This window comes from Rissa tridactyla, chromosome 6 (assembly GCF_028500815.1).
Source record: "Rissa tridactyla isolate bRisTri1 chromosome 6, bRisTri1.patW.cur.20221130, whole genome shotgun sequence".
NCBI classification, from domain to species: domain Eukaryota; kingdom Metazoa; phylum Chordata; class Aves; order Charadriiformes; family Laridae; genus Rissa; species Rissa tridactyla.
Genome location: NC_071471.1, coordinates 29,660,740 through 29,886,611, shown reverse-complemented (window position 1 = coordinate 29,886,611; position 225,872 = coordinate 29,660,740). Strand labels below are relative to the sequence as shown.

At 53.6% G+C, this 225,872-nt stretch overlaps 8 protein-coding genes and 1 long non-coding RNA gene across 27 annotated transcripts; 3 read left to right on the top strand and 6 right to left on the bottom strand.

The window, feature by feature from the left end:
- Positions 1-621: 621 nt before the first annotated feature.
- On the bottom strand, positions 622-22,283 carry TNK2 (tyrosine kinase non receptor 2). 7 transcript variants are annotated; one of them, XM_054205164.1, is made up of 18 exons: positions 21,496-22,283; positions 19,035-19,171; positions 15,735-16,032; positions 11,849-12,026; positions 11,622-11,692; positions 10,198-10,410; positions 9,955-10,107; positions 9,486-9,763; positions 9,284-9,410; positions 9,045-9,191; positions 8,613-8,707; positions 5,466-5,660; positions 3,915-4,006; positions 3,342-3,386; positions 1,789-3,104; positions 1,221-1,316; positions 1,004-1,131; positions 622-896 (listed from the first exon to the last, which is right to left on the bottom strand). In XM_054205164.1, the coding sequence occupies exons 3-18, from the start codon at positions 15,909-15,911 to the stop codon at positions 890-892; spliced, it is 3,318 nt and encodes a 1,105-aa protein (XP_054061139.1). In that variant the 5' UTR covers positions 15,912-16,032; positions 19,035-19,171; positions 21,496-22,283; the 3' UTR covers positions 622-889. The 7 variants fall into 7 exon arrangements, with proteins under 7 accessions (XP_054061139.1, XP_054061141.1, XP_054061142.1 ...); XM_054205166.1 differs by lacking the exon at positions 21,496-22,283 and adding an exon at positions 21,011-21,439; XM_054205167.1 differs by lacking the exon at positions 3,342-3,386.
- Positions 22,284-24,216: 1,933 nt separating this feature from the next.
- Positions 24,217-39,886, bottom strand: TFRC (transferrin receptor). Its single transcript, XM_054205174.1, has 19 exons — positions 39,801-39,886; positions 38,035-38,105; positions 35,972-36,185; positions 35,143-35,365; positions 34,787-34,930; positions 34,036-34,129; positions 33,550-33,672; positions 32,232-32,327; positions 31,926-32,065; positions 31,375-31,544; positions 30,948-31,067; positions 30,257-30,342; positions 30,065-30,128; positions 29,651-29,718; positions 29,196-29,263; positions 28,726-28,807; positions 27,559-27,780; positions 26,947-27,087; positions 24,217-26,663 (listed from the first exon to the last, which is right to left on the bottom strand). The coding sequence occupies exons 2-19, from the start codon at positions 38,065-38,067 to the stop codon at positions 26,421-26,423; spliced, it is 2,331 nt and encodes a 776-aa protein (XP_054061149.1). The 5' UTR covers positions 38,068-38,105; positions 39,801-39,886; the 3' UTR covers positions 24,217-26,420.
- Positions 39,887-46,490: 6,604 nt separating this feature from the next.
- LOC128911008 (uncharacterized) lies at positions 46,491-50,265 on the bottom strand. Of its 4 annotated transcripts, none has more exons than XR_008466964.1 (3): positions 50,104-50,265; positions 47,003-49,569; positions 46,491-46,921 (listed from the first exon to the last, which is right to left on the bottom strand). It is a non-coding gene; the product is annotated as an uncharacterized LOC128911008 (long non-coding RNA). The 4 variants fall into 4 exon arrangements; XR_008466965.1 differs by having other exon boundaries at positions 46,491-47,724; positions 47,867-49,569; XR_008466966.1 differs by having other exon boundaries at positions 46,491-48,164; positions 49,170-49,569.
- A 5,617-nt stretch (positions 50,266-55,882) lies between these two features.
- On the top strand, positions 55,883-58,660 carry SLC51A (solute carrier family 51 subunit alpha). Its single transcript, XM_054205187.1, has 9 exons — positions 55,883-56,037; positions 56,228-56,322; positions 56,717-56,871; positions 56,990-57,063; positions 57,164-57,322; positions 57,456-57,567; positions 57,689-57,835; positions 58,023-58,128; positions 58,253-58,660. Exons 1-9 carry the CDS (start codon positions 56,003-56,005, stop codon positions 58,387-58,389), a joined length of 1,020 nt encoding a protein of 339 aa, XP_054061162.1. The 5' UTR covers positions 55,883-56,002; the 3' UTR covers positions 58,390-58,660.
- Positions 58,661-59,229: 569 nt separating this feature from the next.
- PCYT1A (phosphate cytidylyltransferase 1A, choline) lies at positions 59,230-85,312 on the bottom strand. Of its 6 annotated transcripts, none has more exons than XR_008466962.1 (10): positions 79,508-79,651; positions 72,464-72,604; positions 69,564-69,663; positions 68,171-68,287; positions 66,573-66,724; positions 65,681-65,759; positions 65,085-65,227; positions 63,829-64,017; positions 62,937-63,247; positions 59,230-62,702 (listed from the first exon to the last, which is right to left on the bottom strand). XR_008466962.1 is itself a non-coding variant. In XM_054205183.1 (10 exons), exons 3-10 carry the CDS (start codon positions 72,578-72,580, stop codon positions 63,041-63,043), a joined length of 1,104 nt encoding a protein of 367 aa, XP_054061158.1. In that variant the 5' UTR covers positions 72,581-72,604; positions 82,183-82,246; positions 85,262-85,312; the 3' UTR covers positions 59,230-63,040. The 6 variants fall into 6 exon arrangements, 5 of the variants coding, with proteins under 5 accessions (XP_054061158.1, XP_054061157.1, XP_054061159.1 ...); XM_054205183.1 differs by lacking the exon at positions 79,508-79,651 and adding exons at positions 82,183-82,246; positions 85,262-85,312 and having other exon boundaries at positions 59,230-63,247; XM_054205182.1 differs by having other exon boundaries at positions 59,230-63,247.
- Positions 81,127-87,742, bottom strand: DYNLT2B (dynein light chain Tctex-type 2B). The gene is made up of 5 exons (XM_054205190.1): positions 87,590-87,742; positions 86,940-87,073; positions 85,262-85,331; positions 82,183-82,246; positions 81,127-81,568 (listed from the first exon to the last, which is right to left on the bottom strand). Exons 1-5 carry the CDS (start codon positions 87,655-87,657, stop codon positions 81,521-81,523), a joined length of 384 nt encoding a protein of 127 aa, XP_054061165.1. The 5' UTR covers positions 87,658-87,742; the 3' UTR covers positions 81,127-81,520.
- A 4,445-nt stretch (positions 87,743-92,187) lies between these two features.
- On the top strand, positions 92,188-99,365 carry PDCD1 (programmed cell death 1). Of its 4 annotated transcripts, XM_054205181.1 has the most exons (6): positions 92,188-92,389; positions 93,025-93,267; positions 95,495-95,827; positions 96,815-96,970; positions 97,621-97,655; positions 98,496-99,365. In XM_054205181.1, the coding sequence occupies exons 2-6, from the start codon at positions 93,159-93,161 to the stop codon at positions 98,712-98,714; spliced, it is 852 nt and encodes a 283-aa protein (XP_054061156.1). In that variant the 5' UTR covers positions 92,188-92,389; positions 93,025-93,158; the 3' UTR covers positions 98,715-99,365. The 4 variants fall into 4 exon arrangements, with proteins under 4 accessions (XP_054061156.1, XP_054061152.1, XP_054061155.1 ...); XM_054205177.1 differs by lacking the exon at positions 92,188-92,389 and having other exon boundaries at positions 92,651-93,267; XM_054205180.1 differs by lacking the exon at positions 92,188-92,389 and having other exon boundaries at positions 93,031-93,267; positions 96,818-96,970.
- Positions 99,366-108,051: 8,686 nt separating this feature from the next.
- Positions 108,052-109,842, top strand: LOC128911005 (receptor-transporting protein 3-like). The gene is made up of 2 exons (XM_054205189.1): positions 108,052-108,197; positions 109,293-109,842. Exons 1-2 carry the CDS (start codon positions 108,052-108,054, stop codon positions 109,840-109,842), a joined length of 696 nt encoding a protein of 231 aa, XP_054061164.1.
- A 4,881-nt stretch (positions 109,843-114,723) lies between these two features.
- MASP1 (MBL associated serine protease 1) lies at positions 114,724-140,309 on the bottom strand. 2 transcript variants are annotated; one of them, XM_054205172.1, is made up of 11 exons: positions 140,068-140,309; positions 137,650-137,875; positions 129,168-129,345; positions 128,789-128,920; positions 128,145-128,341; positions 127,662-127,809; positions 127,043-127,161; positions 126,102-126,180; positions 121,439-121,576; positions 120,822-120,896; positions 114,724-117,271 (listed from the first exon to the last, which is right to left on the bottom strand). In XM_054205172.1, the coding sequence occupies exons 1-11, from the start codon at positions 140,307-140,309 to the stop codon at positions 116,376-116,378; spliced, it is 2,430 nt and encodes an 809-aa protein (XP_054061147.1). In that variant the 3' UTR covers positions 114,724-116,375. The 2 variants fall into 2 exon arrangements, with proteins under 2 accessions (XP_054061147.1, XP_054061148.1); XM_054205173.1 differs by lacking the exons at positions 114,724-117,271; positions 120,822-120,896; positions 121,439-121,576 and adding an exon at positions 123,321-124,448 and having other exon boundaries at positions 140,068-140,200.
- Between the last annotated feature and the right edge of the window lie 85,563 nt (positions 140,310-225,872).

Here is a 225,872-nt window from a genome sequence, read left to right as displayed (position 1 = left end):
GGGGGCAGTTAGCACCAATACCTGGCCCGGGACCCCCTACCAGTGCTGTCCCCCCTGCCCCCAGTCCCCTTACCCCCCCCACCAGCACCTGGCTCCGTCTGTGCAGTGCAGCCGGTTGCACAACGCCCCTCGCGTGGGTGGGGGTGCGACGCAGGTCCCGCCACTCCCTGCCCGGGCATGAGTCAGTCGGCGGCCGGGAGCCGAGTGGGGCTCCTCTGCACGGGGGCATCGCTGTGGGCAAGCTCTGCCTGCTCAGAGGGGTCAAATCCACGGCCAGCCTTCAAGCCTTGGGGGTGGGACAGCATATAACTAACTGCAGCAGCCCCAGATGGGGAGACCTTTGCACCCCAAAACAGCCTGGGAGCCATCACCGGGGGGGTTTTATGGGTGCCCATGGCATACAGCTCCCCAGGGATCCACAGCACGCGTGCATTCCCACCCAAGCTCTATCCCTGCGACACGTCCCACGGGTCAACAGTCCCGGCTGCCTGCAGGGAGGAGCCAGCACCCATGGCAAGAGAGACATGGCCTGTCCCTGTGCGTTGGCAGGGCTGAACCTGTGAGATGGCCACAGGCACCCTCCTCCACTCCATAGAATATTTTTTATATATATATATATATAATATATATATTAAAATTACATTTCTCTTTACAAAAACAATTCAACAAGGGGCCAGGGGACGGAGCCCATCGCCGAAGCCAGGGCACAGGCACCCTGGCAGGTCTGGGGCACTGGGCAGGCTCCCTTTCGGGGTGTCCCCTTCCCCCCACGCGGGGGCTCAGGCCAGAGTCCAGCAGCAGGTTGCGTGGGCCAGGGTGAGACGCGGTGGTGAGGCCCCGTGGCGAGATGCCTGCTCTGGATCCGACGCAGCTCGCCCCGTCCCCGCTGTCACCGCCTGTAAGGAGAGGAGAGGACATGAGCTCAGGAGGGGTGATGGTGCCAGCTGGCCAAGAGCAGCGTGGCATGGAGAACCCCCCCTCAAAAAATTGTCTGTGCCCCTACTTCTGGCGGGTGGTGCTGTAGGGATCGAGGAGGTGGGAGCTGGCCTGGGCCAGGTTCCAGTCGAACATCTCCAGCACCCGATGGCACTCGCCACGGGACTTCAGCCCCAGGCAGAAGAGCTGCTCCACCTGCAAGGGGACAGGGCACAGTCAGGGGGGTGACAGGGGTGCCACCACTCTCGTGGGAGTTGGGGCTGGGGGATGGGGGTGTGCGGTACCTTCAGGTACTGGATAGCCCGTTGGATGTTCCAGCCGTGGTTCTGCAGGGCTGCCTGGCACTCCTCGGTGGTCACACCGTGCACTGTGTCCTGCACCTGGGGGGAGCTTCTGGTCAGTGCCCGCCACCACCCACGGGCAAGGAACCGGTGGCTGGAGCAGGGGGTCACCGGGGCTGCCCCCCACCTCGGCTCCATCCCTGGGGAGCACTGTCAGCCCAGAGCTGGGACCATCCTCATCCCTGGGATCTTCAGCCTCTCCTGGGCTCGGGTGCAGACTCCCAGCCACCACGGGCTCAGCTCAGAGAGCCTAAGGGGACTGCAGTGACAGCCACCTTCCTCCCCCCTCCCTCGGGTCGTGGGTAGGGCTAATTTGGGTTAAAAGGGCCTGCGATCCCCATTTTGGAGTTGCAGTGACACTTTTTTCCCACTGCACGTCTGGGGACCTCTTGTAGCCAACCTCCTGAGGCTGAACTTGGGGAAACTGAGGCACAGGGTGGGGATCTTGCCCAAGCGAGCCCATGGCCACCATGTCCCCTTCTTGCTTGTGGACACCAAGGATGCCACTTACCAGCCGGATCTTGTCGGCGGGGCGGCAGCCGTCCGGCCCATCATAGACGATCTTCTGGAGGCTGCAGGAGGCTTTTACCAGGCACTTGGGCCCCGGGTTGCTGTTGTTGGAGGAAAAGTTGGCCTTGCAGTCTGGCAGTGGCTGCTGCACCATGGGACGGACGGTGGCTGTGGTGACCAGGCGGGATGCCGACACCTCCTCAGGGCTTTTGGCCTCCTTGAAAAACTTCTCATATTTGTCCAGGTAAGCAGGGCGCTCGGGCAGCAGGTAGTAGTGGGTGCTGCTGACCTTCTGCCCATCCTTCACGATGGGCAGGATGCAGGGTCCCTTGGAGCAGTCCTTGCCCTGTGCCTGGATGACCTTGGGGGTGGCGTACTTGGGGTCAAGGGCGAAGCTCTGCGTGGTGGGCATGGGCTTCCCTGGCGAGGTGGAGAGGCAGGAGCAGAGGGCTGCACGTTGCTGGGGGGAGCCCACCTGCAGGGCCATGGGGCTGGGTGTCCGGGAGGTGGGCTGCGACAGCGGGTCCCGGGGGGGAATCTGGGGCGGCCGGTCTTCCTCGCCCCCCGAAGCTGGAGAAAGCTCCCCTGACCAGCGCCCGGGCTCATTGCGGCGTAAGGGCCGGGGTGGGATGGGGACACGGGGCGGGATTTGGGGTTTGTCGTCAGCGGGGGCAGCTGGTCCCAGGGGAACGTTGAGCCTCTTCATGCACTCCTGCTGCAGCTCCTCAAAGAGCTCGGTGGTCTGTGTCAGGCTGGGCTGCTTGGGCTCCTTGGGGGGCAGGAAGAGGTTGTCCTCCAGTGCCGGTCCCCGCTCACCCTCATCCACAAAGCCGTAATTGGTCTTGCCCCGCCGGCTCGGGGGGCTGGTGATGGAGCAGACCTCGAAGTCATCCTCGTCCTGTGCCACATCATCATAGGCAGGCGGTGGGGGCAAGGGGCGGGCGTCCCAGTCCACCACTGGTGTGGGGTGGAGGGGCCGGGGTAGAGCCCGTGTGGGGCTCTGTGGTGGGGTCTTGTCCAGCAAGGAGAAGGCCTCCATAGCCAGCTTGACCAACGATGGGGCTGTCAGCTCCCCCACAGGTGAGGGACTACCTTGGGGCACCTCCTCCCCAAAATCGATGAGGGTCACTTCGCCACCTGCTGGCCCCTCACTTGCCAGTCGGCCGGGTTGCCGCTCGCCCACCTTGGTTCCCGGCACCCGTGCCGACGGCTTCACCGGTCGCAGACCCTTCCCTGCACCTGGCTTCTTCAGGCAGAGCTTCCGGAGACCCCCTGGCAGACCTTCCTCCTCCTCACTGACTGGATCGTAGCAGGGCTCTAGGAGGTGACAGAGAGGGATTGTGAGGACCCTGGGGTGCCCCTCCCCACCCTGCAGCCCCCCGATCCCCTTCCCCCTGCCAGTCACCCCGCTCTGCATCTGTGTCCCCACCACAGATGTCATCACGCATAGGTGCACAGCAGTACCCAAGGGGTAGAGGGGGTGAAAGGAGCTAAGAGAGCAAAGAAGGGGGGGCACAAAGGAGAGAGAGCAGCACCCGAAAAAGCCCAACTTACTGGTGAGCAGGACGGTAGGCTGAGGTGGGCGCGGAGGCGGCTGCCCTGCAGGAGAAGAGAGAGCCCGAGAGGAGGGGAGGCACGGGGTGAGTGCGTGGGGCAAGCAGCAGCCGGGGCGCTCGTTAGCAGGGTGCATGCTTTGTTGTGTCTCCCGTCACCGGTGGAGTGCAGGGAGAATGCCAGCGGGAAGCCCCCCCAAGGGAAAATTGCAGGTTTAGGTGGGTTGTGGCACACGCGTGGCATCTGAGCTCCCTCCCCGTGGCAGCTCTAACGAGATCCCCCTGTACCGGGGAGCCCAGCCACGGGAGGCTGGAACGGGACAAGGGACCCGGACGAAGGGCAGCAGGGCAGAGTCCAGCCAGGCAGAGCCACCGGCCACCCACGCTGCTGCTAGTGGCACATGGCCAAGTGACAATGCACCCTGTCACCCCAGCTCCCCCCCAAGATTTGCAAAAAGCAAGTGGCAGCAAAGAGACAGAAAGGAGAGGGTCCAGCCCATCACCCTGGCAGCAGGGCACCAGGACGACAGCTTTGCGCAGTCGACAGGCAGGAGGAAGGGAAAAAAACACTCACTTTTAACCCTTCCTGGAAGCTGGGTGGGTCTGGCAGTGCTCGGGTCCACACCTAAAATGTCAGGAGGGTCCATGGGATTTCCCAGGTACAGCCTGTGGGGAGAGAGGAGGAGAGCACCCTGGGGTCAGCGGGGGCTGCGGGGGGACCCCTCGCTCCCACACCACGTCCCTCAGGACAGACACCCCACAGCCCCTCCACCACGCACAATGCCCCGGCGAGTACCATCCCTGAAAGCGTTGGGGCACCACACGCCAGTGCTACAGCCCAGAGCCTGGTGCCATCCCAGTGTCACCCATGCCTCTGCAGCGCCATGTACATGACGCGCCGTACCCAGGGGACTGCAAACAGGGCGCCATGCCCAGGGTACTTTTGCAGGGTGCAGTGCCCGGGACACTCTTCCAGCACCAGGGTGCCACGGCCCGGTACGGCACGCCAGTGTGGTGCTGGGAGGCCTGGGCGAGCCGTCGCAAGCCAGGCGTGGTAAGGCAGGGAGCCGGCAGGAGCCGGCGCAGCCCGAAGGCCTGGGTGTGTGCCGAGCTCGGTGCGTTCTCAGCGGCCCGGGCAGCACGTACCCAGTGCCTGTGCCCACGCAGCGGGGCGCGGGGAGGCCTGCCGGGGCACGAGCCAGGTCCGCGTGCGTGGCGCCTCGGTTCAGCCCTCCCAGGGCCACCAGCACAGCCTGCGGCACAGGGCACCGTGGAGGTGGGGTCAGGCTGGGACTCAGGGCACCGGCAGAGCTTCCCTGGGGCTGGGATGCCCAACGGCAGTGGGGATCCCTATCCCAGAGGATGCACGGAGCCCAGCGCAGGAGGTGGTTCTACCCAGAGGGAGCTTTCCAGGCTTTGAAATCCTATCCTGCCCCCTACACACAGTCCTCCCACGTCCCCCCAGCCCAGCGCTGGCAGAGACCGCCCATGCTCCCTGCCCCAAGCCAAGGCGCCCCTGCCCACCGCCCCCCGGTGGGCAGTCCCACCTGGCAGGGGGGCATGGGGCGCCCTGGGGTGCAGGTATCTGACCCCCCCCCTCCCCATCACAGACCAACTGGGGTCTCTTTTGATGGAGCATGGAAGAAAAAAAGAGGATTTTGGTGGATTTTTTAAAGACGATTCATGCTGTTAAAAGTGTGAACACCCCTATCATGGTTCCCCTCCAACGCAGATGCTGAAAGGTGGGGGTTTAGCAGCCCTGGGACATCCTAAAAGCATTCGGTTAATGTGACCACCTTTGGGGTGGTGCTTACTGATGTCCTCCCATCCCGGAACAGCCATGAGGGGCTGCTGGGCTGGGAGAAGGTGCTCCCCCCCAAGACAGCGCCCCACAAGCACAGCAGCCCCCCACATCCCCGACCCCATTAGTAAGAAGAGGCAAGGGAGTTAGTCCAGCCACGGGAACCCTACCCGGAGCCACCATCCCCAGTACAGCAGGGGGCAGAGGGGAAGAGATGCTTCAAGGGAGGGGGCAGCCAAAGCCACGGCTCGCTCCTGTGCCCGGCAGGCAGCGGGGAAGGCAGGGAGCAGGCAGGGGATGCAGAGAAGTCAAAAAGTTTCTTACTCATCAATTTTATCGGGAAACCCCCAGCAGTGCTGCGGGTTGGTGTCTCCATGGCCTGTGTGGATGAAGCTGTTTTTAAGCGGCTGGCTGATGTCATGGGCCGACAGCCCTGCCACCGAGGTCACCGTGTTTCGGGGGAACTGGCCCACTTTTAGGGTCCGTTTATTCTGACCCCGCCACCAGTAATTCTCGGCCCTAAGGAATAAAAAGGACCTTGTTACCGACCAGGGGATGGGAGGGGGACACGCGCCTGCCCCGGTGACGGGGAAGAGGCGAGGTGACTCGCCCAAGGCCATGCAGGCAGGCGGTGGCACAAGCGGGAGGGGAACCCAGGTGCCCAGGATCCCAACCTTACGCTGGCAGCGCGCTCTGCCTCCCACCCTGCATGGCCCCTGCACTGGGAGGTGCCGGGGATGTGGGCGGCAGGGAACAAAGCTCCCTATTTGCACCCAAAAAGATATGCCCCTTCCTCCTCCTCCTCCTCCCAGCTGCCTCAAACTATGCAGAAGCCTTGGGGTGCTGCCGGCATGGAGCTGCTCACTGCTTGTCCCCCTGTACCCCACGCAGTGGGGGATGGCACAAAGGACGTCCACGGTGTCTGCTGGGAGATATCCCAGTTTTCAGGGGAAACTGAGGGGGGCACAACGGAGGGCAGGGGACTGGGGGGGTCTCCCTCGCTCCCTTCCTGTGTTATTGGTGAGCCCTGTGAAGGCTGGCGTGGGCAGGGGGAGATGGGCAGGCAGGCTGGGGGACTCAAGCTGCAAAACTTCTCGTAGCCACATGAGCAGGGTGGGCAGGGTGCCGGTCCCCCAGAGAGCCCAGCGTGCCCCAGGAGCCAGCCAGGAGCTGCCTGCCTGCCCCAAGCTGCTGCCACCTCCAGGGTGGGGGGACAGGTAGGATGCAGGAAAGGGCACCCCTAGCGGTGCCCCTCACCCAGCCTATGACAAATCAATGGCGGGGGGAGTCCTATCCTAAACACATCCTCTGCCCTCCTGCTCCCACCAGGTCCCCCCTCATCCCTGCCCGCTGGGGTCCCCCTGCTCCCCACGGGCAGGGCACGCACCGGGCGGGGGGCGGCGTGCGGTGCCAGCCCGGCGAGGCTGGCACGGGCCCCATGGTTTCCTGGAGTCACCTGTGAGTCACCCCCGGCCACCAGCTCAGCCCTTTTCCTGTTTACCTTCCCCGCTCGCCGCCAACCAGTCGCCTTACTCAGCCCCGGGACCCCCAGGCGAGCCCGCGGCAGAGTCCAGCCGGTACCGAGCGCCCTCCCCTCGCCCGCGGCGGGCCGGGAGGGGGGCAGCCGGTTCCTCCCCTCCCCGACAGGTCCCCTCCGCTCGCCCTTCCCTGCGCCCCGACACCGCCGCATCCCGCCGGAGGGATGCTGCAGCCGGCCCGGTCCCTCCGCTTCCCCCCTTCTTCCCAGCCTCGTCCCACCGGATCCAGGCTCGGACCCCCAGCAAGAACCCGCTCCGGTTCTGCCCTCGCTTCCCCCCGAAAGCCCCCTCCCGCGGCCGGCTGGGTCCCCGGGGGGACTTTCAGGTAGGTCCCTGCCCCTGCCCACACACACGTACGCACGCCCGGCGCCCGCCGAACGACAGGCAGGGGCTTGAAAAGGGGTGGGGGGTGTTTACGGTGCCCCGGGCGGCCTCGGCGGGGCCGGATGAGGGCCCCCCCGGAGGAGCCCCCCCCTCCCCGCCAGCCCTCCCCTCCCTGCCCGGGCATCCCCGCCGGCAGCGCAGTGGGGGGCAGCCGCCCGGGGGGAAACTGAGGCACGGGGGAAGGGGCTCCCCTCCGGGCCCTTCAAGAGCACCGGCAGCCTCTGGGGTTCCTGCCACCCACCCCCGGCTGCAGAGCCCACCCCGCCCCCCCAAAACGTGCCCACCAGGGACCACCGAGGACCGGCGTCCCCTGGGGAAACTGAGGCAGGGGAGGCTGCGCCCCGGCTCCACCGCGCTCCCGGCCCTCCCCGACCCATCGGCAACCCCCGTCACAGCCACGTCCCCCCCGTCCCGCTCCCGCCAACCTCCCACTCCATCCCCCCCTCCGCCCCGTGGTTCACCTGGGGCCGTCGGGGGCGCGGCAGCGGGACCCCCAGTCCAGCCCGGCCGTGATGCGGCAGCGGGGACGATGTAGGCGCACTGGCGCGGCCGCGCCGCCCTCCGCCGCTCCTTCCCTCCCTCCCTCCTTCCCTCCCTCCGCCGACGCCGCTTCCCTTCCCCTCCCCTCCCCTCCCTGCAATTAAACCGCCAGACCCTGGGCAAGAGTCATCCCTGGCGGCGGCGGCCGGGGAGAAAGCCGGTCCCTGCAGACACACAAATCCGGCCTGAATCACCTCCGGGCCGTGACTAACGGCGGGGAGCCGGCCCCGGGAGGGGGCCGAGGGAAGGGGGGGAAGGACGGAGCCTTTCTCCTCATCCCCACGGGGCTGCGGTGGGGAGCGGCCTCCCGTGTGCCAGCGGGGCAAAGGGACACTGAGCGCCTTTGGGGAGCCTCTGCCGTCCCCGAGCTGGAGGAGGACGGGTACATGCTGGGATGGGGATGCAGGGACCAAAGGTCCTCTCAGTCCGCAGGTCCCCAGGGTGGCGGCAGGGGGTCGCCGTGCCCCAGGGTGGCTGACAGGGACTGAGAATCGAAGCCCACAGCGCAGGGGGTGACAGGTCATACCACAGTGGTAAAGAATCTCCCCCAGTGCCTCTCCCAGCCCAGTGACAACAGCACGTCCCCGGGTGCTGCTGGTGGCACGTCCCCACCGCTATCAGCAGGGAGAGGCCTTGTGGCGTGGGGTTTCCCAGGGCAAGGCTGGGGCAAACCCACGGTCACCGTGGGGTGAGTCAGCGGAGGCAGACCATTCGGGCAGGGCTGTGGTTGTGACCCCCCCACACCAGGGTGGCCCCACAACCCTGGGCTGCCTGGGGGATCATGCGCCTCCCAGGGGAGCCGGGGCAGCTGTGCCTGCCTGTGGGGTACATGGCCCAGGGTGCTGGGGGGGCAGAGCCCCCTCTCCTCATCCCTGTTCCCCACGGCTCTGCCAGTGCCTGCAGTCTCCCTGTTCCTGGGGTCCCCTGTCCCCACGCAGGCTGGCAGCCCTGAAGCTGGCAGCTGGTCCGCGCCCCCCCCGCAACACCTGTCACCCCTCCCGTGCAATACCTGCCCTCGATGACAGTGATGATGTCGTTCATCTGGATGTGCAGCTTGTCAGGCTCCTCGAAGTCCTGCAGTGCTCTCATGTCGGTGGGCTGCGCCTGGGGGGAGAGGGGTGTGAGGACAGGGGACAAAGCCACCCACGTCCATCCCTGCCCCGTCTTGAGGCCAGCCCCAGCCCCACGCAGTGGAGCTGCAAAAATGAGCAAGAGACAGCATCACCACTCGTAGCCCCTCCTCAGCTGTGACATCCCTGGGGTGAGTGAGGACAAGGTGGCATCTGGGGTCCTGCTGTGACCATGTCACCACTTGCCACCTCCCAGCCTGCACGGCTGCCTGGCCTGAGCCCCTCTACATCACCTCCCATCTACTCTTAGTGCTCGAGCAGAGACAGTGGGAGGGGGTGCTGGGGCCCCGTCCCCCTCCTTGCTCACCCACCTCCACCAAGAAGTCCCGCAAGGCCACGAAGGTGGGTCGGTCCTCAGGCTTGTGCGCCCAGCACTGCAGCATGACATTGTAGATGTCCTGGGGACAGTCCTCAGGCCGCGGCAGCCGCTCACCCTCCTTGTCTATCTTGTGCAGGATCTGTGGGGCAGGGAGTGCCGTCAGGGGGTCCCAGGTCCCCCCCAGCACTGCTGGGGACAGGCAGGGGGAGCAAGTCCCTGCTGTGCACCCACCTGGCTGCCATTGAGGCCAATCCAAGGTTCCTGCCCATAGGTGAACATCTCCCAGAGGGTCACCCCGAACATCCAGGTGTCACTGGCGTGGGAGAAGGTGCGCGTCTTCAGGCTCTCAGGAGCACACCTGTGCAGGGAAGGACATCAGCATCAGGAGGCCATGGGTGCTGCACCCCCAGGATTCCCCCTTCCCAGTGCTCACCAGGCAAAGGGGACCTTGCGATGCTCCTGCATTACGTAGTGGTCGTCATTTTTGGGTAGGGCCCGCATCAGCCCAAAGTCCCCGATCTTGACCAGCTCGTTGGAGGCCAGCAGGATGTTACGGGCAGCCAGGTCGCGGTGGATGAAGCGCTTGGACTCCAGGTAGGCCATGCCCTTGGCCACCTGTATGGCATACTGGCAGAGGGTGGAGATGAGAAAATGGCCTTGGTTCTTCCGCAGGCGGTCCAGGAGGGAGCCCAGCGGGGCCAGCTCTGTCACCTGGGCATGGAGAGGGGACAGCAGGTCAGTCAGGCCAGGGACAGCCTGGTTGGGCTGGTTTCCAGCCTTCTTGTGTCCCACTGAGGATGCCAGCAGAGGACTCAGGGTACAGAAACAGCCTGGCTTTGATCACCTCATCACATGGGACCCCCCTCACGAGGTGGCATCGGGGCCATCCCCCCCAAACTCACCATCTTCATAGGGTGGGAGAGCACCACGCCATAGAGGCGGATGAGGTTCCTGTGGTCCAGGGAGTGCATGGCGTTCACCTCCCGGATGAAGTCGTCCAGTGCCTCTGGCTGGCTCAGCACATCCGTCTTGAGGCATTTCACCGCCACATTCAGCTACAGTTAAAGCAGGAATGAGCCCCGAAGCATCTTATTCCCCGGGTGGTCCCCACTGCCCAGCTCCCCCCACCATGAACAGCCCCTCACCGTCTTGCCGGCAGGTGTGCACCACTCGCCGCGACGCACAACGCCAAAGGAGCCGTCGCCCAGCTTCTCAAAGAGCGAGAGGTCCCGCTCCCGCACAAGGCAGGTGAGGGAGTGCTGGCCCCCGGCTTCGGGGGGCGGTGGCGTGGGGGGCTTGCGGAAGGTGCTCTGGGGCTGGGGTGGCAGCTCCGACTCAGGGCGCTTCCCACTGAACACCTGTGGGACATGGAAGCAGGTGAGACGTGGGCACAGAGATGCCCCAAGCCCTTGGGTCTGCGAGTGAGCAGTGCTGGGACAAGCCCCTGCCAGGGCTGTACACTCTGGAACCTAATGATGACTCCTAACTGGTGATTACCCAGGGCAGGCTGGCTGTGGGAGCAGGCCCTCCTCCTCCAGCTGCCTGCATGCTGAGCTGCCATTCCTGTGGAGGGAAGGGGTTGCGTTTCTCACAGCAGCCCCGGCAAACCAGGCCGGTAGCTGGAGGGCCCTGGGCTCTCCTTGGCCAGGCTGCAGCCACACAATGTGCCTGGGCACGAAGCCAAGAGAAACCTCCAGCTTGGGCTGAGTGCGGTGACACATCCCTGCAGCGATGTGGGCTTTGCAATATGTGCTGCTGCCACCGCCAGCTCAGAGGGGACAAGGACAGGCTCTCTCCCCCTCCCTCCCTCTCCCCCAGTAAGGATGGATGATGTGCCCCACAGGAGATAGGGTCCATCCCAGCCTCGGCAGCCAGGACCCATGTGGGGTACGCAGGGGCTGGGCCCGGCATGTGGCCGGGGTGGGAGGTGGCATTTCTGTGCCCGGTGCGAGGCTGAGTAGCCTTCTATTAAAAGCCCGTCCCAGCCCAGATGAGTCACACAGGGGAGAGGCCACGACCCAGCACCCAGCTGGCAAGCACCCTGCTTTTTTGGGGGGTGCAAGGTGCCAGGGGGTGCCAGGGTGGCAGCAGCACTAGCTTTGGACAGGATGGCATCAGGAGCACACATGAGCATCCCAAGGTCCCCTACCCTGCAGGCATAAGGCTGTGTCCCCTCACTGCGAGGCAGAAGGGTGGGCAGGGGGACGGGCAGTGATGCTGCCCACACAGCTGGCTGGGCTGAGCACAGGCTCTGTGTCTCGTTCATTAGCTGAAAACGAGTTTCATGGCAAAGAGGCAAATAACACGAGGGAAATTAATTTCCTGGAGTGGCAGGGCCATCCTTCACTGGGAAGTGACCCAGGAGCCTGCATGGGACCAGGGCGCACGCTGTCAGGGTCACACTGCAGGCAGGGCATGCATGGCAGGGGCTTATGCCCATCTCCCTACCAGCCCCCAGGGACTGGTGGCATGGGGTGAGCCAGGCACCAGGGAAGAGCATGGGGAGAGGTCCAGCTCCTCCTGCCTGCCTCAGTTGCCCTGTCACACCTGCCCCTCTCCCATCCTCTACCTTGCTCATCCAGGATTTCCGCTTGCACATGGCTTTCCTCCGCTTCACCGCCTCCCACAGCCGCCGCTGGCCTGCGGGACACAGGGACACGATGACTACCACTGACCCAGCTTGGAGAGGGGCTCCTCTCCAGCCCCATGGACCACATGATCCTCTGGGCTCCCCAAAAGATGCTGTGCAGCCAGCCAGGAGTACGGGGGGAGGTCTAGGGGGGGAGATGTACGCACCGGGGCGTCCCATGCCGATCTTCTCGAGATCCTCATTTTTGACGTACTCGAAGTGGGAGAGGCGGGTGACATTGAGCTCGTCCCGGATGCGCAGAAAGTACTGCTGCAGCTGCAGCTCGGTGAGCAGCTCCAGCAGCCAGTCCGTGCCCTCCTCCGCCTGCATGCTACAGCTCAGCCTCTGCTGGGACACCACGCCAGGTTAGGGGGGACTCTGCCCCACTCCCCTCTGCCCAGTCCCCCCTGGGGGAGTCACCTGGAGGGGCTGAGAGCCAAGGCTGGGGTGCTGCCTGGGTTGGGCGTGAGGGATGCCAGCAGGACTCATCTCCTGAGCCTGTACCCAGCTCCCCAGGGGGGCCAGGAGAGGTTCCCCATCAACAGGAACCCGGGCACAGGCAGGGACCCCTGCTCTGCCTTGTCGTGCCCATAGAAACACCAGTGCTCTGCTCCAGTGCCTGTCCCCAGGCAGCAGTGCCAGGGACACAGGATGGGGCAGAGCCTCAGGATGGATGTGTCCAGCAGCGGTCCCCAGCCAAAGGGTACCCCATGCCTGGCCCTGTGCCTGCCAGGCTCCCTTTGCCCAGCTGGAGGGGCTGACTGGGAAGGGGACAGCTGTCCCCAGCAGGGACAGGCACCTCGTCACTGCCACTTGGCCACCTGGCATCCCCACACACCTGGCCAGGCTGCATCACAGAACCATGGCAGGCCTCCTCCGCCACGGGTGGTGGCACCTCACCGGGCAGTCACAGGGAGGGGGCAGACAGGGTCATCAGAGCCTCTGGGGGATCCTGGTGTCCCCGGGACTGACGCATAAGGCACCCCAGTGCTGCCGGCATCACCCCCCTGAGCTGTGCCAGGGCACAGGGAGGGAGGGAATGGGGCCAGGTCTCACCCACAGTTCCCCAATGTCCCCCCCTAAACATGTCTGCTGCAGCCCCCCATCCCAGATCTCCCCGCTTTTATCGCCACCTTTCTGGGAAGGGACACGGCTCTGCCTCCCACTGCCGAGAGCTGGCACCCCCCAGCCCCACAGCAGGGCAGCCCCCTTCATCCTCTCCTCGTTCCACAGGAGACAACGTGGCCCCCGGCGTCTTCGCCCCCCGCGCTCGGGTCCCTTGGCTGTGTCACCGCAATTACAACCCTCGGCACTGGGCTAAAAATACGGCGGGTGCGGCAAGCAGCTGGGCACGGGGGCGCACGGGGGCATGCGGGGCGAAAGCAGCCGCCAGCTTTCGGCACGGCGATGGCCGGTCCCCTGCCCACCAGGCGACGGGGACAGGGCCGGGTGACGGCCAGCATAGGGTCTGCCCGGGGCGGGGGTCGGCACTTACTCGGTAGAAGCGGAAGCGGGTGAGGAAGGGGAAGGATCGGCGCAAAGCCTGGAAGCGTCGCATCCTGCCTGGCTGCCCGCCGCCGGCCCCTGGCACCGTCGATGTCCCTTCCCCGGCGTCCCACGGCAGAGCCCGCTCAGCGCCGCCGGGGCAGCCGCAGCCCCGTCATCTGGGCTACGGAGGTGCCCCCCAGACTTGCTCGCCCCATATATTCCCCCCCAGGAGCGGGCAGGGGGGCTCGGGGCGTCCGCCGGCCGGACGCAGGCTGTGGCTCTCTCCCCCTCCTTCCGTCCCGCTCTCGATCCTCCCGGCCGTCCCTCCTCTTCCCCAACGCAACGGGGCCGGGGAGGCGGGGGGGGTGGGGGGGCGCGGGGGGCGACGGCAGGCAGGGCCGGGGGTCACCCCCGTGGCTGGAGCCGCTTCCCGGGGACCCCGGCCGGCAGCGGGGTTCGGTCCCAGCCGGCTGCTCGCCCAGCGCTCCCCGGGAGGGGTTATTTTCGGCCGGGGCTGGGACGCGCGCCCAGGGGGCCGGGCTCCCATCAATGTGCCGCTTTCTCCCTTGTTCGGCGGGCTCCGGCAGCTGGGAGCCTGGACCCCCGCTCCCATTTCCATGGAAACTCGCCCCGGCCTTGGGAAATGCTCCCGGGCCTCAGTTTCCCCCCCAGGAAGCGGGGAGGGAGGGAGAGGAGACATCCGGCTCTCCGCTCCCCAACCGAGGCCACAGGCACGATGCCAGGGCGATGGGCACCGCGGAGGGGGGGGAGCTTCTGGCTTGGGAAACGAACCCGCTGCCCAGCTGCCAGCCCCCGCAGGGCTCTGCCGTGGGGTGCCACCAGCACCCTGGAGCTCGCTCCCCTTCCCTAGAGCTGTTGTCCACCCATGGGCTCCCTGGGGGGAACAGCTGGCCATGCCGGCAGCCGCGGTGTGAGAGAGGAAAGACCTGTGGCAACCTCTTGCTGCATCCCCCGCCTGCCTGGCCCCCCCAAACTGTGGCACCGCTGTGCTGGGGGGCAGCTGGGAGGGGGTTAAGTGCATCCCCAGGCTCAAAGGAGCCTCCGTTGTGGCTCCCACCACCCCACCGGGATCCCAGCTGGCACCCGGCGGCACAGGCACCCGGCACAACAAGCCCATTGACTGGGGACACCCGGGCACGGTGCCCTCGGCACCAACCTCTGCCACGCGCCAGCTCCCCCCTCCCTGGCCCAGGGGACACCGGGGATGCGGGGGGTTCCCTGCCCTGAAACGGTGCATCACCCTCATCAGCCGGTACTGGCACCCACGGGGGCTGGCGCCGTGCCTCCTGCACCCCAGCCCACCTCCTGCGCCCCCAAACCCTGGGTACGACTGCTCAGTTCAGCCCCTGCACTGGGAATACTGGTCTTCAAAAGGGAGCGGGGAGACTCAGGCTCTCCAGCTATGCTAGGGGAGGCTCCGTACCTCAGTTTCCCTCTCTGTGACAGACCCACGGGTGCAGGGATTAACACCGAAACGTCCTGCCAGCAAACCCCCATCCTGGGGAGAGTCACAGATGCCCGTCCAGGCCCCACGAGCCAGCAGGCGGCAAAGACTCCCGGCGCAGGTGCCACTCAGCCCCCCGTGCCCTGCACACACGCCATGCCATGTACACCCACCCCTGCATCCCCAGGGATGCACCCTACGTGCACCCAGGCTCATGCACGGGTGGTGACGACTCTCACGTGCACCCTGGGACCACACAGGCGCATCCCCCTGCACACCCCGTGCGCCTCCCGCCACCTGCACAACCGCAGCCGCCCCCCCATGCACGCGTCACCTCCGCGCACCCCCCCCCTCCTCAGGCCGCACGTGCGCAAACACACCGGTGCCGCACAGCCGCCGGCACCCCATCGTCCCGCTCCCCCGCCTCCGCCTGACACACACTTGGAGCCGCCTGCACCCCTGCGTGCCCACGGGTGCCTGCCCCCGGCATGGCATGCTCCTGGTCTCCATGCTTGCCCAGCATCACGCACGGCCATGCCCCCTGCCTGAGCTGGCACACGGGTGGCCAAGCCCCCCCGAAATCACTCCTACCCACAACAACACCCCAACACCTGCCCTACACCCCGAGGCAGCTGCACCCTCCACATGTACCTACATGTTCCCTACCCCCTCTCCCAACACCCCCACGCACAGCCTGACCAACCTCCCCCCCCACTGACACCCCGACATGCAGATGGCAGCCTGCAGGGCCACCATCCTTTGCTGGGCACTGTGGTCCCCCCCTCCGAGCTGTGCCAGGCCTGGCCGAGCTGCGTTGCCGCACATCGTTCCACCGTACCTCAGTTTCCCCAGCAAGAAGGAACAGGCAGCCCCACTGCCGTGGGTCAGGACAGGAGTGCAGCCATGCAGGGCGATGCTGTCCCCATGCCACAGGGTACCACGAGTGCCAGAGAGGGGAGGTGACATGCAGGGACCCCCCCCCCCAGCCCCATGCCAGCTGCCGACCCGCGCCCCACAGCGGGAGCCTGCCCCCCCTGGGGACACCCAGTCCATCCGGGTGCCCCCTGCTGCTCCCCCTTGTCACGTCCCCCCGCACTGACCCGCCGGCATGGCATGCCCGGGACGATGTCCTGCCGGGGGGATGGCATGGGGTGCCCGCTGCCTGGCCGCAGGACCCGCTGCCCGGTGCTGTCCGAGAAGCTGTGGGGCAGGGGGCCGAGCATCTCCTCCTCCTCCTCGGTGCTGCTCAGGCGCTGGTAGTCGCATCTCTCGCCCATGGCCGGGGTGGCAGCGGCAGCTGCGGCGCGGTGGCGAGCGGGGGGCTCTGCGGAGACGCCCGTGCCTGCCTGGGGGTGGTGAGGGCTGGAGCCAGGCTCGGGATCACATGGCAGAAAGTTGCTGCAGTTCCGGAAAACAGCAAGAGGGTGAAGGTGACCGCAACCGTGATGGAGGGGAGGGGGGGATGGAGGGATGCAGAGGAGATGGGGAAAAGAGAAGGGGGAGGCAGCCCCTCGAGCGTCCATCCTCACCCCAATCCCAGCCTGGCACCGCTGTCTTCCTCCCGGCTCAGCAGCCCAACTGGCTGCCTGCTGTCCCCACTCCGGCACCCGAGCAGAGAGGCGGTGGCACCACTGCCAGCCCCAGCGCCGTGCTCGCAGCCCCCTTCTTCCCCCACCCCGGCACGGTGCAGCCCACCAGCGGGGATGCGGCACAGGCAGCCAGGCGGAGGAGGAGGATGAGGGGGGAGCATCGTCCAGCAGCCGGGGCTCTGTGGCAAGCGGGGTGGGTGAGGAAGCACCATAACCCCCTCCTGAGCACCTGCAGAGGGGTGGGGGAGCTCTGGGGCTGGCAGCATCCCCAGCATCCCTCCTGCTTCCCTGCGCTGGTGGAGGGGGATGGGATGCACTGGGAAGATGGCTGCTCTGCAGCAACCCGGCAGCGTTGGCGCAAGCACAGCAGGGCCTAGAGAGCAGCCAGGCCCTGGAGGGTGCTGCCGGGATGGCAGCCCGGGTGGGGGCACGCCAGGAGGACTCCTCCTGGGATCAATCCTCCCCCCCAACCCCCTCGGAGGGAGCTGCGGGTCTCCTAGACCTCTGCCAGGCGCTGCACCAAGCACAGCCCCCAGCAGGGGCAGGTGGCACAGGGAAGTCACCCCCCTGGATGGGGAACCCCTCACCTGCACATCGGGACTGCCCCGCACCCCAACACTGCCTGGCCGCAGCCCCTCTCTGAGCCCCCCACGCCAGAGCTGCAAGGGGGCTGAAACCGGGGGGGGAGCCTGCAGCCCCTCAGGAGCTGTCTGTCCTTTGGGGCATGGCACAGCCCCAGGGACCAATTTGCTCTTCATGAAAATGCCATGGGGCACAGTGCCCCATCCCGACCCCCGGAAGTGCCCCCAGGACCCCCCCCCACCTCCGCTGCACCCCCACACCTGCCTCCCCCGCCATCCTGCCCAAGACCCTGGTGCAGCCGGAGGAGTGACACCAGTCTGTCACCGTGCCAGGGCAGGGGGCACGATCCCATCCTGGCCCCCCGCCCCCCCGGAGAAACACCCCCAATCCCGGGGGGCACCCGCCCTGGCTCGGGGGGCTCAGGGGGGCCGGGCGGGGGCAGCCCCTCGGCGGCTCCTCCTGCCATACCACGGAGGTGAGCTCAGCCGCGCAGCCGGGGCAGGCCGAGCCCGCGGCGTGGGAGCAGTGAGCCGCCCCCGCGTGCGGCCCGCCGGCGTCACCGCGCTGGCACGCCACGGGCCGGTGACTGATGCACATGCTATGCCACCTTCCCTCCGGCCCCAGCTGCCCCGCGCTGCCCCAAAACCCTCGCCAGCCTACCCCACCAGAGCGATGCTGCGGGGTCCCCAAGCCGAGAGGGGACAAACCCTGCCCCCACAGCCCCGGGCACGGATTTGTGTGACCCCCACCATGTGTCGGGTCCTCCTGGCATGCCCAGGCTCAGCTGAAACCCAAACGATGAGGTCCCCTGCGAGGGGACAGATGGCATCGCAGTATGCCACCCCTGACCCACCTGCCTGCGCTTCCCTCCCCAGAGGTCTCCCACCACAATGACAGCTGCTGGACAGGGCACACTGTCCCCTGGCTGCCCAGGTGGTGACAGTCACACCGACCATAGGGTGTGCCTCCCCTCCGTGGGGCCACCAGACCTGTGGGACACCACACTTGGTCCTGCATCCCTTCCAGAATCCCTGGGGACCGGGGACACAGCATCCCCCATGTCCTGCGGCCACCACCCCGCACAGAGGACCCTGGGAAGCGGCGGGTCCCCAAAACCATCTCCCAGCGGAGGATGAGGTCCCCCACTCACCTCCGGCACATCACCCCGCTCGCTGTCACGGCCCGCCTGCCACCTTCCTGGTGGCCGTGTCACCTGGAAGTGATCTCACCGGCTGTGGCGGCAGCAGGGCCAGCTGCGCGGCACCCCAGGCTGGCTCGCTCAGCCCTGGCGGGGCCCCGGGGGCGGCCCCAAATTGCGGTGACACACTCCCGGTCCCGGCGGCCGTGGCGCAGGCGTGCGGGCACGCACATACCCAGGCGTACAAACGCACCCCGCTCCCACCGGAGACAGGGCTGCCGGCTGCAGCATGCCTGCTTCCGCCACGCTACTGCCACCCACCCACCCGGGGACTGTCCCCAGCCCCTTGCTGGATAGCACCACCCCACATCCCCCCCATGGGACCCCGTACCGCTGGGTGTTTCGCCTCCCTCGGCGCTGGCACATGATGCTGCTCTCTCGGCCAGCTCGGGCAAGCAGGAGGTCGCGGGGGGCCGGCACGGAGGGCTGGTGACCCCCGTGGTGGGGGTGGCCGAGGAGGCCGGAGTGCCAGCTTCCCCCCTGCTGCTGCCTCCGTGGTCCCAGAGCCTGGCCCCATAGCCAAATCCCGATGGTCAGCACAGAGTGTCCCCCACTCTGAGCCCCTGCCCGCAGCAGCGGCTGTTCGGGAAGGAGAGACGCAGCCAGGCGGGGGGAGGCCCCCCCACCCTGACAGAGCCCGGTGCAACCCCAATCCCCTCCCTAAGCCTCTTTCCTCCACTAAATCCCCTCCGCAGGTCGAGCCGGGGTGAGCTGAGCCTACCCTGTGCCTCCCCGGCGCAGGCTGGGGACAGGCAGGAATTTCTGACCCCCACCTCAGCCCCAAGTTCTGTCACCAAGGCAAGGGACCCAGTGTGGTGTTTTGGGGGACAAGCAGGCAAAGCAACACCCCCTGGCACCCACAGCACCCTGCCAACCCTCAGCTCCGTGCCCGCAAAGGGGAGAGGGCAGCAGGCTTGGTGTCACCGAGCCTTGGCATCACCGCCCCCAAGGACAACGCCACTGTGGGGATGCTGCCACCCTGCCCCCGCGCAAGGCCAGTTCGCACGCCCTGGGCCCCGCGCTCCTCTCACCTGGGCCGCGGTGGTGGCGCTGCAGGGGTCCCTCGGCAGTGCCAGCCCCGGTGTCACCGCGATGTGTGAGGGGACACGGCGTCAGGGCTCAGCCATGGGGCTGGCAGGGCTGCGGTGACACCAGCCGCGGGGTCCCCCTGGGGCGAAGCGGGAGGGAGAGGTCAGGATGGGCCCCTCAGCTTGGCATCCCCCCCTCTGCCCACCCCAGACCCTCCAGACTCCCTGGGGACCAAGGGGTGGGAACGTCTCCCTGCACCCACAGCCACCCCCTGCCCTGCCCAGGTGGCTGAAAGAGCCTTTGTGGGGTCCTGCCAGGGAAGGGGGGGGGGACCAAAAAACACCCTAAGCTCTGGGTCCAACCATCCCCTCTGCCCTAGGGGTGACGGCAGCGATACCCCCAACCTCACACCGCTGCAAAACATGCCCTCGGTGCGGGTGGCAGCTGGCATGAAACAAGTTTGCCAGGTCTCAGGCCAAATGGGCACAAAGCCACGTCCCTGCCGCAGCATCTCCCCTCTGTGCTGGGAGCAGGGGAGGTGGGACCCCCGGAGCTGGTGGAGGTGAAGACTCACCTCCCCCCCCCACCGCCACTCCCCCAGCACCAGCATGGAGCAGCACCCTAGCCAGACCATCCAGCATCTGCTGGTCATTAGCACTAATTGACAGCAGCCTAATTAGCCAGGCTGCATCAAGCGGGCAGTGTCCCCCTGGGGCTGCTCAGCAGAGGACTTTCTCCTTAAAGCCTTCCTGTCCCAGCAGGGGCTGCGTGTGGGGCAGAGTCTCCTCCTGCCCCCCAAAACCCACACGAGCGGGTAATGCCCCCCGGGATGCCGTGCCCCAGCCAGCTACTATCCCTTGTGGGCACGACCAGAGTGAAAACCCCTGTGCTCCAGGGGCAGGATGGAGCCTCTCAGGGGGAAACTGAGGCACAGAGTGATGTCTGGTCTGCAGGGTGGCTGTGACAGTGCTCGGCTACAAGCCCCCAGTGGTTCCTGGTCCTGTGGGGGATGCTCTTCTGCCCACAGAGGCCCTCCGTGCCCCAGGGCAGGCTGAGTCACGGTGGGACAGCAGCTTGGCAGCTGCCTGAGGAGGAAGAGGGAGGCATCGCCAGCACCCCCCAGCCATACCCACAATACCCCGCCGGCAGGGCTGGCCCACGCCCTGCGCTAACGAATACCGGGCTAACGAGGCCTGAGTAGCTCCAGGAGTTGGTAACAGGTTGCACAGCCCGAACAGCCCCCACCCCACACCCCCAGGGCTGGGGGGTGCAGAGGCTGCTTCGGCCCCTCTCCCTGCAGGGAGAAGTGGGCTCAGGGCCAGCAGCAGGACCAGGGCTGCAGCCCAGGGTGGGCCTGTAGCACCGGGGACCCATCCAGGACCGTCTCCCTAAAGAGGGGAGATCAGACCTGCTCAGAGACACCCCTCCAGGCAGGTCATGTTCTAAAGAGAGTTTTGCAAACTCTGGTGCTGAAAACCTTTGTTCAAGGGCTTTGCCCTGAGCCAGCTGAGAAACGGGAGGATGCACAACCCCCAGATCGCGCGGCACCTGATGAAGGGGGACCCACCTTGTGGGGCGGCGAGCTGACGCCGGAGCCCCACAGCACCAGGGCACCCTGCGCCAGGGAGGCGAGTGCGTGGGGAAGCGGCAGTGCCGGGCTCTGCCCCGGCCTGTCCTGCCCAGACGGCCCAGCCCCAGCACGGCCTCCAGCCCACGGCTGGCGGCAGCTCCATGGGCAGAGACGCTGCCCCTGCCCAGGCTCCTCCGGCCGCCTCCAAACCCCCTCCCCAGCTTGCAGAGCAGTTGAGGGGTGCGACCACGCCAGGAGAAGCTGAGCAGAGTCCTCCCGGTGTGGTGGGATCCTCACCTAGGCTGTCGGTGCCACCTTACCAAGTTTAACTTTAAGGTTTTATTAAAAAAAAAAACCCCAAAACAAACAACCCCAAAACGACAAAGCCAGAGGCTCCCCATGCCTCACCGCTGCTCCGGGTTTGGGCAGCAGCAGGACACCCCGAGGCGCAGGGCCGGCCCCGGAGGACAAGGATCTTCTGTTCAACGCCAGAGCTCCCACGAGCCCGGGGAAGAGGAAGAGCAGAGCAAAGCCGCCTTTTCTCCAGGAAAAAAACAACCTTCCCCCGGCTTCCGCTACGGTTTGAGGCGGTTCAATAGCACCGGGCACCCACTCGCACCAGGCCCGGCTGCCTGCTGTGCCCTGGGCAGGCAGGAGCAGGGTGTGGGGGGGTCGGGCATGCTGCCGGCAGGGGCTCAGCAGCCCCGCAGCGCCCGGGCACGACGGCAGTCCCGGCAGCCCGCAGTGCTGCAGGGCATGGTGCCAGCAGCGCCCGGTGAGGCGCAGCGGGCACACACCGACCCAGGCAGTGCCGCAGTGCCAAAATCCTGAAAACACACGCACCCACCCACCCCTTTGCCCCCCAAAACAAGGGATCACGCCTCGCTCCTCACCTCTGTGCTCACCGCCGCTGCCACCGCATCCTCGCACCGCTTCCGCAGCGTCACCGATGGGAGAGGATGGGCACGGCGGTGCTCCGGACAGATGTCATGCCAGGCGGGATGCGCTCGCCCACCTGCCGGGGCGGGGTGCGCTGGTCGACGCCGACGGGGTGGGATCCCCCGCGGGGTGGCGGCGGGGGGCACCGGCTCCTCACACCCGGGCAGCCCTCCTGCGGCTCTGCCGGTGGGCCGGGGTGCGGGTGCCGGGGGTGCCGGCGAGATGCTCCTGCTCCCCCGGGTAGAGCTCGCCCTCCTCCTGCACCCCTCTCTGGGCCTCCCCCTCCTCCTGCCGGCCCCGCCGCACCCACCAGCGGGCTCGGGCCGGGGGGGTCACCTCCCGCCGCCCCCCGCCCCGCTCCTGCTGCGCCCGCCGGCTCAGGCCCTGCTCCTGCCCGACTTTGGAGCCGTGCTCCTGCACACCCCGCACCGCTCCCCGCGCCCGCCTCGGCGGCTGGGCCCCGGGGCTGCCCCCCGCTTCTCCCGCCGCCGCTTCCTCCGCGCTCCGCGCCCGCCGCCGCGCCCGGGCCGACCCCCGTTCCCGGGGCCGCCGCCGCGGTTCTGCTGCCGGCTTAGGGCTATCGAAGGCGGTGACCGGCCCGGGCCGCTCGCCCCACTCCTGCAGGCCCGTCCGCTCCCCCAACGGCACCCAGTGCCACCGGCCCGGCCCCCTGCCGCCGCCCCCCGGTTCCCCGCCGCCTCCGGTTACCAGCTCCTGTCCGCGGGGCAGCGCCCCCAGCCCGGCCTCCTGCACCCCCCGGGAGAACCCTCCCTCTTCCTGCACCCCCGGGGCCACCCCGCCGCCCTCCGGCACCCCCGGGCTCAGCCCCCCGCCCTCCGGCACCCCCGGGGCCCCGCTCGCCCCCTGCCCCTGGATGGTGCAGGCGGTCCCGGCCTCCGCACCGGTCCTGGTCCTGGTCCCGGTCCCGGTCCCGGTCGCTGGGGGAGCACCCCCCGCGGGGCCGCCCCCCCCCGAGCCGCGCCGCTGGAGCCGCGGCTCCGCCGCCGCCCCCCCCGCCCCGCCGCCGGCGCGAGCTCCCGGGGCGGCGCGCGCCCGCCCGGCCCCGCTCTTAAAGGCGCCGCGGCGTCGCTTTACGTAACGGCGGGGGGGACGGGACGGACGGAGGGACGAACCGAGCCGGGGGGGGTGGGTGGACAAACCGACAGACTCACCGCGGGGAAGCGCCAGGCCCCGGCAGTGGCGGCGGCGGGGGGGGCACACACAGGACACAGGGCGCGGGCTGCAACGCACTACCCAAATTCTTGCTCGGGGGTGCGGGGGGAGAGGGGCTGCACCCCCTCGACCTCCCTGCAGCCCCGGCGGGGCCGGCTCCGCCTGGCTCCAGGCAGCCCCGGCCCTGCCTCTCCCGGGGAGCCCTGCCAGGTTCCGGCCAGGGAGATGCGGAAAACAACGTGTTTCCAACAAGTAAATCATTCCTGTTGGAAGAGGAGGGAGCAGAGCTACTCCGGGATGCCCCCAGGGCTCCTGGAGAAACTGCCCCCCACCCCCCCAAACGGTGCATCTTCAGGGGATACAGTAAAGCAGGAGGCAAGGCTGGCACCCGGGATGGGGGAAGACGGAGAAGAAGAGCTGAGTGTGCTTAAAATGCAGAGTCCCAAATCAGTGCAGTCTCACCCGAACTGGCCTCTGCGGCTGGCGATGCAGCTCCCGCTCTGCCAGAGCTCCGCAGGGCTTTAAGCAGCAGCCAAATACCAACCTGCACCTCGACCCAAGGGGATGCAGGACAGGGATGAGGCAGGGGACTGCTCTGGCTTCCTGGGGCACAGACACAACCCCCCCAGCCCTGCCCAGCCCCCTTCTTACCAGCAGGGACCTGCAAAGCTGGGGCCCAGAAGTCTGATGCTTCATCCTCCTCCCACCATCTACCCCACCACCACAGGCCCTCTAGGGTCAGTGGGGTGACAGAGCCAGCAGGCAGGACATGGCCATGAAATGGTCGGGAGTCCTCGCCTCACCTAGGGTGAAGCAGGACTCAGCCAAGCAGCACGGTGAAGTTTAGACTTGCTATTGCAAGTCAACAACGTGGAAGCGGAGCTGCCAGCCCTCATGGGGCAGGAGAGCAGCCTCCCTCCAGCTGCCCGAGTTCACCCATGCCCATAACAACATCGCGGCTTTACAAGAACCCATGAGACGAGGTGAGTGTTCAGGCTTTAAAACTTTATTCAAGCAGACAGCAGGTAACCCAGAAACACAGTTTAGCCCTCCCTCCCACCCCCCCACAGTCAGATGCCAGCACCAAGCAAGGCATCCCAACATCCCAGTAATCACGGTTGTGCTGCCGAGCCAGGAGACAGGCTTTGTCTTTCTCTGCTGGCTGTAAAGCGCATGATTTACATCTGACATCAAGATGCATGCAGACACTACCATGAGGACTCCCAGACAGCAGCTCTTAAATGCCATCCAGAGAAGCGTCACTAGGAAGCAGTAACACAGACAGGGTTGTACACATGCCTCAGAGACAGCAGGGTAGTTAAGGAAGAGCAAGGAGTTGCACGAGCCTGGGCATCAGACTTCCCGATGAAAGTCCAGCCCTCCAAGCTAGTGAGCAATGAGCTCAGTAACTGGGCTGGGGGCTTGTCCTTGCCCATTCCTAGTGGTGGCCCAGGTCTCTACACCAGCAGAACAGATTTCTTTTCCCTCAAGGGCTACTGTCAGGGCTCAGGTCACTCGCTCGCTTTAGGTTTAAAAGCCAGATCAAACTGTTTGCAGAGCATGGGGCTGGGGACAGCCAGCCAGCTGCTTTTTGGGAACAGGCTGTGCAGTTTAGCAGGTGTCCAACAGCAGGAACGTTCAGCTTCAGGTCAGGGAGAGGAGGGGCACCACGAGAAAGGTGCCACTGATCTCCCTCCCGTCCACACAACACCCAAGGCATGAGTTTCCAGCAAGGCTCGAGTAAGCAAGCTGCTTCCCACACACGGACACCAGCATCCCCCCAGTGCCACAGCCTCTTAAGCAGCACACACACCCACCCAGAGCGGTGACCTGAGTGCTCCAGGCAGCGGTCAGCCCCAAGGCCTAACATTCACCTATAACTACCCCAGTCTTTGCAACTGATTTGAAGGAAGTTTACTAAATCACAGAGCACACAGTCTAACTAGCCTAGTTGCCGCTAAATATTCAAGCGCCAGCAAGCCACTTCAAGACAGCACAGCTATTTGAAACAGTTCAGCCTACGGAGAAGGTAGAGTTTAGGGAAGGACATAACAGACCAAAGTTTGTATCTGCATCACCACAGGAGAGTGGAAAGAAATAGGACTGCGGGATCCGTGTTAGATACTAACCATCAAGCTTCGCAGATGACATTGCATGGTAAGCATAGAACAATTATGGGAAACACTGTCCCCGATAATTACGTACACCCATAGTGCAACATATGGAGGTCACTGCCTCCGATATAACACCGTGGTAGGCAAAAACTACCTTGTTCTTTACACATTATGGAAGACACTGCCCCCGATAATGTCAATTAGGTTTCACGATACATAAGGTACTGGAAGTTTGCAGGAAGCTGCCATTTAAAAATTGGGCCGATGCCTAATCTGAAGTACAAGAAGTTTGTGTGTGCTGCTGTGAGTGGAGCTCGAGCTCCACAGCGAGCCCCTCCAGCAGGGCTGGGAAGGGAACTGTGCTCCCCAAGTGAGCACACAGCATCCAGAAAGGGAGTCTGAAGCCCACAGAGGCACAGACACCGCAGGGAAGCCGAATTTCTACTATCTGAGTTTCCACCCAGGTTTTTAGCATGTCAAGGATCATTTTGGAGCACAACCCAGAGACTTGCTACCCGGTTTACACCTCCAAGTTTCTTCCAGAGGGGTGTTTTTGCCACAGAAAGCTTAATTGCTAGTTTTCAAAGACTTTTTTTTTTTTTCTTTCTTCTTTTGGAGGGGCCTGTTTAGATTATTTTAAATGCAAAGTTCCAGTATCATGTTTGATTGTAATAGCAGATGCTGCTTTATTCAAAAACGACAGTATAACTGTCATAATTATGGAAGGCACTGCTTCCGATAATTATCTTCTATAAAAAAACACACCATTTATAGTGAACGCTGTCACTGATAAATAAATAAACAAATAAATATCTCAGTGCCAAACAAGAGCCACCAAAATGGCATCAGTCAAACAAGGTTTGGCCAGCAAGAGACTCGATTTCACTAAAGGCCCTAGAGCAGCAAGGTCTGAAGTGTCAGTCTAGAGCCATTCCTCAATGCTGCAGGACTCACTGAGGTGCCAGCTAAGGATATAAAGGGAGCATCAGATAATCTTTGGGTCATTTTCCCTGGGTATTGAGACCTGCCTCGGCAGAAGCAAGCCTCCAAGATGTCATTGGGACCCTGCTGTTGAGCAAAGGCAGGCCGGACACTTCAGAGCTTGCTGATAATCCAGCACTTGCGGGCTGTTGCTATGTTGTTTTATTTTTGAACTACAGGTTGGTCTCTGCAGCTCCCTGCCAGAGAAGGGATCCTCATTACAAGTGTTTAGAGGAATCCATTTTGTCACTAGGTTTAGGGGGCCAACAATTAAAACCCTAAATAGATGAGGTACCTCCCCACTCAAGGCACCGGTTCAGGAGTCACCTGAGCTGTTAGTTCTCAGGTACACTGGAGAGCAAGCCCTACAAGCAGCTGTACGCGACCGGTTTAGACTGTGGTCAGATGGGAGCCTGGTCAGAGGAGATTTCATGGTAATCTTAGTACCTGCTTTAAAACTGCCTCCTGTGAATTTGTCAAGGTGAGATTTAAATTTTATGCTCAGCTTTGGTCAAAAAAAAAATTGTTGCCAGAAAATCTACAGAAAAAATAATGCCATGTTACAGAGTGGGTTTCCCTAATCCTGTACCTTAACCAGATGTTTGCCGTGTCTAGAATTCGTTGTCTGTATCCCAGATATCACCCACTAAGGCATTGGCAGCTCCTTTAATGGTCCAGGTCGTCAGGGCCAGCTGTTCTTTCAGCATGTTCACATCCATGCTGTCCCTGCTGGTTCTCAGCAGACGCAGGTTCTCCAGCAGACTCTGCAGGGTGTGGGAGCCTTTGCCAAAGAAGATGTGGCGAAAGGGAGCATCTTTTGGCGAGAGGTATGGGGAGAGGAAGTCATACTCCACCTGTAGTAGAGATGCAAATTTAGGGTTGTACTCTCACCTCTCAAGTTTTTCTTTCCTGATCTGCCCCATCGCAAGCTCCCAGCCTCTGATCCCCACCCAGCCCTTTCGTGCAGCAGCTCTGCAAGGGCCAGACCCTCTCCTGACAGCAAGCACAGGAGTCAACCACATTGACACAGAAGAGATTCCAGTCTGCATGGTGCCCATGGCTCCCAAGGGAGAGGCCTGTCCCAGCTAGCACTCTCCTCCTTCGTGAGGAAAGGAAAAACCAGTTGCAAATACCCACCTTCATGATCCTGTCATTCAGGGCTCTGCGGACAATCTTGTTTTCCCTGTCACTGTTTGCGATGTCTCTTCTTAGTGCATCTGTAGCTCGCTGGAAGTCACCACGGGCAAAAAACAGCCAGTTCAAGGTCAGCCCCAGCGCCTGTGAGGGAGGAGCTGTTAGCAAACCTGATTTTCTTCTTTTGCTGCTCTCTTACCATGGAAAAGTGTTGGGTTTTTTTTTTTTTTTGACAATTTAACCGAGTAGTAGAGCGAGTTCCTGGCAGGCTCGTCTGAGGTCGCTGAGCTCAGTGACGTCTCTCCCCACCCACAGTTTCTTGTAAGCTTTCAGCAGAGGTGCAAATGAGATGTAAAGTGCTATGAATGATAACCAGCGGAAAGACCATCCACATCCAGTTCCTCAAGAGCTTACCAGAGCCAGATTAGCTAAATCTGTCTGCCACAGCTACTCTGCCTGCACTGCTTTATAAGGAACATCAATTCAGGTCACAGCTTGCTACACTCCCAAAAGAGGAAGATGTCCACCCTGCTGTATCCAATGACAGCGGAGCCTTAATAATACATGGCCCCATAACAGTCTACAGGGATTTGGTGCACTCAGAGCCTTTCTTACCTCCACATCCCGACTGTAGGGCAAAAACTTCTCCTGGAACGCTAGCAGTTCATCACTGTATCTCTCAAAGTCCAGGAAGAGCTCATGATCATGGGTCAACCTAAGTGCTATATGTCCAGCAACTTCTGCAGCTGCACGCATAAGACCATAAAAGTTGTCAGTCATCTTCAGGTTCTCCACAGTGTCCTGAGTCGTGCCCAAGAAGGGATATTCCTTATCTTTCTGCAAGAAAGAAGGCACTGAAGTTAGGCAAAAGTGCTTCTCCAGCTAGGATTTTTCACCTCCCACTACAGTTTGCTTGCTACTTCCACCAAATTCCATCTCTTTGTGCTGCTAAGTAGCAAGGCTTGAGTGGCAAAACTTCAAAGCACAGGGGAAGGGAATGGAGCTCCTGCATTTTGTCCCTCACAGTTTCCAACGATCAGCAAGATGCTCTGCTCGTTTGTTAGACCCAAAGACACATAAAGGTTCCTCCCCCCTCAGAGTTCACTGAAGAATTACAGACAGGCAAACTCCAGCACCCGGTCTGGTATGTGTTGGCAGCACCCTCCAACCCTTCTTGGCAGGATAACTCAAGGTTTTTTCTGGAACAAGCCTGATGCTAACAAAATCCAAGATTCATAAGCAGAGGAAGCTGTTACCAGAAAGGGTCCCAGCTGCACACCTGCAGTAACAGAGAATGCTGCCTGGCTGATGCCATTTTTGCCAGGCCCAAGCTGCAGCACCAGACCCCAACAGTCTGGGTTAGTACTTGCTCTGGCCAACAGTACTGCTTCCCCAGTGCACTTTGCTTGCTGACCAGCAGGCTGTACTACACTCTTTCACTGAAGCAGTGACAGCTCTTTAAACAACTAAACTCTTTTGTTTAAGTGCTTTTAGCTTCTCAATCACTAAAGTCTGAGCCTCCAGAAGAGCAAGCGTCCCCTCTCCCAACAAAACACAACTGCTCAGGACTCCAGAGCAGAGACTGCAGGCCAACCATGGCCCAGGAGCCTTCGCAGCAAGTACTGCCACAGCCACCAGGTCCAGAGGCTGCATCTCCTGCCCCAGAGAGGCTCTTACATGGACAACGAGTTTGGGACAGCAGCTTGTGCTTTGCCATACAGGAGAGCAGATATCCTTACAGCATTTTCCATGGAATGAGTACAACAGACAGACAGTACTTACGTTGTAGAAACCAAAGGAAACCACTGGGATTCCTGAGTAAGCCAGGAAAGGGAACGCTGCATTATCCAGACCAAGAGGAACACTACAAAAGACAAGTACTGAGTAGTTACTAACTGGTTTGGACATCCCAGGAGACAAGCTACAAGCCCTAGAGTTGAAGTTCTGAGACAATTGGACTACCCTGTCTAGACAAGACTGGTTTTGGCAAGGAGTCCCAGCCAAGTGCCGAGTGCTGCTCGTCCATTTCTGGCCACCGGTCTTTGTGCAAGGCTGTTCTTGCCCTACAAAAAGGTGTCTGGGCTGCCTACAGGCAGCTTGGGGCAGCACTAAGCACAACTAGTGTTGTACTGTTCACACTTGCCCAATACCATCGCAGCGGGTAAAGCCCACGTATGACAAACAGCAAAAGCCATTTAGTTTGTTCCTTTATGGAGACTTGCTTTCCCAAAGAGCCCGATGACAATACTTACACTGTTTTTACCCAGTCAGAGCCAACTCTGTCATACAGGGTTTCCGAATTCTTTGCTGGGTCCTTCACCTGCACAGAGACGACAGTCACTGCACTTGTTCTGACCTCTGCTTGGGCTTCCAGGTCCATCCTGGAGCTTGCATTGCTGTGCAGATGCCAGAGTCAGGTGTGCTGCCCTGACCTTTCTCCGCACAGGCAGAGTTCATGCCGGACAGACATTCAGCTCTCACTGAACTGTGGCATTTGCTGATTTTAGATTCTGCATGCATGAACTGCAGTTCCCAGAGCCCAGCTGACTCTAGACAAGGCCCTCCGGAGTATCTCAGCCCTTTCTCCTAAAGAGGGCTTTCTCCTCAGAAGATGCCAGCTGGAGAAAGTGACCCAGCACAGCTCTGGCTGCTTTCAGTTCCTCCTTAAAACCAGTCACCTTGATTAGGTCAAGACCCTTCAACTCACCCCCTTCATAGTTCTCTCCAGCAACGTGTACAACAATGGGCTAGCAGAAATCTTCACGTGGTTGAAGCCTGCAAAAAAAAGAACAGGTGTTTGACATGCTGGCACAATTACTCACTCCTGCTAGAGCAGCTCAGGCCTGTGACTGAGCAACAACTGATCTACAACTTGTTGCCAAAGGATCTTCAACTGACACAAGACACTCTTCTGGGACCTAGCAGAGCTGCCTCCCGCCTCAGGCTGCAGCAGCCTCCCAGCTTCAATGACAACAGAATAAATGGAGTCGTGTCAGTCTTCAGCCAAACACCCAGCATCAACTTTTGTCACAGTCCCCATTCCTGGAGTTTCAGGTACATCTGTCAAGCTATTCAGGTCTCACTCAGTTTCAAGAAAGTTAAGAGTAGCATGGCAGGTTACCTAGGACTGCAGCATCCAAGTTAATGTAAGTGAAGACTTTGGCATGCAGAGTGGCAGAATACCCCTAGAAAAAAAAAAAAAGGCAAACCAGTATTTTAAGATGAGCAGTACAACACCAGAATGTTTCACCCATAGCAACAGGAAATCACTGCCACACAGTCATCATGTAGAAGTCTATCAAAGAAACAGTACCTCCAGCCATTCAGTAGCACCCACAGCTCCATACTCTCCTGCACTCCAGCTAGCAAAGATGATGCTGCGCCTTGGTTTGTAGCCCTCTGCAAAGAGAGAGAGACTGAGATGTCTGCCCTTCCCCCACGGACACTGAGGACCTGGGTTGATGAATTGCCTCAGAGCTGAAGCATTCTGGCTGCTGCAGACACATGTGCACACTACTGGCTGCACACACACAGCACCCTGCCTCCCCCACGCTGCAGAGCTGTGTAGGAAAGTCATGCTGTTTGCGTTTCCCCCCTTTTCTGTTTAGCTGCCTGAGCCTAAAGTTAACCCTGGAGACAAAAGCACTCACACTGAGTGCCACCATGCAGCCCTCGCCACTCTAGTGGTCAGCTGCTTCAGTATTTTCCCACCTTCAGGCCTGGCTGTCCAATAGACAGCTCAAGTCTGATGTCTCCATCACATGAATGCAAGGACATTCTTGCATTCAAGCCATAACAGATACAAGCAGGCAGTCCCTTGGAAGCGAGCGCTCACTGCAGACAAGTTGTCTGTGTTGGACAAGTAACAGTGTCACAGGAAGCTTTGTCAGATTCCCTACGCCTTCCTAAAGGATTATTTTGCAACTGGGCTCTCCAGTGCTAACACACACAGAGCTAAATGTGCATTACCTCCCACTCCCATGCTTTTGTACGCAAATATTTACCATTTTTCACCATGTCTGAGATCACACGGGCAAGTTCCAACAACATGGCAGTTCCAACACCAGCCTTGGCCGCTCCTGGGCCCCAGGAGTCTCTCTGGGCTCCAATGACAACATACCGATCTACAAAGGAGACATCAAGATCTGAGCTGCAAGCTTCAGGTCGCAAACACCATTTATCAGAAAATCAGCTTTGAGCTTCTGTACTAGGAACAGAGTAAGGAGTCTGACCCCTGAACCTGGCACCCTACTTGTTCTCATTTAGCCCTTCCCTGGCAGCACAGTTCAGCTTTTTCCTTGATCCTCAGTGAAGGGTCTTAATTCTGCTGAAGAAGTGGTTGTGCCTGTCTGTGAGCAGCTGTCATGTTCTGATGACCACAGAAGAGGAAGGGTTCCCCTCAAGACTGAGCCACAAGGCAGTTGCTGTTACCTGGTTCTTCAGATCCCTTGATAGCACCAAAGATGTTCAGAATCTTCCTGTCCACCATAACGTTGTTCACGCTCAGTTTCACAGTCATCTTGCTTGTGCTGTTCAGCATCACCTTACATCCCACGACCCCACCTTTCCACTCCAGAATGCATTCCTCTCCATGCATTTTACTGAGGGAAAAGAGAGATCCTTTGAACTCATTATCCAGCTCTGACTTCATTTAGCTATTCTAAGAAAAAAGCAAGCCTGCAACTGCAGGTGCAGCCTTGTTCAGGGCCTGCTCAGAAAATAGCTTGCAGACCTGTCCCGCTGATTATGCGGGGAGAGGTAAGATACAAAGGCCAAGAGGAATCCAACACTAGATTAAGATCAGTCTAAGATAAGAGATATGGACACAAGCTTCATTTCACCAGGCAGTTCCAGCAAGTGCTCCCTGTGATACACAGCAGAGACCAGTAGAGAGCTCCCTGGACCCACAGCACCTCAACACCATCCTCACCCCTGCAAGAGGGTCACTACAGCCTAGCCTGCAAGCCAGGAGAAGCAGTTACCTGAACAGCTTGCCTACTGCTTTGCTAGAGATAGTCTGAACAGCAATGCGAGGTAGTCCGGAAGATTCCACTGGTGGGAACTGGGTGTGGTTGAAAGATGGGAAGCCTGGGGTGAAAGGGTCTCCAGTTCCAAGGTGGGCCTGTGAAAAGCAAGAGGAGTCCTCTAGTCTCAGAGGAGCCCAACAGTTTCCATCTACACAAAGGCATGAAGCACTTCTGACGCGGAGGCCTGCAGAAGGACTGCTGCAGCCCACAGTAAGAAAGGTTCAAGAGAACAATGAAGAGGGGAGCCAGCTGCATACTCACATGTCCAAAGGGGACAAGCGTTTCTGTGTTCTCGTAATCAGAGGGGTCCAGGTACATCAGGGCACCAACAGCTCCTGCCTCTTGGGCATTTGCAACCTGAAGCAAAGTACATTAACTACACATTTGCACTGCAAGAATGGGGAGCTAAAGCAAGTATACGGAGTAAGGGTGTCAAAGGTTGTGCTCCTCCACAACAGATTTTAACAGCTACCTGACAGTGCTAGATACACAAGGAAGGTAAATACTAGCAGATTAGTCCTACTCCAGGCAAAGTGTGTCTAACACCCTTTTGAACAGTTACGACATTCCACAGTTAGTGTCTCACCCTATGATTCCTTCAGCTCATACTTGCTCCTCAGAGCAGCTTAGAAGAAAGATGTTATTTAATTTTGATTATGCTCCATCTGTTTTCCCAAGATTAGGTTAGTCTCGAGACAAGATAAGCAGCCACTGGAGGCTCATCCTCACATGGAAAATGAAGGCAGAGTGGTCTGGTCACGTCTCTGTTTAATACACCTACAACCCAGCTGTCTCCAGTACACCACCAGTACAAACACCAGTTTGGAAAGTGGGAAGGGGACTGGAGAACCAGCGAGCACCCCTTGCAGAAGCACTTTTCAGCTCTGCCTGTGTCTGTGATGCACGCAGATAGGCGCAGTCTGACTGGAAGAAGTCCTATGCCCCAGCCTCCCCCGAAACACCCATCTGAAAGGCAGCTCTGGGTCAGACCCAGAACAGGCTTGCATACGGAAGGATTTGGATCCTTTAAACTGTTTGGCTATTTGGTTCTGCTCGCTACAGAGGGAACACTACAACAACATGCAAGGCAGCTGGCTGACTGGGCATGCAGTGCCAGCACCTTCACTTGGTCCAAGTGAACAGTCAGTAAGGGCCCAAGTGAGACACTGCAGCCAAGCTTTGAAAGTACTTGGCTGCAGCAGCAAGAGGTGCTCTGGAGGCAAGGCTGTTCTGCTTCTAGCAGCCCTATTGCTGCATCTAGCAATACCGGCCAGCTCTGCACCCTGTAGCCTCCAGGCTGCCTCCCAGCTCCCTCACTGCAGATACTTGTCTGTCACAGCAAGGCTGCCAGAGGCCAAGAAGAATGCTACCATGAATGGTAACCTGATCTGTTCAGTCTTGGTGTCCAGACCTGCACGTGGAGGCTTAGTGCAAACAAGCAAGACCAGACCTGCAGGGACAAGCCTATGTACACGAATTTCAGAGACCTGAATTGAGGCACAGAGGTGTGTCTTCAAGAGGAGGAAGCATAGCTTCCTGCTGCCAAGTCTGGCCAGGCTTTGGGGCACAGACTGCTTACCTTCTCAGCCAGGGTTATTTTTCCAGCTCTGAAGATGATTACAGTGTTATTCAGTGAAACACCTGGCTTCTCTATCTTCTGAAAATCAGCTTTTCGTCCGTAGTTCACATAGACTGGTTTGCCCTGGAACAGAAAAAGCGGTTATAAACACAGCAGTCCTATGCCAGTAAGTTACCTGAAACAGCCTACAGTGACTCCCGTTAACAGCTCAATGTAAACTCTGATTACATGCCACATGGCTGTTGGAGCAGCACTTCTGTCAAGGTTCTGGATCCCAGCAAAGAAGTTTAAGCAGTTACTTCTGCATCTTGCGGAAGTAATAAAACCATGTTGGACCCACACCTCACCCCACTCTCCCCACCACCATCCCCAGCTCTCTAACTGGGGGGGGCTTTATACACTCCATATCTTGAAGGGACATATTTTGGACATTGCCACCTGGTAAGCATGCAAGCACATTTCCAGGATCTTCTTGGAGTCACTTACAACAACTGAGCCACTCTTGCTGTATGCCACATATGCATCGGGACTCTCCAGTATCTCTTCTTTACCGTCTTGCAGAATAGACACGGTGTTGTTGCTACCGTTAAATGTAAAGAGACAGTGTTATGTTCTTTCATAAATAAACTCCGTATTTAACTAGCTCCCATATTTCGGTCTGTGCCCTAGCAATTCTGATCAAGTCAGTGCAGAGCCTGAAACAGGTAGACTCATCCCAGTACATCTATGCAAGAATCTCTGGGGTTGTTTAGAGGCATTAATGAACTAAGCAAATTAACTTCCCGCAACGTGAGGGGACAAGTAAGACACGAGGGTATGAGCTGTCAGCCAACACAGTGCCTACTAATACCCTCCTGAGCTACTATAGGAGCCACTGCCAGGTCTGCAACACCCACCTGGGTGACAAGAGATAGTTGCCCATGCTAGCAGTCATGGACACAGGGAATCTGCCCTTCAGCTGAGTATTTACTCATGTTTGTTTTCTCTCCACTTCCTAAGCACACTTTGAGGAAACAGCTGTCCCAGAAAAAAATCCAGAGGGCTGCTACTGTGCCCTCTGGATTTAGAAAGCCTGAGAAGAGACAGCAGCAGCTATTGCTGGCCTAGATTAAGGCCTTCTTTGGAGACAGGGAACTGGCTCACAATTTTAGCACTGCTTTAAGCAGAAATCACGTTTGCTCAAGACTACAGATATCTATGCTGTAAAGAAGATATCTACATCTCTCCATTAACGTACCTGCCTTTCGCCTGCAGTTTAATGTAGTGCTCATCGTTCCACACTTCGTCCAAGAGGAAGCTGGTGAACTGGTCATGAATGTAGCTGGCAATGCTCTCATCTTCACTCTGGCCAGCTTCAAAAGAGTCCTTAGTTGCTCTTTGCCTGTAGGTAACAGACGTACAGCTTAAGCTACAGCACCAGGTTGCCCTGCAGTGCTCCAGCATGCAAACCCAAGCTGGATGGGCCATTTAAGCCCATGTTTAACCACATGTCACCCCACAACATCTTTAATGCCCTTGTTCTCCAAAGGAGTCCAAGTCCTGCTCACAGGCTGCGCCTCTTATAGCTGTAGCTAAGCTTTCTGGAACTGTTACCTCAAGTTGTCCTGAAGATGCCCAGCTGACAGTTTTTTTGAAAACAGATCTCTTACAGCAGGCCAGTAGAAGACAGGTGGTCCAGGAACCTCCTCTTCCTCAGTTTCATCATCATCCATTAAGTAGGATGTGGTAGGAGTCATCTCACACTTGCCACTTCCATCCAGACACCTGCCAGCCTTCTGCATTCGTCCACGGTAACTCAAGTAGCCAATCAGAAACCCTACAGACAGAACAGGTATTTCTTTGTGCTGCAGAAAGATGACTAAGCCAGCCCCACAACATACAAATGCATTCAAAGCAGCTTCAGGGTTAAGATGCACCTCTGGTCTCATCATTTTTTACAAGCTGGCGTACCTAAGGACAGACAGGAATACGCAGCCTGACATTTTGCCTGAGCTGGTATGTTTTAAGGTACACTGTAAATCCGATCTCGTGCTTGGCAGAGTCCCTCCGGCACCACTTGGGAAGGAGAGTGCTTACTTTAAGTCAGCGGCAGTGTTAAAATCCTTGGGAGATGAGCACCAGAGGCTTTACTGATACATTGACCCACAGTTCTAGAGAAGTGTTAAGAGTTAATTGAGGGAAAATGAGTACACTTGCCACAGGGACCGGTTAGCCCTTTATTTGACAGTTCCACTGTCAAACTTCACACTTCTTTGTGCCAATTCTGTACCATTAGTCAGAGATAGACATACTTAGAGTTAGTGACAAGAGGCTCCGGCCTCTTTAATTATCTCATGAAACAATACAAATCCAAATGGTAACAGCCACAGATATGCTCAATACCAGAGTCCACTCCATGTGGTTGTCTCCCACCCTTCCTTACCAATCAAAAGGAGGAGGACAGCTGCGATGAGTAGGAAGCAGAGGTTCTTGCCAATCCTCCGTGGAGGAGGCATGCTGGCATGCAGGTGCTCTGGCCTCCCAACTTCCCCTCCTTCCTCATCATCAGCAGACAGCTTCATCTCCACATGGCTGTTGTCGCCATCCATTTGTCGGGCAATGCTGAAGCGTGTGTATGACGTCGGCTCGACACCAAACTGTATTGAAAGACAGTCATCTGATGGAAGAGTTTGCTACACCAGCCTACAGTCCTTGCAGCCAACTGCACCTATGCTCCAAACCACATACGGCTTGTTCATCTGAAACTGCTCCAGCACAGCCTGTCAAAAAGTCAGGCTGGCTGCTTTGAATGCACCGAGTTAAACTCGGACCCACTCAGGGTCTCCAGAGTCTATTTAGCATCTGTTTGCCCCGCACAAGTTCAGAGCCACACTGGGCAGAGTATAACTTGGAGTCTGCTACAGATATGACACAGCCAATGGCAATTGCATTTCCCATGTGACCCCAGAGCAAAGGCTGATTGAAGCTGAAACTCCTGATCTTAATCAGAAGTGCTGATTAGCACTGATCTGACCTGAACATGTGCAACTCACACAGAGGGAACTTTGATCAGGACAGAGGAAAGGCAAGGCAACGCCTCCATGTTGTGCCTTTGAACCACATCCCCTTTGAGGTAAATACCAGTATCTAGATAATCCAGTATCTAGATAATCATATATATATATATATATATCAGATATATATAATATCAGAAAATCCAGTATTAAACTGCACCAGGCTACTGTTAAATTACACTATTGATGAGTATTATAAAGCAGCTAGGCTGAAGAGAGAGAAAGCTGAGGATACACCTCCCGCAGCCACCAGCGACTGGAACCTTTCAACAGGGCTTTATCAGTGCCTAGGCAGAGCTGCTTCCCATCTGGAGCTCACTTTTCTGAACAGCTACAACATACAGTCCAACTGCCCACAGAACAACAGCGCGTGTGCAAGGCAGTTGCTCAAATTAGCAGTTAAAACTCAATTCCAGGCATAGCCAGGCACTGAGCAGAACCACTCAGCTTCCATTAGGGTCACTGAACTTGCCTGCGGCCACAGTTGTGCTGGGAACAGGCAGGAGACTGGCTAAAAGGCCAGAGGAAAAGTTTTGAGAGCAACAGTCCTGTAGCCTCTCTCCACTGTACTGGAGAAGCAGCTGATGGCAAGCGCCTAAGCCCTGTTACATCCTCAGCAGCTCATCCACAGTTATCATCTCACTCTCTAACTACAAGTCAGCAGCTGGAGGTGCAGAGACCAGATACTGGCTTGGTTGGTCAAAACTAAACCAGTGTCATTTCAGACCTGCAGTTCCATTCTGGCCCACACCACCCCCAATAAAGTGGCTGTCTGCTCACATTTTGGAAAGGGCAACACCACAGTCTATCCTAGTGGTCTCCCTGCTCAACTGCTTGATATCTTGGTTTCCCTCACGCTTGGCAGAGGACATGCCACAACCCCACATATCCTCCATGCTTGCTGAGAGATCAAGCCATCACATTTGCAGCTCTAACCTAGGGTCATTTCACAGTCCAAGCTCTCTAGTACCAGCAGGCTTGTCTGAGCAAGCTCTGAGCTACTTCCTCCTGCACATTTGTTTTGAAGCACAGGTCGAATTCAAAGGCTGGACTTGTGGTTGAACTCCCAAGAATTCTATTAACATAAAAGAACACATGTTGATTGTCCTGATAGCCATTTAATCAGCTTCCTCAGCAGCACTTCCTCCTGGAACATTGTTCAAGGCTCACCCCAGCTCCTTATCAGCTTCCTGAGAGACCCAAGACATCGAAGCAGTTAACGATAACTTCACCAGCACTGAACTACTTAAGCCACCTCCTTATCATGGCCCACTAGCTACTGTGACTTTTGGCTCACAACCCACACAGTAGCATCTAACACTGCTTTGGACTCATCATCTTCTCTGATACCGACACAGGCGTTGTTGAACCTTTCTTCTGCTGTATTATCAGCCCACCAAGAGACAAATGGCACAGGGGGATTCTATCTTACCAAGTTAGAGATTGCTGCTCTGGCATGGTCCATTGCCTTCTGGAGGAGTGCTCACCAACTTCACCAAAGCCCTAGAAGTTCAGAATACAAGAAGTCAAGTCAGGCTGTTCCCTTGCACTACATAAGATGTCCAAGGTCAGTCACTACCATTAGTCCAATGCTTGCCCATGGATTTTATGTGCATGCTTCAAAGTCACAACATTCATGAACCCACATCAACCTTGGACACAAGTGAGAAGTTCACACACTCCCACTTCAAATATAAGTTCTGATGAACAAACCGACTCTTTCTGTTGAACTCCAGGGATGGATGTGTGCATACAAGTGAGGAACACAGTCTCAAAAAGGCTCATTTCACCCAAGGGTGTCTTATCAATGGTAGGGCCACCTCCACCCAGGGAGTGCTGGCAAGAGACACTTGCTCAACTGTGAAAACAGACACCATGTATCTAAGGTTCCCGGGATCCCCCTCAATGGCAGGATGAAGACAAGAGCCCGACTGGTAGCCATAAGAGGCACGATGCCATAAGTCAAAAGCACCACAAACTCCCACCGTGCCAAAACACTTCTAACTGCAAGGTCTCTTCTAGATACCTATATTCTTTATCACTTTATGAGGGCAATTTCAGTTTTGAACAGCCTCCCAGAATAGCCCAGAGCAGCTCTCCAAAAGCATTTCAGTAATTTTTATAGCTTGGATTTCTCTAGACAACAAACTTATCCGAAAGGTAAACTGTAACTGATTTCCTTCAGCATTTTTTCTTGAAAAAGCTTCATAAGTTAGTGACTAAACAGCTTGGGACAGGCAGTTAGGTTGGGAGCATGCAACTGGAGTATGCCCTCAAGCAATGCTGCTAGAAAACGGCTTTGAACAGGTCTTCAGGTGCTTGCAGATTAGACCTGGGAGCCCTACAATATAAGCAGGTTTTAATTGGAGATCAAAAGTTAACAGTGGCTACCCGCTCATTTCACCTTGTATTTTGAGCCAGAGCACACGGAAATGAATCCCTGGCGGCTTTGAGGAGCCTTTGCCAAGTGACAACCTGAGGCCCAGGTCCCCGCCTGGCAGGCAGGGCACAACAGGGTGTGCATACGGAGAGGCTCCTGAAAGCCAGGCCATGGGAAGAGCCAGGGAAGGGCGAGCCAGGGAAGGGCGAAGGGCCTGGCACTCCTGGCAGGGATGGATGCTCCCCGGGAGCGCAGGGTCCCCCCAGACCCCTCACGGCCCAAACCCCCCTCCGCCAGCCCGGGGACAGAGCCCGCGCTGCGGGCGCCTCACGGGGAAAATACCTTCCCTCCTCCTCCTGCCAAGCGGCCCGAGGCAACCCACAATCCCTCAAAAATAAAGTAAAAAAGGCGGGAGGAGAAACATAGGAGTAGCCTCCGGCGAGGGGCTGGGCGGCCCCGGTATCGCGGGCAGGGCCCGGCTGCGGGCCGCCAGATAAGCGGTGCGAGCGATAGCCCGCCGGCCGAGGACACGTCCCCCCCCCCGACCTCCACCCGGGCCTTGCAGCCACCTCCTCGCCCAGGGAGCGCGGGCAGCCGCCGCAGCGGAGCCCTACCCGCCTTCAAGGTCAGGCGGCCATGGCAGCCGCCGCCGCCGCCACGTGCGCCCCAGCCCACCCCGCGCCGCCAACTGGGGCGGCTGTTGGTGCAGCGCCGTTGCGGACCCCGCCTCCCCCTCCACCCCGCCGCCGCCGCCCGCCCGCCCGCCCGCCCGCCCGCCGCAGGGCGGCCTTGCCTCCCGCTCCCATCCGCTCGCTCACCCGCCGCCCCTCCGCTCACCACACCGGGGCCCAACTGCCGCACCGGCTGCGGCAGCGCGCGGCTACCTCCCCGCGCCGACTCCCGCCCCCGGCTGCCCGCAGCCAATCAGCGCGCCCGGCGGGGCTGTACCTTCTCCCTCAGTCGGCCCCGGGGTCCTACCGCCCGCCCGCCCGCGGCTGGGCTCGGCTGGGCTCGGCTGGGCTCGGCTCGGTTCGGCTCCTGCTAGCCCCGGGGCGACCGGATTTGTGTGAAAAATGTTTTTCCTCCCCGGTGAGTCCAAAGCAGACGCGGGACTCGCTCCGGCTTGGGAAGCCCTCAGCGCATCTTCAGGTCCCCGCAAGTCACGCGTGCTCGGGGCTGCCTTTGTAGATCTGAAGGAGCGGTGGCACCGAGGGTGCCTTTCCTTCGTGATGTGCTACACGAAATTGTAATTAATTGCACGGTGAGGAGCGTGGCAGCCCTTTATGAGAACCAGCCCCAGTAGTGCATAAACACAGGAAGCACAGACAGGCCGTGTCAGGCCACAGGCTGCTTGTGGCCGGCAGAGCAGTTTCTGTGGCCACCCAGGCTGTGCTGAACACAGTATGGTAGATACCATGGGATTGCTCTAGCTCTGAATTTACTGTTCCTCACCCCAGCCCTCTCCCTGGGGTGGGCAGAGGGACCCCATGCCACGGTGGGAGCTCCCCGGTGTGCAGAGTTCTGTATCGAAAAGCCAGCAGGTGCACAGCGGGGAGGTTTCCTCTTCTGTTTCTGAGGAACTTGAAGGAGAAGTGGAACATACCGGTCGTTCGACAAAGCGGAGCTCTAGCACGCGTCTTCTGTCAGTAGGCTTCGTAAGAGGAAGCAACTGGTAAAGAGGCAGCTCAGCGGGTTTAGGCTGAGAGTGGTAAATAATATACTGGGGGGTAACTAGGAAAGCCACCCATGCCCTTGGCAAGTGTGCCTCTAGTTGTCAGCATGATGCCGGGTTGTGGCTCGCAGCATGGGCAGGCACCAGCCTTGCTGCGAAACTCACTCTGCCGCAGCTTCTTGAGGACTAGCAGGACTGTGATGTTCGCTCCGCTTCCTTTCAGCTGATGGCTCATCTCATAAAGACCCCAACTGCATGGACCCTGCAGAACATCTCACCCTCCTCGAGCACCCGCTGACGTTTGCTGTCTCCAGAATTGCCCTGAGTGGGCAATGAGTGGGTTCCTCCTTCACCCTGGCTGCCTGGCCTCCAGCAGGAGTGGAGATCACCTCTTCCAGCTTCGGTCCTTCAGCTCAGGGCACCCCACAAAGGAGCGCCGGAACTGGGGGACCCGTCAAGGTTTGGTGCACGCGTGTTCTGCAATGCCGTGCTCATTTGTCCCATGCTCATTAAAGAAATAAATCGGTAGGCCTGGATTATTGCCTCAAATCCCCTCCCGGGAAAGAAGGATGGGAGCAGAAAGTTTGTAGTTTGGCAGAACACATGATTGCAAAGAGGATTATGTTTTGTGAAAAGCAATACATTCCTGCGCTGATAAAGGGGGGGATTAACGAGATCTGAAACTCGATGCAGCTGTCTGGAGACAAGCCTCCTGGACAGCAGCTCCCAGGCAAGACGTGCTGATGGACCCACCAGGCTCCAGTGCCGAGGCTCTCCCTTCTCCAGCTCCATCCATCACCAGGTGTGGTGATGCCAGTCATGGGGGGGACACTGCTGTCACTCGCTGCTGCTGCCAGGTTGCCTTGGTGGGAGCCAAAGGCGTGAGAGAGTTCAGAAAGGGATTAGATCAGTCCTGCAGGCTGGGTCCTCCGATCGTTTCTCAACGCAACAGTCTGGATGCAGCCTGCTGCTCAGGAAAGTATAAACGTGGGGGACAGCCCCAGCCCTGTCCTCTTTGTTATGTTCCTCCTGGGCTCCCTCCTCTAAGCCTTCACCTTCCGGCAGCGCCGGTACTGGTGTGTGATGGCTGGGCACACCGTGCCAGGCACAGGTCTGTGGTCATAGAATCATGGAATCATAAATGGTTTGGGTGGGAAGGGACCTTAGAGATCATCTAGTTCCGACCCCCTGCCGTGGGCAGGGACACCTCCCACTAGACCAGGCTGCTCAAAGCCCCATCCAGCCTGGCCTTGAACACTTCCAGGGAAAGGGAATCCACAACTTCTCTGGGCAACCTGTGCCAGTGGCTCACCACCCTCACAGTAAAGAATTTCTTCCTAATATCTAACCTAAATCCACCCTCTTTCAGTTTAAAACCATTGCTCCTCATCCTATCGCTCCACTCCCTGATCAAGAGTCCCTCCCCATCTCTCCTGTAGCCCTTTTAGGGACTGGAAGGGGCTCTAAGGTCTCCCCGGAGCCTTCTCTTCTCCAGGCTGAACAACCCCAACTCTCTCAGCCTGTCCTCACAGCAGAGGGGCTCCAGCCTCTGATCATCTTCATGGCCTCCTCTGGACCTGTTCCAGCATGAAAGTGTCCTGCTGGAGGAAGGATAACTGCAGAAGAGCTCAGACTCGGGAAGTTCCCAAGGGTGATGCCAAAATGCAAGCCAGGGAAGGGTCATTCTGATTTATTTCTCCCCATGGCCTCTGTTGGCGGTGCCTCCTTGCCAGCTAGCAGAGGAGGTGCTGCATGCCCCGCTGTGCCAGCCACAACCTGCTCTGACAGATATAGGCTGCAGGTGTTTTCTGTTCCCTCTCGCGGTGTGCCTGACCATGTGCTGAGCAGTTCCCCATTTCTACACCTGCCAGGAAAAAGAGAAGAAAGCTGACATTCTACAAACTCAGATATTTTTGCACCGCAGGCAGCGTTGGCAGTGAAATACCTTAAAATGAGAGTTCTTCAAATGCAACGTGGTTCCTGAGAGCAGTTGAGCCCCTTTTACCTTACGTTGGCTGCAAGGTAGTAGGAGTTGGCTGACTACTGGCCACCACTGGCTGGTGCCACCTCCTTTGGGCTCGATGCCTGCCTTGTTCACGAAGCGGGTGATGCTGAGCCCAGGTGCTCAGGTTCCTTACCTCGGCCAAAAATTTCTGTGAGGAGAGGAGATAGCCAAAGCTGGGAAATGTCCAAGGAGGGAAGGGGAGGTAGGATTGGTGACTGCTGACTCCTGATCCCTCATCCCAGCAAGACGCGTGGTCTCCGTGTGCGTGGTTTTAACACAGTTCAAACCCATAAAAATCAAGAGCCACCACCACCCACCTGGAGATCTCGGGTTCCTGAAGACCGGGAGTATTAAACTCTGAAGCTGGCTGCAGCAGACAGTTGTTGGGGCCCTGCTGCACTGTGCTGTAGGTGTCTGCAGCATGCACTAAGCTCCTGCTGGCTTCCACCTGCTCTGCTCCTTGCCTGGCCCAGCTCCTGCCTGCAGTTCAGTGCAGGAGCCTCCATGCTTGTCCTGACACCTCGCTTTAGCCTGGCTTCCATCGGGGCGTTCCTCCTCATCGCGGCTTGGCCCTGGTAGTTTAGGAAATGTTTATCCCCGTTTCCTCTGAACTCTTGAGGGGCTCGTGAGTCCCCTGACTTGGACCCAAATGACTCCGCATTCCTTTGTGCAATACCCCATGATGTGACAGTGTCCCTCCTCCGGAATTAGTGTAGGAAGGAAAATAGAGTTTCACTTCTGTTTTGCAGCACGGCTGACCCTCCTGTGACCAGCTGTCCTACCCAAAATTTTGGGAAGGCAGTTAAGCAGAGCGAAAACAGGAGCCACAGAGATAAACAGGCTGGAAAGGATGTCCCGTGCTTTGTGAGCCCCTTATCGAAAACAACGTTGGGAGGTGACTTGAGCACTTTTATGGCAAGAAGTACTGGGACTAACATGACTCTTCAATCTGGAAGGGATGGAAAAGCCAAGAACCAAGTGCTGGACCGTGGTGCCAAGTCAGAGTTGCTGGGATGAGGCTGAGTGTTGGGGGAGATGCGATGGCCCATGGGGTGGGAGGTCGTCAAAGGGCTCCTATGGGCTGTGAGGCACCCCAGGCACCCCAGGGTGCAGGGCCAGGCAGACAACGGGCACCTGGGGACAAAAGAAAGGCTTGGATCTTCTGCCCTCTGTGTCAGCCGCTTCCTGTGCATCACAGACACAGTGAGAAGTGTCAGTGCCAGCTCCTGCCTTCCTGGGAGCAGATCTGAACGATGCATTGGCTGTGCTCCCTGCTCAACTCGTGGGCTGCACCAGGGTGCGATCAGGCATTGTAGGTCCCAGAAGGGAGCTGGGAAATCCAGGTTTTTGCAGCCTCGGAATCATGCTGCAACCCCGCTCCACGTCGGGGCTGTCCAGCGTGGCTTCCGGGAGAGCCTGCCGTCTCTGCTCCTGTCTCCCCCAGGCAGCAATGCGATATCCAAGAATTTCACAACACCACGAGGATCCCCATCCTCTGGAAGACCTCGTGCGTTTGGGCTGTGCTGCTGCATTTCTCAATTGCCCTGGCTGCAAGAGGGGCGAGGCAGTTGGATCTGCCCCTCGCAGGAGAAGCCATCGTGATGCCTTGGAAGAGGTCACCCCATCCTGCTCGCTCCTGGCAATCCAGGAGCACACGGCCGTGCTCGGGAGCTCTGGTTATTCTGTCACACTCCCAGCATTGTGCTGTGGTGCAGCCTGAGGAAGGAGGGGGATCCCAGCAATCCCAGCAAGCAGGGGCATCTGGGAGAGGATCTGCTGCCTCTTCTCCTGCAGCCAGGGGGCTGTGTAGGAGGCAAGGGGTGGGCGACACACAGCCAGGAAAAGGCGTTTGAGAGAGTGGAAACGTGGCAGGTAATGCTGAGAGCTGGCTGCAGCTCCGTCTTCCCTTCAAAATAACACCCATCTTTGCATCCTTCCTGGGGAAGCACCTGGGTCCAGCTTGGATCTCCGCATTGTCCGCAGCTGCCCTGGTGCTCCAGCCTGTCAGCTGGAGAGGAGACAGGAACGCCGAGCACCTGGGGCAGAGAGTGGTGCGGTCCCTTGTCCCTATGACCATGCAGACCAGGGGAACCCCATGGACCCCCTCCTCAGAGATGTGTGAGAGGGTTTTTTGGCCTCCCTGCAGTGAGGAGGCTCATCTCCCCCTGCCTCTCCCACCACAGAGTCCACAGGAGGAGGGAGAGGACATGGTGGTGCTTGTTACCCCTGCTCTGCTTGCCCGGGGATGGCACGGAGGCCCAGCAGAGAGGCTCACGCTTGGACAGTCTGCCCTGGTGGGGTTAAAACAGGCTGTCTCTTCCAACGGGGGGCTTCTTTGCTTGCAAAGACTGGGTTTTGCTGGGAAACCCATTTTCGCTGGGAAACCCATTTTCCCCCAAAGCCCTGGGGACTCCTCTGTGCTCCTTGCACAACCCGAGCCTTCCTATAGAGAGGAAGGGGGGACAGTTATCCCTGCTCCATCGCTGCTCAGAGAATGCAGGGAAATGAGGCAATTAGCAAAGAGCCAGGCCTTAAGCGTTGTTTCCTGCCCATCGGTTATGTCTTTTGGCAAGGTGCTGGCCCTCCCCAGGTGCAGATGAGGGGGGAGAGCAGCAGCACGAGGACAAATCCTTGGCATATGGGGGGCTGATACCGCTCCTGCCAACAGCCGGAGCCGGCAGAGATCTCGCAGGAGCTGTTGTTGACCCGGAGCCTTTGGCGGCGCGGGGTCAGGCCGGCAAAGCTCCTGCTATCTCCGTGGCTGCACGGCGGGGACTGCGCCGCTTGGCATTGCTCTGATAGCAACTCTGCCCAGTGAGCCCGGCTGCTTTTATCTGGGGGGTCAGGGCGGCTGTGGCTGCGGCAGGGGGGCTGCGGGGCTGGGGATGTCGGAGGAGTGTACAAACAACCTCAGGATGCGAGGACAATGGCCAAGGACGGGCCTTTGAAAAGCAGGGGGAGGCAGCGTGGCCGCCCTGGGGCACATCAAAGGTCCCGTCTCGCCCCTGTGTTTGATGGCTGCCCGTGGACCTGGCCCCGGCATTGCGTCGGCACAAGGGACAGAGGGTTGGAGCGGTGGGAAGCGGAAAGGGAAAAGACGGCAGCGGGGAGAGGGCCCATGCGGGAGCTGGGACGCAGCCCTGGGGTCTCTGCCTCCAGATCATGGGTTTCTCACGGGTTCCTCAGTCCCACTTTCTTTTGGCCCTCGCTGATCTGTGTCTGGAGCGCAGCACAGAGCCACTCTCTTTCCGCCTCCAGCGTACCTCCGGGCAGGCATTTCAGATCGTTTTTTTGCAAAGCGTGCAATTTCACAAGCACTTTTCTTGAATCAGCGATTGCCACAGCCAGGAGCTGTCGGGGTTTTTCCCTTCCAGACTCGGTGGTTTGAATCTTAGAAAGCCAGGGATGCCATCCACAAATTGTGGTGTTTCGCTGGAGAAGCCCATGTAGCCAGAAGGAAAATGACTGTTACCCCCCCACCAGCAGCCTTGGAAAGCAGAGCCCTGAGCCATGTCTGGATGGAGCCAGGAAAGGATGTGAAGATAAGGTGAGAGGGGTCTGCTTTGTGCCCTGGGCATCCGCCTGCCCGACAGGGCTCTGCAGTATCCATTATACCTCAGTCCTGCAAGAGTCCCTCTCTGCTCACTCCTATGCTCCCAAAAGGTCCCGGGAAGGGGCTGGAAAACCTGGGAAAGTTTTACCCCTGATTTTCTCTGCAATGCGTGCACATGCTACCACTTTTGGATAAAGGAGAGCCCCAGCCTGCTCGGCTGGAACCACTCTCTGTGATAAAGGGCACATGTCACTTTGGAGATTAGACCTGTCCACTGCTTTGTGTTTTTAGAAAGTGCATTTATTGACAAAAGAGCAGCCCGAAGGACAAAGGAAAAAGAAAAAACAAACACCACCGACCAACATAAAGAAGCAGCCAGCACCCTGTGCAGCGTTGCAAGCTCTGCAGGGAAAAAGTGTCCCCAAGAGGGGACTCGGATGGTGGTTCTGCTCTTGGGAAAGGGTTGAATCCTGCAGGCTCCAGCCTCAGGCACCCGGGAGCAGCAGGCTAAGCCAGTGCCTCCTCTGTGCGTTTTTGATTGCAGGGCTCTCCTGGCCTCGGTGGCTTTTCTGCTTTTCAAGCCATTGTCAGGGTAATTAAACGCTCCCAGGCAGGTGCCGGAGCCTTTTGCAACCCGAGATTTGGCTTTGTCTTGTCTGCCTGCTGGAAGCGCCTTGTTTTATGGCGGATTAATCCTTCCCAGCAATATCTGAAAGCAAAGAGGGGGCTTTAATTGGGGTGGGATTAGAATGGCTGGGCTGAGCAGGGGGAGCGGGAGCTTTCTCCCTACCTGCTAATTGCCCCTTATCTGTGCTGGTGGCAGCTGCGACACCTGCCCGCGGCTGCCTTCGTGCCAGCTTTGTGCCATGGGGGCCCAGGCGATGACGCCATGCACCTTGTAGGTTTATTTACAGAGCAGGGGGTGAGACGTGGTGTTAAAACCAGGGGAGCTTGGTCCGTCTCCAGGATCTACAGGGCTCGGGATGTTTTCGGGATGCTTTGGGCACTCAGGTGCTGGGGGGGGGTGTCGTGCTTTTCCCTTGGGCTGTTGCAGGGTACCAGGGGCTGAGCTGAAATCCGTGGGCTGCAGTTTGTAGCCAGACCCTGCTCCCGGGCACAGGCAGGGAACGGGCACGGATGATTTAAACTTGAGCCTGGGGTGTCATTTTCCGTGGAGCACGTGAAGCAGGTCAGTGTCTCAAGGGCAAATTTCCAAGGGAGAAGGGCTGTGACTCTCCCAGCTCTTGGAAACAAGAGATAAGCAGCCCCATGCCTCTGACAAATTGCTGACCTTCCCATCCCAGCTGCTCTGCCCTGCGACAGCCTGCAGCCCTGGGCAGGCACTGTCCCCCCATGTCCCCTTGCAAGGGACAGGGTGGCAAAGGCAAATGTCCGTGGTGGGCTACACAGAGGCACAATCTTGCCTGTCCCCCCTTGTTTTGGCAGGCGTCCTTTGGGATGCACACACAGCAGGGCCGGGCCCCTACTCGGTGGGAAAAGCTGACTTTTACCCTAAGGGGAAATAAAATGTCAGTTTGTATTTTTGTCTCGATGTGGCCTGAAAGTGGAAGAAAAAACCTCTTTGGTCAAGCCAATAGAAACAAGCTCTCCTGCTCCCTTCCCCAGGGAAGAGCGGGCTGCTATTTGTGCTTACCTCCTGTCTTTTAGTCACCCTTGGCTCAAAAAGGAGTGGTCAGCAGGGACCGTTTCCAGCCTCAGCCTCCCCTTTAGCTCTGCTTGGCTCCGTCTGTCCACAAGACGTGCCCTGGGGGCTGCTGAGCCCACTGTGCCCCTGCAAGCACCCTCCCTGGCTCCCTCCTCAGCCGGGTGCCGCCGTGGGTTTTGTTGGGTGCGATTACTCCTCCCTGGAGAAAGCGCCTTTCTTTTGCCTGTGCACGTCCCAGCGGCTTTTATGGCTTCCTCCAGATGTGAATTCGGTTTTATTTATTACCCTGTGATGCAAAAGGGGCAAAGGTGCCTGTGACCGTGCACATCTCTCCGGAGCAACTGGTGCTGCCCCAGCCCTCCCTCCTCTCCTCCTCCTCCTCCTCGCCCTTGGAGCCTGGGGGTGAAATGCCTTGTCCCTTTGCTTTATCCCTGGGCATGGGCCTGGGGGAAGAAGTGAGAAGCAGGAGAGAGCCTTGGCTGGGGCTGAGCGTTGCTTTGCTGTCAGGCGAGCTATAGCCGGCGATGCTGGACGCCTCCATCCTTTTCCTCGACTCCCCGCACCCAGTAGGGTGCCGTGCTCATGGACGCCGGCCAGGTGGACCAAACCACACGCACCCACACATCCGTGTCTCAACTATGGGCACACACACGTAAGTCCACATGTATGCCCCACACCCGACACGGGCCCCCAGGTGTGTGCCCACACCTCTCCAGGCATGTCCACCCCCTCCCGCCCCTCCGCCCTGCTTGCCTGCCGAAGCAAGAGGGAGCGTGCAGCGGGGCAGGAGCGCTGGCCCGGCACCCTGGTGTGGATCCGGCACTGGCGGAGGCAACAGGAGCGGAAGGGAGGTGTTTTTCTTGGTTCCCACTGAACCGCGCTTGGGATGCTTTCCACCTCCCACCTGCGACGGGAGGCAGCATCACCCGGGGACAGCCTTGCCCTGCTGAAGAAGAGCCACCGAGGGGAAGAAGGGTTTCCCCCGGCAAGCGGGACTGCTCCCCATGCCCGACCCACGGCCACTGCAGGTGTCCCCGTGGGGTGGCCGACGCTGGCGGGTGGGTGTCATGGAACCAGGAGGGCTCGGGGCCACCGGGGAGCAGCACCCCCGCTTCCACAAACATACCGCGTCTCTGCTGCCTCTCTGGGAAAATATTTGTCGGTTTGAGGCAGGGCTTTTTAAAAGCCTCAGCATTTTCACCTGTGAACTTCTTGCAGGAGACAGACGGGTATGAAAACAAAACTCCCAACCAAAGCAAATACCTGCGGCCCACGCCGAGTGTGTTTTTACCTCGTCATCCTCAAAAAGCACACATGTGCAGCGGAGCGCGGTATTTTAGGTGGCTGTGGCAGAAAGAAAGCCCCTCTGTTTTTCAAACAAGGTGCCTTTTCACTTGGAGGTTGGCGGCGGCTCTAGGAAACCGGCGTCGTTGCACCGGGCCGCCTGCTGGAAAGGCAGACGTTGCCTTATGGCCGCAGAACGCTTCTTTGCATCCGAAGCCTCTCGGAGCCGGGAGGAAGCGTCGCCCGAGGGTGTCGACTGCGGTATTTCCGCAGGATCCCCCCAGCCGCGTTGAGGACCGCCGGCCGTTTGTTCGTCCCCTTTGAAGGAGACAAAGCCCCCCACCATGCTGAGCCCCGCGGCTCGGTCGCTTCCGCTCTGGCTGAGCGCGACACCGACGGACGTGGGGCTGCCGGGAGGAAAAGCACACAGAAAAGGAGACTGAGGAGCTCTTCCTCTCTTGAGGGCACACCCAGCCCACCTCACTGCGATATATATGCTACATAAGATCCTATACTGTATATACGTCATATACATATGTCATATACGTATATATATGTGTGTGTTTGTATAGGTGTGTATGGCTTTTCCGTTAAAAACAACAACAACAACAGCAAAATATATGTATATATGGTCAAGAAGACTCAGCAGTTTCAGGAAAAGGCATTTTGCTGACATGAATTGCAGCGTCAGGCTGCTGAGCGCCCACTGAGCGAGTTCCCCGGGGGGTCACCCCTCCATGACGCCTCCACTTGTGCCAACGTCCCACCTCCCTCCTCAGCTGGCCCTGGGGCACAGGAGCCTGTTCAGGGTGGCAGCATCCATGGTGGCACCCAGAGCTGCCCAGGAGGGTGTCACCAGGGCTGTCACAGGAGCCGGCCCCACAGCTGTGAGCTGGGGCTGGCGGGGAGCGGGGTACAGGGGGGGAATTTTGCTCACGCACCCTCTGCACTGCTTCTGCCTCTCGAGAAGGCGAGGGAGGGGAGGACGAGAAGTGCCGGGGGTGGCTTTTCCGTGAAGCAGCGTGCTCCTCTGGTTAGCGAAAATCCCCAGCCTCCCTTGCACTCGCGCCCGGGAGGGGGAACTGGTGACACAGCCCTGTCTGGGGGTGACACCCTCAGCGTGCTGCACGCCTACAGTCCCGCCATCGCTGCCCCACGGCCACTCCACTGGTGTGTCCCACCCGCCGTGGAGGGCCTGCGGAGGGCGTCGCCTGGTGTGTCTGGTGGGAATGATTCTTACCCCCTCATGCTGGGAGAAGGGGGATTTTTCCCTGCCCCGGGACCCCGCTGAGCCCCTCTGAGGCCGGCGTTTCTCCCCGTGACCTTGAGGCAGCTGACAGCGTGTCCCCATCTGAAATGTCAGCTCGGTCTATAAATAATATCTGGCATGAGTCTCCCTGGACATTGGAGCAATGAGAGACTGAGCCCTCTCTGCCCTCATGCTGCCGGGGCTTTTACCCCATTTTACAGATGGGGAAACTGAGGCACAGTGGTATTCTTGCCCCTGCCTCGCCACGAGCCTGTGATGCAGCCCTGTGAGTTTGCAGGGCACTGGGAGGTATTTTGCATTGGCAGAGGGCCTGCTCCCCACCGGGAAGGGGAGGATTTGAGGGGGAGTATTGCTCTGCCAAGGGGTCCGCACCTTGTGCCACCCTCGCTGTGCTTTCGGGGGAGCCAGGGAGCCTTCCCCTGCCCAGAGAAGGGGACCCGTGGGGGCCCAGTGTCTCACACCCCTGCAGTAGCCCCCCTGCCCTCCTCGCTCGCTGCACCCTCCCGGCCGTATCTCCCGGGGACGGTGGCTCCCACCCCGCTGGCTGCCTCCTGGCACAATCGTTGGGGACCACACGGGCCTTATCTGTGGGCCAGCCGTGGGCAGGGCTCCCCAACATCCCTATCAGCAGGGTGGCTACAGACCTGGGGCCGAGGGGAGCCAGCCCCATCCCTGCTGCGCTGGGGCCAGGTCTGGGGACGTTCCCGTGTCCCCATGCAGCCATCCCAGGGGGACGCTGGAGGGTCCCGGGACCCCTCTCCCATCCCGGTGACGAGCGTGATGCTGCTGGGTTTGCAGGGGTCCAGGCAAGGCCATCACACTGGGCTTGCTGAGGGGCGTGTGAAGGCGGATGGTGGCAGCAGCCTCTCGTGACCGTCACCAGGATCTGTTCCCCCTATCCACTTCCATCAAACTCTCAGCAGTGGTTTCCTTGCTGGGGCAAAGCTTGCGGGGGCCGGGGCATGGGACAGACGGGGCCAGCGCCCTGGGAAAGGCTTTCCTATCCCTTTCACAAGTTCCACATTTTATTTGTTTCTCTTGAGTCGCCCCCACCCTCCTGCTTCCCACGGCTCGGCAGGGTGCTGCCGGGACGTTGGTGGGTTGGGGACACCAGCTGTCCCGTAAAGCCTGGGGTGGGGGGGTACCAGGGTCATCTGTGGTCATGCAGAGAGTGGGTATCCCTATGGTGAGGTGCTCCTGGAGTGTGGTTTCCCCCAGAGGTGGGTGCCAGGCATCCCCCCGCACCATGGGGTGCCATTGCTCTCGGGGAGCTGGTCCTGCCTGGCATGGGGACTGGGCGGAGCTAGGGATGTCCCTTGGGAGAGGGAGCGTCCTGGCCACTCCGTCCCGCTGAGCAGAGTCTGTCCCTCTCTGCCCTGGGATGGCAGTGACCACGGATCACCAGAAGCTTGGAGTGAAGGTCTTTATTATCCGCTTGTCCAGTTGGACCACAGCCTGAGCTGGGCGAGAGGGTTTCACTCCTCAGCGTCCTCGCTGTCGACCATGGCTCCAGGCTCTGGGTGGGAGAGAAGAGTGTGAGGAGGAACACATTTTGGCCTCCTACTGGCTCCTACCAGGGCTTTGAATCAGGATTTTCCTTCCGCGCCATGTCCTGGCCATGGGGAAGCTGGTGATGGTCGGTTGGGAGCCCACCATGCCTGCCGGGATCGGCCCCTCCGGCCATAACCACAGAGAATTAGAGACGGGTGGAAAACTGTCTAAAAACCTGTGCAAATATTTGCATTTCGAGCGCTTTTCCAAGTATCGGGGAACGCTGACAAAGCAGCAGCGTGGGCAATGCAGGCATGCTGAGAGGGTCCGCTTGGCTTTTTTTGAGGGGCAGGATTTCAATGGTCAAACGGTTTTGTTTAAAATAAAAAAGCTAACCAAGCAAACGGGGAGATTTGCCCTTAATACTGCTGGCCCCTCTGCCAGGTCCTCGGGGCAAAATGACCACCCTGATGCTGAGGGGGCCATGAGCCTTCAAACCACCCCCATGCCCTAGGTGCCATGGCTCCTGTCTCGGTGCTCCACTCTCCTCTCCTGAAGGGGTTTTGGTCAGGAAAGGGGCTCCCCGTGCCCGGTGCTGCTCTGCCTTGCAGCATCCCAGGGGTCTGGGACTGAGGTCAAGCTGGTGGGGCTTGGCAGGAGCCTTGCGTGGCCCCCCTGTCCTGCCCATGCCAGGGGATGCTCACCTGCCCTTGGGTCCTGCCTGTCCTGCCAGCTTTTGGCCATGGTAGCAGCCTGTGTGGAGAAGGGTGACCCGCGGAGAAGGGTGGCCACGGACCCCAGTGGGGTCCATGCTCACCCCAAGCGTGGACAGGGGCTGGAACAAGGGGAGAAGTTGGGGGTACCCCGGGCTGCCCCATCCCGATGCATTTCCCTTCTCCACACTCATCTCCGCCAGGTCCCAGGGCAGGTCGGAGCAAGCAAGTCGCAGGCACGTCCTGTCCTGCTGGCGCAGGGAGGGCTCAGGGCCGTGGGCTGCAGCGGGGAGAGCCTTACGTGCCACTGTGGGGCAGCTCTGGGGTGGTGACAGCCAGCCCCACAGCAGGATGGTGCGACGGAATTGTCCTGGCCCCACATGAGGTGGGCTTGGGCACGGTGATGGGGCTGGGGGCTTGGTGCAGGTGGAGGTAGGTCAGTGCTGCTGGGTGTCACCAGTGCTTCTGGCACCGGGAGGGGAGTGTGTGCAGCGATGGAGCCTCCCCATGCACGTGTGTGCCATGCATGGTGGGACCAACTCATGCAGAGCATCGATACGTGGGGTTGCCCCCCTGATCTGGGTTTGGGGTCCAGCCATGTCCTACATCCCCCTCCCAGGCTGGTGAGATGCTCCATGCCCTGCAGCTGTACCTGGCACCATGGGGCGTGCTGTGCTTGGGGGGCGTAGGGGATCCAGGGCTCAATCAGGCTCAGGCAGATGATGGCGAAGAGGGTCATCATGATGCTGGAGCAGTGAGTCAAGGACAAACAGACACAGGTGGGCAGCAGTGGGCACCTATGGGTGGTGCTGGCCCCGGGGCTACGTGCGGGCAGGGGAATAGGCTTGTGCCTGTGACAGCCTGGGTGGTGCAGCACGTGTGCGTGCCAGGGCAGGGCTCTGCCTCCCCGGGCTAAGGATACGTGCACATCAACACTATGGCGACGGACCACAGGGGGATGATCACCAGGTAGGTTAAGCAGGACAGCAGGACTGCCGTGACACAGCCCACAGCGACCATCACGAAGAGGCAGACGCAGCAGATGTTGTAGGAGCTGACACTTTTCTTCGTCCGTAGGCGATGCTGGTGAAACTGGTGTGGCACAGGGGTGCTGAGCAGGGAGCCCCCCGTGGGTCCCATGCACCCCATGGGGCTGCCCTCTGCCCAGTGCCACACGCAGGGGCTGTGTGTGCGGGGGGGGGGTGTGTTCTCGTGCAAGGCGGGGGTGAGCGTGTCGGTGGGTGCATGGGGTGTCTGAGCGCGCAGGGGTGGGTGTGCAGCATGCGGGACGTATGGACAGGGGTAGATGGTGCAACGGGGAGGGCCGTGTGGGCACAACGTATAGGGCTGGGTGTAGGGTATGGGGTGTCGGGGCTGCAGGGAGCAAGGCTGGGTGTGCAAGGTGTGATGTATAGGGATGGGGGCATATGGGGCACAGCATGTAGGCCTGAGCATGCAAGCTACAGGTGGGGTTTACAGGGTGCAGTGTGCCAGGTTAGGTGCGAGGGTGCAGTATATAGGGCAGGACAGGGTGGGCTATAGAGTGTGTAGGGACAGAGGTTCAGGGCTTGGTTAATGGGGCTGATGGGGTGGGCAGCACCTCGGACACATGAAGAACCCCCCTGGCTCCCAGGGTGCCCCATGTCCCTCACCTCCACGGGGCAGACGCAGTGGGGGCAGTGGAGGACGTGTGGCCAGCTGTGACGGTGGCACCCTCTCCGGCAGCACCGTCTCGCTGTACTGCAGAGCCCCTGCTTCAGCCTGTCCTCCCAGGCCACCGCTGCAGGAGACACATGGGGAGACTGTGTCCCCACCAAGGCCCCTGGGGCCACCCCACCCCAGAGCAGCCCCTGATCCCCTGTGACCCCAGCTAGCTGGAGGAGCCCCAGGCTGACTAAGCTGAGCGGGACCAAGCTGGTCCAGGAGGAAGAGGATGGTGGTGGAGCTGGGGACCAGCAGGGCAACATGCAGAGCAAGGGCATGGGGAGGACAGGGCTGGGGCTGCAGTGGGAGAGGCGGAGAGCGATCAGAGAGCCTTGGGGTGCTCAGCCCCAGGGGCCGCTGGAGCCGGGAGGTGTTGATGGGGAGAGGACGCAGATCCAGACCATCTGAGCTGATGCCTGGCTCTAGTCTCGAGGACACTGGTGTGAAAGAGCAGCTCTGCCACCCCACGGCCCCGGGATGGGGCTTGGGCTGTGGCTATGGGGTGACTTACAGGAAGGAGACCAGGGAGCAGGTAGATGAGGCTGCTGAAATGCAGGGGGATGAGCAGCTCCGTGGTGGACTGGGCAGCCGCAGGGCCCCCGCCCCAGGATAGGCAGCATCCTGCTCCCATGGCAGCCACAGCGCAACAAATCCCCCCATGGCAACCACAGCATCCCCATCCTCCTCGCACCCCCCATCCCATTCCCATGGCAACTGCAGCATCCCCCCGCCCTGTATCCCATTCCCATGACAACTGCAGCATCCTGCTCCCACGGCAGGATGCTGGCGACCCTTTTGGGGTGCTGGTGCCACTCTGGCTTCACCGGGAGCCCGCTGCCAGGGGGCTTGAAGGTCCCTGGGGACCCAGTACAAACCAGCGCTCATTTTCCTTGGGGTGCTGGGAGGACACCAGGAGACATGGGCACCCCTGGGACCCATGAGGATGCTGAGATCCATCTAGGGCAAGGATACACTGCTTGCCACGACTAATGCCCCAACTCCCCGCTTGGTGTGCCCCCCCCCGAAAGCCTGCCGTCCCCCTCTCCATGCCCAGGCTCTGCTTCTGTCCCAAGATGCCGTGGCGCTGAGCGCTGGGCCCTCTAGTGTTGTGGGAGCCACTCTCAGCAGAGCTCAGCCTCGGGCTCCTGGGAGCTGAGCCCTTGCAAACTCCTCACACAGCCCACAGAGCCCCACAGGGTCTGGCAGGCTTCCCACGGCATCACCTCCCACCTGGCCACCGCTGCTGTGGGGGACACGAGGACGAGTCCTGGACCCTGCATGGCACCACGGGGATGCCCTGGCACCGCAAGCCCATCTCTGTGCTGCCCGAGGGGGTGCGTAGGCAGCGTCACCCCAGCACAGGTGCCCTGCTCCCCACGCTTTGGGGACGCACAGGCGCAGCGGCACGGGTGACAACCACCTTCCCCGGCACCCCGGGGTCGATAACCGGGCGGCCGAGGGGGCACGCCAATGGGCGCCGGCAGCGGCGGGAATGGGAGGGGAGTGCTGGAGGCTGCTGGTTAAACTGGAACAAGGCGTGGCGGCCTGCTGCGGTCCCTGCCCTGGGGACTCTGACCCCGCGGGCCGGCAAGGGGACACGAGGCAGGCTGTGCCGAGCAGCCCCACAGCCGCTGGGACGGAGCCGGGGAGGAGCAGAGCAGGATGGACCCCACCATGGAGCTGGCAGAAGACCCCAGGTAGGTGTCAGGGAGCCCCGTGCCAGGCAAATCCAATTTTTTGGAGCAGGATTTTGGGTTATTCCCTCTGTAAAGGAAGGGAGGTGCCTGGGGGTGAGGTGAGCCGGCCAGGGGACATCAGGGACCCTGCAGGGCTGGGTGTCCCCGTGTCCCTGCTGGGCCTGTGCAGCGCTCCCCTTCTTCTCCGCAGGTTCCCCCGCCCGTTGGTGGAGATGCTGATCAGGAACTTCAGCGTGCCAGCAGCCTGCTTCTCCCTGCCACCCACCTCCCAGCAGCTGCTGCAGCGTAAGCGGGGGGACCGGGTGGGGGGACCCTCCTCTTGCCGCTGTTGGGAGCAAGACAGGGATGAAGGAGGGAGGGTGGCGGCAGTGGGGGCAGGCAGGGAGCAGCCCCAAGGAAGGGGGAGGCAGTGCGGCGCTGCCGGGGTCTCAGCCTCCTACCCCATAGTCCTGCCTGCAGGGATAGGGGTGGCCCATGTAGGGCCAGCACCGGCACAGGTGACATGGGACATGGGAGCAGCAGGGCAGCAGCACCAGCTCTGGCATGGCCAGAAGTGCTGAGGATGTGGCAAGGGGCTTCCCAAACCTGTGGAGTGGTGGGTCGGGTGGCAGCTCCATGCCGTGGTGGCCCCAGGGGGAACAAGACAGGATGAAGCCAGCTTCTCATCCCTCCACGGCAGACCTGGACGTGGCCCAACTCACCATTATGGGTCTCGCCACCATCATGACGCTGCTGTCGGTCGCGATCTTCGTGGAAGAGGCTTTGTACCTCACCCGCAAGATCCGCTGCCCCATCAAGATGAAGACCCTCTGTTGGAGCAGCTCAGCCCCAACGGTGAGTTGGGGCCTGGGGGTGGTGGGGGGCATCACCCAAGGGGGCCAGGGCCACCCAAGGGGTGCCAAGCCATGGCGGGGGCCGGAGCAGCAGTGTGCCAAGCTTGCATCTCCCCCAGGTTGTGTGTGTGGTCAGCTGCTTCGGGCTGTGGTTCCCGCGCGCCATGATGGTGGTGGAGATGGCTACCACGGCGTGAGTATTGACTACACCAGGGCAGGAGCAACAGGGAGCCCATGGGGCCTGACCTGCCTTGACTTACCTTCCTCCTCCTCCTCTTCCTCCTCCTGCCCAGGTACTTCTCCATCTGCTTCTACCTCATGATGCTGGTCATGGTGGAGGGCTTCGGGGGGAAAGAGGCGGTGCTCAGCGCCCTGAAGGATGTGCCCATGGTGGTCAGCACTGGGCCCTGCTGCTGCTGCTGCCCCTGCCTGCCTCGAATCACCATGAGCAGGTGAGGGAGAGCTGGGGGAACCCCCTGCCCCTGGGGAGGGCTTTCACCCCCTGCTTCTGCTGAGGTGGAAGAAAAGTCCCTGGGCAGGGAGTCGGGGACCTTAAGGTGCTACCAGTCTCTCTTGCTGTGCCAGGAGAAAGCTTCAACTGATGCTACTGGGGACTTTCCAGTATGCCTTCTGCAGGGTGTTCGCCGTCTTCCTGGGGCTGGTCCTGTTCACCGATGGGAACTACAACCCTGCTGACGTGAGTGCCAGGGCACAGGGATGGGCAGGGTGATGTCCCGGATGGGGAAGCTCCACCAGCCTTCACCTTGCCCAGCAGCTTTATCAGCCCAGGCATGTTTTCTGCATGTGTCCCCCCCCAGATCTCGGCTCAGAGTGTGGCCCTCTGGATCAACACCGTGGTCGGTGCCTCCACCCTCTTCGGGCTGTGGGCCCTGGGCATCCTTTTCCGGCAGGCCCGTCTGCACTTGACGGAGCAGAACATCAAGGTCAAGTTCTCCTGCTTCCAGGTGAGCCCCTGTCCTGCCTGCCTCCCCCCTGGGTGAGGGACTCCTCACACATGAATGAGGAGGAGACAGTGGGGCAGGAGCCGTTGGTGGGTGAGAGCCAGGTCCGGCTGCAGAAGAGCAGGGAAGGCGAAGGGCAGGAGCCTGGTAGTGGCATGGCGCCCACCACCTCGGGTGTTGGTGGTTGCAGATCCTCCTTCTCCTGACGGCACTGCAGCCCGCCATCTTCAGCATCCTGGCCAACAATGGCAGCATCGCCTGCTCACCGCCCTTCTCCTCCAAGGCCAGGTCGCAACGTAAGTCGGGAGATAGGGAAGCGGCATTGCCTGCTCCCGGCTGATGCCCTCCGGCGTGCAGCGGGGCACAGGGAACGGCCACGGCTGATGAAGGCAGCTCCCAATGACCCTTTACCTCTTCCAGAGATGAACATGCAGCTGTTGATCCCACAAACCTTCATTTTGGTGGTGGTGACCCGCATGTACTACCGCAAGCAGGATGACAAGCCAGGCTACCAGCCCGTCAGCTTCGCACCCACAGGCACTGAGGTCAAGGCGTGAGCAGGGGGGAACAAAGTGGGCGCCGAGGGGCAGAGCGATGCCAGGGGGCCGGTCTGCCCTGCACAACCATCTCCTCCTCCTCTGGCCCTGGGGAGCTGCCGGCAGCAGAGGAGGCAGCGGGGGAATGGGCATCTTGGCATGGGGTGAAAGGGTCTGAAACCTGAAGGCCACAAGCCAAAGGGATCTGTGAAGCCAACTCCAGCACGGAGGGGCTCTTGTCTGGCACTGAATAAAGATAAATTTGTACCCGACTCTCGTGTTGATGACCAAACCTGGATCACCTCCTGTCCAGGCTGGGTGGGAGATCACTCCACACAGGGGGAGGAAGACAGAGCTCAGACCAGCACAGCCACGGCATGGGGCTGTCACAGGGTGCCCAACACCCAGCCGTGACACTGACCTCTGGGTGCTGCCGGCTGGGGTCCGACGGCCAAGGCAATGCCAGGGCAGCAGCGTTTTCTCCTGAGACCTCTGGGTGGGCCTGGGGGGCACTTCCTCCACAGCAGTGGATGCTCCTAAGAGAACAGCGGGAGCATCCACACCCGCCAGCCTGGGACCAGGCAAAGGAAGGAGCCTTGAAGCACCTTCATAACCCAGGCAATCAGTTAATGCTGCCTTAACCAGCCTTGCCCAAGATCTGCTCCGGTAGCAGTATCTGCTCTACAACTCAACAGAGGTTGGGACAGACATCAGAAGCGATGATGACTTGCAGAAACCTCTGGTTTATCTTTCCCCCCTCCACTGAAGCATCTTCTCACTCAAACCACTGCTAAGATGGCAGGTGAGGAGCCTACAACAGGAGCTGGCTGTGCTAGGATGGCAGAAGGGATCTGGCACACACCAAGTAAAATGACTTTATTTGGCTAAACGTTAAAAGCCAAAAACCCAACTCCAGAACAAGCCAGTAAGACACACGGGTGTGCACAAAGGCCCATACAGAGAAACCAGCAGAGCAAACGCTGACCGGGAAGAACCAGCTCGAGGCAGCCGCTGCTGCGGAGCTGGAGGTGACAGCAGGACCAGGCGATGCAGCGTGGCTGGAGAGGGGCAGCAGGCGCCAGATCACCAGCGCTAAGACAAGAGCCTGCTGCTGGGCACCACTGAAGCTTCCTCCGACCTGCACCCTGGTGCTCGCCCACTGTAATAACAGTACAACACGTCGGGGAAGCGAAGAGTCAGAAAGCCAAAGCTCCCAACCTGTATTTATTTGATTCATTTTAGGGGAAACCCCAAGTTTTCTGTCCCATGAAGAGGGGGGAAAAAGTGACTCAGCTTTTTGTAGGTGGCTGTGTTCAAAGTGAAACTGCTCAGCTGGAAGACGCACTGGTGATTAGTTATGAGATTGCCAAATTTGACAGACTCCAGGCAACAGCGCACGGCCATTACCGACATGGCTTTCTAGGCCCCGGCAGAAGCGCTGGGGACCAGCAATCTCCTGTTTTTGCCAAGCAGCAACACACAGGCAAGCAGCAAATGATGGGACTCGTCCCCTGCCGTACGACAGCCCGACCCAGCTCCTTATTTGAGGGCAGGTAGGAAACTCACTCCTTTACACCAGCAAGAAGCCCTCTCTGAAGGTAGGGGGCACAACACAGGCTCTGTCCTACCAAAGTCACCGCTACTGCCAAGTGTATTCACTGCTCCAGCACCTCCCTCCAGTTACAAGAACCGGAGCCCACAATTAAGTCCCAACCCTCTATAAAATGCACAAAATCATGTCAGTGCAGGGGTGTGCCATAATTTCCTCAAGAGATTAAAAACCTTTGCCTGCAACCCTAAGCAGTGTGCTGTTAAAGTGCCACACTTTTCATGCCTTGCTTCTACCAGCATTCTTGGCACTTTTCAGCTTTGCCCTGCTGCTGCTGTTCTCTGCCATGAGAAAATCCTCTGCCAGCAGGCTCACACCCCACATCTAGAGAGGAACCGAGGTAGGGCTGTCTTGCAGGAGTTGACACCTCTGGATTTAGCAGCATCATACTCCACACGTTCTTCAGTGCATGATAGTAAAGTTTATTTTTCTACTCTACTTCTTACTTCATGCTTAATTCCAGCATGTATCTTCTGGACGCTTGTTTTGAAGAGTGTGGGATGGGTGAGGGATGTGCCAGACAGCCCCAAAGCAGCAGCACTTCAGAACACAAGAAGTTCCCGGAGAACTTGGCTCACACGTCTTGCCCAGAGATCAAGCTCTGCCCCGTTCCTGATAGGACAGGGCAGCACTGGAGATAAGGCTGGTGAAGGATTCCAGGAGGAAACAAAAAAACCAAAGGTGGGGGGGGGGAAAAAAAGACTAGTCTGGGATTTGAGTGTCCATTTTAATTTAAATGCAAGAAGGAAGCAGGGATTATTGGTTACAATAGTAATAACAGCTCTGTTAATCCAAGCTACATGTAAAACCATGGCTGGCTTCTTACCAAGCACCCCAGGTTTTGCAGAGAGATCAAGAAATACGTTAAGGTCTCTGCAGAACAAACCACCATCCAAAACACCATTGTTATCCAAAATGACAGAACACTGTTGCATAACTTGTGTTTAAAACAGTAGTAAGGCTCGAAAGCAGCCTGACCTTTGTGATCTGGCTCGGGAAAGCAATGCGACACCCATACTGAGGGAAGGGTGAGGAAGGGAAGGTGAGGAGGATGAGGGAGGAGAGAATGTGGGTGATATAAAGTTAAGTGCTCTACCACTTGTAAAGCAGGGATTAACAACTGGCTTGTTCCAAGTGACTATTATTTGCTCCTTACAGCTTAAAATCCATAGCAGCCAGCCACACTCCCAGAGCCATGCACGTCCCCGCTGAGAGAGGTCCAAGTGGCGGATGAGGAATCCCCAAAGCACCCTTTCCCATACCAGCTCTGGCCTCAACAGAAACACAGAGTCTCTGTCAAGCCCTTAAGGCAGCATGACAAAGGATCAGCAAGATAAAAGCTGGAAAGAAGCGGCAGCCTGCTCCTACCACGCGGCCCCTGCATCCTCTGGAAGCGTCCTTGCACCTGCTGCTCCCCAAGCCCTGCATCCCGCTCTGGAGACCTCCCTGCAGTGTTGCTGACCAGGCTCCGAGCTGTCCTCTGCTCCCAGCATCGCAGGAGGATACAGGCAACTCAGCCCAGCAGCTCCATCCAGAGACAACGGATATCACAGCCAAATCCAAACGGAAAAGCAAGTGGGAGCTTCACGGCTACGTGACACAGCCCAGTCCCTCCAGTGCTGGCTGCTGGGACAGCGCGCCGAGCTGCTCTGTACGCGGGCATGCAGCATGGGGAGGGCAACTGCAGGCCACAAAGCTCAGTGTTTATTACAGACACAACAACAGGCACGACTTCGACCATGGTTTCAAACGAGCAGATTACATGTTTAAAATCTTAAAAAGCTGCAGCGCTCTCTGATGCTGTTTCTGGCCCGCCTCAAGGAGCGGAGTAAGCGGGCACAGATTTGTCCGTTTACTGCGCAAGGCAGGTAACTGTCACGTGGGACTGGGGCCCTTCACTGGGGTAAAACGTGCCCTTCATCTGTCCAGCTGCACACACCAACACGGACAGCAAACTGGCTGTACGAATTCACGTTTTGTCCTTATAGCAGCGACTTCACGGCACCAGTGTGAAGGACTGCTCCAGCCCCTAGAGCACAGCAACTGAAACACAGACAAACACGCACAGAGCACAGTGTTGAGGGGCCATTTGGACAGACAGTAAAACTTATTACACACCAGAGACCGGGACGAGGAACTTCTCAAAGGAGTACACACATTCATTTCCTACCTGGGCTCTCACACGCCCAAGGAAACGCACAGAGAGCAAGTGCCCCGAAGCAAAGATTAATTCTCTTCTCTCCAACAGCAACTAAGGGCGGAATTTTAGCTCAAGATTTAGCAGTCTTGTCAAGATTAGCTGGGAAGGCCTTTCCCCTGCAGCCCCCATAGACATTTGGAGCTGCGAACGCCACACGCTTATGGGATGCGTGGCCCTACAGTGCTGTGACTTCTTCCAGGGTGCAACTCCTGCGTGCTAAGCCGGCAGCCCCCTCCCCAGCACGTCCTCACTGCCACACGCTGGGAAGCTCAGCTAAGAGGCGCGCAAGCACCACAGCGTCTGCTGGACAGATTCCTATCAGCTCCAGCGCAGCAGAGATGTCTCTATTTCCTAGAAACCTCTTTACACCACCGCTCCCTGTGTGCTCTCGAGGTCATGCTGGTTGAGGAACCGAGGGGCTTTTCGTTTGGCAGCAGCACGGATCCTGCCTGGGGTTGGGGGGGGATAAGACGGAGGAGCTGAAGGAAAGAAGGGACAGATGGGTCCTCCCACTCTCCCTCTTGCCTGGAGGTATAACAGGGGAAAAGAAACGAAAACAAAAGCCACGCTTGGGTGCTATTCTTTGCGCTTTAAAAGAGTATTTTCTTAAAATATAAAAACCATTTCCCCCCTGGAAAACACTAGAACGTAAACAATAAAAAGGGGATTTGGGGAGGAGAAGGGAGAGGAGGTTTGAATGTGCTTCCAGGCAGCAGCCCTTGCTAAGAGCAACGGGTGCCTCCAAGGCCCTGTGCTCACCGTCAGCCCTGTTCCTATGGCTCTCTTGCACATTTAGAGTTCCCCAGTGGGTCCGGACTTAGGATTCGGCGATTAGCGGTTCGCAGCAAATCCCGGCTAGTAGCTTAATCCTCTTCATCCTCACTGATGTCGTAGGTGACTGCAGACTCGTTCCTGGAGCGGTTGGCCGGTGAGGAAGGAGGAGTCTTGGTTGAAAAGGGCCAGCGGAAGGAGGGAGATGGGGAGCGGTCGTGCGTGGGGCTACTGCTGGGACTCTGCTTTGGGCTGATGGCCTGCAGCATCCGGCCCTTGCCCTCCTTCAGCATGTGTTTCTAGCGATGGAAGGAAGACAGTTAGCACGGCTCAAATCGCAATAGAAATGGACACTACTTAACAGCTTGTGCAGCATTTGGAGTTGTGTCCCTTCAATGCCTCATGCAATACAAGATCAGAAAAAGCCCAAGCATTGCTCTGGCTTTTGGAAACTGCCCACTGTAATCATCACCCATTTTCAAGCACCTCTAGCATGAAGTGCCTGTGATATTTACCCAGCAGCACAGGAGAGCCTGGCAAAAACAAGTAGCTTCACACTCATCCCAGGCCAGTGACAAAGTGACTGCCAATCTCTTGGCTGCTCAGTGGCCTGCAGGACACAAGCTGGAGTTTACAGGCCAGCTTGTGGGACATGGGGACTTTTGATGCTACAAAACTAACTGGCGTTATGCAGCTGGCAAGAGTGAGGGCTCCCTTTAAACAGGCTGCCCAAGCCTGGGAAAACTGGTCTGAAGACCGGCATTGAGCATTGAAACAAACCGTAAACTTTTGCTCTGCAGAGCATAGGCTCCAGAAGCCCCACAGTGACTGCCAAGCTCTCCAAAATCCCCTTTCCTCTTTTTCCAGGGCGGATCCTTACCAATGCACCTTCTGGGCCAAACATCTCCAGGAAATTGCCGATGAACTCCCGGGACTTCTCTTCCCACTTCTGAATGAGATCGATACTCTTCTCCTCCACTTTCTGGACAAATTCCTTTGACTTCTCCTCTACATCCTTCACCCTCTTTTTCACCTTATCCACGCGCTCCTGCAGGTGATATTTCTTCTCCTGTACAATAAGCAATGGATCAGAATACAGCTCACCAGATCTGAGTGGCGACCACCTCTGCTCTGTGTTATTACACTGAACTGCTGTTTAAGGCTCAGCATCTCCATTAGTCTCGTGACACTTCTCCTTCACTTCAGTGACACTTCTTCCCTAGACTAAATGGCAGACACAGTGGGGCTGTGAGATGCCTTGTGGCAGGCACAGTACACAGAGCAAGAGTAAACCCAGAGATAAGCACTATCTAATAGGAGCGCACCGAAGAGAGAAATATTTACACAATACGCAGATTAGATTTGAGTGACCTGCTGTGGGTCTCTCTGCATATCACAATAGCACAACTCTCTTTGCTGGGTGTTTTTAAACAGAGGGAGAATCACACGCCAAAGGGAGGTCAAGCAGCCGTTACCTCTCCCGTTTCATTTTTGTATTGGATTGTAGTTTAAAAAACAGGCATAGTATCTGAGTGATAAAAAAAAACGTTTACTACTTTACTTCCAACATCAGAAGTGCCTTGTGCCATGTATTCTGCTTGGGGGCTAGAACTGCTCAGCACAGGGTCAGAGCTTGTCCTTCTCTCCTGCTCAAGCACTGCTGCTCCTGCAGCTCCAGGGAGTAGCACAGTGAGAGCAAGATCAGATTTTATCCTAACAAATGAGTCTACCTGAAGAAGGTGGCTGAGGGAAGAGGAGAGATGAGACACAGCAGCTGCTGCCAAGAACAACCCACACTTTATTCAATTCAAGAAAACACACATTTCACCAAACACCCTGTCTCCAGCTCTTTCAACAGGTAAAATGTCACCAAGACATTTCTGACAATGGAGCAGTATTAGCAAAACCCCAGTTCCTTTGGGTTGGTCCCAGAGGCAGTTTCAGGGGCAGAAGTAGCCTAATTTCTACTCCAAGGACACTGGTTTGGTGCAACTGCTTAGCTCCGCAGACTGGCCTTTTACTGGCATGTGTCAGGACTGTCCTACCACTAGATGAGACTCTACATCTCCCCTTTGTAAGTGGAACTCTGTAAGATTCCACTTCACACAGCTCGTAGTGAGACACGCTTCAACTCACGTTTATGAAGCTGACGTTGAGCTCTTTAGCTGTGTAGCCCCGCTGCAGGTTCCGTCTGGCATAAACATCATAGTCCCGCACGATCCGCGTGATGATATCTGATGTTGAGATCCCCTCAGTCCTCTGAGTTGGCGCAAACATGCCTAAAGTTGGGGAACAGGACCCAGGATTGCTGTAGCAAGACACATGGCAAAAAGCTGCTGCCACCTCTATTAGGAAACAATCTCTCCTGTCAAGAGCTCATTTCCTAGAAACAACTAGAGAAGCCACTTTGCCAAGTTCATGAGATTCTCCATTTATGAGAATCTATAAGCCAAACCGCAGTATTTTTTCAAAAGGTGGCTGTTAATTCAATCACAATAACTAGATTGGAAGTAGGAATTAATGCTGGGCAATGCTTGGCCTGGGACATGGAACAGCCCCAGCCTTATGAAGTAGGGCACAAAGCTGGGCTTCTTTCTGCCCTCAGAACCTCCTGGGCTGACCTTGTTCCCAACGCTGCCACTTCCTCAGGCATAATCCTGAGATACAGGGGCACAGGAGAAACCACAGCAGATCTTTGACAGGAAGCCCTGGAGAATCTGACCCAGACCCACCTGCTTCTTTTATATGCTTATAAACATCATCACTGCCAGCAGAAGAATAGGGGATGTCATCGTGTGCAACAAAGTCGATCTGAAAATTAAGCAAGCAATGTGAGTCAACACTTTATCTCGAACGTGCAGGTCTCCTGCTTTCTATCAAACGATGGTAACTTTTTGCTCAACATCTCCACACAGGGGTGTGAGAGAGAACAGCAATACACTTAGCTCAGTTAAAAAGCAACACAGGTCAGTCCCAAGTTCTCACTGGCAATTGCGTATCAACTGTAAGCACACACCAGAGAGGAAAGGCTGGGACTAAGGACACAGCTGTTTTAAGCTCCACAGAGAAATGGCTTGTTAATGGCAACAAGGGTAAACTAAGCAAACTCCCCTAGAGACTCCTTCACCTCCCAATGCAGTTCAACAGATGTTAGAGATTCCTTTATCACACCAACTGATAAAAGACTCTCAAGACAGCTTGCCCGGTCTCCTGCTGCAGGAAAGCTGATGTAGATCTAAAGCTGCTCCTGCTGTAAGCAAGGAGTTGGACCAGATCCCCCCCAGAAATTCCTTCCAACCCATGTTATTTTCTCCCTCCTGCCTGTTTCACACCAATCTGTAACCAGCATCAACTTCTTCTGGAACAGCAAGAACCCTCTCAGGATTTTTCACCATGTCACAATCTCTACCTTATTTTAACCTTAACTGCCAGCTCAGCAAATGCTTCTAGTCTCCCAAGAAACCCACTTAATTCCTATAACCCAGCTCATACTATATTTAAGGAGTTTGAAGAGAAACCGGTTGCTCAGGCAGAGGTCATCCCCATGGATGAATTCTTGCTGTAAACAGCAAGCACAGACAGAGGCTAATCAAAATTCAGAACAGACCAGGTGTCACAAATTACCCTGTGCTCTGCAAGGAACTCTGGGGTGAGCGTCCACGGAGCATTTCTCACCACTTCGTCCACGTAGCGACAGTGCTGCACAGCATCATACCGCTCATTTTCGTTCATCACCGTGAAGCCCTTGAAGTTATGGGTTAGCTCATCGCTGCAGACTGGAGAAAGAGGCACAGTGAGCTTGAGGTAGACGCCAATGCTTTACAGCGAAAGGACCTTGCACGCGCTCCTGCTAAGCCAGGCAGTTCCAGCTGCTGATGGAGACTGGCGCTGGCACTTTCAAACCCAGCTATTCCAGGCACAAAGCACCAGGATAAGGGAGCAGTGCAGGGCATTCAACTCATGAGCAATTCTAGGGTGTTTGGGGGATTTCTGCGCAAGCCGGGGACCTACACCTCATGCCCTCAAGATCTCTAGAGCCTACAACGCTTATCAAGAAAAGCAGCCAATACAGAAGACAACTCTCCTGTATGAAATGGCACCTGGGGACTTACCGGGCAGAAATCTGCTTTTAAACCTATGCATGTCTCAGGCTTGAAAACTGAAGACCATGAAAAAAAACCCACTGCCTAAGCTTCCAATTTCATAAATTGCTGTACCACAGTCTAGTTCTTGGAAAGTTGTATTAAAACAAAGGGTGAGTTCACAGCAAATCAAGCTAGCTTCATTATTATGTTCTATGAGAAAGTAAATGAACAATTCATAATCTACAATGTAAGACATTAAGAAAGCAGGGAGTTTTATTTAGTTATCAGACTCAAAAGTAAACAAGGCATTACCAGTCTCACTGGTATTGGACATATTTATGTTCTAGACAAACAAGACGATAAAGAGCGGGTGAGATAGCTCCCAGCTTGGAGTTAATGTTCACTTGGACTGTGGCCTCTTGTCTTTCAGTTCCTGGTGCAAGGGGATCAGTTCATTGCCCTCCACCTCCTCACCAGTCTCCCACAGGCAGAGACCATGATTACACACCTTGCTGCACTGACACTTTAATAGTTTGACCCAAAGATATTTTCCTGTCTGATGTACAACATTTATGTACATGGGGATGTCTTTCCACTTCCAAGATTTCTAAACACAGAGCGTTTTGTAGATTGAAGCAACTATTTCAGCTTTCCTCCCTCCGTTACCCTTCCAGACACTACTGTAGCACACAGAAAAAATGCAGAAGTATCACTATACCCTTCCCTGGAGGAGGGGGTTGACTTGCAGGGCGATACAGAGGACATAAAGCTCAACCCGCCACAGAGGGACTGCTCCTCATTCGTTAACTGTCTCATTCAAAAGGCAGATGCTCAACTGTCCCTAATATATTTTGATACTCAGACATGCAACTCACCAGTATCTGTCACAAAATAGAAGGCTCGAATTAGAACAGCTTTCAGAAATCTTTCCCTCAAGAGCTCATTTGGTACAGGATATCTTTCTGCAGACACATTAACTCTCAATATATTGCAATAAGACTCCAAGAACATTTGGAATGCAGTGAAAGCCACTAAGACCATAAAGACAATAACCCTGCTATGCCATCCGTATGCACAAGCATGGATGGAGGTAAACTGTACTCTACGACAGCCAAAGTCAACAAGGTCACTCCTTACCTCCGACAATGAGGTATGTGTTCGGGAAGAGGTTCTTTGCTTGCATCAAGGCCCGGGCATGTCCAGAGTGAAACAAGTCAAATATTCCATCGGCGTAAACTCTGACGGGGCGATCCACTGTGCCAAAGAGACAAAGAGACATTTGTCAAGATGCCTTCCCGGAGAAGCAGCTGTTCCTCATGCCCGCATTTGGAGACCTTCTGAAACTCATGGGGGCGTTGCAGAAAACTGGCAGAACGCAGAGCTGCAGCCAGGAAAGATTCGTGAAGAGAAATGGCTGGCGCTCTGCCTTCCCACATGGAAGCAAATGCTGCTGAGCACAGAGCTGAAATACAACCGTGTTCAAAGACAGACTCAAAACCTACCCCGTACCCACCAAAATGAGGTGAAGGGAGACCAAGGGCAAAGCAAACCCTGGACATCACCCTCCTGTGTAAATCCAAATGCAGCCTTAACTTTTTGCACAGCAGTGAGCTACCAGAGGGGAACTGGCCAGAATGTTTCAGAAATGCTCAGTTTCAGCCCATGATGGCATCTCAAGACCTTTTTAGCATCCTCCTCTGCAGCTCGCTGCCACAGCTGCCAGTCTGGCTGAGGGACTAGTCTGTTCTGATTCCCCACCAGCATCATTGTCTCTCCCTAGGCTGGTGAAGTGTGTGACCGTATCCAGAAACTCAGCTGGACTACTGGAAGAAAAGCAGATACAATTCTGCTGAAGCACTGGCACTATCAGCTAAATCCATCGATAAATAAGGAGGAACAAAGACAGCACTGTCCGCACACTCTGTTTGGCAAGAGAGGGCAGCCATCCTCCAGTCCAGAGTCAGTCCTGCCTCTGCCTCCTCTTTGGACTTGCAAAGAGAACAGTGTTTATCCTAGTCTGGTTTAGAGACTAAAAGGATGTGTTCTCATTGTGGGGCTGGCCTACATGTTTAATGACACTGATTTTAATTCGAATCCAGACTAGAATGGGACATTCTGGACAAAGATGTATGTTGGTTTTATTTGCCCATCTCACGTTTCAGAAGAGATGACTTTTAAAGTGCTTAACTTTAAGCTACCTCAGGCAAAGTAGTGCAGAAGAATGTTCAGCGCTGATACTACAGTATAGCGGTCAGTGGCACAGGAAGAACTAAAACACAAATATCTATTTGCTTCAAATAGTCTTACTGGTGAAGGTACGGCTCCTCACACACAAAGGCTCCAATTTCAGTTGTACTGGCAGGCCCAGTTTCACGTGGGAACAGTTATCTAATGACCAAAGCATTAAGTCATTGGCTGCAAACCTGGTCTGACACACAAGGTTGGATCAGTCTCAGAAATATCAAAATCATACCCCCCCCTTTCCAAAAATCAACATTTATACAACCCTTCCAGTCTGGTTTTTACTTACAAGGGGTCCCTCTCATCGCTTCTTCATATGTTACTCTGATGTATGGCTTGCTGTAATCGATTTCCACTTCATCTGAAAACGGAGCCGGTTCCCTCAGTCCCTAAACAGCCAGAAAAGGTTAGCTGTGAGAACGCAAAGGTGAGTGCACTACGTAGCGGCAGCACTGCGTCTGCAGTGTCCTAGTCACCGCCTGACTCACTGATTCTCTGCGTGATTCAAACACATGTACTGAAAGACTAATTAGTGTTAAACCTCAAGACAGCCCTGCAGGGCCATTAGCCCGAGTTTAGAGAGAGAGAGAGAGAGAAAATTCTACTTAAGAATGTGGTGGTCATACTGGACCCAAAAAAAACCCTAGAGGCTCAGATCTGCAGCTGGCTACAACAGACTTTTGACAAACAGCAGTTCACAACAGCACAAGCCAAGCTTCATCAAACCTCACTGCTGCAGCTCCAGCTATGCCCACCTGGGCACGACCATCGCTTGGCTGTGCTTGACTCCTTGTGCTACGATGTACAAATTGTAACAGCGCCTCGATTTGAGCATATGAAAGAGCAGAAGAGCAATACCAACAGCAGCACAAATTCCCAGGGAACATGTGTATCGTCACCCATTTCTGAGCCATAGAAGGTGAGAGACTGACCTCGATCTGTGGCAGAATATCTCCAACTGCCGCAGGAAAACCCCTCTAATCAGCTAGCTTGACCACAGCGGTATGTTTAACCAGCAGCTAAAGTTCAGGTATCATTTCTGGTCTCCTCTGAATGGAAACAAAGCACCTGCCCTTCCCATAACAGAACAATAATTTCCTTCTAGCAGTAAGGTGCGGGGCAGCAATAGATGTCTCTTTACTGAGCCAGAAGACTAGGAAACGAGCTTGCAGATCAATACATTACAATAATACCTTCAAGCTCCAAAAAGCTAATCAGCAGTTTCCTCTCTGGTTACCTGTCCCATTGCAGCATCCTGCCACGGTGCCCAGCACCGCTGCAACTGGAAAGACCACTGCTATTATTCCTAACTTCATTCCTTCTTAGAGTGCTCCAAGTGAACGAAAGCAGCCACGGACCACTACATTCAAGCAAACTGATACTGACCAAAATCTCCTTTAACTTACTGAGGCTCCAGTACCCACGTTTCACACACCACCTCCTCTACCAGGATCCTTATGGTTAGGTTAAGGCCTGCAGGTCTCTCCTTTCATCACTGCTATTATATCTGGGACTTGTGAATAAAACAAGATCCTTTGCAGTTCGGTTGTCACATACCTGATACAAAGCTTGGAGTAAAAGCATTAAAAAAACTATCAAAATTATCAGAGGGTCGCAGAGAAATGCCCTCAAAAGCTCCTGCCACAGTCTTGCCCTTCCTCTGAAGCGCCTACGAGGGTCAGGACTCAACCTGATGTGCACAGTACAACAGGCTTATGGGTCAGCAGGCTTGTTACTACCGTCTGCTGCTGAGCCCCATCGCTTTAGGGGAAGGCTCTGCCAGCCAGCTCCTTAGTTGGGAGCAGTAAAAGCTTCAAGGCAATGACACCATTAGGCAACGCTATTACCCTTGCTACAATAAATAGAACTTTCACAAAAGGAATAAAAAACCAGATCTTTCATCAGGAGGTCCACATTACCCCTGTGGCTAAAAAATAGGAAGTTTAGAAAGTGGCTAGTGTTGTGCTGTTCATAGACAGATGCTTTATTTCTAACACAGACAGACACCAACTTGAAGAGCAAGTGATTCCCATAGGATACCCCATCTACTTCTCTTTCCTTACTGAAATACATGGGGTCTTTAAGAGGGACACGGTGGGTTTTGGCAACCATCATGGATATCAGGGCTCTGTGTGACAAGTCACGCAACAGCTCAAGCCTCCATTCCCAAAACTTGCCTCCCCAATTCTCACTGCTGGTGCTGCTCTCACTTCGTTACCATCTGTCAAATGCCCTGGGACAGGACTGCAGTCCTGCTGAAGAGCAAAATGTTGTTATCAAAGAGGAAGGCTGCAACACATCACCGTATTTTGCCAAGGACTATGACCCCAATATGACGTGGCTGGGATGGTAGCTGGCTTTCGGCAGAGATAAGGAAAGAACAACTAGAGTACATGTGATACGCAGGACAGCTCCAGGAAGAGGGCAGAGAAGAGCTGTAAAAAGCCCATCATCACAATATTGTGGCAAGGACAAGTTAAAGTCAACTTTTTACACTGCCATTAACTGGCACAGACCCCCTTTAGAAGAGACCCCACTAACTTTAGCTTGTTAAAGCTGTCCCAAGGCCAATCTAGGAGAAATCATTGTTGTTTTTTTTTTTTTTTTTATTTTTTACAAACACTCCTGAAGCATCAGCAACATAAATGCAGGCTCCTGCCAGATCAGGAGAATCAAATGAGCAGTCATCTTCCCAGTGTTTCAGAGGGTGTATTCAATGGATTGCTTCTGCAGGTGCTTAGATTTCAGATCCTCCTGCAGCCCCCCTGACTTGAGCAGGACTGCTATCTGATAGGTGCAAGGGTTGTTATGTGCTTGTCTGGAGAACTCCTCCCTCCCGCTTAAGAAAATCCACCTGTGAGAAATGAATGCTTGCTTCTCCATGGATATCTACATCCAGCCTGTTCGGGTTCAGCTTAAGTGACTATAAACAAGCCGGACACACTACAAAAGCAGCTTAGTAATGCTTGCCTCAGACCTAATTTAAGGCCGCATTGTAAGTGTGTTATTAGTATGAACAAAGGAAGATTTTAAACTGGCTTTGCAAGAAGGATAGCTACTGTCATTTGCTTCTTCCCCCCCTCCTTGTTTTCTGGGTCCAGAGAAAAACCATCACATTTATCTTTCTGCTGTTATGGCTCAATGTCCTAATCTCACAGGCACCTAGAGCTCCTATCTGTGCTTACTTACGAATGAGCGCCGGGACATTTTTGGAGGGATTCCATCCAGCTCCGCAGCCCCATTGGGGCCAGATCCATCTTTTCTTCTCTTTCGGGAATTCAGCCTGGAGGAGGTCGGCGGCTCCATCTTGCCAAGCACGTCCAGTCAGAACTGGAACAAAATGAAGGAGAGGGGGTAAAAAAAAAAAAAAAAAAAAAAAAAAAAAAAGAGATATATTTTTCAGCTTTTCCAAAGCAGAATCAGTCAACAGCAGGCACAGTGTACAGAAGGTCAGCGCAAAGACGCAGCCACCTAACAAGGGGCTTAGCCAGTTGTATTTGGCATCAGCTGCCAAGGATTGACAAACAGTGCCTGGTGGGAATACTGAATCATTTAATGTAACCCGGAGCTGTTCCGCAGAGAGAAGCACGCAGCAGTCAGCTGGCGGGAGAGAAACTCGCACAAGAGTTGCAACGCAAGTTATAGATCATTACTATGAGGCTAATTATGCTATTTTAGCATCTGAAAAGCAACCTAAGGATTAAGGCATGCCCAGTTCGCATTCAGCCCTCCCCCAGCTCTCATTTTGATGAATGCAAATACTCTTCTACCCTTCTCTACCTCCCCCTTGCCCACCAAGACAGCTGGCGGGTGTCCTGCATCCCTGTACAATCCTGAACAGAGGAAGGAGCAGATGGACAAGAGTGAGGGAAAGGGTGCAGCCCATGGTCATAACTTAACTGGCTAGCTGGCTTGCTGTTTGTTTTCTTGTTTGTGTAAGGCCAAGCTGCAGCTCCCCAGTAGAGAGAGCTCACCTTGGGATGGCTGCCACCATGCTCCCCTCTCGTCCCCTGTCCCCACTGCAGTGGTGACTCAGCTGATGGTGAAGCAGCTGCTGACACCACATTTGGGCACACTTACTTCTGGCACTTTACGTACCAGGTTGTAATTAGCGGTGGTTCAGCTGAACTGCTTCTGTGATGAACAGACAGACAGACAACCAGCTTGGGACAGAAATCGTGACAGCTATCTGGAAATGAGCTATCCTTGCTCTTGAACTGGAGTCACTGTACCTTCCCAAAAGGGCTCTGGAGCATTAGGAAACCCAGCACTCCACACAGCTGAAACAAAGCTAGGGATTTATAAAAAAGCACAGCAGCAAACATTCCCTTTTCAGCTGCTGCAGGAGTTAGAAACGGGTGCTAGATTTGCAAAGTTTGTAAGTAAAAAGCAGCATTATCTCTTTTGCTCACTTGAAACGTGCAGCTCTCCAGTGCAGCGAATGGCACTTCTGACCTGGCATTCCTGAGAGCAGCACGACCCCTTCGCCCAGGAATGATGCTTATGTGCGTGCCTCAACACCCTAATAATAAGAGCCCTGTGGAATTTAAAATGTCTCCCCACCCACATGCAGTAGGTATGCTGGAACACGTCAGGTGGGGCAAGCGCGAGGTATGGGAAAGGGCAGATGTCCCTCTGAACACCATCCCTCTCCTTGGCAGAGAGTCTCTGGCGAGCATTCCCGCTCGGGATGAGCTGTGACTGTCCTCAGTAAGAGCTGCTGCGCAAAGCCCTGCTGCTCAGCAACCAAGAAGTGTGGGCTTTGTCATAGAGATCACTGAGTGATCAGACTCACTCAAGCACAAATGACTCCAAGTTAAGGAATGTTCCAATGTAAGGAGTCAGGCACAGTTCAATGCACACGAACATCCCGCTCTCCCCACCTCTCATCAACAACAAGATACCTTACGAACAGCATTAGGGCCAAACATAGCTGAACTGCTTTTGGGTTACATGCATGTGGGTACCTCAGACCGCTCTGCTAGACCTAGCACAATGCACTAGGAACAGGAAAAAAGAATCTTAGGTGAGTGGGGAGTCAAAAAAAATATTGGGGAGAGACAAAAATAACAGTGAAGAGCAGTCACAAGGATATTTCAGAACCGCATGAGCCATGCAGCACTCGCTCCATAATGCCTGTGAGTCAAGTTTGCCGAGTTTCCCCCATTTCAGTAATTAATTTACTATTTCCTAACAACAGACAAACATACAGGAGTGCGCACAAGCTATTTCAGGCAAAAAGAGTTTGCAACCCTGAGCTCCAAGTCTTCAAACACTTTGGCAAACATTTAACTTTCAGGCAAGATCTGTGCTATAAATGCAGCAGCTTCCAGAGTGCCTCTGTGAAAAAACAAGATATGACACAAGTAATTAAGTTTTGCAAGGTGCCATCTTGCAAGCACACTCTGTAACCAGTTATTGATTCACCACCACAGTCCTAGCAGAAACCATCCAGTTCACAAAAAGCAGCAGACCTCTGCCTCTGGTTCAGGTAACCCCAGTGTTCACAGAAACAGTGGGGGGAAACAGCAGCAGATTTTCTTTTTATTTGGTCAGAATAATTTCACTGTGCTTCAAGTCACCTGCCAGCCTCTGATCTCTTGCTTTCCTCCCCTTTGGAGAGAATTAAAAGGTCTGTCAACGTGCTGAACGCAGTCATTCTGAACCACTGCCCAGTAAAACATTAAAAAGCACTGGCAGAGGCTTTGGTGCTGAAGTACAGACACAGCCACCTCCACGCACAAACAGGTAAAGGTCTTCCCAATTTAGCAGAGCACCCTGACTTCTCTGCACAGAAGTACGCTCTCTGCTGAGTTATCACCAGCATATTGCTGCTGGGTGCAGAGCTCAGGGCCAGCCAAAACCTGCAGGTTACAACACAGGGCAACACTGTGCTTTATGCCAACGTACAGCAGCACTGTCCCAGCTCAGGAGAAATCTCATACAGCTTCTTCCAACCCCTCCTACACCCAACCATCCACTTACGTCCACCCTAACTCACTTTTCCACTTCTCAGGGTATATGTCATCAAATGATGGCAAACAACAGCTTTGAGGACGGTGTAAATATGCTCAATCTGCTCTGACGTTTCAGGACAGATGCTGCTGAAAGGGCCTCTGCAGTGTCTGGAGAGCTGGGCTGGGCACCTCATGAGTGACACAGCTCTGCTAATTACTCAAATTAATGCAGAAGTTAAACAATAATTTTACCACTCTTCAGAGCTTTAAAACCTCTATCCTGTGGCTAGGGAGTTTCTGGGAAGTCCCCCCAGCACCAAACTAACCTTCCTTAAAAACTGGGAACACGTTGTTTTTAAAAACAAACTACACCTTACTGCGATACAGCTACTAATCTTAGAATGTTACATTTTGACCCAAATGACTAAAATAGCAACTCAAACAATTACTTACTAACAATGGGATCTGGCATCTGTAGCTGAGCTTAACACACGAGCACACAGCTTTGCTTCCCCAAATGCGTAAAACACTGACTGTTCTAAAATTAAATACATTTGCAGTAGATGGGGAAGGGGGAAGAAAAGATAGCTCTCAAAGCTCATTCTGAAATACTCCAAGATAAAAAAGGAGGCATAACGAGAAGAAAGAGCCTATTTTGTCTAAGGCATCACCCTCCTGCACTACTGAGAATACGAGAAACTGCTCGCTAGGAGCAAAGTTAAGAAGTGCCCCATTTGGGAAAGCAATGGGCAAATCACAGTCTCTGCGCCACTTTACAAAACACACGGGGCTTTGCTTCCGAGATTTATTTCTTTGGCGCGTATCCTCTATCAAAGAAGCGCCTTGCATCACCTGCCAGCGAGCTCACCCTGAGAGAGAGTGAGTTGTACGGGCTCTGTGAGGAGCAGCTGACTGTCAGACAGAAGAGTTGCTCTCCCTGTCAGGGAATCACTCCATCCTTCCTCTCAGTCCTCAAGTGCAGCTATCGAATAAAGGAGGGGAAGTGGTCGAAGGGCGAAATAGGAGTTTTCTTTGAACTGTGGCAATAACGGCCTTCAGAAATCATCCAGCACTTCGCTGAGAGTAATACTACAAAGCTCAAGACACTTCCCACTGAAATGCCGCCACTTCTGGGAGGAAATAAAGGACAAGCATTAATTACGACAAAGAAAAAAACACATATAGGCAGGGAAGGAATTTAAAACTTGTCCCTTAGTGTGAGCTAACTACACCTTCCTCCAAGCTGGAATTTAACCACCACACCCAAGTTAACACCTCTGGCAGATGGAGAAGGTCAGAATAGGCTGGGCAAATCTTGCTTAGCCAAAGCCTTATCTCACTGTCTGCATCTTCATATGGGCAGCGCTGAGGTTTTGTTTAGCCTTGGTGGTGCCAGAGAACTGCCTGCCTCACACTACACCAGAGGAGGAGATCAGATATTCCCGCACCCTAAGCACAATGATGGCATGAGGACCTGGACCAGCTGCATTCTTTGTGTTTTGACATCCCAAGGAATTTCTTGAAGAATATTATCTGCAAATCTACATGCCATAGCAGGATTTCTTCGGCCGCTTCCGCTGCTTTTCACTTGCAGATTTATGCGCCAGGGCAAAATAAATCCTGCTACTTAAAGCCTGTGGAAAACAAGAGCTGACTGAGACAACTCATAAATGCTCCAGCCCAAGGCTGTGGCATTCCCCAGAGATCCCAGTCAGGCACGCTGGTCCAGCGAGGCCCCTCTGACCCGTGCAGCTCCAGGGCTCCCCGGTGGCACTGCCTGCTCCCCAGCTCTCCCATTGTCCCGCTGAACTCTGAAGGCGTTGGCACAGTCAGATGTGACTGTCATGTGCTGCTTTGCCTACAAGATCATTCCACTTTACAGGGGCAAGCTATTTCTCTTCTGCTGACTCATCTGCAGGCAAATACTACTAAACTTTGCACTCTGCCAGCTGTCTGCAGAGAATTGCCTTGACACACGGACAGCGAGAGCTTCAAGGAAAAGGAAAAAGTCCTGTCACTTCAGATAATTCCCCTGCCAGGCTGTAAAGTACCAAAATGACCCTGTGCTCCTTGATCATGAGAAGACAATCCTTTTCCCCCCGTTCTCCCTCACCTCCAACCCCCAGTTTACGATTAACCTTACTGGTTTGTATCCCTGTAGAGGTCTGCTGTAGACAGAAAAGACTCAGCAGAGGTTAATGACAGAAGACTCATCACCGTGAGAACCTGATGAAAGCCTGTTTACAAGATGAGGGTTAACCTGTACATAATTACTGGGAGAGACCAGGATGTCTCTTCAGTCTGTGCTTAAAAATCTTGCCCAATCTCCAAGGCAACTTTATTCCCAGCCCCAACTTGTGAGGCCTTGATTTGCTCCAATCTCCAGGCCGAGGGCATCTGCTTAAAAACAGTGCTAATGGCTGTGACCCAGCCTGCTCACCTCCAGAAGACTGCAACTCTCCCCAGCGTGGCTCCCCACAGTCAGCATCAGCTAGCTCTAGACGGTCTAAGCCCCTTATGAAGGTTACTGCAGGATCTGGCAGGCAGAGCCCTGTCTACCCCGAAGAGACGGGCTGCCTCGGCTACTCTGGTTGAGCAAAAGCAGCTATCCTGCAGTATATCAACAGTCACGTGAATGTATAAAAGGGATTCCAGTTCAGCCAGTGCCACACACTGGTCCAACAGCATCCAGACCCAGACCTTTGCCAAAACAAATCCCCAAACCTTGCATCCCCTACTGCTACAGGCAGGTTGATATTTGCTCAAGCAGAGACCAAGCATGTAGAAGTATCCCTGCCCTGTAATTGATTAAAAAACGCTGCTTTTCACCAACAAAGTCCCAAATGGCTTCAGATAATTCTCTCTGACACCACCACAACTGAAATCAGTGCAGCGTGATCACCTAGGCAGCGCTGCTAGGAAATACACACACACAAAAAGAGAAACTGTTGGCAAGACGTTCTCCATGAATTCACGGCCCTTCTGGGTACACCAGAACCCCAAGGCACTGAGTGTCCTGGCACGCGACAAAGTCTCTGCTGTGGCGAGCAAGGCAGCAAGAATCGGGTTTATGCAGAATTTCAGAAAAGATTTGGAGCATGCACAGGGACAATGAAGTACAAGGATGGGCGGTTGTTCTGCCCTGACTTTTGTTTTGTCTTGCATTGTGTTTTGGTTTTAGGGCCTAACAACCAGAGCCTTTTGAGACTTCGGGAGGCAACCTCCTTTAGTAGGCTTACACAGCAATGCCAAATCCTTGCTCCAACAATTATTGTTTGTGGCTCATTCTACAGTAATTCCAAGACAATTGCAATCCAGACCCTGGACCAAGAAACTTCCAAGTCACGACTTTTAATAATTTTGCATATATAGGAAATTGCTTTGGGAAATAGAGCACGCGTATTTGCCATGTGAATTTCCAAAGCAAATACGGTGGCTGTCCTCGGGCCCTGGAGTCCTGCGGACGGAAACCCAGCAGTACCTGCTGCTGGCTCCCCCAGTCTCTGCCAGCTGCAGGCTGGGAACAGAGGAGGGAAGGCCACCTGCAGCCTCCGGCACCTCCCTCCACAGACAGCCAGGGCTACCGAGGAGCATCACAGCTCTCAGAATTCCTGCAGGCTTTAACTCTAACTACAAAACTATTAATTAGTGCAGCCAGGACCACGGTGGACACAAAAAGCGGGTTGGAGAGGATGTGTGCCTGCACAGCAGCTAGGTCACACCTTCCTTCTCCGCAGTCAGGGCCACCTCCTCGCTGTCCTTCTCTCTGCCCAGGCCTTGGCTGTATCCCCTAACAGGGGGGATGTCCCCCAAGGCCCCCATGCTCCAAGCCCTGGGGGTGTACTCCAAAAGTTTCCCAAAGCATCTGCCGCTGTCTTGTCTCAGACTGTTGTACCCTTCCTCACACAGCATCCCAGGGGAGAAACCTGTCCCCAGAGCCACCCCACAGGGACACCCTCCAGAGCCACCCCAGTGTCCCCCCAACATTCCCCACCGACAGACCCCACAGCCACTCCAGTGCCTGCGCCCCCCCACATTGCCCACTGACAGACCTTACAGCCACCCCAGCGTCCCTCCACATGCCCCACTAGCAAATCCCACAGCCACCTCAGTGCCCCCCCCCACATTCCCCACTGACAGACCCACAGCCACCCCAGAACCCCCCTACAATCCCCAGTAACAAACCCCACGGCCACTTCAGGGCCCCCACGTTACCCCCGCGACCGACCCCGCAGCCGCCCCGGAGCCCCCCCCACCCCGTGCCGCTCCGCCCTACCAGCGCTCCGCCGGCCGCAGGCACCTCCGCAGCCCGGCCGGCCCCGCCGCCGCTGCCAGAGCCGCTCCCGGCCGGGCCCCGCCCCGCTCCCGCCAACGCCAACGGGGCGGCGGGCGGAGCCGCTGCGTGTCGGGCCGGGGCGGCCGGAAGGGACCGGCCGCGCCCCGGGGAAACCGCGCCCCTGCAACCTCCGTTCCGGCTCCCATCGGGGCCGGTCTCGTACGGTGGAGGGTGCCCGGGGAGCGCCGCGCTCGGATCGGGAACCGGCGGCGGGGGAACGGGAACCCCCCGAAGGAGGACCTTCGCCTGCCAAATATGAACTCGGGGGGTTGCGGAAGGACGGAGAGGAGCACCCCGGGGGCTGAGCTGCCTTCACCTGCTTTATACAATGCCTTTGTGAAACAGATGTTAAAATCCTCAAAAACTGAGCGAGCGCAAGGTGAAAAATGGTGATTTAATCGCTGTGACTTGATAAAGAAAGTCAAAACAAGTATCCGAGGGTAGATATCATCTCCTGGCAAAGTGTCTTTATGTGGAGGGTTTCACTGCTCCCCAAAATTTGCACTCCAGGTTCTCGCACAAACCCGATGGTGCCATTGCATCCTCTCTGCAGCTCCCTGAACGAGCAGCAGCCGCGGGCAGCAATCAGGGAACTCATCCTCTGTTTCCCATCGGAGGAAAATGAGAGGAAACCACTTTCAAACAAACACAATAAACAAACAGGTGCACGCTGCCTCCGGTATTGTAGCCAAAAGAGTGATTGTAGAAAATGCATTGTAATTTGTTACTTCCCCGCTTTCCGAGAGCTGCAGGGGCAGAGCGCGTTTTGCTCTAGTGGCTGGTGAGGGCAGGATTTGGGATTCACCTCACCCAACTTCAGCACTCTAAAGGCCATTTGTGCCATTGAAATTACTCGGCTGTGCTTGCTCCTCAGTCAGCAGAGCCAGAACAGGCATCACCACAGAGCAACTTTTTCCAATGGGCACCCAGGATGCACTCTGGTGGCACCCACTCTCTTGGGAACCAGGCCGGTCCTCTAACTTTTGGGGAGGTGAGAAGCTTTATCACCCCTTTTCTGATCTACAGCAGCCTCTTCTACTGCTCTTTTACAAGGCTGGAGTCCCACCTAACAAGTTTGGGCTCCAAACATCCACCCTCGTATGCCAAGACAATTACAGGAAGGCAAGATTGAGAAAACTGAGAAAACACTGCAGTATCTGCTGCAGCGGGCAATGAGCAGTGATTACTCACAGCATCCACAGCTGCCAAATTGCGGCAAACCAATGAGGAGTTAGAGCAGGGAGGAGTTTTGGCTGTCAGTAGGGTGTGCAGGTTACTAGCCTGACCTAGTGTCCTAAATACTTTGTCTTCTTATCAGTTAATATCATCTCGTGTGACACTTAGCTGGGATTCACAGCCCAGTTGTTATGGGAGTCACAGGAACAACTCTGGATAACCAGAATATGAGGTTGGCTTTATGGGTTAACTTACAAAGGACCCTCAGCAAACGCTCCTCTGAGAAGCACAGACAAGCAGCCAAGGCTAGTGCGTCTTGTAGAGTGGAAAGAAAAGGACAATGGTGGGAATGGCAACCTGGTCAACCCACAAGAGACAAAATGTTAAATACATAGATTTATTATGTTACATTTCTTATAAATAGTTCGTTCATTTCAGAAAGTTAACAAAAATCAGAACCCTTTCAAGACAAAAGTTGAATTTGCCTTAGAAACAAGGGCTATTGGCAATACACTTTTTTAGGACAAAACCAATATGCTATATAAAAACAAAGGGTGATTTAAATAAAGGACATAACAATATTGTGCTTAAAGCTATATCAATACCCACAAGGAAGAAGGAATGTTGTAGTGTGTAGAACAGGTGTAGGACATGTTTGTAGAGCTGTTTTTTTTGTTAGGTACTAAAGGAAGAACACGATACTTTTGTGCACGTTAACCAAGAATACCCTAAAGAGTTCTGCCCCACCTCTGTCCTTCTGTGGATTGTTTACAGTCTTCAATAGTAGAAGCAGCCAAATGCAGCTACCACACAAAACAGGCTGTCCTGGGGAAAACAGCGAAAGGCTCTGGGTTAGTAAAGGCAAGCTCTTTGCTAGCCTAACCGAAAAGGGTAACCTAAGGGAACATTTAGAGCAGAGCATAACCTTATATTGTAACATATTGCAGTGTTCTGTCTTTTAGTTAGTTTCTTATTCACCTCACTTGCGGTGTAACCCAGGTCAATGCGCCTGAATGCCAGAAGTGCCTCAATTTACTCCATCCACGCACCCGCAGGTGTCTAGGTGTCAGTTTAAAATAAAATAATAATGAAATAAAACCTTGACTTTTGCTCAGTCCTGGATTCCAGCAAAGCATATAAGAGAAGACTTTACCTCTTGTGCTTCCTCTCTGCACCTGTAAAATGGTGTGACTATAACGACTTGTGAACAGTACTGTATGACCTACTCAGGAAATAAGTTTTACTGTGTTGGATATTATATCTAAGTATGTTTTGTCAATGAGGATGTAAATCATACTGTTTCAATAGGTCTTGGTTCCTTCCTTCCTTCCTTCCTTCTAGTGGTTGTTTTCTGTCTGCTCCATGTTTAAGGTGACTCCGCCTCTCATACAAAAGCAAGCGGCTTTTCACTTTCCCATGGTAAAACAGCCGATACTTACATTCATGAACACGTCGTGAGCATAGCTGTCAGTGTCAGCATCCCAGAAACATCGCGCAGCCATACTAGACAAAGGAGACAGAGCGGAGCCATTACCCACGGAGCTCATGTTTAAGGACCTAAGTGACCAGATACTCTCCTCAAAAAGCAAACTGAGCTTCCTTTAAAGATAAAGTGTTCTCCTGAATCCTGAGCCTAGATCCCCACTACTGAATTCCCCCATGTGCTGTAACCCTCTCTGTATGTGGATCAAGCTCCATCTTCAAACTCATCAGCTACCAACCCTGTCACATATCAACCCTGCCCATACCAGAAAAGGACCTGGGGATGCTGGTGGACGGCCAGCTTAACATGAGCCAGCAGTGTGCCCAGGTGGCCAAGAACGCCAACAGCATTCTGGCTTGTATCAGGAACAGTGTGGCCAGCAGGAGCAGGGAAGTGATGGTGCCTCTGTACTCGGCACTGGTGAGGCCTCACCTCGAGTACTGTGTTCAGTTCTGGGCCCCTCTGTACAAGAGGGACACTGAAGCGCTGGAGCGTGTCCACAGGAGAGCTACCAGGCTGGTGAGGGAGCTGGGCATGTTTAGCTTGGAGAAGAGGAGGCTGAGGGGAGACCTCATTGTCCTCTACAACTACCTGAAAGGAGGTTGGAGAGAGGTGGGTGTTGGCCTCTTCTCCCAGGTGAATAATGACAGGACCAGAGGAAATGGTCTGAAGTTGTGGCAGGGGAGGTTTACATTAGACATTAGGAAGAATTACTTTACTGAAAGAGCGGTCAGGCACTGGAACAGCCTGCCCAGGGAGGGGGTTGAGTCACCATCCCTAGAGGTGTTTAAGAAACATCTAGATTTGGCACTTCAGGGCATGCTCTAGTGGCAGAGATTGTAGGGGGTTTTTTTGTGTGTGTATGGTTGGACTCGATGATCTCAAAGGTCCTTTCCAACCATGAAGATTCTATGATTCTTCATATCCTCTGTGTAGCAGGGCTTGAAACCTCATTGCTATGGTGCTTGAGAATATTTGACTTCTGGCCTATGCATATTGGTGGCTAAATTAGCTTATTTGTTCTTGTCCTTCACCTCCCGCACCCTCTGGCACATGCTCCCAATTTATTTATAGGGAGCTATCGTATTCCTTGGCAGACTTCGTGTTACTAGAGCATGAGCTAAGGTTTTCTAGTCCTTTCGTACCTATCCTCTCTGTTCCCCGACCATCCTGCTGGCCTTTTTTCTACACCTGCTTCAGTCCAAGCCTTACCCTGAAGACAAGAAACCGGACCATAATAATATTGAAACCTCTATGATAGTAACTCCGTAAATCATTTGAGTAAATGATTCTTGACAAGGCAATGGGAGAAAAGGAACAAACAGACCTAAAACCAAGTAGCAGAAACTTCACTGGGCCAATTGCCCAAGAAACTTGGCTATACTGCATGAAATGTGTCCTTAAGGTGAACTTGACTAATTATAATATGAAAACCACTCCTCTAGAAGTTAGGATAGCTGCCTCCACTTGAAGACTCTCACACACTGAGCCTGCACAGTAAAATTAAGAGATACTGTACCTTTAACTGGAGACGAGGACATTTTATGCCAATCGGCTTCAAGATAAGGAATTATACGCACCAGTAAAAAGCTGATAAACAATGAATATGTTAATTATGCTAATTTACAATGTATAAGTGAAGGACTGTTTCAGTGCTGCGTGTGCTAGCTTTGTGGAAATATCCCCTAGCACCCTTTTCTGCGCAGAACTGCTAATAAGTAGTTAGTACCTTGACTCTGTGTGTTATTGGCTTGCACACCAGGTAAATGATCCCACGAGTTTTGGGACAACAATAACAGGATATTACAGCCAATACCTTGCTGCTGCCTTGTCTAATGTTATTGACACTCCCCTTTCTTTGCTGCAAATGCCCTGCCCTAGTCAGTCTCAGCTGACCGGATCCCTGTTTGTGGCAGTGTGTTGTTCTTAGTCCCTACGCGTATGATTTATAAGCCTGCTGAATTTCATCCTTTTTTTCCTATTACCTTAGCCCTCAGGGTCATGCTGGTGGTGTTTTTTTTTTTTTCTTTTTTATTTTTTTTCCACTCCAATAATCCACTCTGCCTCAGGAATAGCCTGGTTACACAGTATTTTGCATTAACGATGTTAGCGATCACACTTCAGTCTTGCCTCTTGCCTATTGCAAACCAGAGAATTTCCCCAATTGCTCTGTCAGTCTGTGTTGCTGGGCTTCACATTTCAAATCAGGCCACTTCATTGAACCAGTCACCCTGGTACGGTGCTTCTGGAGCAGCCTGCCTGCAGACAGACATTCCTGACAAAAGCCTAAGCAGCAGGTACAAATATTCCTTCCTGACCTCCAGAACATTGAAGCAGCAGATCTGATTACATCTCTGCTGCACTTAGCTTCTGCTGGCGTACCAGGCGCAATAATAAAGATAAGCCCAGCAGATAAAACACATAAACCTTGTGGGCTGTTCTTTTTTGTCTTCTCCCTACTCACTAGTAATGGAAAGCTACAGCCCACTACTGCAGCCATGAGGAATTCTTTTGTCTGATTGCAGGCATCTGGAGCTGGACTGCAAGTGCTCAGCACCCACAGTCTAGGCTCGACTCCCAGGACAGTATTGCGTGTGGATTACGGATATTTAAACTTCTGAAAAATGCCTACCAGGGGGGATTAAATGCAAACGCAGTACTTGTAGAAATCTGGCTTTAGGTAGAAGTGAGTTACCATGGCTCTTGTGCTCCAGCAGGGCCTTGAGAAAGGACTGGGTGTGTGCTCTAGTTCATCATAAGTACAACATCTAATGCCTTTCTGCAACACTGCTCTCACAAACACTTTTCAGCATTTCAGCTTGCTAAGAACCACCACACAGCCAATTATCACTGCGTAATTCAATCAGGCACAGTCCAAGCCCTCACTTTCCACTTAAAAGAAACTGTTTTACACTTTATCATCTGCAGAGAGATTGCTGTAGCCTAGGAAAGTTCGAAGCAGCTTCCAAAGAAAAAAAAACCCACCCTAACTCAACAAAAATTATAGTAATACAGTTAGTAGATTGAAAACTTACTTCACTCCTTCTCCTCTCTGCTCTCCAATCACAACCTGCACCACCATTTTGTACCTGTCAAATCCCTCCTCTGGAAGGGGAGAAAAAAAAAATAATAGTGAGAGCAATGACCTGTTTAAAATATGAGCCCAAAACAGGACCCAGAAAGCTAAAGATTTTTGGTTACAAAGCAAGCATCCTGTACAAGTCCATGCAATTGGTGAAGTGGACAGACTGCCTTGCGGCTTCATTTTCCTTGGTACAGAGTACCACAGTCTTATTGGAGTTAAAGGGTGAAGAGGGTATTTGGCATCCATTAAAAGATGCATCTAAGGCAGAAGACACCCCTGAACAGCCACACTGTATGTCAGCATTCTGCTCTGACATCTTTCAAGAACTGAACACATAGAAAGAATGTAAATAAGGCTGCTGGTGGACAAAATCCAATTTGAAAAAAAAAAAAGGCTTATTTTAAAACTGTTCTGATGCAAAAGTATTGCAGAGATTCTTCAGCCATGTAGGTGTTTCCTTTGCTTCTGAGCTGGGATAAACGGCCACATAAAAGCATGTGTGGATCTACGCTATGTGTCTGCAAAGATATGCAGTTGTTTTACAATACTAAAGAAATACCTCTGGGGCACAGGCCAGATCCAGTCTTGCCATGGCAATGTTCCAGAAGCCAAATCAGAACAAGCATGTTTAAAATAAAATATAGATCGTAATGCCTGTCTTCAACAAAGCAATGTCCCAGGAAGACTCTGGCGCAGTGTTTCCACTGCAGGATTGAACACAACATGCTGGGCCTGGTAACATCCACCATGTCAATGTTTTCCAGAGATGCTGGCTGATACAACAGCCACACCAGGCTAATCTCGCTTCAGGCCACTGCAAGCGTGTTTACAAATTATTGAAGCCAAGCCCTGTGCATATTAGCTCAGCATCAACATGTGTTGGGACTACAGCTGCTACTGGTTTTAAAGCAGATGTGTAATTCTGGAAGAAGCATAAATCCATGATTCCTGCCGAGGGTGATGGTACATCTGTGTCACCGTGTCAGGCCAGCCCAGCATATGGAGCACCAGCCTGTCCCCAGGAAGAAGGCAAATAAAAAGTGATTGTGCCGACTCACATCTAGGTACTTGTTCGAGCACTGAACACAGGAAACACCTGCCAGAGCCTGAAGTTTAGTTCTTGAACTCAAAAGTGTTGGAGGGCATCCTGCACAGCACCACCAAGACCTTTTTCCAGTGCAGTAAGGCTGTCGTCACGCCCTCCCTTGGCTGTGCTCCTAATTCCCCCTTCACTGCTCCCACTGGGCCTTGTTCTGATCTCCCTGCTATTCCACTCTGATCTAGCTTGCAGCAGAAAAAAAGCAGGAATGATTCTGTTTATTGGAGCAAGAAGCATCACTTCTTCCTTCTCTCTAATGTACCTTCTTTCCCCCTGCAGCCCCTCCAATGCTGAAAGCCCACACCAGCCAGTCTATACAAAAAACAAATCTTGTCTGCTTGATTTAGGTTTCTAGTTCCGCAGGCAAGGAACGTATGTAGATAGGCAAGAATGTTTCATAACAGTAGACTCTAGTCAGTCAATGGGGAAGAAATAGAGATTTCAAGAATAAAGGAGGAAAGAGGGATTTTGTCAAAGGGAGAGGACACAGCAAGAAAAAAAAAATTACTTCCCCAGCAAACCGCCTTACCTTTCAGTCTGTCTTTTATTGTCTCTGATAAAGACTTTGTAAGCTGAGGCATTTCTTCTGGGACATACTCTACGTTGGCCAGCTTCTCCTTCAGTATCGCATGGATACATTCTTTTACCGTGGATGACTTAAATCTATCAGCACAAAAAAAAACCCAAACAGCAACAGAAGGCCCAGAAAGTTCACACAACATGTAGAAACATAGATAACCCCACCTGGGAAAATTTATCTGTCACATAATAAAGGCAAATGAAAAAACCTGGGGAAAAAAAAACCCAGCTAAGATGGAGATCCTCAACCAGCCCTGCCAAAAGCCAAACACCCATAAACACAGGTGCAAAACCAGCCCCATCGGGGGTTATCTCCCACCTGTGCTCTCCTCACCTCCCCACCCACATCCCCCTACACCTCATGTCAAAGTTGCTCTGGGAGCCCAGTGCCCCCCCAGTCCCCAAACCCAGGGCTTCCCCACTTCCAACACCCCACCCCCCCAGCCCCATAGCCTCATGCCAGCCCTCCATACCCAGGGACCCCCTCCCCGACAGTCCCTCCGCAGCTCCCACATCCCCAGGGCCGCCCCTCGACCCGAATCCCCCAGGACACGCCGCTCCCGCCCCGGAGCCACCACCCCTAGCGCCCCCCCGGCTCACCGGTGCTGGAGGCCGGGCCGCAGGCTGTACGTGTTCCCGGCCCCATCGTCCGGGCCCAGCTCGCCCATGGCCACAGACCGCCCCGGCGCTGGTTACCCTGACAACCACCGCCACTTCCGCCTCCGTCGCGTCACGGCGCACCGCCTTTGCGTCACGGCGCAGTGCCTTACGTCATGGCGCGCAACCGTGGTGGCAGTAGTGCATCCGACGCGCGGAGCTGGGGTGCGCGCCCGGGCGGAGTCTGGGCCTGGGGAGGGCTCTGTGTTTATTTTTGGCATTTGTCAAAACAATTTTGTATGTTGGCATTTTTTTACAATTTAAAAAAAATAATTACACAAAAAAAAAAAAGGGTAAATAAGCGGGAAATAATCGCAATAACGGCTGCAATTGCAAATGACGGGTTTGCCGAGCCCGCTGCCAGGGGAGGCGAGTGTGGCGGGGGGTCTGATGGGGGGAGAGGGCGGCTCCGGGGCTGGGTCGCGGCGCCGGGGGTTCGCGGTGGCCTCCTCCCACCCAAAATTGCCCCAAAAGCGGCAGCAGCCGAAGCCCCCACCCACCCGTCGCTCGCCCAGGGCTGGAGTAGCCGCGGAGCCCGTGTGCTCCGGGTGCTGGCACGGCAGGGGGGGTCCCCAGGGGGTCCCCCGAGGCGTCTTGGCAAGCTGTGGTGGTTTGAGGAACCCACCCCGATTTATTGTCGTTTAGACAATTATTCTCTCACCTGGTGACTCCTCCCCACCCGGGAAGGGGAATTGGGAAAAACAAGGAAAGCCGAGGGTTGAAATATATAAACATATTTAATAGACTAAGACTAATTAACATTAATAACCAATATTGATCCCAATACCAAGATAAAGTGTACAAGGATCATACTCGGCCAATTACGTCAGCGGGAAGCTGGGCACTGCTGGGAGGAAGGGAAGGGCTCGGGGGACCGGCACCCGGGCAAGGAGTTCTCAGGATCGCAACCATCAAAGAAGAGAGAGAACCCCTCAGCAAACTTTCTAATTTGTATCGAATGTGATGTTCGTGATATGAAATAATCCTTGCTGGCAGCTTGGGTCAAGTGCCCGGGTGTCACTCCTCATCATCCCCACACCTGGCGAGGCTCAAAAACACCGAGACCTTGAAATCCACGCACCATAGCTGGCTGCAAAGTAAACATTTTCACAAATTTGGACACTAGAGTCTTCTAAAAGTGCAGTTTTCCCTATCATTAGAAGACACCTTACTGAAAAGTAAAATTACTGGAAGAGAAATCAGTCCTGTGTCACTCAAAGCAGGACAGAACTCCATGGCCTCGGCCAGAGGGGGCTGTGTTGGTGTCCCAGCCCCAGGTGACATGCTGGGAGGCCCAGCCACCCCAGGGGCCATGGGTGCAGGCAGAGGGGAGCACAGCCTGCCATCCTTGCCCTGACAGAGCCTGTTCCCCCGATTCCAGACCCTGTGCTCCCTCCCTGCCTCTGGGCCACCCATCCCAACCATCATCATGGAGATCCCAGCCTTCCTCCAGGAACTTCTTCCAGAATTGTCACTCCCCCAATATCCTCCCCCCGTCACACCCTTGTGCTCTTGTCCCTGTCCGCAGCTGCTGGCTGTCCCAAGGAAGGCTGACAAAGGACGGTGTGCCTATGACACGGCCCCCTCCTGAGACGCTGACATCCTGCTTCCTCCGCTCTTTTATCTTGATGCAGCGATCTCCACCATCGCGTTTCCTACGTGCAGTGGGTGACACCATCGAGAAAGGTCCCCGGGCTTCAAGTGGAAACAGCGTGAAGGGGCAGCCGGTGCCGGGGCAGAGCGTGCTGCTGCTGGGGACGGTGGACTGGAGGGGGCCATCACATGCGGCAGGGCTGGGGGACACCCCGGACTGGGGCTCTACGGACAGGGTGCTACCTGGAGGTGCCCCTTGGGTGCCAGGAGGTGCCTCTGCTGGAGTTTTGCTTGGGATGCGCGGATGCATCCCAGCTGGTGCCAGGTCCTGCTCCAACCTGCCCTGAGTGCGGGCAGTTTGCTGAGACGCTTATCATCATCATCAGCTCCCAATTTCCACGGGCTTTAGCAGGACCGCTCGCTAGAGATGGTCCACCCTTAGTACTGCCGGGCTGGGTGTCAGCTCTGCCCGCCAGCAGGAACAGCACCCTGCTGCCATGCTGAAGGGGGTGGTGGCCCCATGCCATAGCCATGTGGCACCTTCGCGTCACAGTTGCCATTGCCCTGCAGATTACCGCTCGCTAAAGGAACAGTTTCGTGCCTCCACTCCATCCCTCCGCTTACCTGCTGCTTACTCACCCCCTGGGGCTGCTGCCTTTCCCACCCCCAACAGTCAGGTTTTGCTCATGCAAATTGTTTGCAGGGGCCTTCCTAATTTCCGAGAAGTGAAGTATCTGAAAGACCTCAACGCTCTCCGTGTTTATTTGCAAACACTATTAACCATTTCCTCTTCTTGCCCCAGCCACCTCGTCTCCTGCCTGCGCCAGGCCCACAGATGTGAATTCAGTTAAACCAGTGGGGGAGGGATCTTTGGGAACCTATGAGTTTTTCATCCTCAGCATCTTTTTTCGATAATGTGTGTTCCCCATCTCATTTGTGAAACTTTTCTTTCCCTGGGCTTTGAGGACATTCATCGCCAGGCTTCAGTTGGCACCATCTGATGTGTTTGATCATTGCTTTCTGTGTCATCTTCCAAATTTTCAGTGCTCCTTAAATACCCCAGATGCTTTTAAGCCATTTTGGGACTGAACCTCGATCCGTTGAGGTGACTGCTCAGGGTTGATAGCTGTGTGCCCCGACAGTGATGGCTGCAGGAGACTGGGGCCTTGTCTGGGTCCCAGCCACATTGGTGGGACCTTCACCGACACATTGGGCCAGCTTCTAGTTGGGGGAAAAAAGGGACATTTGTGCTTCAGCGAAGTGGTGTGACATGTGCATGCTGAAGTTCCTGTTTCTTAGTTTTGAAGAACAACCCGTTTACTCATTTATTGCTCTTTCTCCTTCCTTATAAGCCTTTGTTTTGCACTTCTGGTGGCCAAATAGAAGAGGACTTCCCCCTGCAATTCGCCGTATTCCAGCTCAGAGACAGAGAATTTATTTTTTTAAGGATCAAAGGACCTTTGTCAGGCCCCCTTCAGCTAACTCCAAGATGTGCCATCCACCCCGTTTGTGCTGGTGGGGATTTACCAGCATGAGTGGGAGCTACAGCACAGCTGGAGCCAGGCTGTTTTCCTCAAGTGCTGGAGAAGGTGATGCAGGAGCCAGCAGGAGCTGTGTTGGCCTGCCAGGGTGCAGGCAGGGTGCGGGCAGGGCACAAAGCCTGCCCAAAGCCCAGGGGCTGCTGCGCGGCCGGGGCCAAGTTCCTCCGTGATGCCGGCACCTGGGGCACGTGCTGGGCTGGAGCACGGCACCGCTGCTCACCTCGCTTTCCCCCACAGCGGCTTCCTATCAGCGAAATCAATCTTTTCTTTTATTCTTGTCATCCTTTTTAATTTTTTTTTTGTCAAAAAGGGGAAAAAAACCCCTGTTCTCTCTCTTATGGTGGATCAAGCTTTCCATCAGCATGCTGCTGGAGACCTCCCGGCTTGCCCTCCCCTGTGGTTTCTGCTGCTCGCTCTGCAAGCTCCCCTGGTGCTTCCTGGCCACACACGGCCTCATCCTGCTCCCCAAGCAGCCTGGAAAGCCTTCGGTATCAGTGGATACCTGGGGAGCAAGTGGGGAGTATTTGGGCACGTGTTTCCAAAGGAACCTGGGGATCTAAAAACATTGCCGTATGGTCTGCATTCAGCCACCGCTGGTTTCTAGTGGTCGCGGCAGCGTCCCCGCCCCGGGTACCGGCTTACGCTTCATTTCGAGCGTGTGTTGGAAAGTTTGAGCAATTCATGCTACGATTTTAATCAGAGCCCTCCGCTGCTGCACGGGGCGGGAAGGATGAGCCAGTTTTTCCTGCCGATCCCTGGCTCGGTGAGTCGTGATCTCCGTGGCGATACCGGTCACATCTTCCGCCCTTAGAAAACCAAAACATGTTGTGAGTGCCGAACAAGCCTCCCCACACCCAGCCTGGGTGCCTGGTGTCACCATCTGGGGACAAAAAGCCTCAAGGTGGAAAAGCCTCCTTGCTGTGAGCTTCCGTGTTTTCTGGAATTCATTTTAGTTTAGTTTTTTTTTTTTTTTTTTTTTTTTTTTAAAATGAGAATGCAGGAAATTGTGAACAAGGCCAGGTGGCATGAAAAGGTGACAAGGAGGTGACAAGGAGGTGACAGCCCCCCAGGCTTGCACTGTGGCCCAAGCAGGACCAGAAGCTCACAAGGAAGGAGTGATGCTGCACTAACAGGAGGAAACTGGAAAAGAGGAGCCAGGACAGCCTGGATTGAGCCACCAACCCAGGGTGAGCCCTGCCTGCCCTGGCTCAGAGCAACCTCCTCGGCCATCGCGAAGGAGGGGTGGCTCCCCCAGCCCGCTCGCCTGCTGGGGCTGTGTCTGAAAGTGAGAGGTGAGCAAGCCCCAGCCCCGCAGCTCGTTTCTGAAAGCCCGGAAAATAATGAAATCATTATGAGAATTGCATCCTTCACCCCGATTATTAATTTTCCCCTGACGCTTTACAAAATTGCGGGGCACCGAGACTGTGTTCGAGAGAAGCGGAGGAGCCAGCCACGGCTTGCTTTCACCTTTGGTTATTTCCTATGCGAGTATTAGTCAGCAAAGCGAGCGGGGAACATCACCGGCGGAGAAATTGAAGAAGTCTGCTGCAAAGGTCATAACAGCACCTTGGCCCCAGGCACCTGCCCCTGCTCTCTGTGAGAAACACGTGTAAGGAGGCAAAACTTGTCCTTCTCCTTCTCCATTTCCTCCTTCTCCATCTCCTACTTTTTCTTCTCTTTTTCCGTCTTCTTCCTTCTCCTACTCCTACTCCTCCTTTCTCCTTCTCCTTCTCCTTCTCCTTCTCCTTCTCCTTCTCCTTCTCCTTCTCCTCCTCCTTCTCCTTCTCCATCACTTCCTTCTCCTTCTCCCTCTGCTCCCTTCCCTTCCCTTCCCGGTGGGAGCACCCTGCCAAACGACACTCAGGGTGCCCCATGGCTGTTCAGACCCTGCCCAGCTGCCCAGTGCCACACGGCCATGGGCACCCAGCACCCATGGGTGCTCAGGAGCCCAAGACAGCTCTTTTACTCCTGGGCCAGGCTTGGAGCCAAGGACATGTCCCCTGTGGTCCCCGCCCGCTCCATCCCTGGGAGCTTTCCCCAAAAAAGGGTGCAGGTTGAGCGATGCCTGTCCCCGCTGCTGGGTGTCTGGGTGCCTGCGTGGGAGCGCGCTGGGAGCGTGCCGGGAGGCGAAGGGGCCAGGCTCAGCTCAGCTGATCCCTGCCTCTGCGGGGAGGAAGCCGGGGGCGGGAGGCAGCCCGGGTTTCCCTCTGGGGCACAGACGGGCACGTTTCATTTCCACCCCAGCCCCTGCCGCACACGCCGGAGAACAAGCTGCCACTGCGGGGAAGGAAGCACGGAGAGAGCCGGGGGCGGCACAGCACAGCACGGCACGGCACGACACAGCACGCCTGCCCGGGCAGAGGATTGACCACCTCGCCATGGCTCCGGATGCCTCGAAGACGATGTGGGGCCGTATGGAGGTGGCCCTGACCGGCCTCTACGCCGTCCTGCTCTGCTGCGGCCCCATGCTGGCTGGCTGCCGCCGGGGTAGGTACTGGAGCGTGGCACGCTCACCGGCACAGCCCATGTCGTTCGCAGCCGGTGGAAAATGTCGTAGGGCTGGGAGCTTTGTAGTTAAAAATAGCTCTGGCACCAAGAAGGCAAAAAACCCAAAGCTGTTGGGTACGCGCTGCTGAAGCAAGGGAAATGGGGATGCTTGGTGTAAAAATGGGTTAAAGGATGGAGAAAAGAGATAGGTCCCATATCTGTGGTGCCGGCACCCCATTGTGGGCACACTGTCCGTGGTCACGGTTTGGTGTTGAGCCTCTGGGTTTGCCAGCGCCTTGCGGGGTCTGGGGTTTTCTGCTCTGGCTCTCATGGCTTTGGGCTGTGCCCTTGGGGTGCACCTTCTGGTTTGGGCTTGACCCTGAGGCAGATGGGGTCCTGCATGCAGTTTTGCTCAGGGTGAAATTTGGGGGAGAATGGGAGGCGGAGGCGAAGGGGTGAGTCCGAGCAGGGTGCAGACTTCACTGAGAGCTCCGGTGAAGCCGTGTTCCCTCTTCCTCACAGCCCAGCTCTTTCTTTGGTGGCTTTGGGTGCTTTCTGCCCCAAGGGTGGGCACAGGGCTGGGCATCTCTTGGAGCAGATGTTACCTCTGGTGCTGGGAAGATGCAGGGAAACATGTAAGCCCAACCTCTGCTTTCGGAAATCCTCCGAGAGCTTCATTCATTGCTGGCAGTGGCACTGGGTAGGAAGCAAAGCTGCGAGCCTGCCGAATATTTGCTGTTAATCACAAGAAACCCAGAACACTGCAAAAATTACATCTCTTGGCGTGGGCACTGCCGCAGACAGTGCTGCCTGTGGGAACCAGGGCATTTCTCTCTCTCCCTCCTCCTGTTGTGTCCTCATCCCTCATTTCTCAGCCCGGTTTTCCATCTGATACTGTATCTATCCAAGGAATTGTCCCAGTTCCCTTTCTGGTTGGTGATGATGAGGGCACGGTGCTGTGGCCTCAGGCCAGTGCTGGGGGGGAGTCATGGACTTTTCTAACTCTGCCTGCAAGCCCTGAGGCTGCTGTCAGCAGCGATTTCTGAAAAGGAAAGATAAATTTCATAACGGCAGGAATTTTTCAAAGCATTGATGGTTTGAATTTCTTGGTCAGATAATGCTTATGAAAAATACTTCTTCCTGCTTTTTATTACTCTGAGCAAAAGTTAATGCGGCAGCTGCTGGATGGGGCTGGCTGAGCCGAGATGTGAGCGTGGTCTTTGTTTGCAGCATCCCCGCTGCCCGGGGGGGATGAACCCACTGGGATCATGGGCAGGGAAATGTGGTGAAGCAGCACGGCTGGTGTTAAGGGCCGGGGGGGGGCTGCGGCCATGGCTGATCGCCCTCTGTGTTGGGATTAACCTGGCAAGCCTGCCCAGGACCCCCCAGGGGGATGCCTGGCTGCCCACGTACATGCGGGGAGGGGACAGGCGGCTGGAAAGGGATGGCATTGTGAGCTCCAGGTCGCTCTGCCCTGTCAGATGGTCTCAGGCTGGAGATGGCAAATACCGTGCCCTGGGCAGCCCCTGCCCACTCTGTGCTCCCAGCATGGAGCAGCGGGCAGATCCAGAGTACCCCAGCGTGAGATGCGCTGCACCGTGGGGTCTTGCCCCTGCCTGGGACCTGGTCGCTCTGCTCGCTTTCAGAGGCAACATCAGCTGGAGGAAGGGTAACTCAGACATTAAAATACAACATAGATTTAATAATCATCCCCCCAAATCTGTTTTCCCCAGTACAGGTGTTTTGGGCTAATTTTAGGTAGCCCAGAGACCAGTTTGCTCTGCTGAAACCACTTCACAGTACAGTTACTGCGCTCTGGCCGGCAGGCACGCACTTGGGAGGGGAGAGACAAGGGCTGATGTACCTCCCTGTGATCCGGGGTGATGCTGTGGACTGGCCAAGCACCAGGCTGCCTGTATCGCTGGCACGTGAGCCTGGTGCTGGCCGTGACACGAGGCTGGGCTCATAAGCACTCGCCAGGAGGTTTTTGTAAATCCCCGTAGAGGCCTTCAGGATCTGAGAGTGAAACTGCTGAGGAACTCGTGGAGCCTCTGGGTTTAGGACGTAGGAGCCCATCACCCCTCCATGAGATGGGGCGCTTAGTGCGGAGCACGGCGGGCTCTCACCCTCTTTGCATCCCTGGTTCCTGCACGGGGGGATGCAGCTCTTTCTGAGACCTCTGCCCACTGTAACCATGTCTGTTCCTTGTTTCCTCTCTCCCAAACAGTGACCTTCTTCCCAGCTGTATTAACTCTCCCTGCAGGTGGCTCAGCCACCTTCTTCTGCAACATCTCCGTGGAGAACGACTCCGGTTCGGAGTACAGCCTCAATTGGTACAAGGAGACCAACCACAGCCAAGCCCAAAAAATTGCTGAGATCAGCCGGAACAATCCCCAGACGAAGACGGAGAAGTACCTGCTCACCAATCACACTCCTGCCTTCAAGATTGAGATCCTGAACCTTCACCAGAATGACTCGGGCTCCTACTACTGTGGGCTGATCACCTTCTTTGAACCTGATAAAGTGATGGAGAGCAACCGGTCCCACCTGGTTGTCACAGGTCAGCCTTGGGGCTGAGCTGATGGGGACAGGTTGTTGATGTCCTGTGCTGTTATGGCCCTAAGGCACACTGCAGCCCCAAGGGCACAAGGCAGGTCCTACCCTGCTGGGGGAGATCGTGGTGTGGGTCAGGACAGCACAGCTCTGCCCTTTCCCCTCTCCTTTGCATGCCTTGTTGATACCCAGGGACACAGGCTGTCCTGCATCTGCACTGTGGCTGGATCTGGCCCTGAGGCAGGAGGTCTCCATCCTGCTGGGGCTGTGTCCCCAGCGATGCTGTGGGGAGGAGTGAGTCCTTACCCATGGATGGAGGCAGGAGACCAGCGCAGGGAGCTGCCTGCACCCCTGAACATCTCTTTTATTTGGGGACAAGGCTTGTGTTTGGGGTAATGACCAGGGCTCAGACCCCTTGAACAGCCGGTGTTGGTGTAGATACTCTTCTTACAAAACCATGCCCTGAGAGGATCTTGTAGCCCCATGGTGTGGGAGACTGAGATCTCACAGGAAGATATGCCATGCACTTGCCTAGCAGCATGGAGGTTTTGGGGGGCTGAAGATGGCCTTTTATAAAAAGGAAAAACACTGTAAAAGTTGCTGTCTTTCACAACATCTCCTCCCAACATGAGCTGAAGCTGTGCTGTCTCCAGGATGCAGAAACAGCTGGGAGGCTTGGGAAAGCCATGCCCTCCATGGGGCTCTGCCAGGCATGCGGTCATGCCACAGGACTGCAGTGCCCTGGCCCCTTGAACCCCAGCTCTCAGCAGTGTGGGATCATCCTCACCACCTGCAATGGGAAGGAATGGGATATGGCCAAAACTTTCACCACGTCAGCCCAAATTCAGGGGCCCTGGAAGGATGGTGGGGCTGTGGCAGCCCTTTCTGGGGATAGACCCTGTGTTCCCCCGTTGACTTTGTCGGGGACTAGAGAGGCCATTTTACACTCCTGACCAGCTGTTTTGTTCCCCCTTTTTTTGGATGGCTATTACAGCAGCCCCTGAGAAGACAAATGCCACCGAAGAGCCCGAGATGGAGGAAGGCAATTCCCCGGACCACATCAAGGCTGTGCTCCTGGGCATCCTGCTACTGGCTGGGGTGGTTATCCTGCTGATCTTTGGCTACCTCACCATCACGTACAGGAGAGGAGGTATGATCACTCATGGGGGCTGTGCTACACCAAGGGGCTGGGGTCTGCCAGGGGACCTGACGTGGTGATGCTTACCCAACAAACCCAGCTTGAATCCAGGGGCAGCCGGATGCCTGCAGCTCCCTGGGGTACACGGGCAGGTTCAATGCGCTAAACTCAGCTGTGACACGCCCCCATGGGACAGGTATCTCCATGCCTAGGGGAGAAGAGTGCTTTGGGCCATGCTCACCCTTCATGGAGCCCCCAGGCCATGTGCTGTGGCTCTGAAACACTGGTTAGCATGGTGTTTTAATGCTGCATGCGAGTCCCTCCCATGCACCTTGCCCAGGCACCTTCAGGGCATCTTGTTGTCTCCTTGCCATAGCACTGGGCATCACCTCGGCCATGCCACGGTCAGCCAGGGGGGCTCTCCGAGAGGGGACTCCAGAGGAATTGTACCCCACTAAGCCCAATTAAACCCTAGACCATGGGCTGGTATCTCACTTGTGCTTGTAATGATCAGGGGGTTAGACCCTGAGTGGAGAAGGAGGAAGCATGGTGCAATGGTTGTGGTGTCCAGCAGTCGCCTCGGATGTGGGTGCTGGATCAGCCCCAGATGCTCATGCTGTCTTGCGCACAAGCATCTTCTAAACAAATGTGTTACTTTGCAGATGTGCAGAAACCACCAAGTGAAAACGCACCAGCGGTGAGTTTTCTGTCTCTTGATGCCCTGCCATGCTGCAGGGGAGCGTTGCGCCATCGCTGGGGTGCGGAGGGTGCAGGGCCTCCCTTTATCAGCCCTTCACAGGCTTCTCGCTTCGCCTATCTTCTCTGATGCTGCAAGATCTTTTCTGCACAGCTACAACTGCTTTTTTGCACCTGCAGCACAGCCCCATCACAATCAAAAAACTGCCTGAGATAGGGTGGGACCTCTGTAGTCCAACGCTTTGCTCAAAGCGGGGTTATCTTTAACAGTGGATTGTGTTGCTGTAGAAAATGGGACAAAATGTTCCCCCTCCCACCCAAATATGTTAAGCTAAAATTTCTTTTGCTGCAGCTAGTCCCTGTTTCTGCTCTTCCCTTTGCTGGGCACTGCCGGGGAGAGTCTGGCTCCATCTTCTCTCCAACCCCAATAGGTAGCTGAAGGCAACGAGTAGGTCCCCCCTTGCTCTCCCCTCTCTGAGATGAGCAAACTCAGTCCCAGGCTCTCCTTGTGCACCCTGTGCCAGCTTGGAGACCGATGGAGAGGTGGGAAAAGGGCTCCTGGCATGACCCTGTCTTCAATGGCCGGGCAAGCGGGAAGCTCCACCTGCCTGAGAGGCAGAGAACCGAGACCCACATGGCCTTGGCGGTGACTCCAAGGCTCATGGTCTGGTTTCTCTGGGCAAATGCTATCTCAGGTCTATGCGTCTTTCTGTTTTGTATTGCTCTCACCCTCCTGGGACGCTTCAGAGCTGGTTTTGGCACTTGCTGTAAAAAGGGGGCTTGTTCTGGGGCTGGCAGGTACCTCTGGATGATAAATTGCCCTGACGGGTTTTCCTTGTAGAAGGAAGGGAAGCCCCCCATGGTGTCTGTGTCCACTGTGGACTATGGTGTGCTGGAGTTTCAGCGGGACCAGTGCACCCAGATGCCCTCTGAGACCCGGCCAGTCGAACAGACGGAATACGCCACCATCATCTTCCCAGAGGAGAAACCCATCACACCGGAGCGGGCAAAGAAACACCAGGATGAGAGAACTCGGCAGCTGCAGTTACAGCCCTGCTGAGGGCTGGGGTCCCTCCTGGCTGGGGGGTGTGGGCAGGGACAAGCTGCCCCGGCCCCTTGCTCCCACCACAGTTTGCTGTCGGGAAAGATCCAGCGTGCAAGGACCGGAGCAACAGAGGTGCCACTGCTGGAGTTGATATTGGACAGTCCTGGCCATGGTGGGATCATGGCTGTGGGGTGGGTACCACAGGATGAGGAATGTCCCTGCTGGGCTCCACGTGCCGCCTTTTTGCTCAGGGCAGGGAGAATGGGCTGGGGCAGAGCAGCGATGCCAACAGGTCTGTCCCAAAGGGGGTTTTACATTGTGTCTTAGTTTTCTACCTCCACCCAGGGCCCTCTGGAGCAGCCACGCTGCTTCCCTCGCCTGGGTCTGACTCAACTAGCAAAGCACGACTGTGGGATGAAACTCCGGAGGCCAGAGCTGGAGTGGATCCTGGGAGATGCCGCTCACAGGAGGCTGGGGCTGAGGGCAGAGACTGCCTTGTGTACTGCTATTTAAAGAAACCCCTGGGAAGTGGGCGGCTGGTTTTCCTCCTGTCTCCAGGCATTTTCCTCCTCTGCAAGAAGGGAAATCTATCCCCGTGCCCATCCCTCCACAGGTGGGAGACGGATCCACCCCTGTGGGGTGAATAAAGGATTTCACGTCCGGGGAGTTTGTTGACTCGTGATGGCAAATGCGTGGGCAGGCAAATAACGGCTCTTGGCAGCACGCAGGCGAGAGCCGGGAGGTGGCAGCGTCTGTTGTGGTTCCTGGGCCTCTCTGTGTGATACGCAAGCCGCTCTTCCACAAAGCTGCTCTTAATAATTTAGAGAAGCCACCGCTCTTTTTGCTCTCGCCCGTCTGAGCCGGTCACCCAGGTGCAGCTGCAAACCAAGCACCCCCTTACCAGGCTTGTCTCGGACCGCTCGCCCAACTTGTTGGGGATGAGCATCATTGCCGTGCTGGTGGCCTGGGTGCCATGAGCCGGGGCAAAGGTCACAGCATGGTGCTAAGTGCAGCTTTCTGGCTCCAAACTTCCATTTTCCCTCTTGAAAGCAATGCCGGGGCCGTGCTGCCTGACAGAAACCAGAACGGGAAGTAGTGACAGCTGCTTGAGAGGGGAGAAACCTCAGTAAGGAGAGGCTTTGGAGGCAGCAGAGACCTGCCAGGAGACCATGAAACCCAGCGGAAACAGAGAAGAGTCACTTGCATCTCGCACCTCGGTGTCACTCTCAGTAGGTTTCTTTTTCTCTTACCCCTAGTGAAACCAGGACAGCCCTGCAGGAGCCAGCCTGGAAGCAGGGTGAATGGTGAGACACGCCAGGCACCGCAGTTTATCCCCTGTGGGGGCTGGAAAGTCCCTGAGAAACCTCCACAGGGGAATAGGTGGGATGAACATTTGTCTGGTGGGATGGCTTTCACCTTTTCTCAGGGCAGGAGAGCGGATGTGGTGGTCCCCATCGGTTCCTGGCTCCCAGAAGCCACCGTGGGCAGAGCTGTAACTCCCACAACATTCACTCATGCCAACGCATGGCTCAACCCATTGGAGCTTTTTGCAAGCAGCAGCCCTGCTCCTTGCCCCAGTGGCTCCGGCAGAGACCTGCTGTGGCCAGCCGGGCTCAGCTCGCCCGGAAAGCCGAGGCAGGAGGCAGCCGCAGCGGGCGAGAAGCGGGAGCTCAGTCAGCAGTTTTGTTTTTGGCTTTCCCGTCAGACACGATGCCGGCAAGAGGGTGGGCCCTGCTTCATATTTTCCATCCTGCCTCTTGGGCAGCGGAGGTGCCGGGTCTTCATCCCTTCCTGCATCCCCTGGTTGATGCAGGTTGATCCCCCCTCCCCCAAGAGCAGTCAGGGATGGGTCCCTTCCCCTCTTGACCAATGGTGGTTTGCAGCTGGCCAGAGGCTCCAAGCTGACCAGTGGGACTGGAGGTGAAGCAAAAGCATCTCCCGCTGCCATTGGGGATGGGAGAGCACCCAGCCCGTGGCAGTGTCTGTGCCCCTCCAGCTCCCCAGCAGCCTGGCTGTGATCCTTCCCCTTGAAGGTAGCAAGGCTGGGGCCCGGGGACATGTAGGGTGAGTCGTGGGGATGCTTCCAGGCACTGTGTCCCATCCCTGTTTGGAGAGATGGGAGCCCGGTGCCAGCAGAGACCAGAGCTATGCTCCCCCTGTCTGTGCCAGCCAGAGCAGGAGCAGGGCTGGGATGAGCTCTGGGTGGGATGCAGGTTTCAAGCTCCCAACTGAGCGTCCCCAAAACAAGCAGTGCCCTGAGATGGGTTTCATCCCCCACGTCCCAGCATCTTGCTTGGGGATGAGGAGCCAAGCACCTTCATGTGCAGGAGCTACTCTTGTCTTTCCATGCAAGCCAGGAGAGCAGCTGCTGAGCGTTTTGACTCTCCCTCCAGCATGGTGATTGTAGTTCAGTCTTCCTGGAGTCACTGCGTGGGATCTGTAGGAAGTTATCTTACCTCTTGTCCTGAGAAGCCCCCAGTTCTGGCTTTCCCAGTTCCACCATCCCACATCCCACCTTGCCCTACCCCTCCCTCCATATCACAGCCGTCCTGCTTTTGCCCACCACTGCACCCATACCAGCTGCCTGCCCGCTATTTGGGCCAACTGGCACATTTATGCCCCTTTTCTCCGCTCCAAATTAAGCAGGGACCCAAGCAAACTCATTTCCACCTATGATGCTAAGGTTTGCGTCAGGTTTTCTGTGGAAGGCTGAGCTGACACCCTCAAGTCCTTTGGCTTTCCCTGCCTGCACCAAGAAGGGACTGGGCTGCAATGGGCCCGGTACGGTTTTGGGGTACATCCTTTCTGCTGCAGCTGCTTTGTTGGCTCTGGAGGGGCATGGGTGGCACAGTTTCAGTGGTCTTTGGTTTAGGCTGTGGAGAGGAGGTTTGCTGTAGGGTGGTTAGGCGGACCCCACCACCTGGCTCTGGTTTTTAACCTCGCTCCCTGCGGTGTCGCAGCTGCTGGGGCTAACCCCTATGCCTCAAAGCCACTGGCCACTGACAGAATAAGAGCAGGGTCCCAGTTTGGTCCTCAGCATCCCATTTTGGGAAAATGAGGCTTATAGCAGTGCAAGCAGGAGAAGAACAAGATCCTATAAAATTACATAGCACCTGGACCTGACCCTTCCATGCTCTCAGCATGTGCCATCTCCGGGAATGGCTTCTGCAAGGGCAAGAGGGGACAGGGTGTAGGTTTGTGTCTGCCCACCTCTTTCCTACCGGCATCGTGATGTGAGTGATGGAGGATGTTTCTGACAGCCCCTTACCCCGTGCTTTGTGCTCACAAGCGCCCAGCAGCCAAGCTGGGGAGGTTCCAGGTTTTTTTCCCCCCCTGTATTACCCCAGAGCAAGCACCCCCTGCCTGGCCGTGCACCCTTTTGTACAAGCACACACAAACGCTCATGCACACACAAACGTGCACACAGCTCCCCGCGCAAATTTGTGCGCACACCCCCAGATTTGCACAGCTACTGTGTGCCAAGTACATGCAGACACGCAGCCCCAGCCACCCCGTCCATTGCTGCAGCTCTCCCCATGCCAGGACCCGGCTGCAGCTGAGGGGGCGGCTGCAGGCGCTGAAGCTGCTGCATTTCCTCCACACTCTGGTCTGGTGGTTACAGCAACCGCTTCCGACCACGGCCACCCGGCGCTCCCCCGAGGAGTGGCTGCCACCACCGTCAGTGCCAAAAATGCTTTGTCATCTCCCTGGGACCCCACATCAGCTGAGACCTCCAGAGAGCTGAGCTCATCCCTGATCCCACGCTGGGGTCTTGCAGATGGGGAATGGCCAGATCCCACTGGGAGACCTCAGAGGGCTGGAACTGATCCCTGTCAGCATCTGCAGGAAGACGGATGTGTGCCTTCAGCCTACCCCTAAGCAATCAAAATCCTCTATAGGGGTGCTTGAGAGCCAGCCCCCTTACATACCCCAGGCCTTGATTAAAGGTGATTGGGAACAACATGTCAGCAAGTATCTCTTAAAGAAATCTGAGCCCAAAATTGAGGTCTTAAGAAAACTGTGCAGGCAGATGAAGATGGAGAAGAAGTCCTCTCCTACTGCTTGCAGGTCTTCAAGGAGAGCCATGCCATGGAGCAGCAACGCGCTATTCCTGCAAAATGGGACATTGCAGAAGCCAGGGGGAGAAGAGGTGGTCAGGTCATGTAGCAGTAAGGTCACTTACAAGTGAGCACTGTCCTGGTCACTGGGAGGTTTCAGAGCTTAGTTTTAGTTTGGGAGAGGTTGGGCTGGAGGTGCTGCAGCAGGGTGTGTGGGTTATTTGGCTTCTGGGTTAATGGGGTGATCTGTGGGTGGGACTGGTCTGTCGGGCACTGGGGTATGGGAGCAGTGCCATGGCCTTGGCTCGCTGGGAAAGCGTCTGTTGGTCCTGGAAGAGACAGGCTGGGTTGAGCTGGTGGGTGCTGTTGTTGGTGCTGGGAGGGATGGGCTGCTGGGCAGGTTGCCTGGACCTCTAACCATGGCCAGCTTGCAGAGCCCTGGTGTGTCCTGAGGAGTCCAGGCTCACAGCATCTCCTCCATCCTGTCCCACCAAGAACCTCTCCCTGCCTGTCACCAAGCCTGCTGTAGGCTTGCAGAACATGTGCGTTTCCTCCCACTGCCCTCATTTTGCTTTCTCTAGTTTTGTTTTGAGTTGGCTCCAGGGTTTCTCCTTCTCTCTCTTCTTTCCTTTGGTGGGATGTGCTGCTTGAGGAGGATGCCGACAGGCTGGATGCTGGTGCCCAGGGGCTTGGAGGGCCAGGCATGAGCTCTGGGCCTGCCTGTTCCACCGCCCCCAAGACTAAAACCACTGCCCACAGGATGGGGGCAGAGCCTTGTCAGAGGGGGTCGAGCTCTCTCCTTATGCCTGGAGGGATCATCGCAAGGCCCGCTAGATGAACAGGGAGCCCAAACCCATTTGGGGTGGTACCTGCTTGCATCTTCACAGCCACCTCCTCCCTTATTCTCTCCCCGTTGCTTGGCATCCCTCTCCATCCCAGAAGTGCAGGGTGATGGGGCAACATCCCCTCTCTGCAGTCCAGCTTGGGCATATCCCTATTTCCAGAGGATCCACTTTGCCTCAAATCCACCCTGGGACAGGAGTATTCTTCTACTTCAAGGGCTTGAGTATTAAGACAGTCCAGCCTGGAAGGGATCCTACAGCTGTTGCTTGTCGCTAGAGGTGGCGGGTTTCACTGTGATGAGGTGACAACCATTCACTGTCAACAGTGGCAAGGCTGGAGGGGGACAGGGGCGCAGAGAGCTGGTGTGGAACCATGTCCCAGGAGCATATGGATGCCCAATTCACCATCTGCTTCAAGGAAGGGGGAAAAAAGAGGATCCAGGAAATACTAGATGAGTCAGTCTACCTCCGTACCCAGAAAGCTGCTGGAACAAATTAGTAAGGCCACCAAGCGGTAAACACCGAGAGGGCAGTGCTGGGGCTGAGAACAGATTTAGCAGGAGCACGTTGTGTCAAACCAACCTCATTTTCCCTTCATTAAGGTGACGGGCTGGGTACTGCAGGGAAAGTGGGAGTGATGCTATCTTGGTGCTGCCTTACGTGATGTTCTCACAAGCAAATTAGGGGAATGGGAAATTCTGCCACTGTGAATGGATGGCTACTGAAGAAGCTATATCCCATGAGCAGTTACCAATAGCTTGTGACAGCAGACACATCAAACAGAGGTTTTCTGGGGAAGCATGGCTCAAATGAAGGCAATATGCTACTGAGGAAGGATGTAAGGGCCATCTGAGAGGTGGGTTAGAAATCAAATTCACCCTGATGACCTGGAAAAAAGAGCAGAAATGCCCTGAAAGAATGACTGATGGAAAAGAACTGGGTGTATTTAGTGCAGGAAAAGATGAAGGAAGTTTTCAGAGTGGGAAAAAAGCCCCGGTGTGAAGCAAGCAGTGAAAGACAGAGATGTGTTTAGGGTTATACGCTGTTGCTCAGATGGCAGTTCCATCCGTCTTGCAAGCCCTGCTGTGCCCACAGACACAGCATCCCTGCTGCTGAGGGGATGTCCTGCTCTGCCTGGGGACCGTGGTTGAATATCCCTTTGTGCTCTTCCTGGGGACTTCTGTCAGGATGGAGCCAGCTGGGTATGGAGTGACCCCAAAGGGAAAGGTTGGATGTCTCAGCAGGGATGGGAGGCACGTGGGCCAAGCAGGACAGTGTGGGCACTTTGTCCCTGGGCTGGAGGGGCAGGGGATGGGGAGGCTGACACACAGCGAGAGATGGAGAGGAGGAGAAAGAACTTTGGGAAACCTTCCTCTTCTTGCCTGGGCGGCTCACCCGGGGCTGGGAGCTGAAGTCAAAAATAATTTCAGGCTGTGTGAAAGCGGCAGGGGAATTACGGCCTGGGCTGCACCTTGTGTTTGCCTCCTTCATGCATCCCGTGGAGGAGCCACGACCAGCATGCCGAGATGGAAAGGATTGGCAAGGGTCTGTCCCCAGCAGGTCTGGCCAGCCCAGCGGGGTCATGCCAGGGCTGGAACAGGGATTGTCCTTGGTTCCTGCCGAGGCCAGGCTGCGGGAGGACCTGCAGGAGCACCTTTTGTTTCCAGGTGGGTGCCTGTAAGTGTCAAGGTACTCGGGCAGCGCCGGGAGGTGTATGTGAAGTGGAACAGGACGTCAAAGCAGTTTCGTCTCTGTGGGTGGTTCTGGGAAAGTCCCTTTAGTAAAAGCAAGTCAAAGGCTTTAATAGAGGGACCAGCACCGAGCTCCTTCTCAGAGATGACTGTGAGGGCTCGGTGCACCGTGAGTCGTGATTTGAGTTGTGTTGCCATGACGTAACAGGGGGCTGGTTTCCATCACAGCCGTGTTTTGGAGGCAGGGGCCCGTCCCCATGCCAGGGGTGCCGCTGGACCCCCGTTGAGCTGTGTGCCTGAGGGTTGGTGTTGTGGCCCCCCCGGGTGGGCACCATGGGGAGCAGTGTCTGCCCTGGTGGGGAGCATCCCTCTGCCCTGCAGCAGCAGCCTCGGGGAGGAAGGGCTGGGCTGAAACCACAGATCCCCCAGATGAAGTGATCGGTTTGTTTGGGTGAATATGAGAGTGCCAGGAGAGAGGGCTGCCTCCCCGGGGGGCTCCTCCTCCATCTCAAAATAGCTCAAGGTGTTCAACACAGGCATGGCTGCCTTTGAAGTAAAGGGGAGATATCAAAACCTTTAGGTTTTTCCTGCATTCAACCACCCCCAGGTAAATCTCAGCCCCTAACACAGGGGCCCCAGGGGATGGGCAGGTGGCACAGGACAGGTGGTCCCATCCTGGTCACCTGTTGGCTCCCCGTACCATGCTGTGGCATGAGGATGCCAGGCACTGCATGCTGCCAGCTTTCTGCACTAGGAGATTTGCTGCTCTGGAGACCTCTCTGGGGGGGGGTGCACGAACGGGTCTTCTACAGTGAACCTATAGAAGTGGGGTCCCTGTGCTCTGAGAAAGGAGTGGGAGGGGGGGCAGGGACATCTGCTGCTCCCTCTCTTTCTCCCCATGCACCAGACCGGAGCCAGGGATGTCCATCAGTCCCCATCTGTGAGCATTAGAAATGCTGATGGGAGAACACTTCCTACACTGTCCTGCTTGTAGGGCGCTGCCCAAGCCCAAACGGGACCCCATGTCCCCATGGCAGGGCTCTTGAATAGTGGGTGACTCAGGTCCTATCCACGGGTTAGGGCTTTGTTAGCTCTCTGTAAGGATCCTGAAGACCTTGGCTTGGATCCTCTGCTTCCAGGAAACCTCCTTTTCTTCTTTCTAGTTCTATTCCACATCGCAGCATCAAGGCGTAATTAAGGGTGGAAGGACCTCAAAGCAGGGAAGAACCTCAAAGCTGAAGGTGAGCTCTGCCCCAGGACCTTGTCACCTCCTTACGCGCTCACAGGAGGGGCAGTGCATGTTGTGAAGGTGCTGGAGGGCTCTCGGTATAAAATGACTCGCTGGCTTTTACCTTCCAGCAGCAAAGATCAGATGCTCCCTGCCAACCTGTGGTTACTGGGACTTATCTATATAATCTGCCTCTCTTTTGGGATCTGGAGGATGAGCCTGGTGTGCTGGTGCCTCTTAAGACCTCAGAGCCGCTGTCACCTACTGCCAGCAGCCACTGTGCCCCTCCTGCGAGGCCACAGGTGGCGTCACTTACGTCCTCAGCAATCCTGCTGCCCCAGGCGGCTTTTGGGGTGCCACGGGGACATAATTCATTTGACACCAATGTGAAGTATTTTAAGGCTGATTCCTAGATCCTTCTGCCCCCCCCCCCTTTTTTTTTTTTTTTTAAGCAAAGCTCTGTCCTACTGTGGGCTTTAATATCCCACAGTCTTTGCGTTAAACCCTCCCTGCTTCTGGAAGCCTGAGTGATGCTCCGGACACTTAACATGAGTAGCTGCCATCTTTCCATGGTGGCTTCATCCTCAGCAGCCACCTGGTACATTTTCCCCAAGGCCAGGCATTTTGGGGAGTTTTTTGCCTTCTCCGTGCACAAGAGGGTCCTCTGAAAGCTTCACTCTAGATAAGATTATTTTATTTCAAAGTCAAGCTGAGCTTGCTTCATCAAGCTCCAGATCTTTCCCTAACTCAATGCCAGTTATCACTTGGCATCTTATCTAACCTGCTCCCCACCCTGCATCGCTCTCCATGGGATGTCCTGGAGGCCCACGCACCCGGAGAGGGGTGAGCTGGGGGGCAGAGGGCTGCAGGCAGCCCCAGGCCCGCTGTTTATACCTTCCCTGGGTGCTCTCAGCTCAGAGCACACCTCACCTCTTTCGGTTTTACATGTGGTGCCATCCTCCCTGACTTTCCACTCTGCGGTTTCATGTCAGGCCTTTTTCTGCTCGAGTTGGCTGAAAGTTGTTAAAAACAGCCCATGCTTGGTGGCAGCTATCAAGAGAGATAAGGCTACCTGGGGCTTTATCAGCTGCTGAGTTCTGTGTTTTTGGTGGGTTTCACTTCTGTTATTCCTATGCTAGGCACAATCTCTGCTGCTACCATGGTAGTTATGGGGACGGGCAGCCTGGCAGGGCGTTTCGTTTCCAACATCTCTGCCTATGGACAGAACAGCATCATGAGAGCACGGCTTCAGCAAGGCCAGGGCTTCATGTGTGGGGCTTGGGGAAGCCTGCCTTGTCCTTGCTTTGGCGGACATTTCACCTGGCCAGGACCTGGTGCAACGTCAGCAGAGCCTGTTGGCACAGGGATCGGCATGGGGCGGTGCTGCTCACGTGGGAGCAAAGGTTCCCCTCTCCAAGCACAAAAACACTGTGCAAAGAGGAAAAGTTAGGGGAAAAGACAGTTGCACACATATATCGGCACTCAGAAGCTGCAAACTTGGTCACTGCCTCTTCCCCAGCCCCACGTGGGACCATGAGGACTTGGCAGGACATTTTTGCAGAGAAGATTGCAGATGTGCACTTGAAAGAACCATGGATGCTTCAGGAAGATGATACCCTGCAGGTGCATGTCCTCGAGCCTGGGTGGAAGGAATTTGTGCAGCGCCGTGCTCTTGGGAGGTAGGGGCTGCCAGCTCGGTCCCTGTCGGAGTGGGACCAGGGATGGTGGGCTGCCATGTGGACCTTCCCTTACTCAAAGTTTGCTTGTAGGAAACAGCTTTTGACACAAAAGGGGCAGTCTGGAGGTGGGTGAGGCTGGGAGGGGCTTTCCCATTTTGTTCCAAGCTTGGCAGGTTATTGCCAAACTGGAAAAAAATCACAATAATTGGAGGGGAGGGGAGTGCGGCAGCTCCACAGGGCCAAAGGGCAGCTGGCATTTGGCCAGTTTTTTTCCATGTTGGTGTCCAGATACGAAGAGCAGGGGTAGTTCTACCACACTAGAGCCAAATCTTCTGGGTTTGCACCCAGGGGCTGAGGAGAAGGAGAGCCGCTGTCTGCTGGGACATGGGGCAATGCCTGAGCAGTCCCTGCATCTGCATCAGGCTGCGGGGTGCAGGAGCGGAGAGAGGCTGTGGCCCTGCACAGCTGATGAGAGGCCCCATCCAACCATTTCCACCCCAGGCAGGACCCTGGGCATCGACCAGACACCCTGCCTGGGTGGTAGCAAGCGGAGACTTTGGCTGCCAGCCCCCCACAACAGATTGTGCAACACAAAGAGATACAGGCTGCACACCTTTTGACTCCTCAAGACATCTCCTCACCTGCCCTGCAGCCTCCACCCACACCTTCCTTCTATTTTTCTTCTTTTTTTTTTTGACTCCCCCATCCCTGGGTTTGACGTCAGCTTTCCGCTGAGCTGTGATGAGCTAGCACGGGTGAGGGGCTGGAGCCCCAGATAGACTTGGTATTTGTTGCTTCCCACCCCAAGGACCCCTGATCCAGGCAGTGGGGCTGGGATGGGCTAGGAAAGGGGACCAGGATGGTCCTGGCAGGCAGCCTGGCTCCTAAAATCTTTAATGCTGGGGCCAGCCCTGAGCTCACATCTGTATTGAACTCCCCAGACTGGCATCATGCTGTTACGGGGAGGACAGTTTGATGAAAAGCTCGCGTGAGTGAAGTTAAGCCATCAGCCTGGTTGCCCTGGTGATGGCCCGGGAAGCTGCCGGCTTAGCATGGGGTGACTGAGATGAGCTGGTCTCCTCCGTGCCCTGGCAGGTTTCGGTGCTCCCAGTGCTTTCAGGAGTGGTCTTCAGCCAAAGTGCACATCCTGTTCCACATGTGCCGGGGCCTGGGCCAGGGCACGGTACGGATGCGAACCTTTCGCCAGGCGTGCAGGCGGTGCCCCGACCCCCGGCTGGAGGAGGCCGAATTCAACCAGGAGACCGTGGAGAGGCTCCTGCACAACCTGGTGCTGAAGATCCTCCAGTATTTCTACCACCTGCCAGTCCAGCCCTCTGACCTCCTGGAAGTCGTGGTGGATGCGCCGGTGGCGGGGCCACACAACAGCACTCGCTGCGAGGGCTGCCAGCTCGGCATTTGCAGCAAGTCGAGGCCGGCCCCAGCGTCGGATGCCTGGAAGCCCTTGATGGCCAAGGCCCATCACACCCCGAAACACCAGGGCAGGAGGCCCCATGTAACCCCAACCCACCACCCCTCGCCCTCCAATTGCAACTTCCCCTGGAAATGCTGCTGCTGCATCATCATCCTTTTGCTCTGTGTTTTGGCAGTGCTCCTCTTCATCCTGCTTTATTTCACCAAGAAGTAGTGGGAGCTATGGCTCGCAAAGAAGAACAGGAGGGATGGCCTGGAGGGCTGATGGAGTGCTTCTAAAGTTGGGCGCCCAAGGTCAGCCCTCCCTTGTGGTGTGGCGAGGCTTCCCCGGATCCGAGGGGACAGGGACACACTGGGGTGCTTCAGCTGGGCAACTCATCCCACAGCCTCGGGGAGCCTGGGGGGTCTGATGGTTTCTTATGGGACATATTCAGCGTGAGGAAGACCCTCAGCTGCCCCATGTGACAGCTGGAGTGTACTTGCAAGAATAAAACAAGCCGTTTCTCCTCAGCCCAAGGATGCATTTGTGCTTTTTAATTTTTCCAAAGCTTTTTCTAGGTATGTGTGAGCAGCTCGGTGGGAAGCTGGGGGCTGCCTTTATCCACCAGCTGGGCTCAGCTTCCAGGGAGACACATCCCGATGCTCTCCTGCCTTTGGCCTTGGTGGAACTGGGCACCCAAAGCAACTGAGGGGCACCTAGGGCTGGAGGTTTGCAGCAAAGTCACGGGGATCCAGTGCCTGTGGAGGCTGGCACTGCCTCCTATGAGCTGTGTACAGCAGCATCTGCCCTTGCCCTGTGAACCCGTGGAAGTCCTTTGTGCCACCAGGGGCACAGGGTTTGCTTCGTCCCCTAGAAATATCTGGGTGCTGAGCTTTCGCAAGGGGACTCTTTATCAGCGAGTGTAGTGATAGGATGAAGGGTAATGGTTTTAAACTGAAAAATTTAGATTAGATACTAGGAAGAAATTCTTTACTGTGAGGGAGGTGATACACAGGTTGCCCAGAGAAGCTGTGGCTGCCCCATCCCTGGAGGTGTTCAAGGCCAGGCTGGATGGGGCTTGGAGCAACCTGGCCTAGTGGGAGGTGTCCCTGCCCATGGCAGGGGGTTGGAACTAGGTGATCTTTAAGGTCCCTTCCAAAGCCCCACCGTGGCTTTGAAAAACACCCTGGCAAACACAAACCCCTCCCACCTGGCTGGGCACCTTGCCGGGGGGGCAAAGGGTGCCCAAGGTTGGCAAACGTAAGAAGGCTGCGGCAGCAAGTCCCAAGTCTCTGCCCTGTTAGGTCAATCATAGGGGAATTGCACTTACTGGGCTACAGGGTCTGGGCAAAGGGGAGGATGCTGATTCCCACCTGCTGCTATGTCGCCCTGCAGGGCTCAGGGACCAGTGGGTATCATAAAGTGGGGAGTAAAACTGCTGTTCCCCTGCAGCCTGACACCCCTCAGCCTCCTACCTTCCCTGCAGGGGAGCTGCTAGGCTTCTGCAGGACTTACCCATGAAGACACCATGTCCTGTGCGCATGACTCGGGCGCACAAAACCAAGGTGAAAAAAAATCAAGGTGAGCGTGCAGTTGCCAGCCCACCACTGACCCCTGGATGGGTTTAGAAGCAACTCATGAGACATCACCCCTGTTGTGCCTGTGCCTTCCTCATCGTATTTTTCATTTTCATTACATACTACATCTCACAGAGAGGCTGGCCAGGGGCTCCTGGCCTGTGAATGACTTTTATTAACTCCATCAACTTCCCAGCTTGCACCGATTTGGTGGCACCAGGCACCTGACAGTGCTGGGATGCCAGCTGCTGGGGTGGGGGTTTCTAACACCCACCACCCCCTGAACTGAGTTGCATCACTCTCTCTTTGCTGTGTTCTCTGGGCTTCATACACTGCCTGGGTGGTCGAGGAGCAGAAACCAAACAGTGGGGGAGCTGCTGCTGCTCACCGCGAGTAGGAAGAGCTGAAGTGAACAACCCCCAGACTACTCTGGGTACTGAAATCATTTCTTGGTCTGTCTGGCAAACGAGGGCCAGACCCGCAGAGCCACCGAGGCAGCTGCATCCGTCCCCTCTTGACTCTGCAAATGCTTTGATGCTGAAGATGGAGATGGTAGAATGGATTTAACGACTGAATTAATGGAAGAAAGATGGGCTGAAGGAAACGCAATAACCAAACCCAGTGTCACTGGTGCAGCTTGCACAGCATTGGGCCCTGGCTGCGCAGTTTCTCAAGTGCTCTCCTCCTGGCTGGGTCCTGCTTGCACGGCTCACTGTGGGTTTGCTTTTTTCCCTGCTGTAAGGTTCTCCCCTATTTTCATATATAACATGCAGGCTATTGGTTAAAAAAATGAAAGTGAGAAGAAAACCCTCTGTGATCCAGGGGCCATGCAGATTTTGCTTCTTAAGCTCTCTGTCCTGCTCGTCCCACCAACTCTCCCCCTTCCCCAGCGCCTTCCCTCCTCCACAGCCTCTGCAAACCCTGGCCGTGGAGCCAGCAGATGGAGCTGCAAGATCTCTGGCACTGCACTGGGAAGCACTGGGACCAGTGACACACCAGCATTCCCCAGATGAGGGATGCCCATCCCTGTGCCCAGCTGTTTCCCTGTAGCGTGGTCCTCCCAAACCATAACCTACATGGTCCTGGTCTGTGGATGAACTGGCCTCTTGCTGTGATGTTCTACTCTCGGAGCACTGGAGATGCACATGATGCAAAGCGCAGGGCCTCAAAGCTCTCCTGGTCCCCAGCTCCACCTGAGGGACAGTGGTGCCACGGCAGCAGGGCTGGGGACCGTGTGGTGCCACCAGTGGGGACCTCCCCGGGTAGAAGAGCCAGCATGACCTGTCCCCCTTGGAACGAATATCAGTGATGTCCCGAGAGTTTTTGGCAGGGGAACCATGGCTGAGGGAGTTCTTGGGACCCAAAGGGTCTTGTGTCTGAATGTACCTGTCTTTCTGGAGGAGGTCTCTCCTTGCTTGGGGCGGCGGGGACTGAGTGGCTCTGCTGGGGAGGAGGAGGCTGATCCTGCAGCCGGGACCAACACCCTTCCCTCCTGCGCAGCTCTCCCCGTGCTGGGAGCAGCCCACCCTCTCGCCACCGGCGTTATGTCATGAAGCAGAGACGCGGCCAAGTTTCTTGCTGCCTTTGCCCGTAGCCCTCTTCTTTCCATGCTGAGGTTTTCCCAGCCCCAGTCATCATGTCTGGCTGTCTGCAGCCTCCTCAACCACCCAGCTGCTGAGGGGGAACTCCCTTGCCTCCTCCTGGGAAGCCAACTCTGGTGGAGACTGCATCCCTGCAGGGGTCCTTGTTTTCTTGCTTGGGTCTGTTATGCTCTTTTACAAGGGCAGAGCCATCCCTCACCCCCCCTGCAATGCCCTCTGCACACACCCCGCGCTCCCCCACCCACAGCCTTGCGTGCTTTTTCCCTGGTCCCCTCCCCTCTGCTGCCTGCCTGCCTGTCTCCTCGCACCGTGCATGCATGTCCCCTCCATTGTGCAGCCCCTTCATCCCCTCCCCATTACTCAGAGACACGCATGCAGCCTCATTTTTGGTCTCCTTCCAGGATACCCCTTTCCGATGTGCAGTTGTGCCCATGTTCCACTTGTTTCTTAGCAAACTGCCCTTCGAAGTGCTGCTTTTCGTGGCTCTTGGCACTTTTGGAGCTCAGAGCAAGCCCCCATGGCTCTGCTCATCCCCAGGGATGGTGAGCAGTGGCCAGCCCCTCAGCTGGCATAGTGACAGCGAGCCCATCCCAGGGAATACTGAGGGATGAAGGATGCTCTCTCTCCCTGTGGGTCCCCGCTAGGCCCCAGCTGTCCCCCCTGGTCCATCTGAGGTTGGGCTCTGCTGCAGCCAGTTCTCAGCTCATGCCTGGCACTTACCGACAGCCAGGGACGGGCAAACCTCACCCAGGGACCTTTTTCTGGCCTTTCACCACAGCCAGACTGATAAATCGCTGTCTCCACGCCCGTCTCCCTGGAGAGAAGCTCTCACCACTCCGGCAGGTCGCAAGGTGCCAGCAAATGCAGAGCCTGTTGTTGTTGCTCTTGCTTTTCTCCTCTGCTGCCCTCTCCCAGCCACAGTGGCCACAGGGCATGAAGGGCTGGCACTCGGCTGCACGGCGGCTTGGTAAGCAGGGGACGAGGGCTGGGTTGCATCGGGGATTTCCCGGCAGAGCTATCGACGGGAGGCAGAGGAAAGTCTGTATTTATGACTGATCTATTATAGGGCAGCAATATTTTTTAACTTGCCCCGGAGCTGTCTGGGCTCAGGTCCTACAGCTGATTGTTTAATGCTCAGGGGGCCATGACTTGATTTTGCTTTTTCTCTCTCCTCCCCTTCATCCGTCTGATGCCTCTGGACATGTTAGCAGGCCCGTGAGCGAGGGAGCCAGACCCGCCGCTCTCCTCCCTGTTGCCAACCCTGAGGAGCCCATTGCTGTTATTTCAGTTCTGTGCCGTAGCGAAATAGGGATCAATAACCCAGCTCTCAGCCCTGGATCCAGGCACATGATAGGAAACAGTGCCTGTGATTTTAAGCTCTCTCCAAAGGCTGGATTTCCACAGCCTGTGATGTGGAGAGGAGATGCCTGCCAGAGCTGTGTCCCTGCCTCGGCTCCCATCCCTGCGTGCTGCAGAGCCTCTGTTGTGAAGATGCACTCTCTCAGTCCAACAGCTAGCGGGGACGGGCTGATTTTTCACCCCTTTTAAAGCAAAAGTCACATACTTGTTATTTTTTCCGCATGTCAATTGAGCCCAGATTTAATTGCTATTCTCAGCATACAGGTTGCTGCACTCTCCTCCTGCCACCGTCCCCATCTTCAGCAATGTGCTAAGGCTATAAATAATTGAAGGGCAGGATCTCGGGTTTTTGCCGATTTTTGCAATTTGTATTCACGGATGGTCAGGGTCTGTCTCAGCCCATGGAGCTGGGCGGGCCACGGCTGAGCAGCCGTCAGGGCGAGGGACAGAGGGAGAATCCCCCTGGGAGCGCAGGCGTCCGTGGCAGAGACTTGCAACCAGCCTTGACCACGTCTCGCTCGGAATAAAAGCCTCAGGGCACAAACCCAGTATGTATAAAGTTTTATTTTGTTCTCAGGAGGAAGATTCCACTGAACCATCCTTACATGACATTGGATATTTTACAGAATGTAGTATCAAAAAAGAAATATATATATATATATAAAAAAAATACCTTGCAGTTACATGATATAGCCAAGAGTACAGTTCTTAGCATGTCTGCAGGTTTGACCTTCCTTAGGCCTTCTGTTCCTCTACGTGCCCTACAAATGGCTTTTTGGATGATAGCAAAATGGCAGAGTGACGCGTTCACTGTTGAGTCCTATCTTGCATGGCAAGCCAAAGGAGGAGGAGGAGGAGAGGCCCGAAGGAGGCCACAGGCACGCAGAGAGGACAGCAGGCAGTTTTTGCATGTTGCTTAGATCTATAGGAGGGCTTTACTGGCAGGAAGGAGATGATGTCCCCACTGAAGGAAGGTAAGCTCACCTGACCTTGTTCCTTGCTGGGGCTTATTTGTCTCATGGGGAGGAAGGCTGGGGAGATATGAATCCTTCTGGTGTGCTGGGTGAGTTGGGGTCAGTCTAGAATGACTTGGACACCTGCAATAGGCCAGAAGAGTCATGAGCAAACACTGGACACCATCAATAACCTGTGAGTCAGCCAAATCAGTGGCCCTAAAGCAGTTAAAAGGGACTAGGTTCCTGCAAGAATGAATGCACTGCCATGCAGGACTACTGAGGCCCCTAAAGAAGAGGTGAAACCCCAAAGAAAGGCATTTTATCTTAAATGATTCTGCTGAAAATAAGTGTTGCTTAGGTACAGCAGATGTGATGCTATCTCCTGTGTTGGAAAACTTTCCTTGGGAGGTCTGCTGTGGCTGGACACCATTCCGAGAGCTAGCCTGGGGAGAGGACTGGAGAGGGCTTGAGGTCAAGGAGGGATGGAGAAGTTTTGGTGGCTGGAAGTGAGAGTGACACTGAGTTCAAACCCTGCTCCCTGTCCTTGTGTCCTCTGTGGGGCACCCATCCCACATGGTGGGGTAAAGGTAGCCCATTTAGGTTGGTGTTGTCTTGTCAGCCATTAGCTTGTCAGCCATCACTGAAGTTCAGGGCTAATGTGGATGTACCCTCACATTCCCGGGGACAGGTGAACATCACCTGAGATGCCATCAGACAGGGACATTTTTTTACAAATAGAAATTGTAGCAAACCCCCAGGCCTTTCTCACTGCTCCTTGAACAGAAACGATGGGGGACCTGTGAGGTCCAGGCCGGCCCAGCTGGGTTTCCCGTGCTGTCCGTAGCCTCTGTAGCTCCTGCAGTTGTGTGATCTGAAGGGAAGATCTGGCTGGAGAGCCACAGGGATGGGTGCAATTCTCTGTGCATGGCCCAAAGCTTTGGTGGCAGGGAAATGCTGCCTCTGTCGCCGTGCCTTTGTCCTGGCTTGGAACAGGGCTCCCCAGGAGCATGGGTGAGGTTCGGAGATGGGCAGCACAAGCTGAGGACGCTGGCTGAGATCTCACCCTTCGGTCCCTTCCCCCAGCTCCCTAGCAAGCATTTCCTAAGAGCGCAAGCAAAGGGACATGGGACCAAGCGAAACAAATGACGTGGAGGGCTGGCAAAGGCCTGGCGTGCGCTGAGCATTGTGGCTACTGCTTGCGAAAGACCAGAGTCTGGAGCATATTAAAAAACAACAACAAGAAAGGGAGCTGCAGCAGCAGGCTGCTTAGTCACTCATCTCTCCAGCTCCGGGTCCAGAAATGTCCATCTCTCTGAGGAGCCTGTTTTCTTCTCCACCCAGTCCACATAGTTGGAGACTTTGGTGTACACACCATACACCTGCTTGCTGCCGCACTCCTCTGGGCCACCCCATGAGACCAGCCCTTGGGCCACCCATCTCCGGGTTCCTGGGTCCTGGATGACAAAGGCTCCTCCGCTGTCTCCCAAGCACGTGTCCTTCCCACCTTCGTAGTAGCCAGCACAGAACATGTTCTCAGTCACGCTGTAGTTCCCTGACCGTGACTCGTAGCTGGTCTTGCACTCCGCGTGCAGCACCACCGGCAGTTTGACATACTGCAGGATGTCGGACAGTGTCCTCATGCCTGAGCTGATGATCTCATCCACTGTGATGTTGGGGTTAGAGATACCCCAGCCAGCAACCAGTCCCAGCGTGTTAGGGTGAGGCCCCTCCAGCTCGTGCTCAAACTGGGGCAGGCAGACAGGCATGACGTAGTTCCCCATGGTCACCTTCTCCTTCAGCTTCACCAGAGCGATGTCATGGTTGTAGTTCTGGATGTCAAACTCCTCATGGAGGATGATCCTCTCCACCGTCCGGTTGACGGCCTCCATCTTGTTCCTCACGTCATGAAGGGCCAGGTAGACGGTGACGTGCTCCTTGGAAACAGGGATGACAGTCTTGTCTCGCCGTTGGGAGCGGAGCACGTGGGCGGCCGTCAGCACCCAGGAGTCTGAGAGCAGAGCCCCGCTGCCAAACCATTTGTCGTTGGGCACCCGGGACATGTCCTCCACCACAATCAGGGCCTGCCAGGGGAAGAAGCCAGGCTCTGCATTTCGTCCGCCAATGATGCGCTTGATGATCCCAGGCAGAGGACGAGCCGGCCGGCCGCACACTGGGGACAAAAAGGACAGGACAGTTACTCCCAGCACTTACCTAGGGAACAAATGAAAAGGGACAACCATGTAGATTATGCCGCATGGCTGGTTATCTTCAAACCAAAAGCTCACTTGAGTCTTTTTTTTTTTCAATAGAGAGCAACTCTTCTCATTTTCTCTGCAGATAAAGCTTGTCCTCCCTGACATTTTCACCTTCTCCTGGCAGGGCGTGCTTCAGAGCTGGGAGCTCCCTGCTCCTGCTGTCCTGGCTCTGTGGGAGTCCATCCTGGTTTTGGCTGTGAGCAGTCAGGGCCCAGTCAGTCCCATGAGTTTGCTCAAAAAAAGTAGCCTCCCAGCTGCCCTCTTCTTCTCCACCTTTGCTGTAGGCTGTGAAAAGATTATGTGAATGCTCTTGGCCATGAGACCATGAATTTTCAAGGCACACTTTTGTTTACCAGCCCAGATGTGTCTCAGGCCCAAAGAGTCTCCACTGAACTTGGGAAGGGTCAAGGTCTTGGTACGTGTCAAGGTAGGGCTGCAGCACATGTGTCCCTGTCATGAAGGGAGCTGGAGAGCCCTTGATGAAAATGGTGGGCTGTGCCACGGGGTGGTATGTGCTGGACCTCCACTCCAGAAGGGCCGCAGGATTTACTCTGCAAGTAGCAGGCTCATCTGGTGTAACAAGTGGCTCTTGCCCACTGGGCATGTATATGGACAGTCAGAATTGTGTATAGCCCACTGTGGGGCTGTGGAGGCTTTCATCTGGGCTACCCTAAAGCTGCACCAGATCTCCTGACACTGAAGTCAGGCATGGATCCAGCAAAACATGTGAGCCAAGGTGGGACTTCAACCACTCTAAGTAGGATTAGATCTTTGTCTCGGTTTACACCCGTGTGATTTATATTCCAGATGAGAACCATGGCACTACCAGATTCCTTGGGGAAGGGGAAGTGGAGGGATCCTTCTGCTGTGTCGAAGACCTGGCAGATGCTATGATTTCTGCCAACTCTGGATCGCAGTAAAACAGGGCTGTGACTTAAAGGATGGTAGGTGGGACAAGGAGATGGCTTGAGGGACAGCCTGCACTTTGCAATTCCTCACTTTTCAGCTCAGTTTCTGGAGTGACTTGGCTGGATCCACAATACTTCAGAAGCAGAAAGGCCAAATGAGTAATCCTTCTGCCTCACCGTTCCCCGTGAGCTTGCTCAGCTCTTCCCAGATCATCCATCCACTTGCCCGGCTCCTGCTCAATGTGCCGAGAAACCCAGGGGAACGCTAGTGGGAGGACTGGACCCTGACATCAGCCCAGCCTCACCCCTTGCTCTGAGACCCGTCACGAGGTCTGTGGTCTCATGGCCATGGCATTCGCCCTCCCGGCAGAGCTGTGACTGGAGAAGGCTCGGCTGTGGGATGTTGCCTAGCACCGTGGGCTTTAATCCCGCATCTCAAGTCCTCACCACAATTCTGTCAGCCAAACCAGCATCCCTCTGCTCAGCTCCTCAACAGACCCAGAATTAATGTCTGAAAGCCCCGATGTGCGCCTGATTTACCTCCAGGAGATTTATCCAGGTGCTGTGACATGGCATGAGGAAGAGGAGGCACTCAGCATGCTGAAAGTGGCTCTGAGAGGGTTGGACGGGGTGGAGAGGGACACTGGGGAACTTGAGCCTTGGGACAAGGGTGGTGGTGTTGGGGCTGGTTCATGCCTGTGGCAGAGCTGTGGAGGGAGACTCCCAGGGTGGTCAATGCTCGAGGGTGCCAATGTCACTAGGAGGTTGTGGGAGTCGATTTGCGCTTTCCCTTCCGCAGCTGGAAGAGTCCCAAATCACATCAGTGCAGGTGGCAGTCTCATCCCTCTGAGTCTGCAAGGGGAGCACACATCCTCCACGGAAAACGCCAGGACTCTGCCCCAGTGCTCCCTGTGCTGGGAGGGGAAGATTCAGAGTCTCACAGAAAGAGGATCTGACCCCCAGGGTGATAGGATCAGGGCTGAGAGTCAGCCTCGCAACCAGGGCAGGAGCACCAGGAGCTGCTGACGTGGATTTGCCACTAAGAAATCTGCGACTCTGGCAGAGAGGGAGCATGGTGAGCGTCTCTGCGCCTGCTTCGCTCCCCTGCCTTTCCCAGCGCTGAAAGGAACAGAAACCGTGCTCAGGCAAATAATTCCTGCGTCCCAGCCCAGCCCAGCCCAGCTGGTCTGCTGCACCGAAGCTGACGGCCGTCCCAGGGAGATGGTTTTGGAGGAAGCGCATGCAGCCAAATATTTATTCTATTAAATTACATATCAAAAACGCTGACCAGGCTGCAAATGCTCCCACTAATGGCAGAGGAAGGCACGGAGCGGCCTGGAAGAGGAGTTTCTATTGATGGGGAGGTGGCGTGAGACACGGGGGAAGATCTGAAGAGCAGCTGGCCAGCTGCTGCCTGCAGATCCCGATCTCAGGAGAGTGTCACCCTCTCTCTGGGATTTTCCATCTTCCTGAAGTCTCTCTGACTTCTGTCACTAATCAAGAGGTCTGGAAATGGCCCATGAAGCAAGCTATGGCCCCAAAAGATGTCCCCATATGCTCCCAGCTCAAATTAGTTCAGGCTGAAACATCAAGGAGAGATGCAGGGAGCAGCCACCGCAACAACGACAGCCACAGCCCTGGCCTCGGAGCTCTGTGGGCTGCAGGGAATCTCAGGGGGTCCCTCCTCTGGTTCTGCAGTCGCTCAGCGTGGCCAGAGAACAGACGCCCTGTAAGACCTGCCGTGGGGCTGAGCCAGCTCCTGGACCCTGGGGTGGCTGGAGCTGCGGCTGCTGCCTGGTGGCTGGATCGCTGCACCGCTCCGAGAGCCGTCCCTGCACATCTGACCACAACCTGCACCCGGGGCTGTGTCCAGCCCCCCCTGCCTGGCAGCCAGATCTGGCTCCATGCTCGGCTATGGCCAGCCAACATCTCAGGGACTTTTGTTTAATCCTGAGTGGGCGCCTGGCCTGAAAACTTGCTGGCTGCAAACATTTCTGCCACTGCTAAAAGTCTTGGGACTTCTCCTTCCCTGAGAAGTGGCTGGATTTTTCTGCAAGGCTCAGAGAGGTGCTAATTGCTCCTGCACGTGGACAGACTGCTAACGGGATCTGACAGCCAGCGGCGCTGAGCAGGTAATGCTCTGTCCTTGGCTAGAGCCATGTCCGGTGATGCTGGGGGCTGAATGTGGCTGGTGGGCTCTGCCCTGGGTTGCTGGTGCTGCTGGTTTCCTTGTCAGCTGGAGCTGGGAGCTCGGGGAGCCCTGATGGCTGTGACTCCACAGCTGCCCTGTGCTGCTAGGGGTACATGCCCAGTGCCACCACTGCACCCTAATCATCTGGGCCAGCTGGGATAGCAGGAGGCCTCTGTCCCCATCACCCTCTTGGCCACACATTGCAGCAGCTGGATACGTATAGCCAAGACGTATGGCATTGCCACCAGGGAGCAGGGTCCCTGCCCAGGGAAGCAGCAGGTCAGGTCTGGCATGGAGGGATGCCCCATCCCGCACATCCCTGCTCTGCACCCCTCACTGCAGGACCGGCCACCCCAGCACTAGTACCTGGTCGGCAGGACGGCAGCTTGGTACCCAGCTCCTCGCTCCTCCATACCCCCGATGCGTCGCACGTGTAGGTAGCTGGAAGAGAGCAGAGCATTAGCTGGGCTGCAGCCATGGCATGAGGGGGTGTCTCTTGCAGCGTGATGTTGCCCAGCTGTCATGACCTTTTGAACCCTTTTCCAGAGCAGGAGGTGATCTCCCTTTTTTCGCTCTCTGTGCTCCATTCCCTGGGGGGCCCTATCCCCAGCGGGGGACATGCCACCGTCCTCAGTTCCATTGCCTTCTGGAGGGCTGTGTTGTGACCTCAGCCTTGGCTGGGAGCTGCCGCCCCACAAATGCTGCCAGTGCCCGGTCTGCTAATGCATGCCGGCTGCTGGGACCAGATGCACGGGGCCAGCGCGTGTGTGTGGGAATATGAGCAGGGAGGCAGGAATGTGAGGAAATCCTTTGGCATTGCTTGCTGAGTGCAGGTGCAGGGTACCACGTGTGTAGGCTACATCCACCGCCTGCTGCTTGCAGAGCATCCCAAGCTCCCCCTGCTTCTGAACGCACGCATGCACGCACGGCCACACACCCACCCGCACCGTGCCGTGGGGATGCGGCCCGGCCCCACCGCTCACCGGTGCTGTTGGGGGCCATGTGGTAGTAGGGGTGCTGGCAGTGGTACTGGATGGCTGCTCGGTAGGTGGTGAGGTTGTTCCTGGAGGAGAAGGTGACAAAGCCATGCTCCAGCTCCGGCGGCGCTTTGCAGTCAGCAACTGAAAGCCAACACAGAAGTGAGGGTTCAGCTCTTGCTTCTTGGGGTGCCCAGCCAGCCAGCAGGCAGGCAATGCTGGGCTTTGGCATGTGATGATGGTCCTATGGGGCACAGCAAGGGCCTGTGTAGTCCTGCATCCCCTTTCTCTAGGGCACTACAGGGGGCACAGCCTGACGTGGCCTCAGGTGGCAGCAGGAGGCTGTCCCCATGAAACTCCACCATGGCCACCTTGCAAAGACAGGGCATGTGTCTGGCACTGCTGAGCACCGCTGGCATGGCTCGCCCGCAGGTTGTATGGCCAACACCACTCACACTAGTGGAGATCCCCATGCTGGGAGCCCTTTCTGAGCACTTCATTAGTGCGAGATCTCTCTGCTATACCTTTAAGAAGGAAAGAAACCTGCACTGGCAGGTGAGAGCCATTGTGAGATGTTCCCGAAGTATGGTTTGGCATCCCTTACCAATGGGCAGGAAAAAGCAGGCAGTGATTCACTAACCTACACCATGCATCAGGGGAGCTCCTCTGTGCACAAGGCTTTGCTGGGGGCATGGCCTCGTATCTCCTTTTCTGGGTCTTGCTCACCAAACAGCGCTGATAAGCACTTACAGCTCAGGCTGAGCAACCCTAGGTCCTGGCTGTTCCTGCGATGGCAGGAGATGAGGGACATTGAGAGCGTAGCTTGGCTGGTCTGCAGGCAGGGGAAAGGCCAGCAGATGTGGGTGAGATCCCACCTGCTCCATCCCCCAGGACAAGGGCAGGTTTGGCTCTGCTTCACCCATCCCTGGTGTGGGCTCAGGGTCTGGTGGAAAGAGAAGGTATTCCAGGATGCCATTGCCCTTTCCCATGGCCTGTCCATGGTCCCTTTTCTCCCCCACATCCCTCACAGTGCCCTGCTCAGCCTTTCCTCACCAGTTTGTCCCCTGGATTGGGCTTGTGCCACCCACCCTAGGAAGGACCCCAGGCTGCAAGGTGGCTCATTCACCAAAGCTAGGAGCCACTCCACGGGAGCTAGGGCTCCCCACCACGCAGGCAGTTCACAGCACACTTGGGTGATGCTGTGCAGCTCCCCCTGCACCTGCCTGGGGGATCTGCCCTAGGGGAGGGCAGGAACAATGGTCTGATCCCGACGGCTGCAGAGCTGGTTTCTGCCACATTTAAGATGTGGCGTTGAGTAGGGGATGGGCGACCTTGCAGAAAGCAGGTCCTGTGGCTCAGGGATGACATGAGCTCTGTGGGTCTCCATGTGCTCCAAGATGTGAAGGGGATGAGGACAGGAGCCCTAACTCCTCACGCAGTGATCCATGCTAACAAAGAGACAATTCACTAGAAGCAGTAGCTGGCACCAGGGATGTGTACTGAGGGTTAACTACCTGTTTGGGTGAAAAAAGCCTGGTTTATGGCAAAATGCTGCAGCTCACTATTCACCAAGGTCCCCTCCACCCCCCTGTAGGGACAGCAGGTGATGGGATGGGTGTGTGGGTGCAGTCAGCTTGGGTGGAGGCTCTGGGTACATGTGCCTTACAGAGGGGCAGAGGAGGGGACACAGACCCCTCTCACCCGCCCTGGGGGTCCCCGGCTGGCCTGAGCTTTCCTGCTCTCTTTCCACAGGCACACAGTGCTCCTGTGCCATGGTGCCAGCAATCATGGGACCTTTAAAAGACCCTGGGGGATGCTGGGGCTTGCAGGAATGAGGGAATGGATGTTGGGGGAACAGCCTGGCTTGAACATCTGCTCTGGGGTTGTTTATGGGTGCAAGGCAGAATCCACCGGTGTGCACAGCCTGTCCCTTCCCTTTGTGTCCCCACAGCCAGGGGCAGGCCTGATGCCTGGAGAATGGGCTCTTGCACAGAGGTGTTGCCCCATCAGTGTCCTGGGTCCTGCTGAAAGGGCAAGGGGAGGGAGTTTGTGCCATGGGCCTTTCCAGACTTTTGTCTTGAGAAAGGGGCCATTTAGCATCTCCATCTTTGTAGGACCAGAGGTGCACTTAGCTCCCCAACACGCACCTCCTCCTCTCCCAGCCTCTGATCCACACCCCAGCATCCTCCCAGTGAAGCCTCCAATGCCTCGGGGAGTCCAGGATGCATGCTTTGGGCTCCTGGGGACATGAATGGGGACAGACACCGGGCTCTGACCTCCTCCAGCTGGCTTCAGCCCGTTCTCACCTCTGCTGGGACAGCAGTGGGTAGCAAAGGGGAGGAGGAGGAGCATCCATCCCCCTGTGCTGGTGCCAGGGCTCGGTGCCTGCAGGAAAGGGCTGATGATGCCAACCCATCCTCCAGGCCACCTTGCCCGGAGGGTCTGAAAGGCACCAGGACTCTTGGAGAGAGGAGAGGAAGGAGTGTTTCTTATTTGCGACGCTGGGCCAGGGAGGAAGGGCAGTTGGAGGCTGAATCCAAACAAACAAACAGACAACCGGGCGGCCATGCCGTGCTCCTTGCGCAACCGCCGCCTTGGAGGGGGAGCCAAGCTGGGCCGAGGCATCTGAGTGAAGAGGGAGGGATGTGGAGGATGCGCCGGGAGCTGGCGGCAGCACGTGGTCCCTGGGCAGCGGTGCCGGGGCCAGGCAGGCACTCTTCCCATGGGGCAGCATGGCAGCCGGAAAGGGGGGCTTGACTCCAAATTTGCTTCCCCCTTCTCGAGACGGAGTTAAGAAAGCACCAGGCGCGGGAGGTTAAGAGTGCCATGCCAGTTAGACAAGCCACGGAGATGGATTTGGCCAGGGGTGAAGGGGACCTGCCCTGGGTACCGGACAGATCAGAGAGGGGCATCAAGACAGGCTGCCCATCGGGGCGGCGTGGCCGGCGCCAGCCTCAGGCGGCCACTTGCTCCGAGCCGGCTCTTCCCTCTGTCTGGTTGTCGGCTCTATCTGCAGCTGCACCGAAAGCAGAGGGGAAGGAGGAGAGCAGAGAGAGAGAAAGCCCAATTAGTAGATGAGCAGAGAGAGGCATGCAGGAAACCCAGCCCCCAAAACACCAGAAATCGTTAATGAGCGCCCAGCCGGCCGTGCCAGGGTGCTACGGATGCTGGCGGAGCCACGGTCATGCCAGGGACCCATCTCGCTCTGCTCGGCTGGGGCGACCTGGGGACAGTGGCTGGGAGAAGCCGTCACGGGGTTGTGTTTAGCCTCGCCAGGCCACGGAGCTGGATTTTATCCACCTTGGCTGAGAAGTTTTCTATTTTCTGCTCTGCTTTCTAAAACCATTTTTGCTTATGCCCTGCCTCTCCCAGACATCCCGGGGAGGTGGGAGGCATTTGCAGTTCGGAGGCCTGAATTGCCCATTTAGGGGCTTCTTGGCTTTCCAAAAAAAAGTCTTAGAAATTTAGTGTGGTGAGTCATATCACACAAGAAGGGACCAGTTCCAGCCTGGCTGGAACAATGCAGGTAATAATTTCAATTTCCTCCAAAAAATAATACTTTTGGAGGTTAAAAATATTTACCTATATTTTTGTTCTTTTTTTATTAGGCAAGGACAATTTTTATCTGATCTCTGCTCAAGCTGGATAAAATCTGTGGGAGACTGTGGGAGAATGGTAGGAGTGGAGGGGAGATCCTTGTTAAGGCAGAGACACCACTAACCCCACACTGTCTGAGGAGCCCTTTCAGATATGAATCTATTTAGCAGCTCTGAGAGCCTCCTGTTTTCCAATTTGAGTGAGAAAACATGAATTAAAACTCCAGAAATACTCCCCTAAGGTAAGATCCACAGTTGTTTCATTAAAAGAAAAAGGATCTGCCCAGAGGGGGAGAGCCTGCATCCCAACATCCCTTGAGAGCATCTCATCCTGCCTCTCCTGGAAGGTCTTGGGACCTTCTCTGAGCACGTTTGCTGCTTTTCTCCTCTCTGGGACAGCCTTACAGCAGACTGAGCAGCAGCGAGAGACTCCCTGAGGCTGAGGGTGTTTGGGGGAAAGGGAAAAGATGTTGTCAGGTACATCTTCCAAGCCTGAGCTGAGAGAGGAGCTGGGTTAGATGAAAGAAGAGATGATGCAAATTGTCACCTGTCCTTTCAAATGGCATCTCCTTCCTTCTTCCTTTTTCTCCAGTTTTGAAGTTTGTAAGTATTTGGGCAACTTTTGTCTCCCCTTTCACTTAAATGAGCAGTACCCAGTTTAGGCTAGTACCTGGGACCTCTGTAATGCCCTGGGCCTTAGTAGTCTTCCCATCGGCAAGGAGATTTGGACCAGGAACCAGATTATCCCAAACTGTCCCAGATTTATCCAACGCAGCCAGCGCTCAAGAGTCAGGGTTGCTCTTTCTTTGACAGGGAGACAGCAAAGCGGCTCACAAATCAAGTTATATGAGTAATCTAAATAAAAGCACCAACCTCCTGCTTGTGGCATTTGGAGCGAGCCCCATTATGTTATCCAAGAACGAGCCAAAAGAGCTTTGCAGAGTTACGTAGCCTCTCTGGCTGGGTTTGTGTCTCTGAGTAAGGAACTCCGCTCTGGCAGGAGCAGCTCCCTTTAGCATGAAATGATTTCAGCAGGAAAAGGACGTTGGCAGGGTGGGGAAGGGTGTCCTTACTTTTGCAGATGGGGATCTTGTTACTCCAGGTCCCGTCCTTTAGACACTCGATCTGGAAGGAGTCGCTTTCCAGGTTATCCTGTGCAGAAGATGCCAGCAAAAAAGCACCATCAATGTACAAAGCAAGGAAATTCGTCTCCCCATAAAAACTCAATTTCTCAGTGATTTAGTGAAGATATAACCAGATCCCCCCGGAAGAGGACTTTTCTAGCTAAAAAATGCAATAAAATCATAATGAAAAACTTGAAGAGTTTTCTTGTTGCCAGCAACTCAGTGGTATGCTGAATGTAAAAGAACTGGAGACATCTATTCCTGTTCTAGGTGCTGGGTTGGTCAAGGAGGCAGCTCTGCATGAAGGATGAGTCTGGGAGGAGATCAGAGAAATACCCAGCTCCATGTCGGAAGTCAGACCGGGCTACTGGTTTGGAGTGAAGACAGCCACCCCATGAGTCACCCACACTCCCCGTGGTTCTCAGCTGTTTCCCGAAGAGGGCCTGCCAACATCTCAGCCCTCTTGATTTGCCGAAGCTGTCCCAAAGTCCCGGAGGACCTCCAGGTCTGTAGAGGCTGGCCTCTGCAGGGCTGCCCGGGAGGCTGAGCAAGTGCCCACCGAGGTAGGGAGCAGGCAGAGTCCTGGCAGATCCCCAGGGCTTTTGCTGACTTTTTCCTGCGCAGAGGTGCCAAGTCTGGCATCCTGCGAGCTGGCCGGCTCTGGAGGGATGATGAGAGGGTGGCTCGGGAAGCTGCCATCTCCTCTATTCCTCTGCGACTTTGGGAAGGAAAGTTGGTGGCTCTCAGAGGAGACTTTGTCCTTGCCCCTAGGAAGGGGGTAAGGATGGTGCGTGGGATGAGTTCACTCTCTCAAACAGAGGCAATGGCTTTGGGAGGAAGGATCCTCCCTTTCCTACCCAGGTGCCCAGCTCCATACCGTCACCCTGTACCTTTAGTACTTTGTATCCGGTGTTGCAGCTGATGACAACCTGGTCTTTGAAGGTGTACTTGGCTTGAGAAGGCTCAATTTTCCCATTGAGTGGTGGTTGCACCAGTGGGCATGGGTTCCCTTTGAATAAAGAGCAAATGAAGAAAACCAAAACTCAGCTGAATAAATGGGAGGAAATGAAGAATCCCAGCTCTGACACCCAGTCCCTGTAGCAGGGATCCCTGCCCTGCTCTTGCTATTAACCTACACTAACATGGCTCAGCCAGGCTCTTCTCCTAGAAGGAGTGGAAGATCCGGGTCTTTCCCCCAGTCCTGGGCTGCTCCTGGCTTTGGGCATTACAAGGCCGGGAGTTAATAACATTAGCTTTTGCAATTATCCTGCCCAAAACTGCACTGCTTTGCAGTGTGGTCTTGTTTCAGGGCCCATCTGGCAGAGGGAAAAAAAACACCCTTTGATGGAAGGGCTCCATCTTATTTTATTCCTCTCTTGTGATTTCTGGGACAGACACTTTCTGGAGACAGAATCATGGACCACCAAACTCATGGTCTCCACCTGCAGGGTTTATAAAGCCCCTCCCATTGCCCAAGCCCAGCAAACAAAGGAAAGCAGCAGGAGTTACCAATTGCTGTGTACGACAGCTTCCAGCCCCTGTTCTCTCCTGAGTTGTCACTGTGGAAGAGGATCTGCACGCTGTTGGTTTGGGTTTCAATGCGTCCTGGGGACTTTTCTCCACAGAAAGGGCCAAACTCTCTTTGGCCAGCTTTGATCTGCCAAGGGAAAGAAAAGTGGGTAGCTTGATCTATCAAGGGGAAGAAGAGTGGGTGGCTTGAGTGGGAACTTTGATCCCTGAGGATCACTTCACCCTGAGGCTCATGAATTGGGGTCAGTGGGGCTTAAGCATCATGTGTTTAGGGGGATGTGAACTGAAAGAGGGTCACCATTGGCTGAGAAGGTCAAAATCAGACATAGTAAGAGACATGGGTTCAACTGAGCACAGGGCTCCTGCTGGCTTCATCACCCCCATTTAGAATGGGACAATCTCCAGGGCACCGGGGAAACAACAGGAGAGTGGGACAGGAGGATTGGGCAGATCTCCGCTCACCTTGATGTAGTCATAAGGACAGGTCACTTCAGGGTGGTCTTCCACGTCAAAGCTGTCCTCAAAACTTAGGGTGATGAAGAAACCCTCCTCCAGCTCGATGCGGTACAGGCAATCCGAGCTCTTGGGGTAGGGGCTGGGGAAGTCAGCGCTGGTGATCACCCCGCTCCTCTGGGTGTAGAGGTTGTCGCTGCACTCCACTGAAACACAGCCATGGCTCTCTCAGGGGCTTGCCAGCCACATCCCAGCCCCGGCCACCCCTGAATATGGGTCCATGCAAGGAGAACCTCACACAGCCAAGCTACAAATGCGCCTGTGGCATAGAGGGTCCTGGGCTGAGAGCTAATCCCAGGTAATCTACATGATGCAGACTCAGAGCAGAGACTAAACCTTTTAATTTCTCTCACTTGAGGAGGTCTATGGGGCTTATCTGAGGAGCATAACCCATGGGAGAAACGACATCTCCTTCCCACAAAAGACAACTGTGGGCCTTGGGCACCCTCCAGACCCAAGCTATTGGTTTGTAGGAGAAGAGGCATCTCGTCTCTCCTGGCAGCAAGAGAGGGCAGTTTTGCCTGTGTCTGGTTGCCTGCCCAGGGACTCCTCTGTGTGACTGTTCCCATGTCCGAGCTGTGCCTGGGCAGTACCTTTGCAGGTCCTGTTGTCGGAGTGGAGGATGTAGCCGAACCTGCAGGAGCAGTAGTACCCGCCGATGTAGTTGTGGCAGTAGTGGTCACACGCCAGCTCCTCGTCACTTTTCTCCAGGCACTCGTCCACATCTAGGATGGAGATAGCAAGGAAGGGAGGTCACCCTGCGTCACTCCTCATGGTGACACTTACTACAGCACCAAGAAATTAGTTGTCTCATATGGTAGGTCACACAAGCACCCATCAAGTACCATATGGGCCATATGTCACATAAGGACATCTCTTGCTAGGGTCCCCAAGGCTGGCCTGGGATGTGATCCTAGCCAATTTCTTCTACTGCCCTAGCAAGCCAGTCCTGCAAGTTTAACCACTGCTTACCCACAGCCGTGTAATGGGCGTCGAAGCCGGTGAAGCGTTCCTCGTTGGAGAAGTCGGACCTGAACGTGAGCCCCATGTAGGGCCCCGGGGACAGGATCACTTGCTGGCCGGGGGCCTGCTCTGTGTCCGTCGTCTCTCTGCCGCAGAAGGTTGCCAGCTCCTGGTCCTCAGCTTCAATCTGTGAGCAGAAAGAATGGGTGAGCACTCAGCAGGGCTCGGGACTTGCCCCCTGGGCTCTGCTGAGCACTAGGATAGCGCAGGAGTTTAACACATCCCTGGGGTGCTCCCCAGTGCTGGTCACCTCTGAATTTTCTCTGTATGGGGCTGTGAGTGTCTGCAAGCTTGGGGAGCCCACGGTGCTTTTCTGGGGGAGGTCAGGCTGGGCTTGGAGTCATGTTCTGCACGTTCTGACAACTCAGGTCTCTGCCCAGCCCAGCCTGTCCCCTGCCAGAGCTCAGCAGTGTCTCCATGGGGCAGGCTGCCTGTCTGGCAGCCTTTGATGGCGACAGCCCAAGGATGCAGCTCTGCACCCCTGGGTACCCCGTCCTGCTCAGCCCTGTGCTGCCTTGGCCCTAAAGATCAATTTCCAGCCATTCCTGCTGCATTCACCTCACCTTCTGAAGCCAAAGTGTGATGCCGGGGATGCTCAGAGCATGTCAGGTCTGACTCCCACTGCTCCGGCTCTCTGAGATGCCATTAATGCAGTAAAGCAACTAAATGTTTTCTACAGAATGAACACAGGGACTCAGGTCTGCCTGCCCCTGCCTGTGGTCACCCTCTGAAGGAGATGCTGAGAGTAGGCAGCATCCTGGATGTAGGGAGGAGCTGGGGGGTGTGACGGGAGGATGCAGGGAGGGAGCCTGTTTGGGAGGCAGGGTGAGGACGTGGGCAGGTGACAGGCAGATGAGAGGGTGTGAAAATCAGCCCCAGGCCATGTTGCACCTACTCTGAGCTGTTGGTACCTGAGATGCTTCCCCTCACCTCCTCCCTCAGCCCAAATGCTGATCCGGGCAGCAGCATCTGTGTGAGGGCCGTGCTGCTGGGAGGGCGCTGTGACCCCAGAGGAGCCCTTGCCCATCGGTTTTCCATCAGCTCAAAGCAGCAGCTGTAATTTGGATGGCATTTCTGTCCCCTGGGCTGTCTTGGACAATCTCAGTCCTGTCCCTGCCACCCAGGGTCCCTGTCTGGTTCCAAACCTGCACCACCAGGCACTGTTTGGGCTCCAGAGCTACAGGAGGGGACCAAGGGGCCAATGTGCCCTGTTGCCATGTCAGCATGCTCACTAGCCTCTGTGTGCATCCCTTTAAAGCACAGCCATGCCTGTGCCTTCAAGCACTGTAATGCCTATGAAAAACCCGCTGCTTTTCCCTAGAAACCCCCTCCCTTCCTTTTCCCTCCACATTTTCCCCAGGACTATTTCAGCATCGACCCCATCTCCTTTTCCTGCAAATCCCACCCCCAGCCCCTGCCTGGACCCCAACCTCTCCCAGCTCGTTCCCAGCACCCTGCCTTGCTTTCCCCCAGGAGATTTAAATATGAATAACCCCTCGGCTTGAGGAATGCATGAACATCACCAAGCCAGCTCCCGCCGCTCCTGCTCATGCCAAGCCAACGCTATTGAGGCTGTGATGAAGCGTGCAGCTCCCCAGCCCATCCCAGGGGAAAGCAGCCGCCTGCTCGGGGACCTACGGGGTCCCAGAGGTGTCACAATGCCACCTCCGGCTTGCGAGGCGAGACCCTCCTCCGGCTGCATGCCCGTCTCCTGGAGACCCTCGGTATGCGCCGACTGGGGAGAGTCTGGGGCTGGAAGGGAAATTTCCCAGGGCTGAACAAGCAGGCGGAAACTCGCTCACACCAGGGAAAGCCAACGTGGAAATGGCAACTCAGCATGCCTTGACATTGCCTCCAGATATTTTCCATCCTCTCATACGAGCTGGAGCTGGCCAGAAAAGAGAGAGACTTTCCGATGATAAATTTTGAGAATTTGGAGAAAAAACACGCACCCCACATTGGGACAGAAACCCAATTGAATTTTTTTTCTTTTCGTGAAACAGTGTTCTAAAAAAAAAAAAAAAAGGAAAACAAGTAATTTGGGATCCATCTGGTTTCAATCCCTTTGAAATATACTGTGGTACTTTAGAATCCCTTTTAAATCTGAAAGAAAGATTGTTTTGAAATGAAATAGTGTTTCAGACTGAAAAATGGGAGCATCATCACCAAAATTGAAGGAAAATGGCATTTCAGCCCTGACATGCAGTCTTGGCTGCGTGAGCACGCGGCACACAGCCTTTTCTGCAAAAACTGCTTTTTCTTAAGGAAAGCTGTGGTAAGGAGCAATTTCCAGCCAGCTCCTTTGTGTGGGGCTGGTGGCTGTCGCCTCTGCAGGGATACACAAGCCACCGTGCGAGCTCCCATCCCTCTCTTCCAGCCCCAGCCGGTGTGGGACCTGCAGCACAGCATCACCGATGCGTGAGAAAACCTCCCTGGTGCCCTGTGTCTTGTCCCGAGGATGCTCCCAGTATGGGGCCAGCCCCAACGCCACCCCCAGCATCCCTGGATACAGCCCTGGAGTGGCAGGATGAGGCCTGAGAGACCCTCGCTCTCCTCACCAAAGGTATCCACGGCCCCTTATCTGTGACGGGTCCCATGCCCCAAGACACAGGGAGCAGAGACAGCCCTCCAGCAGTAAACTAAACAGAGAGGTCATCATCCCTGGTTAATATTTGCTGCTTCTGCTGAGGACTGTATACTTTTTCATAGATCATTTACATCCAGCGAGCAGGCTGGTAATTAAATCCTGGTTGTTTGTTTGGAGTTTCTCCCTCTCGGGTCACGATGTCGACGTTTTCACTAGAGAAGATGTGTCCCTGAGGGAAATATCAATTGCCGCAGAGAAATTCCCTATAAAAATACGCTGAAAGAATCCTCCTTTGAAAAATAAAATATAGCGACACTCTCGTGCCTTAAATTTACCCTTGCCGCTGCCTCCTGCTGTCTTCCCTGTTTCTGCTTTGCCTCCTCATTCCCTCGTTAAGATTTCTGCCCCTCTGGGTGGAAGCAGATGGGGGTCCCTCCCTGGCTGTTGCATTTTCGGCTTGGGCTGTGCCTAAGAAAAGTTGTGACCCAAGCTGTGTGGCCCTCCTCTGTCCCAAACTAATTTCCCCCTTCGGAGCAAGAGGTAGGAGCTGGGGTGCCCTGTCTGGGCAGCAAATGCTGCCACAGGGCACGGAATGCTGGGGATGCTGGAGTAGCTATGCTCCGGAGATGCCTCCTGCAGCGGGTGGGTTAACGAAACACCACAAAGACCAAGGGGAATTTGGCCCGGCGGTTCAGTGTCTGCCGCTGGAGAGGAGCAGGCAGCCGGCAATACGGAAACGCAGCCGCCATCCCCCCCCTCCCTTCCAGCCCTCCAGGAATGCACTAATTGGACTGATGAAGGCCAAACATACCGCTTGTAATATATATAAATGGCTCATTAGGCAGAGGAATCGCAGTGCTGGGCTGAAGACACTGGGAACATGACATGGGGAGGAGACACTCAGAGGCAGCGAAGGGCACGGAACAGCCCCTGCCGAGCTGCCTTGCAGTTAGAGTGCACGCAAGAAGGCAACACCCAGATAAAGGTTTGTTTTTTTTCAAAACGACTGCTGCCGCTGCTGCTGCTGACTGTTGGAAATAAGGCAGGGATGGGACAGCCCCAGCAGGAGCCTCCATCTAGGTCTCCTGGAGATCCTCTCCCCAACATGCATGCGTCCGCTCCCCGATATATGTGAAGGGACTTTTCCTGGGCAAAAGTGCACTTGAATTTTCACGGGAACATCCACAGCAGTGGGGGAAAGGGGAGAGTGGCTGGTTTCCCCGGCTGTGGACTTGGCTTGGCATCTGCAGGCTGTCCCTCCCCTGCAGGTTGCTGTGCCCTCATGTCCTGTTTCTGGGCCAGGTCTATTTCCTGGGGGGGGGTGGGGGTGCAAGGAGAGCCCAGATGGGATGCAGGGGTGCTGATGGAGCTGCTGGCTCGCTCTCATGCCTGATCCTCCTCCTTCCCCTGCCTGGGGGGTGACTTGGTCCCCAGTGGTGCAGGGGGTGGCTGGTGCCACCAGCCTCCTCTGCGCAGAGCCAGCGGCATGGGAAAGGGGTGCAGCAAAGCCCTGGGCCCTCCCCTCCTCCCAGCTGCATCCTGGGATTTGAAGTGCTCCTCTTGGGAGCCCACACCCCCTGGGCATGGATTACCACCTGGCTGAGGCCGGTCAACAGCACTGAAAGAGGATGCTCTTCTCCTGACCCCTCCGTTCACGCCAAGCCCCAATTTGTGCTTTTCCCCCCTTCTTTTAGCAGAGGGAGGTGCAAATGGGTCCTGCGCACCCTTCTCACAACCCCAGGCTGGGCAGGCACTGTCCTGAACGCAGCATCGAGCTCTCTCCCTGGCCCTGCATGGCCCCTGCCAGCGCGGTGCCAAGCACTGAGGGTGTCCCTGGGCACGGTGCCACCGAGCGCTCTGCCCGGCGCAGCACACAGCCCTGGCCCATGCGAACTGCCCGCGGCAGGGCATGGCACACTGCGAGCCCGGACTTCGCCTGCAAAGCCAATTTGCTACAAGCCCTAAATGCCACACCAAACCTCAGGAGAATGCGGCTCCATCGAATCACAGATTTTTCATAATCCCCCTCCCCAAGGGCTGCTTCCCAGGGCTGATGCTCTGCCTACAGCCCTGCCTCCATAGCTTGGCCCATACCCCTGTTTTCCCTTCACCAGTTCCTCACCGGGGCCAGCAAAAGCTGTCTCCTGCGCTCAGTTGGGCCCCTGGCCACCCTCGAGCAGATTTATTTGGAGCCACTGGTTTTGCTTGGGATGCTTGCCCAGCTCCTGGGCACCCACGCAAGGGGTTAGTAGGAATCTTGCCTGGGTGAGCACCTGGTGGCATGGATCCTCCCTGGGAACACGGGTGTGAACAGCAGCTGCAGAAAAGTGTCCCAAGTGCCACACATGGGCAGGAGTCTGAATACAACATGAAGAGATGCATCCAAGGGAGACTTGGGTTGTGTCAGGGGAGACGGCACCCATTGGGCCCACAAAGTCTCATGGACGCCTCTGCTTCCCTGTCCCCATGCACTATTGGAAGAACCCATCACAGACAGTCCCTGGGCTTGAAGGAGCGAACGGAAAGCCCTTTCAGCAGATGTGGCATGTGCTGAAACCTGCCAGGTCTCAAGCGTGTGCCACCCTCAGTTGGGACGCAGTGGTAGGGATTGGGGTGAACAGATGTAACCCAACGAGGCTCCACACAAGGACTTGCCACGGGCTGGCCAGGGGGAAATCCTCTCACCACAGGCCCCGTCTTCACTTCAATCAAGAAGCTGGTCCCAAGCTGGCTGCCAAGCCCTCAGGAACCGATTTCATTCCAGGGCTTGACTGAGTGACGTGCAAAACCTCATGGACAGGACCCCAGGCTCAGATTTCCCTAATAAGCTTGGGGATTTACTCTTGAAGGCCCCTCAGAAGTCAGGATTTCATCTCCCATCTCTGGCCCTCCACTGGGATTTCATCTCCCATCTCCGGCCCTCCACTGGGATTTCATCTCCCATCTCCCCGTCTCTGCCACAGCACTCTTCAGTGACACTGGTCAAGTCACTTAACCTGATTTCCCAGTCATTGCGGTGGCTTTTGGGGTGCCCCAGGCCAGTGCCAGAGACTTGTGTGAAAAAGTGCTCAGTGCTGGGTGACCCCAGAAAGGAGCTGGGCAAACCACACTGAGACCTCCGACACCAATGAGGAACCCCCAGATCAGCTCCCTGGGACCAGTGATGGGCCAGGCAGAGCCTGCCGAGGAGCATGGTGGAGGGCGGGAGCTGAAAGCCCAGCATGGATGGCTGCTCCTTCCCCATCCCCTGGATGTGGCTGAGGGCGGCCATCCAAAACCTGGGGAGACGCTGTCTCCAACGTGCCGGGGCCCAGAGCTTGGCTTCCTGAGGCAGCACAGAGCTTCTTTGCGTGGGTATTTTGGGGGTGGCTGTTCCTCCCGTTCCTCCTGGCTCACTTCCTTACTGAAGTACCACTCCCCCTCTCTGCCATCCCCGTTTGCACAAAGAAGCCTCCTGGCGTGTGAGCATTTCTTTGGGAGCCATGTTCTTTTTATATATATACACACACACGCGCGCATATATATGTGTATATATATATATAAATAAACAGCTATTGTTTTAATTAGCCATTGTTTCAGAGCTCTGGAAACTGTTCCCTTCTGAAGACCACCCCAAAGTCAGAGATCCGCGTGGGTTTTGCAGCTCAGCTCACCCTGAACTTGCCACTTCAGGATGACTTTCTACACTGCTCGAGGTCTCGGGAGCGTGGGCAGCCAAGGAGGTGAGGAAAGCAATGGCCAGGGCATGGTGGCTTTCTGCCTCTCCTGAGCTGGGTCCCCACCTTGCATCGGGGTTCTTCAGCCCCCATTTTGACCTCTTTCTTATGGCAGTCAAGATGATGAAGACCCTGATGGAGAGTCTGGTCAGACTCCATAACAAGCAAGAACATGTTTCTTCACACACACACACAGGCGTATAATCATGTATTTAACCTGTGCAACTCTCTGCCACAGGACGCTGCAGAGATTAAAGTCACCCGTGAGTTCAGAACACAAAGTTCATGGAGGGGGAACCCACTGAGCACCATCAAACACAGAGATACCACCTGTGGCCTTCTGAGCCTCTTCACTGGGACTGGCAGAGTGTGACAGAGAAGCACCTATATGCGTTGGGTCTATAATGATATTCTATAGCCATGCACTGTTGGCCACTGTCAAAGAATGGGATGATGCTTTTTTTACATCTTGCACTGATGCAGACAGAGGCTGGACTCACAGACCCAAGGAGAAAAATAGCCACGGAGTCATTTGCTGCTCTCCTTAATGTTTTCTAAAGCTGGTGGTTTAGCAGCATGAAGATCGCACCCCTACCCTAGCAGAGTAGCCTACGGATCTCCCGTAATCCATCCATTTTCGGCACTTCTCAAATGTAATTCCATCGTGGAGGCTCCGCGAGCTGAGTTACAGCCCCAGGCAAATTTATACAGCTGAGATTTAAATCCCTGTGAAAAGTGCCGCCTTCTTATGGAAATCCAGCGGCAGAGAGAGCTATGGTGCCAAGTTGGCACCATGGCCAAGTAACAGGGAGCCTTATGAAAAAGGAAAAATGAGCAGGGGGTGAAGGGTGGGAGGAGGGGTAAAGCTTGGAATGGGGAAAGTTTCCAAGAAATCCGCTCCTTGAGCTTATTGGGTTTTTAAAGCAATATATCTCTATATATGTCCCTGGCCCTCGTGCTTGGAGAAAATCCAGGAGAAGCAGAAAGAACTAATCAAGCCTCAATGAGAGCTGTTAGTAGCAGAATGAGTGCCAGCACGAAGGGGAAATTAAAGCAGCGAACAACAGTTCCTAGAGGAAAAAAAAAAACACAAACGTTTGCTTTGTTTTCTTAGGGCAAGAATAAAATAATAATTTCAACTAGCTGGCAACTAGCACCAGGGCTGAGTTTTGCCATTCCAGACCTGGGTGCAACTTCCACCTGCCTCTGTGCGAAGGGGCAAGGCGAGGCTTGTGCCAGGCGATGGGGGAAGGCATGTTCAGCCAGGCAAACCTAGAAAGCACCTGCTGGTCTGCTAGAAAGCACCAAACCTGACCAAGTTCAAAGATGTGGAGAAGGCAGCTTGTCCTGGATGCGGAGGAGAGCTCTGCTTGGAGACACCTGTGGTGCAAGAGGCAAGGATGCTCTGTGGCACTGCAGTGTGTGGCCCACCATGGTTTCTGATGGGTTCCTGCCCAGCAATGAAGCAAACTGAAATCTGGTGTGGGTTTGGCCATGATATCTCCCTGAGAACCTCCATAGCTTGGTTGGGCTGCAGCTATTTGCCTTTGGGTCTGTGCCCTGTGGTTTGTGGGACCCCAAGCTCACAGACCCCAACTTGTGGGACACCAAGCTCACAGACCCCAACTTGCAGCCTCAAGCTCACGTCGAACCTTTCCCTTTTGCTTCCCTGGGGGCTGGACAGGGTGTCCTAAGAGCCTGCAAGCTGCGGCCAGGCATCCAGGCTGGCTGCAAGGTGCACCCACAGCCATGGCCTGGCAAAGCTTGCCCAGCTCAGGGGTCCTCCTTGCACAACAGAGTGGCACAGGCTCGGGGTTTAGCCACCGGGGCTTCATCAGCCCGTAGGTGTGTAAATCCCATTGGGTCCAATGAGAATAAGGTGCCCAAATACTTTCAGAAATCTGGTCCTCCGTGGGTAAGCTCTGAATCTGGTGTCCACTCACCGTTAGTCCAACGGATGTTGTCAGTTCACCTGTGCTCTCCCCATTGTCCGCTGGACTGACAACTCCTGTGCCGAATAAGTGGGGAAAACCACCTTGTTCCCAGCTTTTCCAGCACTACTCTCTCTCAGCTGGCCAGACAGGTCTGCTGTCTACCCCACCATCTGCCCCATCATATGACAGCTCACCTTCACATAGTCGTATTCACAGAGGTAGGATGACTCCAAGTCAAAATGCATGAAGTACAGCTTGATTTTAAATCCGTCAGGCACAGAGATGTTCCACGTGACTTCTGAGTCACTGGGATAGGAATCAGGGAAGTTGGGAGACTGAATCTCTCCAAACATGTCCGTCAGCTCGATGGCATCCACTGTGCAGAGCAGCAAGGCACAGAAGGACCAGGTCAGGGGGTACCTGGAAAACACACGTGTGGAGATGAAATGAAACTCTGGCAATGGCAAAACCTGTTGAGGGCTCAGTCTCTTTCCCCTGGTGGGTCGTGTAAGGTCACACACTTGAAACGGCTGGGAGAGGAGATGCAGAGCCATGTCACCATAAGCAAACTCCCCGCCAAGCCACAGGGAGGTGGAGGTGAGGGTGGGAGCTGCACGTGGCTCTCAGGAGGAGAAAGCCCCTTTGAAAGGTGGGTGGCACAGGCACCACGCACGATACAAAGGCACCTCCACAGCTCCCAGCCAGCTCCGGGCAGCATCAGGAGCTCGGTCTTTCTCACACTTCTCTAAGCAGCAGCTGCTGGCAATGCGTCCTTTAACTAATGGGGCTCTGATGGGCAGATCTTCCTTTAATGGAAGAATAAACATAAGGAGGCTTAATAAAATAATGACGCTTTCTAAATCGGTTTAATGAAAGCATCACGGCAATAACTGCTAAGTATCATTATCATTATTATTATTATTGCTTAGCCTCATCCTGCCAAGCTGGGATCGTTGACTCTCAATAAACAGCACATCTCCTTGCAACTGGGCAAGGATGGTCCAGGGCCCCAGCAGTGTAACCCAGCATGTTAGTCTCCTCTATTTTCTGGTCTCTCTTCTCTTCTCTTCTCTTCTCTTCTCTTCTCTTCTCTTCTCTTCTCTTCTCTTCTCTTCTCTTCTCTTCTCTTCTCTTCTCTTCTCTTCTCTCTTTTCCTTTCTTTTCCTTTTTCCTTTTCCCTTTCCTTTCCTTTCCTTTCCTTTCCTTTCCTTTCCTTTCCTTTCCTTTCCTTTCCTTTCCTTTCCTTTCCTTTCCTTTCCTTTCCTTTCCTTTCCTTTCCTTTCCTTTCCTTTCCTTTCCTTTCTTTTCTTTTCTTTTCTTTCTTCTTTTTCTCTTCAATTCTTAGGGTACCACTCACCCCAGCTGGAGAAGCGCACAGAGGCTGAGATCCTTAGAGATCTTTCGTCATCAAACTTAGCTTTTAAAAAACCTCAGCCTGAAGAGTTTGTCCCAATTTGTTACCAACTTGTTTGCCCCAGAGGAGGGCAGAAAGGAGAGGTAAATCAGTGTCAGCCCACCTGACCTCACACCAGCCTCGAGCTCCGTTTGAGCATGAAAGTGAGCATGCACTGAGTATTTCTCTGTGCCAGGGGAGAACACCGCCTGTGCTGGAGGTGCAAACACAAAAGCTTGTGCCCAGAAAGAGGAGCAGACCAAAGGCTCTTCACACCCCGTGAAACGCACAAAGGAAAAGAAACAGGCAGGAAATTAGAGCCATTAGAGATGAAAATTTCCGCTTTCTAAAATAGGTACTAAGGCCTGGCAAAGGCTTGTAGGTGTGTATTACAGGCGCTGGAACTACTCACACGTACACCCGGTTTCAAAATCAGGGCTTGATTTAGGTATGCTGGTGAGGAAATTGAAGCTATATAAGTGGACTTTTTTTTAACCTGTCTGTGTTCTTTCAAAACCAGGGCAGTAGATTTCTGGGGCTCATTTGTGTAGTGCCATCACTTCTCCCAGCTCTTCATTACAAAGCAAAGTTAATGGGTACTGAGAAACTTGCATCTATTTTTCTTTCAGAGTGAGGTTGAACATGCCTTTTTCTGACAGCTTGTCTGAAACCACAAAAATGTGTGAAGGGAAAATCTGTTTCTCCTCTGGTCAGAGTACATGCACGGGGACTAGAAGCTCAGCTGGTGTAAACGGGCATCACCTCCTCGACTTGAACGGGCCGTTTGCTGGCGCAACTCTCTGCTCTCCCTTTAAACAGGGGAGGCAAAACAACACCAAACTTCTTCCCTCTGCCAGGAAAGTCTTAACCTCATGTAAAAGTGATAAACGACCGTGGTGTGCACAGAAACCTGAAGCCCGTGCAGCACATCCAGCCTCGCTCGCACCTTTCGCCCGTGGACCACGGCGGAGCGGTACGCCCGGGCTGCGTGCCCATCACCCGAGGCTCCCTTCGTGCTCCGCCGGGATGCCGGCACGCAAGCCGGGCTGCAGCACGAAGGCAAGGCATGAGCAACGCCTCGTTCGCTCGCGGATGGGGAAACCGAAGCCACGGTCACCAGAGGGAATCCTTCCCCAGCGGGATGGCCCCCCTGCCACGCCGTGTCCCGAGACCCCAGCGTGCGGGACCCGCGGGGTCAGCCCGTGGCGGAGGTACTCACCTCATTTTGCTGCCGGGAGGGTTTGCCGGTGGGTTTGGCGTGGAGGATTGCCGGCTGGTTTGCGAGGGACGCCTCTGCCTCCTTCCAAACGCTCCGCTGTCCGCCTTATCTCTGGTCCGGAGATTTGTGAGCGTGTGTGCGCCTATGTGCGTGTGTGTGTCTGTGTGTGTGCGCGCGTCTGGAGTTGTCTGGCATTTTCCATGCAGGTCACGCCTTCCCCTGCCTGCAACCGTTCCCCACATCCCCGCAGGCAGGCAGGGAGACCTGCCTGCATTGGAAACGTCCCCCCCCCGCCGCCCGCCCGCCCGCCGCTCCCTCCTCTCCCGCGCCGAGCTGCCCCTGCGCTCCAGCACAAGCCGCGGCATTCAGCGAAGTTTTTGTCTTCCCTAATCTCCAGAGTTTTGTGTGTGTGTGTGTGTGTGTGCGCCCATGCACATTGTGTTTTCTCTCTTTTTTTTTTTTTTCTTTTTTTTTCCCCCTTACAGCCTGCTTTGCCAGATGGCTAAAATTTGCCTCTCAATAGGGTCGGAGGCTCCAGCAGAAACAGACGTCAAGAACTCGTGAAAAAAAACCAAAACCAACCCTAAAAACCTGTGCGGGGATAAATAGCTTTAGTGGTGGTGCTGCAGCTGGGACCGGTGCTTGGGACTTCCTTTCGGCTTCTCTGCTCAGTCCTGCGCAGCGTTTGGGATGGGAATCTAGTTTCCAAGAAACTTTTGAGTTGTGACAAGCCGAATAAAATCAAGACCTAGTCTGCAGCCTCCTGCAGAACTGAGGAAACGCTGTGTTCAGCATTTTGTCCCAGGGCAAAAGAGCAGCTTTAGATGCGGACTCTGCTCAGGATGGAGGACTTTAAACACTAAAGTTGCACGTTTTGATCCTGACTTCCTCCTGTTGAGGAAACAGGTAAACCCATGAACACTCCCCACTAAGCCACGGGAGATTCATTTCCCCTCCTTGTGCCAGGCACAAACCAACCCCAAACCCTCTTGTCTACAAGCTAAGCGGGAAGAAGATCTATTTGGGCTGTGAACAAGGGAATAGCCTGTAGGAAGTCAAAGGATGCAAGTGACTCCCTCATCCAGAAATGACACCCTCGGAGACATGAAGAGCAAAACTTTAATAGCTGTTTACCAACTTCAGCTTGAGCTGGTTAATGTAAACCCCGCCAGACGTCCACTGGCAGGCACGGATACATACGCGGCATGTTAAAAGGCACACACAAAGAAGAGCAGGGAAGAGGCAGGGAAACAGGGATGTGTTGGCACCACTCCTGGAGCAGCAGCTCCCGGCCCTCCCCGGACTCCCCAGCTCGCTGATGTCAGGCTGCGGCGCCGCCGTTAAAGGGGCGACGTTAACTCCAGCCTCTGCGGCGGCTGCTGCCCCTCCAGCCATCCGGGAGAAGCTGGGATGGAAGGGAATAAAGTGAAGAAAAGAGGGCTTTCCTCTTTTTCCGTTTCGTGCCTTTGTGCTCTGGGGGGTGGCGGTTCCTCAGCTTCCCGTGCAGAAGATGCTTCTCTTGCTCCTCTGGGTCTCTGGTTCTGTGCTGGGGAAGAAATGGTACCTAGGAGACTCAGTCAAGTCACATAGAAAAATACGAGTGGAAAAGCACTAGAAAAATAGCAGAAAGGCTCTGTGCAAAGGGAAGATCTGTCTGCCATTATTTGTAGTTCTATTTGGGAAGTTTTTAACAGCTCATCACTGTACAGACACGAGCTCTCACTCATGTTAACACACCCAGGCAAGCTGATCAAACTAATTAATATGTAAGCAATGTGTCAAATGCAAGGCTTTATTTTTGCAGGCAAGTGTGGTCTTGTCTGAGCCCCGAATACATTGCGATCTATTTTTTCCCTGCCTGTTCTGCAGGGTGGGTCCTTCATACACTCATTTTTCCACCACAACAGACTTCTATAGCTTTTTGGAACAGTTTTTTTGTAATTTTATTTCTGAAGTGACATTTTCTTTGCCTGCTGATGCCTCCTTCAAGCCAGATCACTGAGGGTCAAAGCCTGTGTTTACACTGTGAGGCTGGCCTGGGACACGTGAAGAGGCAACAGAAGCTCCCTGTGTTTTTGGCCCATGTTGCTGGGTGTAGCATGGGCTTAAAGCATCCACGCTGACCCTGTCAGCTCTGGAGGCCAGGAGAAGATGCCCAAGAGGCACGTCATTGTAGAGCCCATCAGCAGCCCTCTGAGCTGATTTCCCTGCCAGACTGCCATATCCTGGGGGGTTTCCTTGCCCCAGTGCTTGCTCCCATCCACCAGCCTCCCAAACCCCTTGGTGTGCAGAATCAGAGCTCCCTGCAGCCTCACGCCAGCCAGCTCAGGGATCAGGGATTTTCTGGACAAATCTGAGCTGAGGCAGTGTCGGCTCCTGAAGAAAGTTGAGAGGTAGCGGTTGAATGGCCACAACCTCCTTTCTGTTGTCCCCAGGTGTCTAAAACTATCTGCAGCCTCGTGCATGCCCATTCCCTCCTGCTCCAAATCCCCACTCCAACATCTGTAACGTCCCAGTTCCTCTCCTAAGTGGCTCAGGTCTCCAAGCCAGTCCTATTGGAGCCCTAATTAGCTGGCCTGGGTAATTGCACCACCTCCCTCGGTTGCAGCAGATCAGCCCCAATGGACTCAGCACCCTACTGCTGCTGTGGGTCTGGAGTTGCCGTGTGGGGTTCTTCCCACTGAGCTGTCGTGCCACCTGGCAGCCGTGCGGGCTTGGCACTCCAGTTTGTCCCCAGCCTTCATACTGGTATAAACCCAGTGCCACAGAGTCTGCTGGTGGGGAGATGGACAGGAACCTACAAAGGGAAGGTGGTGGAGAATCTGCTCCTGCTGAAATGCCTTCTCCAGCATTATTCCCACCTGTCCAAGAGGAGGATCCACCGTGGCCAGGCCTGGCCACTCACACGGCTGTGTGAAGTGTCCACCAAGAGTAAAGGCAAAAAAAGGTCGCTGAGTGAAGGACCTGGTGCTGGCCAGGCAAGGTGCCAGGCAAGGGTCACCTTGTCTCATGTACGCTGTTACCTGCTCTGTACCTAAACCATCCAGCTAACATGTGGCTATCTCAGTGATGCCAGGGGTCTTGAGTCTTGTCCCCACCTTACTGGGGGACTTGCAAAACTGTTATCTGAGGCCTCAGCATGAAGAAACAGGAGTGGGCATGCTGAGGCTTTAATGAGGAGCATTTTCTTCCCCAAGTGCTATAGGACAGTGGAGTTGGACCGTGTGTGAGAGAGCAGCAGGCAGACTTGGACCTGCTTTCTCACCAGTGTCTCCCGTACTTGAAGAGGTCCAACTCCCGTACTTGAAGAGGAGTTACTTCTGCATATCTGTGACACTCACCAAGGAGTGAACTCGGCAGTGTTATCCAAAGCATTTCCTTAATGCTGGGGTCAAATTCACCTCCTGGAAATAATACCCATATATTCAGTGGAGTCAGACAGCTGTGAGGGATAAATGCAAACCTGCAGGAATAAGACTGTGGATGAATCCACAGCTGGTGTAAATGATGCTACACCGAACACCAATATCCTGCAAGAGCTTGCGGCCCTGCTGCCCTCTGGGTCAGGCCAGGACAACCCACACCACAGCCTCTCTCAGCCTCTGTATTGGGCACATTGCAACACATGCACTGCTCCTTGGCATGATGTATGTGACAGGGACAAAAGTTCTGGCAGATCCTGCTCCTTGACAGAGCCGCGCCATCTCTCCAGTGCTCCTTCCCTGTGGATGTTGAGGAGACCCCATACTCCAGGAGATGCAAACTCTGCTCCTGGCATCTCTCCTCTGGCTCAGATGGATTCCTGGAGCCCCCTCGTGGTTCTTACCACTGACGAAGTCCCACCACAGCCATTCTTGGGGAGCTGCTGATGTGGCCCACAGCACCCTGCTGCGTGTTCTCTTTGCAGCCTCAGTGCTAGGGAGGCAACAAAACCCTCTTTGGGAATGTCACTGGGGGATAGGGCATGGAGGTGACAACAGAGACACTCAGGAGTCTGAACAGGGCAGATAGTCCCATTGCAAAGCCATCTCCCTGCTTTGCGAGCCTGGGAGGAGGTAGATCCTTCAGCGGCTTTGCTGTCCCCTGCCCTCGGAGTCTGCTGCATGGTCACGGTGACAGTCCCAGGTGGAGGTGGCCACAGCCCAGACCTGGAGTGGAGAAGAGGATGTGCGGGCACGGGAAAAGAGGGATGCATGACAACGGGGAAAAGAAGGAACATGGAGATGGGGAAAGGAGGCTTCACAGAGGTGGGGAAAAGAGGCTGTAGGGTGGTGGCCCAGGGAGGCTCTGTGGAGAAGAAGGGAGAGCGGCTGGGTAGGAGGCAACGTGCACAGAGGCGGTGAGCGGGGGGGGGAAGGCTTGCTGCCCGGGAGGTGGGGACGTCCGTGTGTCCCACGGGGCCCCGCACGCCACTAGATGGCACTTGAATCTCTGCTTGGGGAGGCTGGCGGGGACAGCGTCCCGAGCGCGGCCACACGGGGGTCCGCGGGCAGTTCCAAAACTGCTCCTAGCAGGCACTTCCCACGGGTAATTCCGCCCTGTGGGCTGCATAAGGAGAAATTTTGGAGGTGGGATGGCTTTTTTTGGGACAGACGAGTTGCACCCAGCTTTCCCTCCCTGTCCCTGGGCCATGCTGCTCCTCAACTGGCATCTGCCCTGGGGTAAAGCTCGCGCCAGAGCCCTCGGCAGAGGTAACTTGCTGAGGTAGCACACAGCATCCACTAAAAGGTAACTAAAAAAACATATCTAGCGCACTGTTAGCACAGCCCAGTGGCTATTTGCAATAAATCAATGCTTTGTTTGATGGCAAGAGAAAAATCAGATCCATAACACCGTGGATGGAAATATTGAGCCGCTTTTTTCCCCTTTTCAGCCCTATCCTCTGCCCCTACGTGCACACCATGAGACGCAGGGCACGGGGCCCACCCTGACTATCAAAGCGCATTCATGACTGATATGAGATGATATGGGATTGTTTTGGCAACCTGACATTCCCTCCTCTGCTGAGACTGGGGGATGCTCAGACGTGCCCAAAAGGGTGCAGAGAAGAGAAAATGCATATAACGCTGAAACGAAATCAGAGAAACCAGAATGTTGTGTCATATATTGGCCCAGTCAAATATATCTTCTCCTACTGCTGGGCCCCAGCCACCGCATCACTAGTTCCTGACAGCTCCCAGCACTGGGACTTTGTGTTGGTATTTAACCATGTGTGCTGGCCCTGACTTTGATGGGTATTTTGGCATTTCTCCCCTTTGTATTTCACTAGGAGGGAAGCCCCTAAATGCTTTTGAGCATGTGAGATTTGAGGTGCCGAAGCATCATCTACCATGACGGGATACAGGTTTGGCTGTGCCTGTGCTGCTGTTGAAGGACAGGCGCAAGACTTGTGAAGGGTTTAGGCATTTAGTTCCCACAGAGGCAGGCAGCAGAGCATCCCTTGCACACACCTTTGAGAGAAAAAGACCTCTGCAACTTTTTTGGAGCACTCCAGAAGAAAGCTGGGGCAGGGACAGCCTTTGTAGCCTATGGTCCTGCTTCACAGCCTGATGCCCTATTCCCTCCCCAGTCCAGGGCAGCGCTTGGCATGGGAAGGGGTCAGTTTTCCATCCCCAAGTGCCCAGACCCAGCATCCTCTTTGCTTCTCCAAACCCTTTTCTCAGTGGAAAGCAGGTCACTGGGGAGCTCTGGACCCTATGAGGGTCCCACTGTGTCCAATTTCACTCTGTGCAAACCGATGTCCTTTTAAAAGGCAGCGCGCAGTTGTAATGCTTCCAGACAAGCCCAAATCACTGTGATTTCCCCCTGACCGAGCGGCCATGAAATTGCAGCGGGGGCAGAGCGTGGCGTGACTGAAGTGATTACGTGGGTGGCAGGGGATGATAGCAAATCCGCGGCGTTGGAGGGGACTGCACGCTGTGCCGTGCTCCCGAGCACAGATAACATGAGCCGGCTGAGTTCAATCAACAGTTTGTTTGCAGGACCTTACTTCCCTGGGCAAAAAAAAAAAAAAAAAAGAAAGACCCAGAAAAGTCTCAGAGCATTTTTTCCTGCTCTTTTTTTATTTCCAAAAGCTTGGCCTGGCTGAAGCGGGTGGGTGTTGAACCATGGCATGAGTCATTGCTGGCCCTGATGGCACCAGCCCCTGCTCACATGCCCAGGGTTCACTGCGATTCCTGAAGCTCATAGCTCCTAGCATTTGGGTCTGCAGCCCCTGTTTTGGTTGTGCTACTTTCTGCCCTAGACCTAGCTTCTTTCTCCTCTTTGGAAGCCTGAAAAGCAATGTCCTGGGGAACCCAAAGCTTCCTGCCACCAGAGCAGATGGGTCCCCATTTTCCCTTGGGGCCAGGAGACTCTTCAAATCTCCTCCAAGGGGAAGACCTCTTGCAGCAAGAGTGGCAGCAATGATTTCTAGATGTGGTGGTGACGAAGCTGTGATGAACATGGAAGTCTGCAGGTCTTTGCTAGCTGTAGTGATGAGTGATCCTGTCCCTGCAGGTGATGCGTTGGGTCCACCTGCCCACTGGGGTCTGGCGTGTGGTGGCATCAGGTAGGATGGTGACCAGGGAACAATTCGTCACAGGTGGTGGCTCTCAGTGGTGCCTTTCAGTCCTTGGTGGAGCTGGGACAAGAAAGCAATTTGCTGTGTGTCACTGGGGCTGGGGACACTGCCCACACTTGCCATGGTCAGTGCATATTTATGCTTCAGGCCCCTGTCTGGCCCCTTGGTAGGAAATATTTTCAAGGCTGGTGGTGTGGCTCTCATGATGTTGGTTACCTCAAGCCACGTAGCCTGGAAAGAAAAGGACCCAAGAAAGGTCTGGTGGATGGAGAAATGCCACTATGACATCCAGTACTTCTGGACTTGGTGAGACCAAAACTGATGGCAAACCCCACATGCTGAACTGGTTCAGCGATGAGGCAGCTCTTCCTATATAGGCGCCAGTGCCAAGTGACTCATTTGCTCCCAGCCAGGAGTGGAGACTTCTCTTGCTGGTGCCAGCATGGAAACCCACATGTTTTCAGGGCCTTTCAGTCACTCTGGGAATTGTCCCTCTTGCTTCTGACATGAGGCCACCTCTGGGGTGGGACATGGCAGCTTAGAGCTGCTAAGGCTGGAAGGTAATACCTTCCAACCCGACACATTCTATGATTCTATGATTCTATGATATTTCGGAGCAGCAATAGGAAGAGCGAAAACTCATGGCAATGCACAGGGTAGGAGAGGACTCGGCGAAGGAGGGACGGGGGGGAGAGGACTGCAGGCTGTTTGCCTGCCTCTGTGCATTACTTCAAACCAACTCCGGAGCAGCCATTCTTCATGTGGGCTGCATGGGTCTCACTGCGGAGTATTATCGACAAACACCAACTCTGCTCTCATTAACAACCTGTTAATCATCCGCCGCCTGGCGTTAGGAGGTGTGCAGAGACCCCATGAATGGCAGGCGATGCATAATGTGTTCTTTAGGCTGGAGGGAGAACACAGCTTATAGATCACATAGCTGGAGACAGGAGTGCTGGGTGGATTTTAACAACCCACCAGCAATGGCCCATTAGTTATCGTCAAAATCTGCTATGGCTTGTGTTTTTATGCACAACTGCATTTACAATGTTATTCAAGTCACGTTTCGGTTTTTACTCATGCCCCAACCAACCCTTCCAAGACACAAAAACTCAGTTGACGATGAGCCATAGGTTTGGGAAAAGCAGAATATTGTTAGTCCTGAGGGCAGCAGCAGGCAGAGAGGGATGGTGCCCTGGGCTGTATTTATGAAGAGCAATTTCTGTATTATTTATTCATGAGTGAGGTCTTCAGGGTGTATTTGAGCACAAAAATTGATACCAAATATTTCTAGCATCGCAATAATATTTGCACACAAGTGATTTCACTCTCTGTCAGCAAGTGGCCACTTCTAGGGCAGAGTAAAGGTAGCAAGAGCACATTACCGGTGCAGAAATGAAGTGGGGGCACGATGGCGAAAGGAGAGGTCTGAAGCCAGCACCTTTCTGAGACACCATCAGGCATTCACCCAGATACACCCATGCCCTTGCTTACACATAGAAAAAATTTAAGTTTTACACCTCAGAACAAGCTCTGCAGCCTCGGGACACGGCTCAGGACTGCGCTCCCATTGCAGAGCCAGGTACTGAGGGTGGCTGAGAACTGAGGGTTGATGCTGCTCGCTGGTCTGACTCAGGTGCGCTGCGTTTGCCTGGGGACCAGTTAGAGGGAGCCTGGGAATGGCATAAATAGCGACAGAGCAGCCAGGAGCTGTGGTGTTATACTGAGCCTTGGGAAGGCTTTCTTTTTCCATGATCCCTGTGCACTTTCTCCTTCCTCTGCTGTTTCCATTGGGATTGGGGCATGCAGGAGCGTGAGGAGCTGCTCAGAAAGCTGAGGGGTGCGTCTGGGTGAGGTGTGGTGTGCCTGGTCCTTAGGAAAGCCTGGTGGTGTGGGTGGGGACACCTCTGACCTCCTGCAGGAGAAGGGTATAGGTTTGTCCTGCCATGGAGGGTTTTCTTGCAAGCCAGCCATGTCTATTTTCTCCTTAACGGTATCTTTATAGTGGTTGTGGGGGCTGAGCCGGGACACACAAACCTTTGCTCAGCTCCTAGTCTGGGCTCCCTGGGGAAAGCTGGCCTGTGATGATGGAGCGGGTAATGTGCAGGGGTTGAGCTCCACCTATAGCCAGCATAGGTGGGTGAAGATGCTGTGTGCTACCAGGTTATAAACAACAATAAAGATACCAAACCCACACAAACAGGTCACTGATGAGGCTCCAGCAGCCTTAACAAGAGACTGAAGGGTCAGCCAGCCCCATTGCTTGCAGCAGCTGCTAGCGGTGAGCTATGCTTCATGTCTCACCAACGCCGGGGAGCACCGGAAAAGAGAAGCAAAAGGTGAAACCAGAGATGGAGATGGAGAAAGCGGATAGAAAATGTGACTTAGATCTGTTTCCAAGTGAGAAGATCTTGAACATATTAGGGTTGGCACCCTCAGCAGGTGTTGGGTTGCCCCACAGCAGCACTGGAGCACGATGGACTATTGGTGTAGTCAAAAAGAGCATCCAGTTTGAACTGTACATGTATGGAGTGACTTTACCAAACACTTGGGCATCAGCGCTGCGAGCAAAGGTGAGAGGAATCCCAGCTCCTGGGCCTCTTAGTGCTGGAACTGTCAACGGGGGAATGTCCTATACCTTCCCCTGAAGCAACTAACTTTGGGAATAGGGTGATGAGGAAGGACATGGCATGGGGTGGCTGCAGATTCCAGCCTGTCCCAGCTGCTTTGTGCCAAGGTCATTATTGTTTTGTGGATGTTTTTTTTTTTTTTTCCCCCTAGCTGTGTAATTTCATTTATAAAATGCTGAAGTGCCAGCCAGGATCAAGTCCTGCCTTTCACTTTCTGTTTCTGCTTAAATGAATATTGATGTAGTGTTTATCTTTCTTTAATATTCATGATGATAAAGGACTTGGAGCCATTCACTTTTAATTACACCCTTCTACGGGAAACAGTCTAGTGCAATTAGAGAGCTTCCAGTGCATAGAAGAAAACAAACAAACTTTTTTGCCTCCAGAAGTGCCAAGCAGGGTTCCCAGGGGCATCCCCTTTCCCTCCGCCGTGCTGGCCTGGAAGTTCTGTGGGGGACTGCCCTGGGCTGAACTATCTCTTTGCTGTGCTGTTAGGGAACTCGAGTCCATAAAAAAAAAATGATAACTGTTTGCAGCCCTCCAGCGTGGGGCAGTGGCCTGGAGGGGTGGGAAGGCTGCAAATGCATGGCTCCAGCAAATGGGGGTAGGTGGCTTGGAAAATAAGGCAGAGCAGTTGGGTTTCCCAGGTTGGGGGTTGTGAGACGGGATTTCTGTTTCTACCCTTGCAGCAGCCTCCCTGTGTGAGTGTGAACAAGTCACTGTCTCCCCATGCCTCAGTTTCCACAGTGATAAGGAAGAGTTGGATCACTTGCGCTGCCTGCCCTCCCTTTTGACTGGACACGGTCTCCCTGCCCTTGTGCAGTTCAGAGTCTTTCTGTTCTCCTGCAGCAGTAATTAGCCCTTTAAATCAAATCTGGCGAAATGATCACAGAATGATGCCTTGATGGCAAGGCAGTGACTGGTTCTCCTTTGTAGCACTCAGACAGCATTGCTTCTCCCTCCCGTAACATTATCCATGAGAAAATTGTTCTATTGAGCTGTGCAAATTGCCCAGGAGCTTCTGCTGGGAGCCTGAACTTTCTCTGACATATAAAACCAATCTCTGAGCAGGCCTGATGATCAAACCTGGTCCAGTGAGGAGATGAGCCCTCCCCTATCAGCGTCTCTTTTGGCAATTGGGGCAGTGGGGCTTCTGCTCTTGTTGTGGTTGGTGACAAGAGGCAGCAAGCCTGGGGACTTCCTGAGGACCATAATGACGCTCCTGCTGCCTCAGAGCTGGGTTTTCACAAGTGTTTGAAAATCGGAGCCCTTAAGAGTTCCAAGTCAGCACCCTACATGGAAACATCCCACGTTACAACTCTGTTTATTTGGAGACTCCTGTGGCAAACAACTTTCTGTTCTCGAGCTGCCTTTTGACAAGCAATCACATCGTGCTCAAAACCAGCTGAGTGCTACATGGGGCTTTCTCACATCTACTGGTTGTTTTCAGCAGCAATGTCCTTTGGCTGAGACAACACCTTAATGATGCTCTTTTAATGTCTCTGTTCCGTGCAACAGGCTGATCATTTTCATCTTGTAAAATATACATCATTCTATTTTACATAGGGCATAATCATTGCAGAACTGACTTTTTTTTCATCTTTTTCCTGCTGTAATTACTGTCCTCCTGCTGATGACTGTGCCGATGTCTGTGCATGATGAAACGAGTGAAAATTTAAACTGCCCTGGGTGATGGGACATAGACCTTGCTGAAAAATTTACACGTCTCCTATCTGGAGGAGGCTGGCCCATAAATAAAGGATGAAGTCCCCACTGAAGGAGGGGGAGAGCTAGAGAAACTCCAGTTTTAACACCTTCCTGCCTACCTCCAGCCATGCCTAGAGCAGTAATTCTTCTCCTTGATGGAGTCTGGGAGCATGCGGGAGCCTCAGGGTGTCAGAGGCTGGAGGCTCAGGGCTAGGAGGCTTCGCTGGGCCATTGTGTCAGAAGAATTAAGCCTTGAAGTTAAGAATAAATTGAAAACAACCGTCCTGAGTTTCAGTGGGCGTGTTGATCCATTTAGCCTAAGAGTTAAAGCCACTGGTAACTGTGGAGCAGAGAGGCTTAGCTGGCACAAAAGTGATAGGCCTGTTATCTCCATTGGAAAATGAGAGCTAAAAGTAATTAACCACCTTGAAACATGGAGGGGATGCTGGGGGTAAAGAGATTATAACATGCAATGACCACTAATATGAATAAACCACTATCCCTAAAAGACCAGTAATTTTTAGTTTCCTGGTGGAGGACTCTTTCTATTCCTGCATCAATCTGGAGGTATTTTACAGTCGTCTTTTGCAGATCAGACCAGTCACAGGTGAAATGACAGTTTGGTGAAAAATCTCTCCCAGTAGTAAGTTGCTATTTCTGTTACTGACTGTGCAGCTGAGTTCACTGTGGAGCACAGAGGTTAGAGACCTACAGCATCATCAGCTTTGACTCTCTCCTGTCACATGCACAACATCGTATAAGCTTCAGGGATCCCTCCTCCACCTTCTGCTGCTGGCAAGAGCTCATCTAGCATGCAAACATGAGGTTCAGTCTCGCCCTGGATCCTTGCCCTCAGTCCACACTGGTTTAAACACTTGCCTGGAGGAGGAATTTGTGTGGGATGGACCAGTGTTTTGGGGAGGAGGCAGTGCCACTTCTTGTTTCCCAGGTGGTAATTTGCTCTGGATGTGAAAGCTCTCATTTTCCAGCTTTGTGTCCCAGGAACGAGATGAGAAGCTTGGCTCCCCATCTCTCACCCCAGCCACTTTGAACCAATTGCCCCATTTCAGCCAAAGCTGTCTGTGGTATGGGGCAGAGTCTCAAAGATATTAAGTTCCTCTTCAGCTCAATGAAAGAGGGAGGAGAAAGGCCCAAATTGGTGTCTCCGAGGAGAGAACTCCCCAGCATCAGACATGTGAGAATCCACTTGGGAAAGTCCCTGAAAAGCCACCGTGGTGGACCCTGCCCATGGAAGAACAAATGGGAATCTCAGGGGTGGAGAGTCAGCAGCAAGGCGGGATGGAGTGTCTGCTTCCATTAATGTGGATAATTGCTTTGTAATTCCCTTTTCAGAGCTGGGTGCAGTGAGCTATGCAGAGTGGATCGAAATTGCATCGGCACAATTTGGGGGTGATGTAGAAACTAGCTGAGCTGCCAGGGCATCCTTTGTTGGGGTCTCATGGAGACAGGTGCCCTCCACTGTAGTGGGCGTGCAGCAATAGCTAACAAACCTTCCGTGGGTTGCAGAGCGTGGGGTAGGATGGAGCAGCAGGGGTGGAGACAGCACATTCCTGGGGCGTGCTCCTCAGGGAGGTCTTTGTGTGTTCTTCCAATTAACCCACTGTGCTCAACGCGCAGAAGCTCCTTGTGGAGGTAGATAAGTAGGTAACCACCTCAAGGATTGGTCCTTATTAACTCTGGGTTAGGATATTGGATGGGGAAGTGCAGGGTGCTCTGGGATCTGCTGTCTGAGCCCTGGAGAAACTCAGGTCCCATCTCCTGAGTGTCCCTGTTCCCAAGTCATGCACACACCGTGAGCACTGAGTTCTCTGCAAGGTCTTTCCTCGAGGTGGACCATCCACTTCCCAGGACCGATGGGGCTGTGGGTTTTGCAGGATCACCTCATGGACCACAGATACCTGTTTGCAGGACTTCTTTAGAAGGAAGCTCCCAGAGATAGAGCATTTCCATCAGGGTGCAACCACCAAAGTACATGTTGGTGTCTTGGGGCCTCTGATGAGACCTGCAGTAACAGCCCAGTGCAGATGACCAGAGACCCCTACCTGTCTCATCTTCCAGCACTCCAGCTATTGCCTGTGCTGGAGATTTTGGAGAGAGGTTTGCAAAAGGCCAGAGCAGTCTCTCTGGCTCTATTCTGCCTGTAGCAAGTATTTTGCGATAGCTGTTGTCTCTAGCAGCGTCTCGCCTTTTAATGTCTGCTCTCACCTCCCTCGTGGTGGCCCATCCTCCCCCGTGTGCAGTGAGGCAGCCGTTTCATTTTGCAGCTGCACCGTGGAGAAACAAGGAGCTCTGGGTTTTTATTAATTTTGAAGAAACAGATATTTTGATTGTCAAGTCGATCCCAGATTATTTTGGGTGAATGCAGTTTGACAGACCATTATTTTGAAGGGACATGGATCATTTAACTAAGCCTAATTGCCTCTGTGTCACAATTAGTCACTCTGGCTGAGGAGGAATTGGTGTCACCATCATTTTGTATTGGGAGCCAGTGACTAAATCTAATGAAAGTGTTTGAATCAGAACTTTTATGTACGTACATTCATTATACTGCTAAATTGGCCATATCTCCTCGCGAGACTGGAGAAGACTGTATATGAGAGCGTGGTAGCTGCTGCAAGAACGAGATGAAGTGCCAAGGGTTTGGGAGAGGCTGGAGGAGAGACTGAGATTTTTCAAGTGCCTTCTTGGCTGGAGTGATGCAGGGCTGCTCCCACAGGAATGGAGGGTGGTGCTGAGTACAAGTTTTGGGGATGCCCTCTGAGATACCATTAACCTCCTGGCAAGGGTGATGGGCTCCTGTCTGCAGGACCAACTTAGGGGATGGAGGAAAATACCCAAAGGTCTGGGAAAGGGAAAGGTTCAAAAATCCCTGGACTGCTCCATCACCTGGTGGAGTTACCTTGAAAAGCAAGTCAAGGGCTTGACTTCAAGGATGCGAGGCTGTTCCTCAGGATGGGGTGAAAGGGTCTGTCCCCCTTCATTTCTAGGGGGTAAATGACGTTCTGTGGTTGTGTCCTGGCACTGGGATGCCACTGTGAAATTGGAGGGTGGCATGAGGGTGCTGGGAACTTGCCCTCCCAGCTCACAAAGCCCAAAGTTTCAAAAGTCTTTCCATTTCTCAGAAAACACACAGACCGTCAGCTGAACGTCGGGACCAAGCAATGGAGCCAGGAAATGAACTTCTCCATGAAACAAAAATCAAACTGACTCATTTGTTTTCAAGGTTCTCTACCCCAGCAAAATAAAAGACATAATCATACAGGGGAAATAGGAAGATAAATTGGGTGTTATTTCAAGTATCGCTGGCTCACATAATTTTATTGTGATGTTTGCAAGAATGGGCGGCTTTGGATTCTGGATTTAGATGGATTCTTTTGACTCTCATCTTTTAGCAAAGAAAAGGACGTTTTATGCTTCATAATCATGGCAAACAACTTGAAAATCATGGCCTGAGGTTGACTCCAGAAGTTCAGCAACCAGAAAGTGAGTAAGGAAGACTCAGAGGACACACTTCATCTGATTTGAGCCAGGGGGGTCTTTGAACCCTTCTGCCCACAGTGCAATACGGATAATGAACATGGAGCCAAATTATGCTCTGTCTCGATGCCTAGAGATATCTAGGTGTTGGATACATGAGCTGATCCTAACAGAACCAGCCTCCTGGGAAGCTCGTTTGTCTGCAACGTCCCTCCCTGCAGGTTGAGTTTACTGGGAAGTGGGGAACGGGGTGCAGGGGTGATTTGTCTCGCTGAGGGGGGGAAAGAGTCACCACTGATGGCAGGGGAAGATGTTGTGGGAGCTGATAGACCCTGTGACCACCGCCTTTATGATTTTATTCTGCCCTGATGCTGCCGTCAGATGAACGGGATGAGTTGGATGCAGCTCCTGCTCCTCCTCTGAACAGCTTTGACAGCCTCTCTGATGGAAACAAAACTGCGTTGGCCCCTTTTCTGTTTTGATCAAGACAAATTTTTCTGTACTTTCAAACAGTTGAACACACAGCCTTGGAAGGAGAGCGAATTTTGGGGACAGTTCACCTAACCTGTGTGTGACTTGGAAAGCTATGCAATGTCAGGGGAGATGGGGGTCCAACACAAAATCTTTCCATGCGCTTGAGAAACCAAACACCTGGACTCGCTATGGCTTTGGGGAAAGGGAATGAAGGGGAGACAGGGTCAGTTTGGTACAGTTAAGGTAGGATTAGCCCAGGATCTCTCACATCTCTACCCCAATAGATGGGTCTCCATCACAAGAGGACCCTCGCATTACACACGCTCTTTCGTAATCATCTGAGGCTAATGAAACCCCAGATGACTGCTAATATGCCTTGCAGAGCCATGTCCCCTCTTCATTATTAAATCCCTTTCAGAAGCACAGCCATTGCTTTTGCTGTCGCCTTGGTGTCGAAGAGCCAGCCTGGGCTACGTCGAGCGTTCCTGGCGGCAGAATGCAGAGGTCTGGCTGCAAATGGCCTCCCCCTCCACTCATCTGCCTCTGATCAACACCGGCTGGGGGGAGGTGGGCTCAGGTCGCTTGGTGCAGATGATGCTATTCGACGGAGGTCTGGTTCGATGAAGAATGGACAAATGTCTCGGTGCACGCAGAGGATGAAAGGTTGCATCTCGCCCCTCTCCTCCTCTTGTCTCCTCCCCTGTAACCCCGACAGCATGTTGCGCCATTGTCCTGCCTTATCTTGCCTATGATACATTTTCTGAGGAGAGGGTGGCTGTAATCTGTCACTCTGAAGTGTCATGCCTTTGAAACCATTTACGATTTCAGAAAAGAATAGTTATAGAGTAGCAAAGAGAAGGATCCAGGGTTTTAAGAAATAATCTTACAAGGCTTTTGGGACATTTCCAGCTTCTATTTTGTCTAGACAAAAGGGGAGAAACAGTCAAAAGGAACAAGGTGATATTCAGCAGGGAGAAGCAGAAATTTCTCTGATATGTCCGTGCTCCCTGGCTGGTTTTGGCCAAGTGATTCATGTTACAAAGATGCAGTCCAGCCTGCCTGGACCCTAAGCCTCTAACAGAGGATGCTCTCAGCCCCATAACAATCCAGTCCCAACTGATAATCACCTTCACTGCCTTCTCAGTATTTCAAACCTGAACTTGACTGACTTCTGTTCCTAACTAGGAGACCCTGCGCTTTCTCCCCCTGCAAGATCAGGGTCTCCTCTGTAGTTAGGGAATGACAATATGCATAAAAATGTGTAGACTAGGAACTGTTCATCCCATAAACTAAAATTGAGTGTCTGGGAGCTACACGGCCTGGCCGTGCTGTAGCTACGGACTTTCCATGTGACGTCCAGAGCAGCAGAAAAGTCTCTGATACTCTGCAAGGCTGCATGTGGGGCAGTGCTGCTCAGCTAGGAGGCTGCATCTCCTAGTGGAGTCGTCAAAGCCAAAGGTGGGGAGGAAAGACTTCTTGTATTCATGAATGGGATTTACTTGTGTGTTTCTGGTCCTTGAGGCATTTACTTGTTTCCACTTTTGTATGTATAGAATCATAGAATGTGTTGAGTTGGAAGGGACATTTAAAGGCCATCTAGTCCAACCCCCCTGCAGTAAGCAGGGACACATTTAACTAGACCAGATTCTCAGAGCCTCATCAAGCCTGGCCTTGAATGTCTCCAGGGATGGGGCCTCCACCACCTCTCTGTAAAACCTACTCCAGTGCCTCATCACCCTCATTGTGAAGAAGTTCTTGGAGACATTCAAGGCCAGCCCCTTGTACCCTTGCCCTGTCCCAGAATCTTACAACCACAGCCTGAGCTCTCCAACAAAAAAGTAGTGGGGTGGGTTGGTGGCAGATGTGGGTTCCCCAGCAGCCGCGGTGGCAGCACTGCAGGACGATGTATGCTGCCACCCTGGGTGCCTGCAACTTGGGATAAGTATGGGGCTCCTTGCTGCAGAGAGACCTCTTTGCTTGATTTCTCTCCCCGCCCCTTTTTCATTTTAGGATGTTCTGACAGAAAAACTGAACTGCCTGAATTATTGACATAAGCTGTGTTCAAATTGCTTGCACGATTGATGAATCAGCAGCCAGTGGTTAGCCAGCCCGTTGTGCCGATGCTGTGCTGTGTTACTGGTCATTGCCCTGAAACACAGGGCAGGAAAACATTTTGCCCAACTTGTGGCAAGTGACCATCCCACACTGGTGTGTAAAGAGCTCCTCTTCTGCTTTATCCACTACCCAATGGATTTATATGTCTGTCTCTCTGTCTGAGTGTCTGTCCTGATATGTCCCACAAACAGCCTGGTCCCTGGTTGCCTTTCATATCTCATCCCCACCCCGATGCTCAACCATTAGCTGGAGAGCTCTGACTCACCAGTAAAACTGGGACAAGGCAGGGAGCGGGGATGTGCTCAGGTGAATCCAAATGGCTTTTGGGGGCAGATGGGAGGATTTTTGTCTCATTTGGCTTGTTCTACTCGTTTTTATGTCCCGTGGGAGGGAAAGCTGAAGGCCCGCGATGGAACTGTGGGATGGGTGCAGAGCATGAGCCTTCAACCTGGAAGACAAAGTTCTGTTGTCAGAGAGGGGTCAAGACAGCAAAGGAGGCATTGGTGGTTCTGGCCGTAGATGCAACAATGGGAGTAGGGCTGGTTGTTCGGGTCCTGACCATCCCTTCCCAGGGCAGGCCTGGGGAGCCTTGTTCCCCATGCAATGGAGGCCACTGTGCATCCCCTAGGGCCAGCACCCTGAAGCGGGAAGTGCTGTGCTTCTCCAGATGGGGCATTAATGAATTGGTTGGATCTGCTGTCAATAGTCAGCTCCAGTAATTGGACACTGTACCGCGGATCTGATGGCTAACTGCGTGTCCAAATTGTGCTGGGACCAGAGCTATTTCCAGTGATGCGAATGAGCCCTGTGGACATGTTGTGTGGCACATTCATGAGGTTTGGGACATGTCTCTCTAGGTTCCTGTGGCTGTGTGGGCAGAGCAGAAGCCCGTGGGGTCAGAGGCTTTTGGAGGAGCGAATGGCAGCAGCGTGTGAGAGATGGCTGTGGCAGCAGGGAGGCAAAGATGCAAACAAGGGAGGGGGAGCCCAAGCACTAATACTTATGGGCTACGGGGCAAAGCAGCAGCAGCAGAGGCCATGGCTCAGCAAGGCTGGATGCTTTGGAGAGCAAACATCCCCTCAGCGCGGGTTTGGGGACCCGTATTTCCTGGCTTGCAGCCACTAGAGGTTGCCCTGCTCCAGCTCCTGAGCCTTCGCTGGTTCAGGCCAGCATCAGCATTGCTGCTTGTGTTTTAGGCACCAAGAGGAGGTGGAAGGAAAACGCCTGAAGTCTTTTTTTCCCTTTCTCCTGTGAGTGGATTGAGCAGGTGTCGCAGCAAACCTGGGCCCTCAGGGATGTAGCTTGTGTCCCTGCTCATAGACAGAGAAGCTGAAGCACAAGGAGCTCTACAGAAATGGCTGGCCCGGATGATGGCAAGCCAGCTGTGCAGCGCAGGGTGAAGGGGACGTTAACACAGGCAGAGTCCAGCACCCGGCTCTGACTGGTGCCACGCAAAGGGACGTGCCCTCCTGCCTGTCCAGTGGTGTGGGAGCAAACTCTATGTGTTTGGGGGGATAGCTGTGACATCCACACACCCGGTGAGAGCTTGGAGGGACGTGATTCTGGGTACAACAGGGCAGACCTGATGGCTGGCAACTGACTTGGAGCAGCAGCAGAGCTTCTTTGGGGGGAACTGAAGTGTCTCCTGCTGCTCATGCACCTTCGGTGCTGCACTTGCACACCCCTGCGAGCCCAGCGCTGGCGTTTGCTGAGCCCCCCGGGCTGGTGGGAGCTTGGCCTCTTAACTCCTTGCTGGGCTTCCACTGTCAGCATCAGTCAGCACACCAGCTGCAATGTCCCATTCAATGGAAATCCTGCTTGTACAGGGCCCAGTGTTTGCTCCCCACGCGGTGGCAGATGTAGAGATGTAGAAAGGTTAAGACCTGAGCTGTGCTGAGCAGGTTGAATACATCTCTGAGACAGTCCTGCTGCCCTGAGAGAAAGTCGCGGTGATGGAGCCATGAATTACGGACAGGATACACAAGCTGATCCCATGGGGATGCTGGATGCTGGAACAGATTATCCTGATGGTCCCTCACAGCCTTCAGATGACCCAAGCGCTGCTGGGTTGATATGGCCAAATGCTCAGCACCAAACCTTCCTGTCTGCCCCCTTCCTATCGAGAGGTGTGTGAGGGTCCCAGCTCTGCTTGCCAAACCTGGTTTTCATGGTGCTACATGAGACTGTGGCTTGTGGGCAGATACAGCCTCATCAGATCTGACACCCTTCTTCAGTGTCCCAGCCAGCCCCAGCAGCTGTTTGCAGGCAAGGGCCCATTTGTTCCCCACTTCTTGAGCAGAGGGAGCAGGCAAGGCAGCACTGGGGATGGTGTGGTACCCAGGGGCTAGGGCAGGTTTGGTGATGCTCGTGGGTCAGAGCCCCATTTCTCCTCCATTTCTCCTTTGATCCCACTCATTGCTGCTCTTCCCTTTTCTCCCTGCCCTGCAGAGGTTGTCATAAATCTCCGCTTCTGCCCTTCTGCTAATGGGCTGCTTTGTCCAGAGCAAGCAGGATCCTCGGGCGATGTAAATCGGTGCAGCTAGCTGCCCTGTGATCAGGGTCCTGGCACTGAATTAGCCCAGGTGAGGATCTGCTCCATAATCTCTATTTCATTGTTATCAAAGCCCAAGCATTGCTTCCAGTGCCCGAAAATCACAGTCTTCTATCATACTTGGTCTTTGGCAGACCGATGTGTTGACAAAGACATCTTCGTTTATCTTCTCAATGCATCCGTTGCAGCCGGATGCTTCTCTGACCCTCACGTTTTCAATAATCTTTTTCCCTTCTTCCCTCCGGCATTACAGAGCCTCTTATTCATTTGAGAGATAAGTATTTACGTATGTGTTGGTGAGGAAAACTTAATCAATAATGCCCGTGAATAACATTTCTTTGTGTTTTAGATCCACCAAATCTCCCCCCCCGCCTTTGTTTTGTTGGGGGTTGTTTTTTTTTCCTTTCCAGGCAGGATTCACATTCTGCTCTGGCTTTTTTTTTTTTTTTTTTTTTTTTACCAGAGTTCAATTGTCGGAGAGAGAAAGCGAACTCCAAGCAAAAGCTGTCATTTTGGAGAGACGTGCGTCTTATCAGTCCTCTGCACCCACACTGTGCGTGTCCAGAGGGGGCTGCCCGTCCCGCTGCCCCCAGCCTCTCCCCAAGGGACAGGACAGTCTCTCCCTGCAAATTCAGGGTCACAGCTTCTGGGCACAGACTTTGCTGTTGGGAAGCGGCTCCCCAGTTTTGCAAGTTTCAGGAGTGACCAGTGTAGTGGAGCTGCAAAATCCTCAGGCACGTAAGATTTTTTTGTTGTTGTTGTTTGTTTTGCCCCCAGGTGATTTAAAAATAAGGGACAGATTGCATCTTCCATTCCGGTGCAGGGGTCTCATGGGGCTGCAGCTGCTCTCTTTGCAAGGGCAGGATGCTGTGGGCACCGTTGGCCGCTCGGGATGAGCTGGGGCAGCCCAGAGGTTGCTCTGGATGGGGAATGTGATGGGATACTCCAGCTCCTGCTGTAACCCTGGGGCTGGCTGGTGGGGAAACCCCCTCTACCGCACTCTCCCCGCTGTATTTTCTATGCAGCGCCTCTGCCAGATGGGTGCAAGGCAAACCACACTGTGCAGGGCATTGGCAACCTGGGCCAGTCCTCACCCACTGGTTCAGCTCAGCACTCACTCGCACGCTGGCATTTAGCGTGTACCAACGGAGGGGGACATCAGCATCCCTGGGGATCCTGTTCTGCGCCACCCTGGACACGGTTGAGCTGGGAAGAGTGCTTCCCTGCAGCAAGCGTGACCGCCACATGTGCAGCCTGCCCGGTGCCTGTGCTAGCAAGAGGGAAGCTCATCCACTGCGGTGACGTGTGTGCGCGTTTGCGGGGAGCAGCTACAGGAAACTAATGGACCATGAAATTATCCAAGGAAAGGAAAAAAAAAAAAAAAAAAAAAGAGACTGTTAGAGCAAACTGCACTGCGCCCACGGCCCCGCTCCCCTCTCAGACAGCTTAATGCTGTGGCAAATACAATATACTGGTTTTATGTTGCAGATGGGAGGGGCGGGCAAACGGCTCTTTCTAGGTTATCTGGGCCACCCAGTGCGAAGCTACACTGGAAACGGCAATTATCTGGGGGAAGCTCTAAGGAAGGGTTATTGAATATTTAAAAAACCAAACCAAACCAAAACAAAACAAAACAAAAAAGGCTTTGGAAATTGTTAGCCTGGCTTTCAGGGGAGCACAGCATAGTCATCGGCATCCTCATAATAGTAGAGTGCACTGATCCAGCAGGTGTTATCCCGAGGGATGCCAAAATGTGTTGCCAAACTAGGTATGCAGGAATTCCTTCCTGGTTTTCTGGAGCTTCACCACCATCAGGGGAAGCACACACAGGGGCAAAATGTGCTTGTGAGCTGAGGCTGCAGGAAAAAAAGGGAGAGATGGGATGCAGAATTCAACGACAGGGCAGCATCCCCGGGAGTGAGGGGGAAGGAGGCTGCTGATGGCCCCAAATGGGCGCAGAGAGAGCGGCGGCAGCAGCTTTTCATCACCAGGCTCCCTATCTGACTGAATCTGCTCTAATCAATTCTGCTTTCTACGTTCCTGCCGTGGCAGTGTCTGAAGCGGGAAATAAAGTTGTCTGCAGTAACTAGAGCTGTTCGGGAAATGTGTTATTTTTTTCCATCGAAAAAAACGTCTGATGAGAACATATGTTTTTGTTGAAGCAAGAGAAAAGCCCTCCAATTTTTATTTATTTATGTCTGTTCAAAGTCTGAAGCTCAGGGTTTCAGGTTTCTGGAGTGTCTATTGGAATTAGTGCATTTCTCAACCAACAAAGAGGAATTGTCTGGGGAAACGCAAGTGTCCATTTGATCAAAAAGCTTTGTCACTTCTGCGCTGCTCCGGGAGTAGTGCACGACCAGTCTGACTCCTTGCCAAAGAAGCAACTGGAGATCATTCATCCACCCTGCTGCAAGCTCTCCGTGTGATGATGGACCACTACAGCAGCACCCTTACTGACATCTCATTCCTCCCCAGGTTTTGCATCCTCTGAAACAGACCCTGCGGCAGGGACCCAGCCCAGGGCTCAGCATCACCCCCCAGCCTGGCTGCAATGGGGACACCAGCTCTGGGAGGGTCCATCAGACCATATGGTCCATCCACTCAGGGGCATCTTTTTATCCTGATGGATAGAAATAACTGGAGAGGGAATTTTGACTGGTAGAGAGGGTTGAGAGATCAAGAGGAACCTCTGGGGCTGTTTTGTGCTGCTTGAATCTGTGCGGTAATTCGATTTCTCCAGCACAATGTTAGTTTTACACCGGCTGAGGACCCGAAATGTGTTTGCTGAGTTAATTCCCTTGCAAACAAGAGATAATTGAAACCAACGCTGCAGCTTAAATGCTACGTGAGAGAATGTGAGCACATGTGAAAGGGCAAACACCCCCCCCCCCCCAAAATAAAGGATGGTGACTGTGTGCTGTGCTAAATACAACCCCGGCTGGGATGTGGGAAGGGGAAAACACATAAATAAGAAAGAGGTGGAATTGCCTGACGCGGCTGCTTTGAGTCATGCACAAAGGCAGCTGCGGGAGGTGGTGGGGCAGCCATCACACGTGGGTTTCCCTCCACCCCCTCCCTATTTTCTTTTGCAAAAAGTTTTGTGGAAAGAAAAAAAAAAAGTCCATGGTAAGTGAAGCTGCGCTGGGGGTCTGAGGTCCTGCAGTGAGATGAAGATCTCCCAGAGCTCTTCTGACTGAGGTGCTCTCCTCTCGCCCAGGCGGGGAGACCAGCCCACCTTGGCAGTGCTGGTCCCCTCTGCCCGCAGAACTGGCCCAAAGTCCCTCAACCACAAGGAATGTCCTTGGGCCACCCCATCCACATCCCAGCCCAAGCCAGGTGGCCGCAGCTGATCCATCTGAGGGCATTGATGCCTTCCAGCTGTCTGCTGTGGCTCTGTCCCTCGGGTGCAGACGACCTCTCTTCCCTGTGTGAGTCTGTGTAAGATTAGTCCTCTTGAATTCGAACCAGCAGAGGGTCCTGCTGTGCCACCACGCTGGAAGCAGCCTGGAGCGACGGCTGGGTTAGTCCAGCATCGCTCAGCCGAGCGCGGAGCCCAGCTCTCCGCTTGTGAAAAGAAAGTTACATTAGAAAGGCCTTTTACCCAGATACTTAATTAAAATAATATTGAAACAAGTAAGACACACTGTGTGCTAAGCACACGGCCGCAGCTTCCCACAGCTCATTTGCAAGAGTGCTCAATAATGGCTGCGGGTAATTATTTTTTAATCAGCCAGTGTAAAGAACGATTGGCATGTTAAACAAATGGTACTTATTTTCTCTTGCTCCGACGGGGCGAGATCACGGGCGATGCGGTGCCAGTCAGCCAGTATCCCCTGGCACAGCAAAACCCTCCAGCCCCCCGGGGGCTGGATCTTGCGTTTGGAGATGCGGGGAAGTGGTTGGCGTTAGGGATACCTGGGGGTGGCCCGGAGCAGGCTGCGGGCACGGGGCAGCCCAAAAGCACCGAGATGCTTAGGAATGAGGTTGGTTGTGCAAAGACAGATGGAGGAGAGCTGGACAGAGATGCCTTTACAGCTACTGGGCTCTTATCCCCACTCCTGTGTTAACCAAGAGATAATTCAGGACAGTTTTGGGGATACTGGTGCCTGTCTGACCAGAACTAATACTTCCATCTGGGAGATTTGGGCTGGTTTGCTTGTTAATTAGCTGAGATGTCACCAAAGCTCAAATGTGATTTCAAGGGCAATATCAGCGTGGCCAGGCAGCGGCGAGCTCTGCCCCTGGGGAATATTTAGCCCTTCCTAATTGCCTGCTGTCCCACTCCCTGGAAGCCCAGGGTGGCTCAGAAGCAGGGCAGTCCTGAACTATCACAATTAGACAATTTTCTCACATTTTAAAAGCTAAATATCTATGCTTTTTTTTTTTCCTTCCAAACAAAAGAGCAAATCGAGGGGCATGGGACCTTTTCTCCAAGATTTCTGCTTTTCTCCCCGTGCTTCTCTGAGGACAAGCCTGGCTGAGCCCTGAAGGATGCACCCGCTCGATTCTGGCTTTTCCTTCCCCAATTTGTCAGTCCCGCTTTGACTCTCGGAGGGCCTTGAGTTCCCGACAGTGCTCGGGTAACTTTGAACATTAATAATTCTGCTTGTTCTAAAACCACACTGTGGGTGCCATGAAAATTAATGAGGGAGCCTCTGGAAATCAATTTCCTGCTGTAAAATCTCCTCTCTGCAGAAGCGGGTGCTGTGGGCCTGTGGGGGTTATTTTAGGCAGGCGGTGTTACATATCCTCGGCCAAAGTGTGTGCTGTCTTGGGCTTCTGTGGTGGAAACATGCTCCTTGTTCACCTGCCGTACGTTTTCTGCCTCCTTTACGTGACAAGGGAGCAGCGCAGGGTTTGCCAAGCCTTGCTCCGACTCTTCTGCTCTCCGTTTACTCAGTCTACTTGGACTTAGGTGAGTGCCGGCAGCGTCTCCTCATCTTTGCAGGGTTAAGCCATGCCACTTCTGCCAGCCTTTCTGCATGGCTCTGGCTTTTCCCGCTGCCGCTCTCCGCTCATCCTACACATATCAGCCTCCTAGGTTTTTAGGTTTTGCTCCCCGTAGGAGACATAGCAGCACCCCGGCAGGTCAGGAGGAGCAAGACTCCATCCAGAATCCCCCGAGATCTCTGTTGAGCTGAGCAAGAAGTTGCCTTTTTGTAGCTCTGCGGCCGTGCGTTCCTGAAACCTCAGCCCCAGAGTCTGGAGAAAGTTCAAAGACGCTTCCTCACTTGGGGAATTTGTTGTCATCACCCCAAGGGTGGCTCCGAAGCCTTCCAGACAAGCTCCCGGCTTCCCGGCAGCTGGCTTCATGTGGCCTTTGTGTTCCCATGAGACTGTGTGGGCTCATCTTCATGTCTTCTTTCCATCTGCTTGATTTATTTCATTAAGTTACAAAATTGCAACTGACACATCCCTCCCACAATTGAGTTGTTTTTCGGGGTGCAAAAAAATTACTTGTCATACCACCCAAGCGCGGTAACTATAATTTTCCCATCTGTGCAGATGTGCTTGGTGCCTCTGGAATTTCAATATTCACATTGCGACAGCTAGTTTTACATTAGCCTCCATGTCCAACATCTCCTCTGCGGAGCGTTGTCCAGAGGGCTGAATGGAGATTTCCCGTTCTCTTGGTGCACGTTTGATTTATTTTCACTGATGTTGTTGCTAATTATTTTGTCTGGTTCCTCAGGTGCAGTGAGTTCTCATGTTCTTCCTTCCCCGCAGAGCCTCAAACAAAAATAAACCCAAGCACGGAGTACGATCACAGCAGGGAGCTGGATAAGGGGATGCTGAGGTCCAGCTGAAAGCTGCTCCCCCTGGGATTGTCGTATGGGTCCCATTTGGAGCCATCATGCCTTGAGATGGGTTTGAATCCAGCTCTGCCAGCCAGCAGATGGTCTGTCTGTCCCCTTCCCTCCTTTACTTTCCACCTCCAAAATGAGAGTCAGTCTCTTTTCATGCCCTTTTCTTTCCTCTGACTCAGTGCATGATACATTTTGCGCCCTCATCTTTGAGGTGCCCAAGGGTCAGTCTTCTCAGAGAGCTTTTCCCTTTATGCTTTTTAAGTGCAATTTGATTAAAACGGGTCTCTAAACCATGCCCCTGCCCAGGCCCAGGGGACCTAGCCAGCGCTCTTCTTCTTGCAAGTCAATTTTCCCTCCCGCTCGGTGCATTAATACCCTTTCCCCTGCTGGAGCTCTTCTGGTTGAGAGCACTTCGCTTTATTAAGGTGGGCATATTTGTTTGGGAATTGGAAAAGGGTGATTTTTAAGTGGATTTTATCCTTTGAAAAAATTCAGTGGTTCTGGCCGTGTGGGGTTTATTTTCCCAGCGTGGCAATCAGAGGGCTTCGCTGGGGGATTGATCCATGAGGAGTCTGCTCAGCTGGCTGAGGGGAGATGCTCAGGGAAGTAAAATACCGGCAGCTGGAATTTAGAGGCTGCTGTGTCCCTGGTCCCAGCTGTACCCAATCCATCCAAACCACATGGGTTGGACCTTAGAAGGTGTCCAGGCTGCCTCCTTCCAGAAATGGGTTCACTTAGGTGTCCCTTAGCAAATCTTCACTGCAGGGAAAGGCTAAGCTTGACCCGTGCCAGACTGAGTGTGCAGACAGAGACCCATCGAGGCATGCTGTGTGCTCACCTGGCTCCTGCTAAAGGGAGTTGCTAAACGGGATGTCCCTGGCAGACCAGCAAAGGGATAGTCACCAAATACATGGACCAAGCACAAGCAAACACAGCTGGGCACACGCAGGGATGCATGTGGACACATCCCATCCTTGCTTTACAGATCCCACCTTGGTGGGCAGAGCCAGCCCCTGCTCCCCAGCCAGCACTTGGGCTCTCAGCAACACCTAACCTCCTCTTGTTGTTAGTGACGATTGCCATAAATACCCATGACATGGATGTGACTTCAGCCAGGCAGTTCAATTCTGTTTGTTTTCCCACGATTTAAATCCCACCAACCTTGACTGTGCTAAAAAGTGTGATTGTTCTGCCTTTCCCCACCGCCTTCTGCTCTTCTCTGTAAGGAGATTATGAGCTGGGGGAAAGTAAATGCCATATTTGAAGTAAAAAAACAGAAAGATAATGTTAAAATAACTGCTGTCAGAGGAAGATACATTTTTCAAACACGTCCTCTCTGCTCAGCGTGAGGCAGTGGCTGCCTGTGTTTCAGAGCATTATGGTACATTAGCCTCCGCACGCAGTATTGCTTGCTTTGTTTATTATTTTAATTTCCAAGTCTCTAGCAGGGGTAGATGGTGCCGAAGTGACAGCATGGGAGGAATGAAATCGTCTCCCTCACCATGCCGTGGGGACGGGGACGACAGAGGCATCGCTCCCCAGGCAGCCATCTCAGTGGGGATGGTGGGGAGTAGGGCACTGCCACCCATGAATTTAGCAAATTTTCCTCTTTTCCTGAAAAAACAATGAACTTTGCTTGTTCACCCCAGAGGCCTAGCAATAGGGGTCTTTTATAGGACATAGTCCCAGCCCCTCCATCTTTATCTGCTCCAGGGGAGGAGCTGGTTCACTAACAGAGAGGTAAGGTTGGTGTCTATCTGCGGAGAATTATTTGGGTGAGCTAAAAAGGAGATTTTTTTTCCACTTTACGAGAGCAGCCCCCTCTCCGTGAGTCCCTTGTGCTCCTCAAGTGAAAACAAAGATAGGAAAATGTGGTTTCCAGTCAGCCCCCATCTTCTGCTCTATCTGTGCAGATGGGTTGGTTTGTCTGTGTTTAGTTTTAGTGTCTCCAGAAAATTAGGGCAATTTTTGAAGAAAAGAAAAAAGAAATTACTTTGTAGCAGGGGGGAAAAAAAGGAGAGAAAATGTTTTGACATTCTCTCTCAAAACGCCCTCCTTTCGTCTCCACCAAGACTCCTTGCTGCATTTGACCTGAATTCTCAAATAGCTCCAGCCCTCCTAAAGGTCTGGTTTTCAGCAAAAAACCCAAACCAACCTCTCAATTCACTGAAAAAACGTTGTCCAGCTACACTCAGGAGACCTCCCCTGGGGTGCTCTCAGGGTGCTCCGGGGTGCCAGGACCTCGCAGGGCTGCTGGCTTCCCCGTCAGCGGGGTGAATCGAGCTGAATATTTGTGATCCTGCCTCTGCCCCCAACCCTGGGCTACGCTGGCTGCTGACGGCCGTGTCTGTCCCCCTCCATCGCCTGGAGAACACCATAAGACGAGCAGCTTGGGAGATATCTTTCTCCTCTGAGAAGCTATTTGCAAATATTAGCATAAAGCTTATTTGTATGCATTCAAGGCCAAGAACGGTTAAGCTGAGTTTCTCTTATCTGATGCACGATTAGGAGCGTCTCCCAAGCCCTGGTGAGCTCAGGGGGGGAGCACACAGCATCAGATGGTGGGTGGATAGAGATGAAATGTGGGATTCATTAATGGCACTTTTCACTTTCCACCATGGCTCTGGTACCAGCGCGGATTTACAAGGGAATCCAATCAGTGGGTAGCAGAGATACTCAGAAACCAGTGTCTGTCTGCCTTTTTCAAACATGGAAAGGAAGTATAAATCAAAGTAAACCAATCCTAACTGCTGTAGAAATGGGCTTGACTTCTGATAACAAAATGAAACTGGAAGAAAAAATTGTCTTCAAACCCAAAGGGTTTGACAGCTCTAGCAGCCAGGTAAGCGGCCACTGGCGTGTTGACCACTGCCTTGCGCCAAACAGATGATGGCCCTGGCTGCTTCGGCCGCCCCCGTGAACACCAGCTGCCTGGGGACATGGCTGTGGTCACCCAGTCTGACACCCTGGTGTCACAACCAGCAAGGATTTCCAGTATTCATCGTGGCTACACTGGGCTGTGCCTTATCAAAACCCAGTGCCTCCTGGTCAGGATCCAGCTCTCTCAACTTCAGCCCCTGACACTGAGGGGTCTGCTCAAGGGGTCTGCTGTTTCAGCCCCCTGACATCAAGGGGTCCTGCAGGAGAATAAGGGAAAAAGTGGCCTTCTGGCACAGTCATTGTCCCACCTGCCTTAGAACTCCATCCTGTAGTGGAGCAGAGCATCCTCTGGAAATGCCTCTTTCTCCTCTCTGACTGCAGGGAGGACAGGGCAGATTGCACAGATGTTATGCTCAGTTCCAAGGCAACCAAATTTCGGGGAGTGGAGTCTCTCCCTGTATTTCCTGGCTTCTGTATATCCCAAGAGAATGGCTGGAAAAGGGATCTAGGGATGTGAAAGGTGCGAGACCGGCGCTGCTGGCTGCCGAATGCCGGTCCACGGCAACTGCTGCAGGTGAAGAGATAAAGAAAAGGAGCAAGGTGATCGTTGCGACTAGACAGCACATGGAGAAACAAAGCTTGCTAACAAAGAGGGCTATTGATCTCATTTACTGCCTGCTCCCATCAGCTGGAACGGGGAAAGCAACTGCTCAATCCCACTTTGTAAGAAAAGCTGCTCTGAATATTAGTTTCAGCTCATCCAAAAGAGCCTGACACTAAATATAAATCACAGTCAGAGAGGGATGAAACAATACGTGTGTATGTGTCCTCACTGTGGTATTATTATAGGGCCCAAAGCTGGGACTTCAGAGCCAAATGCTTCAAGTTCAGACACGAAACTTCTAGTCTAACCTCCCCATAATGCTTCTGACTTGAGCCAGCATTTCAAACCCAGAAGGGACGGTGCTGCCCAGTCTATATTTTGGTAGGGCTGAAATTTGGAAAGATTAGCTGAAATCACATGGCCTTGCCAGACAGCTGACACTCAAAAATAAAATCTGTGTTTCCATGGGGAAAAAGGGAGAATTTTTAGCAAATGTATTAAGGTTTGCAAATCTCAAGCCTCTATTGCGCTTTCTTTATAAAGCTGTGTAATTGCAGAGAGGATCTGGAGGAGCTGCAGCCACTTTAGATGAGTGATTTGTAAGTAGAAACTGGTTTGACTTTCACTTTTTGGAACTGGTGGTGAAGGGGCAGGTTTTGCTGGTTTCTAATGCAGTGTTTTCCAGGTATGTTGTATAACTTTTTTTCTTCCAAATCTCTTGAGTAGTCTATAATGAGCAATTATAAAAGGCTAATCTCATTAAAGGGAAAATCTCCTCATTCATTTAATTCTTAAATCTCTTTCTGTTGGGAGGGGAGTATTTAAATGAGCTTCCTCCCATTATAAAGTTACTTCATGGTCTGTTTTTCATCACAGTTAAATCAGAACAGGGGCATGAGGTGCTTTTACTTTAATCTGTTTTTAATCTGATTTTCCTTAAATGAAGTCGGATCATTGCTGGTGCAGAGTCCAAGAAACCAGGGAGACAATGACTAGCAAGAGGTCATTTATTCTGCTCCACCATCCCAACAGGGACCTTAAAGTTTCATTAATGATCATTGCAGTCATAAAGAAACACATTCATTTTACCCACTGGCCATTAAATGCTTTATACTATTTAATGGGACTCTTCTTTTTTTTAAGGATGAGCGGGACAAGAGCCCTTTGTGGAAGCATGATCCCAGAGCTGGCATGGGGAGGGCTGTCAGCAGGCAGAAATGCTGTCTGCACATCATGGGGGGGCTGGAGAGATGGACGCGGAGCCGGAGAGGCCTTTTGGCATCCCCCAGAAGCCATGGCTGGGAATGGGGATGCTGGGAAGCGATGGAGGGGACAGCAGCATCCCCACGCCTGCGGGAGGTGGTCTCAGGCACGTGGCATTTCGTTATCTGGGCTGTGCACTCCAACGGCGGCCAGCCTGCGTGCCCGGATAGCGCTTCATTGTCTGGGCCAGGTTCGTCATTGGGCCTTTCTTCCTCTCCCCTCCCGTCCCTTATCAGCCTTCCCCGCACCTCCTTCCTCGCCGGTGCTTTTGGGAGACAAGGCTGTGCCTTGGTGGCCGCCCCCTCCTCTCCCCAGGGTAGCACCTGGCCTCTCCGGCCGCTTGGTGGGGGAAGGCAGAGCTCAAAACAAGAAAAATAAATCCTAATAATAAGGTAACAAACTGCTCCAGGAGAAGGAGAGTACCCGGGATTACTTTTGATTCAGAAGTCAGCCCGAGATAAGGTGCCAACCCAAATGCCAATATGCTAATGTGGCTCTTGTAGCGATGTGCACTGCCAGTATCTCTACCCGGCTCGTTCCACATCTGTGACAACCTGTCTCTTCTCAGCACCAGAGATACATATTTTGCTTAGAAATTAGGGCAAATCCTGCCAATGTTTCAATGTGAATGATTAAAAAAGGCCAACCTCCCTTACAACACCCTCTTGCGTGTCCTCCTTCCCTCTTCCCACCACCACCCTCACGCTGAGCTCACCACCACATTGTCTTGGGATGTGACTCCACATTTTTGGATCTGATCCCTGCCTTCCACCCTGTCCACTCTCCAACTTTCCAAGGGGAAGTTTCTGGAGTTTGACCTGGAGAGATGGAAAACATTTAGCGAAGGAGAGGAAAAAAAACCCAGGAGGGTTTGTTCAAAAAGAGAAACTTCAGCATGACGTGGTTTTAAATGGTCCAAAGCAAAACCTGGAGTTGCGACATTGTCAGAAAATGGCCAGCGTCAAAACTGGGACCCGGACTGAAGTGTCATGAATGGTTTCTGTGGCGATAAGCCATGGCTGGTCGGGAGCAGGGCGCTGGGTAGAGCCATCCTCCCTTCACGAAGGGTCCAGGCATCCGGTGACGGACAGGTCTGTTCCCCCACAGCACACCAAGCCTTGGCCCCATCAATTGTGGGAGTTTTATTCAAAGCTTAAGCCCTGGTTCTTTCTGAGAACAGGATTTTAGCCTGAGTGTCAGCCGCATCTTTTCCTTTCTCTGTATTATTTCATGTCTTAGGCTACTTTTGCTTTCTGCAGAGAGAGAGTCCGCGGATGCTCTGCCCTCGTCCCTGTAGGAAGAGAGGAGAGTCGTGCAGAGGCCGGGTTCAATCGTTATCTTGTCTAAAAGCATTCGCAGACAGTCAATTCTGCCTCTCAATAAATGAAATATTTCCTCTCCAGTTTATCTCCCTGGACTCCAGCAGCCCAGATTGCTAATTGGCAGCCACCTTTTCCCTCAGCAGAACAATCCTTTCTCATTCATGGATTGTTCTCCGTAAATTCGCTCGTGATAGAAGTGTGAATCCATTTTTACACCTCTTGATTTTTCTAGAAGAAAACCCTTTCCTGTTGTTGAAATGATTCCTGTTTTTAAACCTGAAGACAGGTCTCTTTCTCCCTCTGGGCTTGATTAATTTAAACTTAAATTTTAGGTGAGTAGTTCTTGATTGCAGGACAAAGCTGACTGTGGGGTTTTGTCTTCTAGGAACCTTCATACCAAGTGTCATAACTTAGCACAAAATGAAATAAACTTGAGGAAATATTATGAAACATTGTGTTCTTAATAGGAGATCCTCCAGTGATATTTTCATTTTATTATCAACAGGGAGCCATTATTATTGAAACAGTAACCTTAATCAAAAAATTACTGTGGCAAAATAGACCTTTTCCTTCCACAGATCAACTCCCTGTGTGTAATTTGAGTCGGAAATGCTGACTTTAGTTAACGAAAAAGACCTTGGAAAACGGTTTTGTTTCTTTTTCTATGAAAATGCTGACTTTGATGTAAAAAAAAAGCGCGCGCACACACACACACGAAGAAAAATTCATTGAAAAGTGCAGAAAACATTTTAAGTGAAAATGACCCAATACTATAAAAGGTCTGACCAAATCTGCAAATGTCACTTCCATTTTTGAATGGAAAGGTGCGATTTATTTGTGAGGAATACTGCAACTTGCTGAAAGAGTCTACCAGTACTTAATCAAGCTGCCTGACTCCCAGCAAAGCATTCCTGATGGGAAATTTCTGCCTTGCTTGGAAAAGGCAAAGCCCTCCAGGCTTGCCCAGCCTAACTCCACCAGCCCAGAGAGCAGTGATGGGACCCCGAGTGAACACTTCTCCAGCTCTCCAAATCAAGACAGGGGCATTGCATAGTCTAAAATAGTCTAACCTATTCCTAAATCCCTCGGGGATGGAGGGAGGGGTGGGTGGATGGATGCATGGATGTGGGTGGATGGATGGGTGGGTGGATGGATGCATGGGTGGGTGGATTCATGCATGGATGTGGGTGGATGGATGGATAGATGGATGGATGGATGGATGCTCAATGGCCATGACCAATAGCTCTCTCCCCTGCCTGTCCCTTGATGTTCCATCTGTACGTTGGCACAGCAGCTATGGGGCAGCGCCTCAATTTCCGTGACTAGGAATGTCCAGCAGCCAGAGAGAAAAACAAGTGTAGACTTGCCCTGAAATCAGAGCCCAGGTTAAACCCCATCCCAAGCATCTCCAGCAGGGTAAGAGCTACATTTAAGGAGAAACTTTTGCTCATCTCCTGCTCAGGGCCCTAGGGACCAGAGGTAAGCCTGGGAGAATGTAGGAGATATGTTCATGAGACAACATTGGAGCAGCAGGACCAGGATGGCGGAGCTAATCCTGCCTGCCAGTTCTCCCTAATCCTGAGGCTGCAGGAACAGCTGGGGCTGCTGCTTACACTCCTTTCTTCCAAGAGCAAGAGCGCTCACAAAGACATGTATGTTTTTCCAAGTGCACAGCTTTCTGCTTGCTATTTTTGCTGCGCTGTCTGAGCTGCTCCTGTAGCATGATGATATTCCCCTTCTTTCCTTCATGGTATCCTCCCTGAAAGGGTGCACAGCTCCTTGCGGACGCCCATAGCTATGTCCTCGCCTTCTCCCTTTGGTAGGGAAACTGAGGCAGGGGAAAGAGCTGTCACTCAGCCAGGGTTACTCAGGGAAAACGGGAGGCCTCCGGAGCTTAGCTCGGGGTTCAGTGCTTGAGCAGCAAGTCTGTCCTTCCCCTCTGAACTGGGTCGCTTTAAGTTGCCTCCGCGGTTTATTATGTACAGGATTTTCGTCAGACGTGCAAAGTAAATTAGCACCGTATTCACAGCCATAATCACCTACCAATGATCTCATACATGTGGCACAAAGGGAAAGGATCTGCATGGGATTCTGTTCTGCAAGTATAATCCGCCCATAGCCTCCTTGTTAATTAGCTCCTCTCAAGCATCCAATCTGTGGCAATTATAGCAATCAAAAATGCATTCAGCCCCCCCACCCCTCCTGCTCCCCATCAGCACCTGACAAGCCGGCAGGCGCATTATCCCAAACCACGGCAAGCACACGCGGATAGGACACAAACCTCCCCGCCGCCTGACTCGGGATTCATCACCCACAATACCAGCCCCGGCACAAGGTCTCGCATACCAGGAATTATTAAAATAAAAAAGAAAGAAAAGGAGGCAGAAAGAGGCAGATTTCAATTTTCTCCCACAGTTTTGGGAGCCCATAGAAAACCGAGTGAAAGACACTATTTAGCCCCTTGGGCTCAATTGGCATCTTCTTCTTCTTCCTTTTTTGCTGATGCCAATGGAAAAGTGAATCTCTCTTATTTTTAATGTTGCCTGATTGAAAGCGCCGCTCCCCACATGGCGCTGAGAGGCCCAGGTGGGATGAATGCCCGGGGTGATTGATGCATTGTGCCATCCTCCTCGCTCTCAGAGGAGCACTTTGTGAGAGCAGCAGTGAGATTGCGCTGGGGGAGCCCTGAGTGGAGCCCCGCTACAAAGATCTGCCTTATAAATGCAGCTCCTTCCTCCTCCCGTTGCTTCCCAGTGCTTCTTACTCCAAGATCTCTGCAGCGTGTGTGTAAGGGCAGCTGCTGGTGGGGACCCCAGTTTGAAGACGGCTCTATGGGCACCCCTTGCTCCCCCTGCCATCAATAACAATGTAATTCTTGGGGAAAACCCTCTGATTTGCACCAGGGATCAGTAATCCTAGAGGTAAACTTGCTCCTTAGCTTCCTGAGTGGATTTTTACTTTGCTGCCCAAGCGTGCTGATAAAATGATGTCCTAGGGCTGTGTGAAGGATGCGCTAGACTTGACATCCATCCCGTCTGCCTTAGGGCCTGAGCTGGACCTCTCTGGGAAAGCTGTGAAAGTGGTGGTATGGGGTCCTGTTCCACCTTGTCATGCATCTGGCTGCAAACCCGCTCCAGGGGTACTTGACGTCTCCTGCCTGCTATTGCTGCCCCTCTGTCACACCAATACAGGTGCTTGGCGGGTGTTTCCACTAAACCAGCCTTGGGAAATGGCACAGATCAAGCTAAAAGCCCTCTGAAAAAAGGGTACCTTTTTTTTAAGTCCTGATCTTGTCACTGACCAGCAAGCAAACAGTCCCAGTAAGCTGTGCACAGCTACCCATTGCCACGTCCCAGCGCTGGGCACGAGGGGTGGTTCATGTGAGCGCTCCCAGGTGACTCCCTTGCAAAGTCAGTGGGATGAGCTTAAGCCAGGAGTGCTCACAAGTCCCCTAACCCAGCTGGGCTGTGGGGACATCATCCTTCAGACGGACTGGCCTCTTTGGAAAGTCGGGCTCTCAGCCTGATGCTCTCACTTGCTGATGCGCGAGACCACAAGCCCAACTGGTCATGACGTTCTGCGTCCTGTAGGCTGCATGAGGCTGACAGGCATTTGGCTCTGAAGTGTTGAGATAAGTCAGACAAGGTGAGAAATAGCCCAATAAAGCATGGATTGAGCTCAAGAGAGTCCCCAGATAGCTACCACATCCAGAATTACTTGCCCTTTGGTCTCCTTCAGGGTCCTTGCAGGGAGGGAGTTATTACTCTCTTCTCACAGACACAACCTGCCCCTCAGATGCCCTTGAACTCCTCTGCTGTGCTTTGCCTTGAAAATAAATGTCAGATAACCCACACCCCCACATTGCCTATGTGGAACAGAGGTGGCTTTCTGAGGGACAGACTGCAGAGAGCCAGAGACGAGGAGAGCACCTCCACAATGAATTTCTCCCCAGGTGTTTGCATGACTATATCCTGCCCTCTTCATCCGTCACAGTGCTTTCTGCATGGCTCAAGCCTATGCAAAATGCACATGGGGCCAGCTGTGCTCTTCGGGCTTCGCTGCAGTGTGACCTGGTTTGATGTGGGCAGAGGCTTCTGCTGGCCAGGTCCTCAGTGCGACCTGAGAAACCTGCCATCCCACAGAGGTGGTTCAGCAGGGACGGTGAGGATGAGGACCTTGCTGTGCATCCCTTTCTCTCTCACCTCTCCACTTTGCAGCCCATTTGCCTCTAACCACTGGACTTGTCACAAAGCCATCCTCACCGCAGGTCATGCTGGCCCTGAGCCGTGCCTGTCCTCCAGTACATGGGCCAGTGCCAGGCAGAGAATGAAACCCCAGGTACCAGCTTCGGCCATTTGTCAGCGGCGTTGTTGTTACCCTTTGGTTGCCCAACAAATGAAGACCCTGCACCTGTAGCTCCACCACTCATGGGGACCCGTGTTGCAGCTGGATGCCACAGGGAGGGTTTCTCAGCTATGAAACAACTTCCCAGGACAGCGTGGTTCCCTCAGATCTCCTATTTCTCTCCATTTGTTTAGGTGTTCGTTGTGGGGGGTGTGTGTGTGTGTTTCCTTTGAGCGCAAAGCCTGTTTGCTCTTTCCCCTCCTCCCACACAGTCGCGATGGGGGAGAGAACAGACTCGCATCCAGGGATGAGAACCCCTGGGGGGGTGCGGGTTGGCAGGTGGAAACCCCGCTGGCTGCATCCTCCCACGATGGATGCTGAGCTGGGGTCTGGGGGTGCCGCTGCACAGAGGTGTAGGCACCTCTGCAGAGGATCCAAGCCTATGCATAGATATGGAAATGGCTGGAGAAAGGGAGCTAATTAGTATATATGGAAATAATGGGAATATTAGCTGAATTAGCTAAGCTGTTATTCAGCTTCCCTTTTTCCTTCCTGCTTTCTTTCCTTCCCAAGCCAAAAAAGCTGGTTTACATTCTAATGGCTTTAATTACTTCACGAAAATGTGAGCGGATGGGGAAGCGCTGCCACCAACAACGCTTTAATGGTCGACTGAACGCAATTTGAATTAATTTGGTTGGGATGGCTATTAGTGCTAATACTCCAGGGCCTGTCTCGCTGGTGTTGCTGTAACTTCCCTTGCCCCTGACAGAGCAGAGGCTTCCAGGAGCTTGCTCAGTCGCCCACCCGCTGAGGCACCTCAAGGAGAGTCAGGAATTGCCCCATCTCCTTATTGTCTCCTGACTTTGTTTCATGCGGTTACTTGAATCCTGGGTTTGGAAATGACTTAGAGCTGTCTTTTCGCCCGTATCAAGCCACAGACCCATCTTTCCTGTGACTCCGTCTCTCACCATTGCACTCTCTGGAATCCAGAAAGGTGTGAAATCTGCCCAAAGGGCTTCCCAGCTTGGCTCTGTGTCTATGGGCATGCATCTGTGTGTGTGTGTGTGTATTCTCTGTTGTCTGCCAAGGGGTTGAGCTCCAGCTCCTTCCCCTCTGTGGAGAAAATCACTGCGTCCCCCTCCTCTGTCTAGTCATCCAGCTTATGACATCTGTGGGCACTTCATCTCTCTAAGATCTCTGTCCCTCTGAAAATCATGGGCTGGAAATGGCCTGAAGGTTTAGAAGCTTCAGGGGTGGGGGCTGGCAGCCCTTTGGTCAGGGCAATACTCCCACATTCACGGAATCACGGAATTTTTCAGAGTTGGAAGGGACCTCTAGAGATCATCTAGTCCAACTCTTCTGCTAAAGCAGGATTTCCCAGAGCACATCACTCAGGACTGTATCCAGGCAGGTCTTGAAAACCTCCAGAGAAGGGGACTCCACAACCTCCCTGGGCAGCCTGTGCCAGTGCTCTGTCACCCTCACCGTAAAGAAGTTTTTTTCTCATATTTGATCGGGACTTCCTATGTTCCAGCTTGTGCCTGTTACCCCTCGTCCTGTTACTGGGAACCACTTCAGCAGGTCCATACAAGCCTCATCTCTTTAGGAAGCCAAGGGAGAAGCAGCAGCTCTGTCAGCATCATGGCAGCAGCCCCACACCCGAGGACTGAAACTGATTGCTCTTTTCCATACCACAAGATTCCCTTTTCTCCAGTCCCAGGATGGACTTAAACCCCAGGACCAGCCCCAGCTGCTGTAGGCTTCCTCCTCCCTCCCTGCCTGCGTGTCCTGATGAGGATCAGGCACTGAGTGCCACCTTGCAGCCAAGCCTTGAAGGCAAGCGGCTGCTTGACTGGCACGGCCGCGTTGGCAGTAGGTGATGTACAGACCCGAGGAGGTTTGGATTGACCAAGATATTGCAGCTTCTCCTATTAACACCTCTCAGGGTTGTGTTTGCAGCAGGTCACCTGGATCAGTGACAAGAGGCAGGAGCTGTCACCGGTCCTTCATTCCTTCCCCATCCCCGGCATGTCCCCTCAAGCCCCCCTCTGCTCTCAGGGCTGCCGTGATGAGATGTGTAGATGCCTTCATCTGTCTTGCCCCTGATTTGCACCCACCTGCCATCGCATTTAGCCTGGCCCCTAACACCGCTGCAGCAGCCAGGGAGAGGGATCTGGCAGGGTGTTAATAAAGAGCCTGAAGGAGAAGGAAATTAAAATCATCTTCTGCTTTGTGTCCTTTCCTCTACCCCCACTGTGTTCCCTCCTCCCTGTCTCACACAGACTCCGCTTCTCATTGCAAATGCTCTCTCCTGGGATGGATTTTCTTTGATCCATCTGCAACCAAATCCTCCCAAATACTATCAGCTTTACTGACTTACAAATCTGTCATGCTGGAATGGGCTGAGAAGCCTGCCACTGCTTTGGATTTCATGTCCCTTTCATGAACTTCACGTGGAAAGAGACACTGTGAGTATCTGAGCCTTTGCTGGAGACCTGTTTTATACCCTCCCCTGCATTATCCGAGCCGCTGTTGTCTGTTTTGTGGGACCAGCAGCGCTGAGGCTGGAGATGCTGGTGATACCTGCCCCGATGGGTGCCATGGGGGGCTGGGGTTACTCCTTCGGTAGTCTCTGATGGATAGTTTTGAGGTTGGGGCATCACCTTGGATGCTCGGTCGTACTTATCTTCAGGCCATGTTTCCCCAGACTCTTTGGCCACCTGGCCCAGCCGGTCATCTCCATCTGACTCCCCTCTTCCCCCGCACCTGAGTAGCCAGGCCATTAGCAGTGACTCCAGCTGCTCCATAAGCACAGACCTGTCTCACCCGGCAACTGCGGGCTGCTGGGCCCCTCACCCTTTGCCCTGCTCATGAAAATTTGATCTCAGCCAGAAGGTGTCCAAGTGAGACACCTTTCTGCCTCGACACTGCTGTGATGGGAGAGGGCAGCGGTGGTTCTCCTAACCAGCATGGGCTCCCTCGCCTGAAGAAGTGCCCCAGACTTTCTGTTTGTCTCAGCTGTATCCCCCCATCAGATTAAAGCTGTTGCCTCTGCCTGGTCCTCAGGCTGTCCTGGAGCAGCTGGGGAAGGACGGGTGTCCTCGAAGGGATGCTCAGCTCAGGCCTGTTCAGTTCTACCATCCCTAGATGGTGAGCTCCCTGGGGCGAGCTGAATTGATACAGGGTCTTTGCAGCATCATGGATCAGTGGATTAAAAATCCGATGCACCCTAGTGCTGAGGAGGGCAGTGGTCCATCTTTGGATGCCCCAGTGCTCCCTGTGAGGCACCTTCTTGGGCTCCAGCCTAAACCTGAGTCCGGGCAGACTGCAGGCTGGGGGGAAGTCAGTCTGGTTCCAGTCCTGCAACTGGATGTGCTGGAATACAGAGAGAACAATCAAACATTAATATTCATCCTTGAGTGCTGGTGATGGACTGATTATAGTCTGCAAGGAAGATATCAGACTGCTCACGGCAGGGACGGCTTTCTGAGGTATAAAAGAGATTATTGTATATCTAAAATACAGACTTTGAGAAATGTTTTCTTGGCTCCAAGAAGAAAAGCTTCTTTATTTGTGAAGTTAATTTGCATTTACTGTAGCTTGCATTAAAGTTACCCGTTTCCTTTCATTCAAGGGACTTCTCTTTTGTTCACATGAAAGCAGGCAGATTAACCATCTGCAATGCACGTGTTCCTCCTGCTAATTGCTTACGGGATGTTCCACTTTCCACTCCCCAGAGCAACTTCCCAAAGACTAAGCCAAAGTCACCGCAACTTGCCAATGAGATTACCTAGGAGGGGAGGCTCTGCCACAGGAAAATACGGAGTAATACAGGCACAGACAGGCACTGAGGGATGGATCCAGTGCCCAATTCTGCTAATATTTTCTATGTTACAATAGCAATCAAAGGCTGTGCCTGTCAGACATCCCTTCCCTGCTGGCCCTGCTAGCATCCTGCAAGGAGATCACAGGGGAACGTCAGGCAGCTTTTGAAGGAGCTCGTGACTTCTTGGGTGCATACGCGGCATGTCACGAAGTGTGGCAGTTCCTCCAGCGTCCCTGCCCGGCCTGCTAATGAGAACTCCTTTGATTCAGTGTCCACCTTTGCCCTTGGTGGTATGTAGCGGGGCTTTTAATAACATTATCAGGTGGGTTCCGTGATGCTAGGTGCTGTACATAATAAGAGAGACTTCTTGCTCCAAAACATTTGCAGTCTGAAAAGACTATACAAAAGACAGAGGCTGGAAACCCAGGGAAATGAAGACCCAACTTCAGAAAGGTATTTAAATACCTCAAACGCTCACAAATGCTAAGAAATTCCCCAAGGCCACAGCAAAACTGGCACAGCTCCCAGCTGGGTATCCCATCAACAAAAGGGGCATTTTTTCCTCTTTTGAGCAATGCTTGGGAAAAACTGGGCAAGGAAGTGACTCACCACAATACCTGCTCTGCGGGAAGAGTGCTTTATGCCTTGCTCCTGGGTCTGAGTGTTCCTCTGGAGATGTCCTGCCCACCTAAACCACATGTGCAATTGCTGGTAGTTGACAACTTTGCAGGTACAAATCCTTCTCTGTCCCTTCCTGAGGGACTTCATCCTGAGTCTCACAGGGTTCAAGGAGGATGCACGAGGAATGGAGGTGTATCATCGCTGTGCCTTGCTTCTTGGACCGAGCACATCAGCAGAGCTGCTGCTGGCTGTTTTCAGCAGGCTTGTACCTAGCAAATATCCTTTAGACCCTCCTTAGATGTTCATCTTAGGGGACACCTGGTCAACCCTTCCCCATAGGCATGTAGCTTACAGGGATTCAACACTAAGATGTTTTAAAAAACCCACTTGTTTTGGCTAAGTGGTGCTGATTTCCAATCGCTAAAGCAAGTTAAAATAAGAGCAAGTGATGCAGCTAAACAAAGGCTTTCCGAGGAGCCCAGTTCTGCAAGCAGTTAGAGGGAATTCTTTTCCTGTCCTCCATTTCAAGTGAAAGTTTGTGTATTTTTATACTTCTAGCATCAAAAATGAGGATTTCTGCCTCCTCCTGCAGGGCTGAAGAGCCACAACTTCTCAGGCTCAAAGGAAGAAAAGCAGCAATCACGGGGACTAGAGCATCATAGATCCCCCATCTGGTACCAGTTTTCAATATCCAATGTCATTAAATCCTTTGTGAGAAAGGACTGCATCTCTCATCTCAGAAGCCCGGGATGAAGATTTCATCTAAAGCGCCACCTTGCCTTTGCACAAGGGGATTTGTAAAGAACAAAAGCTTCAAGTAATCCTCCTCGTCTTAATAAAAGGATAAGACAAAGTTACAAGCAGTCTGGGGAAAATCTAGTTAGGCTTCAAATTTGGACAGGCAGCTTAAGCCGGGGAGATTAAACAGTTTGACAGACATAAGTATTTGTGCCTTTCCAAATTCTTTTGTGGGCAGAGGACAGCAATGTAGGTCCTCGGATGCTCTTGGTGCTCCACTGGGAAGAACTGTCCAAATTCCTTTATTTCCTTCCAAATTTCCGTCCTGTGAGCAAGTATTGGTTCAGACCCTTGGCTGGCACAGACTGGCTTTTCCCCTCTGATGGCGGGGGAACCCAGCCAATTCAAGCCTGCCGAGTGCCTGGCTCGCTCTTTGAGCTCCAGCGTGGAGGATAAGTGTGCCGGGAGAGTCTTCCCTGAATGAGCCTGTGCACTCAAGAGAGACCATCTGGTTTTACTGGAAACACTGCAGATTAAAGGTCTCCTAATGGTATTTAATTTAGATTCCACGAGACCTCCAGTGGGTAGCTAACAAAGGATCAAAAATGTATTTTTTAAAACATCTCCACTGAGAGGTAACGAAGCTGCTGAAGCTTAGCGGGTTTAAGTGTGTAAACACTGCTCAGCAAGCTCCTAAGCACAGGCTTCGTTCATGCATGCGCAGCAGAAGCCAGCAAACAGCTTTCAAGCTTTTTGTCTCATCTCAAGGCTTTCCAGAATTTTGTGATGATGAGATGGGTGCTGGAGTTTAGCACAAGGACTGCAGGCTGACGACGGGGTTTGTCCTTTGCCTGGAGCACAATGACAGTGTAGGCGTATTCTTGACTTAATCTTGGTGAATTTAGACCAGAGAAGAAATCTGAATGTGTTTCTAGGGAGGAAACTGGCTACCTTTTTGTGGATGCTCATCATCTTGCAGGATCCAGTCTTTAACCATAAGTAGGTTTGGGATGCATCTTTTGGGATGATCTCTGCTTTTAGATGTTGTGTCTGTGGGTCTTGGACCCTGCTGGATCTCAGCCACCTTCACGAGAAGATCACAACTGCTTGTTTCTTGCAGTGTTTACCTGACTTCTCACTGTCTTTCCGAGTGAAGTCCTCACTTCTTCCATTTGTTGCAATCAAGGACTCATCACTGGGATGCCAAGAGCGGTGCTGGACCACCAGGCTGTGTAACACAGGATTTCACTGTAGCGAAACCTTCTGGCAGGAACATGCTGAGGCTTCACTGCTGTTACTTCCCCTGCTGCCAGAGTAAGAATTCCTGCTGTAGCGGTGCAGTGCTGTACAACCTATGCTAAGCCCTCTAACGCAACGGTACCATAAATCCTCATCTCGATGCTCCAATTATCCGTCTCAGTGCACGTCTGACTTCAGAATCCCATCAGACAACTTCACTTCAATTCTACCAGCGACAGAGTCATTAAGCGCAGTCTGGTCACCCTAATTCACTTAATAATTTGACATGGGCATTTTTTCACCTTTTTTATGCCCATACAGGGAGGTGATTATAATCAGGGAAGTGACTTGGTTCAAATGACATAATTGGTTTTCATATTTATTCCCCCTCACTGATCTCAGTTCAAATGCGCTCAGCTCACAAGTCAAAAAGATGATTTCTTCTAATTATCAGTTCTGCAGAGCTCATCTTGGGCTCTGCAAATCCAGCTGTATCCTTTGTGCCTCTACCATGCTGTCACCAAGAATAAAGCGTTTGCAATCAGGACGCAGTCAGTCATGTTTTTGTTGCTAATGTGCAAGGCAGAACGGAAGCTCATTTGCCCCTCCGCCCTGCTACTGGCTCTGTTGAGTCAAGAGTAGAAAAACGCATGTTCCCAGCTGGGGCACGACTGGAGGAGAGAAATGCAGGGGGCTGCGTAGGGGGAACAACGCAAGAGGGATGTTCCAGGCTGCAGGAACAGCAGATGAGGCGAGGTTGATGAGAGGCATGGTGGATGAAATCACTCATGAGTCAGGCTCGCTGCGCAAAGGGTGAGTGGAATGGCCATGTCCTCTTGCTTGAAAGCTCCCAGCTCTGTGGGCTGGGGGTTTTACATCAGGCTCCTGCACCCTTTGCTGACTTTTCCAGCTGTCAGGACTTTGGGTCACACAGTCATATTTATAGGCCTTGTGACACAGTCCCACAGCTGAGGCCGTACTTGGATTGCTTGACATTCAAGCAATCCCTGTCATCGAAGCCATGGATCTTCATCACTGAAGCTACGGTCTCTGCTAATTGAGTTCCTTTGGAACTTTCAGACCTGGTTTTTGTAGGCTAAGACCAAATCATGACTCTTGATGAGGACTTGGAGTTGGGCTACTCTTGCTATGGGAGTGGGAAAGGACAAGTGAAGGAAAAAGCTCGGAGAGAGAGCCAGGAGACCACAGCTTTTTCTCCCTGCAGCTGCTGGGTGAAGCCACTTCTTCCACATGGATGGAGCCACCATGAGCGGGCCATACTCTGACCCATCTCCTGGCAGTAGTCGTAGCCCGTCTGACTCTGTAAAGTGTTGCCCTTGCCAAAGGAAGCAGTGGGTCCACAGCTCTTATGCCATTCTCATCAGTGTGTTGGCTTAGCACCGACTTAATTTGCTTGTGCATGGAGCTGGCCCTGCTAATGGGTTTGATAGACAGCTCATCAAAATCCAGGGCTCAAATGGGCCTTTGCTCGGGACCCCTATTTAGCGTGTCCATCTGTTGCGTGGATGACACAGATGGCAAAAGCCATATTTCGGCAAGACCTCTGCACATCTCATCGCCTGGCAGCCTGGGGGGTGAGCTGATGGCAGGGCAAAGGGGACAAGCGCTAAGTGCTGGAAGGCTTTGTGGGCAGACGGAGAAAAGCGACAGAGGAGGAAGCAGCTGGGGGCTGAAGGCAGATCGTTCGATGAGTCATACATTTTTAACAAAGTGGTTTCTACCTGGAACAGTCAGCCAAGAGGCACAGTGCCTTCTCCATCTCCCAGCGCTTTCCGGGTCCTGCTACAGCACAAAGCCCTGTCAAATATAAGATGGCTCAGCACAGAGCAGCCGAGCGAAATCCTATGGGCTGTGGTACCCGGGGGTACAGAGCTCCAGCATCCCATCTCCTGAGCCAGTCATCTCTGGATTTCCCCAAGCAAACCCACTGCAATTTCACACATTCAGTGACACATTTCCTACCCCTTCTCCCCTCTCCCCGTGCCACGTGATAGTTGTGGTTTGGTTTTCTGACCCAGTTCCAGCATCTCAGGGGACGTTGGGGTGTCGTACACGTGGGGTGTGGTGGAGATGCTCTGGGGATTCTTCTGTATCATGTGGCTGCCCTGGGGCTGCGATTGCTGAGGATGTGGCTTGAAGACCCTTTTCTTCCCTTCCACTCTTGTGTGCCTAATTCCCCTGAAATAATCCCAAAAGGGCAGTCAAACATTTCCATAATAAGGAGCATTCTGAATAAGCAGTTTCTGTCTCTGCCTCATCTGTAGGCTTTTCTTAAAACAGCAAGTAGTTACTTTTGAAAGTAAGAACAAAAAAGCAAAGAAACCAAACTGAATTTATTTCCTTTAAACTGCTGTAGAAAATTTTAATTAAGATGATGAGCTTGTCATGCTCTGCGTTTCTTTCAGTGCTTCTACTTAGATGGAATGGGTAAACTCTACCTGCACTTAAATTATGGACAATTTTATACACTTCTACATTTATATATATACACACATATATATATATTGTTAAGCTTTCCTGTTCTTGCCTACAGCCCTTTTGGAGAAAGCTTGCGTTAGTCTTGCAGATGTGGAAAGGGATTACACCACTAAGCTTGGTGCATGATGCAGTAGTTCTGCTCCTGAAATAAAGATAAGGGGAGCAATTCCCCCAGCTGTGTTGATAATTTTCCCAGCAGGAAGAACAATATTCATCCCCCCCTCCAGATAGGTCCCTTTCTGCAGAGTTATAAAATATCAGTCACATGTCAAAAAACCAAAAATCCCCCCCAAATGAAGGACTGCTTTTCTCCGAGTTGAAACAAAAAGGATCAACACGGAATATGAATGCAAAGCTGATAGCTAATGACATTGCTTTCTAAAGCTCCCATTACTTTCAGATTTCCACTCACCTGATGGACAAGTTCACCCCAAGTCAGAGGAGCAGGCGATCCCTTTTGTTTACCCCTTTGGCATGATGAAGGAGATTTGTAAAAGCTTTTCCCATTTCCCTGAGTTTGAGACTGGCAAAGCAGACAGTCACAGTGAATTCAGAGCAGATATTACCAAGAGTTTTCAAATATCTGGTTTCTGAGGATTTGGCTTATTTTGCTGTTTTGTGAATCTAACCGTCCATGCATCCATCCACCCGCATTTAAACTCGCAGTTACCCATGCACCGATGTACAAACACTGTTTGCACGAACACACCAACCCATCCATCCACCCTCATATTTATCTCCATCTGTCTAAGGTTGCATTGGGTAGGTCTGGTCTACACAGGCACAGGCATGCCCACTACCATAACCCCTACAAAAAAGTACATCTTGGTCCCATCCTAGTCCTGAATCATGTCATCAGGTGCTGAGCGAGCGACTGCTGTGCAGTGATTGGAGCTGGTCCTTTGGCCCAGGCAGTAGAGATTCGTGCTGTCTCCCCCTGAGCTGGTACACAGCTCAGACTGCAATGAAGCTCTCATTAAATGCACATTAATCAAAAGCCTTTTAAAGTATATTTTTTTCCCTAGTTTTTGCAATACCTTCTCCTGGCAGTACTTCAGGCTCTGCGACTCAGGCTCAGTGGTTGCCAAAGGGACCCAAGGAAATGTGTGTAGGGCTTGGTACTTCCACAGGGTCCTTTCTAGAAGAACCTGGGAATGAAGCTGGCCTTGTCCAACCCTGCGGTGACATACGGTCACAACCCCTTTGGGGATTCTGCGTCATGCCTGCGCCATCCTTGCAGGGGAACAAGAGTGGCTCAGGTTCCAAAACCCAGAGCGTAGGTGTGCTGGGGTTGGTAATGCAGCAGGAGCTCCCAGAGGGGGTGCTTGTAAAGAAAAAACCCATCTATTTTTCAGCAAATTTTACACTGCTCCTCCCAAGGTCGCCTTTCTGATAAAGCAAACACAAAAGGGTTACCTTGGATTATATCTAACAGCTTCTGAACAGGCTATCGCCTCCCAGCATGGCAGGAGCTATCACGCTGTGAATGAAAGGAGCGCCCTGGGATTCTCACCTCAAGGTACGCAGTTAGGAGCCAGCCCCTGGCAGAGCGTTTGGAGGGCAGCAGGCAGATGGGGCATGGCAGAGCCAGGAGCTGCTGCCCTGCTTTTATCCTCTGCGTCTGCCCATCTCGCATGTCCTGCTCCCACCTCATCTCGCCATTCCTCTTGTGTCCTCCAGCCGGCCCGGCGGGAGGCAGGCAGGCACCTCGCTGCTCCCATCCCTGTATGGGGAATGATGCTGTCCCCATCCCCACTGGCTCTTTTTTTCGGAGCAAGAAGTAGGCTGGGAGGCAGGGAGTGGGGGAAGGGGACAGCATGTGAGAGAGGAGAAAGATGCTGGGACAGCTGATTCATGGCTTACAGCCAAGGAGGAGGGATGGGAATCTGCATCCATTCAGGGGCACCAGCCCAGGAGGAAAGGTGCTGAGTAAGCATCCCTGCCCTGCAGAAAGTGTCGGGGGGGCTTTTGCAGTTGCCCATGAGAGGGGCCTCTCCCCTGTGTCACTACCATAGTATCACCCCTGCCAAACCCCCCATTCTCCTTCTCGAGGGCTCTCAGGGCGACGCCGACTTTGCGTGACAGGCTTGGCTCCATCGTCTGCATCTGGGTGCTCAGTCCTGTCCTTGTTAATGCACAGCAACAGGCAGCTCTCACCAGTGACACAAGCTGGGGGGGTCTCTGTGAGATAAAACACTAGATTTTTCCTTTCTTCAAGTGGCAACAGCTCAAGCTGCCCAGGCTCTCCTGGCTGCTTCCCTGGGAGCAAGCACACCGAGAGGACCCTCTGAAGAACAAGTTTCCATTTTCCATGGGTGCTCAGCTTTGGTGCCTTGGCACACAGGAGAACGGAGAGCACCAGTCCTCAGGGCAATGGAGAGCCCAGCTCACAGCCAGCCTCATCTGAGAGCCAAAAACTGCTCCATGTCCTCGTTGAGGTCACCCAATGTCCATCCCAGCCGTGACAGCGGTCGATGTGCAAAGCCTCCTGCCTGTCCTCAGTACTGAGACAGGAGTGGGACCCCAGAGAGCCCCCCCTGGCTGGTGTGCGCCTCTGGTAGCCCTCAGCTTCCCAGTCCAATTAAAATCATCTTCAAGTGATGCGTCTCATCTCCAGACCCCTCAGGGGAACTTGCACACCTCATTAGTGTAATTGGGAGATGTTTCCACTGTGTCAGAGCCCACCCAGCCACTGACTGTTGTGGGACACAGTCCCGTAACTTGAGACAGGAAGGGGTGAAGGGGTCCCATGATGTCTGACATCTCGTGGGGACCTTCTGTAATGCCTTCTTGCAGAGTTCAGCAAAAAATGCAACAGCACTTTTTTAATAGCATCTGTTGTTTCTGCAGTGCCTGTGTTGAAACACCTCTGCCCCTGGAGCTCCACTTGCTTCGCAAATGCTTTGCCACAGTGTCTAGGTACCCACTGGTTGTCTACAGCTTTGAAAACCTCCCAATTTATCCTGAGGGACCAGCAGGTGTATTACCCAACTCCCATGTCACAGATGGGGGAACTGAGGCAGGGGGCTGGGAATTAGAACACGAATAGTGTGGTCTCGTCTCTCCCCCCAGAGGGGTGAGGCACTACCAAAAGCAGATGTGAGGAGTCCTTTCTCAAAAAACCAGCCCCTTCGAAGCTGTTTCCAGAGAGCCAGAGGCAGGGAGCAGCAGTTTCATGATCTGGATTTCTGAAGGTGTCTTTTCCTCCTGGGATGGTCTGGCTATGACTGGCTACATCCATGCCACCTTGTACAGGACTGTCTGCTCCGTCAGCCATTGTGCGGGGCAAGCAGGCTTTTGCTCACAGGGGTGGTAAAACTGGTTTAAATGAGGCTGACGCTGGAGGGAAGAGCTGGGGAAGACAGGGGATGAGGCAAGAGGTTAGAGAAGCAGCCTGTGCTCTACCCTTCTCTCATGGGCAGGGAATTAAACACGCCGAACACAGACGTTATACTGAACGATAGTTTGCGTGTGAGCCTGAAATAAATACGACAGCAGCACGGGGAGGTGTGAGACCAGTGCTGTGGAGTGAGGAGGGGACAGAGGTGCTGACTGCTGCCCACCACCCCGACACACGGCAGTGCAGGGGAAACCCAGCCCCGATGTCCAGAGGGATGCTGCGCTGCTGGGAACTGCTGTTCTGCACGCTGCTTCACCAGCACGGGTACAGGGAGCACCATTGCCAACCCCCTCCCAGCTGATTTCTGTCAAGCCAAATCAAGCACCTTACTTAAGGAGAAGCAGCAGCACTAAAAGGCCACGTGCTCGGTGTGGCAGTAAGTCTTCCCTGGAAAAGAGGTAACAGGCACAAACTTGAGCATAGGAAGTTCCATCTCAACATGAGGAGGAACTTCTTTACCTTGAGGGTGGCAGAGCACTGGCACAGGCTGCCCAGAGAGGTGGGGGAGTCTCCGTCTCTGGAGACGTTCAAAACCCGCCTGGATGCGTTCCTGTGCGACCTGCTCTGGGTGACCGTGCTCTGGCAGGGGGGTTGGACGAGATGATCTCCAGAGGTCCCTTCCAAGCCCTACCATTCTGTGATTCTGTGTTTCCACCTTGGTGGAGCCGCTGTAACCATACAGCATTACCATTTTCCTGCATTTTTTCTGCCTGCAAGGACCAAGTCTGCTGCCTAATGCTATAGACACGGACTGCGACAAAGTGAATTCAGTGACAGCGTAAGGACAGAAGGTTTTGATAGAACCTGGCTCAATGAAAAACAAATTTGCGTGGCATTTAAGAGGTCTTCTGCCTCCTCTAAGTATTGGCTCCAAACTGATATAGAGCAGGACTTGTATGGCAGGATTCTCCTCTTCCTGTCTTAAAAGTATTATGAAAGATTAGTGCCTGCTGTCATCATGGTTTGCAGGCACATTATTGTTATTAATTACGCTTATTACTGTAGTGCAGATCTACGCAGCATCTGGCCGACAGGCTGCCTGCAGAACCAGGGCTGCCAGCCGTGGAGAGGCAGCTCCCGCTGCCTGGCCAGGTTGGTAGCCAAAAACCAGGCAGCTGCCCGAGCAGCACGAGCTTACCCGCCTGGTGGCCAGCTGGCTTGGCAGCGAGCAGGCGGTGCCAGCGAGCCCGGCGGCACGCAGGAGCCCGGCTGCCTGCAAACGCTGCCTGCTGCCTGCCGGCAAAGCTGGGAGAGGAGAGAGAGCGCAGGGGAAGCCCATTTGGAGGAGAGCAGCCATGCTGGGGTGTCTGGCAAAGCTGGGCTTGAAATAGGAAAGGGTTTTTGCAAGTGTTTTCGAGCAATGGATTTAGCTCTGGAAGTTTTGCAGAGACCTGCCCTTTCGTCAGCCTGGAATGCGTGAGAGCTTTCAGGCGGCATTTTCGGAGGTGGGGGAGGACTTTGGTATTTTTAGAGGCGCTCCATCTCTCCTCTCTTGTCTCTTTGCTTTCTCTGTTTTTGAAGGAAAGCGAAGAGAGGAAAGGGAAAAAAGGAAACATTCCGAACTGAAACGGGAGGGCTCGAAGCTTTGCTGGAAAGCAAAGGAGAAGAAACCTCCCCTGGTGGCCCTTCCCTGGGGGAAGAATGAAAGGAAACGTGGTGAAATCAAAGTATTTGTAGAAATGTAAATTCCTAGTAAATACCATGGGGGAAGGAGACTGTGAATATTTAAGTACTTCTACTTAGTTGTATCAATGGCAGCTCAGCCCCGGCAGGGGGGCTGCCACCTCTCGGAGCCCCGTGACATGGGACCCCGTATGCCCCATGGCAAGTGATGCATCCCAGGGAACTAATCAGCGCTACCGTAGAGAGACGCTCCCTGCTCCATGGGAGTTTCTATTTTTGCTGTGACTTACAGTCATCGCTGCTCTAATGGGAATGGCCGGGTGTTAATGAGCATCCCTGGATGGGATGTCTTGGCTGGCTGCGCTTGACAGCAGGATGCACGAACCCCAGCCAGCCTTGTCACCCCCAGAGGCAGCTGATAGGCCTTGGCGGGACCTTGCGTGTGACTTAGACAGGAGAATTAACAAAGACATTCACTTCATCCAGAAGGGGAAAAGGTTATTTGCTGAGCAAACTGCTGCAGGAGGAGCAAAGAGCAGGCCATGAGGCTACCTGCCTTTTGTAGGAAGAGTCCATGCAGATCTTCGTCTGAAAATTTGGGGTCCTGGCAAAGAAGCCTTAACAGATATAATGCTTTTGGCAGCACATAACTCTACCAGGCCATTGCTTAGTTAATGGCTTGTTTGTATGACACAGCAGCTGGAAAAACTTTCTTTCTGGGAGGACCTCTTGGTAGTGAGCATCACAGGTCCACATGCCTGGGGGGCAGCCCTGTCCTAGACACCCGACGTGGGGAGGCAGGGACCCGAAGGACCCCGGAGGGTGAGCAGGCTGTGCCCTGAGACTGATGCGTGGGCGGCTGTGTGCTGGCATGGACACACAGCCTTCAAGACTCAGGGCTCGCCCTCGGTTGTCTCCCCAGGGTGATCCCCAGCCACTTCAGGTTTATCTGTTGCTGCTTAAACCCAGAGCAGGTGAAGCCCTCAGCTGGTGTTACACCTCGGTGCCCAGAGATCCCCTTCCCATCGAGTCTTGGGGCAGGAAAATGAGAGAAGGTCAAGTCATGGAATAAAAAATCAGGACAGAGCCTTTGAACCATTTATTTTAAGCATCCTGATGACTTTCTTCCCTAGGTCCTGGCCTTGCTATGACCGTGGGAGTTTGGAGCTCGGGCAGAGCTCTGGCCGGGCAGAAAAGCATGGTTGCAAGAGCTGGGAAGCGCTGCCGGGACCCAGGAGGTGCCAAAGGTGCCCGAGATGCTCCATGAGACTTCTCCTCCTGGCAGCCAGCACATGAGCTCACTGCTGGACTGGGAGCACTGGTCCCACGTCCCCTCTGAAGATAGAGATGGGAACTCGTGACTGGGGAGGAAAAAGTAATTAGGGGCTCCCCGGATTTGCCCAATTAGTGTGGAACTGGTGGATAGCAGAGGCAGGAGAGAGCAGGCTGTGTTGCTGAGTCCTCAGCAGCGTGGAAATGCTGCTGCAGTTCAAGAGCCTATTAAAGAGCCGAGACATACACAGACTTTATTAGCCACATGTCAGAAAGCACTTTCTACAGTAAATCCTACTTAATAGCCATATGCTAGAAGAGAATTAAATGCTTTTTAGCTCTCAGACAGTTATGTAAACTTGAGAGAGGAGAAAAAAAAGATAACAAATATCAGCAGAGGAGCCTTCAGTACATACCAGTTATTAATGTATTTATCTAGGCCATTTATTTATTGAAGATATATTTTTTTTGCCTGGGACAGGCCTATTAAGTCTGACAGCTTAATCGACACCCAATGGGAAAAGCGCCATTTTATAAAGTAGTTAAACTCCCATTGATTTCGGTATCAGCTCCATTTTTTATTTTGTATTTTTCCCCAGCCATCACCGTCTGTTTGACAGACTCGTTAACAAGATATTAAACTGCCCCGCTCTTTTTTTTGAGGACAATAAATTACTAGGGAGAAAGATGCTGTTGTCTTAACAGATGCCTTTCACAGTGTAAACATCCCTTGACTGATAAGCAGAGAGGATAGCAGCGTGCAAACTAGCCTTTTCATGCTAAAAAAATAGCGGGACTGGAAAACTGGCGCTGAAATCAATGGTGTTTTGCTCCACGAAGAATGCTGTACTGGAGGACACGATGGTTTAGGAGATGGATAATGGGATACAGCGGTTTTTGCTTGGATGTGGTTTGCCCTGTTAATCCATCCTGACTGCGGGGGAGAGGAGCTTTGTGGCTGCCCGGGAGTCTCACGCAGGGCTGTGGCCAACAAGGGCTGTGGTGCTGGGACGGATGGCCCCATCTTGCTCTGGCTTGGATGTGGGTCAGAGGTGGTCCTTCCCCTGTCAGGTCCCTTCATCTGGGTGACGGGCACAGCATGACTCGCAGCAGGAGCCGGCTGACCCGCAGCTCAGAGGGGTGAAGGGACTAGGGCTTATCCAAGGTGACACTGGGTTGGTGGCCCACATGCCAAAGAAGGCCCATGACACCACACCATTTGGCACAGAGGAACTCCTGCCAGCCACAAAAACATCTGGGTGTGGGCGTTTGTAATGGTGTGCAGGGTTAGGTCACGGCAGTGGTCTGCTAGCAGGTTCTCCCCTCTGCACAGAGGAGAAGGATGGGGGATGCAGAGTTCGTTAGCAAGGGCCAGAGCCAATGTGCTCTGGCCAAAGTCCAAACAGGACTTTCTGGATGTCCTCTCCAGGAGGGATGGGGAGGACAGACCCACAGGTGTCTCTGCCTGGGTACCAGCTCCACCTGGGCAGGGAGACTGCAGAATGGCCAACACGAGGGGCTGCAGATGGCGACTCAACATCATCTTGCTCATATCAACTCCTCTCTGAGGTGTCTCCATGAGAGGCATTTTGGGTTCGGTTCCTCCGCTGACAGTAGCAGCTCCACCCAAGGTGGTGTCAAGAGACATCATTCCCTGGGAGGGCAGCACCTTTTCTCCCAAGGGACAAACAGCTGCCTGCAGCCAGTCACACCAGTTATCCCTCAGGGGTCAGGGCTTGGCCAAGCCACCTGTGAGCCACTGTTCAAGGTGCCACTGTTCCTGGCTGCCGTCATCACCACCACAGTGTTTGATGCTGGGGTAGCAATGGGATGTCACAGCTCCTGCTGTCCCCCAGTGCCTGCCACACTCTCAGGGACAGACACTGGCCATGCTCAAAGCCCTGGTGACCATCAGAGGAATGACCATCACAAGGAGGAAAAGACAGAGTTACATTTTTGTACATTTAACCTTAATGCTTGAATTTGACCCTGCTCAGGGTACTTTTCTTATAACTACCACATCCAGGTCTTTTCCCGTGGGCGTGTTCCCAACATCCCTACTGATTGCTGCATTAAGTCAAAAGGTTCCTGGCTTTCCTGGCACCCCCTTTCTCCCTCCCCCCCAGCCAGCCCTCCCCATCCAATGCGTTCCCAGCTCAGAGCACTGCATTAATGCTCCATTTTATTGCATGCTCTTAATGACGCATCTGCAGATACTTCCCCTCTCTAACTGAGAAAATTCTTGCTGGGATGGAAATTTTAAAATGAGAGTCAGATTGTTTCCACATCACAGGGCACAGCCAGGTTTTAAATACAACAAAATTCCTGAAATCCGTTATGCTGTCACCTAAGCATTTAAATAATTAACTACAGAAATACCCCACAGGCCTGGCTAGGAAGGCGAGAGTGTTTGCATTCTAATTGATCACTAAACGCAAAGCAAACAGCTCATGGATCTGTCAATAATTACTTTAGAAGAGGCAGCCGTGGTCACCAAGATGAACTTAATCTACTCAAAGACTCAGCAGCACTTACAGGTATAAGCACCAGCTCTGGCTGTTCACTCTAATGACTTTATTATTCCAATGTCATTAGTCCCGTTCCTCTCTAAGTTTTGCTAATGGGCACGCATATAACCAGCCTTTGCTACTGAATCATTCTCCCACTCCTTTATTTATTCCTTTCACTCTGTGGGGGCTGCAATTGCTTTCTATATCTATGCACAGACGCATATGGATCTTTTCCGTTTTTGTTTTGTTTTGTTTCTTTTTTTTTTTTTTTAATTGCAACTGAAAGGACAATTTCCTTGCTGAAGGGGGCAATCAGAGGAGAGCACGCTTCATTTCCGAGGGGCTGCCACCTCCAGATCCCCAGCACACGCTGTGCATCCCGGGCTCCCTTACGTAAAGGCACATCAGAGCGGGGAAATGAGCCTGGCTGCTGTTTAACTGTTGGGATGCTATCGCAGCTCTTCTCGAGGAGCCTGGGATGCTGAAACAAAGCTGGGGCATCCTCGGAGTGTGTTGTTTCCTGAATCCACCGTTCCCTGGCTCCTGGTCGCTCCCTGCAACTCTCTCCAGGAGTTGGGCTGCAGCAGCCCCAGGAATATTTGCTCTCTCTGCCTGGCCTCTTTCCTTTGTCCCCCACCTTTGCTGCTGCTTTTTTTTGCTTGGCTTCATGATGCTGCCCTGCTTGCACCAAAACCCTTAGGTTTGCTTGAGGTTCCCCCCCTGGAGCAGGCTGCTGCACCGGGGGCTTGGTGGAGCCTCCATTAATGAGGACTGGTGCAGGGGACTCTGAAGCTCCCTTAGTAAAAATCTCCCTGGGACTGACCCAAATCCATCTCAGAACACCAAGGGCGGTTGTTTTTCAGGATTTTCCATGAAATGACATGTCTGCAGCTGCATTCCCACTGGTCCCAGGCAGAAGATGGCTGCGGGGGGGCAGTGACTATAGGGAGACAGATAATTTTGCACTTTCTGGATGATCCTTGAGTAAGAGGAGGGTGGAATTGAATAAAAGGAGGTGTCAGAGGACAGGGAGCTTTACAGCTCTGCCTCTCTTCAGAGACCACTTCCATCCTGTGCCTCCCTTTCCTGGGACAAGCCAGGCCAGTCTGCAATCACAGCATCCCCATTATCTGACACACCACCAGACTGTCCCTGTCTGCGGCGACAGCCCTTAGGAAAGCTCTTTCAGAGGAGTTTGGCATGGGAAGCAGCAATCACTCCCCATCGCAATGTCCATTTGCACTGGAAAGGTTCCACAGCCCCGGCTCTCTCAAATCGCCACCCTCCCGCAGGATGGGGGCAAATACATGCTGCTGTGCATCCCAAGTGGTGGGTTTCAAGAGGAGAAGCTCTGCCTCCTGCATACAAACACCTCGAAAGAGGCAGAAACTGGAGGTGCAGGGGATGGTGGTGACAGCCTGGGACACGGCAGAGCCGCGGGATATCCCCGCACACCGGTTTCAGTGTTGGCAGTGCCCAGGGTTGGGCTTTGGTGCTCTTCTCTGCCTTGGGCTTTCAGTGGGACCTAAGGAAAGAGGACACCATGGCTAGAGGAATGATAAATTCCCACAGATTTAGCCAGAAAATTTAGAGGCTCAGGGACTTGATCTTCCTCAGTTTCTTAGGAGGATAACACGGATGGGAGAGCATCCTCTTTCTCTACAGTACTCTTTGGGTACTCTTTCAAACAGACACCACTGCATTTATGTAGCACATAGGACTCCCCAGGCCATGCAGGGCAGAGAGGGGAAGTCTGTTGCATGATCCCTTTAAAAACATTCAGCAATGGGCCAAAACTGCCTGCTTTCAACTCAAAGCCCTTTTTCAGTACAAACTCTAGCAGGGGAGAGGCCCAGACTCACCCTTTTCAAAGGCAACCATCCAAAAGATGGGAGGAAAGTTTCCCTGCAGGCATCCTAGCATTGCCTGGAGGTGGTGGTGATATTTCTTTGAGGCATTTGAAGTCACCCAGCTGCGGGCATAGGACACGCACCAGCTCTGACTGTGCCATCCCCAGCCCTCCTGAGGAGGAAGCGGTGATGGGGGCTGCTGCTTTTAACCCGGAGCACAGACCTTCTCGCTGGGAGTGTGAAAAAGTGCCTCGTAGGTGGGTTATTTGCCTCGGCATTAAGCTTGAATAAACAGGCAGAGGACACTGGGTGAGGGATGGAGGGCACCGAGCACAGAAACACACTAATGAATGTAGCATCCTTGAGTATGCGAAGGAAGGGAAGGCAGAGCGAGCTGTCTGTGTGGGAGGCCTCAGCGCTGACAATACGCTAATCAGTACAGCTTCTGCCTCAGCCCTGCTATTGCTCACGCATTAGTTGAGCTGTTATCATAAAGCTTTCCCTTAGCCCACCCCTTAGGTGGTTCTGGCTCACAACGAAAAGCAACCTTTGGTCCTCTCTGGAGCATCCTGCTTATGGGATCGCCTGTGACCAGGGAGGGGCTGGGGAGCCCCGTCCCGCTCCCACATCCACCGGCTGCTTCCTGCATCCCACTCTCTGAATCGCAGCCTGATGGAGCCAAATCTCCTTTTTCCAAGTCGCGTGGTGCAAATATTATTCAGCCACCAGGCTCAGGGCATTTTGCTTTGTGAGAGGCAGAAGTAATTTGAAAAAAACAGATCGCCTTTCTTTATTTTAGGGGGTGGAGGGATGATGCTAGGATGATGCTTGTGCCGCTCTCACAAGCTCCACCATTGTCCATAGTCAGCAATGTCCCAGCCCCACTGTCCCTTGTGCCCACGAGGTCCCCTGTGCTGTGTGCACTGGGTTGCAGCCTTTTTCCCCCCTTCATCGCATTAATCAGTGAGGTAGGAACAAGCCTGGGCTATTTGGCTGTGTCTTCCCTGAAGTAACACAGAAAAAATAACTCCCTTGGGCAGTCTTTGGGAGAGCTCCCTGGAAAATGGAAAAGGCTGAAAACAGCTTTTTTAACAATCCCCACCACGGCTCCGCCACCAGCCTCTTTGACTTCGTGATTTATTTCTTTTCAGGAGTGAGCTAGACCGTGAAATCACTTTGAAGTTTTGCTCCTGAGACGAAACATCAGGAAAGTATTAATACAACCGTTTATTTTTTTTCATGATAGAGGAAAAAAAGAAAACGGAGGCAGAAATAAGAAGAGCTCCTGCAGAGTTGTTTACTCTAGATTAAACTGTCCCAGGCTCTCCGGATCTTAACAGCTTTAGCTGAGGAACAGCCTGAAAGTGATTAATTTATAAGGTGACAAATATCACTTGCAGGCAAGAGGCAATTTGACTGGCTGAGAGCGAAGAGACTGTAAACAGGTTGTTTCACTGTGTGAACAATATATGAGCTTTCGAGTTGGGGGTAAAACTCAGACCTCCAGACACCTTGGGTTTTGGTATCAAACCCAGAGCTTTCAGGTTTTGGTATCAGACCTAGAGCTTCTGGGTTTTGGTATCAGACCCAGGGCCTTTTGGCCATAGCTTTGCCGGTGTTGACGATGGTCTTTTACCAGGTGATGGTCATTCACAGCTGTGCATGTCCTGAAGGACACGTAACCCTCCCCCCGCCAGGAGCTGCCGCAACGAGTGACTCAACCAAAACTCTGCTGGGTTGTTCTGGTCATGCAGAGTCGGATTTTCAGAGGGAAGGCGCAGCCGTGCTGCCCATCCCGAGGGAATGCAGCAATGCCCATGCAGCAATCTGCAAATGCCAGCAGCTGGGTGGGGGCTGGAGCCCCTTCCCGGGCGCAGGCAGAGTTACCTGTCTTGCGAGTTATCCCCAGAAAGCCAGATCATCTCTCAGGACTAATGACATTAATTGTGCCTGGATGAAAGCAGACACACGCCGCTTAATTTATTCTTCCTGTATTACGGTTGATTGCTTGTTATTCTATTACCCCCCTACTGGATAGATCTTGTACTCAATTATTACACTGCTGACCCGCCTTTGCTGCTAATGTGACACTCTTGTTTCCTCTCCACTACAACAACCTCTGAAATAACATAATGCATCGGTTCTGTGCGGTGGCACACGGGGCCGGGCCTTGTGCGTCTCCCATGAGCGGATGCCGAGTGATTCTGGCAGCAAGAGACAAGATCCTTCTGCCGTATCAGTTTAATGAAACATTTTGCAAGTTGGAGTTCTCTCTGCTGCTGTCCCCAGGCCCCGTGTTTTGACCAGGCACCAGAGGCATGAGAATTATTGATTTGGGTAAGTCGCAGAGTTGTGAGCAAGGTTGTTCCTTCCAACAGATGGAGTGATCTTGCAGGAGATACAGGAAGGCATCGGTTCACTCCTTGTATCTACCACAGCCTTCCCATATGTCTTCATGGTATAATACGTTCTGGCTCAACTAAGATAATAATTTGAGAAAGGCTGAGGGCTGTAGGAAACACAAACAGTTGGCAGCCCACAACCAGGATGTGGGACACCTTTGCAGCCTAGCAGATCAGACGACAGGGTGCAATACAGACCGAGACTTGAGCTGTTTTCTTCCAAACCATGTTGACTTGAAAAATCACTCCTTCCCTCCTACAGCTGTGACATGATACCCTTTGTGCAGTGAAATGGGAGTACCAGTCTGCCACCCAGAGCCCTAGATTTAACCTTCTCCATGGCCTGGCCAAGCTCAGCAGGGAGGTGTGTCGCAACCATGCAGACTGAACGAGACCCTGGAGGAGACATGTCTGCAGAGCAAAAAGCGCTCATCCTGCCATAGTGATCTGCTTTCAGAGGACATCTGTTTTGAGCTGTCCACCGAGCATCTTGGGTCCAGGGTGGTTTCTTCCCTTCTCGTGCTCTCTCTGCGGAGGTTTGTCTCCAATGTCTGCAGCATCTGGCAGCTCCCTTGCACCCTGTGCAACCCAGACTGCAGAAAGAACATGCTGGAAATTGCTTGCTTTCCCCAAAACTGCACCTAGGTCTGTTTGGGACAGACAGGTATGGAAGAGTGAGAGGCTGTTGCTCTGCAGAAGGGTGGAGGGTCACTTCGACCATGCTCCAAGCAGACCCACACTCCCTCTCCCCAGCCTGAGTGAAGCCCTGTTGCTCCCTAACACAGTGCGTGAAGGGCCTTGGTGGTTTTCCCTTCCTCACCACCTTCTTCAGCAGTGATGTATTTCAAAACAAGAGTTTTCCTAGTTCATTTCTACCAGTTACACAGAAAACCCCTTCCCCAAGGCAGCAATTCTCTGACTCAATTGCTTTGTTTATATCGCTGGCTGCAAACAGGCTTTCAGAAGCTGGTCTCCAACTTGTCTCCTTCTAATAACATCTCAAAAAAGGCTGGTTTGAAGGAGGTTCCTGAAGGATGCTACATCTCCAGGACTCAGGAATGTTCGTTTGCTCCCTGCTAAAGGCAGTACTTGGGGTGGTTTGTAGGAAGCTGTGACCATCACAGGGCTATGGGACAGACCCCATGCAGGGGTGGGGAACATCTGCTTCCCTGCACTGGAAAACATAAAAGCAGATTATCCTCAAAACTCAGCCTCTGAATGGCAGTTAAAAGCTGTGCTGGGGCAGGTTCTTCCAAACCATGGCCAAAACCCATTAACTGAGACTCCTTCTGCTGCCAGTGGTGTTTTATCTGTTCCGTGAATTCACGATCAAGGGCTTGATCTTGGCCTTCAACGATGACCGCCTGTCTGGCTGCTCAGCCCCTGGGGGCAACCCTGCTGCTCTTCCAAACTTTCTCCCGTGGACCAGCCGATAAAACAACCCCGGCACTAACAACTAATCTCGGAGATGTTTTATTCCCCCTTCACATAATGTCCTAGTTCCTCATAAACGCAGGAAGATGCAGCCTCCAGTTCTGCGTGGTACAGAAGTGCCATTAGGGCAGCCGGCGCGAGCGCTGAGCAGCAGGCAATTTAGGATGATAGCGTGCTAAAACAGTCGAGCAACCCACTGTCAATTCAGAAGCTTTCTGGCAGCTCTCTCTTCATTTTGGAGAGTTCTATCTTAACAGATCTATAAAGGAACGGATTAGTAGAGATAAATTGGGTAGCAACTTGGCCTAATGTGTCAGCGAGGCTAGATTATGGCTTTCTGATGGTATGTAATGCTTGGTAATGCTGTCAGAGGCTTCTCCCAGGTCCTAAAAGAAGCTTTTGTGGGGGTCTGCCCAGAGCACAGGGGCCAGAGGGGAGCAGGCAATACCCTGTGGTGGAGCAGGCACCACCATCCAGCTTCGTGGTGGTTTGTTTGAAGCTGTTTTGCACCCAGGTTCTGCCCTGTCCTTGCCCATGTATGCTAACCGCCTGGACCCCAGCCTTCTCCACGGGCACTGGAAAGAGAAAAGGGGTCTGTCAGAGCACAAGGAGGACTTCAGGCTTGGTGCCATCTCCAACTTGCTCCCTGGAGATGTTGTTCCTCCTCCCCAGCTGCATGCAAAGCTGAGGGAGGACCCCCTGTGAATTTATCCTGTTTGAAGTCCTGAGAGGCAGCGAGCCTTCCAGCGTGGGCGAACACGCCTTGGCGCTTCTGCAATTCCCTGTGATCCTTACCCTCCTCTCTGATCTTGTCCAGATGCCACCACCACTTGCTAAAAACAGCAGATTTTGCGTCTTTGCATCCAGCTGCTTAGTATCATCCGGCTTCGGTACGAAGGGCCTCGCAGTGGAGGATATCTGTGAGCACGTTCCTTTCTGCCTGTAAATACAGATCTTTTTCCTTTTAAATCCTGACTATATGAACTCCATTCTATTTACTCCATTACCCACAGGCAAATTGTAAAATTATAGCCCTGACTTCGGTTGGGAGGCTGTGCTTTGAGCAGCCGCTGCAGCTCAGAAACTCCTATTAACGCGGTGCTATGAAGGGGAGGGCTGGGGACCGGGGAGCCTCTGATTACTCAAGATAAAAATGATGGGAAATACTACGAGATGAATGTACTGAAAAGGCTCCCCAGTCTATTAACCACCGAGATCGGTCTGTGTACTGAAGCTACTCAGTTTAAACCTTCTTTGCCACACTAGGGGATTTTGCTCACTTTCCTCATTTAATCTGCTTACTTTCGTAGGCAGACAGACAGACGGACAGGGACTGATCCCTCTCTCCCTCCTCAACGCGATATCTGCGGACTTCCCTCTTCCTGACACCGCCATTTAGTGGCTGGTGTTTCTTTAAGGTGTTCAAAGTTGTTCTTTGATAGATAAATCCTCCTGCAGCTTAAACTGCCAAATCTGAAATAGTCCTGGCTGCAGCAGGGATTAAGCAGTAAACCCTTATTTATTTTCTTCTTGGTTCTCAAAAGGCTGTTCCGGCCGTTTCTATGAGATATTGCCTGTCCTGCCCCTGTGGGCTCATGCTCTGCAGTGGGGCACTTTTGTCACTGACCCGCTCTGGGAATTGAGAGAGGATCCCCCAGGTGAGGAGGGGGATGCCCTGGCAGTGGGGGGCTGGGGACCACAGGGGACAGGGGAAGTAAACTGGTTTCATCTGTCCACGAAATTTCCCATCATTGTGCCTTTCATCTACCTGCATTAAGAGCACTCACGTATCTAGATGGAAACATCCTTGGGCATAGTTATTTTAGTATTATGCTGGTTTTTAACAAAATACACTAACTCTGAACATTACGTTGTGTTCACTGTACCTCTGGAGAACTTTTGGAAATGACCTAGCAGTAATATGGCCTCTGACCCTACTCAAAATCGGAATCCCCAGAAAAATCTATGAAAGATGGTATCTAGGGTCCAAACTGGCAGATAATGGAGTCTTCAGAGCTAATAACTTCATGCCCTTTTGTTGACTGGCAGCTTCAAAATTGAATGTCTCTGGTTGTTGCTCTTGGGAGCAGAGCTTCCTGTGGCTGTTCCTCAGCAAACAGTGATTAAACTGCAGCTTTATGCTGGCAGAAAAAAAAAGAAAAAAAAAAGGAAAAAAAGAAAAAAAAGAAAAAAAAAAGAAAAAAGGAAAAAGAAAAAAAAAGAAGAAAAAAACGTGGCTTTGTAAACAAGCTCTCAGGAGAAGCCCTCCAGCTTGCCCTGCTCACCTTGCGCATTCAGAAAGCGAACACCAGTCTCCTCCTTTCAAATTCTGAGGTTCACTTAAAATTTGCCAGACTGAACTGGTTTCCTTTTGTTTCAAACACAGCTGGGAAACTCATTTGTCGTTTTGATTTTGCCACTGCTCAGGTTCTTATTTTTCTAGCCTGAGTGTGAGCTGCACTCGCAGAGGAGGGCAGAGGCAGGGTACCTGGAGCCCTGGCGGCACAGGGCAAACGACGTAGGGATCACTTGTTATCCAGGCAAAGCTCTCTGCTGGCTCGTTCCTGCTTCCTTGGGTGCTCAGAGACTCTGAGCTGCCTTGGCCAGACCCAATAGGGTGCTAAGGTACAGCAGGGCCATGCGGTATTGCTCCTGACACATGGAGTTACTGCCTGAATGCAGCCAATGCTCCGCTCTCAGCGCCTTGTTTCCCGAAATTTGCCTGCTGAGCAGCTCTTAGAATCGTAGAATGGTTTGGGTTGGAAGGGACCTTAAAGATCATCTAGTTCCAGCGCCCCTGCCATGGGCAGGGACACCTCCCACTAGACCAGGCTGCTCAAAGCCTCATCCAGCCTGGCCTTGAACACCTCCAGGGATGGGGCAAGAACATTTGGAAATGTTCTTCCACAAGAACATCTGGAAATGAGACACCCGTGCATGCAAGAAATGAGCAATCCCATCTTTTTTTTGATTTGCTGTCCTCTGAACTTTTTTCTCCTCTTTTCTCCATTTTCACTTGGAGGTACTGGGCACCAGACATGACTGCAGTGGATGCAACACAGGAGCCACCTGCAACTGCCCCATCCCCGTGCGGGGGCTCTGGAGCAGGCACCGTCTGTGAGGTCAAAGCAGATGCTGAAAACAATAAATGCTGAGATTAAACCCAGAAGAATCAGTCATTTTCCTTATGCCCTTCAAATAAAGCTCATTCTTGTTGAACAGGGGCTCATTATTGCAGCATCATGAGAGGAGGGATGTTGCCACATAGCTAATGTGATGATTTCAGGTACAGTTGTTGCCTGATTAAACATCTCTGGGATCAAGCAGACTGCTTGGATTGAACGGGCCATTATTCTATCCCGCTAATAGCAGACTCACAGAAGCACGTTATAATTAAAACCAGGATAAATGCCATTGCTAAACTCTGATGAGGAGAGCTTCTGGCTTTGTGCACACCCAGCCATGTCAGGTGAAACGCAGAGGACAGATTCTGCAGCATCCTCCATTTCAGCACAGGGGAGCACATTGTAGTTGTGCTGCACTGGGGGAGTTGGGGATATAAAATATAAAGTGATTCCAGAGACGTGAAGGAGTAGACTAGGTCTATTGCTATTGCCTGAACTGATCATAGAATCATAGAATAACAGAATGTGTTGGGTTGGAAGGGACCTTTAAAGGCCATCTAGTCCCAATGCCCTGCAGTAAGCAGGGACATCTTCAACTAGATCAGGTTGCTGAGAGCCTCATCAAGCCTGGCCTTGGATGTCTCCAGGGATGGGGCCTCCACCACCTCTCTGGGCAACCTGTGCCAGTGTCTCACCACCCTCATTGTAAAGAACTTCTTCCTAATGTCTAATCTAAACCTGCCCTGCTCTAGTTTAAACCATTGCCCCGCGTCCTATCGCTACATCCCCTTGCAATATGATGCCCTGATGACGATGCCTGCCATGCCCTGGGTTCAAAGAAGCTGGCACGAGAGGTGGGTGGTGGGATCCAAGCCCTGCTGTGGGTTTGGGGATGCACTTGAACGCCGTGGGCAGCCCTGGTTTCTGCACTGGTGTGGGATGAAGGGGGTTAGAGAGGCTGCAGGGAAGACTGGGGTGATGCAGGGGATGGGAGAGCTGCCTTATGAGGAGAGAATAAAAAAGCTGGGACTCTTGGCAGGGAGAGGAGAAGGCTTGAGAGGGGTGAAATCGTGAAGGTTTTAGGTAAGGTGAGTGCAGGCTTGTTCACCACATCCCACAGCACACTGACTGAAACTAGCAGGATGACAATTTAAACCAGATACAAGGTGGCAGGTTTTTGCACAGAGGTGGTGCGTTTCCGAAAACAGGCTGCCTGGAGATTGTGGAGGCCGACAGTGTCGGTGCGGCTGTTCGTGCAAGAGCCGGTGTTATTGTGGCTGTCCTTCAACCTCTGGCACGGGGCAGAGACAGCGCGGAGCACAGCACCCCCCCACTGCTCAGTGCTCGCCAAACTCTCCCTGTTTCTCAGCGTAAGCCGTTCAAGTAAAGGCTGTAAAATTCCTGGGGCTGCTTTGAAAGTGGGATGTTTGTCATGATCAGCGTGGGGTGTCACTTAAAACCTGATTCATCTGGATCCCCCTGGAATGCCATGTTTAATATGAATTATTTTCTCTCCTCCAGCAATTTTCTGACTGCTCCTCTCTATAGATGTGTGCGATATAGAAAATGGCATATATCTCCTTTCATGCAGCCAATGTGGAAATTAAACAACTTGCTTCCTCAAGGGACATATTTTCCCCCGAGCAGGAGCCCAGGTAGCAGAGCTGGCAGGCTGCTCCATCACTTCTCGTTGCAGAGACACAGCCCTGGTCAAAGCCGCCTGGGGACACATACTGTTTGTGTCCAGCAGCCCAGGTGCCACCCCTCCCGTTCAGCGCAGCTGGCTTCCACCCCTCTTTCCCTGAGATAAAAACCAGCCTGGGATGCTCCAGTCCAGTTCCTGTACCATGAGATCCCTGAACCTTTTTGCACAGGTGAAGCCCCCCAGATTGCACAGATGGGGCATAAGAAAAGGGATTCATTTGCTCATCCCACCCACACCTCCCTGTCCCAGCCAGCATGGGTCATTTCCCAGAGCTTTTCCTCTTGGAAATGTTTTCCATCATTTCTCTGGGCTTTCTCCTCCAGCCCTTGCCCTGGCTCAGCATCACCTTGCTGGTGCCACTCAGGTTTCCCTCTCTGAGCTGGAGACACTGCCCCAACCACTGAGCATCAGGGGGGCTCCTGGGCCACAAAGTTCCAGCAGAGAAGGCAGCCCTATGGCTTGGGAATCCCTGGCCCATTTGCAGACTGCAGTAGCCACGCACAGAAGCAGCCCTGGGCAGGAACAAGGTTTACAGGCAGAGCAGCGCGTGGGTCTGGGTCTGGAGGAGGACCATTGCCTGCTCTGCAGGGCTCAGTCCACACCAAAGAAGGCTCCAAGGAGACCTTATAGTGGCCTACCAGTATCTTAAGGGGGCCTACAAGAAAGCTGGGGAGGGACTTTTTTGGATGTCAGGTAATGGTAGGACTAGAGGGAATGGATTAAAACTAGAGATGGGACAATTCAGACTGGATGTTAGGAAGAAGTTCTTCACCAGGAGGGTGGTGAGACACTGGAACAGGTTGCCCAGAGAGGTGGTGGAAGCCCCATCCCTGGAAGTTTTTAAAGCCAGGCTGGACGGGGCTCTGAGCAACCTGATCTAGTGGGAGGTGTCCCTGCCCATGGCAGGGGGGTTGGAACTAGATGATCTTTAAGGTCCCTTCCAACCCTAACAACTCTATGATTCTATGACAGCAGTGTGTAACGAGTGCGTGCGGGTCTCTGCATGTGTCTACCTCATTTGCTTGCCTCTGTGAGCACATATGTTTGCAAGCACACGTGTGAGCCTGCGTGTCCAGGCTTCTAACCCCATTGCTCTGGGAAGAAGCCACTCAAGAGCTCTTTCCAAGTAACATTTCCGATAAAGAAAACCTGCGTAAATGGTGCGTAAAGCTTTTATGAATCAAGCCCTTAATCAGAACTTCGGGTTTCCGAGCACATCCTTCAGGCCTAACAGCCCTTTAATGCATTCATCATATTAAGAGTTAATTTACAACACGCGGTTCGAGACGAGCTCTCGGCCCTTCGGTAAGGATCTGCCTGAAGTGCGAGCCGTGCGTTAACAACCCAAATGTATTCTGCTCTCAGGAAAAAAAAATTACCCCTGATATTTCCGCCCTTCAAGGGAGACTCGGGGCCGTGGAACAACATAGCAATGGTGCGACGGGACTACCGCCGCGTTCATGAATTTTAGATGCCTGCGAGAAATTATCTATTTTGCCGGACCCTTGCTGGGCTCAATCAGTTCCTCCGTGGTTGGTGACAATTAAGAGCCAGTATGATGCAAAGGGGATATTTTAGACACTGCTTGACACCAAGGCTCCCATCCCACCGGCTTTGGTCTCTTCTCTACCTCCCAGGACATGTCCCTTCTCTCTCTTTCCCCAAAAAAGGGAAAAAAAGTTTGATGCCCTCCCAGTCTCCAGGAAATGGCCTTTCATGTCCAAAGGTTGTGTGTTTATATGCAGAAATGATAATTACGTTGGAAAGAGAGGAGTTCATTGCCTAATGCCATCTGCCCACGCAGGATGTTGGAAGTCCTGGGGCTGAACTGTGGAGCACTTTGGTCCACACAGGGTGGGTATCAGAAAGGAGATCTTCCTCCACTTCTCTTCCTCTCTCTGTTTTCTAAGCAGATGACAAATTTCAGACCATTTTTCTCTTTTGAGACAGTAATATTCTGGAGCCAAGCCACAAACCTGAGAGTGAAATAAAAAGGCCATGCAAAGTTCTTTGTTAAGCAGCATCTTTCCTGGGGAGATCTTGCGGAGCTTTGCGAATCTTTGCAGATCCAGAAGGTCACAATAGCAACAGTCTAAGTATTGTTCTCCCCGTGTCCTCTTTTGTCTTCTCCCCCATAATGGCAGGTCAAAAAATGTGACATGGGGGACGTGAGGGGAGATTACAAAGCCACTCTGCCAGCACTCCAACACTCTCCCCCCTCCTCTACCCCATCGTCCCCCTTTGCTGCACCAGTATTTCTACATGGCACTGCTCCCTTTCCCAGCCTGTCGCATCCCAGCTGCAGACATGGCCTCCACTGCATTCAACAGAGTCATGCCAGGAGAAGGGAGATGATGGTCAGCTGTACCCCTAGGAGAGATGGTCAGAAAAGCTGTACAGTTTTGGATGAAAAAAAGGCTATTTTAATTTAAATGACAGTCTTTTTCAAAACTTATAAATTTCAGCACAATATTGTCTAGGAAAAAGAGGCTTAAATTATCCTGCATTCATAGGCTGGCATTGGATAGTTTCCATTTTTCATCTGTTTTGATTCAAAAACAAACCCACGGTTTATAAGATACATATATATATCTCATATAGCTTTAAAGGTCAAAGCAAACTGAAGCTTGAATTCACTAAAATTAAACATTTCAATTAAAACAGTTTTTACAAGCTACTAATGTTGGGAAAGTTTAAAACTTTGGGGTTTTCTACTTCAGAACTGGAAAAAAAAGAGAAGGATTTGTGGAATTTAAGTAAAAAAAAAATAAAAAATAAGGGATTCCCACCCAGCTCTTCTACTGACAGAGTAACATGAGGAACACGGGAAACCTGGGTACACATCCCTCACCTGCTTGATTTGGACTGGAGGTTTGGACATACCTCTTCTACAAAAAAAGCTTTACTTATCTGTTATGGGCTCATCTCATTGCCCCCTGCTTAAATTGCTCCACTTTTCCACAAGGTAAATAGAATCATAGAATTGCCTAGGTTGGAAGGGACAGAATAGACCTGTTAGGCTTTGCCTGGACCCTGCTTAGAGCAGCATCCCTCCAGTAGTACATTTTCCCCTGTCTTGGTCTGATCCATTTTAAACAGCCAACGATGAAAATGGCATTGTTTTTGCTAGGTGAAGTTTGCTCAGTCTTCCTGAAAAAAAAGCCCACTCCTTGATATGTAGTTTGCTTCCCAGCCTCTGCCCATTCCGTCTGTTGTGTCTGCCTTGGTGTCCTTTGCTCAGCAGAAAGTCTCTGCTCGCGAGCATCTTCCCAACATTGCAAAGCCTGGCTCACAACCGGGGAGATCTGCTCCCTTCTCCTTTGTAGGAACATCTTGGTTAGCTTAATGCCAGCTAATGAGGTTTTCCTGTGTTTATAGAAGGTGGTGAAAGCTGTATGGTGTTATTGAGAAAGCTTCAATTTCCCAGGCTGGGCAAACACCCCATTGACTTTTACAACAGAGCGGAGACAAGTTCTCGGTTGCACAACAGTCAGACAAATAATTCTCACGCAATTTATCACAAATCTCTTGATCCAGTCTTTGAATTTGGGAGCCTCATATCGTGTAAATACACACGAAAGCCTATTAGCTCCTTTGATCATATTAACCTGCCGCTGTGCACAATTAGTTTGAAATCTTTGTCTGAAAAGCTCCGTATTAGTGTTAAAGGAGACGCAGGGGAGGGATTCAGCCTGTCAGAAGAAAATGACTTTTGAGAAGATGAAAATTTTGTATGACTATGTGATTCAAACATAATTCTGGCTAGTCTAACAAGGAAACCAAGCCCAACTGTACCTTAAAGAGCTCTAGGACACCACTGAGCCCTCTGCTAGGCTTGTCTCGGGGCAGACACAGTCCCTGGATAACCAGGGTGGACACAGCACATTAAATAGTGGGGTGACAAATGGTAACAGCACGGAAGAGAAGGCAATCTCAGGTCCTTGATATTAAAGAATTTATAATCTAAATAGACACAATATTTTGGGGAAACAAGCATAATGTTCCCATTTTAAAGATGGCTTTTTTTTATACCAGCCATCAGTGGTATAAAAAAGCCATCTGGATTAAACACTGAGTTTCCAGTCGAGTATCTTCTCTTATCCGTGGGGTGATCACTCCCTGTCTGGAGGGACACAATTTTGTGTTCTTTGAAAATGTGTTGATCAGCTCACGGGATAGAAGATTTTGTATACTGCAGTTTCACCTGAGCTGTTGACGGTATCAATTTCATTGCCTTGAACACCCTTGTCCGGAAGCGATGTCCACCCTGTTTTCTGCGAACACTGCCTGACATCGTCCTTTGAGTAAGCTATGCCGGACGCTCACTACCCTTGTGAGATCAGTCCGGCCTCTGCTGGGACGGATCCTATCTCCTCTCTCCCACCTGACAATTTACCATTTTTAGCCTCTCCAATTAGGTGAAAGGATCAAGACAATGACAGTGTTGTTCCTCCTATACAAGGCATGGGAATTGCTGCTTCTACTCACAGATTTCTGCCTCTGCCTTGGTCTCACTGCTCGAGGTGGCTGGAGCTGCAGCCTCCCAAAGGAGATATAAAACCCCTCAAAGCTGCTTCTCCACTTGTGCAATGGCAGCAGCGTCTCTCATCTGCAAAGACCATGTAAGCAGTAAAATACTCCATCTGAGCCGGGCACAGCCAGGTCTCCAGTGTAATTAAACGTGAGGATCAGTTATGGGGGGAAGGGAAGGAATCTAACCCTGTTCAATGAGGGTATTCCAGAGGGAGCTGGTTAAAGTCATCCATGAGGCTAATTAGCCATGTTATTTTCTTGTTATTTCTGGGTCCCCTGCACGGTGTCAGATGTTTGATAGCAGCTATTCTGCAATCCCCAGCAAAAGGAAACAAAAGACATCCTCTAAACATTACGCTGGAAGAAAATTCGTTATACCGCGACTTTGCTTGTGCAAGACCCGGTGAAATCAGCATCCCTGTGCAGCTCCTTGGTCTGTCGGTGCTACCAAAACACAGCGGTTCTCCTTGTTCCATGTGTCTGGCAGTGCTGATACACTCTGGTCTTCCTGGAAAAAGCCCACCCTATGCTGCTTGAAAAATCTGCGAAGTTCCTTCCTCTGCAACTCACCCTGCTGTCATATCCTTAGCTGACAGTCCGTCTACACAATTAGGGTTAATTGCTTTGTTTTTCAAGCGGGAGACGGAGGCAGAGATGAAGGAGCTACACACGCCACATGTTTTGTATTTGCCCACATGCTGATTTAGCCTCTCGCAAAGGTTTAAGCGGAGCAGCAAAGAGGCACTTCTGGCCACTCTAAAGGGACTGGCAAAGGGACCCGTGTCCTGACATTGCCTCACTGAGTCCTCTATGTATTTTGTGCATCAGGAGCACACCGAGATGCTTAGAGGAGAAAGTGGGTCCTCTTGCAAACCTCACTAGAGTTTGGGAAATGTTCGCCTGAGTATGGCATCCTGGTTTGTGTCGGACAACAAGCTGTTGGCTTAAAACACCCCAGCCAAATGTGTTGGTGCACAGAGCTAAACCTTCAGAAGTCGGAGGAACCGGGCATACAAGAGACTCAGTGGGCATCGGTTACTTGGCACCTAGATCTTTTGGAGGATGTGAGACCTCATTTTAGGCAGAAAGCTTACCAATTACAGATTAAGCCCAATTTCAGACCCATTCTTGCCCTTCTAGACAGAAATCATTCAAGGCCAGGCTGGATGGGGCTTTGAGCAGCCTGGTCTAGTGGGAGGTGTCCCTGCACAGGGCAGGGGGGGTTGGAACTAGATGATCTTTAAGGTCCTTTCCAACCCAAACCATTCTGTGATTCTGTGAAATGTAGTGTCACGCCAGGCAGCGAGCAGCAGCAGGGAGGCAGGGGGATTGCTCCTGTTCGTCCAGGCACAGGAGGTGATTCCCACAGTTGCACGCACTTTCAGCAAAAGCAGTGCAACTTGGGGATGGGCTGTGGAAAAGCTGTGTTCCTTGGACCATTTGAGGGCGGATGATACTGGGAATAACGATAGCACCCGAGTGTTGCTGTGCTTCTTTGTTAACTGAGCTGACCCGTATGCTTTTTGGCACTGTGAGGGACTGTGTGCTAAATGGGACAACAGCTAGGCATTTCCAGGCTTGTGATAATTTGGAGAATTTTAAAGAAATATATTGTTTACCAGTTGAATAGAGAAAAGAGAGGAAAATAGCAGGGAATGCAAACGGTTGAGGTATCTTTTCTCTGCTCCCTGGTAATGGTTCTCTGAGCAGTGATAATTCAGGAGCAGCCCTTTACCTCCCCAGCCAACAGAGATGATTTTCCAATTAGCCAAACTTTCGGGTTGGCCTCCCATGAGCTCTGTGGAGAACTCACCGATGCATTATGCAGCTCTGCTTATCATTTCTACCCTTTCAACTCACCTTGCTGCCTGCTCCTCCTTGCAAAAACCACGAGAGCCAGGCACAGGTTCATACCTGGACATGTCCTTGTACCCAGGAAAATGCCAGAGAGCGGCTTTACAACAGTCATGGCAATGAGGAAAAAATGGAGGTAAAGGGAGCTCTGCTCCTGTGTTCGGGGCTTGCCCTGAGTGTTGGACCCCTGCGTATGCCACCAGATCAATGCCAGTCTCGGGGACTGCTGCAGCAAAGGCATCGGGCTCAGGGAGAGGATCTGCTGGTCCCTGAGCAAGGACCAATGTGGCCTGCAGGATCTTCTATGCCTACCAAAGTACCCTAGTTGGAGGGGATCGAGGTGTCCATACAGGCTGTTCTGAGTTAGTCTTGAAGTTGCAGCAGCACCAGAACTTTTCAGGTCTGCAGGTGTCCAACAACCTGAACACTGATGGGAAACCTCCCTAAAAACATACGGTCCATTCAATCAGGAGTGCTCATGGGATTTCTGAGTGGAGTTTTCTGAACTGTGTAGTCCAGAAAGTTGAAAGAAATGGTGAGATTAGTATTTCTAGTCCTAAGAATTTACAAAATCCCTTGCTTCTCTGTTGCTTGGCTTCCCCCAATCAAAGACCAAGATGCAACCAGACTTTCTGCTGCCTTTAATCTTCCTAAGACTCAGAGAAATAATATCCCAGGGACTGACTTTAACCTTTTTCTTTTGTAAGGGCTCAAGCCATCCCTTCCTTGGGGTCTGCAAGGATGCTCACCCCAGTGACCTGCCTGGGCAGAGGAGTGTGCTGGGAACAGGATAAGAAAAACACTGCTCTCTTCTGCTAAACATTGCCTTTCCAATGAAATATCCAGCTCTTGTGTCTGGTGGCAGGTGACCCACAGATGATCTGCCTGTGTGATGGGCTCAGGGGGCTGGAGGGGGGAATATTCCTTAGAGGTGTAAGCACAGAGTGAAGGACGTCATTTGTGTGCCCAGGGTACAGTCTGCTTTCATCGCTGCCGAGCGCTGACACACGTTAGCAACACGGAGGGGAATCTCACCGGGGTGCCTGTCCTTGGGCACAAGCACTTGCGCTTGCTTAAGGATGTGGTCATGCAAAGTGGCCTCTCAGCATGAGGCACGTACGTGTTACTGAAGCACTTTGAAGCAAGCTAAGGTTCTCATTATATTCTGGGCCTGGCAACAGCGCTGTTGCTTCATCTGAGGCTTGTTTCTTGTGGTTCCGAGGAGCTGACAGGAGTTGACCCACTCCCAGCCAGTGGGGAGAGCTCCTGAATGGGCACCCTGCTGCTGTGACCACTCCTGCAGGGCCCACCTTGGTCCCTGAATTGCTTTACAGACCAGGACTGTATTCACACCACCAATAAGCAGCCACATAAGGAGGTTCTGGAGAATATCCTGGAGACCTAATCCTGGCTAGATCTGTGCCGAAGACAAACTCACAGCCAATGGTAGCATCTCTAGCCCAGATGACCTTTTCTAAATGGATGCTGGAAGGCAAATAAAGGTGTCAGAGAGCAGGCGGAGGCAGGGAAAGACCTCAGCTATAAGATGAGAGCTCTTGGTATTTCCTTTAGGTATGGACACTTTGTGTGTCCATACATTACATAAAATGTCATTAAACTTTCCTCCTCATCCCTCAATGGGTTTCGGTTCAAGCATTGCAGGTCACTTTGATGAAGAGACAGTACTGCCCTGCAGACCCCAGAGAGTAAATGGTTTCTCTACTGCAGTATTTGTTGTGGTGGTGCTTAGTCACATTTCTCACACTGGCAGCACCTTCAGCCTGACCCAGTAGGGAATCCTTTGTGAAGAGCGTCACTGCATAAATAACTACATCACATTGGCCCCAGCAACGGGACTTGCAGGGATGGGTGAGTGCTGTGGGAGGGCAGAGTCTGGGAGGGCAGGGTTTGGAAGAGGTATTGGAAAGGCAGGCTGCAAGTTGCTGGTATGCTAAAAGTCCCATTACTAAAGACTTTGCCTGACTTTCTTGGGCATAATGGCATGCTTCCCAGTCATGATGTCTTCTTTCCATGGTCTGCCAGAGTTGTGAGCCATGCCAGGTACCTCAAATGCTCTCAGATCTGTGTATTGAAGTTTCTCAGAGATGAATTACCATGTGTAATTGCCATGATGGATAACACTGCAAGGTATTGAACGGGGCCCTGGAGTCATTCAGGACCTACATTCGCCCCTTTTGTTCAGATGGAAAATTAAATGATTCTTAAAATAATAAATGTGCACCCTGGAGAGAAATACTCAGCTGCTCCCTCAAGAGGTGCTGTGCTGTTCTTGTGTTGAGCAAGGAATAATGAAGGTAATTGAAAACTTATTACTTTGGGGGCAAATTTATCTTGGCTTGTACAACCTTGCAAATACACTTGACTGGTGAGGCAATCCATGTTCTGCAACAGGGACAACAGCCACACTTTAAAAAAAAAAAAAAACAGGCCATCAGATCTGGGGTCAGATTCTGCACCGCCTTGTTCTTTGTCTGGTTGCAAAGGTCTTGAGATAATCCCGTGCCAACTGGTTGTACAGTGCTACCAGAACAGACCAGGGTGAGAGTGTGCGAGCTAATGTGTGTCAACTGGACTGAGGCAGGCTAAGATCTCCCAGACCGTCAAGAAGAACTCACTAAGCTGCAGGCAACCGGTCAGGGAAAGAGTGTGCTTGGATATAAACAGCAGCACAAGTGCTGTATGGGAAAGGTTGGCCCTAGCCAACATGTTGGCATTCCTGAGTCACATCAAGGGAGACTGCAAGGATCTGTCCATGCTTCCTCTCACCATTTGGTTTCTTCCATGTCTCTTCTGTGGCTGTAGTTGAATGGTGGAGGTGGAATCGGGATGGGAGGACCAGCGGGTCATCTGGCTCAAAGCACAGCAAGCTGGGGAAAGCCCATCAGAAGCCAATGAGGTGCTGGAAGCGGATGTATGAGGCGAGGTGGAAGGGCTGGGTTTGTTTAAGCCTGAAGATGAGGAGGACAAGGAGGACCTCACTCCTAGCTTCAGCTGTCACCAAGGGAACCGAGAGTTTGGAACCCTACTGTCCTCCGAGGTGCATGGCAACAGCACAAGAGGCCACGGGCACAGGCTACAGCAGGGGCAATGCCAACAAGGTACAGTGAAAAAAACACCTTCATAACAAGCATCACAGCCCTGGGACAGGGCAGTGGTGGGGGAATATTTGTCTTTGGAGATATTAAAAGCTCAGCAGGACAAGGCCTAGAGCAACATCACCTAATTTTGAAGTTGGCCTCTTTGTGTAGGGTGTAGGACCAAAGGCCTCCAGAGGTCCCATTCTACCTCAGTTGTACTGCTGCTTTGGTGCTGATTTGAAAAGAAGAGGAATTAAACCAAGAAGAGGAATTAAACCATTCGCCAAGAAGGCCAACAGCATTCTGGCTTGTATCAGGAACAGTGTGGCCAGCAGGAGCAGGGAAGTGATGGTGCCTCTGTACTCGGCACTGGTGAGGCCTTACCTCGAGTACTGTGTTCAGTTCTGGGCCCCTCTGTACAAGAGGGACATTGAAGCGCTGGAGCGTGTCCAGAGGAGAGCTACCAGGCTGGTGAGGGGTCTGGAGACCAGGTCATATGAGGAGAGGCTGAGGGAGCTGGGCATGTTTAGCTTGGAGAAGAGGAGGCTGAGGGGAGACCTCATTGTCCTCTACAACTACCTGAAAGGAGGCTGGAGAGAGGTGGGTGTTGGCCTCTTCTCCCAGGTGAATAATGACAGGACCAGAGGAAATGGTCTGAAGTTGTGGCAGGGGAGGTTTACATTAGACATTAGGAAGAATTACTTTACTGAAAGAGCGGTCAGGCACTGGAACAGCCTGCCCAGGGAGGGGGTTGAGTCACCATCCCTAGAGGTGTTTAAGAAACGTCTAGATGTGGCACTTCAGGGCATGCCCTAGTGGCAGAGATCGTAGGTTGTTTGGTTGGACTCGATGATCTTAAGGGTCCTTTCCAACCATGAAGATTCTGTGATTCTGTAAACCTTGCTAGTTCTGCAGAGGCAAGGAAGCCACGGGAGCTGCAGTCTGCCTCACCGGAGAGTTGTGTCTCAGACTGAGGTACCACTGCTGAATATTTTCTTGGTGGTGCCCAAGGTTTGAAAAGGGTTTTGGATCTCTTAAACCAGGCAAAGACAGTGACTCTGTCCCCTGCAGGTCAGCGAGGGGCGGGAGTCATTTATTCCTTGAGATGTTTTCAAAGATGGTGCAGGAGCAGCTGCATGAGCATCCAGTCCAGTGTGAGAGTGGTCCTCCCCTGCCCTGCACACCCTGAAGAGAGAAAAGCAAGAGAAGAACAAAAGCAAAAATTTGCTTCTCAGTGTCTGCTTGGGACCTGGCCTGGCTGCAGGGAATTTCAAAGCAACACTTCAAAAAGGGGGTTTTGATGCCTTTTTTGTTTTGTTTTGTTTTGTTTTGTTTTTTGTTTATTTTTTCTTTTTTTTTAATTAATTCAAATGAAATGAAAGTTTTCACATGTTGGGTTTGTTTTTTTAAAAAAAGCTCTCAAATAATTAGTGCACTCAAAGTAAACAGGCTCTTCATGCTTTATTACCTGATGTGTATTATGGCTCCATTAATGCACTGTGGCACTTCTGCCATTTTCCATGTTTCAAAATGTTTTAAAGACGGGACTCAAATCATCAACGTTAATTGCCAGCAAAACAAAAATGAACCTTCTAAAAGGGAAATCATTTCATAGCTCTAATTTGATTAAGCGGTAAAGCTCATTGTTTCCATCTTAGGTGGACAGTAAAAACACAAGTAAAGTTAATATTTATTAGTCTTAATGTGCAGGCCAGGTAATTACGTTGCCCGTTGCGGCAGTGAAGACTGTGTGACTCTCACTTGCTCACTCGCTCTGTGTTTGCACACCCTTCGGGTAAACAGGAAAGGGAGGAGGGAGATGAAATTCTCTCTCCAAAGGGCTCCTGATTTTAATCGTGTGCTCGGGACTATGGACGGGGGTAGGTAATTGTGTTTGGTGACAAAGGCCAAAAAGCAGGAGTGGGTGAGCAGCTCCGGAAGGAGCCGTGACTTACGCAGGCAGCAGTATGTGTGTAGGCATGCACACACGCAGACACAGAGTCACACGTACGCTCTCCCCGTGTGCTGTTCATTTCCCACACAGAAATCTTTCCACACTTCCAAAATTATTTTTTTCTCCGCAATTTGTTTTTTTTTTTTTCTTTTTCTTCTTGTCCCTTCCTTTGCAGCCTTTAAGCAAACCCAGCTGAGTCGTGGAGCATCCTAGCGCTGTGAGCAGGACCAGCACTGCAGTGTCACCAGCATGGGCTGTGGGACAGATGTCTCAGGGGCCTTGCTGGAAGCTGAGTCTTGAGCTCAGGAACTTTTGGGACTGTTTCTGCCCCGCTGTGATACTTCCTGCCCAGTGTGTGACAAGGGGACAGAGCAAAGGCAGGGGCAGAGCAGAGCTGAGGGTGCTGGCTGGCAGGGAGGAGAGGCTGCAGACCAGGAGAGCTTTTGCAGGCAGCGGAGAATTCCTTCTCCTTGGCTGATGGTTCAAACCCACCTCAGGACACCCGTGTCTGTAAGGCTTTGCCTCCAACAGTTTTGCTTGCTGTGTGTCTGTAAATCTGCTCATTTCCATCACTGCATTGAGCACTTGTCAGCATCTTGGCTCGTAGACACTGGGCTGCTCTGTAGGAAAGATGCTTTTACAGGGCAGCTGTAGATACGTATGCGGGGGATCAGGACAGTTGCCCAGGGCAAATAAGACCCATCACTTTGCTAAGTCAGAACCACGCCAGGTGCAGAGAGCTCTCACATCTCTGATTTGCCTGTGCCTGCATCGAGCTGAGCGTTGTCTTCATCCTCACCATGTCTGTTCGAACGCTGAGCCTGGGCAGGACCTGCCAAGCCAAGGCAAGGTTGGCCCCACAGCTCCGCAGGCCAGGCTAGCTGGCGGTGAGTACGTACTAAACCTGTGACCTCTGGATCAGCACTGACACGAATTAACATGAGCTACTTCCAACACCTGGGCAGGAGCTGAATGAGAGATTTTCTAGCCTCCTTTTAATTGACCCAGTGAAGAAGAAAAGAGGCCCAGAGCATCACAAGGCTACCATTTGATTTCCCCACCAAGTCTGCTCAGCATCTTGCAGGATTTGCCCTCCTGCATCCTGCCTTTTAATTGCTGACTGATTGTAATATAGGATTTTATTTTCCCTATAAAGACACTTGGGGCCCCCAGATGTTCTCCTCAAGTGTGGTTGCGTCAGCACTAGAGACTGAATGACTGATACCAGCAATTTTTACAGCTTGAAAGAAGAGAAATATGTGAAGGGGATTTAATTTAGCTCCAATATTGTGTCTTCATCTTCAAGACTCTACAAGAGAACGACACCAAAAGGTTATTTTACAACGAGAGGAGGGAGAATTAGCCTGTGAGAGGGAGAGATCACCGAGCTGGCTTTCTAATATCAGTTCATTACAGAGAACACGTTTGCACAGCCACTTTGCTGCTGCTGTTAATTTAAACCCAGATGATTAAAAGCTGTAATTGCACCATTTTAAATAAATGTCCGCTATCTGGATTATTATATTTTTAATTAGCGCGGCTCTATCGAATGTTTTTATCCCTCTGATTGATTTGTTTATACTGTATTTATTTATAATTCATTGATCTCCCTGACCCAGCTATCTCCTGAGCATGCAGTTTGGTCATGATTCCTGCAGATGGAAGAGGACTGAACCAGGAAAGAGCAAAAGGTACCAGGTCAGATCTCCCTTATGAGCTCTTTGCAGCTGTCTGCCTTTGCCTCCCGACCCAGGTGCTCTTCTGCACTTTGCTCTTCCCCAGGGCTGTGGGGGAGGATGAACAGCGTGGAGGACTGGCTATTTGGGAGGTAGGATGGGGGAAAATTGAATTGCCATCCAGCAAACCTCAGGATATGGTGTTGGCAGGAGAAACCCAGGACCCCAAGGTTTAATCCTGTGTGTTAGGACACATTCTCTAACCACTGCTTCATGGGCAGGACTCTGCTCCTCTGTGGGGGGACTCTCTAAAAGTGTAAAATTTCCCTGGCAGATGGGAAATGATTTCCTGGCAGGCTGGGTTACATGTGCTGGAATTAGCTCTTCCAGGGCACATGCCTCCACCTCCACTCCCCTGAGTGCAAATCACATTTCTAAGCCTTGCTCTCTTTCTTAACATCACCCGAATGAGACTTGAGTAAAGTCCAGAACGAGCACCATGATACCCCATTGCATGCTGTTCGCTGCCAGGGGCAAGGAGGGGCAAGCAAGGATACCTTGCAGATCATTGTCTTGATGTTCAGGGCACTCCTGATTGCTGCTCAGGGGCTGTGCACGCGTGAGAACACGCTGAGAATATTCGAGAGGCGGCTTTTGCTCCTGTAGGACTCCAGGGCACCTCTGCCGATGCACTTATCTCCTATCACATGTAATATCTGCAGGACGGGGACTGTTACTTGCTCTGACTTTGTGCTGCACCCACTACGGGAGGTTTCTGGCTGCTGACAAGGGCCCTGATCCCCTCTGATAATGCAATGCATCCCGATGAATAGTCAGCCTCCCTGGCAAATACTGCAAGGCTTCCAAACACTCCACTTTACCCCTTTACCCCAAACACTCCCGATTTTATACGGTCTCTGGAACCCTTGAGGAATGGATCAGGCCTTCAGCATTATAGCAGAGGAGTCTGCCTGTCTCCCCTGGCTACAAACATAGTGTGGGGCCTCAGCATATTGGTGCTCTCTGCTGCTTAATGGCTTTTGCCCTTGCAGTGCGCGTGGGTCAGGACAAGAGCCTGGTGATGGCACATTGCCAGGGAGGCTTTTGCAAAGGGAACGCTATCCCTGGGCAAGTTTCAGGGTGGACTGTGTGACAGGGCAGCAGACGGACAGCACTGCCTGATAACTGTGCCAGAATGATGGTCATGCATCCATACAGAGGACCTAGTGGAGGGGAAGCTATAAAAGCAGCTGCTCGTGGGGCACTGGCTACCAGCAAAATGGGAGTACAGCGTTGAAGGAAATCTCTTGGAACAGCACGTCCAGTCGCCTGGCCTCACAGCTCAAGACGAATATGAATTTACTTTTGGAAGGCCATGTAAAGGGCACCCAAATGTGTTGCATGTAAGCTCCACAGCTCCACTCCTCCTCAAAGCTTATGTCCTTTAGCACAAAAAGAGAGGACGTCCCAAAGACAGAGCAGGAAGCAATCAAAGAATAGAAACTGTAGAGGCTTCAGACATGTTTTCATTGTGAATCATTCAGCTACCCAGCCAGAATATAAGGCAGAAACTAGATATGGACGTACCGGAGCCTGATTTCGTGGGTACCAGAGCAGCCCCTTGGCAGGTACAGCACTGGATGAATGGGATAGGTGAGGGGAGGGCCATGACTTCGTAGCAGCATTACAGAGAACTAGTGTCTGCAGCAAACAAGCCATTTTGGCCATTCAGAAAGAGTAATTACACTTTGAGATCTCTGGGGTGCATTTTTCTTGTTGGACAGTAATCAGACTGTGCGTTCCTTTTTTCTTATTTTAATTAAAATATTGGTTTGTCATGTTCACCAGGCGGCTAGCTTGCTCTGCCCGAGTACGAATGAGTAATAGCATTTTGTAATTGGCTGAAGTGTCTATCAGTAAATAAGTCTTGTAATTTAGCGAGCATCCTTGAAGTGCTTACTGTTATACCTGACACAAAGCTGAGGACTCCTACCTTCAGGAACTTAACTGGCAATAGAGATGTTAAAGACAAATAAAGGTGGTTTTACATGAGTATAGCACTGTGCTCCTTGGGAAATGTGGAAGAGGTGGGCTGGGATGAGGCATTGGCATTCTGCAGTCGTCCACAGCAACTCTGCTCTCTTGAACTCTTTCAGTTTGACAGGCGGAAGAGGGTTTGAAAATCTGTGTCTTATTGATTTTACCTAAGAGAAAACAGAAACTTGTACAAACCGCTTTCCCTAATGAATTTCCTATTGCAACCTTTGCCTTTGGTAGGCTCAGTGTGCAACTGGTGGTCGTTGTGCAGAAAGGCAGAGATGCTGTTTGAAAGCCCTGATCTCTTCAGGCAGGTCCAGGCTGGGAACCAGGGCACTGTTGGTCTGATACATTACTGGCCCTGAATGTTTTGATTGCTGGAAAATCCCGTGTCAGAAGGACCCCTGTGGAGGTTGTCTAGGCAGGGTCAGCACCCCGACTGGTTCTCTGCCCTGTGCCTTGGCCAGATTTGCATGCACTGGGTTCAGTTTTGCCCCAGGGCATCAGTCTCAGCCACCTTATTTTTTTAAAGGCTAAAAACTTGTGCTGTGACATGAAGACATGAAGACTTTGAGCTCTGGAGCTAAGCAAGGCCTATAGCTGTTCCCTGCAGCACACAGGGAACCCGAGAGGCCTGTTTCCCTTTCCCCGGGTTGCACCTCTCCTGCTCTTAAGACCTACCTCCTCTTTGGCTTTGTAAAGAGCAGCAGTTCACTCTTCTTTCTATTTACCTGCATCCCCTGGGGAAGGGATCAGGAGGAGCCCAGACTGAGCTGGAGTGACACCTCCATAGATATGCACATGCTTTTACTGCTCCCCAGCAGAGTACGTGTGCCCCAGCGCTACCAGCACCACTCTTTTGCTCTTCTGAACAACAGCAACAGAGACATCAACCAGAAACTCAGACCAGCTCCTGGGGGTTGCAGCCCCAGGGTGGCAGCGCACAGATAACTCACTCGGTGTTCATGCTGGAGTTGTTTCTTCATGGGTGCACACCATCTGCCCGTTGAGGCACGTTGCTTGAGACCAATCTTCCTGTTTGCTGTTGGCCTCTGTCCTTCCAAGGATGGTGAGGTTTCCTTCCAAAGACCCTAAACCAGGAACAAAAGAGTATCACTGGGTGTCCCTGCCACTAGGCCATGCCAAGGGGATGGAGATGTTAGGGTAGCAGCTTCAGTCCCCTGCTGGCAGGGTGCATGGAGCCCATGGAAAATCCCAAGGGGCCATTGGCCATTGTGAGGTTGGTGCAACCCTGGCTGTACTGGGAGGACAGCCTGTGGGGAGCCACACTGGTGTGGTGGTGCCCCATTGCCACAAGCAGCTACCACTCCTCCCTCAGCGGGGTCGGAGCCTCCAAAGTCCAGGAATACTTCTGGCGGCTGAGAGGAGAAGACATCAGTACATGTAAAATCACCTCCAGCCCCCATTGCCTCAAGCTGTGGAAGATCCAGTCTCCTGCAACCTGGAGCTCTGGTGTCTGGGAAACAGTGACTGCCACACATCATGCCAAAGTGCCACCACCACGGACCATCTGGTGCCCGGAACATTTAACTGGACACTCCTCCCTCTGCCCCTGCTGTTGCTGCTTAGACTGTGAAGTTTCAGAAGAGCTGAGTGAATAAGGAGGTTTTTTGGATGCCGAACAACAACAAAAAACATTGCCAGGAGAAAAAGATTTGTATGGAAGGCTACTTACAGGTTGTCATTAGGACAAACACCACCACATTTAACCCTAGCTAGAACAGTTCACTTTCATGTTATTTAGTTTTCTTCTAGCCTGTTAAAAACTGTCGATTCTAACATGGGAAATGCCCTTTAGAAATGAAAAGCAGGCACTTAGTTTTGGGGAAAAATCTTTGTCAGCGCAGCAGCACTGCCTGCATCCTCCCAGGGCTCTGGGCCACGAAAGTGCTGCTCCAGGGAAAGTCCCTCTTTCCAGGGCTCCTGTTGCCAACATGCATCTCTGCAGTGGGCAGTATCCAGAGCTCGGGACAGCCCGTGGCACAGAGGACACCCATCCTGAGCTTCTGCTCTTACGGATATGGACCATAAATAGGACAATCTGTGCTCTTTGGCTCTCTCTGCTGGCTGCAGTGCACCCCATTCCTGGGCTTGTGCTCAGCAGTGTCCCCCCACATCGCACCCCTGGGGGAAGAGGCTGGCATGGGGAGCAGAGCAGCAGGGCAAGAAATATCATACTTGAGCCTCTGGGAAGAACTACAAACCTTGATGAGCCCAAGAAGTAAAATAGGGAAGAAAAGAGGCAGCAGTGAAGTTTTACAAAAGAGCCTTGCAAACATGACAGCCAGTTTCCGGGGGGATCCTTTTTCTTCCTTAAACCTCAATCCTGAGGAAAAGGAGAAATTTTTCTTGAAGGCAGAGCTGTGTAAGGGAGCAGGCGCTCTACTCCGGGGCACAGCAGCGCTGAGAGGGATTCATCGACTCCTGCTCTGTGCCTGGGGAAATCTCCTAACAAGGGTTGAGGAACGAGCAAGGGAGGGATCGTGAGCATCGCTCAGCTCACCTCCTGGGAATGTTTTGCCAGGGCTGGAGACAAGGAATGTTTCCTCCCTCCGTACCGTGAAGTGCGACAGGCTGCCGGCAGCAAGAGCCAGCTGCACGGAGCGGGAGGCAGGCAGCGGAGAGCATCAGGAGGATGCTCTGGGGTTGTGTGTGGGACCAAGTCCCTCTCTCTCTCTTCCAGCAGCCAGCCCAGGTGATGAGCAAAGTGTGAATTTCAATGCATCATTTTATGCTTTCTCAAGGAATCTCTCCATAGGAAATACTGGGGACCTTCATTAAATTAATTTTGTTAACTGAATGAACAGGTAGTTTCTTTTTCAGATGATGTTGGAAGTATTAGTTCATGACACAAACTGGCACTTGTACTATACTTATGAGAAAAACTGAACTTGGTCATTTTTTTTTGTAACCTTTTTTTCGTGTTCTACAAGTAGTTTATGGGGTAAGTCTCCTGAGACTGGGATCCAGAAAGTCTTCTGAGATACAGCATCTGGCCAAACACCTATCCTCGGAAATGCAATTGGGTGCTAACAAAGAGTAACAAATAGTTCCCTAATAAAAAAAAAAAAAAAAAAAAGTCAAAGGAGAAGAAGATGCTCAGTGTAAGTGGGTTTTATTGCATTATTCTGGTGAGAAGCTGTCAAGGAGTCAGAAGGTGTTCAGAGAGCAGGGAGTACAGTTTGTTCCTTTATCATAATAACTTTTATTGCCTAGGTATAGCTTTTCTCACCCTGGTCAATAAGCATCCTGCTGCTTTGCTTTCAGAGAATTAGGACTCAGTTACAACAGCAAGTGCTTTTTTCCAAGCGCCTGGTGCCGACCCATGCGGGAGCTGGGGTTGCTCCGCTGCTCCCTGGAGGTGCTGGGAGCTGGGAAGGATGAAAGGGAAGAAGATTCCTGCGGTGAGAGCGGAGGTCTGGGAAGCTGAGATGCTCCCAGTGGCTAGGGATCGGAGCGATGGTGTAATGCTTGCTAGGAGCCACAGAGGCAGAGGAAATGCAAAGGCAGCGCAGAGCATCTTACAGGCTGTTCTGGGTGAAGGGTAGTTGTGCCCGTGGGTCCAGGCTCTTGATCTTTTCTCTGGAGCCAAAAGGAGTAAGCTGGTGCCAGAGTGGACCCAGGCTATGAAATCTGGATCCCACAAGTATTTCCTCTGCACCACAGCTAGGATGGCTTCAAGCTATCTGTCACCAACAAGCCACCTGGGCCAAGGAAATCTTGTCTTTTTTACCAATTTGGGCTGCACGTAAAAAAATCCTGGCCTGCTTGCTAGAGTGAATTACCCCTTCCGGCATCGTTAATCGGAGAGTTTGCTGTTGGGGATGGCTGAGAAGCTCATCACTGACTTCTCATCAGGGGATGTGCGTTTCCAGGCCTTATACAACCTTTTCTGGTTTTCATTAAAAGCAACTCTTCAGGCGGCAGTTTCAAGCCGTTTTAAGTGGTTCCTCATGGACATTTCCCTGCACTGCCTCAGATGAATCACCAGGTTGAAGGTACCTGCTGGAGAGGGGATTGCTCTGGGTCTGCCCGTGACACCGAGTGCAAGAGGGGAGATGAATCAGCCGCGTGTGGCTCGTCATGGCCCCTAACCTCCCTCAGGCCCGTGCTGAGGCTGAGAACCGTGGAGCCTTGGCTCTGAGCTGCGCAGAACACGGCTGGAAAACCTCTCACAAAAACTGCTCTCCCCTTCGGCAGCTCTGGCCCGTGGGAGGACACTCCACCTCTGGGCTCAGCCCAGATTCAGCCTTGCCCAGCGAGAGCCTTCCCAGCCCAGGACACTCTTTTGTGGCTGTGTGGACAGGGGCTAAATATAGTCATTTAATCTCTTTACCCCATAATTCCCACCTAGCAAAGAGAAGCCATAAATCTTTCTTTGTCTTTCTAGTCTTTTTAGCTCAGCAGGGCAAGACCGTCTCTTGCATTGTGTTTGTACGGCTCCAGCACCTGGGACTGCTGGCGCTGCCGCCGTGCAATTACATGTGGTGATACTGTATTTAATGCCCCGGGAGACATCTCCCCGAACTCTAGGAGCTCCTCAGTTGACGGAAGGAGCAGGTTTGTCTTTCTACCTCTGAACTGAGGACGTTCGCCCATGCCTCCACCAGTATATCTTCATTAAGCTTCGCAGAAGCTGCCGTGCTGTGCCGTGCTGCTGGCTGTATTGCTGAAACGGGCTGGTGTAGCGTGTGAATCACTGTCTTTTAATTCCTGCTTGTGCTTGAGCATCATCCGCATCCCTGTTTGCGATGGGTTTCACTCCAGCAATTGGCAGGATTAAACTGCCTTCAGAAGCACTGGCTGAGCATAGTGACCAAGAGGAAAAACCTCAGGCGAGCGGTGGTCTATTTATATCCCATGAAAGATGGACTCAGTGCACAAGAATATTCAAGCCCTTGGCACCTCCACCCTGTTTTCTGTTCCTGTAGCCGCTGTCTTGAGGCTGCCTCAGCACTGAGCAATTAGCTGCTTTTTGAAATCTAAGTGGAACCTCAGTCAAGGCAGGAGTGAGAAGCTGGGGATGGGGAGGTCTTTGCTTTACTGAATCCCCTAAAATCTGCTCCCTTGACAATGTGCAGCAGCAAAGGAATCAGAGGTGAGTAGGACGGCTGCTCTCTCCTCCGAGAGTCTGTCTCCACACTTTCAAACAGCATCTTATTCTCACACTGCCTGCCTTTAGGGCTGAGAAATGATCTGCATTACCTGTGCTTCTCACATGTCTTTTTGGAGGCTTCTCCCCCACCAGTGCCAGCCTTTGCCCCCTCCCAGCGTGAGTTAACCCTGCACCTTCCACAGCTGCACCACAGAAACCCAGGGGGTGAAAAAGGGTGTCCTGCGGCACCAGCAGCAGCCACAGCTGCCGTCTTCCAGCGAGGGAGGGAGGGCATCACCCGGTCCTGCCTCTGTGGGCTCAGGGGGGACGGTGCCAGCAGCTTCCCTCCCCGCGCACGTCCCCCCTCGCCTGTTGCCCAGCTGAGCCCTGTGGTGACCGAGCGTGGCAGGGCTGCGGTTTCACGTCGGCCCTGCTATAGTTCCCAATGCTGAGGGATTCACCCACCCCCAACTCGAATCTAACAAGCCCCTGCCCGCAGGGGAAGGAGGCGCAGACCAAGAATAAAAGGCAATGGCCCACCAGCCTTCAAGAGCGATGCCCCACAGAGAGCTGCACTCAGCACAGACCGGAGGCGACTTAACACACCCTCAGTTGGGGAATCCGCCTCAACCTCAGCCCTCTGCCCATGAGCCACTCTCAGATCCCCCATTTTTCACCTTTCGTTCACATATGATGTCCACAAAATGTTTGTTACCTTTAATCCTGAACAATGAATTTCTCATGAAAATGACGCCTGGCCCCCAGGCGGGATGCGTGCTCTACGGCTCCAGCTCACCCACGATTGCATGCCACAAACCAGCATGGCCAGAAAGGGAAGAGATTCTGAAAAAGCACAAAGAATTCCTCTTCCATTGACAGAAGCACGTCCTTTCCCAGATGATATCTCCTACCCCACTGAGCCTTTTAATATTGGCTTTAAGGATGATGTAGTGGGTAGAAAAACTGCTGTAATCAGTTTATTAGATGAAGAGGGGCTGATGGCATGGAGTTAACATCTCAGCTTTACAGGGATGAGAAATCTCCCCCTGCACAGCAGAACAAAGGAAAACTTTCCGAAGGAATCCCAGAAGCAGTGCTTGTCAGGGATGTCGCAAGGAGTAAAATATGCCAGGTAAGAAAACCTTTTAGTCTTTGTGGCTGAGGAGGGAACGAGGTACGTGTGGGGAAAGTTGTGCTGTGAACCACTTTTATGATCCCCATCGCTTGGAATACACAGCTGTGATTTATAGTGATGCCTCTGGTGATGGGTGTAAATTCTCTAGACTGACTGAAGTGCCAGCACTGTGGATTTGACTCAGCCACAATTATAGGGATTTGATATCTCAAATACCACTGTGTCTCTAGATCCCTTAGAAAGACAGCAGCAAAACCAAAAATAAATAGATCACTTTAAGAGATATTGTGTGTGTGTGCATATACACATGCGTGTGGATGCTGCTTGATGCTGCTGCCCTGAGAGGGGTGGCATTTTGAAGACAATCAGCCTGAGAGGTGACCTAGGTTTTCTCATTGACC

Coding starts and splice junctions, on each gene's coding strand:
- DYNLT2B (XM_054205190.1), bottom strand. CDS start 87,657: ATGGGCGAGCTGGGCCCGGACGATGGGGCCGGGAACACGTACAGCCTG. Junction 85,332..86,939: donor AATAAAAGACAGACTGAAAG/GTAAGGCGGTTT, acceptor CTCCCCTTCCAG/AGGAGGGATTTGACAGGTAC. Junction 82,247..85,261: donor CAGAGAGGAGAAGGAGTGAA/GTAAGTTTTCAA, acceptor TCCTTTGTCTAG/TATGGCTGCGCGATGTTTCT.
- LOC128911005 (XM_054205189.1), top strand. CDS start 108,052: ATGAGGACTTGGCAGGACATTTTTGCAGAGAAGATTGCAGATGTGCAC. Junction 108,198..109,292: donor CAGCGCCGTGCTCTTGGGAG/GTAGGGGCTGCC, acceptor GTGCCCTGGCAG/GTTTCGGTGCTCCCAGTGCT.
- TFRC (XM_054205174.1), bottom strand. CDS start 38,067: ATGGACCATGCCAGAGCAGCAATCTCTAACTTG. Junction 34,130..34,786: donor AAACTGCAGGCGAAAGGCAG/GTACGTTAATGG, acceptor ATTTAACGGTAG/CAACAACACCGTGTCTATTC. Junction 29,264..29,650: donor TGGAGAGAACTATGAAGGGG/GTGAGTTGAAGG, acceptor GTCTCTGTGCAG/GTGAAGGACCCAGCAAAGAA.
- PCYT1A (XM_054205183.1), bottom strand. CDS start 72,580: ATGGAGCCGCCGACCTCCTCCAGGCTGAATTCCCGAAAGAGAAGAAAA. Junction 65,760..66,572: donor AGTTCCTTGCAGAGCACAGG/GTAATTTGTGAC, acceptor CTTAATTTTCAG/ATCGACTTTGTTGCACACGA. Junction 63,248..63,828: donor TTGGCCCAGAAGGTGCATTG/GTAAGGATCCGC, acceptor TTCCATCGCTAG/AAACACATGCTGAAGGAGGG.
- MASP1 (XM_054205172.1), bottom strand. CDS start 140,309: ATGTGGGGAACGGTTGCAGGCAGGGGAAGGCGTGACCTGCATGGAAAA. Junction 129,346..137,649: donor GTGAATACGACTATGTGAAG/GTGAGCTGTCAT, acceptor TTCTGCTCACAG/ATTGAAGCTGAGGACCAGGA. Junction 127,162..127,661: donor GCTGTCGTACACAGCAATTG/GTAACTCCTGCT, acceptor CTTTATTCAAAG/GGAACCCATGCCCACTGGTG.
- PDCD1 (XM_054205181.1), top strand. CDS start 93,159: ATGGCTCCGGATGCCTCGAAGACGATGTGGGGCCGTATGGAGGTGGCC. Junction 93,268..95,494: donor GCTGGCTGGCTGCCGCCGGG/GTAGGTACTGGA, acceptor TCTCCCAAACAG/TGACCTTCTTCCCAGCTGTA. Junction 95,828..96,814: donor GTCCCACCTGGTTGTCACAG/GTCAGCCTTGGG, acceptor TGGCTATTACAG/CAGCCCCTGAGAAGACAAAT.
- TNK2 (XM_054205164.1), bottom strand. CDS start 15,911: ATGGGCGAGAGATGCGACTACCAGCGCCTGAGCAGCACCGAGGAGGAG. Junction 10,108..10,197: donor GCACACCTGCCGGCAAGACG/GTGAGGGGCTGT, acceptor CTTTAACTGTAG/CTGAATGTGGCGGTGAAATG. Junction 1,132..1,220: donor GGGCTATCCAGTACCTGAAG/GTACCGCACACC, acceptor GTCCCCTTGCAG/GTGGAGCAGCTCTTCTGCCT.
- SLC51A (XM_054205187.1), top strand. CDS start 56,003: ATGGACCCCACCATGGAGCTGGCAGAAGACCCCAG. Junction 56,038..56,227: donor GAGCTGGCAGAAGACCCCAG/GTAGGTGTCAGG, acceptor TCTTCTCCGCAG/GTTCCCCCGCCCGTTGGTGG. Junction 57,836..58,022: donor TCAAGTTCTCCTGCTTCCAG/GTGAGCCCCTGT, acceptor TGGTGGTTGCAG/ATCCTCCTTCTCCTGACGGC.